At 42.7% G+C, this 271,790-nt stretch overlaps 5 protein-coding genes, 2 long non-coding RNA genes and 1 other non-coding gene across 8 annotated transcripts; 4 read left to right on the plus strand and 4 right to left on the minus strand.

Annotated features, from left to right (window-relative positions):
• Positions 1–11,630: 11,630 nt before the first annotated feature.
• On the minus strand, positions 11,631–45,787 carry LOC100990474 (large ribosomal subunit protein eL34-like). The gene is made up of 2 exons (XM_055104412.2): positions 45,692–45,787; positions 11,631–13,147 (listed from the first exon to the last, which is right to left on the minus strand). The coding sequence occupies exon 2, from the start codon at positions 11,984–11,986 to the stop codon at positions 11,633–11,635; it is 354 nt and encodes a 117-aa protein (XP_054960387.1). The 5' UTR covers positions 11,987–13,147; positions 45,692–45,787; the 3' UTR covers positions 11,631–11,632.
• Positions 32,105–225,355, minus strand: LOC103783563 (zinc finger protein 492). The gene is given in 10 exon segments (XM_063600091.1): positions 32,105–35,410; positions 35,412–35,712; positions 35,715–35,924; positions 45,692–45,787; positions 46,281–46,407; positions 157,538–157,804; positions 177,468–177,611; positions 177,983–181,699; positions 224,362–224,500; positions 225,097–225,355. Coding segments are annotated over 7 exon segments (1,971 nt in total). The 5' UTR covers positions 177,492–177,611; positions 177,983–181,699; positions 224,362–224,500; positions 225,097–225,355; the 3' UTR covers positions 32,105–34,464.
• On the plus strand, positions 71,003–134,460 carry LOC103783584 (zinc finger protein 726-like). Its single transcript, XM_063600097.1, is given in 3 exon segments — positions 71,003–71,271; positions 114,325–114,422; positions 114,424–134,460. Coding segments are annotated over 2 exon segments (1,650 nt in total). The 5' UTR covers positions 71,003–71,271; positions 114,325–114,326; the 3' UTR covers positions 115,978–134,460.
• On the plus strand, positions 191,445–191,551 carry LOC112437932 (U6 spliceosomal RNA). The gene has a single exon (XR_003026434.1). It is a non-coding gene; the product is annotated as a U6 spliceosomal RNA (small nuclear RNA).
• Positions 225,356–225,369: 14 nt separating the features above from the next.
• On the plus strand, positions 225,370–240,132 carry LOC134728410 (golgin subfamily A member 2-like). The gene is made up of 7 exons (XM_063600099.1): positions 225,370–233,847; positions 235,496–235,612; positions 237,637–237,744; positions 237,887–238,001; positions 238,375–238,493; positions 239,567–239,641; positions 239,941–240,132. The coding sequence occupies exons 3-6, from the start codon at positions 237,640–237,642 to the stop codon at positions 239,615–239,617; spliced, it is 390 nt and encodes a 129-aa protein (XP_063456169.1). The 5' UTR covers positions 225,370–233,847; positions 235,496–235,612; positions 237,637–237,639; the 3' UTR covers positions 239,618–239,641; positions 239,941–240,132.
• On the plus strand, positions 239,623–241,719 carry LOC100970988 (golgin subfamily A member 2). Its single transcript, XM_063599695.1, has 5 exons — positions 239,623–239,709; positions 240,050–240,244; positions 240,499–240,717; positions 240,807–240,909; positions 240,992–241,719. The coding sequence occupies exons 1-5, from the start codon at positions 239,623–239,625 to the stop codon at positions 241,183–241,185; spliced, it is 798 nt and encodes a 265-aa protein (XP_063455765.1). The 3' UTR covers positions 241,186–241,719.
• Positions 241,720–253,753: 12,034 nt separating this feature from the next.
• Positions 253,754–255,117, minus strand: LOC129394843 (uncharacterized). The gene is made up of 2 exons (XR_008622202.2): positions 255,021–255,117; positions 253,754–254,750 (listed from the first exon to the last, which is right to left on the minus strand). It is a non-coding gene; the product is annotated as an uncharacterized LOC129394843 (long non-coding RNA).
• Positions 255,118–261,340: 6,223 nt separating this feature from the next.
• On the minus strand, positions 261,341–263,544 carry LOC129394651 (uncharacterized). Its single transcript, XR_010110873.1, has 3 exons — positions 263,289–263,544; positions 261,991–262,112; positions 261,341–261,481 (listed from the first exon to the last, which is right to left on the minus strand). It is a non-coding gene; the product is annotated as an uncharacterized LOC129394651 (long non-coding RNA).
• Positions 263,545–271,790: the final 8,246 nt, after the last annotated feature.

Consider the following 271,790-nt stretch of genomic DNA (forward strand, 5'->3'; position numbering starts at 1 on the left):
TTCTGGGTATGACTGGATCAGGGCTTGTCGTCTTCTTCTGAATCACTTTGCAAGGGTTGGTGAAGCTGCTCCCATCCATGTACCCAGTCTACTGATGTTTAAGGATGGTCTTGGAGGTTGGGCCTGCTAGAATAAACTGAGTCCAACACCTCTACACAGTTATGTTCAACTGGGCTCTCTGATACTGGGAGCAAAGTGGCGGGGTTCAGAGTGTTGCAATCTTCAATGGTTATGCGGGAATTTTCACAGAGCAAGCTTTGGTATTTAGTTAGCCTAGCATTTGTTAGCCAATGATGGCCTTTGGTATTTATTAAAGTCACTACAGCATGGGGGGCCTTTATGTTTAGGTTTTGCATACGAGTTAGCTTACCCACTTCCTGTGCTAGCTGGGCTGTTGCTGCCAAGGCCCTCAAACATGGGGGCCAACCCTAAGAAACCCCATCTAGTTGTTTAGAGAGGTAGGCCACGAGCCTCGGCCAGGACCCCACAGTCTGGGCCAAAACTCCAACTGCTAATTTTTGTCTCTCTCTGACACATATAGTGTAAAAGGTTTTGTCAGGTCAGGTAGCCCCAGGGCTGGGGCCAACATGAGTTTTTCTTTTTAACTCATGAAAAGCTTGCTGCTGTTGGTTGTAATAGATGTAGTTTATCCAATCTACATTTTTATTAACTGTCACTCACCAAAATATTCACTCAAATCCTGCAGCTATTTGATTTTGGGCTTTAAATTGACCTGGTATTCCCTGTGGGACTCCAATTGTGTCTAAATAGACGTGAGCATCAGAAGACCCATAAGGGGCTTCTCCCACTTTATGATGTTTTATTTTTCCTCCCTCTCGTTGATGAAATGCCAGGGTGAAAGGGATAGCCAATTGGACGAAAGCACAAATGCCACTCCAGTTATTCGGCAGAGTGCCCAGTAAAGATCCACCACAATACCACCACACATCCACCAGGGATGAACAAGGGCTGACTGATTAATAAGCTCTTGAAATTTTTTTTTTTTTGAAACGGAGTCTCACTCTGTCACCCAGGCTGGAGTGCAGTGGTGCGATCTTGGTTCACTGCAACCTCTGCCTCCCGGGTTCAAGCTATTCTCCTGCCTCAGCCTCCCGAGTAGCTGGGACTACAGGCGCCTGCCACCACGCCCGGCTAATTTTTGTATTTTTAGTAGAGATGGGGTTTCAACATGTTGGCCAGGCTGGTCTCAAACTCCTGACCTTGTGATCTGCCCACCTTGGCCTCCCAAAGTGCTGGGATTACAGGCGTGAGCCACTGTGCCCGGCCCAGCTCTTGAAAATTCTTAAGCTCACTGCATCCCTTCAGGTCTCCAAGGAACACTGTTTCCTCCCTGTCCTGAGAGACACGAAGTGAACTTAGTGTTGGAAAATGGAGGCTGGATGGCCCTCAGGGGCTGACCCGCAAGGTGCTGGATTTCGGGATATAGCAGAGAGAGAGCTTGGCATGACTTGTTACCCTAGGCTGTAGAATCTTGGAAAAGAGCTACAATGTAACCCAGGCCCACCTGACTGGAGGACCACCCTAGTGGAAAGGGGACAATCTGGGCCTCTGGCCTGCCATGTGCTCAAGCATAACAATTGCTTTTGTTTAATGTGCGGATGGAATATTTGATCCACTCCAACCAGGCATTTACATCTTGGTATCCTGTCTTAATTGCCAAAGTTTGTTTTAGGTTTTTAACTTCTATGATCCTCTAGTAAAATGAATGTATGATTTTAGGAAATTACAAAAATGGTTGGGGCAGTCCATACTTGCTCTTTAGTGGTCCACAGAATGTTGGATCAACTATGGCATAAGAGCTCTACATTGGGGGGCAAGAATCGTGGTTGACACTGGGGTCTTTATCAAAATCTCCCTGGATTAAATGGTCCTAATTTACTAATGCCCAGTCTGAGGAGAGTCAGGAGGGACAGAGGTACTTTTCTGAAGTAGAGAGCTGTCTTTGACTTGGCAAGTCCCCACACGGTATAACAAGGCAAGCATTAAGTGCAACAGTTTGAGGCAAAATTGACTTGGTTATGTTAATAACTAGATGATCAGCAATAGAGCAAGGAAAGAAGAAAGAGTAATAGGATAGATGAAAGAGAGTTAAATTTTTCTTAGCTTTAGTTTGGTAGGGTTTTCCCCTGGGACTATGGCCCACGACTCTGGAGGGGGTGGCGCTTTCTTGACTCAGGTGTGATGAGTCCATCCCCTTTTTGCTGTATGAACAACAGTCTCAGTGGTTAGCAGCACAAGGTAGAGCCCTTCCCAGGCTGGCTCAAGTTTTTCTTCTTTCCACCCTTTGATGAGAACATGATCTTCAGGCTGGAGCTGGTTTACCGAAAATTCTAGGGGCGGTACATGTGCTAAACCAAGTATATAATTTTTAAGAAACTGACCTTTTGTTTTAAATGTGAGGACATCAGCAGTGGATTTTATAGTCTTTGGTGCCTTTTTACTGAGAAATTTCCTTTAGTGCCTATTTTTATTAGTTTTTAGACCAAAGAAAGCCAAACACCATTTTACATTTGACAATGCTTCTTGTATGATTTTTATACCAGATAAGCTAAATTTCACGTTTATATTCGTGTGTTATTAATGTTAAACTTAGTTTTAATAAAACTTTGTAGACATATTTATCCAATTTTTAATTTCTGACCATAAGGTAAGATTTTTATAGACTCTTTTTAACCTTTTATAATTTTTGTTAAACAGCAGATTAGTGCTTTAAGAAAAACCTGTTGTGTTTTTATTTTTATGTTCTGTTCACAGAAAAACTGGATGATACCCTTTTAACTTTAGCCAATATGTTTACACACAGAATTTCCTTTACAATTAACATTTTAAAACCTGCTTAAACCTTCAAAACAATTTTTTTTAACCTTTTCATGTAGGTAAAAATCCACATTCTTATGCCTCCTTATAATCCTTTTACCAGAGGTGTATTTTACTTTCCTTATACACCTTGCACATAAACTGTTTTTTTCAATAGTTTTACATTCAGGAGGCCTAGTTACTTTTAAATTATACATTTCTTGCATAAATTCTTTTTTAAAAACATTTTTTTCACAACTTTCACAGACAATTCTTTGACATGTCTCAACTTTCTGACTTATTACAAACATTTCTTTCTTTAAGCAACCAGTTCATTTATTTCAGGACAAGAATTTACCATATAACATTCTTTTTACAAAAATTCTGCCGCCTATTTTTTTTCCCTTTTTGTTTTTTCTAAGATAATCATTCTTTTCCAAAGTGAACTTCCTTTATGTCTGTGGACTAGACTAAGGCCACAAGACTAGAAGTTACTATAATACATGTTACACTGTTAACTTTTAGCAAAGTTTACTTTTGTTGAAAACCTTGTAAGTTTCTGTTAACTTTTAGCAAAGTTTACTTTTGTTGAAAACCTTGTAAGTTTGGGATTTCCATTATCCTTTGCTATTAATAAGACCTTGTTTAGTCCAAATGAACTTAGAACTGGTACAGATGGCTTTTTTTGTTTGTTTGTTTACCCAGGAGGAACCATCTATCATCCTGTCCTGAAGGGAGTTCCTCCTAGGTCTGGTCGGACCTTTGTTTGGTAATTAAGATTTAGATCCCCCATTAGGGGATTTTCAGTGGTTAATGTTGTCATCTTTTTTTTTTTTTTTTTAACAGAATAGCCCTATACTTTAAGATTTTTAAGTTAGTAAGCTACCTTCTTGCTTTTTTTTTTTTTTCCTTAGGATACTTCTGAACCAGTGGGGAGTGCTCACAATGAGGTTTTCTCTAAAAGTTATTTTTCTACTTTCTTCTGTTAGCAAAGCAGTTGCCACTACAGATTAAATGCATGTGGGCCATCTGCAGATTACTAGGTTAAGGATTTTTGATAGGAAGGCTACAGCTTGTCAGTGGCCTCAGTGCTTTCAGGCTATGCCCTTGTTTACAGTCACAACAAGGTGGTATTGGAGAGTTGTAGGGTCATGGAGAAGACCTTCAATTATCAATTATAGGTTTTAAATTTATCCTGGAATAGAGTACACTTTTTTTCTTAACTACTTGTATATCTCTCTCTTTCTCTCTTTCTTTCTCTGTTTTTCTCTCTCTCTCTTTGACTTTCCTTTCACCTCTGTCTCTTCCTCTCTGCCTCTCTGTTTTTTTCTCTCTCTCCTTGACTCCATCTTTGTCTCTCTGTCTCTTCCTCTCTCTCTTTGCCTCTTTTCCTCTCTGTCTCTTTTCTCTCTCTCTCTCTCTCTGCTGGTCTTTCCTTGCCTCTGCCAGCTGCTTATGCTGCTGTTCTCTCAACCACTGTGGGAGGGGTGGGGGGAGTCTAAAACCAGCTGTAACTAAGTGTCTATGTATGGGAACTGGTCTGGGTGACCTGGCTTACAGGTTACCTTGTGACATACCTCTGAAACAAGGGACCTGTCAAGGCTTCCTTCTGATGGCCAACCCACCTCTAATGCTGGCCAGTCTAAGTTACACAAAGTTTTAAGTTTTCCTGGTGTCATAGTATTCCATAGTCTCCTTTAAATCCTTTCTTGAAAATTTTCAACATAATTCCTAGTGGGGTGGGCTTACTTTGTGCCTGATCCATGCTTCCTTGAGACAAAACACCTGCTCACACCACACACACACCACAAAACAAGAACAGGTAAAAAGGGCACACACACACTTTTACAGTTTACACCAAACCAGAATCAAAACCAAAATCAGAGTATCAAGAAATCCAATCCAGGTCAAAACCAAAACCAAAGTATCAAGCAATCCAAGTCAAGTCAAAAACAAAAACCAAAGTGCTGGTACAGGCACACCATGGGTGATCAGGCCATGCTTCCACTCAAATGGAGTGGGCAAGTTCCAAAGACCAGTCCTACCAAATTTCATATGTCCGGACTCCAAGTGCCAGTTCCTTCCTGGTGTTCAGCCACTGTGTTGATCCTCCGTGAGGCCCTGCCACATGCTTCTCTAGTAAGATGTCCCACCGGGGCAATTGCCTACCTGGGAGCACTCTTTGGATCTGCGTCGCTCAGGCTGATTGGAGTCCCCCACAGGGATGCTCCACAGGGCAGGCCTAAGTCACCTAAGGGGCTGCCTCGATAGTCCACCAATCACCTCACTTCCTGGTCAGAGAACCAAGAAATGTAGCAGGATGAGCCACAGAAAAGAACCCCTCAGACACTGAGTTGTGGAAGGAAAGGGCTTTACTTTATTCAGCTGGGAGCATCAGTGGACTCACATCTCCAAAAACCGAGCTCCCCGAGTGAGCAATTACTGTCCCTTTTAAGGGCTTACAGCTCTAAGGGGGTCCATGTGAGAGGGTCGTGATTGATTGAGCAAGCAGGGGGTATGTGACTGAGGGCTGCATGCACTGGTAATCAGAACAACAGAACAGGACAGGGATTTTCACAGTGCTTTTCCATACAATGTCTGGAATCTATAGATAACATAATCGATTAGGTCAGGGGCCGATCTTTAACTACCAGGCCCAGGGCACAGTGCCGGGCTGTCTGCCTGTGGATTGTATTTCTTCCTTTTAGTTTTTACTTCTTCTTTTATCTTTGGAGGCAGAAATTGGGCATAAGACAAAATGAGGGGTGGTCTCCTCCCTTAAAACCAAAGGCAGATGCTAAAGCAGTGCAAAACTGTTCATGCCACATTGGAAACAGAGTTGATGAAGGAGTCTGGGAAATGAATCTTAGTCACAGCAAGAAAGGACATAAGTGAACATGGCAAGGTGCTGACAATTCTGGTCCACTGGATCCCACCATCCCTAGGACAGTAAATACCATCACAGTCACCACCCAGCAAGCTACAACTGCATCATTTCCTGTTTGTTCCAAAATGAATAAAGGTGATTCTTATCACAAGGGCAAATAAAAAGTCATTTTTTTTTTTCTTGAGATGGAGTCTCTCTCAGTCACCCAGGCTAGAGCACAGTGGTGCAATGTCGGCTCACTGCAAGCTCTGCCTCCTGGGTTCACACCATTCTCGTGCCTCAGCCTCCTGAGTAGCTGGGATTACAGGCATCTGCCACCACATCCAGCTAATCTTTTTGTATTTTTAGTAGAGACGGGGTTTCACTGTGTTAGCCAGGATGGTCTTGATCTCCTGACCTCGTGATCCACCCGCCCTGGCCTCCCAAAGTGCTGGGATTACAGGTATGAGCCACCGTGCCCAGCCAAAAGTCATTTTTTAAAACTAAACTGTCATGGTTTCGTTTACTTTTTGAAAGTTCTTATAATTTTGAAAATTCAGTTGACACTTGTATGATTTAGGAAGTTTTCAATAGTCTTACAGTACTTGAATTGTTCAAAGTACAGTATATTTTAAATTAAGAAGAGTAAACTGTATGTGTTATACATATTTAAGGCTCAGACTCACAGATAATGCTCCTGTTTATGATTTGAAAACTTTGAAGTTTGGTTTTCCATCTGTACATACACAGAACAGTGTAGCGTGCTAAAACATTTGTTCTTTAAAGAGGCAGCCACACTTTTTGTCTGTCTGGATATATTTTGGACTTTGTATATTAAATGTAACATAAACAAAACCCTTCCTTTTGTTTTAGAAAATCTAAGATTGATGTACACAAACTTTAGAAATTACTGTAGCATTCAGCAAACCATGTATATAATGTGAAACTAATACATCTATTTTTGATGTCTAAATCTTTTTGTAGAAAAAATTGGTTTCTTTAAAAATGTCTCCACAAACTCAGGCTTATTTTATAAAATGGCAAAATAGTAAAGAAATGGGTGGTTTGGCATACTATATGAATACTGGCACTCAATTAAAATACAGAATATTTTAATCAAAATTATTTAGAAAGTAGATTTAAATAATTTGGTTTTTCACTTCAGTGATAGACATTCACAAACATTTAAAAAATCAGATCTGGCTGGACGCAGTGGCTCACACCTATAATCCCAGCACTTTGGGAGGCTGAGGCAGATGGATCATGAGGTTAGGAGTTTGAGACCAGCCTGGCCAACATGGTGAAACCCCATCTCTACTGAAAATACAAAAAATTAGCGAGGCATGGTGACAGGCACCTGTAATCCCAGCTACTCAGGAGGCTGAGGCAGGAGAATTGCTTGAACCTGGGAAGCGGAGGTTGCAGTGAGCCAAGACTGCACCACTGCACTCCAGCCTGGGCAACAGAGTGAGACTCTATCTCAAAAAAACCCTTCAAATCTATTAGTATTAGGTTTGATTTAGTGTTGATATATACATAAGATCAAAAATCTGTTAAAAATAAATATTTTTCATCACTAATTTGGTGTGTTTTTTTGTTTGTTGCTTTGTTTTTGAGATGGAGTCTCACTCTTTCGCCCAGGCTGGAGTGCAGTGGCTCGATCTTGGCTCACTGCAAGCTCTGCCTCCCAGGTTCATGCCATTCTCCTGCCTCAGCCTCCTGAGTAGCTGGGACTACAGGCACCTGCCACCACGCCCAGCTTATTTTTTTGTATTTTTTCAGTGGGGACGGGGTTTCACCGTGTTAGCCAGGCTGGTCTCGATCTCCTGACCTCGTGATCTGCCTGCCTTGGCCTCCCAAAGTGCTGGGATTACAGGCGTGAGCCACCACGCCTGGCCTAATTTGGTGTTTTTAAATACCCAGATGTCCCATTTTAATCAGATTAATTCTGGGGAAAGTTGACTAATCTTATTTAATTTTTTGTACAGTATGTTCAAAATGTTCTGGTTTAACCTAATAGCAATTAATGATGAGTAAACAATTTTTCTTTCAAATCTCAGGCCTGTTAAATTGCTGAAGCTATTTTTAATTTAAAAATTTTGGGCCGAGCCTGGTGGCTCCCGCCTGTAATCCCAGCACTTTGGGAGGCCAAGGCAGGTGGATCACTTGAGGTCAGCAGTTCAAGACCAGCCTGGCCAACATGGTGGAACCCTGACTCTACTGAAAATACAAAAAATTAGCCAGGCATGGTAGCATGTGCCTATAATCCCAGCTACTCGAGAGTCTGAGGCACAAGAATTGCTTGAACTCAGGAGGTGGAGGTTGCAGTGAGCCGAGATTGTGCCACTGGACTCCAGGCTGGGTGACAGAGCAAGACTCTGTCTCAAAAAAAAAAAAAAAGTCTTTAATGTTGTTTAAAGGGACTTAGGTCTACTCTAATCTGCTCAACCTGTTAATCAGTGTCAGGTGCCAAATTCCAATTTATTTTCAGGGTGCCTGAATGACTTTTCTTTGTATAGTCTTTGAATTAAATTTCCATTAATAAGGACAGATTTCAGTACATTTAACCAGTTGCTTTTAGTACCTCCAAAGGTAGTATACAAAGAATTCTCATGTTATTTTCTAAGAAAACAGATTCTACTGTTACCTAAGAAATCAACTGGAAGGCATTTTTATAACCTTGCACCACATAAAAAAATGCAATGTAGTACTAATAAATGCAGACTACATCACATAAAAAATGGTAATCAAGAATATCACTTTCAATATTTAAATATTTGAAATTTTGGTAAAAAGTGTGGTAAAGTGTAACTTTTAGTAAGCTTTATGCAGCTAAACATCAGCATAAAGTAGGAAAAGATCTTTAAAAATGAAAACAAATGAAAACCAACACCAAACAAACTAACATCCACCATTGCATACATATTGATCTCTGTTTCAAAAAAGTCTGAAGCAGAACATTTGGTGAACTTCATACAATTATTTTCACTACATTGGAATACTGATAAAATCATTTATATTTAATTTGAGTAAAGCATGTTCACATCTTAAAAACACTGCTTTGTAGCTGGGCGTGGTGGCTCACATCTGTAATCCCAGCACTTTGGGAGGCTGAGGTGGGCAGATTACGAGGTCAAGAGTTCAAGACCATCCTGGCCAACATAGTGAAACCCATCTCTACTAAAACTGCAGAAATTAGTCATGCGTGGTGGCTTGTGCCTGTAGTCCCAGCTACTCAGGAGGCTGAGTCAGGAGAATCGCTTGAACCCAGGAGGTGGAGGTTGCAGTGAGCCGAGATCTCACCACTGCACTCCAGCCTGGGTGACAGAGTGAGACCCCATATTAAAAAAAATACTGCTTTTTACTATGAATAATAAATGTAAAATCTTTTTATTTACTTATTTATTTTTAATTTATTTTGAGACATTCTTGTTCTGTAGCCCAGGCTGGAGCGCAGTGGCAGTGATCTCGGCTCACTGCAACCTGTGCCTCAGCCTCCCGAGCAGCTGGGACTACAGGCGCACACCACCACACCCGGCTAATTTTTGTATTTTTAGTAGAGACAGGTTTCACCATGTTTGTCAGGTTGGTGTCAAACTCCTGACCTCCTAATCCACCTGCCTCGGCCTCCCAAAGTGCTGGAATTACAGGTGTGAGCCACCGTGCCTGGCTATAAAGTCTTTATACTCAAGAGAATCCTGATTCTCAACTCAATATATATGGGCAACCCTTTCCTCTGGTGTCTTTAAACGGAAGCCTCATTAAGGCTCAAATATGGAGTGAAAGGGACTCAATAACAGCATTTGAAGCAAAAAGGATGAGGTAGGATGGTCAGCTCTGAGGCTCAGGGATTGCCTGAGGGACTCCAACATGATGTAATCATGAAGCTTACTGCATACAAGTAAACATTAACAGCTGAAAACACCATGGCTTGAAATTGGTGAGATAGAATCTCTGAAATCATAAACAGTTGCGCCAAAAAGATTGACCCAGAGTGACAAGTATCTAAGGATTACTAAGGGGGAGTGTTTACAAGCACGTAAGTTTTTGTTCCAAATCTTATTACAGTAGCAATATGCTTTTCTGTAATGTCAGCTTCCCCAGGCTACAGATGCTGTAGACAAACTACAACAAGTGCCTAATATGTTGTTTGCAGTCAGTGTCTTAATTTAGAAAACTTTCAATAATTTCATGAATTTCATTAAACTCTGTTTCATGTATAAATCTCACTGAAAGGCATTATTCAGTAGCTATTTCCCTCAGTATTTTCGGGAATTTTCTATTGCTTGATTTCAAACCAACTTTATTTGAATCCTAGTCATTTCTAAAGCCCCAGATGTAATAGCAGAAAGACAGCAGAAATGATGCCAAGTTACTCCAAACAGTTCACATCTAATATATTTGGTTCCCCAAATGAACCAGAAACCACACAAGCTAAACAACAGTGGATTTGAAATTCAACCTAAATTCAACAGTAACAGTCAAAACCCTATGCAAATATCAGCACAGTCACAATGCAGAAACCCTTAGTCTTTTATTCCAGAGAAAATAAAAAATTCTTACTTTGGCATTTTCTGAAAAGGATAAATACATTAAACATGACAAAATATAGCAACTTACATAATATATTTGAAATATGAATATTTATTCTTAAATATTTACTGTAATATTTAGACAAGACTTTCAGTGAAAAATACTTACAGCTACCATGTGTTAATTAAAACAGCCCTGAGTGAGATAGTATTTTTTATTAATAATGAAGATTGAAGCTTCAGAAATGTAAAATAAATTATCCTGGGCACACAGCTAGAGGAAGGTAACTTAAAGTATTTGAAAGATGTTCTCTAAGACTCTAAAATTATTTTGTTTTAGTTTATATAAAAAATGTTTAAGCATTTTTAATTTTCAAAAAATGTAAGTGCATTCTGTCAGGTTTTTCTGAAGAATTTAAATAGAATAGAGTAAAATTATACTTATCAAAAGGTAAACTTTTCTATTAATAGAGCAGTTTAATTTTCACACCCTGAGTAAAATCTTACAAAATTTATTGCAATTTAATCAGAAACTTCTTTCTCACACTGGGAGAGATAACACAAAGATGCAGCTTTCATGTTGGGTGAGAGAAGAAATGATCACCAGGGGCTAGATAATTGTTGTTTCACTAATCATTGTTGATTTTTATTGCTATTTTGTCTCAAATTATGTTAACAATGAAGTAATGGCCTTGATCCAAGAAATTTTTTTTTTTTTTTGAGATGGAGTCTCACTCTGTCGCCCAAGCTGGAGTGCAGTAGCGCGATCTCGGTTCACTGCAAACTCCACCTCCCGGGTTCAAGCGATTCTCCTGCCTCAGCCTCCCTAGTAGCTGGGACTACACGTGCATGCTACCACGCCCGGCTAATTTTCTGTATTTTTAGTAGAGACAGGGTTTCACCATGTTAGCCAACATGGTCTCAATCTCCCGACCTCGTGATCCACCGGCCTCGGCTTCCCAAAGTGCTGGATTACAGGTGTGAGCTACCGCGCCCGGCCCCCAAGAACTTTTTTAACAATTTATTTTTAAAATTAGCCAAAATATTATCCATAAGGCAGAAAAATGAAGATATTAACAGTCATAATTTGTATTTTAAATTAAAATACTTTTAGAAATAAAAAAGAAAAAATATATAAAAACAAATGAAAGAGAAGGAAGTAGGTTACTCACAATAGCTAAGATAGAGAATCAACCTAAGTGTCCATCAACAGGTGAATGGATGAAGAAAATTTCGTGTATTTACACAATGGACTGCTATTCAGCCCTTAAAAATAAAGAAATATTGTTATTTGCGACAACGTTGATGAATCTGGAGGACATTAGGCTAAGTAAAAAGAGCCGGCACAAAGACAAAAGGAAAACAAAAACATACCACATGATCTCGTTTCTTTTTTTTTCTCAAAAAAGTTTCAATTTTATTTAGCTTTGTGACTTTGTACTTGTGCCTTCAACACTTTCACAACGATTTTCTGCTCCTCGATAAGGAAAGCACGCTTGATCCTGCCACGAACACATTTAGCACACATGGAACCACCATAGGCCCTGCTGACATGTTTCTTTCTTTTTGACAATTTCCTAAGAACTTTAGGTCTTACAGCACGAACCCCTCGAAGTCTGCCTGGGCACATGCCACTTGCAGATCTTGGTGCTTTCCCAACCTTCTTGGTATAAAGGTAAACAATTCTATTACCAGGGGTTCGGGGCAGTCTAGTTTTGTTGGACGCTGTATTGTAGGAAAGCCTACATTGGTATGTCAAACGCTGGACCATTCTGAGTGCCTGCAGACAACGTCACTGGAAGAGCCACATGATCTCATTTCTTTGTAAAGTAGAAAAAAATTCTAATTCGGCCGGGCGCAGTGGCTCACCTGTAATCCCAGCACTTTGGGAGGCTGAGGTGGGTGGATCGCCTGAGGTCAGGAGTTCAAGAACAGTCTGGCCAACATGGTGAAACCCCGTCTCTACTAAAAATACAAAAATTAGCTGGGCGGGGTGGTGGGCGCCTGTAGTTCCAGCTACTTGGGAGGCTGAGGCAGGAGAATCCCTTGAACCAGGGAGGCGGAGGTTGTGGTGAGCCGAGATCGCTCAATTGCACTCCAGCCTGGGCAACAGAGCAAAACTCCGTCCCCCCGCCCCGCCCTCCTCCCGCCTCAAAAAAAGGCCGGGCATGGTGGCTCACGACTGTAATCCCAGCACTTTGGGAAGCCAAGGCGGGCAGATCACCTGAGGTTGGGGGTTCGAGACCAGCCTGACCAACATGGAGAAACCCCATCTCTTCTAAAAATACAAAATTAGCCAGGCGTGGTGGCGCATGACTCCCAGCTACTCGGGAGGCTGAGGCAGAATAGCTTGAACCCAGGAGGCGGAGGTTGCCGTGAGCAGAGATCACCCCATTGCACTCCAGCCTGGGTGAGCAGAGCAAAACTCCGTCTTGAAAAATAAAAAAAAAATTTAACTCATAGAAGCAGAGAATAGAGTGATGATTGGCTGGGGGTGGAGATATTGGTCAAAGGTAATGGGTCTTTCCTATATCTCTTACTTTAATAAATAAGTTATTCTTTTCTCAGTTTTGATTCACCAGGGAATTGTGTCATATCCTGAAGAATCAAAACGGGAGGAATAATATATTAATTAAAGCAATGCAAGTTGTATACTAAAATTTCAGAGGCTTAGTAAAATAATATATTTTATGGTCACATAATTTTTTTCTCATTAAGAGGACTTCTATGTGATCTTTCAGGGATCATATCTTCTTTCATCTTCTTTCTGCGTCCTTCTCTTTCTTCAGCCAATGGATGAAAAAACAGATGAAGAGAAGACACATTTGGTTCTTACTTACACTTCACTTCCACTCACTATTAGTCAGTGTGGATAGAGCCGAGAATAGCAGTTTCCTGGCAGGACAGCCACTTGTCAGCAATAAACAACACACTGAAAGAAAAGTACAAATCTTTCATCAAAAGCTAATGGATTTTAAGCAAAATAAGCATATGCATCAATAATAAAATGCTTGTGGTAAAATAAAGATGAATTTTATTGATTTCTATTGAGTTCCGGTAATATTTGACCAAAAGCTAGCAAATATACAGCAAAAAAAGGAATATTATTTGAAATAAGAATATTGTGAATTAAGTTATCCTGTCAACAGAAGTAAAAATATTACGGCCTCATACTAATAATTTCATCTATAGTTGTACAACATCAAATGCTTTTTATTAAAAACTGTATTTTATATCAATATTCCATTTATGTCACCCTCGTTCACTATTTCAATGCCGTCTCCACTTTATATCAGTGGAAACAGGCCGGCCTGCTCAAGGAGAGCACGTGGTGCCATTGCTATGTTAATGACGATGATGAAGAGAACTTGTTTGGATGGTGCTCTCATGCCAAACACTGTTATTTGGCTCAAAGTACTGGTTTTCTGTTTTTCTCTACATTTACGAATAAAATAAAATTCTTAGCTAAAAAGACTCTTATCTCATTGAAATATGTTTTATGAAATTTGGTTGACATTTAAGTGCCACTGATTTATCTGGAATATTGAAATTTTTATGAATCCAAATTGAGTATTATAAGCAATCTTTTACTAAAAGCCTTTGTGAGTCAGAATAAGATTCCTTTTTTTTTTTTTTTTTGAGATGGTGTCTGGCTCTGTCGCCAGGCTGGAGTGCAGTGACACAATCTCAGCTCACTGCAAACTCTGCCTCCCGGGTTCAAGAGATTCTCCTGCCTCAGCCTCCCAAGTAGCTGGGACTACAGGCGCGCACCACCATGCCCAGCTAATTTTTCTATTTTTAGTAGAGACGGGGTTTCACCTTGTTGGCCAGTATGGCCTTCATCTCTTGACCTCATGATCTGCATGCCTAGGCCTCCCAAAGTGCTGGGATCACTGCAAGCTCCGCCTCCCGGGTTCACGCCGTTCTCCTGCCTCAGCCTCCCGAGTAGCTGGGACTTACAGGCATGCGCCATCACGCCCAGCTAATTTTTTGTATTTTTTTTTAGTAGAGACTGGGTTTCACCATGTTGGCCAGGATGGTCTTGATCTCTTGACCTCGTGATCAGCCCGCCTTGGCCTCCCAAAGTGCTGGGATTACAAGCCTGAGCCACCGCGCCTGGCTCAAATGTTTTTTCTAATTTTTACTTTTATCATGTTAATCTAAAAGAAACTATATGCATACTGATTATGCATTCAAGACATATTAATATTAAAGATCTGCCCACCTAGGCCTCCCAAAGTGCTAGGATTATAGGCGTGAGCCACCGCGCCCGACCGGTCATGAAATTTTTATAATATGAAAGAAATGTGTTAATCATGTTCCTAGTAATCACTTTAAACACAGCATTATCAGTTCCCAGTATTCACCCTGAGTCACTCAGGGGAAATTGTATTAAACAATTAATATTAAAGTGTTTAAAGTTTAATATTACATCACAGCAATGGAATCCTCTAAAATGAGTTCATTATTAATAAATTCATTATGTTTTTGAGGTTTTTCAATTGTGAAAACAAATAATAAGATATGCTTTTTCATGATAAGCTCAATTCTATGAAGTTACCCACTGGTCTCCGTGTTATTTTTGTAATGGGTAGTGTAACACTGGGCCACCACAATGGTGCAGATATGCTGATTTAATGAGAATAAAAATGAGTTCAGCCTCCTTGGCTGACTATTGCTATCCCAAAGGCTGATCATTCACTACAACTTAGTAAATGCTGCTCCATCATGCCAGTGAGCCCTTTCAACCAGGTTGCCCTTTTCCTCCCATTGATTTGCTCATGTTGTGGTCTCCTCTGTTTATCTTAAGCTATCCCAGATGAGAGGTGATTATTTCTTGAATGAAGGATATCCCCTTTTTATCTCTGTCATGAGATCCTCCCTTCCTTCCTACTGGAAGCAACATGTGGGAGGCAGGAATGATGATAATATACAAATATATTTTCTTCCATGTGGTCACCATAGCAGCTTACATGTTCCACCTAGAAGTCACTCACTTCCAGGCCAGCAGGGGGGTTTTTCTACGATGTGTCTCTTTCTCATAAAAGCACCTCTGACTAATTTTAGCCCAATCAGGATAATCTTCCTTTTGATGAACAGAACATATTAGCAGCCTAATTTCATGAGTGATTTTCCACCACAGTAAGTCACATTTTTTTTTACACTCCAAAGGAGAGGATTACACAGCTGGTGTGCAACAGATTGGGAATCCTGGCGATCATCTTAGAATTTTGCCTACCCACCTGAATAGACTATTAAAGTAGTTTTGTAGTTTCTTTTGTTATCTAAGTAAACAAAGATATCATTTGCAAATAATAATTAACTACCTTCCCATTTTATTACAAATATTAACATCTTTTTTCTGGCTTATTTCTTTTTCATGTACCATTTTATACATTTACACTCATATATAACAATGAAAATGTATTCAACTATTCAATTGAATACAATTGAAGCATATCAATCATTTTATTAAAAATGATTGTTAGGCTGGGTGCAGTGGCTCATGCCTGTAATGACAGCACTTTGGGAGGCCAAGGTGGGTGGATCATCTGAGGTCAGGAGTTCAAGACCAGCCTGGCCAAAATGGGAAAACCATGTTTCTACTAAAAAATAGAAAAATTAGCCAGGCGTGGTGGCAGGCACCTGTAGTCCCAGCTACTTGGGATGTTGAGGCAGGAGAATCACTTGAACCTGGGAGGCAGAGGTTGCAGTGAGCCGAGATCATGCCACTGCTCTCCAGCCTGGGTGACAGAGTGAGTCTCAAAAAAAAAAAAAAAGTATAAATACACAATGGAATACTATTCAGCCATAAAAAGGGATAAATCCAGCCCTTTAAAACAATACAGATAAATTTGGAAGACATTATGCTAGCTGAAATAAGACTGACACAAAAAGACAAATACTGCATGATCTCATTTACATCTAGAATTTAATAAATTCTACCTCAAAAAAGCAGAAAGTGGAATAATGGTTACTGGAAGCTGGGTGTGGTGGGAAGGAAATAGGAAGTTGTTGATCAAAGGGTACAAGGTTTTAAATAGAAAGGATAAGTAGATTTCCAGATCTATTGCACAGCAGGATGATGACAGTAAACTATAAAGTTCTTTTTCTTTCTTTCTTTTCTTTTCCTTCCTTCCCTTTTCTTTCTTTTTTTTTTTTTTTTTTTTTTTTTTTTTTTTTTTTTGACGGAGTTTTGCTCTTGTTGCCCAGACTGGAGTGCAATGGCACGATCTTGGCTCACTGTAACCTCCACCTCCTGGGTTCAATCGATTCTCCTGCTGTAGCCTCCCGAGTAGCTGGAATTAGAGGCATGCACCACCATGCCTGGCTAATTTTGTATTTTTAGTAGGGACGGGGTTTCTCCATGTTGGTCAGGCTGAGTCTTGAACTCCCAACCTCAGGTGATCCACCTGCCCCCCTCGGCCTCTCAAAGTGCTGGGATTACAGGCATGAGCTACGGCACCTGGCCAAGTACTGTATTTCAAAATAACTAAATTTCAAATGTATCACCACAAAAAAAATGATTGGTAAGCAAGTTGATATGTTATTAAACTCGACTTATATTATATGTATGCATACATTGAAACATCACATTTTACCCCATAAATTATACAACTCTGATTTGCCAATCAAAAATACTATTAATATTGGGTTTTTTTAAGTGAGAGAAACTTTAAGAAATTGCACCAGAGAAAAAAGTGTTCATTCATCTTAAAATTTCAGAAAACATATACATATTTTATTTCAATGGCTTGCTCAGTTAGTGATGCAAGCTAGTAAACTTTTAAAACTATGAATAGTCTGAACCAACACTCAAATAAGTATGTTGATTTTTAATGTTCAAAATAATATACCTTAAAAGACAGACTAAACAACTGGAGTAAAACCTCTCTAAATTTTTAAATAAATAATTTTTTTCACTTGTTAGACAAAAAAAGTTCTTTAAATATATATATTTTAAATACATTTAGGCCGGGTGTGGTGGCTCACGTCTGTAATCGCAGCACTTTGGGAGGCCGAGGTGGGTGGATAGCCTAAGGTGAGGAGTTTGAGACCAGCCTGGCCAACATGGTGAAACCCTGTCTCTACTAAAAATACAAATATTAGCCAGGTGTGTTGGCGGGCGCCTGTAATCCCAGCTACTCGGGAGGCTGAGGCAGGAGAATTGCTTGAACCTGGGAGGTGGAGGTTGCAGTGTGTTGAGATCACACCACTGCACTCCAGCCTGGGTGACAGGGTGAGATTCTGTTTCTAAATAAATAAATGAATAAATAAATAAATAAATTTAACCAAATAAACATAAATCACAAGTTTATTAAACAAGTAATGAAACAATTTGCTTCATTCTCTAATTATAAAACTGACACTCAGCATTTAAGTGGTTGTATATCTAGTGTTACTAGTGTACTGGACAGCAGTTCTCAATGAGACATTTTTTCATAATATTTATATCCATGCTGTATGTGAATATATGGGAATTTGCCAAGGATAGTGTTAGAAACATTCAACTACTATTATAGCCCCAGATGGAAGAATTAGAATGAACATGGGTTACAAGCCAGTGGTATGGCCATCTTGTTTTCAGGCTTAACATTTGTCATGATCTAACAGAATCAACAAATAAGAGTTAATAAACTTCCTGTACACTAGCTATGTGCTGGGCATTTTTATGGCTCCTTTATTTGCATTAACTGCTTTAATTTTACCAAAACCCTAGGATTTAGGCCCTATTATCCTCACTGTACAGCTGAAGAGTCATGCACAGAGAGGCAAGAAACTGTGTTTAGGTCATACAACCATTAAGTGGCCAAACTGGGATGCAATCAGGAACAACCAAACACTGAGTTTCAATTTTAACCATTATGCTCAACCCCACCTCAACCAATGTTTGTTTTTATTCTTGACCTAATATTTTGGCTTTAAATTTTAAATTTAATAGAAATACATAGGAATTTAAAAACCACTTCTTTTTACCATAGGTAGTATTTACAAATCGATTTTTGGTTTAAAGTACTCATTACTGGCCGGTCACAGTGGCTCACACCTGTAATCCCAGCATTTTGGGAGGCAGAGGTGGACAGATCACTTGAGGTCAGGAGTTTGAGACTAGCCTGGCCAACATGGTAAAACCCCGTCTACTAAAAATACAAAAAGTTAGCTGGGCGTGGTGGCGGGCGCCTGTAATCCCAGCTACCCAGGAGGCTGAGGCAGGAGAATTGCTTGAGCCCAGGAGGTGGAGACTGCAGTGAGCTGAGATACCGCCACTGCACTCCAGCCTGGGAAACAAAGCGAGACTCCATCTCAAAAAAAGAAAAAAAAAGTACCCATTGCTAAGCTTAACACACTTTGGTAAATAGATACTAACAATGGTTTTCCTCTCATGATTTCTAGGAGCCACCAATTTTACTTGTGAAATATATTGAATTTTTGTATTAAAAGCAAGAATGAGCCTATTATTATATAATTTGTGGTATCCATGTACATTATTGTATATTGAGTGATCTACAGTTTCTGAAAGTTTCAGAAAGAGTATAACTTTTTTGATTGAATAATTTAAGAATATTAAGTCTTCTCAGTGAATAAAATAGATTGAAATTACTGATTAGTCACTTATAATGTGGCATTAAATGTTACTTAATAAATACTTGAAGCTTTTTAAACTCATTTTAACAACTTACTTCTATTGCTATTTCACTTTTATTAGAAAGAAATATTAACATTTACATTACTTACAGGCCTATGAATTTTATTCAAATCTAAACATAGTGCTAATTTTAGGAGATCTGTATGATTAGGATTATGGAAAGCCTTTACTTTATTAGAAGATAAATAACTGCTTTCCAGTAAACACAAAGAAGAAAATTTGATTCACAATTAAAAGCTATTAAAATATTAATACTATCATCTAGATGAAACTTTTAGGTATCTGCATTTTCAAGTTGTTTAACATATAACAATTCAGAAACTAGTTTTTATGAAATATAAATAACTAAAAATATAAAGTTATCAATTTTTTTCAGTTTTGAAATACTGTCATTATTTCCAGTTGACGTAACATTAAATTTCAGAGCTGTGGCTGTTGAAACTAGAAAGTCATGGTTGACTCTGCTTTATTTGCTGCCTTCTTATTTCACACAAACACAGCAGCCCAAAGATCAGAAATGTTACACCTTTATTGTAAACACAGCAGTAGCTTTCTAGGGAGAATATATATGTGTGCGCATGTTAACTTGAAATTCACGGCTTCTTTTGTTGAAGTACAGACTTCTATATGAAAAATAATGGGCTGGGTGCAGTGGCTCATGCCTGTAATCCCAGTAATTTGGGAAGCCAAGGCAGGTGGATCACCTGAAGTCAGGAGTTCGAGACCAGCCTGAACAACATGGTGAAACCCTGTCTCTACTGAAAATACAAAAATTAGCCGTGTATGGTGGCGAGCAGCTGTAATCCTAGCTACTTGGGAGGCTGATGCAGGAGAATTGCTTGAACCCAGGAGGTGGAGGTTGCAGTGAGCTGAGATCATGTTATTGCACTCCAACCTGGGTGACAAGAGCGAAATTCCAACTCATAAAAAGAAAAAAGAAAAAGAATGAAGGAAATATAGAATCAAAAAAATTCTAAAAATTCCTTCTGACCCATTATTGTTGTTTCCTGAGAATGATTGTGATGGAATGGTTGCAGCAGTGTGGTTTTAACACACAATCTCTGTTTCATCCTTCTTTGGCTATGGTCATAAGACTTCTATGCTTTTTTTAAGAAAAATATTTTCTCTTGTTAACTCAGTAATTTAGCATGATCTTCAAAGCCTCATATTTTCAAAAATAGTTTATTCTTTAAAAAAAGAAAAGTGATTAAATCACCTACCACTTTTCCTCAAAAAGAGTAACAAATTAATCATATAGTCTAGTGTATAGTTAATACATAAAAAATACAGATGTAGAGTCTTTTTTAAAATTATACTTCAAGTTCTATGGTACGTGTGCATAGCGTGCATGTTTGTTACATATGTATACATGTGCCATGTTGGTGTGCTGCACCCATTAAATTGTCATTTACATTAGGTATATCTCCTAATGCTATACCTCCCCCTTCCTCACACCCCACAACAGTCCCCGGTGTGTGATGTTCCCCACTCTGTGTCCAAGTGTTCTCATTGTTCAATTCCCACCTATGAGTGAGAACATGCGGTGCTTGGTTTTCTGTCCTTGTGACTGTTTGCTCAGAATGATGGTTTCCAGCTTCATCCATGTCCCTACAATGGACATGACCTCATCCTTTTTTATGGCTGCACAGTATTCCATGGTGTGTATGTGCCACATTTTCTTAATTCAGTCTATCATTGATGGACATTTGGATTGGTTCCAACTCTTTGCTATTGTGAACAGTGCTGCAATAAACATACTTGTGCATGTGTATTTATAGCAGCATGATTTATAATCCTTTGGGTATATACCTAGTCAAAAGTGTTCCTATTTCTCCACATCCTCTCCAGCACCTGTTGTTTCCTGACCTTATCACTATTGTTATTATCATTATACTTTAAGTTCTATGGTACATGTGCACAATATGAAGGTTTGTTACATATGTATACATGTGCCATGTTGGCGTGCTGCACCAGTTAACTCATCATTTACATTAGGTATATCTCCTAATGCTATCCCTCCCGGCTCCCGTCACCCCACGACAGGCTCCAGTGTGTGATGTTCCCCACCCTGTGTCCAAGTGTTCTCATTCTTCAATTCCCACCTATGAGTGAGAACATGTGGTGTTTGGTTTTCTGTCCTTCTGATAGTTTGCTCAGAATGATGGTTTCCAGCTTCATCCATGTCCCTACAAAGGACATGAACGTGTCCTTTTTTATGGCTGCATAGTATTCCATGATGCATATGTGCCACATTTTCTTAATCCAGTCTATCACTGATGGACATCTGGATTGGCTCCAAGTCTTTGCTGTTGTGAATAGTGCCGCAATAAACATATGTGTGCATGTGTCTTTATAGCAGCATGATTTATAATCCTTTGGGTATATACCCAGTAATGGAATGACTTGGTCAAATGATAGTTCTAGTTCTAGATCCTTGAGGAATTGCCACACTGTCTTCCACAATGGTTGAACTAGTTTACACTCCCACCAACACCGAAAAGTGTTCCTAATTCTCCACATCCTCTCCAGCACCTGTTGTTTCCTGACATTATTATTATTATATTTTAAATTCTATGGTACATGTGCACAACGTGCAGGTTTGTTACATATGTATACATGTGCCATGTTGGCATGCTGCACCCATTAACTCGTCATTTACATTAGGTATATCTCCTAATGCTATGCCTCAACACTCCCCCCTCCCCACGACAGGCCACAGTGTGTGATGTTCCCCATCCTGTGTCCAAGTGTTCACATTGTTCAATTCCCACCTATGAGTGAGAACATGCGGTGTTTGATTTTCTGTCCTTGCGATAGTTTGCTCAGAATGATGTTTCCAGCTTCATCCATGTCCCTACAAAGGACATGAACTCATCCTTTTTTATGGCTGCAGAGTATTCCATGGTGTATATGTGCCACATTTTCTTAATCCAGTCTATCATTGATGGACATATGGGTTGGTTCCAAGTCTTTGCTATTGTGAATAGTGCCACAATAAACATATGTGTGCATGTGTCTTTATACCAGCATGATTTATAATCCTTTGGGTATATACCCAGTAATGGGATGGCTGGGTCAAATGGTAATTGAGGAATCGCACACTGTCTTCTGCAATGGTTGAACTAGTTTACACTCCCACCAACAGTGTAAAAGTGTTCCTATTTCTCCACATCCCCTCCAGCACCTGTTTTTTCCTGACTTTTTAATGATTGCCATTCTAACTGTGTGAGATGGTATCTCATTGTGGTTTTGATTTGCATTTCTCTGATGGCCAGTGATGATGAGCTTTTTTCATGTGTCTGTTGGCTGCATAAATGTCTTCTTCTGAAAAGTGTCTGTTCATATCCTTCATCCACTTTTTGATGGGGTTGTTTGATTTTTTCTTGTAAATTTAAATTCTTTGTAGATTCTGGATATTAGCCCTTTGTCAGATGAGTAGATTGTAAAAATTTTCTCCCATTCTGTAAGTTGCCTGTTCACTCTGATGGTGTTTTCTTTTGCTGTGCAGAAGCTCTTTAGTTTAATTAGATCCCATTTGTCAATTTTGGCTTTTGTTGCCATTGCTTTTGGTGTTTTAGTCATGAAGTCCTTGCCCATGCCCATGTCCTGAATGGTATTACCTAGGTTTTCCTCTAGGGTTTTTATGGTTTTAGGTCTAACATTTAAGTCTTTAATCCATCTTGAATTAATTTTTGTATAAGGTGTAAGGAAGGGATCCAGTTTCAGCTTTCTACATATGGCTAGCCAGTTTTCCCAGCACCATTTATTAAATAGGGAATCCTTTCCCTATTTCTTGTTTTCATCAGGTTTGTCAAAGATCAGATGCTTGTAGATGTGTGGTATTATTTCTGAAGGCTCTGTTCTGTTCCATTGGTCTATATCTCTGTTTTGGTACTAGTACCATGTTGTTTTGGTTACTGTAGCCTTGTAGTATAGTTTGAAGTCAGGTAGCGTGATGCCTCCAGCTTTCTTTTGGCTTAGGATTGTCTTGGCAATGTGGGCTCTATTTTGGTTCCATATGAACTTTAAAGTAGTTTTTTCCAATTCTGTGCAGAAAGTCATTGGTAGCTTGATGAGTATGGCATTGAATCTATAAATTACTTTGGGCAGTATGGCCATTTTCACGATATTGATTCTTCCTATCCATGAGCCTGGGATGTTCTTCCATTTGTTTGTGTCCTCTTTTATTTCATTGAGCAGTGGTTTGTAGTTTTCCTTGAAGAGTTCCTTCACATCCCTTGTAAGTTGGATTCCTAGGTATTTTATTCCCTTTGAAGCAATTGTGAATGAGATTTCACTCCTGATTTGGCTGTTTGTCTGTTAATGGTGTATAGGAATGCTTGTGATTTCTGCACATTAGTATCCTGAGACTTTGCTGAAGTTGCTTATCAGCTTAAGGAGATTTTGGGCTGAGACCAATATACAATCATGTCATCTGCAAACAGGGACAATTTGACTTCCTTGTTTCCTATTTGAATACACATTATTTCTTTCTCTTGCCTGATTGCCCAGGCCAGAACTTCCAACACTATGTTGAATAAGAGTGGTGAGAGAGGGCATTCCTGTCTTGTGCCAGTTTTCAAAGGGAATGCTTCCAGTTTTTGCCCATTCAGTATGATATTGGCTGTGGGTTTGTCATAAATAGCTCTTATTTTGAGATACGTCCCATCAATACCTAGTCGATTGAGAGTTTTTAGCATGAAGGGCTGTTGAATTTTGTCAAAAGTCTTTTCTGCATGTATTGAGATAATCATGTGGTTTTTGTCTTTGGTTCTGTTTATATGATGGATTACATTTATTGATTTACATATGATGAACCAGCCTTGCATCCCAGGGATGAAACTAACTTGATCGTGGTGGATAAGCTTTTTGATGTGTGGCTGGATTCGTTTAGCCAGTATTTTATTGAGGATTTTTGCATCGATGTTCATCAGGGATAATGGTCTAAATTCTCTTTTTTTGTTGTGTCTGTCAGGCTTTGGTATCAGGATGCTGCTGACCTCATAAAATGAGTTAGGGAGGATTCCCTCTTTTTCTATTGATTGGAACAGTTTCAGAAGGAATGGTACCAGCTCCTCTTTGTACCTCTGGTAGAATTCGGCTGTGAATCCATCTGGTCCTGGACTTTTTTTGGTTGGTAGGCTATTAATTATTGCCTCAATTTCAGAGCCAGTTATTGGTCTATTCAGGGATTCAACTTCTTCCTGGTTTAGTCTCGGGAGGGTGCATGTGTCCAGGAATGTATCCATTTCTTCTAGATTTTCTAGTTTATTTGTGTAGAGGTGTTCATAGTATTCTCTGATGGTAGTTTGTATTTCTGTGGGATCTGTGGTGATATCGCCTTTATCATCTTTTATTGCATCTGCTCTCTTTTCTTATTAGTCTTGCTAGCGGTCTATCAATTTTGTTGATCTTTTCAAAAAACCAGCTCCTGGATTCATTGATTTTTTAAAAGGGTTTTTCTATGTCTCTATCTCCTTTAATTCTGCTCTGATCTTAGTTCTTTCTTGACTTCTGCTAATTTTTGAATGTGTTTGCTCTTCTCTAGTTTTTTTTTTTTTTTTGAGATGGAGTCTCGCTCTGTCGCCAAGGTTGGAGTGCAGTGGCACGATCTCAGCTCACTGCAAGCTCCGCCTCCCGGGTTCACACCACTGTCCTGCCTCAGCCTCCCAAGTAGCTGGAACTACAGGCACCTGCCACCACGTGTGGCCAATTTTTTTTTTTGTATTTTTAGTAGAGATGGGGTTTCACCGTGTTAGCCAGGATGGTCTCGATCTCCTGATCTCGTGATCTGCCCGCTTCGGCCTCCCAAAGTGCTGGGATTACAGGCATGAGCCACTGCACCCGGCTGCTTCTCTAGTTCTTTTAATTGTGACAATAGGGTGTCAATTTTAGATCTTTCCTGATTTCTCTTGTGGGCATTTAGTTCTATAAATTTCCCTCTACACACTGCTTTAAATGTGACCCAGAGATTCTGGTCTGTTGTGTCTTTGTTCTCATTTGTTTCAAAGAACATCTTTATTCTGCCTTCATTTTGTTATGTACCCAGTAGTCATTCAGGAGCAGGTTGTTCAGTTTCCATGTAGTTGAGCAGTTTTAAGCGAGTTTCTTAATCCTGAGTTCTAGTTTGATTGCACTGTGGTCTGAGAGACAGTTTGTTATAATTTCTATTCTTTTACATTTGCTGAGGAGTGCTTTACTTCCAACTATGTGGTCAGTTTTGGAATAAGTGTGATGTAGTGTTGAGAAGAATGTATATTCCGTTGATTTGGGGCGGAGAGTTCTGTAGATATCTATTAGGTATGCTTGGTGGAGAGCTGAGTTCAATTCCTGCATATCCTTGTTAACTTTCTGTCTCGTTGATCTAATGTCAACAGGGGGGTGTTAAAGACTCCCATTATTGTGTGGGAGTCTAAGTCTCTTTGTAGGTCTCTAAGGACTTGCTTTATGAATATGGGTGCTCCTGTATTGGGTGCATATATATTTAGGATAGTTAGCTCTTCTAATTGCATTGAACCCTTTACCATTATGTAATGGCCTTCTTTGTCTCTATTGCTCTTTGTTGGTTTAAAGTCTGTTTCATCAGAGACTAGGATTGCAACCCGCTTTTTTGTTTGTTTTCCATTTGCTTGGTAGATCTTCCTCCATCCCTTTATTTTGAGTCTATGTGTGTCTCTGCAGGTGAGATGGGTCTCCTGAATACAGCACACTGATGGGTCTTGACTCTTTATCCAATTTGCCAGTCTGTGTCTTTTAATTGGGGCATTTATCCCATTTACATTTAAGGTTAATATTGTAATTTGATCCTGTCATTATGATGTTAGCTGGTTATTTTGCTGGTTAGTTGATGCAGTTTCTGCCTAGCATTGATGGTCTTTACAATTTGGCATGTTTTTGTAGTGGCTGATACCGGTTGTTCCTTTCCATGTTTAGTGCTTCCTTCAGGAGCTCTTGTAAGGCAGGCCTGGTGGCGACAAAATCTCTCAGCATTTGTTTGTCTGTAAAGGATTTTATTTCTCCTTCACTTATGAAGCTTAGCTTGGCTGGATATGAAATTCTGGGCTGAAAATTCTTTTGAGAATGTTGAGTCGGGCACGGTGGCTCACACCTGTAATCCCAGCACTATGGAAGGCTGAGGTGGGTGGATCATGAGGTCAAGAGATCGAGACCATCCTAGCTAACACAGTGAAACCCCATCTCTACTAAAAATACAAAAAATTAGCTGGGCATGGTGGTGGTGCCTGTAGTCCCAGCTACTCAGGAGGCTGAGGCAGAAGAATGGCATGAACCCCGGAGGCGGATCTTGCAGTGAGCCGACATCATGCCACTGCACTCCAGCCTGGGCAACAGAGCAAGATTCCGTCTCAAAAAAAAAAAAAAAAAAAAAAAGAATGTTGAATATTGGCCCCCAGTCTCTTCTGGCTTGTAGAGTTTCTGCCGAGAGATCCACTGTTAGTCTGATGGGCTTCCCTTTGTGGGTAAGCTGACCTTTCTCTCTGGCTGCCCTTAACATTTTTTCCTTTATTTCAACTTTGGCGAACCTGACAATTATTTGTCTTGGAGTTGCTCTTCTTGAGGAGTATCTTTCTGGTGTTCTCTGTATTTCCTGAATTTGAATGTTGGCCTGCCTTGCTAGGTTGGGGAAGTTCTCCTGGATAATATCCTGAAGAGTGTTTTCCAACTTGGTTCCATTCTCTCCGTCACTTTCAGGTACACCAATCAGACGTAGATTTGGTCTTTTCACATAGTCCTTATTTCTTGAAGGCTTTGTTCATTTCTTTTTACTCTTTTTTCTCTAAACTTCTCACTTCATTTCATTCATTTGATCTTTGATCACTGATACTCTTTCTTCCACTTGATCAAATCAGCTACTGAAGCTTGTGCATGTGTCACGTAGTTCTCTTGCCATGGTTTTCAGCTCCATCAGGTCATTTAAGGTCTTCTCTATGCTGTTTATTCTAGTAAGCCATTCGTCTAATCTTTTTTCAAGGTTTTTAGCTTCTTTGTGATGGGTTGGAACATCCTCCTTCAGTTCAAAGATGTTTATTACTACCCATCGTCTGAAGTCTTCTCTCAACTCGTGAAAGTCATTCTCCATCCAACTTTGTTCCGTTGCTGGCAAGGAGCTGCTTTCCTTTGGAGGAGAAGAGGCACCCTGGTTTTTAGAATTTTCAGCTTTTCTGCTCTGGTTTCTCCCCATCTTTGTGGGTTTTATCTACCTTTGGTCTTTGATGATGGTGACGTAGAGATGGGGCTTTGGTGTGGATGTCCTTTCGTTTGTTAGCTTTCCTTCTAACAGTCAGGACCCTCAGCTGCAGGTCTGTTGGAGTTTGCCTGGGTATCACCAGTGGAGGCTGCAGAACAACAAATATTGCAGAATAGCAAATGTTGCTGCCTGATCCTTCCTCTGGAAGCTTCGTCTCAGAGGGGCACCCGGCCATATGAGGTGTCAGTCAGTCCCTACTGGGAGGTGTTGCCTAGTTAGGCTACTTGGGGGTCAGGGACCCACTTGAGGAGGCAGTCTGTCCATTCTCAGACCTCAAACTCTGTGCTGGGAGAACCACTACTCTCTTCAAAGCTGTCAGACAGGGACGTTTAAGTCTGCAGAAGTTTCTGCTGCCTTTTTTTCAGCTATGCCTTGGCCCCAGAGGTGGGAGTCTACAGAGGCAGGCAGGCCTCCTTGAGCTGTGGTAGGCTCCACCCAGTTTGAGCTTCCCAGCCACTTTACCTACTGAAGCCTCAGCAACGACGGATGCCCCTTGCCCAGCCTCACAGTTTGATCTCAGACTTCTGTGCTAGCAGTGAGCGAGGCTTCGTGGGCACGGGACACTCCGAGCCACGTGTGGGATATAATCTCCTGGTGTGCTGTTTGCTAAGACCATTGGAAAAGCACAGTATTAGGGTAGGAGTGTCCCGATTTTCCACGTACCATCTGTCATGGCTTCCCTTAGCTAGGAAAGGGAATTCCCCAACCCCTTGCATTTCCCGGGTGAGGTGGTGCCCCGCCCTGCTTCGGCTCACTCTCCAAGGGCTGCACCCACTGTCCGACAAGCCCCAGTGAGATGAACCCAGTACCTCAGTTGGAAATGCAGAAAATCACCCATCTTCTGTGTCACTCAAGCTGGGAGCTGTAGACTGGAACTGTTCCTATTTGGCCATCTTGGAACCTCCCTTAAATCCAGAGTCATCTATTTTAACTGCACACTTGGGAATAAAAGACATCTTGGGCTATAGGCCAAGAGCTTTCAGAGAAGATAGCTTACAAATTGTGGGGACACTGGGTATAGAAACATTTACCCCTATGCCTTAAGGAGTAAATAATTCTTTCACTGCTAATTCCAACTATTAACTTGGAACTACAGAAATATAACATTTCATTATACCACAAAACATCTTGTTATTTCTATTTTAGATTCAGGGAATACACCTGCAGATGGGTAGCATAGGTATACTGCATGGTGTTGAAGTTTGGACACTTTTAACTATCCCATTGCCCAAGCAGTGTACACTACACCTGGTAAGTAGTTTTTCAGCGTTTGTCTCCCTTTCTTCTTCCATCTTTTTGGAATTCCCAGTGTTTATTGTTTTCATCTTTGTTTCCATGAGCATCCAATGTTTACCTCCCACATATAAGTGAGAACATGTGGTATTTGTTTTACTGATCTCTGTTAATTGCTTACATTAATGGCCTTCTGCTGCATTCATGTTGTCACAAAGGACATTATTTCATTCTTTTCTGTGACTGCATAGTATTGCAGTCTGTAAGTACCTCATTTTTCTTATCCAATCTAAGATTTATAGGCACCCGTTTCTCCTGAAGTCAGGATGAAGTTGAAACAGAAAGCTGTTTCTCCACAACTTCAACATGTAATTTTTTGACTTATGATAACAGCCATTCTAACTGGTGTGAAATGGTATCATATTGTCATTTTGATTTACATCTCTGATGATTACAGATGTTAAGCATTTTTTGAATGTTTATTGGCAACTCTTACGTCTTCGAGAAGTGTCGACATTTTCTGCTTTGTCAAATTAAATTTCTTAAGATTCGATATATTAATCAGTTGTATGCACTTTGCAAATATTTTATTTCACATTGTAAGGTATCTGTTTCCTTTGTTGATAGTTTCTTTGGCTGTGCAGAAGCTCTTTAGTTTAATTAGATGCAAATTTTTGATTTTTATTGTTGTTGCACTTTTAAGATGTTATTCATAAATTCATTCCAGAGGCCAGTGTCTACAGCAGTCCTTTCTAAATGTTCTGCTAGGATTTGTGTAGCTTGAAGACTCACAGATAAGTTCTTAATCTATCTTGACTTGCATTTTCTATATGGAAAGAGGTAGGAGTCCACTTTTTTCTGCACATAACCAGTTTTCCCTGTACCATTTATTATTATTATTACTTTTGAAACAAAGTCTCACTCTGTCACCCAGGCTGGAGTGCAGTGGCGCCATCTTGGCTCACTGCAATCTCCACCTCCCAGGTTCAAGTGATTCTTCTGCCTCAGCCTCCCGAGTAGCTGGGACTACAGGTGCCTGCTACCACGCCTGGCTAATTTTTGTATTTTTAGTAGACAGGGTTTCACCCTGTTGGCCAGGCTGGCCTCGAACTCCTGAACTTGTGATCCACCAGCCTCAGCCTCCCAAAGTTCTGGGATTACAGGTGTGAGCCACTGCATCCAGCCCCCACTTATTAAATAGGCAGTTATTTTCCCTTTGTTAATTTCTGTGGGCTTTGTGAAAATTAACTTGGTTGTAAAAGTGCAGATTTCAGGGCTTTCTCTTCTCCATTGATCTAAATGTATATTTTCATACCAGAACCATGTAATACTGGTTACTGTAGCTTGTAGTACAATTTTAAATCAGGTAATAGGAGGCCTCTGGTTTTTTTTTTTTTTTTTTTTTTTCTGACGTTGCCTTGACTATTTGGGCTCTTTTATTCTTTCATATAAGTTAGTTTTCTTTGCTGGGTGCGGTGGCTCATGCCTGTAATCCCAGCACTTTGGGAGGCCGCGGCTGGCAGATCACGAGGAGTTTGAGACCAGCCTGGCCAACATGGTGAAACTCTGTCTCTACAAAAATACAAAAATTAGCCAGGCATGATGGCGGGTGCCTACAATCCCCGCTATTTGGGAGGCTGAGGCAGAATTGCTTGAACCTGGAAGACGTAGGTTGCAGTGAGCCCAGATTGTGACACTGTACTCCAGCCTGGGTGACAGTGAGGCTCTGTCTTAAAAAATAATAATTTAATATGGTTCACTTACCATAAACTCTCTAAAATTCTGATTTCTATATTTTCTAGGAAATTTTATATTTGTCACACTTTGGGTAAGAATCTAGCAAGACTCTTTTTCTAACAATATTTTTTCTTTTTACAAAGAAAGAAGCACAACACTAACTGATTTAATCCTCTCGCCTGTGGACACGTATGCCTTTTATCTTAATTAACTGATCTGAAAGTTATATTGATAAGCAAACTCTCCAGTTAAAACCATTTTTTCAGTCCATTAAAAAATACCAAAGTTCTCATCAAAACCCACAAAATACCATGTGAGATGACATGGCATGAAAAAAACAGTGGGATAACTGCAGCCATTAACACAGAAAAAGAAGGGCTATGATGTATACGTGGGTGGAATACACATAAAAAGACAAAGCTTAAGATAATTAGAAAATAAATGAAGCAGAATTTCTTTTTAAATTCAGCAAAATTCAGCTTTGCAGCCTGAAAAAAATAAAATGTCCTCTCCACATGAAGAATCAATGTTATTTGTTTACCTTTGATATTTTCCATCTGACTTGAAGTTTGCAACTTTCACAGGAGTATTTATGCCTTATTATGGAGCATCTGTTATACAGCAAGCACTGTCATGTTTGTTTGCTACATTTATGTATAAAAACATTCTCGACTTATGAAGCTTCCCTAGTACTTACCTGAACAAATCGCCTAATGAATAAATTTACTTATATCCATCACAAAAAGTGAAAAAAAAATAACATACTTTTGAAAAGTAGGCTTATATAGGGTTCTCCAATTAAATGAAATGTTCCAACTAAATAAAATTTAATGCACTAATTTTAGAATTACAGCTAAAAATTATTTTGTGTACATGACTAAGTTTATTTTACTTTGAGGTGGAGTCTTGCTCTGTTGCCCAGGCTGGAGTGCAGTGGCACAATCTTGGCTCACTGTGACCTCTGTCTCCCGGGTTAAAGCTATTCTCCTGCCTCAGCCTCCCAGTAGCTGGGATTACAGGAGCATGCCACCATGCCTAGCTAATTTTTGTTATTTTTGGTAGAGATGAGGTTTCACCATGTTGGCCAGGTTGATCTTGAACTCCTGACCTCAAGTGATCCACCCACCTCGGCCTCCCAAAGTGTTGGGATTACAGGTGTGAGCCACTGCACCCAGCCCATAACTAAATTTCATTAAAATCATTCTTATAATCACAGAGCAGCTCACAAAATGAATACCTCATTAACTATAAAACAACAAATATATATCAGAAACAAGAAAGTTATGGGCCTAGCATGAGTACCAGGCAAGTGAAGACAAGAGAATTTGAATGGCAAGATTCCGAACCATAAGCTGTAAGATTATACAGTAAAATTCAATACAAACCAGAGTATAGATTTGCATTCATTTTTGAGGATTTTTGTTTTCTAAAAAAGTAGACACCTGACCAGGTGTAGTGGCTCACACCTGTAATCCTAGTACTTTGGAAGATTGAGGCAGGTGGATCACCTGAGGTCAGGAGTTCAAGACTAGCCTGACCAAAATGATGAAACCCCATCTGTACTAAAAATACAAAAATTATCTGGGCATGGTGGCCTGCGCCTGTAGTCCTTCCTACTAGGGAGGCTGAAACAGGAGAACTGCTTGAACCCAGGAGGCAGAGTTACAGTGAGCGGAGGTCACACCACTGCACTCCAGCCTAGGCAACAGAGTGAGATTCTGTCTCCAAAAAAAAAAAAAAAGAAAGAAAAGAAAATTAGACACCTTATTAAAATGATGTCTTGTTCCAATATTATTCTGAAAATAGTTACAAACTCATACTACTCAAACACACTTAATCCATAATCTTCTTACACCTAAGGTTTATATTTAGACTAATAGATGTGTATATTTAACTCTATGTAAATCAAAACTAAAAGCCTGTATCTGTTTGCAAGTAGAGAGGCCACATATTCAAAGAAAAATATACAAGAAATTATTTTTATTTATTCAGGACTCAGAAATGTGTAAATTTTATACTTGTATATAATTTTTATTATAAAAATAACCCTGTAGTCAATAACAATCGTATATTTTTAAAAAAACTAAAACTGTACAATTGAACTGTTCATAATACAAAAAATAAATTCTAAAGGTGATGGATACCTCATTTACCCTAATGTGATTATTACATATTGTATGCCTCTTATCAGAATATGCCATATATAACATAAATATTATATGCCTGAAAAAACTAACAAAAGTAAATTTAAATGGGAAAAAATAAATAAAAATTTTACCTACAGAAACAACATTCCTTATTTGCAGTTTAAAGCCACTGGAAAAAAGATTAGCACTACAGATGTTAGCGCATTCTTTTACCAAATAGTGTATTGTTACCACCATTTATTTTATTTACTTATTTATTTTTTGAGAGGGAGTCTCACTTTGTCACCTAGGACGGAGTGCCATGGCATGATCTCGGCTCACCGCAACCTCTGCTTCCCGGGTTCAAGTGATTCTCCTGCCTCAGCCTCCCGAGTAGCTGGGATTACAGGCATGCGCCACCATGCCTGGCTAATTTTGTATTTTTAGTAGAGATGGCGTTTCTCCATGTTGGTCAGGCTGGTCTTGAACTCCCCACCTCAGGTGATCCACCCACCTCTGCCTCCCAAAGTGCTGGGATTACAGGCGTGAGCCACCGTGCCCGGCCTTGTTACCACCTTTTACCTACACCCTTGAGTACGGTGGACTAGGTTAAAGTAAGTGGAATAATGTGACTTGATTGAATGCACAATATTTAAGCTGTTAAAAATGTTGAATTAAGAAATTAAGTTCACACATAATCTAAAATTTTTAACATGTACTGCATTTTTTTCATAAAAGTACAATTAGTAAAATAATATACTAATTTATTTTTAATTTTAACTAAAACTAAAAATTTGTCTCTCAATATAATGCAGAACATTACTCGGAATACCTACCTCATGCATCACTCAGTACTGTAAGCGAATCACAAAGAACCTCTTTACTTAGATTTTCATCACGCATTTTAATGTCCTTACTCTTTCATAGAAGAGGTCATAAATGCTCACCTAATAAAAAATAATCTCTCATATCTTTTGGTCACATGCTTTCACATATGAATACAATAGGAATAAAGAAACAACATCAGGCAGGCGCAGTGGCTAACACCTGTAATTCCAGCATTGCGGGAGGCCAAGCTGGGAAGATCACCTAAAGTCTCGAGTTCGAGACCAGCCTGGCCAACATGGCAAAACCCTGGCTCTATTAAAAATACAAAATTTAGCCAGGCATGGTGGTTTGCGCCTGTAATCCCAGCTACTTGGGAGGCTGAGGCAGAAGAATCACTTGAACCCTGGAGACAGAGGTTGCAGTAAGCTGAGATCGTGCCACTGTACTCCAGCCTGGGGGGTGACAGAGCAAGACTCCATCTAAAAAAAAAAAGAAGAAAAAGAAAAACTAATTTCTTTAGCATGAAGTAATTTGAGAGTTAATTACAACATTAACACAAAGTAATTTGAGTTAATTACAACATTATTTGTATGAAGTAATTTGAGAGTTATTTACTTTAAAAAAAATCTGTAATCTTTCTAAAAAAAAGTATACTTGTAACTCTCCAAAAAATCTTCTACTCTTTTAAAGTTATAAACAAATAATTTTTCTACCAAGTTTAGTTTTGGATTACTTTCTAAACTCAGAACTCTGATTCAGTGTAAAGTCTGAAGTGTCATTGCCTTATATATTTCTAATGTAAATTCTCTGATATTTACATAGACTTACCATTGAATTAAATATTTTTTTCTATTTACTGTATATGCAAAAATATTTTAATATGAACTCTCTGGAATTTTCTAACCTGTAGTTTTTGAATAAATGTTTTTTTCTAAATTTATTACATTTACACGGTTTTTCTTCGATATAAATTCTCTGATGTTGAACAAAGTTTGAGCAATTGCCTCAGGGTTTGCTCTAATACAGAATGAATACAACAAGATCTGTGTTACAAGTAAAGTTACCACAACTTCGTTTATATTTGTAATGTTTGTCTTCAAAATAAATCCTCTTCAGCACTTTAAATGCTTATTTTCTGAACTCTTTTGACAGTAATTGCACTTTTAATGCTATTAAGCATAAACTCTAATGTTGAATAAGATGTGCGCAGATATTAATCACTTTTTTACTTTCTTTATATTTGTACATTTGTTCTCAAGTATAAAGGCTTTCCTGTGCAATAAGGTTTGAGCATTGTGTAAGTTTTGCCACACTGTTCATTCACACTTGTAGAAGTTTTCTCCAGAATGAATTACCTTACCTACAATCCAGTGTGATAACCATTTAAAGGCTTTGTCACATTCATATTTCTATTATTTCTCACCAGCACAATTTCTTTTATATTTGGAAATGTTTGCAATGTTGTCACAAGCATTGTTACAACTTTCAGGTTTGTAGAGTTTCTCTCCAGTATGAATCATCTTATGTCTGTTAAGAATAGAGGAGTTGTTAAAGGCTTTGCCACATTCTTCACACTTGTAGGGTTTCTCTCCAGCATGAATCATCTTATGTGTAGTAAGGTGTGAGGACTGGTTAAAAGCTTTGCCACATTCTTCACATTTGTAGGGCTTCTCTCCAGTATGAATTACCTTATGTTTAGAAAGAGTTGAGGACTGGTTAAAAGCTTTGCCACATTCTTCACATTTGTAGGGTTTCTCTCCAGTATGAATTATCTTATGTGTAGTAAGTTGTGACGATAGGTTAAAAGCTTTGCCACATTCTTCACATTTGTAGGGCTTCTCTCCAGTATGAATTCTCTTATGTGTAGTAAGGTGTGAGAACCGGCTAAAGGCTTTGCTACATACTTCACATTTGTAGAACTTCTCTCCAGCATGAATTCTCTTATGTGTAGTAAGGGTTGAGGATTGTTTAAAAGCTTTGCCACATTCTTCACACTTGTAGGGTTTCTCTCCAGAATGAATTATCTTATGTGTAGTAAGGTGGGATAACCGGCTAAAGGCCTTACCACATTCTTCACATTTGTAGAATTTCTCTCCAGTATGAATTATCTTATGTGTAGTAAGGGTTGAGGACTGGCTAAAAGCTTTGCCACATTCTTCACATTTGTAAGGTTTCTCTCCAGCATGAATTATCTTATGTGCAGTAAGGGTTGAGGACTGGCTAAAAGCTCTGCCACATTCTTCACATTTGTACGGTTTCTCTCCAGTATGAATTCTCTTATGTGTAGTAAGGTTTGCAGATTGGTTAAAAGCTTTGCCACACTCCTCACATTTGTAGAGTTTCTTTCCAGTATGAATTATGTGTAGTAAGGTGTGAGAGCTGGTTAAAGGCTTTTCCACACTGTTCACATTTGTAGGGTTTCTTTCCAGTATGAATTCTTTTATGTGTAGAAAGGTTTGAGGCCTCATTATAGGCTTTCCCACATTCTTTACATTTGTAGGGTTTCTCTCCACTATGAATTCTTTTATGTTGAGCTAAGTGTGAAAGCATGCAAAATGACTTTTCACATTCTTTACATTTGAAAGATTTCTTTCCAGTATGTCTTATCTTATGTCTGTTTGAATTTGAAAATTTATGAAAGACTTTCACATATTTGTCACATTGAATATTTTGTTCTGGGTAGTCGTCAAACACTGGTTAAGTCCATTGTAACATTCTTTGTGCACCTTACACTCATCCATACTTTTACGGTATTTTCTTAACTGTAAATTTTCACATCCACATTTTTTATATCTTCTCAGTACCACTTTTTGGAAATAATTTTTTTTGCCCTGCTTTGGCCAAAGGTCTTGGGCAAAATAAGAACATACAACTGAAAGAAATAAAAATAATAAATTACTTCACTTACTGACTCAGATGAATGTACTTTACAAATCTAACCTATAAAATTATACAAACTACATCACAAGATGTTACAGCAAAATATTACACGCTCTAACATTTTCACATATAAAAGCATACAGAACAAATTACATTTCTGAAAAATTAAAGTAAGTTAAGTGTGTGCAGTGCCCCAGGTGAGCCCAATGCAAAGAGTCACATAGAAGAAAGAAAAATCTGTTACATTTACCCAATGCAGATCTTCCTGCTTCCCTATATAACATAGTGACTTTAGAAATAAATTGCCAACTCCTGGTTTCATTTTTAAAAGACAAGTAAAATAATGGCTTATACATCTTTATTTCTCAATGGCAGGGGCTTTTACACTGGTTCCTGTGTCTCATTGCATAAAAGTTCTGAAAGAAATAGTGGTATTCTTTCAAATGACAGTTTGAGGCTGCTGAGATGAAAGGTAAGGTACCAAAACAGATATATAGACCAATGGAACAGAATAGAGACCTCAGAAATAACACCACACATCTACAACCATCTGATCTTTGACAAACCTGACAAAACACAAGAAATGGGGAAAGGATTCCCTATTTAATAAATGGTACTGGGAAAACTGGCTAGCCATATGTAGAAAGCTGAAACTGGATCCCTTCCTTACACCTTATACAAAAATTAATTCAAGATGGATTAAAGACTTAAATATTAGACCTAAAACCATAAAAACCCTAGAGGAAAACCTAGGCAATACCATTCAGGACATAGGTATGGGCAAGGACTTCACGACTAAAACACCAAAAGCAATGGCAACAAAAGCCGAAATTGACAAATAGGATCTAATTAAACTAAAGAGCTTCTGCACGGCAAAAGAAACTACCACCAGAATGAACAGGCAACCTACAGAATGGGAGAAAATCTATGCAATCTACCCATCTGACAAAGGGCAAACATCCAGAATCTACAAAGAACTTAAACAAATTTACAAGAAAAAAACTAACAACCCCATCAAAAAGTGAGCAAAGGATGTGAACAGACACTTCTCAAAAGAAGACATTTATGCAGCCAACAGACACATGGAAAAATGCTCATCATCACTGGCCATCCGAGAAATGCAAATCAAAACCACAATGAGATACCATCTCATGCCAGTTAGAATGGTGATCATTAAAAAGTCAGGAGACAACAGGTGCTGGAGAGGATGTGGAGAAATAGAATCGCTTTTACACTGTTGGTGGGACTGTAAACTAGTTCAACCATTGTGGAAGACAGTGTTATGATTCCTCAAGGATCTAGAACTAGAAATACCATTTGACCCAGCCATCCCATTACTGGGTATATACCCAAAGGGTTATAAATCATGCTACTATAAGGACACATGCACACGTGTATTTATTGCGGCACTATTCACAATAGCAAAGACTTGGAACCAACCCAAATGTCCATCAATGATAGAATGGATTAAGAAAATGTGGCATGTATACACTACAGAATACTATGCATTCATGAAAAAGGATGAGTTCATGTCCTTTGCAGGGACATGGATGAAGCTGGAAACCATCATTCTGAGCACACTATCACAAGGACAGAAAACCAAACACCGCATGTTCTCACTCATAGGTGGGAATTGAGCAATGAGAATACCTGGACACAGGGCGGGGAACATCACACAACAGGGCCTGTCGGGGTATGAGGGGCTGGGGGAAGGATAGCATTAACCCATGGCACATGTATACCTATGTAACATAACTGCACGCTGGGCACATGTACCCTAGGACTTAAAGTATAATGAAATAAGAAAGGTAAGTTTTACAGCAGCAGAAAGACTGTGGTACTACAGACAGGAAACAATTATAGCAAGTGATTATTGGTTATTAAGAAGGAGTTTGGTGGCTCAAACCTGTAATCCTAGCACTTTGGGGGGCCAAGGTGGGAGGATCAACTGAGGTCAGGAGTTTGAGACCAAGCCTGGGCAACATAGTGAAACCCTGTCTCTACTAAAAATACAAAAGTAGCTGAGCATGGGGTCACATCCCTGTAATCCCAGCTAAGTGGGAAGCTGAGACCAGATAATCACTTGTACCAGAGAAGTGGAGGCTGCAGTGGGCTGAGACCATGCCATTGCACTGCAGCCTGGGTGACAGGAGCAAAACTCTGTTTCAAAAAAAAAAAAAGAAGAGAAACACAAATAAACTCCTCTGACTAAAAACTAAACACAAAATTTTAGACAAGGCAGATCCTAAGAACATGTTTGAGAGACTCCCAGAATCTCTAGCCAAGATAATTGTTTTCAGACTATGTCAGAAAAAAACACATTTTAAAGACTGTGACAGGTAGCTTTTTTTGATGTCCAAATCTCATTCCAAGATTACAATGTATACAAAACAGGGCAATATAATTTCATCAAAAATACCGTATAAACTTCAGAAAGAAACCATAAAAAAGATGTACACATTTTAAACACTAATAAGTTGAATAATATCCAATGAGTGAAACAGGAACACAGTCCACTGTAGAAAGTCACAAAAATGAGAATAAAAACAAGAATATCAAAATATTTAAAAAAAAACAATTTGGTGGTAAAAAGTAGAAAAATAAACAACTGGAAAATCCTAAAAGAAAAATGATGTAAAAATGAAGTTCAACAAACAAATTAGGATACACACACAGATATTTAAACAAATACATATTAAGCACATTTTCAAAAATCACAGACAAGAAGAAAGTCTTAGGAGCTGCAAGGTAAAAGTAATGTGTCATTTACAAACATAGTCTTATGATATTACCAGTGAATTGTCAACAAAAATTTTGCAGATCAGAAAGATACTGTGTGACACAAAGTCCTGAGGAAAAAAAAAAAAAAAAAGCTATCAAGTTGAGAATAATACCATCAACAAATCTGTCCTGCCACATAAAAAGAAAAAACCTTCCAAAACAACCAAATTCTGAAAAAGTATATTAGCAGTGCATATGCCCTACATATAAAAGATGATGAAAGCAGTTCCTTAAACTGAAAGTAAAAGTATTAAAAAAAAAACACATAATCATATAAAAATACATTATTTTCCAGGAAAGATATGCACATACATAAAAACAGAATCTTGTGGCATTATCATAATGGTGCAGAAAACATTTTAAATGATCTCTAAATTTTGAAAAATAAAAGCACAGAAATTATAAACATCTGTTAATGAATATACAATGTAAAAACATAATTAGCAACATCAAAGACAAATTTCAGGGCAGATGTAATGAGGAAGATTTTTTTATTCAACTGAGATTTATTTTATACCAAATTAAAACTATACTGTTGTTTCTTATAGAAGTTTTATGGAACCCCCAAGGTGCCACCAAAAAAAAAATCTGTACAAATATACAAAAGTGAATTAGAAATAAGTAAAAGCATCAATATAAAAATCAAAAAGACACAAAGAGACAAAATGAGAAACAAAGATGCAAGAATCAAATAAAATAATTAAAAATGTAACAGTCCGTCTTTATCAATTATTTAAATGTATATATAAAATTAACTTTCAAATTGAGATATACTTTCAACAGATTAAAAATTTTAAAAACCAAGATCCAACTTTTTTTTCTACAAGAGTCAGTAGAGATCTAATGATAAAAAACACTAAAAGGGGCAAGATGGAAGAATACATTTCATGCAAATATTAATCAAATGAGAGCAGAAGAAATCAAGATAGTATTATGTAAGCTACATCTTAAGTCAAAAACTATCATATTTTACAAAATGTACTTGAAGTTAAAACTCCAAGGAGACAAAAAAGGACATTAAAACTTACAGATTTAGGCTGGGCATGGTGGCTCATGCCTGTAATCCCAGCACTTTGGGAGGTTGAGGCAGGTGGATCACTTGAGGTCAGGAGTTCGAGACTGGCCTGGCCAACATGGTGAAACCCTGACTCTACTAAAAATACAAAAATTAGCCGGGCATGGTGGTGGGCACCTGTAATCCTAGCTACTCGGGAGGCTGAGGCAGGAGAATCACTTGAACCTAGGAGGCAGAGGTTGCAGTGAGCCGAGATCACACCACTGCACTCCACCCTGGGACACAGAGTGAGACTCTGTCTCAAAAACAACAACAACAAAAAAAACCACTTCAGATTTACTCACTGGGAACCTATGACAAATCTGTATACACGTCTGTGTGTGTGTGTGTGTGTGTGTGTGTGTGTGTGTGTATCTCACATTAGGGCTCCAAACATATAAAGCAAACATTGACAGAATAACAGAGACACATAGAGAGCAACATAATTATAGTAGGATATTTTGACACTGCACTTTCCGTAATAAAAATTAAATGAGAATATTAGTAAGGGAATAGAGGACTTCCAGGCAGTGTAAGACAATTATTTCTAACAGAGGTATAGAAAACACTCCTCAACACCAGGACACACATGGTTCTCAATAGCTAATACAACATTTTCCTTGATAGACCTCCTCTTATTACAAAAAAAAAGAAAATTAAGTCTTACCAAATTTTTTAAAACTGAAATTTTATAAATTACTTTCTATCACCAAAATGAAATGAGTATACAAAGAGAAAAAAAATCTGAAAAATTAACAAATATATAGAAATTAAACAACACACTCTTGAGCATGCTCTTGTGAAAGGCTGAAAAAGGTAATACTGTAAAGATGTCCATCCTGCTCAATGCAATCTACAGATTTAATGCAATGTTTTTCAAATTTCTCACTGCATTTTTGAAGAAACAGAAACAGCAATCCCTCGAGTATACAGAACCTCTACATACAATAAAGTACCCAAAAATATTAAAAACAAAACAAAACAATGTTGGAGGCATTACAGTTCCTGATTTCAAAACACAAAGCTACAGAATTAAAACAATTTGGTATGAGTATAAAGGTGAAAAAGTAGACTAATAAAATAGAATGCAGCACATATATAAACTCTCACATATATGGTCACATGAAGAGTCATTTGCACACCCACATTTATTTTAGCATTGTTACTAAAAGCCAGTAGGTAAAAGCAAGGCAAATTTCGGTCACCAAATCGTTCAGCAGATATAATTTGAAATACAAAAATGCCAAAATATTACTCAGTTTGAAAAAAAGCAGGAAATATTCTAACAACTATAAAGGTAAATCTTGATGACTTTATGCAAAATAAAATGAGCCAGCCACAAACAGATTTTATGAGATATATAAAGCAGTTATACTCTTAGAAACAGAAAACAGAATGGTATTTGAAAAGTGCCAGGAAATGGGAAAAATTGGCAGTTGTTTAATGTGTATTGTAAAATTTCTAGAAATCTTTTATAAAATAATGTAAATACACTTAACATGCCTGAAATGTACAGTGTTTTTGAGTCAGGGTCTCACTCTGTCACCCAAGCTGGGGTGCATGGCACAATTACAGCTCACTGCAGCCTCAAACTTCCAGGTTCAAGTAATCCTCCCTCCTCAATCTCCCAAGTAGACAGGACCACTTCACCATGTCTGGCTAAGTTTTAAAATGCTTTACAGAGATGAGGTTTCCATATGTCTTCCAGGATGTTCTCAAGCTTTTGGGCTCAGTCTTCCTGCCTTGGCCTCCCAAAATCCGGGGATTACAGACGTGAACCACCACCATGACTGGCCATGAAATGTACATTTAAATAGATTTAAGATGGTAAATTTTAGGTTATATGTTTGTACAATTGTTTTTTAGAAGAATAACTGAAGAAGATCCAGAATTATAAATCTTTCCAAAAATTACCGTCAAGTCACAAAAGTGTTTCCCTCACACATAGGAAATATGTTTATTATTAAACACAAGGTGAAAATAAGACTATTTCCATGACTACTCATTTAGACAAGATAAAGCCACCATTAAAAATCAGCCAAGAAAAAATATATACAAGATTAGCCATAACCAAAATTGGGGTCATATTTATAGATAAAAACACACACACATATAATCAGATTGTAATAGAGATAAGGCTGATTTATCTCTTAAACCACACACCGACTTACATGTAAAAACAGAATTGCAAATTGTCTAAAACTGTAAAACCAAAAAACACAATAAACTTATGTTAAGAAACCTACACTGAAAAAATGCATTAATATGAAACTAAAAAATAATAATAAATGTTTACTCATAAAATCTGGTATGTAACTTGATGCAGCATTAACAAAGAATTTGTGTAGATAACTGGAATATTTTACTGTAACTGTGTACTCATTGAAGGTGGCTATTTTGAATCATTGGCATGCACTGTAATGCAGTAAAAGTTTCAGATAAAATGCAGTATAATCATAAACAGAAGACTCTAATGACAAACTGATAAATAAGCATTTTAACAAATAAGATCCTTTCTAAGTTTTAAATATATGCTATTCTTACACAAAATAAAACTGCTGTAATCCAAATTTAGAAGCAAAAAATAGCCTTACATTGCTAAATAAAGAAAAAATGTATCTATTTTGCAGAATATGGTCAGGGCCTCTGATAAATAAAACAAATATTTGGGAAGAAATTATGTCATATTTTAGGTACTAGCTGACAAAAGTGAGTGAAAATCCTGTAATCGTTTTTTGCCTGTCTATATTTGTCTGTCTACTAATTACCTAATCCACTTCAGACATAACATGTAAATTTTAGTATATTGTCCTAAATGTCTAAATCTAAAACTACTGACAAAATTGAAATAGAAAATAGAAAGTAAAAATGTACAGGAAGAGTGACATCACTAAGATGGAAAAATAAATGGTGCCTTATTTGCTTATTTTCTGACAGCAAGAAAATTCATCAGCCTGACAAAAATGCCTTTATGAGAGAAACAGGAATCATGACTCAAACCTGTAATGAGAAATGCTTTAGGACAGAACTTCAAGATCAACCTGGGTTATGTAGCAAGAACCCATCTCCAAAATAAGTGCCCTTAAAGAGCTTTGAGATCTACGGAGGGAGCTGTGAAACTCTGCTAATGCCCAAGATTGAGGAATATTCTCTTCAGAAGGCAGGCTTTCATTCAGGTGGCAAACTACAGGACCCCTGTTCTTGGCTACAGACCAGAAAATGGCCCACCAAACTTGGTCCCACTGAGAATTCTGAACTTACCCTGCAATCATCCCAAACTCCTCCCAGCCACAGTCTGGGAGAGGTCTTGCCCTTTCAGAGGCCTGGAGAGAGACACCCCTTTATAGCCACGCAGCAGGCCTGCAGACCTTGGCCATTACTGTGGTCCCTGAAGCAGTTCCATGACTCAGTTTTATCACCCTGAGCCACAGTTCATGGCAATTTCTGCCTATGTAGAAACCCACACAGTGACCTTGGGAAATCCTCTCTGGTTTTCAGTGAAAGCCAAACTCATCTACATCCTAATATAAAGCCTACCATATGCAGACCCAAGTGCAGAAATCTGCCCTAGCGTCTGCCCTACAGAGCAAAGTCCTGAAGGATACTCACTCTGTCCAAAAATAAAATGGGAATTACAACTACCTAAGCCCCTTGTAACAAGCCAACTAAAGGTGGACCCTAATGCAGACCCAGCAGCCTTTGTAAACAAGCTACCTACCCCTCTCCACTACAAACCCATAGGACATCCCATCACCCTGGGGGCTCAACAAAAGATCTTCACTTTCTGAAACCAATTTATAAAAACTTGAAGAGGGCCAGGCGCGGTGGCTCACGCCTGTAATCCTAGAACTTTGGGAGGCCAAGGCGGGTGGATCACCAGGTCAGGAGTTCAAGACCAGCCTGGCCAACATGGTGAAACCCCATCTCTACTAAAAATATAAAAATTAGCCAGGCATGGTGGCACGCACCTGTAGTCCCAGCTACTCGGGAGGCAGAGGCAGGAGAATCACTTGAACCTGGGAGGTGGAGGTTGCAGTGAGCCGAGGCCACGCCACTGCACTCCAGTCTCAGCGACAGAGTGAGACGCTGTCTCAAAAAAAAAAAAAAAAGAAAAACTTGAAGAGGTGTTTGCTCCTTCAAACTCACAGACACCAATGCAAAAGTTTATTATGCCCATTCTCAACGCTTCTATTTTAACACAGCACTGGAAGTATGTGGAATAAGTAAAAAAAAAAAAAAAAAAAAAAAAAAAAAAAAAATTTAAGTCACTGAAATTGAAGACAAATAAGTAAAAAGTTGCTTTTTGTAGATCATTTGATCTTGTATATAGAAAACCATAAACAGTACATTTAAAACCTAAGTAAAGTAATAATTACACTCAATAATTTAGCAAAATAGAAAATTAACATACAAGTGTAAGTTATGGTTCCATACACTTTAGACAAACTATCTGACAAAAAAGAGACAGAAAGCAATCTTATTTACAATAGCACTAAAATAATAAATTTCTGAGAACAAATTTAACCAAGGAGCTTAAATATCTTTCAAATAAAAGATACATCAATAAAAAAAATTGGAGAAGACAAAAATAAATTTAAAAACATTTCATGTCTATTGATTGAAAGAATTTTTTTTTTTTGAGATGGAGTTTCACTCTTGTTGCCCACATTGGAGTGTAGTGGTGCAATCTCAGCTCACTGCAACCTCTGCCTACCAGGTTCAAGTGATTCTTCCGCCTCAGCCTCCCAAGTAGCTGGAATTACAGGCGCCTGTCACCACGCCTGACTAATTTTTTGTATTTTTAGTAGAGACAGGGTTTCATCATGTTGGCCAGGCTGGTCTCAAACTCCTGACCTCAGGTGATCCGCCTGCCTCGGCCTCCCAAAGTGCAGGGATTACAGGCATGAGCCACCATGCCTGGCTGAAAGAATATTATTAAAGTGCCGTGTTATCTACAGTGCTCTCTAGATTCAATAAATTCTCTATCAAAATTCCAGTATTTTTTTTTTACAGCAATAGAAAATACAATTCTCAGTCAGGCACGGTGGGTCACGCCTGTAATCCTAGCACTCTGGGAGGCCGAGGTGGGCGGATCACGAGGTCTAGGAGTTCGAGACCAGCCTGGCCAATATGGTGACACCCCATCTCTACTAAAAATATAAAAATTAGTCAGGGATGGTGGCTCGCGCCTGTATTCCCAGGTACTCAGGAGGCTGAGGCAGAAGAATCGCTTGAACCCAGGAGGCAGAGGTTGCAGTTAGCCGAGATGATGACACTGCACTCCAGCCTGGGTGACAGAGTGAGACTCTATCTCAAAAAAAAAAAAAAAAGAAAGAGAAAAAGAAAATACAATTCTCACATAGACTTACAATCAACTTTGAATAGCCAAAGCAATCTTGAAAAAAAAAGGACAAAGCAGAAGAACATCATACTTTATAATTTCAAACTATACTTCAAGACTATAATAAGACAGAATGCAATGTGCAGAAAAATTAGCAATAAAGAAACCAATGGAACAGAAACCACTGCTCTCACACATTTAGGACATGATGTAAAAACAGAACTTGAAAAACAGTTTAACATAGAGTTTCTCAAAATTATGCAGATTATCTATGTGTTTTCAAAAACAATGAAAAAGCAGTCAGATTTCACAGTCTCTTATGTGCCATGAAGAGGGCTGTCTTGGCTGTCACTGTAAACTTGAAGAAGATCACCAAAGGGAAAGTAAAATCTTTAGAGATTTTAAAAATATAAGACAGAAGATGCTTCTATGTGAAAGCAAAATTTAAAAAATTCAGGCTTCCCAGAAACTATTTCCTTTGGAACACAGATTTCAAATCATTTTAAGGACTGGCTTTTTTTTTTCTTCTACTTTGGAGCTCTCATCTGTGTCGTCTGTTGTATTCACTTTCACTCTCACCTACCTGGGGGTTCAGCTACCATCTCATGTCTCTTCACATTCCAAGGTTCTTTTCCTTGCTCCAGACAGGTGATCAGGTCTGGCTTAGAGGCAGCAATACCTGTTTTATTACAAATAACATGAATCTTGCTCATATTCTCCAATTACCAATTTAGTAGTGTGTTCAGAAAAAAGGATGTAATAGAATATTCTAGTACATTGATTCCAAAATACTAATACACAACAAAAAATTTTAAATATTTAGGAAATATTTTAGTTTTGTAAGTTCTTAATTTCACTACCTGATACTACTAAATCAAAAACTGGTAGTGGCAATTAGATTTTAAGATGTGGGCAACAGTATGTTATGCCACTAAATTTCTAAAATTAACACTAATCTAGAGTGAAGAACACAGATCAGCTCAGGAGTGTGGAAAGTTCAGGTCAAAATGAAACATCTTGAAATTCTTTTCTACATAGACAAATCTTGAAGTTAAAAACAAAAAACAAAAAACAGAGATCTGAAAGCATAAATTACCAAAAACCATTCTACAAAAAAGAGAAATAAAATTTATAGGGTATATTAGGGAATTGTATATTGAAGTTATCCTCACCCATGAAGACCAGGTTTCTGTAGTTCTCTAACATCACATTCCTATATAAATTCTGCTGTGCAGTGTCCAGGCATTGCCACTCCTCCAGAGAGAATTCTATGGCCACATCCCTAAATGTCAACACTCCCTGAAAAACATACAAACACACATACATATTTACCAAGTGGCCATGAACAGAATTTTTAATTTGACTCAAGGTAAAACAAGAGTAAAGAGAACTGGTTCTTACTTATAGGAGTGACTGATATATTTAATAAATAACTTTCAGCACAGAAGTATTCTCTAATGCATTCTCTAACTCTGAGAAAAGAGAGTGGCATAAGATCCACAACATCGAGGTATAGATGATACTTTTTTGGATGATGAAGTATAAAATTGAGGGCATTAACACTAACATGTACATTTTTGAGTGCTACATTTACATCATACAGAATAAGTTGTGTAAATTTTTCAGATGGAAAAGACATATTCAGTTAGAAAATACTGCTCACATGTTAATGTGTACAATAAACTGGAGATCTTGTTAATGCAGATTATTTTTTCAGAAAATCTGGGCTGGGAGCGATGGCTCACGCCTGTAATCCCAGCACTTTGGGAGGCTAAGGCGGGTGGATCACGAGGTCAGGAGACCGAGACTATCCTGGCTAACACGGTGAAACCCTGTCTCTACTAAAAATACAAAAAATTAGCCGGGCGTGGAGGCGAGAGCCTGTAGTCCCAGCTACTCGGGAGGCTGAGGCAGGAGAATGGCATGAACCCCAGAGGCGGAGCTTGCAGTGAGCTGAAATCGCACCACTGCACTCCAGCCTGGGTGACAGAGCGAGACTCCGTCTCAAAAAAAAAAAAAGAAAAGAAAATTTGGAATAAAATCTGAGTTTCTGAATCTCTAACAAGCTCACCAGTAATGCCCATGTTTTTGGTCCAAGAAAACTATTTTGTCAAACATCCAGTAAGTGGAAGAGCCTGTGTGTTTTTCAGTTTTTCTGGCCTGTAAACAATGAGAGCTTTCATTTTCCAAAGACAGATAAATGCAAAGAAAACCTAAGAAAGGTCAGCTGCCAGATTAAATGTGATTGTTTATGCACATCTGCTGAATAAAGATACTCAATAATGAAGAGAAAAATAATGAACTCTATAGAAAAAATAAATCTGTCAGAGTTCATTAACCAAGTGAGTTATTAACATCGACTGCATGAAGATAAATTTTTATGATGTGCTGATGCACACAGAAGGACACGGCATCACTGCTATGGTATCTCCCAGCCAAAAGTAAATTATAGACTGAATTTAATCATAAAGAAACATTGGTTTTATGCAAAGTTCCAGATACTGATATCTGCCATGTTCTGTAAATTTTAATAGTGATTTTAAGTAGTCTTTCTTTCACACCCTAAAGAGCAAGTATCTCCTAATAATTTCTTTTTTCAAAACTGTCTGGGTAATAAATGCCATCCCATTTAAGTAAGCATTTTCTTAATCCTGTTCTGCATAGAGTTAATGGAGAACAGAGATGGAACCTCAACATTACATGCTCTCCATCTTTACTAAGGACTCCAGCTTTTCCCCAATAGGAATATTCAGTATCCACCCTTTCCATGTTCCACAGCCAGGAAAGAAACCTTCTTAATATTGCAGTTCATAAATTCATGGTGAGAATTCTTTATGACGTGTAAGAAGCCATGATGTTGAGAATGTAAAGAAGACTCTGGTATATAGGAAAGAAATATTTTTCAGACACCCTTGACTAGTATAAGAACTAAAAAGTAGTTAAAACAAACTCATTAGGAAGAAAAAGCACATGTAGAAAAGTAAAGCTTTGCAAGTACTGAACACATGGCATTCTAGGACACAGAGTGGACACAGCTCTTCATCTGAGACACGCTTAGCTTAAAAAAAAAAAAATTTTTAGGGGCAGAGCAAAGATGGCCAACTAGAAGCAGCGGTGATCAGAGGCGCCCACCGAAAAGAACCATAATGGCCTGTGAATCCTGCACTGGCACCTGAGGTATCCAGGTTCTCTCATCAGAACTGACTAGGCAGCTGGCATGACCCACGGAGAGGAAGAAAGAGCAGTGTGGTGCAGCAACCCACCTGAGAGCCACATGGGGCAGGGGAGCCCCCACCCGCTAGCCAAGGGAGACGGTGAATGAATATGCTACTTAGCCGACAAAACCATGCTTTTTCCATGGAACTGTGCAACCCATAGACTGAAAGATTTCACTCGTGAACCCATGCCACCAGGGCCTAGGATCCCAACCCCAGAGCTGTGCAGATTCTCAACAACCTCTCAGCTAAAATCTCTTTAAGCCTGCTGAGTTCCCAGGGGAGGGGTGACCAGCACCACAGCTGTGGCTGCCTGCTAAGCCATTTGAGCTCCCTGGGGAGGGGCAGCAACCAGCACTGGGACTGACAGCTGCCTAACACACTAGGCTCCCTGGGCAGGGGAAGTGCAGCAGCCATCTCTACAGCTCCTGGCAGGCTTGGTTCCAAGAAGTGTCCCTCACAGCCCAACACACCAGCTGTGCCAGACTACAGCTACAGCACCTCTTCAGGCCTGACTCTGACCCATCCCTCCTCATTTTGTGGGGCCACCCTGCAGGAACTCCAACAACTCCAGCCAGGGGCTCAGGGACAGAACTCTGATCTCCCTGGGCCTGAGTCCCTAAGGGGAGAGGTGATTGCAGTCTCTGTGGGAACAGCAGACTTAGCTTTTCCTCCTGCTAGTTCTAAGGAATCCAAGCAGCCCAGAGGAGTGGTTTTAACCTCAGTGAAGCATACCCCCTCCACCAAGGGACAATAAAAGTGCTTCATTAAATGGGTTCTGTTCCTCATGTGGGTGAAATACTCCAACTGGGGTTGTCAGACACCCTATACAGGAGTGTTCCTACTGGCATCAGATTGGTGTTCCTTGAGGTCAGACAGCCCAGAGGAAGGAGAAGGCATCCATCTTTGCTGTTCTCCAGCCTCCTTGAGTATTATCTCCAGGTGCAGGAGTGAACCACATAAATAGGGCCTGAAGTGAACCCCCAGCAAATCACAGCAACCATACAGAAGAGGGACCTGACCACTGAAAAAAAACAGAAATGAACAACAGCAACAAAAAAGTCCCCACACTAACCTCATCCAAGAGTCAGCAGCCTCAAAGATCAAAACTAGACAAACTCATGAAGATGAGAAAGAATTCATGAAAAAAACGCTGAAGCCGGGTGTGGTGGCTCATGCCTGTAATCCCAGCACTTTGGGAGGCTGAGGCGGGCAGATCATGAGGTCAAGAAATCGAGACCATCCTGGCTAATACGGTGAAACCCTGTCTCTACTAAAAATACAAAAAATTAGCTGGGCATGGTAGTGGGCACCTGTAGTCCCAGTTACTAGGGAGGCCGAGGCAGGAGAATGACGTGAACCTGGGAGGCAGAGCTTGCAGTGAGCTGAGATCGCGCCACTGCACTCCAGCCTGGGCAACAGAGCGAGACTCCATCTCAAAAAAAAAGAAAAAAGAAAAAGACACTGAAAACCCAAAAGGCAAGAGTGCCTCTTCTCCAAATGATTGCAATGCCTCTCCAGCAAGGGTGCAGAACTGGATGGAGAATAAGATAGACAAATTGACAGAAGTAGGCTTCAGAAGATGGGTGATAACAAACTCCACTGAGCTAAAGGAGCATGTTCTAACCAAATGCAAAAAACCTAAGAACCTTGATAAAAAGTTAGAGAGAGGAGCTGCTAACTAGAATAACCAGTTAGACAGAGTCTCACTCTGTCGCCCAGGCTGGAGTGCAGTGGCACGATCTTGGCTCACTGCAACCTCCGCCTCCTGGGTTCAAGCGATTCTGCTGTCTCAGCCTCTGGAGTAGCTGGGATTACAGGTGCGTGCCACCATGACCAGCTAATTTTTCTATGTTTAGTAGAGATAGGGTTTCATCTTGTTGGCCAGGTTGGTTTTGAACTCTTGACCTCAGGTGATCCCCCTGCCTTGGCTTCCCAAAGTGCTGGGATTACAGGCGTGAGCCACCGTGCCCAGTCCTATTTTGTTAATTTTTTCAAAAAACAGCTCCTGGATTCATTGATTTTTTTTTTTTTGGAGGGTTTTTCATTTCTCAGCTGGGCACAGTGGCTCACACCTGTAATCCCAGCACTTTGGGAGGCCAAGGCGGGTGGATCACAAGGTCAGGAGTTCAAGACCAGCCTGGCCAACATGGTGAAATGCTATCTCTACTAAAAATCCAAAATTTAGCCAGGTGTGGTGGCTCACGCCTGTAGTCTCAGCTACTCAGGAGGCTGAGGCAGAAGAATTGCTTGAACCCGGGAGGCGGAGGTTGCAGTGAGCCGAGATAGTGCCACTATACTCCAACCTGGATGACAGAGTGAGACTCTGTCTCAAAAAAATAAAAATAAAAGCAAAAACAAAACAAAACTGGCAAACCAAATCCAGCAGCACATCAAAAAACATCCACCAGGTCGGGCGCAGTAGCTCACGCCTGTAATCCGCCACTTTGGGAGGCTGAGGAGGGCAGATCACGTGAGAACAGGAGTTCGAGACCAGCCTGACCAACATGGAGAAACCCCGTCTCTACTAAAAGTACAAAAAATTAGCCAGGCGTGGTGGCGCATGCCTATAATCCCAGCTACTAGAAAGGCTGAGGCAGGAGAATCACTTGAACCCAGGAGGCAGAGGTTGCAGTGAGCCGAGATCACGCCACTGCACTGGGCAACAAGTGCGAAACTCTGCCTCAAAACAAAACAAAACAAAAAAACTGATCCCAACAATCAAGTCGGCTTCATCCCTGGGATGCAGGGCTGGTTCAACATATGCAAATCAATAAACTTAATTCATGACATAAACAGAACTAAAGACAAAAAACACATGATTATCTCAATAGATGCAGAAAAGGCCTTTGATAAAATTCAACTTTCTTTCATGTTAAGAACTCTCAATAAACCAGGTGTTGATGGAACATATCTCAAAATAGTAAGTGTGTTTATGACAAACCCACAGTCAATGTCATATTGAATGGGAAAATGCTGGAAGCATTCTCTGAAAACCAGTACAAGACAAGGATGCCCTTTCTCACCATTCCTATTGAACATAGTATTGAAAGTTATGGCCAGGGCAATCAGGCAAGGGAAAGAAATTGAGAGTATTCAAATAAAAAAACAGGAAGTCAAATTGTCTCTGTTTGCAGATGACATTATTCTATATTTAGAAAATTCTGTCATCTCAGCCCAAAAACTCCTTAAGCTGATAAGCAACTTCAGCAAAGTCTCAGGATACAAAATCAATGTGCAAAAATCACAAGCATTTCTATAAGCCAACAATAGACTATCAGAGAGCCAAATCATAAATAAACATCACAATTGCTACAAAAAGTAAAATATATAAAAATACAGCTAACAGGGAATATGAAGGACCTCTTCAAGGAAAACTACAAACCACTCCTCAAGGAAGTAAGAGAGCACACAATCAAATGGAAAAACATCCCATCCTTATGGATAGAAGGAATCAACATCATGAAAATGGCCATACTGCCCAAAGTAATTTATGGACTCAATGTTATTCCCATCAAACTACCATTGACATTCTTCACAGAATTAGAAAAAACAATGACTTTAAATTTCATATGGAACCAAAAAAGAGCCCATATAGCCAAGACAATCCTAAGCAAAAAGAACAAAGATAGAGGCATCACACTACCTGACTTCAAGCTATACTACAAGACTACAATAACCAAAACAACATGGTACTGGTCCAAAAACAGACATACAGACCAATGGAACAGAAAAGAGACCTCAGAAATAACACCACACATCTACAACCATCTGATATTCAACAAACGTGACAAAAACAAGCAATGGGGAAAGGATTTTCTGTTCAATAAATGGTCCTGAGAAAACCGGCTAGCCATATGCAGAAAACTGAAACTGGACCTCTTCCTTACATCTTATACAAAAATTTACTCAAGATGGATTAAAGACATAAATGTAAAACCCAAAACCAGAAAAACCCTAGAAGAAAACCTAGGCAATACCACTCAGGACATAGGCATGGGCAAAGACTTCATGACAAAAACGCCAAAAGCAATTGCAACAAAAGCCAAAATTGAAGAATAAGATGTAGTTAAACTAAAGAGACTCTACACAGAAAAAGAAACTATCATCAGAGTGAACCAACAGCCTACAGAATAGGAGAAAATTTTTGCAATCTACCCATTTCACAAAGGTCTAATATCCAGAATTTACAAGAAACTTTAAAAAATTTACAAGAAAAAAACAAACAATTCCATCAAAAACTGGGCAAAAGCTGGAAATGGTGGCTCACACCTGTCATCCCACCACTTTCGGAGGCCGAAATGGGTAGATCATTTGAGGCCAGGAGTTCTAGACCAGCCTGGCCAATATGGTGAGACCCCGCCTCTACTAAAAATACAATAATTAGCTGGGCATGGTAGTGGACGTCTGTAGTCCCAGCTACTCAGGAGGCTCAGGCAGGAGAATGGCTTGAACCCAGGAGGTAGAGGTTGCAGTGAGCAGAGATTGCGCCACTGCACTCCAGCCTGGGAGACAGAACGAGACTCTATCTCACACACACAAAAAAAAGTGGGCAAAAGATGAACAAACACTTCTCAGAAGAAGGCATTTATGCAGCCAACAAATATATGAAAAGATACTCAATACCACTGATCATTGGAGAAATATAAATCAAAACCACAATGAGATACCATCTCACACCAGTCAGAATGGTAATTATTAAAAAGTCAGAAACAATAGATGCTGGTGAGGCTGTGAAGAAACAGAAACGCTTTTACACTGTTAGTGAGAATGTATTAGTTCAACCATCGTGGAAGACAGTGTGGTGATTCCTCAAGGATCTAGAACCAGAAATATCATTTGACCCAGCAATCCCATTACTGGGTATATACTCAAAGAAATATAAATCATTCTACTATAAAGAGACATGCACACGTATGTTTATTGTAGCACTAATTACAATGGCAAAGACATGGAACCAACCCAAATGCCCATCAATGACAGACTTGACAAATAAAATATGGTACATAAACACCATGGAATACTATGCAGCCATACAAAGAAATGAGATCACGTCCTTTGCAGGAACATGGATTAAGCTGGAAATCATCATCCTCAGCAAACTAACACAGGGATAGAAAACCAAAAACCGCATGTTATCACTCATAAGTGGTAGTTGAACAATGAGAACACATGGACACAGGGAGGGGAATAACACAAACCAGGACCTGTTGTGAAGTGGGGGGCAAGGAGAGGGCACCTAGAAGGGTCAATACATGCAGCAAACCACCATGCCACACATATACTTATGTAATAAACCTGCACATTAACTAAGCACTGCCTCTCAAGCTTTAATGAGCTTATAAATCGCTTGGTAATGTTGGTCTCACTCTATGTAATGTGATTCTGCAGGTATGGAAAGGGTCCATGAGTGGGTGTTTTAAATAAGTCCCCTGTCAAGGCTGATGTTGCTCCCCCTAGGCTCATTATTAGCATTAGTTAGAGAGCAGGCACAGCACAGAGTCTCTTACACTTGGCACTCTTGTCACAACACAATTACTTCTGGAACAAATGACAACCAACCTCCATCTTAAAGTATCATAATCTTTGTTGGCTTTTTAAAGTTTACACAGAAAACAGAAAGCAGCAATATCTGACTGAGTCTGCATTTATTTTTATTTTTATTTATTTACTTATTGAGTCTCGCTCTGTTGCCCAGGCTAGAGTGCAGTGGCGAGATCTACACTTACTGCAACCTCTGCCTCCCAGGTTCAAGCTGTTCTTCTGTCTCAGCCTCCCGAGTAGCTGGAACTACAGGCATGTGCCACCATGCCTGGCTAATTTTTTTTTTTTTTTTTTTTTTGGTAGAGCCAGGATCTCACCATGTTGGTCAGGCTGGTCTCGAACTCCTGACCTCAAATGATCTGCCCATCTCAGACTCCCAAAGCGCTGGGATTATAGGTGTGAGCCACCGCACCCACCCTTGCTTTTGCATTGTAAGTACTTCAGCCTGCAAATAATTACCTTGGATAATCAAGTTTCTGTCAAAGGAACTTACTCTGTATCTTTTAGTCTTTATCATTCTGTATTGCTAAATTTAATTCTACCTTTGTGTCCAACTTTCATGTGCTCTTAAAATGAGCTTTACTCTGAACAAATCTGTGCGTACTTTTAATGACCGATAATTAAAAAAATAAACCTTTGCCAAAGCAAAAACAAAGCAATGAATCTCAGGTTACAAATAAAGACAATCCTGAGTCAAAAAGAATGATAAGAGGTTTATTTAGCTGTTAATATAATTTACATATATTTCAAAAAAGCAGAGAAAAATATCTACATATAATCTAAATGCGTTAATAAAACAGAGATAAAATATCCTCCCTTAGTTTCACATATGTGAATAAAGCCTCTTATTTTTAATTTGCATTTTCTCCTAAAACAACCAGGTCACTGGACATGTTCTTGAACTCTTGGACATCTGAATTGTGAACTTGAAAGAATGTTTATGGTAAAAAAGCAGAAGAGAGAAAGGTGTTATAATAAACTGATGGGTGCACACAAATAAATCAAGTTGTTAGAGACCTATGAAGAGAATGAGATACTGACACAATAATAATGGGAGAGTACAACACCCATGGGCACTAATAGACACATTATTGAGGCAGAAAATTAACAAAGATATTAAGACCTAAACTCAACACCTGACTAAACAGTCTTAATAGATTTCCACAGAACTCTCCATCTAAAAACAACATAGTATACAGTCTTCTCATCATCACGTGGCACATACTCTAAAATTGACCACACAGTCAGAAGCAAAACAATCCTCAACAAATTTAAAAGTTCCAAAATTATATGAACCACACACAGAGGCCACAGCTTGATAAAAAAGTAATTCAATACAAAGAAAATCACTTGAATCATACAATTACATGGAAATTAAACAACCTGCACTTGAATTACTTTTGGGTAAATAATGAAATTAAGGCAAGAACCAAGAAGTTCTTTGAAAAAAATGAGAACAAAGATACAACATACCTGAATTTTTGCAACACAGCTAAGGCAGTGTTAGGAGAAAAATTTATGGCATGAAATGCTTACATTGAAAAGTTAGACTTCAGTTTAACAACCTGACATCATAAGTAAAAGGCTGAGAGAAGCAAGAGCCAATCAACCCCTAAGCTAGCAGAAGACAAGAAATAACCAAAAGCATTTCTGAATGGAAGGAGATTTTCACATGAAAAACTATACAAAAGATCAAGAATTGCAGGAGTAAAATCTTAAAAAAAAAAAAAGATAAATTCTCAACAAAATATTGGCAAACCAAATTGGGCAGGACATCAAAAACCTAACCGACTATGATCAAGTAGGGTTTATTTTTGGGATGCAAGGTTAATTCAACATACACGAGGTGGGGCGCGGTGGCTCATACCTGTAATCCCAGCACTTTGGGAGGACGAGGCGGGTAGATCACCTGAGGTCAGGAGTTCAAGACCAGCCTGGCCAACATGGTGAAACCCCATCTCTACTAAAAATACAATAATTAGCTGGGAGTGGTAGCTGGCACCTGTAATCCAGCTGCTTGGGAGGCTGAGGCAGGAAAATCACTTGAACCTGGGAGGCGGAGGTTGCAGTGAGCTGAGATGGTGCCACTGCACTCCAGCCTGGGCAACAGAGTGTGAGGGTCCGTCTCAAAGAAAAAAAAAGAAAAAAGAAAAATCACAGGTGAATTAAAAATGTGATTCATCACATAAACAGAACTAAAGACAGAAAGCACAAAATTATGTCAATAGATGCAGAAAAGGCTTTCAATAAAATTTAACATTTTTATGTTAAAAAGCCTCAACAAACTAGGCATGGAAGGTGCATATTCAAAATAATGAGTTATCGGCCGGGCACGGTGGCTCATGCCTGTAATCCCAGCACTTTGGGAGGCTGAGGCGGGAGTATCACGAGGTCAGGAGATCGAGACTATCCTGGCTAACATGGTGAAACCTCGTCTCTACTAAAAATACAAAAAAATTAGCCAGGCGTGGTGGTGGGTGCCTGTAATCCCAGCTACTCAGGAGGCTGAGGCAGGAAAATGACGTGAACCCAGGAGACGGAGCTTGCAGTGAGCCGAGATTGCACCACTGCACTCCAGCCTGGGTGACAGAGCGAGACTCCATCTCAAAAAAAAAAAAAATAATAATAATAATAATGAGTTATCCATCACAAACCCACAGCCAACATACTGAGTACACATAACCTGGAATCATTTTTCTTTGAAAACTGGCACAAGACAAGGATGCCTCCTCTCAACACTCCTATTCAACATAAAACTGGAAGTCCTGGCCAGAGCAATTAGGCAAGATAAAAAAATAAAAGGCATACAAACAGGAAGAGAGGATGTCAAAACTATTTCTGTTTACAGATGACATAATGCTGTATCTGAAAAACCCTATAATCTCGGCAGAAAAGCTTTTCAAACTGACAACTTCAGTAAAATTTCAGAATACAAAATAAATGTACAAAAATTAGTAGCATCTCTGTAAATCAAAAACATGCACGCCAAAAGCCAAATCAAAAACGGAATCCAATTCACAATCACTACAAAAAGAATAAAATATCTAGGACTATAGCTAACCAGGGAGGTCAAAGATCTTTATGACAACACTGTGAAAACACTGCTTAAAGAAGTCAGAGATGGGCCAGGCGCGGTGGCTCACACCTGTAATCCCAGCACTTTGGGAGGCCGAGGCAGGCAGATCACCTGAGGTTGGGAGTTCAAGACCAGCCTGAACAACATGGAGAAACCCCGTCTCTACTAAAAACACAAAATTAGCCAGGGTGGTGGCGCATGCCTGTAATCTCAACTACTCAGGAGGCTGAGGCAGGAGAATCGCTTGAACCCGGGAGGCGGAGGTTGTGGTGAGCAGAGATCGTGCCATTGCACTCCAACCTGGGCAAAAAGAGCAAAACTCCGTCTCCAAAAAAAAAAAAAAAGTCAGAGATGACACAAACAAATGGAAAACCATTTTATGCTCATGGATAGAAAAGATCAATATTGGCCAGGCAAAGTGGCTCACACCCATAATCCCAACACTTTGGGAGGCTGAGGTGGCTGGATCACAAGGTCAGGAGTTCAAGACCAGCCTGCCAACATGGTGAAACCCCATCTCTACTAAAAATACAAAAATTAGCCAGGCGTGGTGGCAGGCGTCTGTAATCTCAGCTACTCGGGAAGCTGAGGCAGAGAACTGCTTGAACCCGAGAAGGAGAAGTTACAGTGAACCAAAATCATGCCACTGCACTCTAGCCTGGGTGAAGAGCAAGACTCCAGCTCAAAAAAAAAAAAAAAAAAAAAAAAAGAAAGAAAAGATCAATATTATTAAAATGGTCATACTGCCAAAAAATTAGATTTGCTATTTTTATCAAACTACAAAAAATATTTATTAACAGAACTAAAAAAACAAAACAAAACAAAAAAACTTTTAAAACTTATATGGTACCAAGAAAGGGCCCAAATAGCCAAGCCAATCATAAGCGAAAAGAACAAAGCTGAAGTCATTACATTACCTGAATTCAAACTATACTACAGGGTACAGTAAACAAAGCAACATGGTACTGGTACAAAAACAAACTCACAGACCAATACAACAGAATAGAGAGCCCATAATAATACCACACACCTACAACCATCTGGTCTTTGGCAAAGCTAACAAGAGGAATCTGGAAAGAATTCCCTATTTAACAAATGATACTGGAATAACTAGCTAGCACTATGTAGAAGATTGAAACTGGACCCTTTCATTACACCATATATAAAAATCAACTAAAGATAAATTAAATATTTAAATGTAAAACTTCAAATTATATATTTAAAAAGGTCCATGAAATACCATTCTAGACACAGAAGCCGGCAAAAATTTTAAAATAAAGATACCAGAAGCAATTGCAACAAAAGTACTAATTGACAAATGGAACCTAATTAAGCTAAAAAGCTTCTTCACAGCAAAGGAAACCATCAACACAGTAAACAAACAACACACAGAATAAAAGAAAATATTTGCAAACTATGCTTTTGACAAAGGTCCAATATTCATAATTTATAAGAAACTTAAACAAGTTTACAGAAAAAAAAAAGGCCTCACTAAATGGTAGACAAAAAACATGAAAAAGGTGTTTTTTTCAAAGAAGACACACATGTGGCTAACAAGCATATAAAAATGCTCATCAATTATCATTAGAGAAATTCAAAGAAAAACCATAATGAAATATCATCTCACACCAGTGAGAATGGCTAGTATTAGTCAAAAGATAACAGATGCTGGCAAGGTTACAGGAATGCTTATACCAGTGGGAGTGTAAATTAGCTCATTATAAAAAGCAGTGTGACGATTCCTCACAGAACTAAAACAGAATTACCTGTTGACCCAGCAACCTCATAATCAGGCATATACCCAGTAAAATACAAATTATTCTATTATAAAGACATACGCATGTTCATTGCAGTACTATTCACAATAGCAAAGACATGGAATCAACCTAACTGCTTCTCAACTGTATACTGGATAAAGAAAATATGGTATGGCTGGCCATGATGGCTCATGCCTGTAATCTCAGCACTTTGGGAGTCCACCAAGGCAGGTAAACTGCCTGAGCTCAAAAGTTTGAGGCCACCCAGCGGAACATGGCAAGACCCCATCTCTACAAAAAATACAAAAAAAAAAAAAAAAAAAAAAAAAATTAGCCAGGTCTGGTGGTGTGTGCCTGCAAGTCTCAGCTATGTGGGGGGCTAAAGTAAAATAACATTGCTTGAGCCTGGGAGGTTGAGGCTGCAGTGAGCTGAGATCATGCCACTGCACTCTAGTCTGGACAACAGAGTGAGAACCTGTCTTCAAAAAGAAAATAAAATAAAAGGCTTAGGCCAGGCACAGTGGCTCACGCCTGTAATCCCAGCACTTTGGTAGGCCAAGACAGGCGGATCACAAGGTCAGGAGTTCGAGACCAGCTTGACCAACATGGTGAAACCCCGTTCTTACTTAAAAAAAAAAAAAACTACACACACATACATACACACACACACACACACACACACACAATTAGCTGGGCATGGTGGCAGGTGCCTGTAATCCCAGTTACTCGGGAGGCTGAGGCAGGAGAACAGCTTGAACCCAGGAGGCGGAAGTTGCAGTGAGCCAAAACCGTGTCACTGCACTCCAGCCTGGGCAACAGAGCAAGACTCTGTCTCAAAAAAACAAAACAAAACAAAAAAATTTAAGAAAAATAAATATGGGCCGGGCGCGGTGGCTCACACCTGTAACCCCAGCACTTTGGGAGGCCAAGGTGGGCAGATCATGAGGTCAGGAGATCGAGACCATCCTGGCTAACACAGTGAAACCCCGTCTCTACGAAAAATACAAAAAATTAGCCGGGCGTGGTGGCGGGCATCTGTAGTCCTAGCTACTGGGGAGGCTGAGGCAGGAGAATGGCGTGAACCCGGGAGGCGGAGCTTGTAGTAACCGAGATCGCACCACTGCACTCCAGCCTGGGTGACAGAGCAAGACTCCGTCTCAAAAAAAAAAAAAAAAAAAAGTATGGTGTCCGGGTGCAGTGGCTCACGCCTGTAATCCCAGCACTTTGGGAGGCCGAGGCGGGTGGATCACTTGAGGTCAGGAGTTCAAGACCCTGTCTCTACTAAAAATACAAAAATTAGCCAGGCGTGGTGGTGCATGCCTGTAATCCCAGCTACTTGGAGGCTGAGGCAGGAGAATCGCTTGAACCCAGGAGGCGAAGGTTGCAGTGAGCCAAGATCGTGCCACTGCACTCCAGCCTGGGAGACAAGAAGAAGCTCCATCTCAAATAAATAAAATATGGTACTTATCATAAAATACTGTGTGGCCGTTAAAACATGCACACACACACACATACACACACACACACACACACACACACACACACACACACAGAAGATCATGTCCTTTGAAGCAACGTGGATTAAGCTGGAGACCATTACTCTTAGAAAACTAACACAGCAGCAGAAAACCAAATGCATGTTATTTCTAAGTAATAGCTGAGGCTGGGCGCAGTGGCTCATGCCTGTAATCCCAACACTTTGGGAAGCCAAGGCGGGCAGATCACCTGAGGTCAGGAGTTCCAGACCAGCCTGACCAACATGGAGAAACCCCATCTCTATTAAAAATACAAAATCAGCCAGGCGTGGTGGCACATGCCTGTAATTCCAGCTACTCGGGAGGCTAAGGCAGAAGAATTACTTGAACCCAGGAAGCGGAGGTTGTGGTGAGCTGAGATCCTGCCATCGCACTCCAGCCTGGGCAATAAGAGCAAAACTCCATCTCAAAAAAAAAAAAAAAATTAAGTAAGAGCTGAATAATAAGAACACATAAAAACAAAAAGGGAACAACAGACACTGAGGCCTAGTTGAGGTTGGAGAATGGGAGGACAAAGAGGATCAGAAAAAGTACCTGCTTGGTGCTATGCTTAGTACCTCAGTGACAAAATAATCTGCACACCAAACCCCCATGACACAATTTTAGCTGTATAACAAACCTGCATGTGTACCCCTGAACCAAAAATAAAAGTTAAAAAGAATAAAAATCTATGAGTGGGAAACAGTGCAATGCAGGTGGAAGAACTGGTTTGTGCTACAGATAGCGGCTCAGGTAGAGGTATACTCTGATGGATTTTTGTGTTTATGCAAGCAGATGAGATTATGAACAGGTGGTCCAGAACCCTCAGTTGGTGGGGAAAACAGTTTGCTGTTGCAGATTCAGTGTCTGGGGGTTGGGATATGCCAGGAGACTTGTAGACACTTTTGTAGGTTTTTGCCAGGAAACACTAGAATCAAAAATGCTGTTGTAAAATTTCTCAGCATGGTGCTTAGTCCTGGGAGGGGTCTGGACACATTAATATCTAGTGGGTATGCTTGTGAGTGAGTGGGAATCCTGTGGTTACAGCTGTGGGAAAAATGGGGTCTGCTGTCAGAGTTTCTTTCCTCTAAGTTTGGATCCTCTCTCATCCTGGGAGACCTGGAATCACAGGACAATGGGCAGTGTGACAGCCTGTGTACAGGAGAGTAGAGCCTCCCATTCCCAGACACCCAGAGTTTTATTCCAGGCCAGGCCTCTGTGATATCTTTTTTCTTGTACCAAATCTGTAGAGTTTGCTGAACATCAAGACATTCTCCAACACCAACTCATTGTCTAACATTTGAATTTGAATTCTGACACCACCCAGAGTCAGCACAGACCCTGATTCAGGGCTCATTTTCACAATATTGTCCTAATTGCAGATGCCAGTCACAAACCCCATAGGCCCATCTATGCTTCTGAGCTACTGTTTAAAAATTATGGACTCCTGTAACCTCCCTCAAGTTTCATAATTTGATAGAGCTACTCGCAGAACTCAGCAAAACACTGTAGTTACATTTACCAGCTTATAAAAAATATAACCCCCAAAAAAGTCAAATGTAAGAAATGTATAAGACAAAGAAAAAAAATGGGGAAAGATGAAGCACATAGATAATCCTGGTAAATAGCTGTGATTAATAAAATTCTCTATCCTTTGTGTTCTCCAGAAACAGTTTATGGAAAGAAACATGCTTTCCATTATGACTTAGTTGGTGCTCTTTTTTCTTACCTATCACATAGCCAGACAAAGACTCTGCACATTTTCTTCTTCTTCTAATTTTAAAAAATCAGCTGGCCGGGAGCGGTGGCTCACGCCTGTAATCCCAGAACTTTGGGAGGCTGAGGCGGGTGGATGACCTGAGGTCAGGAGTTCAAGAGCAGCCTGGCCAACATGGTGAAACCGCCTCTACTAAAAATACAAAAAAAATTAGCCAGGCATTTTGGTAGGTGCCTGTAATCCCAGCTTCTTGGGAGGCTGAGGCAGGAGAATCGCTTGAACCCAGGATGCAGAGGTTGCAGTGAGTGATCGTACCACTGCACCACAGCCTGGGTGACAGAGCGAGACTCTGTCTCAAAAAAAAAAAAAAAAAGCTGAATTTTTCTTCAGTGGTCAAAATAAAATACTTTTTAATCGAACTTCACTTAAGCTTATCTCCTCCCCATAGGCTCCTTAACATTCAGCTACACTCAATCTGAGTCGAAATACAACCCCATTTTATGTCCTTCCTAAGGACATGCTGAGTTCGAGGTAAAACATTAATCTAGAATCTAACTTTTTCACCCTCCATTTGCCATTTCCCTCCCACCTTCGTTCTAATCTTGTTTGTTCCTTCCTTGTCTGCCTGAACTTGCAATTTTTAAAGACCTTATAGTAGGTATTTCCTTCTGTTACAATACTCCGTTGGAATTTAATTTTTACATTAATCTAACTTTGGTTTATTTTAAATAGTCTAGAAACTGCTTCAAAACAATAACTTCATCTTCACAAGAATCCTGCCAGTTCTTTTCCTTCTTAACCTTAACTGCATCTGTCTGTGGGGACCCAGTTTTCCAGGGCTCTGTAGCTTCTCTCACTATAAAGGTTTCTTCCATGGCTGGGGTGAGCAGGCTGGGACATCTGCGAGAGAGGCTCTTCAGAAAAAAACTAATTGGGCCATTAATAACCTTCCTTTGCAAGCTCAATATTAATTAGCCTTAGCTTGGAGTCACTAGGGTCATGCTTTGATTTCCATTGTCAGAGTTACTAACTTGGTTTTCAAAACTACGGGTGTGAAAAATTCAGTAACATTACTCAAACACAATGTTCATATAAGGGGATGAAATTATAAGGCGCTTTAATTTTATACCTCAATGAGAAAAGCAAAAGTATCAATTCCTTTCAGACAATACATGTCTTATTGTATTATTTCCATTAAAAATCATGTAGTAAACAATTAGTCATATGGGACCATTTCTAGGAGGTACCAAGTTTTATCTCATAAAATTAAGCATGAAACTCAGAAGTCAAGATAACAGGATACAGAACAGAGATATTCACTGTCACAAATTTACCCTGCAATAAAAGGAAGTGATATTAGATGTGTAGGCTGGGCACGGTGGCTCAGTCTGTAGTCCCAGCACTTTGGGAGAACGAGGCAGGCAGATCACCAGGTCAGGAGTTCAAGACCAACCAGGCCAACATGGTGAAACCCCGTCTCCACTAAAAATACCAAAAAAAAAAAATTAGCTGGGTGTGGTGGTGCATGCCTGTAGTCCCAGCTACTCGGGAGGCTGAGGCAGGAGAATCACTTGAACGTGGGAGGTGGAGGTTGCAGTGAACCAAGATCGCGCCACTGCACTCCAGCCTGGGTGACAGAGCTAGACTCCGTCTCAAAAAGAAAAAAAGAAAGAAAACAGATGTGTCTGACTCATGGGTCAATTCAGATCATCCAATCACTTGAGAGATTCTCCCACTCCAACCTGCTCACTTAAGTGCTCAGTGACCACTCTCTTAGGAGACAGTGCACTATGCTCAAGTGAGTGCCCCAAGTGTATTTTACTTTGCAAGTTTTTGTACTATCTCACTGAAGTCAGGTTTTTTTCTTTGTCTTTTGGGATACTATTTTTTCTTTCACAAATCTTAGAGCATTTAGGGGGCAGAAATTATTTCTGTTTTCCCCTCAATATCAGCATGTGATTGGTGGACCAGCAATCTGTCTCCAAGAAATGGAAGCTGGGTTGGGTGAAGACAATTGTAATGTCTCAAGGGGTTAGCTTTTCAAAGGAAGAGTACACCAAAAGATACCATCTTTTCCCCAGGGTATCCACTGGGGAGGCTGCACTCCCTACCTCAGGTTGTCCTATGAAAGAAAACGACTTAGGAGCTGATATTCACTAGATACTCTAGCAGACATAGCCACAGCAGTTATCTTGGTTTATTCAGAGACAGTACTAAAACCCAGGAACAAGAAAAAACGACAGGGTTGCTGAGGACAAATCACTCCATAACGTTTGCAAAACAAAAACATCTTGACACTAAAACATTATCATAAGACCTTTGTGCCTAGGGAAGACAAAAGAAAAAGAGGCACAGAGACTTTTTACAATTCACTATCAGGGGATTATTCTTTGCTTTCTTCTCATGGGAAATACTTACAAACAGAAAACATATCTTTTTCTTTTTCTTTTTTTCAATTTTAAATAGTTTTATTTAAGACATTGCATTTTCCACTTACAATACAGTGTTTATAAAGTGCAATGCTATTTCCTTCCCCTGTGCATATGTTCCATATTCAAATACTGAGAATGCCCAGTAACTTACTATAGCAGCTTAACTTTTTAAAACTCCCACAGAATTTGCTACAAATTTAGGTCCTTCAAATGAGAAAACATCTTTTTCAATATGCCATCTAATGCTTTGTCAAAAAATGATTAATTAAAATACGGTATATAAAAGGTACACTAAAAAACAAATAATAAATAATGTAAATTAGGGAGAGGAAGTTGGCATTTGAGATTTTCAGAAGAAACTGAAAATTCAGTATTTTACTGCAAGCCAGAGTTAGGCTGCAGAAATGGGGTGTGGGGGGTTGCCTTGAGACCCTGCTTGGGACCCATGTGAAACATGCAAGGGAAAATCAGTCCCACGTGGCGGCAAATAGACTGAGGTGGCTCCAATCCCTGGATTCCTAATTTTAAAAAATCTAACTCAAATGCATTTTTTAAATAGAAATTACTACATTGGGGGAAACAAAATTCAGGCTTAAAAAATGATAAACTGCCAAGTAAGCTCTGATTACACAACCAGGAAATTTGTAGGCTCAAGGTGAAAATTAAGAAACTACGTAAACGTACCTAACCGATTACTGAATTTGGGTATTTTCATCATGCATCTTTCCTTCAAGATCTTTTCGTGGCCCACAAACTACAACCCACAGCTGGGAGCTCTACAATTTTTGAACCGCTCCTTGTTTAAATTCTTAAGTATTGTCGCGATAATTCCGATACATTTTTAATAGGCGAAAAGAGGAACTAGGAACCCCATAAACCAAACAAAAGCTCTTTCCATTCATGAACCCTCACCCCCAGCACCCCGAGTCAGGATTCTGCCGACGACCCTCCCGTGGTCCCTGCACAATCTGGGAGAGACGCGGCGCTGCGCGTGTAGAGCTGCCCGGAGAGGGCTCCAGCTCAGGGCACAGTCACTGGGCAGGGAAGAGACAGGACGCCCGGAGCCTGGCTGTCAGCGCAGCCGCCATCTTATCGCTGAAGGGGACTGAGGCCGAGCTAGGCAAGGAGAACTCGGGGCACGGATTGTGGAGCTGACTGCGGGGAGGCCTGAGTCCCGCCACAGCCTCTTCCCACCGGTTCCAACCAGCCCCTTCTCCTCTCTAGGGATGTCGGACCCGGCACTCTCACCACTTCTAGGCTTCCAAGGGGTCCTGGCATCTTAGCTGTGGATTCCCAATACCTGCAGGTGACAGGACCACAGAGGCTGGGCCTCTACGAGCAGAGGACACAGAAGCGCGAAGACGAGACCAGGAACTCCGGCTGCAGCGAGAAACAAAGACCCCGCCACATCCCGGAAGCCGCCCTTTCCGCTCCAACCGCGTGCCTGATTGGACAGTTCCCAGGCCAGCGTCTCTGACTTGTTAACGTTTAAGACCCCTCGCCCTCACGCCCTGAGTGACAGAAGATGTGACCAAATGCTGGGCTGAATGAAGAAAGACTGACAGCCGAAGGTGCCCCCTTTTCAGGCAGGGCTTCCTCCCTGAGGTGAGCTAAGCCCACCCAGAGGGTGTTTGCCTTAAACCTTGTATATAAGGTCTCATGTATTTGTAAATAATATACGGCTGCTCACACATGGAAAGAATAGAATAACAATTATTTTTAAATTTCTGTTTTTTTTTTTTTGAGACGGAATCTCGCTGTGTCGCCCAGGCTGGAGTGCAGTGGCACGACCTCAGCTCACTGCAACCTCCGCCTCTCGGGTTCAAGCGATTCTTCTGCCTCAGCCTCCCGAGTAGCTGAAATTACAGGCGCGCGCCACCACGCCCTGCTAATTTTTGTATTTTTAGTAGAGACGGGGTTTTCACCATGTTGGTCAGGGTGGTCTACGATCTCCTGACCTCGTGATTCGCCCGCCTCGGTCTCCCAAAGTGCTGGGATTACAGGCGTGAGCCACCGCGCCTAGCCTGAATTTCGGCTTTTATAACCTTCCTGGCTCTGGTCCTTTGAACAGGCAGCCTGAGATAGTTTTGTTTTGTGTTAAGATGGAGTCTTGCTCTGTCGCCCAGGCTGGAGTGCAATGGCGCGATCTTGGCTCACTGTAACCTCTGCCTCCCGGGTTCCAGTGATTTTCCTGCCTCAGCCTCCCGAGTAGCTGGAATTACAGTCATGCGCCACCATGCCCGGCTAATTTTTTTGTATTTTTATTAGAGACCAGGTTTCACCATGTTGGCCAGGCTGAACTCCCAGGTGATCCGCCCGCTTTGGCCTCGCAAAGTGCTGGGATTACAGGCGTGAGCCACCGCGCCCAACTAACCTGAGATTTTTAAAAGGACACAATCCTTCTAAGTAAAATGTGAGCCACATGTGAATTTTAAATTTCCTACTAGCCAAACTTTAAAAACAAGGAACACACGGGGCACGGTGGCTCACGCCTGTAATTCCAGCACTTTGGGAGGCGAAAGCGGGCGGATCCCGAGGTCAGGTGTTCGAGATCAGCCTGCCCAACATGGTGAAACTCCGTCTCTACGAAAAATACAAAAATTAGCGTGGTGTGGTGGCGGGCCCCTGTAATCCCAGCTACTCGGGAGGCTGAGGCGGGAGAATGGTTTGAACCTGGGAGGCAGAGGTCACAGCAAGCTGAGACTGTACCACTGTACTCCAGCCTGCACGACAGAGTGAGACTGTCTCAATGAAATAAAAATAAAAATACTTTGGCCGGGCGCGGTGGCTCACACCTGTAGTCCCAGCACTTTGGGAGGCTGAGGCGGGTGGATCACGAGGTCAGAACATTGAGACCATCCTGGCCAACATGGTGAAACCGCGTCTCTACTAAAAACACAAAAATTATCTGTGCGTGGTGGTGTGTGCCTGTAATCCCAGCTACTCAGGACGCCGAGGCAGGGGAATCGATTGAACAAGGGAGTTGGAGGTTGCAGTGAGCCAAGATCGCGCCACTGCACTCCAGCCTGGGCGACAGAGTGAGACTCCATCTCAGAAAAAAAATAAAAAATAAAAACGCTTTTTGATACGTGTGGGCTATTTATGATTTTCAACACTGATTAAAAGTACTGTGCCTGAACCAACCTCTTACCTTAAAATCAAATGACTATAGACAGACCTGCTAGGAAGACATTTCATTTCTTTCTTACTTTTTTAAAAATTTTTTTAGAGTCTGGCTCTGTTGCTCAGACTGGAGTGCAGTGGTGTGATCTTGGCTCACTGCCACCTCAGCCTCCTGGCTTGAAGCCATTCTGGTGTCTCAGCATCTCGAGTAGCTGAGAATTCAGGCGTGCGCCACCATGCCTAGCTGATTTTTCTATTTTTATTAGAGATGGGGTTTTGCCATGTTTGCAAGGCTGGTCTCAAACTCCTGAACTCAGGTGATCCGCCCACCTCGGCCTCCCAAAGTGCTGGGATTACAGGCGTGAGCCACCCCACCTGGCCTGTATTTTGATTTTTAAAATAGCAGAGCTGCTGTTGAAGATTTCAAAGTCAGAAGCAGCCATGGGACAAATCTCAGAAGCACACGTGGAAATCACACACAGTGAATGCATCCCTCACCCTGAACCAATTGTTTTCACCCAAGTCTGCATGTAAAAATCACCTGGGGGGGGGGTCTTTAAAAATCCCCCAAACATAAGTTGCCACACCCCAATTAAATCAGGATTCCTGGAGTGGAAACTGGGCAACAGTTTAGTTTAATTATCTCTAGGTGATGACAGTACAGCCAAGCTCAAATGCCTCTGCTGTAAACCAACACTTTTAGTGACCTAGTTGCAAATTATTTCTCAAATGAATGAAAAAATGTTTGTCCCTAAGTCACGGCCTTTCAGTCTTACCAATATTACCAAATTATTGTTCTTTGCAGAACCAACTTTACTATTGGTTTTGTTCCTGAATCAACCCAGTTCCATACACATTGAATGCACTCTATGTGCAAGGCACTGTGCTAGGTGCCCTGGCATTGGTGATCATTACTGTGGGGGAAGAATTTTCTGGAATAAAGGTTGCATTCCCCCAAAATTAAAAACATGCCATGAACCGAACTGGGGCTAAAATAAAAAGACCTATGGTCTCATTTAAGAGTTAGGGCTTGTTCGGGTGCAGTGGCTCAAGGCTGTAATCCCAGCACTTTGGGAGGCCGAGGCAGGTGGCTCATGAGGTCAGGAGATCGAGACCATCCTGGCTAACACGGCGAACCCCTGTCTCTACTAAAAGTATAAAAAAATTAGCCGGGTGTGGTGGCACGTGCCTGTAGTCCCAGCTACTCAGGAGGCTGAGGCAGGAGAATCGCTTGAACCAGGGAGGTGGAGGCAGCAGTGAGCTGAGATCGCGCCATTGCACTCCAGCCTGGGCAACAAGAGCAAAACTCCGTCTCAAAAAAAAAAGTTGGAATGGGGACTGTCAGAAGTTTGCACCTTATGCAAAGGACACAATGACATACCTAGTCCTGACTGGTTTGTCGCACCTTATGTAAATGAAGCACCTCTCCCAATCAGCTTGTTTATAAAATCTCTTGGGCTTTTCACTTTAAAATGGCAACCCTTTTTCCTGGGAGTCCTCTCTGTGCCGGAGAGCTTTCCTCCTTTCGCTTATTAAAATTCTGCTCTAACCTCACCTTTGGAGTGTCCGCACCCTTGATTTCATTGGCTCTGAGACCAAGAACTTCATGTGACATCCCAGATAATGAGGACAGTTTCAGTGCCTTCTCAATAGTGTCCCACCAGTGACCCTCACAGCCAAAGCACACATGGGGCAGAAACACCAATCACCTGCCTGGGACAGCCAGGTGGGCAGGAGCAAGCAGGGACTCCGTGAGAAAACCAGAATGTGTGTTCAAGGGCAGGGGCCGAGGGTTCAGCTGAGTTGGAAAATTCCGTTTCTCTTTCAGAACGTGCTCCTCTCCTGGTATCTGCTTATCTCCTAGAATCTGAGACACAACATAGAGCAACCCCCAGGCCAGCCATGACTGGAGCCTCCCAAGGTGCAGGGAAGGGCCCTGTGCTAGGCCAAGAACCTATCCTGACCAGTTCACCCACCCTGTCCACCAGGTGCAGGCAGAGGCCAGGGACCCCAACTTCAGACAGAGGTAGGCAGCAGGGTCACCGCCTCCTGCAATCCCATGCCGGGGATTACAGGGTCCCTGGGGAGACCTAGCAGTGGCTGGGTTGAGAGATTCAGGCAGGGGGATCCCAGGCGAAAAAGTAAGGGACTGGGCATGTGTGGGGACTAAGAGAGAAGTGTGTGGCTGTCCCTGGAGAAGTGACAGCAAGGCACAGACAAGCTGAGTACCCAGATGCCACACCCAACTGTCAGGTACACAAGCCCCAGAATCCCCTAAGCAGCCCCAGGAAGGGTTTTATTTAATCAAGAAAAAAGTGGTCCCACCTCCACTCACACAGGTACTGGTCCTTACATACGTTAGAGAACAGAACTTTTGCTCTACTCAAGGTCAGGGAAAGGGGGACAATGTCTCTCTACCCCGTGGGTCATAGACCTTGTCCTGCCAGAACACCCACCCTCAGCCCCAGAAAGGTACAGATGACAACCAGGCTGTACATGCCAACCACTGGTGCAACCCGAAAGGGGCTGAGTCCTGTAGGGACTTTGGGCCTGGGGAGTGCTTCCCAGTCACAGAGTCTTTCTAATTGTTTCACTCACTAGCTTTGCCCTTCAGTTTCCCCCACTGTGGCAAAAAGTCAAAATTCTATCCTGCAGGCTAGGGGACCCTGAGAGGTCACCACAGCCCATTAAATGGCTGCAGCATGTGAAAGTGGGGGGCAGTGAGAGGCCTCCCTGCCCTGGGTCTTTTGCCCTAGGACTGATTTTTATCAGGCCAAGGCCAGGCCAGCCTGCTGAGGAAGGCAATATGCCCTGCCTGGGGAACCTTGCTCCCAATTACAGGTCACTACAGTTAAGGACCTCCAATGCATTAGGGCAGGAAAAGGGTGGAATGGGGGTAGAGCAACACTTCATCATAAGGGGCTTGGGTCAACCAATTGTTTTCTTAATTGAGGAAAACAATTCAGACTCCTGTCTGAAGCTGACCACTCAAAGAGATTTCGATTTTCGGTTAAGAAAAGGCCCTTGGGTCAGAAAACAAGATATTCTGGTTCTGGACTCTGCAGCTGTCTTGGGTAGGGGACTTTTGCCAGCTTTGTGCTTTCATTGAGCCTAAGGGGGTGGTGGGGGGGCACGCAGAAGGGACTCTGAAGCCAAGGGTGAGAGTCCTGCCTTCCTGTCTCCCCAGCCCACTTTCCAAAAGCAGACGTTGGGCAGCAAAGTTTCTTAACAAAGTCAGAAAAAATAATATCCAGACCAGGCAGGCTAATAAAGTTTACCAGGATTATCCGGCCTAATCATCAAAACAGCCCTGCCATATTCGTCCTCTGGGACAAGTGAGGAAACTGAGGTTGGAGGAGGACACCGGGAGCCTGGCCGGGCCACTGGCAGCCTGGAGACCCAGAGGTCCGGGCATTCACCGCCCTCCAACACCCCGCCCCCCACCCCCAACCCCCGCCCCTTCTTCCCGGCCTCAGGTGACTTCATTCCCAGCTCATTCACTTGTCAATAATTCAGGCCCGCGGGGCCACCAGCCCTCCCTCAAGCACCACCCCCGCACTCATCAGGTGACAACCTCCCTGTGTGTGGCTGCCAGGCTGGGGGTGGGGGTGTCTGTGTTTCCCTCGCCCAATCTGAGAGTGGCCTGTTCCAGGGGGCGGGCTTCCTCTTTGTTTGGCAGCCAGGAGTCTGGAGCGCAGGTGCCGGGCAGGCAGCACTGGGAGCGCTCGGCGACTTGGCTGGAGGCCGAAGGTGCCGCCCCTGGGGAACCAGAGCGCCTTTGCAAGGTGGGCTCGGCGTACACTCCCCTATCCTTCTGTGGCCCCCGGGCCCCTCCTAGAAGACCGTCCTCATCTCCGAGGACCTTGACCGCCAGCAGCCCCACACCCGCTCCCTCTGCCTGGCGTTGGGTGCGCACTTCTAGGGGCAGACGGATCTAAGGAGCCCAGCGGGCTTGACAGGCAGTGGGGCCTCCAGAGACTGTCACCGCGTTATGCTGGCCACTGCCGGGCAGGGGCTGGTCTTAGCTGACACCCTCACCACCGCCCTCCAGATTCCAGCCTCTGACTCTGGCCAATCTGGCCAGGACCTGGGGTCTGGGGCCGGGACAGTGGACGCCCCTGGGCCGGGCTCCCGGCTGGGGCCTCGCACTTGGATGGGGACCTTAAGGCTCCAGGCGCCACACACACCAGTGCGCCCTCTCTGGCCGTGAATTTCGGGGAGAGGCGGCAGCAGAGCCCGCGGGCTGGCCTGGTGGGGACGATCACCTTTTCCCACCTAGTCGCCCTTGCCAGTCCCCGCGTCGCCTGCAGGGCCGCCCCTCCTCCGCCCGCTGGTCCCTCCCCACCCGCAGCTCTCCAGTCCCGCGCGGCTCGGTGGCCAGGGCTCCAAGGCGGGGCCGCCCACGACAGCCACTGGCAGGGCTAGCGGGGGCAAATTTCCCAGAGCGGGAAGCCTGCCCCAGCCGGCCCTACGGCAAAGATGGCTCTGAATCCGAGCCCCCGACACCCGGCCCAACCCACCCCTACAGCGCCCTGCGTGGCTGGCTGCCAGCCCGTCGGGTACCTGCTCGGTCCCTCGAGCTGGGGGCCCCGGCAGGGCGGGCGCGATCCAAGGCCGCCGCGCGGGGCCAGAGCCCAAACCCCAATCCCAGACCGCAGGGACCCCGCCCTCCAGGTACCGGGACAGGACGGCCTGGCAGGTGGCTGGGGACCGGGGTGTGTACCTGTGGGGGGGGTCAAACAACTGGTCAAAAGTGGCTTTTTGATTTCCCAAAGGTAAAGGCTCCTTCGTAATTATGTTTTTTTTCTTATTTACTTAAAATGGATATAATCTAGATTTACCCGTAATTCTGTCAGTAAATTCGAGCACACTTTTATTAATTTTTCTCAGTTTAACTAGTTCTTTTGTTTGTTTCTATGTTAAGAATTTTAAATTCTACCTGTAATTAGTAGTGTGAATTCAAAAGTATCTGAGACAGGTCTCAATTTAGAAAGTTTATTTTGCCATGGTTAAGGACACACCTGTGACACAGCCTCAGGAGGTCCTGACAACATGTGACCAAGGTGGTTGGGGCACAGCTTGGTTTTATACATTTTAGGGAGATAGGAGACATCAATCAATATATGTAACATGTACATTGTCCATAAAGGTGGGACAACGTGAACCTGGGTGGCAGCTTCCAGGTCATAGGTAGCTAAAGGACAAATGGCTGATTTTTGTTTTTTATTTTTTGTTTTTTTTAGTTTCTGATTAGCCTTTCACTGAATACACAATTTACAGCGATAGTCACTTATGCGTTAGTCTGGCTTAGTGAAACAATAGGGCAAAGAAAGCAGTCAGATATGCATTTGTCTCAGGTGAGCAGAGGGGTAATTTTTGAGTTCTGTCTGTCCTTTGTACACAGGGACTTTTTTTGTGGGCAAATTGTGAGGGTTGTCTGTAGCCTTTTTATCTTCATAGTTATCTTATTTGGAAATAGAATGGGAGGCAAGTTCCCAGATTGGCTTTTCCTTTTGGCCTGGTGATTTGGGGGTCCAGAGATTCATTTTCCTTTCATATTTCTTCCCTTTTCTTTTTAAAATCTTTCAGAGAAAGCATTTTAGAAAAAAATAAGTCATTGGTTTCAGATTTTGCCTGATCTCTTATGGCTAGAACAGTTTATTCCGAGAAGGGTAGGTCCCACATTATTAGGAAAGATCATTTTTAGCAGGTTGTGAAGTCTCACATCCTTCAAAGAGAAGCAGGGAAAGGAAGAAAGAAAAACAATAAAAACAAAAAAAGCAAGAATAATTTTGGAAAATCAATATAGGTCATATTACTCTGAAGTCTTTACATCAATAGGCAGGTATAAAGGTAGTTTATGTATTTAAATAAGTTGTTTTCTTTTTTTCGAAGTTTAAGTTTGTCTGGCTTCAGTTTGCAGGGCTTTAAGAAAGCACAACTTAGGTTTTAGTTATTTGAAATCAGAAAAAAAATGAAAAAAGAAATAAAAAAAGGAAAAAAAATATGTTTGAGACTTGTAGCCAGGGACATTGTAGAATTTAGTCCAAACTGTAAAAAGTAATAAAAATTGCAAAAAAATCAGTTAAGACCAGAAACTAACTACAGGTGTACTAGAGTTTATTCTGACACAGAATTTTTCTCTCTTTAGTCCCATTTTCACTAAAGACAAATCATAGGACGAACTCACTTGTAAAATAAGTTTTAGTCTTATTATACTTAGCCAGAGAATTTGAATCAAGTCAGCAAGAATAATCATTTCCCTTATAGGCTCCACTTTTTTTCTTATATTGGCCTTGCTGGAACTTTATTTTATTATGGAAGCTCAGATTCAACTTTAATGTCTTAAGCCCATCGTGTGCCTGCAAATACCTGTATTAGTGGGGTGAATATCTCACCTCATTTAAAGAATTTAAAATTGTATTAGTCTTCTTCAGGCTTCAGAAGCAATGCTAGGCTTCTGACCAATACATAAGCTCATGTGGGCTAAGCACCTACATGGAGAGTAAACACCCATCAGTCATGAGAAACTTCAAATAAGACAGGGCATATGCTATAGAACTTCTCAAAACTTGGGAATCTGACCAATTCTCTGTGTTTCAGAACATCCTGAGACACAAACTAAAAGATTAAGCATTATTGACTAAATCTTGAAGGCTGCACATTTGAATGCTAGCTGACAATGTCAGCCACTGGCCCGATAATGTAAGCTGGCAGCCTCCTACTGCTCTCTTGAAGTCTCACCTGTAGAGTAGATGCACTACCCAGGGATTCTTCTAACTGGAACTCCAGATGGCTGTTTTTTGGAACTTCCCAGCACTGCTTGATCTGGATGTAGGTATCCTCCCGAACTTGGTGAATATATATGTGTATATACGTACATATTTTCCTTTTCTCCCACTTTAGCCTTTGCTAAGTTTACCATTATACTGTTTTACTACATTAATCATTAAACTTTTCTCCTAACTGCATTTGAGTGTAATATTGTGGTTTCTTTTGCTCATGAATCCTCAAACCTATGATGAAAGTAAATCTTTCAGCAAAACACCCCCAGGTTACAAAAAACTTGGGCTCCTTGGCCTGTCAGAAAGTGGAATTCTTTACTTACCACAGGTAAGGAACCTGCACAGGAACTGTGTAGAAGAGGTGTAAGGCCAGCTTGTTCGGAGAGCTTATATTATTTCTATAAGCCAACTATGATACCTTAAAGGGGTCTGTATCTGAAAGCATGCCATTCCAGGCAATACCTTGGTAAAACAACCAGTGTCTCCAATTGTGTTCTGTTACAAAAAAAAAAAAAAAAAAGATTTTTTTTTGAGACAGTGTCTTGCTTTGTCACCATGGCTGGAATGCATTGGTGCAATCTCAGCTCACTGCAACCTCTGGCTCCTGCACTCAGGTGATCCTCCCACCTCAGCTCCCAAGTAGCTGGGACTACAGGTGAGTGCCATCATGCCTGGCAAATTTTTATATATTTTTTGGTAGACAGGGGGCATCTCATAATGTTGCCCGGACTGCTCTTGAACTCCTGGGCTTAAGCAATTCACCCAACTCAGCCTTTCAAAGGGCTGGGATTTACAGTTGTGAGCCACTGCACCCGGTAAGAAAATAGATTTTTATTGCACTTAATGCAAATAACTATATTGTTATAAGTTAAGAATATTCACAACAGGGCACAGTGGCTCATGCCTGTAATTCTAGCACTTTAGGAGGCCGAGGTGGGTGGATCACAAGGTCAGGAGATTGAGACCATCCTGACCAACATGGTGAAACTCTGTCTCTACTAAAAATACAAAAATTAGCTGGGCGTGGTGGCGCATGTCTGTTATCCCAGCTACTCAGGAGGCTGAGGCAGGAAAATCGCTTGAACCAGGGAGTTGGAGGTTACAGCGAGCCAAGATTGCACCACTGCACTCCAGCCTAGTGACAGAGCAAGGCTCCACCTCAAAAAAAAAAGGAATACTCACAACTAGTTTTCAAATTTTGGAGAAATCAGGTGGAGAGAATTATGCTCCAAATTTTGTTTATAATAATATATTTTACTCAATCTAATTCTCTGTTCAAGTTGCCAAGAACCTGGACACCCTCCACTAGTAACACTTCCTCTATGCTGCATAACTTTTGTAGTACAGAGTTGTATATCTTTTAAATAATCTACATTATCTGACTTTTTCCATGATACATTTTGTATTTTGTATCCAGTTTGAAAAGCATTTTTATTATCTGTGCAAATAAATATATTCTCACTTATTTTCAGCTGATAACCTTAGCCACATATTTTTAAAATATTTTTAAATTATCTGTAAGATGATATAATAATCTTACTTTATATGTTCTGAGTGAACATGTAAGTATCTGGACACTATGCAATCAACTAATTTTTATAATACATTTCAAATGCTTCTTTTATCAGACACTCTACTTATTTTAAATGCATCCTTTTAAAATACATTCTGTGAATGGATAAAGAATGACCAGATGTCATAAATATATGCGAAGGTAAATGTAGATGCAAATACACATCTGTTTAGACAATGCTGCTTTCAAAATCACAGAGAATGGCCACTTTTTAACCTTTTATTGTAATTAAATAAAATAACAGATTTTCCATCTTTTTTTTTTTTTTGAGATAGAGTTTCTCTCTGTCACCCAGGCTGGAGTGCAGTGGTGAGATCTCGGCCCACTGCAACCTCCACCTCTCAGGTTCAAGTGATTCTCCCGCCTCAGCCTCCCAAGTAGTTGGGATTATAGATGCCCACTACCATGCCCGGATAATTTTTGTATTTTTAGTAGAGACGAGGTTTCACCATGTTGGCCAGGCTGGTCTTGAACTCCTGACCTCAGGTGATCTGCCCGCCTCCGTCTCCTGAGTGCCGTGTTTACAAGCGTGAGCCACAGCAACCAGCATGTTTAGGGGTTTTAAAAAGCCCCCCGGGTGATTTTTACATGCTGGCTGGGGTAAAAACAATTGGTTCAGGGTGGGGGATGCTTTCACTGTGTGTGATTTCCATGTGTGCTGCAGAGATTTGTCCCATGGCAGCTTCTGACTTTGGGGTCTTGAAAAGCAGCTCTGGCATTTTAAAAATCAAAAGACAGGATGGGGGTGGTGGTTTATGCCTGTAATCCCAGCACTTTGGGAGGCCGAGGCGGGTGGATCACCTGAGGTTAGGAGTTTGAGATCAGCCTGACCAACATGGTGAAACCCCATCTCTACTTAAAATACAAAAATTAGCTTAGCCTCAGCTACTCGGGAGGCTGAGGTTGGAGAATCACTTGAACCCAGGAGGGGGAGGTTGCAGTGAGCCGAGATCGGGCCACTACACTCCAGCCTGGGTGACAGAGTGAGACCCTGTCTATAGTCACTTGATTTCAAGTTAAGAGGTTGTTTCAGGCAAAGTACTTTTAGTAAGTGTTGAAAATCATAAATAGCCTACAAATATCAAACCTGGTTTAACTTTTTTTTTTTTTTTTTTTTTGAGATGAAGTCTCACTCTGTCGCCCAGGCTGGAGTGCAGTGGCGCCATCTCAGCTCACTGCAATCTCCAGCTACTGAGTTCCAGCGATTCTCTCGCCTCAGCATCCCGAGTAGGTGGAATTACAGTCGCCCACCACCATGCCCGGCTAATTTTTTTTATATTTTTGTAGGGACGGGGTTTCACCATGTTTGTTGGTCAGGCTGCTCTGGAACTCCTGACTTCAGGTAATCCAGCCATGGCCTCCCAAAGTGCTGGGATTACAGGTGTGAACCACTGGGCCCAGCCTATTTTGAGATTTTGTTTTTGTTTTTGTTTTTGTTTTGAGACAGAGTCTCTCTCTGTCGCCCAGGCTGGAGTGCAATGGTGCGATCTGGGCTCACTGCAACCTCCGACTCCCTGGTTCAATCGATTCCCCTGCCTCAGCCTCCTAGGTAGCTGGGATTACAGGCACATGCCACCATGCCCAGCTAATTTTTGTATTTTTAGTGGAGACAGGGTTTCACCATGTTGGCCAGGATGGTCTCGATCTCCTGACCTCGTGATCCACCCGCCTCGGCCTCCCAAAGTGCTGGGATCACAGGCGTGAGCCACTGCACCCAGCCCTATTTGAGCTTTTGACATAATTGCCAGGCTTCCCGAAATCAAATTTCAGCTTAAAAATTGTCTTCTTTTTGACTCTTAACTTTTGGGTGCTACAGAGCACCAACGCAGCATCTAAAACAATGATAAACAGAATTACTTGATATGTTTAATTACATGGGAAGCATTGTCAAATTAAAAACACTTTTTGGGTCAGGTGTGGTGGCTCATGCCTGTAATCCTAGCACTTTGGGAGGCTCAGGCAGGTGGATCACTTGAGGTCAGGAGTTTGAGATCAGCCTGGCCAATGCGGTGAAACCCTGTCTCTACTAAAAATACCAAAATTAGCTGGGCATGGTGGCCCGCTCCTGTAATCCCAGCTACTCAAAAGGCCGAGGCAGGAGAATCGCTTGAACTCAGTAGCTGGAGGTTGCAGTGAGCTGAGATTTTCCCACTGCACTCCAGCCTGGGTGACAGAGCTAGAGTTCCTCTAAAAAAAAAAAAAAACCCAAGAATTAAATAAAAATGATGTTTGACCTTCAACTTATATTTTAATAAATATGTGATTAATATTTATATCAAAATCATATGAAATTTCAAAAATTTTATATATCTGAGTATATTATACTAGTCATAATTGTGGTGATTTTGATAAATTATTGTAGGCCACAGATATAATCAATTTTTGTTTCTTTATAACCATTTTAAGTTATTTCCACAGTTAATGGTTTAATTCTGATGTAGTTTCTAAAAACCTCAAAAGCTTACAAAATCCTAGAGTATTATGTCTTTAAGGAGGTTCATGAAAAGTTGGAAAAGGCCCACACAAATTGAGTACAGGTTTCTGACCATTTTAGGATCATATTATTTATTCTGCGTAAGGCTTGTGAGAATTCTAATAAACAGACCAATTCTTATAAAACTGCTAACCTAGGCAAATCAAAAGTATTTGAATATTAGGAAAATACTCTGTGTAAAATAATGTGGCAGAGTATTTTAAGATATTATGCTAAAACAGCCTGTACAAAAATTTTTTAGATATACCATTTTAGTAAACTCTGTGGTCTAAGTCAAACTACCTATGATAACCCCTCAGTTATCAGAGCTATGCTCCTAAATTGGAGAAACAAACCTAGTATTTAAGAGGACATAAATTTAATGTTAAGTGTGGACTCATTAAGAACCTAGACAGCCAACAGCCACTTACTCATTCCTGAGTTCTTAAAACTTCCACTATTAACAGCTCCGCATTCCATTACTCATCACAGAAGAGATAAAATGATCTAAATTGAATATAAATTAAGTGTGTGTGTGGTGCTTATTCTATAATAAATTACGAAAATAGGTTAAGACCAATGTTTTCTCATCAAACATTTAATCCTGAGAAGACAATCAAAACTTCATGTACGTTTCTGCTACCTGATGGGCCATTTAATCATGGATACAAAAATTTTATTCAATTATCATTTTTAATACATATTTTCTGGTAATATAAAAGCTTTCTTATGCAAGAAAACTGATGTTATAACAGTAGCTAAAAGGATATAAAGAAATACATTTTTCTCATGGAACATTTCTGAAAAAGCCTCCAATGTTAAAGATGTTTATTTCACTAGACAAGTTGTAAAACTGTTACATAAGGAATTACAGATACAATAGTATTGTGCAAAGCTAACTACATTGACTGGATTGCTTTTGTAATTGCAGATTGATGACAATCAGATCCACTGAGAGAGGAAAAAATATGTTGGCCTGGCGGGTGTGGTTGCTCATGACCGCAATCCCGGCACTCTGGGAGGCCAAGGTGCATGGATCAGGTTAGGAGTTCGAGCCCAGCCTGGCCAATATGGTGAAACCCCGTCTATACTAAAAATACAGAAATTAGTCGGGCATGGTGGTACGCACCTGTAGTCCCAGCTATTTGGGAGGCTGAGGCAGAACAATCGCTTGAACCCGGGAGGTGGAGGTTGCAGTGAGCCAAGATCGTGCCACTGCACTCCAGCCTGAGTGACAGAGTGAGACTGCATCTCAAAAAAAAAAAAAAAGTTGGCCCATATAATATACTCATTGGAAGGCCTATGCACCTAATAAAAGCTCATGTATCTTCTGCTACTGAAGTCCAGTGTTTTTTTTTTTTTTTTAATTTACTTTAAGTTCTGGGATACATGTGCAGAACGTGCAGGTTTGTTACATAGGTATATGTGTGCCATGGTGGTCTGCTGCACCTATTGACCCATCTTCTAAGTTTTGCACCCTTGCCCCCCACCTCCCAACAGGCCTTGGTGTGTGTTGTTCCCCTTCCTGTGTCCATGTGTTCTCATTGTTAAACTCTCACTTATGAATGAGAACATGAGGTGTTTGGTTTTCTCTTCCTGTGTTTGTTTGCTGAGGATGAGACCTTCCAGCTTCATCCATGTCCCTGTAAAGGATATGATCTCATTCTTTTTTATAGCTATGTAGTATTCCATGGTGTATGTGTACTACATTTTCTTTATCCAGTCTATCATTGATGGGCATTTGGGTTTTCCATGAAAGTCTAATATTTCTTTTTTTTTTTTTCAGACAGAGTTTCACTCTTGTTGCCCAGGCTGAAGTGTAATGGCATAATCTCAGCTCCCTGCAACCTTGGCCTCCTGGGTTCGACCGATTCTCCTGCCTCAACCTCTCAAGTAGCTGGGATTACAGACGCCCACCACAATGCCCAGCTAATTTTTTGTATTTTTAGGAGAGATGGGGTTTCACCATGTTGGCCAGGCTGGTCTCAAACTCCTGACCTCAGGTGGTCCACCCACCTCGGCCTCCCAAAGTGCTAGGATTACAGGCGTGAGCCACTGCTCCTGGCCAGAAGTCTAATATAGCATATTTTCACCAAGTGAAGAAAGTCTTGAAGAGTCTATTGACTGAGGATAGTAGAACCCTTTATAATCTAGAATCCAGAGACTGAGTCTTACTGCCATCTACCCTGAAGCAAGACTTCAAGACCTTGAACATTGGGTTCATAGTCTCACAACTTAGAAGGGCCTATCCAAACTCTTTCAATTGTAAACTCATAGGAGGTCTTAAGCAAAGGTAAGCAGGAAAGTTTCTCCTCAAAAGAAGATAGCAATCTTGATCTAGACAGCTTTCTTTATAAGATCAAAAATCAAGGCCGGGCGCAGTGACTTACGCCTGTAATAACAGCACTTTGGGAGGCTGAGGTGGGTGGATTACGAGGTCAGGAGTTGAAGACCAGCCTGGCCAACATGGTGAAACCCTGTCTCTACTAAAAATACAAAAATTAGCAATTAGCCGGGTGTAGTGGTGTGCGCCTGTAATCCCAGCTACTCAGGAGGCTGAGGCAGGAGAATTACTTGAACCTGGGAGGCGGAGGTTGCAGTGAGCCAAGATTGCACCACTGCACTCCAGCCTGGGCAACAGAGCAAGACTCCATCTCAAAAAAAAAAAAAGTATAAAAATTAGCTGGGCATTGTGACATGTGCCTATAATCCCAGCTACTCAGGAGGCTGAGGCAGGAGAATTGCTTGAATTGGGATCAGGGAGGCGGAGTTTGCAGTGAGCGGAGATTGCACCGCTGCACTCCAGCGTGGGCTACAGAGCGAGACTCCGTCTCGAAAGAAAAAATCAAGACATCTCTGCTATCATAGCAGAGTTTGTTCACAGTTTTCTAATAGCTCTACAAACAACAGAAATAAAAAAGGAATCTCTTGTATGCACTCATGGGGTATACTCATAGGTAGAGAATTTTGCTGACAACATTATATATAACAAAACTTTTGCCTTGATAGGTAAAAGATGAAGGGCTAATGTGGGTGAGAAGTTTTAATGAAACATTTGTTGCCTCATAATTTCAGAAAAAGAATATTGATCCACTGCTTTAAACTTACTTCATAAGTTAAAAATAACTTCTTCAGAATGGGTTAAAGAGCATTGCCAGCAGGCCATTACTCTTCTGAATGGGCATCATTTGTTAGATCATTTTTTCCATGGCTTAGCATAAATGAAGCAATGGTAAGAAATTTATCCCCGAAAATAGGGCTCTATAGCAGATTCTAATGTAAAGACTATGGTTACGCAACAGGTGTTAAATGTTGTTACTAAAGTTGTGCTAAATAATAGAATTTCTTTTGATTACTTACTGGATAAACAGAGAACTACCTGTGCTGTTGCTGATACTTGTAGTTGCACATGGTAGAATACATTGGGTATTACAAAGATGCAATTGTAGGGGATTAATGAACAGGCTGCTTGGTTGAAATGAGATCATTTATCTAGCTAATTATTTAATCTATTGAATTTTAGTTGGTTGTTCATGGGGACCCTGGCTAAGAAGCATGGTTTCAACTTTTTTTTTTTTTTTTTTCTGAGACAAAGTCGCACTCTGTAGTCCAGGCTGGAGTGCAGTGGCATAATCTTGACTCACCGCAACCTCCACTTCCTGGGTTCAAGTGATTCTCCTGCCTCAGCCTCCCGAGTGGCTGGGATTACAGGTGCACACCACTGCACCTGGCTAATTTTTAGTATTTTTAGTAGAGACAGGGTTTCACCATGTTGGCCAGGGTGATCCTGAACTCCTGACCTCAGGTAATCTGCCCTCCTCGGCCTCTCAAATTGCTAATATTACAGGCATGAGCCACTATGCCCGGCCGGTTTCAACTCTTGGTATTATCCTCCTGAAAATCAAAATAGTAGTCTCCCTACTGCACCGTGTTCTCTCAAAAGTTATAAAGGTTTGCATGCAGTCATCTCTAGAATGTCAAATGGTGTCTTTTTAATGGGAATGACAGAAACTCAAAGACATATGTGACTATGAAGACACCATAACCTGTGAATAACATTATAAGGACAAAACCCCTAAATAATGGAAATTGAGAGTGGCACTAAGGCCCTGAGTTTTGGTCACACTCTGACCTACGTAAGAACTTTACCAAAAAGGGAGAGTTTTAAAAACAAAGTTGGCTCAGCGCGGTGGCTCACACCTGTAATCCCAGCACTTTGTGGGCCGAGGAGAGCAGATCACAAGGTCAGGAGATTGAGACCATCCTGCCAACAGGGTGAAACCCTGTCTCTAACAAAAATACAAAAATTAGCTGGGTGTGGTGGTGCGTGCCTGTAATCCCAGCTACTTGGGAGGCTGAGGCAGGAGAATGGCTTGAACCCACAAGGCAGAGGTTTCAATGAGCCGAGATCACACCACTGCACTCCAGCCTGGCGACAGAGCGAGACTCTGTCTCAAAACAAAAAGTTATTGGAGTCCATCATTGTAAACTGAGCTTGTGCACTAGTTCCAAACAGACCAAACCAAACTGAACCAAAACAAGTCACTTGTGCTAAATGTGACATAATCAAACTGAAAATTTAAGAAAATAGGTAGATCCTAAAACAGGCCAGGTTTATATTTTTCTTCTGGAAATAGCAGATTTCAACACAAGGAAGCCCCTTCTAACCTTTTAAAAATAAATAATAGGCCTGGCGCAGTGGCTTATGCCTGTAATCCCAGTACTTTGGGAGGCTGAGGCAGGCGGATCACCTGAGGTCAGGAGTTCGAGACTAGTCTGGCCAACATGGTGAAACTCTGTCTCTACCAAAAATACAAAAATTAGCCAGCAGTGGTGGCAGGCACTTGTAATCACAGCTACTTGGGAGGCCCAGGCAGGAGAATTGCCTGAAGCCAGGAGGCGGAGGTTGCAGTGAGCCGAGATCACACCATTGCACTCCAGCCTGGGTGACAGAGCGAAACTTCATCTCAAAAAATAAAAACACAAATAAAATAAAATAACCTGAATCCATGTTTCCACTTAAAAAAACCCCACAGTTCTGCTTTTTTACAGTAGGATTTGACACTAAATAAGTACATTTTTATTTTTATTTTTTGAAACAGTCTTGCTTTGTCGCCCAGGTTGGACTGCAGTGGTGCGATCTCGGCTCATTATAACCTCCGCCTCCCCAGTTCAAGTGATTCTCCTGCCGCAGCCTCCCAAGTAGCTGGGATTATAGGCACTTACCATCATGCTCGGCTAATTTTTGTATTTTTGTAGAGACAGGGTTTCACCATGTGGGCCAGCCTGGTCTTGAACGCTGACCTTAGGTGATCTGCCTGCCTCGGCCTCCCAAAGTGCTGGGATTACACACGTGAGCCACCATGCCAGGCCAATAAGTACATTTTTGATGGTGACGGAGTGATATTAATATCTAAAGTTGGTTTTTTTTTTTTTTTTTGAGATGGAGTTTTGCTCTTATTGCCCAGGCTGGAGTGCAATGGCGCGATCTCAGCTCACGCGCAACCTCTGCCTCCCGAGTTCAAGCAATTCTCCTGCCTCAGCCCCTCTAGTAGCTGAAATTACAGGAATGCACCACCATGCCCAGCTAATTTGTATTTTTAGTAGAGACAGGTTTTCTCCATGTTGGTTAGGCTGGTCTTGAACTCCAGCTCAAAAAAAAAAAAAAAAAAAAATTATGGGAGTCACCACAAAAATATTAAAGAATTTAATCAAAGAGAGTTGTTCAAAAATTATAGGGCACCCCTATGGGTTGTAGTTTGTGGTCCATTGCAGGGGCTTTAAGAAAAGACTTTTATAAGGTGCATGATGAAAAAATCCAAATTCAGTAATCAGATATAGTTACGTAGTTTCCTAATTTCCACCTTGAGCCTACAAATTTCCTGGTTATGCAATCAAAGCTTAATTGGCAGATTATAGTTGGTTAAACTTGAATTTTGTTTCCTCTAATGTAGTAATTTATAAAAAATCGAACTCATTTGAGTTCGATTTTTTTTTAAATAGGAATCCTTCTTTTCTCTTCTCTCTTCTCTTCTTTTCTTTGCTTCTCCCTCCCTTCCTTCTTTCTTTCTTTTTTTTTTTTTTTTTTTTTTTTGAGACGGAGTTTCGTTATTGTTGCCCAGGCTGGAGTGCAGTGGCGCGATCTCAGCCAACGGCAACTCCGCCCCCCGGGTTCAAGCGATTCTCCTGCCTCAGCCTCCCGAGTAGCTGGGATTACAGGCACCTGCCACCATGCTCGGCTGTTTACATGTTTTTCAAGCAGGGTCTCGAATGTACCCCCCAATAACTTTTTTTTTTTTTTTTGAGATGGAGTCTCCGTCTGTTGTCCAGGCTGGAGTGCTATGGCTCACCGTAACCTCCGCCTCTCGGGTTCAAGCAATTCTCCTGTCTAGCCTCAGGAGTAGCTGGGATTACAGGCGCCTGCCACCACGACCGGCTAATTTTTTTTTTTTTTTTTTCAGATGGAGTCTCGCTCTTGTTGCCCAGGCTGGAGTGCAACGGTGCAATCTTGGCTCACTGCAACCTCCACCTCCCGGGTTCAAGCGATTCTACTGCCTCAGCCTCCTGAGTAGCTGGGATTACAGGCATGCACCACCATGCCCGGCTAATTTTTGTATTTTTAGTAGAGAAGGAGTTTCACCATGTTGGTCAGGCTGGTCTTGAACCCCTGACCTCAGATGATCCACCCACCTCAGCCTCCCAAAGTGTTGGAATTATAGGTGTGAGCCACTGAGCCCAGCCTTTTTTTTTTTTTTTTTTTTTTTGAGATGGAGTCTCTCTCTATTTCCCAGGCTAGAGTGCAGTGGCATAATCTCAGCTTTGCCTCCCAGGGTTCAAGCAATTCTCTTGCCTCAGCCTCCCCAGTAGCTGGGACTACAGGCGGGTGACACCACATCCAGCTAATTTTTTTGTTTTTGTTTTTGTGTTTTTTTTGAGTTGGAGTTTTGCTCTTGTCGCCCAGGCTGGAGTGCAATGGTGCGATCTCAGCTCACCACAACCTTCGAATCCCGGGTTCAAGGGCTTCTCCTGCCTCAGCCTCCTGAGGAGCTGGGATTACAGCCATGCACCCCTACGCCCGGCTAATTTTGTATTTTTAGTAGAGATGGGGTTTCTCCATGTTGGTCAGGCTGGTCTCGATCTCCTGACCTCAAGTAATCTGCCTACCTCGGCCTTCCAAAGTACTGGGATTATAGGCGTGAGCCATCGTGCCTGGCTTTTTTTTTTTTTTTTTTTTTTTGTATTTTAGTAGCGATGGGTTTTCACCATGTTGGCCAGGCTGGTCTCGAACTTCTGACCTCAGGTGAATTGCCTGCCTCGGCCTCCTGTTTTTAATATTTTCATCATAAAATCTTTGTCAGTTTCTATGTCTAGAATGGTATTTCCTAGGTTATTTTCCAGGGCTTTTCTTCCTTATAATTTTAAATTTTACATTTAAGTCTTAAATTCATCTTGAGTTTATTTTTGTATATGGTGTAAGGATGGGGTGCAGTTTCAATCTTCTACATAGTATTTGCTAGTTATTTCAGCATTATTTATTAAATAGGGAATTATTCCCGCATTCCTCTTGTCAGCCTTGTCAAAAATCAGATGGTTGTAAGTGTGAGGCATTATTTCTGGGCTCTCTGTCCTGTTGCATTGGTCTATGAGTCTGCTTTTGTACTAGTACCATGCTGCTTTGGTGTCTATAGCCCTGTAATATAGTTTGAAGTTGGGTAATGTAATGCCTCTAGCTTTATTCTTTTTGCTTAGGATTACCTTGGCTGTTTGGGCTCTTTTTTGGTTCCATATGAATTTTAAAATAGTGTTTTTTAGTTCTATTAAGAATGTTGCTGGGTGCGGTGGCTCACGCCTGTAATCCCAGCACTTTGGGAGGCCGAGGTGGGTGGATCACAAGGTCAGGAGATTGAGACCGACCTGGCTAACACAGTGAAACCTTGTCTCTACTAAAAATACAAAAAATTAGCTGGGCGTGGTGGCACGCGCCTGTAGTCCCAGCTACTTGTGAGGCTGAGGCGGGAGAATCACTTGAACCCGGGAAGTGGAGGTTGCAGTGAGCCAAGACCACGACATTGTACTTCAGCCTGGGTGACAGAGTAAGATTCTGTCTCAAAAAAAAAAAAAAGAAAAGAAAAAAGAAAAGAATGTCTTGGTAGTTTAATAGAAATAGCACTAAATCTGTAAAAAATTTTTAGGCAGTATGGCTTTTTTTTTTTTTTTTTTTTGAGACTGGGTCTCACTCTGTGGTCAGGCTGGAATACAGTGGTGCCGCCTTGGCTCACGGCAACCTCTCTCTCCTGGGTTCAAGTGATTCTCCCACCTAAGCCTTCCCAGTACCTGGGACTACAGGTGTGTGCCACCACATCATCTAATTTTTGTATTTTTTTGTAGAAACGGGGTTTCACCATGTTGACCAGCCTGGTCTCAAACTCCTGACCTCAGGTGATCCAGCCACCTCAGCCTTCCAGGCTATGAAACAGTTTTCCATTTGTTTGTGTCATCTCTGACTTCTTAGCAGTGCCCTGTAATTTTCGTCTTAGAGATCTTTCACCTCCGTGGTTAGCTATATTCCTAGATATTTTATTCTTTTTGTGGCAATTGTGAATGGGATTATGTTTTTGATTTGGCTTTTGGCTTGGATGTTTTTTATGTACAGGGATGCTACTGATTTCTTTACATTTATTTTTTATCCTGAAACTTTGCTGAAGTTGTCAGTTTAAGAAGATTTTCCAGGCCAGGCACAGTGGCTCACACCTGTAATCCCAGCACCTTGGGAGGCCAAGGCAGGTGGATCACCTGAGGTCAGGAGTTCGAGATCATCCTGACCAACATTGTGAAACCCCTGTCTCTGCTAAAAATACAAAAATTAGCTGGGCGTGGTGGCGCATGCCTGTAATTCCAGCTACTCGGGAGGCTGAGGCAGGAGAATCGCTTGAACCCAGGAGGCAGAGGTTGCAGTGAGCTGAGATTATGCCATTGCACTCTAGCCTGGGTGACAGAGCAAAACTCTGTCTCAAAAAAAAAAAAAAAAAGAAGCTTTTCTGCAAAGATTATAGGGTTTTCTAGATATAGAATCATGCCATCTGAAAACAAGGATAATTTGATTTTTTTTTCTTTTTGGATGCCTTTTATTTCTTTCTCTTGCTTGATTTCTCTGGCCAAGACTTCCAATTCTATGTTGAATACAAGTGGTGAGAGAAGGCATCCTTGTCTTGTGCCAGTTTTCAAGAAGGAATGCTTGCAGCTTGTGTCCATTCTGTATGGTATCTACAGATTTCTCATAAATAACTCATTATTTTGAAATATGTGCTTTTAAGGCTTTTAGTTTTTTGAGGGTTTTAAACATGAAGGATGCCAGATTTTATTGAAATATTTTTCTGCATCTATTGAAATAATCTTGTGATTCTTGTCTTTAGTTCTGTTTATGTGATGAATCAGATTTATTAATTTGTGTGCACTGAACCAACCTTGCATCCCAGGACTAAAGCCTAATTGATCATAGTGCATTAGCTTTTTAATTTGCTGCTGGATTTGCTTTGCCAGTATTTTGTTGAGGATTTTTGAAGCAATGTTCGTCAATGATATTGGCGTGAAGTTTTCTTTTCTGTTTTGTTTCTGTCAGGTTTTGGTGTCAGAATGATGTTGTTCTTACATAATGAGTTAAGGGGGAGTCCCTTCTTTTCAATTTTTTAATAATAGTTATAGAAGGTATAATACCAGCTTTTCTTCGTACATCTGCTTAAATTCAGCTGTGAATCTGTCTGGTCTTTTTTTTTTCCCCCTGTTTTTGGTTGGTAGGCTATTTACTACTAATTCAATTTTGGAGCTTGTTATTGGTCTATTCAGGGCTGCAATTTAGTATTTTTTTAGTCTTGGGAGAGTTTACTCGTCCAGGAATTTATTCACTTCTTTCAGATTTTCTAGTTTGTGTGCATAGTGGTGTTCATAGTAGACTTCAATAGTTATTTGTATTTTTGTGGGACTCAATGGTAATATCCCTTTTGTCATTTCTAATTTTGTTTATTTGGATCTTCTTTCTTCACAATCTTGCTATGGTTCATCTCATTATTTTTTCCAAAAGATTTAACTCCTGGATTTCTTGATACTTTGTATAACTTTTCATGTCTAAATCTCGTTCAGTGCAGATCTGATTTTGGTTATTTCTTGTCTTCTGCTAGCTTAGGGGTTGGTCTTCTCTTGCTTCTCTCATTCTTTTATTTATGATGTTAGGTTTTAAAATTTATTTTTAACTTTTTGATTTGAGTTTTTAGTGCTATAAAGATTTTTCTTAAGACTGCCTTAGCTGTGTTGCAGAGATTCTGGTAGGTTGTATCTTCGTTGTCATTTGTTTCAAAGAACTTCTTGATTTTTGCCTTAATTTCATTATTTTCCCAAAAGTCATCCAGGTTCAGATTGTTTAATTTCCATGTAATTATATGGTTTCAGGTGGTTTCCTATATATTGAATTATATCCTTATCAAGCTGTGGTCTGTTTGTGTTTTTGGTATGATTTTGGGGAGACTGAATTTGCTGAGAATTGTTTTATTTCTGATCGTGTGGTCAATTTTAGAGTATGTGACATGTGGTGATGAGAAAAATGAATACAATGTTGGTTTTAGATGGACACTTCTATAGATGTCTAGTAGGACTATTTGATCAAGTGTTGAGTTTAGGTTTTAAAATCTTTGTTAATTTTCTGCCTAATAATCTGTCTAATAGAGTCTGTGGGGTGTTGTAGTCTCCCACTAAGATTTTTTCAGAATCTAACTCTCTTCATAAGTCTCTAAGAAATTCCTTTATTCATATACACCCATGCATTTTTTAGAACACCTTTCTCTCTTCTGCTTTTTTGTTTTTGAGATGGAGTCTCACTCTGTCGTCCAGGCTGGAGTGCAGTGGTGCGTTCTCGGCTCACTGCAACCTCTGCCTCCCGGGTTCAAGCGATTCTCCTGCCTTAGCCTCCTGAGTAGCTGGGACTACAGGCATGTGCCACCATGCCCAGCTAATTTTTTGTGTTTTTAGTAGAGACAAGGTATCACCGCGTTAGCTAGGATGGTCTCGATTTCCTGACCCCTTGATCGGCCTGACTCGGCCTCCCAAAGTGCTGGGATTACAGGCGTGAGCCACCACGCCCGGCTATAAGCATTCTTTCAAGTGCATGCACGATATGCCCAAGGCTGCTTCTTAGATGCCTGAATACAGTGTCTAATTAAATTCAGATGTCCAAGAGTTTAAGAACAGGTCCAGAGACTTGGCTGTTGTAGGAGAAAATATAAATTAGAAATAAGAAGCTTTATTCTGTTAACTGAAAATAAGGGAGGATATTGTGTTTCTCTCTTTTCTTAAAGCATTTAGATTATATGTACATATTTTTCTCTGCTTTTAGAAAATATTTGTAAATGTTTTTTGTTGTTGTTTGTTTTGTTTTGTTTTTTGAAATGGAGTCTTGCTCTGTCGCCCAGGCTGGGGTGCAGTGGCACAATCTCAGCTCACTGCAGCCAATCTCTGTCTCCCAGGTTCAATCAATTCTCTGCTTCAGCCTCCCAGTACCTGGGATTACAGGCACCCGCCACCACGCCTGGCTAATTGTTTTGTATTTTTAGTAGAGACTGGGTTTCACCATCTTGGCCAGGTTGGTCTTGAACTCCTGACCTTGTGATCCACCAGCCTTGGCCTCCCAAAGTGCTGGGATTACAGGCGTGAGCCACTGCGCCTGGCCAATATTTGTAAATCATATTTACAGCTAGATCAATCTTGTGGGGTTTTTTGTTTGTTTTTTACTCAGAATTGTCTTAATCGAGAACCACAGAACCATTGCTTTGTTTTTGCTTTGGCAAAAGTATATACATATATATATATATATTTTAGTCTTTTAAAGTAGACATAGATTTGTTTAGATTAAAGCTCATTTTAAGAGCACACAAAAATTGAACACAAAGATAGGATTACATTTAGCACTACAGAATGATAGAGATTAAAAGATGCTGAGTAAGTTTCTTTGACAGAAAATTGATAATCCAAGGTAATTATCTAATATTTGCAGGCTGAAGTACTTACACTGCAAAATCAAAAACTGTTCAGTGTAGAAACTGAACAGTGGAGTCTGTAGTTGTATTTGGTTTCGATTTATTACTTCAGAACAATTAGCATAGTTATTTGTAGTGTTTGTAGACAACTTGCATTCATATAAATTATGCAGTATTTTCTACAATAGTATGAATATAAGACACAATATTTAGTAAATTTTTTTTTTTTTTTTGAGATGGAGTCTCACTCTGTTGCCCAGGCTGGAGTGCAGTGGTGCCATTTTGGCTCACTACAACCTCTGCCTCCTCGGTTCAAGCAGTTTTCCTGCCTCAGCCTCCTGAGTAGCTGGGATTATAGGAGCACGCCACCACGCCTGGGTAATTTTTGTATTTTTAGTAGGTACGGGGTTTCACCATGTTGGCCAGGCTGGCCTCAGACTCCTGCCTCCCAAAGTGCTGGGATTTCAGATGTGAGCCACCGTGCCTGGCCACAATATTTACTTTCAATGAGTTTCCTTTTTTTTTTTTTTTTTTTGAAGCAGAGTCTCGCTCTGTCTCCCAAGCTGGAGTGCAGTGGCACAATCACGGCTCACTGCAACCTCTGCCTCCCAGGTACAAGCGATTCTCCTGCCTCAGCTTCCCCAGTAGCTGGGATTACAGGCGCGCACCACCATGCCCGGCTAGAATTTCTTAAATAGTTATTTTAATATTGTTATTCATACTTTTTAAATATAAAATGTTTTAACTGAATTATGGTTACAAGTAATTTTTAATAATTCTACATTATGACTAGTACATTAAAATTATTTATCCTTAGATATTTATATCTAATATCCAAAGAAAATTCACTACAAAATTGTTGTAGTAGATATGAGTCTGACATGCTTATTAGTTTATCCAATAGGGATAATTATAGGTAAGCATGATTTTAATGTCTATTATGTCACTAAATTTGAATGCTGCTATTACAGGACAAGCAAACATGACAAGTGATGTGGCCATGCCAAAATTGTAATAGCTCTTCAGTTAGCTATGCTGCAAGCTCAAATATATTCCAGTGTGTAAACAAAGCCAGATTCAAATTCTTCATCTAATGTGCTAGTGGAAATTGTCAGATGTGTTTCAGTATAGTTCCCCCATTTAATGGTTAGGAGATGAGACAGCAGCAGAGATGAAAGAGAAATCTTATAAAATTTTGCTGAGAATTTGTACCCCCTGCTTTTTTTTTTGAGACAGAGTTTTGCTCTGTTGCCCAGGCTGGAGGGCAGTGGCACGATCTCGGCTCACTGCAACCTCAGCTTCCCAGGTTCAAGCGATCCTTTTGCCTCAGCCCCCCTAGTAGCTGGGATTACAGGCACGCAACACCAGGCCTAGCCAATTTTTGTATTTTTAGTAAAGACGGGGTTTTGCCATGTTGGCCAGGCAGGTCTTGAATTCCTGTCCTCAGGTGATCCGCCCTCCTCAGCCTCCCAAAGTGCTGGGATTACAGGAGTGAGCCACCACGCCTGGCCCATCCCCTTTTTAAATAATGTTCATGTTTCTCATGCTGAGAATAGTTGTGCACTTTGGGTATTTAAAGAGAAATTTTTAACTTTTTATTTTCTCTCAATATAATCTTGCTCAGATAGAGAGCTGTTTTTTGCTCAAATCCTTTGGGTGTCTGTTTCAGGGGTCCTATTAGTATCCCATGGTGTCTGTGAATAAGGTGGGCTGTCACAGGGAGAATTCTTAGATCTATCTCTATCTGGACTCATGCTGGAAATCCAGCAGTATTTTTTTCATGTCACCATTATAAATAGAAGCTGAGGCTGAAACACTGCTCCCATTCCCATTATCGTGAAGGTGCAATTTCACCCAGGAGGCCTGCAGGCTCTCCTCCTGCAGCTCAGGCTTCATTGATGGGATGCTGGAGTGCTGCTGTGGCAACTGGGGTTCATGTAAGATGTGAGCTGCCAGTGACAAGCTTTATGTTGTGGCCTCTGCGTCAGTGGCAGATGGTAGGCGTCAAGAGAGGACATGGCCATCAGGAGAGGGCAAGCAGGGTGCTCTAGCCCAGTGCTAAAGGAGTAAAGAGCCATTGCTTTAAAATATAAATAGCCAAAAAGATAACACCCTATTCAACCATTTCTGTAGGAGAGTGGGAGCCTACCTTCAGCAGGCACCTGGCTTCAAGTTGCAAAATTACCTCCTGTTATGAAGATGTGAAAAGTTTATTTTGTCATTGAATATAACCAATTAGCATACACGGATGGCCTTGCCAATTACCAGCTGAATTTAGGATGAACTACGTATGACATGGTGCTGTAAATTTTTCTACTTGTGGACTAACTATGGTGACTGTCTTTCTGTCTTTGCAATCTGTTGAGCAGATTGACTGTAATGCGTGTCACATTCAGGTTAAATTGTGTAATAAAACAGTTTTCTTTCTGTTCTCTCATTTTGGAGATTTTCTGGGGCTGGAGAAAATTTTTCTTTTAATTATATTTTCCATACACTGTCTAGAATTAGCAGACATGATATAAACACATGCCAACCAAGCTTTACTCTAGAGAGGATTTTTCCTCTCAGGCTTCCAGTCAGCTCATAGATTTCTACAAACTTCACAGGATGGCAATCAACCATTTCACCTCTTTCAGTGACTCTTGTATCTTCAGACCTGAAACTAATTCAGAGACCAGGGGGACCAGAAACCCAATCAGAGTAACATGTGAGTGTTGAGTAGACATGTAGACATGAGAATCTCCGCTTTCCCCTTCCTCCTATTGCTAAAATACCCACAAATATGCAAGTAACACCTGCTGCAGATCCAAATTCTGAATCTAGGTCTTGAGATTTGGGAAACAAAAAAAACCAAAAAACCTTTCATCTGAGGAATGCAAGTTCTTTTAGTTGTCAAACTCAGAGAGACATTAAAATGACAACACAGTTTTGTCTTTTTCCCATCTTTAAATTATGTGGTTTTTTTTTTTTTTTGAGACAGAGTCTTGCTCTATGACCAAGGCTAGGGTACAGTGGTGCGATCTCTGCTCACTGCAACCGCCGCCTCCTGGGTTCAAGTGATTCTCCTGCCTCAGCTTCCCAAGTAGCTGGGATTACAGGCCTGTGCCCTGGCTAATTTTTGTATTTTTAGTAGAGACAGGGTTTCACCATGTTGGCCAGGCTGGTCTTGAACTCCTGACCTCAAGTGATCCACCTGCCTCGGCCTCCCAAACTGCTGGAAAATTACAGGCGTGAGCCACTGCGCCCGGCCCTGAATTATGTATTTATCTCTTAAAACTGTTAGCTACTGCCACCAGTAGCTATAAATTAAACTAATAATGCCACACTAGACACTATAACCATACTCTAAATTTTAACGATGTATATCCAATCAATAATCAATGTCATTTCTGTAAATTAATGAAAATTTCTGATAAACAATTTTATATCAGCCATCTCTCTGTCCTTCTCTTTTTGCCTTTTCAGATCGACTTATAACTGCTCCTAATCAAAGTGTAGATGACCTGCAACTTGAAGGTTTGCTCCCAGGTTACAATCCTCAAGCTTTGCCTCAATAAACTGTCTACTTATATTCATGTTGCCTTAGCTTTATTTCTTTTAGGTAGACATATCAGAACATGCTAAAGCAGCCTCTATAAAGGGATCCTTCCTTTGATTGTACTCTGCTTGCTGTAACACCCAAGAATGAAAAGCCAGGTTGATCCCACCTAGAATCTGTAAATAAGGTCTGGCGTGTTCCTGGAATTTATAAGATAAGGCCAGACTTTGAATTGAGAATGTAGAAAAAACCAACAAGAGACATTTTCTGCATTGTCAGATGTCAACATAGATATCTTAAAGTTCCCCTTTGAGAATGTGATTCTTTCAGCTTCTCAGATCTTGTCCGGTGACATGCTACAGTTATGTGAGGGGCATCAGGTATAAATAGAATCTGATGGCAGAATATGTAAGTGTGAACAAGCATCTTCAGAGTGAGAGATCAAGATGATAATGTATCCAGAGCCATAACCAAAACTATACCTACCTATAAAATGTGGGACTGGAGTAGAATATTCCTGTTCTTCCTCTTACCTAAGGGCTAGATAATCAGGACAGGTGATCCAGATTCTCGAGCTTCTCCAGGGCAGTTTAATTTTTTATTTAGAATTAGCCTGAGTCGGCCGAGCACAGTGGCTCACACCTGTAATCCCAGCTCTTTGGGAGGTCGAGGTGGGCAGATCACCTAAGGTCAGGAGACCAGCCTGGACAACATGGTGAAACCCTGTCCCTACTAAAAATACAAAAATTAGCCAGACATGGTGGCATGTGTCTGTAATCCCAGCTACTCAGGAGGCTGAGGCAGGAGAATCGCTTGAACTTGGGAGGTGGAGGTTGCAGTGAGCCGAGATTGTGTCACTGCACTCTAGCCTGGGAGACAGAGCGAGACTCCGTCTCAAAGAAAAAAAAAAAAAAGAATTAGCTAATTAGCTTGAGTCTCTCCTGCCTGGCTTATCACTGGGCCATCAGCCCAGGGTCACTGGGAACTCTCACAATCAGCTGGGTGTCTTTGAGACATTTGAGCACGTCCGGAGCAGAATTGTGCCAGGTTAACAAAAGTGGTTAATTCTGCTTCTGTCTCAGTGTAAAAATTGAGTCATCCTGTGTTTGCTCCTTCCCTCACACAAGAGATGACTTTGGTGGGTACCCAGATGAGAGTTTCTCCAGTTTTCTGGTACTTGGGTGAAAAACAACCAGGATGTCTGGAGACTCAAACGAATAAACTAATTGCTTTTATTTCATATGGCCATTGGAAAAATAGATGAAGCAGTCATAGTTCCTACCATCCAGGAACTTTTAGTCTAGACTAGCACCTGAATAAAGGGTTGAAGTAAGCATCATATGGTTGATACAATGAACAGATGTGTGCAAAAAACCTTGGGCTTTATCTGGGCCCCTTTCTTTATCTTGTAGTGACTTCTTATGTCATCAACTAAAGGGATATTTATGAAAAGAAGAGTTGTTATTATTACATGCATTTCTATTACCTAAGAATATATATTTATCTTCTAATAATTACCCTAGAAAGCCTTACGACATTTATTTAAATTGCTTATTAGTATGCATTATATAATTGACAGGGCAGTGGCTAAAAAAAAATTATATAAACTCTGAGATATAAGTTTCTCTTAGGCAAGCTTAGGGAAACACAACTGGAAATACCCCAGTGGCACAGAGAACAGAATTCTACATAAGGTCCACTCCCTGCCCCAGTTCTGTTCAGATTCACTCTATTTGGGGGTCTTATTTAGATCTGGCCCCACTCTGGAGTCTTGCCTCACAGAACTGATTGGAAGAGATCAGAGTTTTGGCTGGTGAATCCTGCTGCCTTTCTAAAGCTGGTACTCACAATTTTCTGCACCCCAAAGGAGATAAATGGGAAAAATAAAGTATATATTTTAAGGTCTTCATTTTTAAATTTTCTATTAAATCAGTGCTTGCAGAGACATTCCATTTAGCAACTTGTTTTCTATTCCTGCAGATTCAGTAGTTGCTCCACAAGTCACAAAAAAGCAAATATAAACCACAATAAAAGTTTCTCTAAACTGCATTAAACTTTTCTGTATTCCAGTCATCTGTCTACATTTAGCTTTTATTGTATATATTTTCTTTAAAAAACCAAGAACAGAAACAGAAGATGAAATACATATGCTGGGCCCTTAACCTAATGCTGGGAATTATTAAACACTTAGTACCAACTCCCAGTGTGTTATGAGGATTAAATCACATAATGCATTATTTCTAGCGCAGTGCTCTGCAACATACTCTTGCTTACGTAGTACCTGCTTAGTAAACATTGCATTAGTCCATGTGTACATGTTGTTTTCCAAATGCAGGCTTATTCAGGCACTGCTACCTTTTGTTGCCTCTGTAAACTTTAAAGAGCCAGCGAAGAATTTGATGCTTTAGGATGGAGATTAGTTGTCTTCATTTGTGCCAGAAGTATTTGTGTTGTGACAACAGTGCCAAGTGTAAGGGACTCTGTGCTGTGCCTGCTTTCTCTAACTAATGCTAATAATGAGCCTGGGGGAGCATCATCCGCATTGACAGGGGACTTATTTAAAACACACATTCATGTACTCTTTGAAAACCTGCAGAATCACATTACACAGAGAGAGATTAATATTACCGAGTGGTTTATAAACTCATTAAAGCTTGAGAGACAATGCTTAGCTAAGTGGTTATAAACCCAGGGTTCTATTAGTTTGGTGCAAAAGTTACTACAGTTTTTGCCGTTCTAAGTAATGTGGATTACTTAGATGTGGATACTCAGATTACATGGCCAATTCACAGAAATATCTTTGCTCGTGCCCTTTCCACGGGTTCTTTTTATTGTTGGACACATCCATGTTGTTTTAATTAAGAGCCTCATGTGATTCTAAGGTGAGGCCAGAATCACGTATGAGGGGTTGAAGATACACTCATGAGAGTTCAGTTTCACCTGTTTACTACAGGGTGATCATAGGGCCTGTTCTGTTTGGTTTTGGTATGGACAGGGCAGTGTGGCCCATATTTTCATTACTGTAGCAGAGATTGTTGGTATCTGTGGCAGGGAAGGGCACCTAAGACAGGAAAGGAGAAACACATATTTCTATCATCATGGAGCAACTAATTGTTCCTGAATTTTTCATGTTATAAAGGACAGAAATGGATGGACTTTTTCAGTGGGTCTTGGTCCTTCTGCCTGTGGGTGTGGTGGTAGCAGGTAAACAAGTGGTGCTGACACCTTTAAAGGCATATTCTCAAGATGCAGGTCTAATTTGTCCAGAGAATCTCAACTGAAAAGGAATCCCAGAGAAGGAGGAGATACGGAAAAAATATGCCTTTTTTAAAGCTAAACACGTCTCAGATCAAGAGCTGTGTCCATTCTGCCTCCTGAAATTCCATGCGTTTAGTACTTGCAAACCTTTACTTCTCTTCTTGTGTTTTTCCTCCCTAATGAGTTTAACTATTTTTTAAAATTTTTATTGATAGTCAAGGGTCTCTGAAAAATATTTCTTATTTATTTATTTATTATTTTTATTTATTTATTTATTTTTTGAGACGGAGTCTCGCTCTGACACCCAGGCTGGAGTGCAGTGGCGCGATCTCGACTCACCGCAAGCTCCGCCTCCCGGGTTCACGCCATTCTCTGCCTCAGCCTCCCGAGTAGCTGGGACTACAAGCGCCTGCCACCACGCCCGGCTAATTTTTGCATTTTTAGTAGAGATAGGGTTTCACTGTGCTAGCCAGGATGGTCTCGATCTCCTGACCTCGTGATCCGCCCGTCTCGGCCTCCCAAAGTGTTGGGATTACCGTCGTGAGCCACCACGACCGGCCCCTGAGAGAAGGCATTCTTGTCTTGTGCCAGTTTTCAAAAAGAAATGGTTTCAACTTGCATCTATTCGGTATATTGGCTGTGGGTTTTTCATAGATAACTGATTATTTTGAAGAATGTACCTTCAATGCCTAGTCTATTGAGGGTTATAACATAAAGGATGTTAAACTTTATTGAAAGATTTTTCTGCATCTATTGAGATAATCTTGTGGGTTTTGTCTTTATTTCTGTTTATGCGATGAATCACTTTTATTGATTTGAAGCAACCCTGCATCCAGGGATAAAGCTTACTTGATCATAGTCGACTGACTTTTATTTTATTTATTTATTTTTTGAGATGGAGTCTCATTCTCTCGCCTAGGCTGGAGTGCAGTGGCGTGATATCAGCTCACCGCAACCTCCGCCTCCCGGGTTCATGCCATTCTCCTGCCTCAGCCTTCCAAGTTGCTGGGATTACAGGTGCCTGCCACCACACCTGCCTAATTTTTGTATTTTTAGTAGAAACGAGGTTTCACCATTTTGGCCAGGCTGGTCTCGAACTCCTGACCTCAGGTGATCCACCCACCTCGGCCTCCCAAAGTGCTGGGATTACAGGCGTGAGCCACCACATCCAACCCATAGTCGATTAACTTTTTGATGTGCTTCTGGATTTGGTTTGTCAGTATTTTGTTGGGAATTTTTTATCAATGTTTATTAAGAATATTGGCCTGAGGTTTTCTTTGTTTTGTTTTGTCTCTGCTAGGTTTTGGTATCAGAATGATGCTGTTCTTATATAACGAGTTGGGGAGGAGTTCCTTCTCAATTATTTGGAATAGTTTTAGTAGGAATAATAGCAGTTCTTTGTACATCTGGTAGAATTCAGCTGTAAGTCTGTCTGGTCCTGGGCTTTTTTTGGTTGGTAGGCTGTTTATTACTAATTAAATTTTGGAGCTTTTTATTGTTCTATTAAGGGATTCAGTTTTTGTTGTTGTTGTTGTTCAATCTTGGGAAGATGTATTTGTCCGGGAATTCATTCATTTCTTCTAGATTTTCTAGTTTGTGTGCGTAGAAATGTTCATTGTAGACTTTAATCATTATTTGTATTTTTGTTGGGTATTGTCTCTTTTATCATTTCTAATTGTTTCTTCATTAATCTAGCTAGTGGCTTATTTATTCTTCATTAATCTAGCTAGTGGTTTATATTATTAATTTTTTCAAAAAATTTACTCTTCGATTTCTCCATCTTTCTTGTAGTTTTTTATGTTTAAATCTTCTTCAGTTCAGATGTGATTTTTGTTATATCTTGTCTTCTGCTAGCTTAAGGGTTGATTTGTTCTTGCTTCTCTCATTCTTCTATTTATGACATCAGGTTGTTAAATGGAGATTTTTCTAACTTTTTGATGTGAGCACTTAGTTTATAGCACTGCCTTAGTTGTGTTGCAGTGATTCTGCTGTGTTGTATTTTTGTTCTCACGTATTTCAAAGAACTTCTCAATTTCATTTTAGTCATTGAAGTGTAGGTTGTTTAATTTTTTATGTGTCTGGTTTCAAGTGCTTTTATTTGTATTGAATTATATTTTTATCAAGCTGCAGTCTGAGTGTGTTGCTGATATGATTTGGGGATTTTTGAATTTGCTGAGGATTGCTTTAGTTTTAAATGTGTGGTCAGTTTTAAAGTATGTGCTCTGTGGTAATGAGAACGATGTATATTATGTTGTCTTTAGATGGAGAGTTCTGTAGGGGTCTGTTAGGACAATTTGGTCAAGTGTTGAGTTCAGGTCCTAATATCTTTGTGGTTTTTTTTCCTCAGTAATCCATTTATTAGTGTCTGTGGGGTGTTGTAGTTTCCTACTATTATTGTGTCAGAGTCTGTCTTCATAAGTCACTAAGAACTTGCTTTATTTATTTGCACCCATAAATTTATATAACACATTTTTCTCTTCTGCTTTTTTCCCCATAAACACAGTGTGCCCAAGGCCATTCCACAGATGTCTGAATTCATTGTCTACTGAAATTCCGACGTCTTGACAGTTCAACATGTTCCAGGACATGGCTGTTGTAGGAAAAAATATGAATTAGAAATAAGAGGATTTATTCACATACCTTAAAATAAAGGAGAATATTTTGCTCATCTCTCTTTTCTTATAGCATTTATATTATATGTAGACAATTTTCTCTGTTTTTTTGAAATATATGTAAGTCATATTAACAGCTAAATAAACCTTTTGGCATTCTTTTTTACTCAGGATTGTCTTTATCTAGGACCTTAGATTCATTGCTTGTTTTTGTTTTGGCAAAAGTTTATGTTTTTTGTTATTAGCCTTCTAAAGTAGACACAGATTTGTTTAGATTAATGTCATTTTAAGTGCACACAAAAGTTTGGCACCAAGATAGGATTAAATTTAGCAATACAGAATGATTAAAGCCAAGAGATACTGAGTAAGTTCCTTTGACAGAAAACTGATTATCTGAGGTAATGATCTAATATTTGCAGGTTGAAGTACTTACACTGCAAAAGCAAGAGTAGTTCAGTGTATAAACTGTGGAGTCTGTAGTTGTACTTTGCTTTCTATTTTATACTTCAGAATAATTAGCATAGTTATGTGTACTGTTAGTAAACAACCTGCATTTATATAAATTAAACGGTATTTTCTACAATAGTATTCATACAATAGTAGGAATATAAGGGCAAAATATTTACTTTGAATGATTGTTTTAAATAATCATTTTAATATTGTTATTCATACTGTTGAAATGAAGTTTTTTAACTGAATTATGGCTACAGATACTTTTTAAATATTTTACATACATTATGACTATTACATTAATTTATACTTATTTATATCTAATATCCAAAAAATTGCTACCAAATTGTTACAGTAAATATTTGTCTAACATGCTTATTAATTGATCCCATATGGGTAGTTACAGATAAGCATAATTTCAGTGTCTTTCATTTCACTAAATTGGAATGCTGCTATTACGGGACAAATAAACACCGGTGATGTGGGCACTGAGAAACCATAATAGCTGTTAATTTAGCTGTGTTGCAAGGTCAAATGTATTTCACTATATAAACAAAGTCAGATTTCAATTTTTCACCTACAAGGGCTTATGAAAATTGTCAGATGTATTCCATTGTAGATCTCCCATTCATTGGCTAGGAGATAAGAGAGCAGCAGAGATAAAAGAGAAACCTTATAAAATTCTGCTGAGAATATTTTTTCCTTTTTCATAATGCTCATGTTTCTCATGCTGAGAGTACCTGTGCACTTTGGGTTTTTTTGTTTGTTTGTTTTTTGAGACGGAGTCTCGCTCTGTCACCCAGGCTGGAGTGCAGTGGTGTGATCTTGGCTCACTGCAACCTCCACCTCCCAGGCTCAACTGATTCTCCTGCCTCAGCCTCCTGAGTGGCTGGGATCACAGGCACACGCCAGCTGATTTTTGTACTTTTAGTAGAGATGGGGTTTCACCATGTTGGCCAGATTGGTCTTGAACTCCCGGCCACAAGTGATCCGCCTACCTCGGCCTCCCAAAGTGCTGGGATTACAGGCATGAGCCACCACACCCAGCAGCACTTTGGGGTTTTAGAGAGAAATTCCTTTAAGGAGAATATTTTCTGGCTGATTTGATCAAGTTTATGTCTAATCAAAGTGTTGTTCTTAAGATGCCTTTAACTTTTTTTTCTCCATATAATCTTGCTCAGACTGAGAGCTGTTTTTCTCTCCAGTGCTTTGTATGACTGTTTCAGGGATCCTGTTAGTATCCCATGGTGTCTGTGAATAAGGTGGGCTGTCACAATGAGAATTCTTAGACCTATTTCTATCTGGACTCATGCTGGAAATCCAGCAGTATTTTTTTCATGTCACCATTATAAATAGAAACTGAGGCTGAAACACTGCTTTCATTTCCATTATCATGAAGGTGCAGTTCTACCCAGGAGGCCTGCAGGCTCTCCTCCTGCTGCTCAGGCTTCACCCTCTGATGTGGCACTCAAGTGCTGCTGTGGCAACTGGGGTTCATGTAAGATATGAGCTGCCAGCTGTATGCCCTGTGCTGTAGGCTGTACCTCAGTGGCAGATGGTAGGGTTCAAGAGAGGACACTAGCCATCAGGAGAGGGCAAGCAGGATTGCTATAACCCAGTGCTCAGGGAGTAGAGAGCCATTGCTTTAAAATGTAAATAGCCAAAAAGATAGCACCCTAATCAACCGTTTGTGTAGCAGAGTGAGCCGACTTTCAGCAGGCACCTGGCTTCAAGATGCAAAACTACCTCATATCATAAAGACTGGAAAAGTTTATTTTATCACTAAATATAACCAATTAGCATACATGAATTGCCTCTCCAGTTACCAGGTGAGTTCAGGATGAACTATGTATGACATGGTGCTATATATTCTTCTACTTGTGGACTAATTATGGTGACCACTAATTATGGTGACAGACTAATTCTGTCCTTGCAATCTGTTAAGCAGATTGACTGTGATGCATGACACATTCTCAATTAATTGTGTAATAAAACATCATTCTTACTGTTCTGTCATTGTGGTGTTTCTCTGGGGATGGAGAAAATTTTTCTTTTAATTATATTTTCCAAACACTGTCTAGAATTATCAGACATGATAAAAACATATAAGGTGCCAACCAGAATTTACTATAGAGAGGACTTTCCCTCTCAGGCTTCCAGTCAACTAACAAATTTGCTGCAAAGTGCCTGCTTTCTCTTAAATGTACAGGCAGAATTATGTCTCTGCCTGTTAGATACCTGTAGTTTTCTATAGTCACTTCTAGAGAGACTAGACCAGATTTCTACAGACTTGACAAGGCAACAATCAACCATTTTACCTCTTTCTATGACTCTTGTATCTTCAGTTCTGAAACTGATTCACAGACCCTGGACCCCAGGTACCCAATCAGAGTAACGTGTGCACTGAGTAGACATGTGGAAATGAGAGTCTCCACGTTCCCCTTTCTCCTCTTGCTAAAATGCCCACAAATGTGCAGGTATCACCTGCTGCTACTCTATCCATCCAGAGCCTAAATCTGCAGCTCCAAATTCTGAATCTAGGTCTTGAGATTTGGAAAATAAAAAAAAACTTTTCTCTGAGGAATGCAAGTCTTTTTAGTTGTCAAACTCAGAGAGAGATTAAAATGAGAGCACATTTATGTCCTTCTCCCCTTTTTGAATAATGTACTTATCTCTTGAAAGCATTTGCTATTGCCACCAGTAGCTATAACCTAAACTAATAATGCCACTCTGGACACTATAATTCATACTGTAAACCTTAATGATGTACATCGAATCAATAATCAATGTTATTTCTGTAAATAAATTTGTACCAGCCCCATCTCTGTCCATCTTTTTTTGGCTTTACAAATCCACTTGTAACTGTTGCTAAACAAAGTTTAGATTTTAGGCAACTTGAATCTTTGCTCCCAGGTTATAATCCTCAAGCTTGGCCCAAATAAACTGTCTACATATATTCATGTTACCTCAGCTTATTTCTTTTAGGTAGGCATATTATTTAGAATGTACTAGAGCAGCCTCTATGAGGTGATTTCTCTTTTGATTGTACTCCACTTTCTGTCACACCCGAGAATGCAAAGCCAGGTTGATCTGACATAGAATCTGCACGTAAGATCTGACCTCTGCCTGGGATTCACAAAGCAAGGTCAGGCTTTGGATTTAGAATGTACAGAAAACAAACAGGAAACATTTTCTGCATGGTGAGATGTCAACATAGATGTCTTGAAGTTCCCATTTGAGAATGTGGCTCTTTGAGTTTTTCAGGTCTTGTCTAGTGACCTGCTGCAGTTATGTGAGGGGCTCCAGGTGTAAATAGAATCTGATGGCAGAATCTATAAGTGTAAACAAGCATCTTCAGAGTAAGAAATTAAGGCCACAAAGTATCCAGAGCCTCCACCAAACTACACCTATGTGTTAAATGTGATACTGGAGTAGAGTATTCTTGTCCTTTGTTTGTTTGTTTGTTTTTAACCCAAAAGCTAGCTAATCAGGATGGGTGATTAAAGTTCTGGAGCTTCACCAGGGCAGTTCAATTTTTCATTTAGCCTGAGTGTCTCTTCCCTGACTTATCAATGGGCCATCAGCTCAGAAGCACTGGGAACCTCTCACAATCACCAGGACATCTACTAGAAATTTGAAAATGTCCAAAACAGAATTGTGTCGAGCTGACAAAAGTGTATAATTCTGCTTTTGTTCAGTTTAAGTAAAATAGTTTACTCTGTGTTTTCCTCCCCTCATACATGAGATATTTTTGGTTGGTACCCAGATGAGAGTTTCTCCAGTTTCCTGGTACTTGAGTGAAAAACAAGGAAGATGTCTGGAGACTCAAACAGATAAACTAATAGCTTCCATTTCATATGACCATTAGAAAAATAGATGAAACAGTTATGGCCCCTACCATCCAGGAAATTTTAGTCTAGGCCAGCAACTAGAGAAAATGGCTAATTTGAGCGTCATATGGTGGGTACAATGAATAGATGTGTGCAACGAAACTTGGGCTTTATTTGGGTCACTTTCTTTATATTGTTGCGACTTCTGATGTTATCACCTAAAGGGATATTTATGGAGAGAAGACTTATTATTTCTGTTCTTTTTACCTTGCTAGGAATACATATTTATCTTCAAATAAAATTATCCTAGAAAACTTTAAGAGATTTGTTTAAATTGCTTGTTAGTATGTGTTATAAAATTAACAGGGCAGTGGCTAAAAAAGATTAAAGTTACACAAACTCTGGGATTTAAGTTTCTCTTAGGTAAGTTAACAAAAACAGAACTCAAAATACCCAGTGTCATAGAGAACAGAATTCTACTTAGGATCCTCTCCCTGTCCCAGTTCTGTTTAGATTCACCCTCTATGAAGGCCTTACTAAGGTCTGGCCCAACCCTGGAGTTTTGCCTCACAGAACTGATAAGAAGAGATGAGAGTTTTGAATCCTTTTGCCTTTCTAGAGCTGATGCTCAAAATTTTTTAAAAATCCAAAAGCAGATGAATGGGATAAATAATGTATTTTAGGGTCTTAATTTATTATTATTATTATTATTATTATTATTATTATTGAGATGGAATTTCACTCTTGTCACCCAGGCTGGAGTGCAGTGGCGTGATCTTGGCTCACTGCAACCTCCACCTCCAGAGTTCAAGCGATTCTTGTGCCTCAGCCTCCAAAGTAGCTGGGATTACAGGCACCCGCCACCATGCCTGGCTAATTTTTCATATTTTTAGTAGAGGTGGGGTTTCATCATGTTGCCCAGGCTGGTGTCCAACTCCTGACCTCAGGTGATCCACCCACCTCAGCCTCCCAAACTGCAGGGATTACAGGTGTGAGCCAATGTGCCTGGCCTTTTTTTATTTTTTTAAACAGTGCTAGCAGAGACAGTCCAAGTACTACTTGTTCTCTATTTCTGCAGATCCAGTAGTTGTTCCACAAGTCACAAAAAAAGTAAATATAAACACAATACAAATTCTGCTAAACTATACAAACTCTTTCTATATCCCTTTCACCTGTCTATATTTAAGTTTTATTCTACACATTTAAAAAAAGTCAATGACAGATAATCAGAAGAAGACATAAAAATGCTAGCCCCCCCTCTCTAAAATCTGGGAATTATTAAAGACAGTACCAGCTCCCAGGGTGTTATGAGGATTAAATCACAAAGTACGTTATACCCAGCACAGTGCTCTGTAACATACTCTTGAGCACATAGTACCTGCTTAATAAACATTGCATTAGTACATGTGCACATGTTGGTTTCCAAATGTAAATTTATTCAAACGTTGCTGCCTTCTGTTTGTTCTGTAAACTTTAAAGAACCAGCAAAGAATAAGGAAATTGGTTGTCTTCATTTGTCCTAGAAGTATGTGTGTTGTGACGAGGGTGTTCAGTGTAAGGGACTCTTGGCTGTGCCTGCTTTCTCTAATTACTGGTAATGATGAGCCCAGGGGAAGCAACATCAGCATTAACAGAGAACTTGTGTAAAATACCCACTCACAGACCCTTTCCAAGCCTGCAGGATTATATCACACAGAGTGGGGCCAAAGTTACCACGTGATTTTAAAGCTTATTAAAGCTTGAGGGGCAATGCTTAGCTAAATGGTTATCAGCCCGTGTTTCTAGTTAGGATTACATGGTTAATTTGCCGAAATCTCTTTACTTATGCCTTTTTTATTTTACAGGTTCTATTTATTATTCTGAGTAGAAGCATCCATGTTGTTTAAATTAAGTGCCTCATGTGACTCTTAGGTGAGGCCAGAATCAAGTATGAGAGGTTCGAGATACATTTATGAAAGTTAAGTTCCACCTTTGAACTAAAGGGTGGTCACAGGGCCTGTTCTGTTTGGATTTGGTAGTGACAGGAAAGTGTAGCTCATATTTTCATTACTGTAGCAGAAACTGATGGAGTCTGTTAAAAGGGAGGTCACCTGAGGACAGGAAAGAAGAAGTTTTTACTTTTATTTCCATGGAGCAGCTTATCATTCCTGAGTCTTTATTTTAATATAAAAAACAGAAATGGGTGGACTTTTTTTGCAGCTCTGGGTCCTTCTACCTGTGGGCGTGGTGGTAGCAGGTAAACATGTGGTGCTGACACCTTTAAAGGCATATTCTCCAGATCCAGGTGTAATTTGTCCAGAGAATCTCATCTGAAGTGAATTTCCAGAGAAGGAGTAGAAAGAGGAAAAAATGACTTTTTTTCAGCTAAACACGCCTCAGATAAAGAGCTGTGTCCCCTCTGCCTCCTGGAATGCCATGCTTTCAGTACTTGCAAACCTTAATCTCTCTACTTGTGTTTTTTCTCCCTAATAAGTTTAAGTATGTTTTAAATTTTTTATAGTAGTCAAAGTTCTCTGAAAAATATTTCTTTCCTATATACCAGAGCTTTCTCTACATTCTCTACATCATGGCTTCTTATATGCCATGCAAAATTCTCACCAGGAATTTATGGTCTGCAATATTAAAAATGTTCCCCTTGTGGTGTTGAACATGGGAAGGTATGGATACTCAAGATTCCTATTGGGAAAAGCTGGGGTCCTTAGTAAAGATGAAGAACATCTAATGTTGAGATTCCATCTGAGCTCTCCCTTAGCTCTATGCAGAACACTGTTTAGAAAATGCTGATTTAAACAAGATGGCATTTATTACACAAAAACTTCTAAAAAATTTATTAGGAGATACTTGCTATTAGGGTGTTAAAGACAGACTATTTAAAATCACTACTAAAAATGACAAATTTTCGAGGTAACTTCTAACTCAACATATCTTTTACATCTGAAACATATACATAACTGATTCTGTATGATGCAAGTAGAACACTGAAAAGTGTACACATTTGTGTTTATACTTTATCATCCAGAAAAGTATTGTAGATACACTGGTGTTGTGGATCTTATGCCATTCTCTTTTCTCAGGATTAGAGACATTAGGAAATATTTCTGTGTAAATAAATATTTTATTGGATAATTTCAGTCACTCCTGTAAGTCAGAACCAGTTCTTTTTACTCTCTCATTTTGCCTTTAGTCAAGTTATAAATTTTGCTGGCTACCTGGTAAGTGTGTGTGTGTGTGTGTATGTGTGTGTATGTGTCTATGTGTGAGTGTTTGTGTTTTTCAGGGACTGTTGACATTTACAGATGTGGCCATAGAATTCTCTCTGATGGAGTGGCAATTCTTGGACACTGCACAGTGGAATTTATATAGGAATGTGATGTTAGAGAACTACAGGAATCTGGTCTTCCCGGGTGATGACAACTTCAACACACAATTCCAAACATACCCTAATGGTTTCATTTCTCTTTTTTGTAGAATGTGTTTTGGTAATTTATGCTTTGCATAAATGATTTTCAGATCTGTGTTTTCAAGAAAATCTTGGGGATTTGTCCATGTATAAAATAACTTTTTCGGGATGTTTCATCTTGACCTGAACTTTCCACATTCTGAGCTGATCTGTGTCCTTTACTCTAGATTAGCAGTAATTTCATTAATTTAGGGACATAAAATATTGTTGTCCATAACTTAAAATCTAATTGCCAACACCAAGTTTTGACTCAGTATTACTTGATAGTGAAAATAATAACCTACAAATTTAAAATATTTAATAAAATTCTCTGTTAGAAATCAGTATTTTGTGATTACTTTATGAAAATATTTTATCACACCCTCTTTTCTGGACACATAAGTAGGTTGGTAACTGGAGAATATGAGCAAAATTTACATTATTCATTTGTAATGAAATAGGTATTGCTGTCTCTAAGCCAGACCTGATCACCTGTCTGGAGCAAGAAAAAGAGCCCTGAAATATGAAGAGACATGAGATGGTGGATGAACACCCAGGTAGGTGAGAGTGAAGGTGAATACAATGTTTGACACAAATGAGAGGTCTAAAAATTAAGGAGAAAGCCAGTTGTTAAAATATGAGTTAGAAAGCTGTGTTTTATAGGAAATAGTTTCTGGGAAGCCTAAGGGTTTTTTGTTTGTTTGTTTTGTTTTGTTTTATCTCAAATTTGGACACCTTCTGTTTTATGCTTTTAAATTTTCTAAGGATTCTGCTTTCTTTTTAGTGATCTTCTTTCAAGTTTTCAGTGCGAGCCACTACCCTGTTCATGGCACATAAAAACTGCACAGTCTGACTGCTTTTACATTCTTTTTGGGAACACACAAATCTGCATAATTTTAAGAAACTCTGTGTTAAACAATTTTTTAAGTTTTCTTTTTGTATCGTGTAAAATGTGAGTTGTAGTTTCTGTTCCTTTTTTTTTGGTTCATTTTTCTGCACATTTCATCTTGTTTATATTACTATAGTCTTCAAATATAGTTTGAAGTTAAAAAGTATGATGCCCCTGTGCTTTGTTTTTATTTTTAAGATTGCTTTGACTATTCAAAGTTTATTGCAGTTTCATGGAAATTCTAAAATTGTATTTTCCATTACTTAAAAAAATTACCACTGAAATTTTGATAGAGAGTTTATCGAATCTATAGATCACTTTGGATAACACAGCACTTTAACTGTATTTATTTTTTAAATGCATAGACATGATATATTTTTAAATTTATTTATGTCTTTTCTAATTTCTATTACTGATGTATCATTATAAAGACTTTTTACCTCCTTTGTTAAATTTGTTCTCAGAAATTTATCATTTTAATGCTATTGTAAATAAGATTGTTTTCTTCCTGTATTTTATCAGAGAGCTTGTCTTAAGTGTATGGAACCCTAACTTGTAAGTTAATTTTATATTTTCCTAATTTACTGATTGTATTTAGTAGTTTAGACAGGTTTTAATGTACTATTTATGATTTTATATATATAGGATCATATGATCTACAACCAGCAACTTTTTACTCGTTTTCCATTTGAATGGCTCTTTTTTATTTTTTGACTAATTCTTCTGCCACATAATTTCAATGCTATGTTAAAATAGAAGCATTGACAATGGGCACAATATAGTTTTGCATTGGTGTATGTGAATTTGAAGGAGCAAAGACCTCTTCAGGTTTTTTAAACTGCTTTCAGGAGGTAAAGATCACCTTTTGTTGGGCCCCCAGGGTGATGGGATGCCCTCTGGGTTTGTAGTAAAGAGGGGTTGCAGCTTGGGCATCAGGCTGCTGGGTCTGCACTAGGGTCCATCTTTAGCTGGCTTGTTACAAGGGGATTTGGTAGTTGTAATTCCCATTTTATATTTTGGATAGATTGAATTTCTTTTGGTACTTTGCTCTGTAGGGCAGACACTAGTGCAGGTTTCTGCAGTCCAGTCTGCATAAGGTGGGCCTTATGTCAAAATGTGGATGAGTACAGCTTTCACTGAGTACCAGAAAGAATTTTTCCAGGTCACTGTGTGGGTTCCTAGGTAGGCAGAACTGGCCATTAACTGTGGCTCAGGGAGCTGAAACTGAGTCATTGAACTGCTTCAAGAACCATGGTAAAGGCCAAGGTCTGCAGGCCTGCCTGCGTGGCTATAAATGAATGTCTTCCTCCAGGCCTCTGGAAAGGCAGGACCTCTCTCAGATTGTGGCTGGAAGGAGTTTGAGATGGTTACACCGTAAGTTCAGAATTTTCTGTTGTGCCAAGCTAGGTAGGCCACTTCCTAGTCTGTAGTTAAGTCTGCAGTTAAGAACTTCCTAGTCTGTAGTTTACCACCTAAATAAGGACCTGCCTTCTGAAAAGAAGACTTTTCAATCTTGGGCTTTATCAGATCTTCACAACTCCCTCTCTGGATCTCAAAGCTCTCTTAAAGGCACTTATATTTGAGATGGGGTCTTGCTACACAATCCAGGCTGGTCTTGAAATCCTGGCCTGAAGCAATTCTCTAACCTGAATGTACCATGTAGCTGTCATTACAGGTTTGAGCCATGAGGGCCTGGCTCTCTCATGTAGGTATTTTTGTGAGAGATGGCTGACAAATTCTCTTGCTGTGCAGGGAGTAAGAAAATAGGGTACCCTTCCTTCTTCCATCTTACTGATTTCACTCTCTTTATACATTTTTATTCTTTATTTTCTATTACAAATTTGTAATTTTAGATTCAGAGATTTAGAACAATATTCTAGAATTTACATGTTATGCCTAAAGTAAATTAGATAATTAGTAGACACTCCATATTTACTAAAACAGTTACTTATAAACTTAAGCTTGCTGTAGGCAAAAAGGAATTATAGGATTTGCACCCACTTTTTCAGCCTATATCTAAATAATCACATAATTTTCTCCCATATATTTGTTTTAGGCTTTAACCATATTCTGCTTACATTTAGCAATGTAAGGCTATTCTTTGCTTCTAAAGTTGGGTAAGAGCAGTTTTATTTTGTGTAAGAATAGCATATATTTAAAACATAAAAATTATTTCTAGTTTTAAAAAATGTTTAAAGTTTCTCATGAGAATCTTTTATTTATGACTATACTGCAATTTCTCTGAAATCTTACAGCCATATAGTGCATGTCAATGATTTAAAATACCTGCCTTCCATGAGTACACAGTCAAATACTGTAATTATCTAGACAAATCTTTTCTTCATAGTACATCAATATTGCAAACCAGAATTTATGAATAAACATTTCTCTTATTATTGTTTTCCAGTCTATATTGGTGTTTTATAGTGTTGGTTTCTTAACAGCAGTTTATTGTGGGTTTTGATTTTACTTAGGTACTATAATATTAGACAATTTGCAATTCTATTTGTACACTTTAAGTCAATGTGGGGTTTAATTATAAATCAGCCATATGTCTATCACAATGAGATTATATACGTGTGTGTATCTATAAATATAACCCTAATTTTTGTTATGGCTTATCTTGTATACATTCTCTCTTAGCTGAATGGTTGTTTTTTCTTGTCCAAGTGAATAGTCAAGGAAATAGTCTTATTTTCACCATGTGTTTAATGATGAATATATATTTTCTTTGTGTGAGAGAGACACTTTTGTGATTTGAAGGTAATTTTTGAAAAAAATTATAATTCTGTATTTTTTCAGTTTTTCTTTGAAAAACATTGTTGTAAAAACATAAAATTTACCATCTTAAATCTATTAAAGTGTACATTTCAGGGCCAGGCATGGTGGTGGCTCACATTTGTCATCCCAGGATTTTGGGAGGTGAAGACAGAAGAATTGCTTGAGCCCAAAAGTTTGAGGGCAGCCTGGGAAACATATGGAGATTCTCTCTCTACAAAAAAATTATAAAAATAGCCAGGCATGGTGGTATGCACCTGTAGTTTCAGCTCTTTAGGAGATTGATGGTGGAGGATTACTTGAGCCTGGGAGCTTGAGGCTACAGTGCGCCTCAAGCTTGGGTGACAGTGAGACCCTGTCTCGAAAAAAGAAGCTGTACATTTCAGGATTGTTTAGTATATTCATATTATATAAAAGAGTTTTGTAAATTTTTCATTTTGAGAAACTAAAACTCAATACCCATTAAGTAACAACTGCCTATTTTACCCTCTCCCCAGCCCTTGACAAACACCCTTCCATGTTTTGTTTCTATGAGTGTGACTAATTAAGATATCTCATATAAGTGAAATCATATAGTATCCATCATTTTGTTACTGGCTTATTTCAGGTAATATAGTATTATCATAGTTTATCTTAAAATATGACAGGATTTACTTAAGGCTGAGTAACATTCTACTGTGTGTGTACGTGTGTGTGTGTGTGTATAATGGTTTTTGATGTGTTTATAAGTCAAGGAATATCTAAGTTGCTTCAGCCTTTTAGCTTTTGTGAGCACTGGCACAAAAAACATGGATGTTCAAACTTGTCTTTCAGGTCCTGTGTTGCATATTTTGGATATAAATTCATAAATGAGATGGCTGTATTTGATGATACTTTTATTTTAATAACTTGAGGAACATTTATACATTTTGAAATAATGACTACATCCTGGTTTTCCACCCACAATCAACATGACTGTCATTTTTATTGAATCATCAACAGATTTGGTATTTCTAAAAAATTGATATCTGTCATTCTATTAAGTATAAGGTGATCTTGTTTTTCAATGTAATTTTTATTCATTTCTTTACAAATGGTAATTCTGCATGTTTTTTCAAAGCGTTTTCCCATTTGTGTATTTTTTTGATAAAAATTTAGTTCAATTATTTCTAAATCAAGTTATTAAACTTCATTGTTCAGTTTTAAGAGTTGCTTATATATTTTTAATATTAATTCCTATCATATGTGATTTGCAAATACTTTCACCCACTTTCTGAAAGGCATTGTTACTCTATTGAATGTTTTCATTGACATGCAGAAATTTTGGAGTATAGTGTAGTTAAATTTTTCTTTTTTTTCTTTGTTGCTCATCCATTTAATGTCATATCTAAGAGAATGGTGCCAAGACCAATGTCATGTCTTCTCCCTATATTTTTTTCTAAGAGATTTGTTAGTTTTTTAATGTCTAAGTATTTTATTTAAAATACTTTTCATATTTGGTTCAAGGAACTGATCTAACTTTATTTTATCGGTGTTGATATCTAGTTTTCAACATTATGTTTTGAAGAGATTAGCTTCTCTCTATTGTGTGCTCATGGCAACTTTGTGGAAAACCATTTGATTATATGTGGAAGGGTTTATTTCTGGGCTCTCTATTGTCTTTCACCTGTTTATCTATGTGTTAGTACCATATTGTTTGTCTTATTTAGCTTTTAATACGTTTTGAAATCAGGAAATATAATGCTTCCTTGTTTTTTAATGGGTGTTTGGCTATAGTTTATCATTAAATTAAAAAATTTTAAACAATATGTTTGTAAAAAATTGTGCTATTCAGATTTTTATAGAGATTATAATAAATCTGTTCACCACTCTAGGTTGTATTGACATCTTTGAAGGATTAAATATTTTTACCCTCAAGCCAAGAATATGCTAAAGAGTGTGTTTTATTTTCATATATATTTGGATTTGCCAGTTTTACTTTTGCTCTTAATTTCTTGTGTTATTCAGTTCTGGTCAGAGAACACATATGATTTTGGTCTTCTTAAATTTATGTCTTGTTGTTTGAGGCAGGATCTTACTCTGTTACTCAGGAATAATTTTGTAGTGCAGTGGAATAATTTTGGCTCACTGCAGCCATAACCTCCCAGGCTCAAGTGATCATTTCAGCTCAATCTCCCAAGTAGCTGACACTATAGCAATGCATTACCCTGCCTCACTAATTTTGTGATTATTTGTAAGGACAAGGTTTCACTGTGTTGCCCAGGCTGGTCTCAAATTTCTGGCTCCACATGTTTCTCCCATCTCAGTCTTCCAAAATGTTGAGATTATAGGCATGAGCCACTGCACCCAGCTGGTATTCTCAAATTTAAAAAGACTTGGTATGTGTCCTAACAGAATATACCAGGCACAAATAAGAATATTGTGTATTCTCTTGCTTTTGATTAAAAAGGTTTGTATATGCCTGTTAAGCCTGATTGGTCTGCAATATTGTTTGGATTTCCATGTTCTCCAAATCTTATGCTGCAATGTAATCCTCAGTGTTTAATGTGGAACAGGTGGGAGGTGTTTGTGTCATGGGGGCAAATTCCTCATGAATGGCTTGGCACTATCTTGTTAATCAAAGTGTTTACACTCTGTTAATTCAAAGATTGGTTCATTAAAGGAACCTGGCTTCATTACCTCACACTTGCTCTTTGTCTTACCGTCTAATAGGTCCTGTTACTCTTTGCCTTTCACCTAATTGTAAGCTTCTGAGATTCTCACCAGAAGCAGATGCTGACACACACTTTTTCTACAGTCTGCCAAACTGTGAGCCAAAAAAACCTCTTTGCTTGATGAATTATCCACTCTCAGGTATTCCTCTCTGCAAAACAATTGAAGTTGGCAATTTACTTCTAGAGGCATTATGTTATATTGGGGAGCAGAAAAACCGTGTTGGGTAAATATAACAGACTTTTCTTTTTCTTCTATGAGGTTCTTTATATTGTGCTCACCTGGGACACTGCCCACACTTAACTCATTTATAAATTTTCCACAAAAGTATTTTGGTCAGTATGATTTTGTTAACTTTATATGTCTGGGAAGAAATTATGGTCTGTGGTATTGTGCTATGTCATCTTGCTTATGTAGTTTGTGTAATTTTATAGATTAGACTTAGAAAGTATATTAGAGTCTAGCAATTAAAGTAATGTGTTATTTTTATTTCTTTCAGTAATGTGTTCTCATTTCACCCAAGACTTTTTGCCAGAGAAGAACATAGAAGAGTCTTTGCACAAAGTAACACTGAGAAGATATGAAAAATGTGGACATTAAGAAATTTCTGTTAAAAGAAGGCTATAAAAGTGTGGATGAGTGTAAGGTGCACAAAGAAGGTTGTAATGAACTTAACCAATGTTTCCCAACTACCCAGAGCAAAATATTTCAATGTGATAAATATGTGAAAGTCTGTCATAAATTTTCACATTTAAAAGCACATAAGATAAGACATGCTGATAAGAAACCTTTCAAATGTAAAGAATGTGGCAAATCATTTTGCATGCTGTTACACCTAATTCAACATAAAAGAATTCATGCTACAGTGAAGTTTTACAAATGTAAAGAATGTGGAAAAGTCTATAACAGATCCTCAACCTTTACTACACATAAGAGAATTCATACTGGAGAGAAACCTTACAAATGTGAAGAATGTGGCAAAGCTTTTAACCAGTCTACAAACCTTACTAGACATAAGAGAATTCATACTGCAGAGAAACCCTACAAATGTGAAGAATGTGGCAAAGCTTTTAACCAGTCCTCAATACTTTCTAAGCATAAGAAAACTCATACTGGAGAGAAACCCTACAAATATAAAGAATGTGGCAAAGCTTTTAATCGGTCCTCAAATCTTACTACACATAAGATAATTCATACTGGTGAGAAACCCTACAAATGTGAAGAATGTGGCAAAGCTTTTCACCAATCCTCAAAACTTGCTAAACATAAGAAAATTCATACTGGAGAGAAACCCTACAAATGTGAAGACTGTTGCAGAGCTTTTACAGACTCTGCAACCCTTACTAGACATAAGAGAATTCATACTGGAGAAAAACCATACAAATATGAAGACTGTGGCAAAGCTTTTACATATTCTACAACCCTTACTAGACATAAGATAATTCATACTGGAGAAAAACCATATAAATATAAAGACTGTGGCAAAGCTCTCAACGAATCCTCAATGCTTACTACACACAAGAAAATTCACACTGGAGAGAAACCATACAAATGTGAACAATGTGGCAAAGCTTTTACAGACTCTGCAACCCTTACTAGACGTAAGAGAATTCATACTGGAGAAAAACCATACAAATGTGAAGACTGTGGCAAAGCTTTTACCGACTCTGCAATCCTTACTAGATGTAAGAGAATTCATACTGGAGAAAAACCATACAGATGTGAAGAGTGTGGCAAAGCTTTCACAGACTCTGCAACCCTTCATAAACATAAGAGAATTCATACTGGAGAGACACCTTACAAATGTGAAGACTGTGGCAAAGCTTTTAACGAATCCTCAACACTTACTGCACATAAGAGAATTCATACTGGAGAGACACCTTACAAATGTGAAGAATGTGGCAAAGCTTTTAACCATTCCTTACACCTTACTACACATAAGAGAATTCATACTGGAGAGAAACCATACAAATGTGAAGAATATGGCAAAGCTTTTAGCCAGTCTTCATCACTTACTAAACGTAAGATAATTTATACTGGGGAGCAACCTTACAAATGTGAAGAATGTGACAAAGCTTTTAACCTATCTGCAAGCCTTATTAAGAATAAGAAAATTCATACCAGGGAGAAACTCTACAAAACCAGAAAGTGACAATGATTTTGACAATACCTCAAACCTTTTCTAAATATAAAAGAAATTGTACTGGTGACAAATCCTAGAAATGTGAAGAATGTGACAAAACCTTTAAAAGATTGTCTCACTTATTTTTAAGTAAGATAATTTTTACTGGAGAAAACACCTACAAGAGTGAACAATATTGTGAAATTTCTAATTAATAGTCGCAAGTTATTGCACAGGAAAGCATTTATACTTGAGAAAAATTGTACAAATACAAATAATGTGAAATAACCATTAATATCTGCTCACATCTTACTCAACGTTAGAGAGTTGGTAAATAATAAAAGCATTATAAATGCAATTACTGTAAAAAAATGTAAGCCTTTAAAGTGAAGAAAAGGCTGGGCACAGTGGCTCATGCCTGTAATCCCAGCACTTTGGGAGTGCTCAGGCGGGTAGATCATGGGGTCAGTAGTTTGAGACCAACATGGCCATAGAAACCCCATCTCTACTAAAAATACAAAAATTTAGCCAGGCATGTTGGTACACACCTGTAATCCTAGCTACTAAAGAGGCTGAGGCAGGAGAATTCCTTGAACCTGGGAGGTGGAGATTGCAGTGAGCCGAGATCACACCACTGCACTCCAGCTTGGGTGACAGAGCAAGACTCCATCTCATAAAAAAAAAGTGAGGAAGAGTATTCATTTTGAAGACAAAGATTACGAACATAAAGAGGGTTGTAGTACCCTTACTTGTATCACAGATTTTATTGCACACATTTTGTACTACAAAAAAGCCCTGAAGCAGTTTCTCAAACTTGGCTCAACATCAGGAAATTTATGTTGGGAAAAAAATCTTGCAAATGGTAATAAATTTGGAGAAAAATTGTTTCAATAACTATTTCTTAGAAAACACCAGAAGTTTCATACTAAAATATATTTTTGCAGATGCAGTAAATAGGAAACAATATTTAATCCAAAATGAAATCAATGTAAATATCAGAAAATTCACAGTAGAAATACCTAAGGCACTGAAGCTATAGACATTACACTAAATCAGAGTGCTAAGTATAGAAAATAATCTAGAACTAAGTTGGTAAATAAATTATTTGTATGTCACTTTAAAAGAAGTAGAGAATTTTTTAAATGTTATAATTACATTACAAGTATACTTTGGTCCTTAAAATTAGATATTTTAAACAAGAATAATGATACAATTCTACTCTCAAATTATTTCATGCTCTATTTTCCTTCCTACTGTATTCACCTGTGAAAGCATGTTACTAATTGCTGCATCAAAAATATAAGAGGTTTTTTTTTATTAGGTGGGCATTATTTATGACCTTTTCTATGGAAGAGAAAAGGCATTATAATGTAAGACGTGATGAAATTGTAAGTGGAGAGACTCTTTTTAGTTAACACGTAGTATTAAGTAATGCATGAGTTAGATGTTCAGAGTAATATTCTACATTATGGTGATAACATTTTTAATTTTAGTTAATTAAAATTTATTAGTAGTATATCATTTTACTAATAGTACTTTTATGTAATAGAATATAGTACATTATTAAATTTTTAGATTAAGTGTGAACTTATTTTTTTTTTTTGAGACAGAGTTTCCCTCTTGTTGCCCAGGCTGGAGTACAGTGGCACGATCTTAGCTCACTGTAACCTGTGCCTCCCGGGTTCAAGTAATTCTCCTGCCTCAGCCTCCTGAGTAGCTGGGATTACAGGTGCCCGCCACCATGCTCGGCTAATTTTTTGTATTTTTAGTAGAGGCAGGGTTTCCCCATGTTGGTCAGGCCGGTCTCGAACTCCTCACCTCAGGTGATCCACCTGCCTCAGCCTCCCAAAGTGCTGGGATTACAGGCATAAGCCACCGCGTCCGGCCATGTGAACTTAATTTTTTAAAGTTTGTTAAAACCATTGTGCATTCAATAAAGTGTTATTATGCCACTAACTTTAATCTATTCAACCTTACTCAAGGATGTAGGTAAAAGATGGTAACAATATACTATTTGGTAACATAATGGACTAACATTTCTAGTAATCTCTTTGCCAGTGACTTTAAAGTGCGAAGAAGTTAAAGAATATTGTTTCCATAGGTTAAATATTTACTCATTTTTTCTTATTTTAGCTTATTTGTCTTAATTTTTGTGAGTACATAGTATGTGTAGGTATTTATGCTATATATAGCCTATTTGGATACAGGAATAAAATAGGTAATAATCACATCAGGGTAAATTAAGTATCCATCATCTCCAGCATTTATCCTTCGTATTAGAAACCAATTCTACATTTTTCGATATTTTAAAATGTACAATTAAATTGTTATTCACTACAAGGTCATGTTTATGGTCATAATAAATGTTATGTACAATTATAAATAAAATCCATATAATTCTGAGTCCAGAATAAACATTAAAAATTGTTACATATTGTTCTTTGAATATATGACATCTCTGCCTGCAAACACATACAGACTTTTAGTTTTGATTTACATAGAGTTAAATATACACATACATTACTCTAAAGATAAAACCTAATTTTCTTAGGTTTAAGAAAATTATGGAGTAAGTAAGCATGTTTGAATGAGTTTGTACCTATTTTCAGAAGAAAAAAGCAATATTGGAAGAAAATGAATCATTTTAATAAGGTGACTAGAAGACTAAAAACCTCAAAAATGCTAAAAGCAAATTGATACCCTCTGCTTTTTATTGAATTGATTACTGTAAAATCTTACAGCTAATGGATCAGAATCTCCTTACGCAAATTTTTTGTCTTTATTTGTCTGGTACTCATGCTAGACCCATAATTTTCTTGTTTTTCATAATTTTTCCCTTTTATAGCTTATGAGATTTTCATTATGTGAGCTGGTCAAGGATTGTATGAATGATTTTTATACAATTTAGTAGTGCACAGAAAATAATTTCTAGATGTAATTCCACAATTCGTTTATTAAGTTATATTTTATTGAGTTAGAATATTCCATTTAGTTCTTTTAACTGGAGAACCCTATAGAAGCCTACTTTTTTTTAGTTATTGTTCCTTTCACTTTTTATAATTGACAGAAGTAAAATTGACCTATTGATCCAGCCAGTTTGTTCAGGTAAGTACTAGGGAAGTTTCATAAGTCATGAGGATGTTTATATATATAAATATAGCAAACAAACATGACAGTGTAACTGATGCTCCATAGAAAGGCAGAAATATTCCCCTGAAAGTTAGTTTCAACTTCATGTAAGAGATAGAAAATATTAATGGTGAACAAATAACTAATTCTTCATGTGAAGAGTCATTTTTTTTTCAGGCTGCAAAGCTGGATCTTGCTGAATTTAAAGAGGAATTTTGCTTCTTTTATATTCGAATTATCTTTAGTTTTCTTTGTCTAATTCTGTGTTTTTCAACTATGTGTGCATCACAGCCCTTCTTTGTCTTTTTCTGTTTTATGGCTACAATTTTCTCATAATCATTTTCATGCCATGTCATTTAGCATGGTAATTTGTTGGTTTTGATAAGAAAGTTGGTATTTTTAATTCACTTTAAAAAATGGTTTTAACTGGAGAGTTTGCTTATGAATATAGTTTTCAAATGAGTTAATTAAGATAAAAGGCACACACTGTTCACAGGTAAGAGAATTAAATCAGTTAGCATCATTTTTCTCTGTACACAGAAAATCTCATTAAATTCTTACAAAGTTTGGCAAGTATAAAATGTGCTAAAATATATATCTTAGAATTTAAATTTTTAAGAGCTAGTAAGTGAATTGTAAATTTAATTTTCTATGATATAGAACAATGTACATTTCCATGCAGAATCTTTTATTTTTAAGTGTAATGTTAAACATTTCAAAGTAATAAAGTGACTGCTGTAGATTTGAAATTTGGAATAATATTTTTTGCATATTGATACTACAATTTGGAGGAATTTCTCACTCTTATATCAGTTTTTTTGGTGGGTGAAGTTTACAGTTTTTATTCTTAATCACCTAATGGTAGACAACTTTTTGGTCGTTTTCTCTGGAAAACATTTGGAGATCATGTCAGATTTTGGATTAAAGCTTTTTAAAATTATTTCGTATGCAAACTTGTTTACTGTGTTCTGAGTGGCCAGTCATGAGACCATAAGCAACACCTGCTGTCTTAGTGTCTTTTGTACCATCTGTAATGAATAAATGTAAATTTATTCTGTAAAACATGACATTTTGAAGTATGTATATACATTGTCAAATGCTTAATTCTGGGTAATTAATGCTTTACCTCATACAGTTAGTTAACACTTTTGTGGTGAGAGCACATAATATTGTCTTAGAATTTTTTTAAAAATGCAAATACATTATTATTAACTATAGTCACTGTGCAGTAGAAGAAAATTTTTGAACTTATTTCTCCTCTCCAACTATAATTATGTATTCTTTGACAGACATCTTTCCAAACCCCCTTTTCTTCTAAATACTTTGATATCTATTGATCATAATTTTACTACCTACTTCAATGAGATTAAGTTGTTTAGAAGCCATGTATAAGTAAAATGAAATAATTATCTTTTTGTCTCTTATTTCAATTAATATGTACTCTAGGTCAATCCATGTAATTGAAAATAATAAAATTTGCTTTTTTTGTGTGTGTGTGTGAGATGGAGTCTCACTCTGTTGCCCAGGCTGGAGTGCAGTGGCATGATCTAGGCTCACTGCAAGCTCCACCTCCTGGGTTCATGCCATTCTCCTGCCTCAGCCTCCCAAGTAGCTAGGACTACAGGCGTCTGCCACCATGCCCAGCTAATTTTTATTGTATTTTTAGTAGAGACGGGGTTTCACCATGTTGGCCAGGATGGTCTAGATCTCCTGACCTCATGATCCGCCCACCTCAGCCTCCCAAAGTGCTGGGATTACAGGTGTGAGCCACCGCGCCCGGCCTAAAATTTTCTTTTAAAAAGATGAATAGTATTCTCTTGTGTATATACACCACATTTTTGTTTTGTTTTGTTTTGTTTTGAGATGTAGTCTCACTCTGTCAACCAGGCTGGAGTGCAATGGTGCAATTTTGGCTCACTGCAACCTCTGCCTCCCAGGTTCAAGCGATTCTCCTGCCTCAGCCTCCTGAGAAGCTGGGATTACAGGCGTATGCCCCCACGCCTGTCTAATTTTTGTGTTTTTATTAGAAATGGGGTTTCACCAAGTTGATCAGGTTGGTCTCAAACTCCTGACCTCATGATCTGCTCACCTCAGCCTCCCAAAGTGCTGGGATTATAGGTGAGAACCACTGCACCCAGCCTACCACATTATCTTGATGTACTCATTAGATACTGAACAATTGATTCTATATTTTGACCATTGTGAAGAGTGTTGCAAACAACACAGAAGTACAAATGTTTCCTTATTCTAATTTTATTTGTTTGAGATATATACCCAATATTGCAATTGCTGTATTGTAGTTTGATTTTAAACTTTTTCAGGTATCTGTATTTTGTTTTTCATAATGGTTGTCATTTACATTCAACCCAGAATGCGGAAGAATTTCCTTTTCTTCCCACCTTTGCTAAGACTTTTTTTTAAATAAGAGTAATTTTAACAGGTGTGAGTTATTTCCTAGGGTTTTTTTTTTTTTGCTTTCCTTTCCCTGATAATAATTGATATTGAGTAATTTTTTTTTTGAGACGGAGTCTCACTCTGTCACCCAGGCTGGAGTACAATGGCACGCTTGGCTCACTGCAACCTCTGCCTCCCAGGTTCAAGTGGTTCTCCTGTCTCAGCCTTTGGAGTAGCTGGGATTACAGGCGCCTGCCACCAAGCCTAGCTAATTTTTATATTTTTAGTAGAGACGGGGTTTCACCATGTTGGCCAGGCTGGTCTCGAACTGCTGACCTTGCGATCCACCCGCCTTGGCCTCCCAAAGTGCTGGGAGTACAGGCATGAGCCACTGTGTGCGGCTGATATTGAGCATTTTTTAATATATCTCTTGGCCACATGTATGTCTTTTCTTGAAAATATTTACTTTTTTGCTCATATTTATTTGTTTTTGTTGTATAGTCATTTGAGTTTCTTATATATTTTTGACATTAACTCCTTGTTACCTGTGTGATTTGCAAATATTATCTCCCATTTTTCAGTTGTCTAATTTTGGTGATTGTATCAGATTGTGGGCAGCATTTTAAAAATTTCAAGTAATCTAACTCATCAATTTTTGTTTGTTTGCTGGAATTTGAAGATTAAATAAAAACAGTCACTGCCTGTTATGGGGCTTTCACTCAATTTTTTTGTAGTAATTTTAGAGTTTCAAGCCTTACTTTTAAGTATCTAATTTATTTAGGGTTGATTTTTATATGTGGTATGAGATGCAGATCTTGTTTTATTGCTCTAAATGTAGCTATAAAGTTTTCTAAACACCATTTATTGAGGATACTGTCCCTAAGAAATTGTCACCTATTTATATAATCACCTATTTATATATAACTGATATAATCAGTTAGCTGTAAATACATAGATATGTTTTTGCTCTCTCCCTTTTGCTCCATTAATCTATGTGTCCACTTTTATTCAAGTACCGTATGTTTTTGTTATTATAGCTATGTAGTATATTTCAAAGTCAGCTAGGGTGATACCTTCAGCCTATTTTTTCTTGACTGTTTTGACTATTGAAGGTCTTTTTTGGTACTGTATAAATTTTAAATACGTTTTAAAAATTATATTTAGTATGTTGCTGGTATTTTGATAGAGGTTGCATTATATCTGTAGATCATTTTGTGTAATGCAGGTATTTAACATTATTAAAAATACCAATTCATGAATAATAATTTTTCATTTTGTATGTTTAACATTCCTCAATTTATAATGTAAGGTGTTTCAACTTTTTGTTTAAATTTAATTCAAAGTATAGTTACTATACTTTATAACTAGTTCCAAGTATAGTTATTATAGATGAGATTGTTTTTTATTTTATTTTGAGATAGTTAATTGTTAGTATATTGAAATTCTACTGACTTTTGTATGTTGATTTTATATACTGCCAGTTCAATAAATTGGTTTACTGGTTCTACTGGTTCTCAGTAAAGTGTTAGGCTTTTCTCTACTTAAAATTATGTCATCTGCAAACAGCTGTAATTTAACTTTTTTTCCAATCTGGATGCCTTTGATTTTATTTTCTAATTTTTCTGTCTTGGACATTTAGTACCATGCTTAGTAAGACTGAAAAGCTTAAAACATTTCTGTGTTTAGTATGTTGTTAACTGTGTAATTTTTGTTATAAGCAGCATTTATTAACTTGAGGTGCATTTGTCCTATACCTAATTTTTTCAGAGATTTATCATGAGGAAATGTGACTTTTGTCAAATTTTTATTCTGCATGTATCTAAATGTTATAGATATGAAATCACAATTTATCCCACTTAAATACAAAACATCTTCGGAGACTACGATGAACATCTCTATGCATGCAAACTAGAAAATTTAGAGAAAATAAATATACTCTTGATATACAAAACTTCCCAAAATTGAATCAGGAAGAAACAAAAATCTTGGACAGAGCAAAAATGTATAATAATATTGAATTAGTGATATAAAACCCACCAACCATAAACCGCCCTGGATCAGATGAATTTACAGCCAAATTTTACTACATATAATAAAGATGAGCTGGTACTAATCCTACTAAATGTGTTCCAAAAATCAAGGTGGAAATTATTTCTAACTTATTATATGAAACCAGCATCATTCTGATAACAAAATCTAGTAAAGATACAACAAAAAAGACAACTATAGGCCAATATTGTTAGTGAACATAAAACAAAAATTCTCCATTAAATACTAGCAAGCTGAGTTCATAAGCACATCAAAAAGTTATTTTTCCACAATCATGTGAGCTTTACTTCATGACTGCAAGAATGTTTCATCATGTGCAAGTCAATAAGTGTGATTCACCAGTAAAGATGATTAAAAGCAAAAACTTATTATCACAGTAAATGCAGAAAAAGCTTTCAAGAAAATTCAATATTCATTCATAAAAATATTCTTAACAAACCAGAAATTGAAGAAACGTACCTCAAAATGAAAGCCATTTATGACAAAACTTTATTCAACATCATATTGAGCAGGCAAAAGCTGGATGCATTCTCAATAAGAAGAAAAATAAGACAAAAATATCCACTCTAAACCCTTATTTAACATAGTTCTGGAAGTCCTAGCCAGAGCAATCCAACAAAATAGTGAAATAAAAGGCATCCAAATAGGAAAATAAGTCAAATTGTCTTCACAGAAGATATAATTCTCTACCTGGAAAACTTCAAAGATTTCCCCCAAAGATTCTTAAGCCTAAAAAATGACTTCAGCAAATTCTCAAGGTACAAAATCGACATACCCAAACGAGTAACATTTCTGTATAACAATAACATTGAAATCAAGAACACAGTTCTGTTTACAATAGCCACAATAAAAAAAAATATCTAGGACTACATTAAATCAAGGAGGTAAAATATCTCTACAAGGAGAACTACAATACACTGCTGAAAGATATCAGAAAATACAAATAAATGGAAAAGCATTCCATGCTCATGGATTTTGAAAACTCAATATAATTTAAATGTCCTAAAGCAACCTACAGATTAAATGCTATCTCTATCAAACTATCAATGCCATTTTTTATAAATTCAATAAAACTATTATAAAATTTATATTTATAACAAAAAAGCCTACATAGCTAAAGCAACATTAAAAGGAATAAACCTGGAGGTGTCACATTACCTGACTTCAAACTTTACTACAAGTTACAATAACCAATATAACCTAGTTCTGGTACAAAAATATACATATAGACAGATGAGAGATATCTGAAATAAAGCTACACTCCTGCAACCAACTTATTTTTGACAAAGTTAACAGAAATAAAAAGGAAATAAATCCCCTGGGAAAACTGGTTAGTCATATGCAGAAGAAAACTGGACCCTTACCTCTCATTATATAAAAAAAATAACAAGATAGATTAAAGACTTAACTGTGAGACTTCTAGCTATATAAATGCTGAAAAAACAGTTGGTACTCTAGACACTAGAAATAATTTATAACTAACACTATAAAATGAATGCAACAAAAATAAAAATAGAAAATTGGCACCTACTTAAACTAAAGAACTGCATAGCAAAAGAAGCTATTGACAAAGTAAAGAGACATCCTACAGTATAAAATATTTGCAAATTGCAAACAACAAAGAATTAATAAATGCTATCTATCAGAATTTATTAAAAAACAAATAATATGAATAGACCTTTTTAAAAGAAAGACATAAAATCTGCCAATAAACAAGTAAACAATGCTCAACATTCCTAGTCATCAGAGAAATGTAAATCAAAATGACAATGTGATACCATCTCACACCAGTTAGAATGACATATTAAAAGTTAAAAACTGACAAATGTAAAAGTTGTGGAAAAAAGGGAATGTTTATATACCGTTGGTGGAAATGCAAATTAATTCAGCCCCTGTGGAACACAGTTTGGAGATTTCTCAAAGAACTACAAATAGAATTGCCATTTGACCCATCAATACAATTACTGAGTATATATCCAAAATAAATTATTTGACACAAAAGTCCTGCACTCACATGTTTACTGCAGCACTATTCACGATAGCAAAGACACAGAATTAAACCAGGTACCTTTGAATCTTAGATCCATGTTGCTGCAAGGAACATTTTTTTTTTTTGTGGCTGCATAGTATTGCATGGTGTATAAGTACCTCAAATACCACCTGTTCTCACTTATAAGTGGGTGCTAAACATTGGACAAATACAGAAACAAAGATGGAAATAATAAACACTGGAAGTTTTTTTTTTTAAAGGAAAGCATTGAAAAACTACTTATCAGGTATGATGTACACTACTTCGGCAATTTTTACTAAGTGCCCAAACCTTAACATCTTGCAGTATACGTATGTTACAAATCTTTTCATGTACCCCTTGAATATAAAATAAAAATAATAAAATGCCCTGTGGTATAATGACATGTTACATTTCTCCAGTTCTGGGGTGGTAATTTATATTAGAGGTGAAAGAAACAAAATTATGCTCCCTTTGGGCATTGGGGTGAATGTTTCTCCAGGTCTGTCCACATCCTGAAAGCTAACATATCTGAAAGCTCTTGCCCTTTAACCCAAGAAGTGTTTTATTCCCAAGTGTGCAGCTAAAATAAATGACTATATCTTTATGTTTTATTTTAGGGCTATAGGGTTAACTTGTTACTCCACTCTTTTTGGGAAAATCATGGTAAGTTATTTAATCACATGTCTTATTTTAGAATAAACCATTTTTGTAAATGTGAGGCTGTGAAAATTATGTTACATTCCTGAATTTTAAAAAAAACATTTTTCTAGTGAAAAAATGCATAAAAATCTTATGGCCATAGCCCAAGAACCATAAAACAGAGAGTGTTGGTTATTTAAGACCACACTCCTGAAACCATTTCATCACAACCATACTGGTGAGTAAAGGAATAATGGATCAGAAGGTTCTTTCAGAATACTTTTCTTATTCTGTTGCAGTGCTAAATTTTTACTTGTCTTTATTATTTGCCATATAGAAGTCTGTACTTCTAAAAAAGATGCCATGAATTTCAGGTTAATATGCTCACACATATATGCTCACCAGTGCCTCTAGAAGGATTCTGGTGTGTTTGCAATCGAGGTGTGTCCTTTCTGGCCTTTCTTGTGTTGCTTTGTTTGTGTAAAATATGAAGGCAAGAAGTAAAGCAGAGTCAACCAGGACATTTCTAGTTTCCACAGCAACAGCAGCTACATTTGCATGTTAGGTCAACTAGAAATAATGATAGTATTCCAAAACAAAAAAAAACTGATACTTTATATTTTTGTTTCTTACAATTTATAGCATAAAATTTTTATAGTGTCTGAATTATAGAAGTTAAACAACTTGAACATAAAAGTGTCATCTAGATAATAGTATTATTTCAATAGCTTATTGTGAGTCACAATTGCCCCATTGGGTTTACTGGAAAACACTTTATTTATTTATTTATTTATTTATTTATTTATTTATTTATTTATTTATTTTTTGAGACTGAGTTTCGCTCTTGTTGCCCAGGCTGGAGTGCAATGGTGCGATCTCGGCTCACCGCAAACTCTGCCTCCTGAGTTCAAGCGATTCTCCTGCCTCAGCCTCTGGAGTAGCTGGAATTACAGGCATGTGCCACCACACCTGGCTAATTTTGTATTTTTAGTAGAGATGGGGTTTCTCCATGTTGGTCAAACTGGTCTGGAACTCCCGACCTCAGGTGATCTTCCTGCCTTGGCTTCCCAAAGTGCTGGGATTACAGGTGTGAGCCATCATGCCCGGCCTGGAGAGCACTTATTTATCTTCTAAGTGTAAATAAAGAATAGGTTTTCCATAATCCTAAGCATACAGATCTTTTAGGATTAGCGGCTGAGCACGGTTGCTCATGCTGTTGCAGGAAATTAAGGAACCAGAGATACTGATAGGGATGCAGGAGAGCTTTTATTTTAGGTGTACACCAGCTCAGCAGACAAGTGTCCTGAAAGTCTGATCCCTGAACAAAGAAAGCGAGCAACTTTTAAGCGTTTTGTGGTGGGAAAAACGTAAAGCAGGAAGCAGGTTTACGGAAGTGAGAACAAAAGCGGTTAATCATTCATGCCATGTCTTACAACTTAGGAGAAACATGAGTTGCAACTTTCACTTATCTATCTTGTGACCTTGCAGCTGCACAGCAAGAATAACAGGGACTTACAGAACTTACAAAATATGTGGGAAAGAGGTGTGGTTAATGTTTCACAGACCCTTAGAGGCCTTTAGAGGAGCAGTTAATATTCTTTTTATACCTTTTCTACAGGGGGTTACTTCACGCCTATTCTAACCTAACCTAAAAGTGTAAATTTAATTTCTTTTTAATTTTCTACTTCATCCCCCCCTTTTGGTGCTCTATATAATAATAATGTTTAATAGACAGCACCACAATTATCTAGTTCTTCTTGGGTTGGTATATATTCTTCTTGGGGTGAAGCCTGATACTTAGCTAATGCCATTATCTGGGTAGTGGTGTGTGGCCATGATTGCCTCTATAGTTGACTGAACACTTCTGATAAGAAAAGGCAGGAGACAAGGGAGAATTAGGCAGGCACCTGTGATAAGGAGGAACCCACCTATTAAGATCTTGAACCCATGAAAGGTAAAAAACCATCCTCTAAACAGAGAATTTGGTGATCATCTTGACCAGGTTTGAACTGGAACATGGGCTAACATCTGCATCCTGGCCGTAATTTCCATGACAGCTCACCTATTATCATCTATTTCTAGACAGCAGTTTGTTGAGTTAAACTTTCCACATACTCCTTCTTCTGAGGCTAGGAAGTAATCTAGTGCCCGCCTGTTTTGATATATGGCATTCTTCATTTGTGTAGCTTGTACAGCCAGTAAATGTAAATCTCTTGATGTTTCATTGATTATTATTTTGAGCACAGCTTGGAGCCTTATGATACAGTTGAGCATGTAAACTGGGGTGCGGTACCCCCATGACTCGTCTTGTGCCCAGGTAGCAGGCCCATGGTATTTGATGATTTTTTCAGGAGGTCACTCATTATCTTCCTAGTTCCCTATGTCTACATCCTTTTGATGTTTGTGTCCATTCTTGTGATTATGCTTCCTTTAGTTCTTCCATTTTCATCATAAACTGATTATCTTAAGAGTTCCCCTTGCTTTAGAGGAATTAGAAAGAAGGTGGCTTGATTGTTCCTAATACACATGTCTCTGACCGTTTAGCCAGCAGTTGCTGATATGCCTGCACTCCACAAATCCAATATAGGCCGGAGGGTGCTTTCCAAGCATTTGGAGCCTCTAGTGGATGCCAAGAATGGCTTAGAATAGAGAATCAAGAGAAAAAGTTTGGATCTGGTAAGCAGGAGTCATTCTGGGCATTTCTCCATAGAGTCTTATTTTTAGTCTCAAGATAATACTGCTGCCCTAGGCAGGTAGCCTTATGGAAGGCTGCACCTTTGAACCTTGCTTGACCAATATTAAAGTACAAGGATAAGGTTCCTTTGTAGGTAGATGAGACCCAGGTTTTATTTAGAAGGGCTCCTTCTATTGACCCATCGTGGGTCTCAAATCTCCAGGCACAAGTTCAGGCTCATAGCATATATAAAGCTGGCCATCTCCTGAGTCACAGGATGAGTAGGTGGTTTGGTTGTAAGTACAGAATCCTAAGAGAGTCCTGGTGCATTCATAGTATGTATGGTATAATAAAGTTTTAACTACTGTGTTTCTCTCCATGTGGAATGTATGCAATGTGGATATCTTTCTTTCAATTGTATTTCTTTTTGCTTAGCCTCAAGTACCACTATTAGTAAAACAAGCAAGCAAACAAACAAACAATATTTTTATACTAGACATGGGCAGGTAAGGTTTTTCCCTAGACAGAAAGACTGGCAATAATGATAGCATGGTAACACGGCCATCGACATCACTAAGACAGCAATAAAACTTAAAATTTCTATCCACATTTACTTATCTGATGACAACTCCTTAAGCTTTGGCTGAGTGTAGACTACTCAGCTTCCGGTGTGACTAGAGCGGGGCTTGCTATTTTCTCAAGCTTCCGCTATGTGTAGACTGGTCAGCTTCCGAAGTGACCAGAGCAGGGCTGTTGTCATCTCCACTGACAATGCGATCTCGTCGCAGAATCAGCCAGGTTGGATGGTCTGGGTCCTGTTGGCTGGTCCACTGGTCCTGGGCTGCTGGTTTTAGCCAACTGTGGTGGATTTAAGGCATGATAACCTGCAACTTTAACAGCAGTGGGAGTGGACAAAATTACAGTATGGGGCCCTTCCTATATAGGTCCCAGAGTAGTTGGATTCCACTTCTTAACCTAAACAAAGTCCTCAGGTTTGAAAAAGTGTGCTGGGTCTGCCACATTTATAGGCATTTTTTTTTCTTGCACCTAACAATGAATCTTTTGCATAGCCAGCCCTAAGTCTTGCATCTGCCTTTTTAAAGTTAATTCCCTTAGTTCCTGTAGGTCACCTTTAACCTGATTTATAACTGGGGGTGGCCGACCAAACAAAATCTCATAGGGCTAATACCCAGTTTGTTTTGTGGGGCTGCACCTGACTCAGAGGAGGACCATGGGCAAGACCTGATCCGACCTTAGATGAGTTTCTTGACAAAATTTCTTCAACAGCTGCTTGAGTGTCCAGTTAATGCGCTCCACTTTTCCTGAGCTCTGCAGCTGGTGGGCTATGAGTAACTTCCACTTTATTTTTGATAGTCAAGTTAAGTCCTGAACTATTTCAGCCACAAATGCTGGTCCATTGTCTGATCCTAGAGTTAGAGGCAGTTCAAATCTGGGGATAGTGTCTCTTAACAACAATTTGGTCACCTCTTGTGCTTTCTCCATCTGGGCGGGGAAGGCCTTGACCCATCCTGAAAAGGTGCAAACGAACACCAACATGTACCAATAACCCCCCGCTTGCAGCAATTTGGGGAAGTCCATAAGCAGGTTTTCACAGGGTGTGGCTCTTGTTTCTTCAGTTCTCGGTGGGCGGGTAGGCCCTTGATGAGGGTTGTTCTGAGCACAAGTCAAACACTGCTCACAAACAGTTTGAGTGATGGCAGTGAGCTATGGCACACAGAAATGAAGCTCTAATAATGTCTCTAGTGCCATCTTTCTTATGTGAGTTCCTTAGTGGAACTATTTCAAAAATCTGGGGGCTACCATCTCAAGTATGGCTAGTTTTCTATTGGAGAACTTCCACCATCCTCCTTCAATATAATTCCCGTATTCCTGGGCAAACCAATCCCTTTTATTAGGAGTGTTGCTTGGGGTCTCTGGGAGGAGAAGCATAGCTAAAGCTTCCTCTTTAGAAGGTGGATATGTCATTGCAGCCCACTTTGCCTTTTTGTCTGCCTTTCTGGTTTTTGTTTGTTTGTTTGTTTGTTTATTTTTGGTGTCTAATGTTCCTGCCTTCTGGTGCCCCTTGCAGTGCATTACTGCTACTTGTTTTGGGGCTCATACAGCATCTAAGAGCTGTAGAATTTTTCCTTATATTTTATGCCTTTACTTTCAGCAGTTAAGAGTCCTCTTTCTTTGTAAATAGCCCCATGAACATTCAAAGTAGCAAAAGCGTATTTGGAATCTGTGGAAATATTTGCCTTCTGGTCTTTTGCTAGCCAGAGAGCTCTTGTTAGAGCTATTAGCTTTGCCTTTTGAGCAGAAGTTCCCATAGACAAAGACTGCACCTCTACTACTGAGTCAAAAGTCACCACTGCATACCTTGCTCGGTGGACCCCCTGTAGTATGAAGCTGCTTCCATCAGTGAAATATTTAACGTCCAGGTCCCTGAGGGGCCGATCTGTCAAATTTCTCCGGCCTGAGAACACTTCATTTGTCACATCCACTCTGCAATGAAGGGGGGCCTCCTGGCACTGACTCGACGTGAAGCAAGGTAACCAGGTTTAGGGTATTCACAGTTTCTAAAGTTATGCAGGGACTTTTACATTAGAGCCCTTTGTATTGGGTTATTTTCGGATTTGATAACTAATGGTGCCCCCTTAAGTCCATTAAAATTATAACTCCCATAACCTAGTGTGGTACCCAGTTTGTTAGTTGTTGTCTTAAAGTCAGTTTATTAGCTTCCTGTGCCAGCAGGAAAGTAGTTAATTATTATTTGCAGATGATATCTTCATTTACTTACATAACAAAAGCAACTAAAAGACTGTTTTAAAAGTCTATTGAGACGGGTAGGCAAAATTCTAAGATAATCCCCAGGATTCCCAGTCTGTTGCACACCCACTGTGTAATTCTTTTTATTTGAATGTAAAAATATGTGTGAATGTGGTAGGAAATGTCTCATAAAATTTGATTACTCGTGTTGACTTTGTGTTTATCAAAAGAGTCATTATCCTGATTGGGCTGAACTTAATCAGAGGTGTTTTTTAGAGAAAGAGACACATCATAGAAAAACGAAAAACACTCCTGCTGACCTGGAAGTGAATTCTAACTGGGCTATGTTGTAAGCTACTTATAGTGGCCACATGACAGAAAATATATTTGTATATTGTCATCATTCCTGCCTCTTGCATATTGCTTCTGGTAGAGAGGGCAGGAGGATCCCATGGCAGAGGAATAAAAGAGGTTCTTATTCATGCAAGAAATAATTACTTCTCATCTGAGATAGCTTAAGATAAACAGAGAAGATGATAACATGACTATATCAATGGCAGGAGAAAGAAAATCTGGCTGAAAGGGCTCACTGGCATTATGGAGCAATATTTAGTAAGCTATAGTGAGTGATCAGCCTCTGAGATACCAACAGTCCACCAAGAAGGCTGAACTCATTCTTATTCTGATTAAATCAGCATGTGTGCCCTATTCTGGTTGCCCAGTTTTACCACCATTACAGAAATTACACCCATTTTTACACCCAGTTTTACCACCATTACAGAGACCAGTGGGCACCCTCCTAGAATTAACATTATCATGAAAAAGCATACCTAAATATTTGTTTTTACAGTTGAAAAATATTGAAAGCCTAATAAACTTATTAATAATGAACTTATCTTCTGATAATTTTAGAGGAATTCTCCTATACTGTAATACAATACTGAGCTTTAAACACCTATATACATATGTAGATATATTTCTTTTCTTTTTTTTTTTTTTTTTTTTGGAAGTAGAGTCTCACTCTGTTGCCCAGGCTGGAGTGCAGTTGCATGATTTCAGCTCACTGCAACCTCCACCTTCTAGGTTCAAGTGATTCTCCTGCTTCAGCCTCCAGAGTGGCTGGGACTACAGGTACACACCACCACACCTGGCTAACTTGTGTATTTTTAGTAGAGATGCAGTTTTACTATGTTGGCCAGGCTAGTTTCAAACTTCTGACCTCAAGTGAGCCACCCACCTCCGCCTCCCAAAGTACTGGGATTACAGGTGTGAGCCACTGCACCTGGCTATAATATAAATGTTTCTTAACTGAATGACCAAATATGTAGATAGTTTCCCTTAGATTAACATGATAAAGTTACAATTAGAGAAAGCATCTGAAATTAGATAAAATTAAAACCACATTTTTTCAGTGGCTTGGAATAACTGCCCTGCTTTATGAAATGGCCAGATTACTGACTAGAAGCAAAGACAAGATTTTGGCTTTGCTCAATTATTAAGTCCTTGACCTTTTAAAATCTAAAATCATGACTAATGGATTTGAATGGACTATTTTTTAGGTGTCTTCCTAGGATTTCCAAGGCAATACAAAAAGAATTTTAATAGGCAAAAAAATGCACTCAACACACACACATTGTTTTTTTTCTGATTTACGTTATTATTGAAAAGTTGAAGATTGCACATCTAGTCTATTAATTTAGAGTTAAAAGATTTTTCAGTCAAGCAAATAATTGTGTAAAACTAATGGGTAATGGATGCTCTTAGCTGCCAAATAATAGTATGACTAGATTCAGTAAGTATCTAGCCATGCAAATGACAGCCCAATTAAATTAAGACCCTAATAGGTGCATGTGGAAAGCATTGATGTGCAATATGGTGCACCTTCACTCAGCACCTTTATCCGCTTGTTTACAGAAATACCAGTTTCCCCTGAATGACTCAGGGTAAATGCTAAACCATATTGAAAACATGGTTAACACATTTCTTCTATATTATAAAGAAATTTCATGAATTTTACTCTGCCTCAGAAAGGCTTTTAGTAAAAGAGTATTCATTTATAGTACTCTTTGGATGCATTAAAAATTTCAATATTCCAGGTAAGTCAGAGACATTTAAATGTCAACAAAATTCCATAAAACGTATTTCAATGAGATCAAGTCTTCCTAGCTAAAAATTTTATTTTATCAGTAAATTTAGAGAAAAATAGAAAATCAGTACTTTGGGTCAAATAACAGTGTTTGGCTTGTGAGTATCACCCAGATAAATGCTCTTAATCATTATTATTAAAGTAGCAATGGCACCACGTGCTTTCCTGAGACCCGCTGGTCTGTTTTCCACTGATACAAAGTGAAGAAGGCATTGAAATAGCGAAGGGAGGTGATATAAATTGAATACTTACATAAAATACAATTTTTAATAAAAAGCATTTAATGTTGTACAAGTATAGATGAGACTATTAGTATGAGGTCATAATATTTTTACTTCTATTGACAGAATAACTTTATTCACAAAATTCTTATTTCAAATAATATTGTTTTTTCTGCTGTATATTTGCAAGCTTTTAGTCAAATGTTATCTGAGCTCAATAGAAATCAACAAAATGAATCTTTATTTTTCCACAAGCATTTTATTCAGGCATATGCTTATTTTTCTTAAGATATGTTAGCTTTTAATGAATGATTTATACTTTTTTTCAGTGTGTTGTTTATCGCTGAGAAGTGGTTGTCCTATCAGGAAACTGCTATTCTCAGCTCTGCCTACATTGACTAATAGTGAGAGGAAGTGATGTGTGGATAAGAAGCAAATGTGTCTTCACTGCATCTCTTTTTTAATTCGTTCACTGAAGAAAGGAGGATGCTAAAAGAAAATGAAAGAAGATATAAGCCCTGAAAGATCATGAAGAAGTCCTCTTAACCAGAAAAAAAACCCACAGGGGATGGTGATGTGAGCAGAAAATATATTATTTTGCTAAGGCTCTGAAATTTCAGTAAAAAACCTGCATTGCTTTAACAAATATATTGTTTCTTCAGTTTTGATTCTTGAGGATACGATTCAATTCACTGGTGAATCAAAACTGAGAGAATAACATATTTGTTAAGGTAAGTGATGTATGGAAGACCCATTACGTTAGACCAGCATCTTCTCCACCTCCAGCTGCAGACAATCATCATTCTACTCTCTGTTGCCATGAGTTTGAAAGTTTTTAACTTTACACAGAAATGAAATCATGTGTGTGTGTGTTTCCTGTGCTGGCTTATTTTACTTAGCATAATATCCTTCAGATTTATCAATGTTGTTTCAAATAACAAGATTTCCTTTTTTTTTTAAGGGCTGAATAGCATTCCTATGTGTAAATATACCACATTTTCTAGAAGTGTTTTAATTTTAAACTATAAACTATGACTGTTAAATACGTTTATTTTTATGCCTTCTTTTGATTCATATTTTGGCTGATTGACAAAATATGTTTTAAAAAAATTTCTTGGATCAAGATTATTGATATGGGAGGGGGGCATGGAAGTGTTAGATAGAGAAGGGTGGGGTCCCTGGTGAGGACTCTGCCCACAGGCCTGTGCCCACGGACCTAAGTGAGAACAGGCACTCTTGTTTTTGCATGCAAATGTTGCATTTTTCAAGACCACTCTGGCCCACCATGCCTCCATTGCTGTGCCCATATAAACAAGACCTTAGTGGGCACACACACAAACAACTGAATGAGAGGAGTAGAAGAACACAGTGGCAGACAGCAGAAGAAAGTGGCAGAGAAAAAGGAAAGAGGCATCTGAATGTTGAGAGGAGTTCAGCCAAGAATGGCCAAACTCCAGGGGAAGATTATCTCCTCTCCCTCCACCTTCCCACTACAGCTCCCCATCCTGCTGTAAGTCACCTCCACTGCTTAATAAAGTCTCTGCATTTATCACCTTTCAAACAGTATGTGTGACCTGACTCATCCAGAATGCCAGACAAGAATCCAAGGCGGGGTGAACACTCAGCTGTTCCTGGATGGCAAGGCTAAAAGAGCACACTGTAACACACATCCATTGGGCTCCAGCATCTGCCTGTCTGTGTGCTCCTGCTTCCCTCAGGGGTTTGAGCTGTGGGGTGACTGAACAGGTGAGCCACACCCCTGTTGCACATCCTTCAAGGGGAATCAGGGAACTCTCTTGTTTCAGCCGAAGGCTTGTCTGGGATAATCATCAGAAGAGTGATTTACAAATGTGAAATTGTTGGATGTGCCTCTTTTGTAAGACCCTGTCACCCCTCTCTTTTCTTGGGTAAAAGCCTTTGTTTCCCTTCACAGAGGTCTAATTGGCACACAGGACTGGAGCAGAGACCTGGGGCAACTGAAGCCATCATTTGCTGGAAGACTCCGACACTGAACTTTGTCAGCCAGGACCCTCAGACTTCGCTTGGTGTCTTTTCTTTTCTCACAGTTTACAGTGGCTCTTATCACTTCCTTTATAATGTTAAGGGTTTTGCTACAGGCTGCAGCAGTGATATTAAATAAAATGAGCATTTGGCTCAGCCATCAAAGGTACAAATCAGAGCAATGTGGTTTTCATTTAGAGGTGCCATCCTTACTCTCACCCTGGTAGCCAAAGGTGCACATGGCACAGGACACCTCCTCTCTGTACCGCCTCCCCTCCCAGCTCAGGTGCCTGGTGTGTCCACTGCATGCAAAAGCTGTGCCCAACAACCATGAAGGGTGGAAGAAAACCACAGCTGCTTCTGGGACCCCACAGGGCTGGCTGGCCAGTGCTTCCTGCTCACCACACCAACAGAACTTTTTACCCTGGCCAAGGAATACAAACAGTCTGAACCAACAGAAAGATACAATGATCAAAGGGACCTATTTGCACTGTGCAAGGGCTACCTCCTCTTTTGCCCCTTAAACTCCTTTTTCTTTTCTTTTCTTTCTTTTCAAGTGAAAGCATTTCCCTCCCCAGCACTCTGCTTCTGACAGGGAAGTTAACAGAGGAGTGACCCCTGCTGGCAGATAACTGTAAATTTGGCAGGGCTCATTTGAGACAATCTAAACAGATAGCTTCAGCCCCTCGAAATATTTTTAGTCCCAAATTTGATTCCAAGCTTCAGGTTGAGTCCCTAGAAAGAAAAATCAGATCTGAGGGACCCAAAGCCAGGCAGCAGGCACAATGTAAATGGGCAGGACAAAATTCTGCTGACTAAACCCCCGCCCCATGGAAGGAGGCCATGCCCCATGGCATAAATGAGGCCCAGGGAACTCAAAGGTTGTCAACAGCAGGGGGAGATGGAGGCATAGGTGAGGACAGATCATTCTTTTTCTTTCTTTCTTTCTTTTCTTTTTTTTTTTGTGTGTGTGTTTGTTTGAGAGACAAAGTTTTGCTCTTGTTGTTCAGGCTGGAGTGCAATGGCACAATACTGGCTCACCCCAACCTCTGCCTCTTGGGTTCCAGTGATTCTCCTGCTTTGGCCTTCCGAGTAGCTGGGATTATAGGGATTTGCCAACACACCCAGCTTTTTTTGTATTTTATTAGTAGAGACGGGGTTTCTCCATGTTGGTCAGGCTGGTCTTGAACTCCTGACCTTAGGTAGTCTGCCTGCCTCGGCCTCCCAAAGTGCTGGGATTACAGGTGTAAGCCACTGCGCCTGGCCTCAGATCATTCTTTTTCTATGGGCCTTCCCTGCTTCATAGATGCATGCTACATTGGCACTCATGGGTGGCACCTGCCAAGGTCACCAGGACTTGGTGATAAAAAGATGAAAGAGAAAGGGAAAATGCTTGCTTTCTCTCCCCATCACACCTTGAGTTTTCACTGAAAGAAGGAAGGGAAATGAGGAATGCCTGTATTCCCTGTCTTTCAAAACAAGCAAGTAGCTCTCTTCACCACTCCTAGCTTATACTTCTTTGGAGTGTATCCTGAACCATTGCAACTGCCTTGACCCTCAGAATCTGGAGGAAAAATGCTTCATAGCCCTCTGTACACAGGTTTGGCCAAATTATGACTTACAACAAAGACTAGCTTGGCCTTAGGAATGAACCATTCATTCTGATACCATGTGGCTATTAGACCTTTTCTGCAAACATGAGAACAAGTGGTCTGAGGCCCGATATGTGCAGGCTTTCTATATTTTTCAGGGCAATCCCAACCTTTGCCATCAGCGGGATTGATCCAGCTTTCCGGTATGCCATCTCAGGAGAGGCTGCCAGGAGCAATCTCAGGGAACTAAAGAAACAAACTCCAGAGGTTCCCCCAGCAGAGAAGCCAGTTCCCTCTAGCCCTGCTCATCCAGGCCACCCTGACCTCCCAATTCAGCTTCAGCCTCTCACTTGCCCCCTCCTAGAAATTCTCACCCTAGACAAGCCCTGGTTTCACTCTTGCTCCTTCAACAGATGCCTGGTAAATTTGGCCCCAGTAAGGTCCAGATCTCCTTCTCTCTACAGGGTTTAAAACATATTAAGGGGAATCTTTGAAACTTTTCAGATGACCCTGAAAGACATATAAAGGCTTTCCGGAATTTCATCCAAATATTTGAACTCTCCTGGAGAGATATTATGTTACTTTTGAATTAGACCCTGATGGACAGGTGAGAAGCAAGCCCCTTTGCAGGCAGTAGAGAGATTTGGGGATGAGCTTTGTGTTACCTATGGCATGAGGAAAGGGGGCAACGTTATTCAACTGGAAGAGAAGCAGTACCAGTAAATGACCCTGGATGGTATTCCAATGATGAGATGGGAGACTGGATAGGGAGAGAGTTTCAGGTGTGCATAAGGAGGGCTTATGTAGGGCCAGGACCAAACATCTCAACTATACTACGTTATCCATGATGGACCAGGGATTTGATGAAAATCTCACTGCCTTCTTGCAAAGGCTAAGAGAGGCCTAGGTAAAGCACACCTCTCTATCTCCTGATTCAGCCAAGGGACAATTAATCCTAAAGGATAAATTTATTGCTCAGGCCTTTTACAATAAGTCACTGGAATAGATTCTTGAATTCATTATACCCAAGTAAAGACCTGGGAATCTGATGGAGCCACCTCTGTCAACCCAGAAGAGTACCCAAAGTACCAATGTGAAGAGATCAGAGACCTCCAGCTAAAAATCACAAAAGGTAAGTGTTAATAATTAACCTTCCATGGATTTCCTCTTTATAGTCTTGTCTATGCTTGCTGTTCTTACCTTTGTTCTGATCTATAACCACAGGGCACAATAGTGTTTTTAGAATAATTAGTATATTTCACTTTTTATTTCTGAAATCTTTGGCACTAAATTCTTTACTAGTATGATACACGTTTTACCCCTGCGTATCTAACCTTATGGAAGTTTTTTTTCTTTCTCACACCTAGAGGCCATCAAATTCCAAAAAGGCAAGCAACTGAGGTCTCGCACAATGACTCCCCTTTGCCAGGAACCCTTAGGTAGACATCTGGGACGAATCTGACTGCTGTTTTTCTCAAAACAATGCCCCCTATTGGCAGGAAGTAGCTAATACCAGTGGTCATGTATATTCTAATGGCGATTAGATGTGCCTCTTCAGAGGGGAAAATGATACGGGAGGGGACAGGGAAGTGCTTGGTAGAGAATAATAGGGTCCCTCGTGAGGGCTTCATCTTCAGGCCTGTGCTCGCAGATCTAAGTGAGAACAGGCCCTCCTGTTTTTGTACCCAAATGTTGCATTTTCCAAGACCCATCTGGCATGCCATGCCCCCAATTATGTGCCCATATAAACCTGAGACCTTAGTGGGCACACACACAAGTGGCTGAATGCCAAGTGGAACAGAGGAACAGAGTGGTGGAGAGTGGCAGAGTACAGCAGGGCGGCACAGCAGAAGATGGAAAGGGTGTCTGAACGTCCAGAGGAGTTCAGCCAAGAATGGCCAAACTTCAGGGGAAGATTATCTCTCCCACCTCCACCTTCCCACTCCAGCTCCACATTCTGATGGAAGCCACCTCCACTGCTCAATAAAGTCTCTGCATTCACCACCTTTCAAACAGTTCGTGTGACCTGATTTATCCAGGACGCTGGACAAGAATCTGGTGGGGTTAACACTCAGCGGTTCCTGAGCAGCAAGGCTAAAAAAGCACAGTAACACACACCCACTTAGGACCTAGCATCTGTCCATCGACATCCTCCCCCTTCTCTCAGGGGTTTGAGTTGTGGGGCGACCAAACAGGCAAGCCACGCACCTTCGCACATCCTGTGAGGGGAATCAGAGAACCATTACTTCATCATCAGCATAATTCAAGACAAAATGGTAATGAAAATCAACCTTGATTAGTGAAACAACAATTATCTAACCCCTGGTAATCATTTTCACTCCCACCCAACATGAAAGGTGCATCTCTGTGTCACCTCTCCCAGTTGTAAAAAAGAGGATTCTGATCAAATTAATCAGCATAAAGTTTTCTGACTTTTTTGGTCTGAAAATTTAACTGATCTCTTACCAAAAAAGTTGATATTTTACATTTATCATTTTACTCTATTCTATTAAATTTTTTAGAAAACCGAATCTGACAAAGCATACATTTAAAAATTAAAAATACTTACGAAACATTCTTATAGAAACTAAAACTAAAAATAATTTTACATTCTTAGAGAGCATCTCTCAAATACTTCAAATTATATGCCTTTAACCATAGATATTTATTTTTTATTTTGCTGTGATACAGTTTGGCTGTCCTTTGTGTCAAACTCCATCATCATTTCTATTCTATTTTGTTGTGTAGTATTTATGTTATGCATTTTATATATTTAAAAGTTGTAGTCCAGGCCAGGTATGGTGACTCAGGCCTGTAATCCCAGGACTTTGGGAGGCTGAGGCAGGCAGATCACTTGAGATCAGGAGTTTGAGACCAGCCTGGCCAACATAGCAAAACCACGTCTCTACTAAAAATACAAGCAAATTAGCTGGGCATGGTGGCACACGCCTGTAATCCTAGCTACTCGGGAGGTTGAGCCACAAGAATCGCTTGAGCCTGAGAGGCAGAGGTTGCAGTAAGCCAAGATTGCATCACTGCACTCCAGCCTGGGTGACAGAGTGAGACTCCATCTCAAAAAAAAGAAAAAGACTAACTTGAAAGTGAAGAAGCTTGGCAGTCACCACCTCAAGCAAGTGATCAAAGTGAGTATCATTAGAAATAGAATAAATCAAATTCTGCCCCATAGAATACAATGAGTAGAAAATGGCATCGCTTCTGTTATTCCTGCCAACGATGCATATCTGAATCTAATGGAAAGGAAACGGACAAATGCAGATCAAGACACACACTACAAAACAACTGGCCTGTCACCTCCAAACATGACATGGGTTTAAGTCACAGAAGCACCAAGGAACTCTTCCAGACTGAAGAAGGCAGCAGACGCATGGCAACTAAATGCAACGCATGATTGTCAGCTGGGTTCTTTTGCTAGAAGGGACAATACTGAGACTACTGGTGAAACTTATATAGGACCTGAGGATTGCATGGCAGTAACACAACATCAATCCCCTGATTTAGTGGTTGCATTGTGGCTATGCAGGAGAATGTCCCGTTTGTAAGAACTGTACACCAAAGCTTTAGGGGTGATGGGACATCAGGTTGGCAATTGACCCTCAAATGGGTCAAGAAAAAAGTTCTTTGTACTGTACCTGCAACCATTCTCTAAGTTGATTATTGTTTTGGAATGATTTATTGTGAACATTTATTTTTAAAAATTATTTTTTAAATGACATTTTGAATTTCAAAGGATGAGAAATTCTTGACAAAACTGATGAAATCTTAAAATGCTTCTGCAAATCAGGCCTCAGAAGTCATGCTGTGTCCGGAATGGGTGGGTGTCTTGGTCTCACTGACTTCAAGAATGAAGCCGCGGACCCTCGCGGTGAGTGTTACAGCTCTTAAGATGGCGCGTCTAGAGTTTGTTCCTTCTGATGTTCAGATGTGTTCGGAGTTTCTTCCTTCTCGTGGTCTCGCTGGCTCAGGAGTGAAGCTGCAGACCTTCCCCGTGAGTGTCACAGCTCTTAAGGCGGCGTGTCTGGAGTTGTTGTTCCTCCCGGTGGGCTCGTGGGCTCGCTGGCTTCAGGAGTGAAGCCGCAGACCTTCGCAGTGAGTGTTACAGCCCATAAAAGCAGTGTGGACCCAAAGAGTGAGCAGTAGCAAGATTTATTGCAAAGAGCAAAAGAACAAAGCTTCCACAGTGTGGAAGGGGACCCGAGTGGGTTGCCACTGCTGGCTGAGGCAGCCTGCTTTTATTCTCTTCTCTGGCACCACCCACATCCTGCTGATTGGTAGAGCCCAGTGGTCTGTTTTGACAGGGCGCTGATTGGTGCGTTTACAATCCCTGAGCTAGACACAAAGGTTCTCCACGTCGCCACCAGATTAGCTAGATACAGAGTGTTGACACAAAGGTTCTCCAAGGCCCCACCAGAGTAGCTAGACACAGAGTATCGATTGGTGCATTCACAAACCCTGAGCCAGACACATGGTGCTGATTGGTGTGTTTACAATCCCTGAGCTAGACATAAAGGTTCTCCACGTCCCACCAGACTCAGGAGCTCAGCTGGCTTCACCCAGTGGATCCCGCACCGGGGCTGCAGATGGAGCTGCCTGCCAGTCCGCGCTGTGTGCCCACACTCCTCAGCCCTTGGGTGGTCGATGGGACTGGGCGCCGTGGAGCAGGGGGTGGCGCTCGTCCAGGAGGCTTGGGCCGCACAGGAGCCCACAGAGGGGGTGGGAGGCTCAGGCATGGCGGGCTGCGGGTCCCGAGCCCTGCCCCACGGGAAGGCAGCTAAGGCTCGGTGAGAAATCGAGCACAGCGCTGATGGGCTGGCACTGCTGGGAGACCCAGTACACCCTCCTCAGCCGTTGGCCCGGGTGCTAAGCCCCTCATTGCCCGGGGCCGGCACGGCCGGCCAGCTGCTCCGAGTGCAGGGCCTGCCAAGCCCATGCCGACCCGGAACTCCAGCTGGCCCGCAAGTGCCACGCGCAGCCCTGGTTCCCGCTCGCGCCTCTCCCTCCACACCTCCCTGCAAGCTGAGGGAGCGGGCTACGGCCTTGGCCAGCCCAGAAAGGGGCTCCCACAGTGCAGTGGTGGGCTGAAGGGCTCCTCAAGTGCCGCCAAAGTGGGAGCCCAGGCAGAGGAGGCGCTGAGAGCGAGCGAGGGCTGTGAGGACTGCCGGCATGCTGTCACCTCTCAATACTTGATAGAAGTGACATAAACTGTGTATAAAAATCTCAAACACTGATTCCTCCTTGGTTTGTTTTACAAATTTGCACTCTTCCAATTAACAACAAACTTGGTTAGCTAAAAACACTAAAAACTGAGTGTCTTGTTCCCTTTTGTGAATAAAATTCCAGCCAGAACATTTCTGTTTTTTACTAGGAAACATTAGTCCCCACTCTAAATTAAAGTACTATACGTGGCCTATGCCCGGGATCAATTATCCTTGGAAAACAAGGACCTCCCATACATACTTGCTACTAGTACTGCCAAGCACAGGCCTGCTATGCTACTGCAGAGGCTCCTGTCCCAGCCCAGATCCAACAGGACTGGCAGCAAGGTGTAGCCAGGGGGGTCGCCATGAGAATGACATGATGATACCTACCTGACAAGGATCAATGAGAATTAAATGCAAGTCAGATTTTCACCTTGATACTAGCATTTGTGGAAGCATTACTCGTTTTTGTTTTGTTTTTGTTTGTTTTGTGTTTGTTTTGTGTTTGTTTGTTTGTTTGTTTGAGACAGAGTCTTGCTCTGTTGCCCAGGCTGGAGTGCAGTGACACGATCTCGGCTCACTGCAACCTCCGCCTCCTGGGTTCAATCAATTCTTCTGCCTAAGCCTCCTGAGTAGCTGGGATTACAAGTGTGTGCTACCATGCTTGGCTAATTTTTGTATTTTTAGTAGAGACAGGGTTTCACCATATTGGCCAGGCTGCTCTCGAACTCCTGATCTTGTGATTTGCCCGCCTTACCTCCCAAAGTGCTGGGATTACAGGCGGAGCCACCTCGCCCAGCCGAAGCATTACTCTTATTAACTTAAATATCAGGTTTGAGGTCTAGCTCACATCATTTCTTCACTCCTTTTTGTTCTGTTCTCAGTCATTCCATGACAGTTCATGTAGTAGTAACAGGATTTCTGTCTCCTATGGGTTGACTGGCCTGGGAAATCTTTTATCTCAAGTGGTCAGAATGTGAAAATCTAGACTAAGCATATGTACAAATGAATTCTTAGAACACAGTAATCAAATCAGAAACAAAAGCCAAGGCCACCCCCCACCCACCAGCCAGCAGGAAGCCTGCAAGACCTCAAATCAGAGCACAGCATTGGTGAGAGCCGAGTGAGAAAACTCAAAAACTCTGGCTGCAAACAGAGCTGGCATGCCTGTGGCTTATTATTGCTCACTAATCAATGTTGATTGCTCATGAGTCCAGAAAATTTGATGATATCTGTTCAAGTGAACATTGACATGACAGGTACTATGCCAGATACTTTGCTGACATGATGTCACTTGAAGTTAGTTATCTTATATACAGGGTAGGTACAATTATTATATTCATTCTTCAGACAGTAAAACTGAGGACTAGAGAAGTCAGTAGCTCATTCAAGGTCACACAGCTAGCAAGTGCTAAAACCAGGGTTTACACCTCAGCAATTGGTCTCCACAGCCTACCCTCAACTGCTACTCTAAACTGCTTCTCACCAACCATAATTTGTGACTCAATGGCACCCAATCTCTTATATCACACAGGCGACATGTTTGTCACAGCACACTTGCTTCACATTTCCACACACCTTCCTTATTTCAACAGTAACTGTGTTGCAGGGTAACATAAAGCATGGGGCCTCATTTGTGTAACACTAGTTCACAGCAAAGACAAAAAGTCCACCTTCTGGACTTGGAGAAGCATGCTGCTACTTCTGGGTTTCTCTTTAGTTGACAAAGTAATAAGAGCTGTTACAATAAACTTCTTTGTTATTTCATTTAAAATGTTGCCTTTTTTTGCCAGGCAAAAAAAAAAATTTAGTATAATCATGCATGCCTCTTTATGTATGGCAAGCTACTTACTTCTTTTTTCTAGAGATCATAGAGTCCAGAAAACCTTTCGATGGGTTAAATAGGGTCATTTAAAAGAGAAACTTAAGTCTACATTGGGTGGTTCTGGAGGAGTTTCCCCTTCCCTGGAGCTGCTCACCAGTTAATTTAGGAACAAAATAGTCTCCCAACCTAGCAAATCCCACCACCCTACCCAGGGGTTTTCACAAAATTATCTTGTTTTAATCATGTTTTAGCATGGAAAAATGACACATATCTCAAAGTATACATTTTGAGGTTTTTTATATGTATATGGCTAATTTAGGAAGGAATATTTTACCACACTCCTGGTTTAGGAGATAACTCCAGTCACAGATGTCACATGCTGGTGACAAGTGTGTGCCAGCTCACCACTGCCACCATCTGCCTAGGGCCTTTCCTCTTCATTCTTCAAGCCAAAAGCACAGCTGATTTGTTGGGTAATGTTTCTTGATAGCTCTCTAGCCAAAAATATATGTGGTCCAGAAGTGTTGTTACTATAGCTCTACTCAGCTGGGTCTCATTTCTGGAAACCATATTTAGTTGTCAAACAGTATAATGTGACAGAAAGATTTTGATGACTTAAACCAATAAATTTCAAAGTTTTCAACAGTAAGGTTTCATTTAAGTGATAAGGGCAATGCTTAAGTTATGATGGAGAGAAAAACATTGCTCAATTGACTGTATTTTGTTCTTCTATAATCTTAAAATGTTCCACAACAGGCAACTGCATTAAAAATATTGTAGCATGGAACAGATCCTCTACTTTACAATGAACAAAGCACTTCTGTTACGCAATTAACATGCAAGGAAAAACTAAGGTAGCCACCTGCACATGTCCAAACACTGTGACCATACCACAACCCAACCATCCAGTTTGGCCAACAGGAAAATCTACTCCTGCTGTTGCAGAATGACATCTGTCTTCTGGTGTCAAGCTTGGAACCCACTTATTTGACCCATACTGCTATTATTTAAGTTTTTCTGCTCCGAGCTCCATCTTGAGCTCCAAGCTCCATCATTCCTGAGCTCCATCTTGCTCTCAGCTTTCTCTTGCTCCAACCTCCATCTCCTTCAAACTCCATCTGGTTCGGAGCTCCATTTGGCTCATAGCTCTATACGCTCTGAGCCGCATCTTGATCTGAGCTCCACCTTGCTCGGATCTCCATTTGCTCTGAGCTCCATCTGCTCTCAACTCCATTTTGATTGGAGCTCCATCATGCTCAGAGTTCCACCCTACTCTGAGCTCCATCTGCTCCAAGCTCCATCTTGTTTTGAGCTCCACCTTCTTTGGAGCTTTATCTTGCTCTGAACTCCATCTGGCTTGGAGTTCCATCTGCTTTGAGCACCATCTTGCCCCAAAATCCTTTTACTCCTTGCTCCATCTTGTTTGAAGCTTGACTTTGCTCAGAGCTCCATCTGCTCCAATCTCCATCTGTTTGAGTTCCATCTGCTCAGAGCTCCATCTTGCTAAGAATTCAGAGCTCCTGCTCTGAGCTGCATCTTGCTCGGAACTCCATCTACTCATCTTGCACAGAGCTCCATCTGCTCAGAGCTCTGACTTGCTGGGAGTTCCATCTTGCTCGGAGCTGCATCTGCTCAGAGATCCAACTTGGTTGAAGCTCCATCTGTTCAGAACTCCATCTTCCTGAGAGTTCCACCTGCTCTGAGCTCCATCTTGCCAGCAGCTCCATCTTGCTCAAAGCTCCATCTTGCCAGAGTGCCATCTGCCCAGAGCTTCATCTTGCTCTGATCCAGCTACTCTGAGCTCCATCTGCTCTGAGCTCCCTCTTGCTCTGAACTCCATCTTGTTCAGAGTTCCATCTTGCTCAGAATTCCATTTGCTCTAAACTGCATCTGCTCAGAGCTCCATCTGCTCTGAGCTCCCTCTTGCTCTGCTCTGAGTACCATCTTGCAGGAGCAGACAAGGAGTTCAAGTCTGTTTGTAGGGTAGTACCATGCTGCCAGGTTACCGCTGGGTAGTTTCCCCTGCCCTGCAGCATGAAAACCAAAAGGACGTTTCCAAGGTCCAGAAGATGGAATGCGTCAGAAAGAAAAACAAAGTTCCGATGAGCAGGACCTCCTCCCACTAAGGCTGACAAATACAAGATGAACACACAGTGAGGGAGGCACCCATGCCCCCTGGGCTTGGGAGGCCAACAACAGCTGCCCACACACCCATCACAAGTCATCACCCAGCTTAGGGGTGACTTGTTTTTAATCTGAAAGGTCAATGTTCTACAGCAGAGCACAAAGCGCAGATGTTTCCACTGAACTAAGAGACAGTGTGGGGGCAGAACTTAGCACTACGACTGGCACATTGCACTCAAAAATGTTGGCAGACATGGGGGTCCTTCCCCTCTGCTCCCATCTGTCCTCATGAGTCTTGCCACCTGGCATGACATGTGTCTGCCTGGTGCAAGCATAGCCCATCTGGCTGGGAACTTCCTGAGGCAGGAGCACACTTAGCACATCTCTGTATTCCTAAGAACCCAAAAGCAAATGCAACGAGAACAAAAATAAGTAAATGGGACCTAATTAAACTAAAAAGCTTCCACACAGCAAAAGAGATAATCATCAGAGTAAAGACAACTCACAGAATGGGAGAAAATATTTGCAAACTTTCATCCATTAAAGTACTAATATCCAAAATCTACAAGGAACTCAAATCAGCAAGAAAAAAAAGGAATGTCATCAAAAAGTGGGCAAATGACATGAATAGGATCTGAGCCCCCTCTTAGCCCTCAGAGGTGTCATCTTTGGGAGCTCCAGGGAGAGGTCTTGGGGAAACCCTGGCCTTTGGGACAGGTGAAGTGCAAGGCCTTCTTGGGCATTGCTGGGTGGGCCTGGCTGGCCAGATGGGTGCAGAGGACCCAGGACTAGCAGGAACCCTGGCTTGTCACTGTCCTTCATCCTCACCCCACCCTCACCCAGGACCCTCACTCAGGGCCTTTTCCTCCTCATTCACCTCTGGCCTTGCAGAGACAGATTCCTCCTACCATCTGCTGCATCATCCAAGCCTCACAGAACCATGCAGGGAGGCAGGAGAGGGAGGACCGTGCCCTTTTCACAGCATGAACATTGAAGCTCAGGAGATCAAGTGGCTTGCCCAAGGTCACAGTAGCCAGGAGGTGGCAGAGCTGTTGCTCGAAGCCAGGGCTCTAGACTCCAAGTCCAGTGCTCCTCAGTTCCACCCTCGAGCTTCCCTTCCTTTCCTCTCCCCACTGCTACCCAGGCCCCTCTCTACAACCACCTCCACTCTTTCTGTCTTTCCTCTTTTCTCTTTCTGTCTTTTGGTTCCACCAAACCCCTGTGGAGGTGAGGCAAGGAATGCCCCATGAGGAGAAAGGGAGGGGTGAGACTAGAGCAGGGAGCTGGAAAGTGGAGGTCAGGCTGCTGTGCTGCAATCCCAGCAGGTGGCCTCTACACCATGGTTTATATGAATGGAGTTGTGCAATGCAGGGCCTGGGCAGCTGGATGCTGCAACCCTAGAGATAGGGAATGGTGCTGAGCTTTGGAGTCAGGATGAAGCAAACTCCAGGGCAGTGGGAAACTTAGAATTGAACAGGATGGGTGGGCGAGGTCCTGGCCTTGTGCTTGTTCCAGTCAACTTCTCAGGAGAATCCAAGGCTTGGACAAAGATGGCACTGGGAGAGAGCAGGCAGGCTCAGCGTGGCCAAGGAGTGGGGGAGGATCTGAACTCGGCAGGGGTCTTGTATGCAGCAGGGGCTTGGTCCCTCATAACATGGAGCCCAGGGAATGCTTGGCAGCACCTGGGAGGTGCCAACCCCCAGTGGCAGTAGAGAGGGCTGGCTCCACACTCACACTGTCTTCTGTTCTATCTGTGTCAGCATCCCTCTCTCTCCTTTCCCATGCCTGTGCCATCCTCTCCACTCCTGGATTCCTGTCCCTGCTTGGCTGCCAGCCCCCTTCTCCCCACCCACGACTGCTCCTCCTCCTGTCCCCACCTCCTCCCCAGGTGCAGGATATGCCTCTTCACACCTGACCTCGCTTTTGAAGCCACAGTGAAAAAGCAGATGCAGAAGCTCTAAGAGCCCAGTATCAAGTGTGTGGATATTGTAGTCAGTGAGTTCACAGCCACCATCAGAAAGTGCAGTGAAAAGGTAGGACAGACGCCTGGGTGGGGCTGGACTTGACCATCCATCCTCGTGGCCAGAACGATCTGCTGACCAGGCCTCTCAGCCACCCACAGGGACCCAGCCCTAGTGTTTCCTGCCAGCTTCTAACCCTGGGTCTATTTGCACTTGTGACCCTCCAGACCCCCATCCCTGCCCAAGGACTTTACTCCAACCCAAGTTTCCTTGGTGGCATCTTTGCATCAATAAGAATGCCAGTGATTAAGATGATGTTAAGGAGATGGCAGCTGTTTATTGAGCACCTACTATGTGCTGAGTACTGGGCTAAGCACTTGCCCTTACTATCTGACTCAGTCCTCTCAACCACCCTAAGACATGGGTAGTGTTGTTTTTCCCATCCTACAGACAGCAAAACAGAGTCTCAGAAAGGAAAAGCAGAGAGTGATTCATATTTAGGAAGGTCAGAGGAAGGGGTCTGAGGTCTGGACCTCCTGGGCACAGGGAGCTGTCTTGGTTCCTCAAAACCAATTTGCCTAAAGGCATATTAAATTACTTGTTTTACAATAATCCACGTGTGATGGGGCAGCCTCTTTTGAGTTGTCTGTAACTTTTTTTTTTTGAGATGGAATCTTGCTCTGTTGCCAGGCTGGAGTGCAGTGGCACGATCTTGGCTCACTGCAACCTCCACTTCCCAGGTTCAAGTGACTCCCCTGCCTCAGCCTCCCAAGTAGCTGGGACTACAGGCACGTGCCACCATGCCCGGCTAATTTTTCATCTTTTAGCAGAAACGGGGTTTCACCATGTTGGCCAGGATGGTCTCAATCTCCTGACCTTGTAATCCACCCACCTCGGCCTCCCAAGTGTCTGTGACTTTTTAGATGCCTTTTTCCTATTTGTCTGCTTTTGGGCATTTTGAGGATTTTTAACCAGGTTTTCTAAAGCACTTCTTCCCAGGGGAGTGCAAAAGAATCAACTGCCTGTAGGAGCTTCTCCAGCAGACTGCATCAGAGCTGCTGGGGCAGAGCTCAGCCTCGCCTGTATCTGAAGGAGTTCGCTATGCTGGGGGGTGGAGACACATCCTCCTTAGCTTCAAGTTTCAAGTAAGCATCAATCATCTCCTTTCTTTTTTACTGAGCAGTGTGTTGTGGAATCTTTGTATACTGCTACACAAAGATTGGTCTCATGCCCCCCACCTTTTTTTTTTGAGACAGAGTCTCACTCTCTTGCCCAGGCTGGAGTGCAGTGGCATGATCTTGGCTCACTGCAACCTCTGCCTCCTGAGTTCAAGTTATGTAAAGATTGGTCTCATGAACTTGAACTTTACATTCAAGGGATTCTTCTTCCTCAGCCTCCCGTAGCTGGGATTCCAGGCACATGCCACCATGCCCGGCTAATTTTTGTATTTTTTTTTTTTTTGTAGAGATAGGGTTTCACCATGTTGGCCAGGCTGGTCTCAAACTCCTGACCTCAAATGATCCACCCGCCTCAGCATCCCAAAGTGCTAGAATTACAGGCATGAGCTACCACACCAGCTGGTCTCATGCTCATTAACTGCTGAGTTGTATTTCATATGATTCACATGTTCAATGTCCTATTGATGGACATTTAGGTTTCAACTTTTTGCTTTTTTTTTGCCTTCACAAACAGTGCTACAGTGAACATCTTTACAGATGTATTTGTAGTACTTATCCCATTGTTTCTTTCTTTTTTAGAGACAGGGTTTTGCTGTGTCACCCAGAGTGGAGTGCAATGGCATGATCGTAGCTCACTGCAGTCTCAAACTGGGCTCAAGCAATCCTCCCGCCTCAGCCTCCCAAGGAGCTGGGACTACAAGTGTGCACCACCACACCCAGCTAATTTTTCTGTTGAGATAAGATCTTCATATATTGCCCAGGCTGCTCTGAAACTCCAGGCCTCAAGCAATCCTCCTGCTCAGCCTCCATCAGTCCCTTCTTGATAGATACTTGGGTTGTTTCCAAATTTTACCACAATTACTGCTTTCCTTTTGGAAGGCGAATTAAAGCTTTCCATGGTTTTTAAATGTTTATATCTAGTAATCAATCTTTTAGGAATCTATCCTAAGGAAATAATCCTAGAGAAAGAGAAACAAAACTCTTTATCTACAAAGATATTCATTGTTAGGTTATTTAGAATATTGAAAAATCGGAGATTATCAGAATGTCCACTAATAGGACAATGGTTAAGTAAACTTAAATAAATCTATCCAATAGGATATTATGCACCCATTAAAAGTGTTTATTTAGGCTGGGCACTGTGGCTCACGCCTGTAATCCCAACACTTTGGGAGGCTGAAGCAGGAGGATTGCTTGAGGCCAGAAGTTTGAGATTAGCTTGGGCAACACAGAAAAATCCTGTCTCTACAAAATCTTTTAAAAAAATTAGCTAGGCATGGCTGTGTGCACCTGCAGTCCTAGCTACTCAGGAGGCTGAGACAGGAGGATTACTTGAACTGCAGAGTTCAGTTAAACCACTCCACTCCAGCCTCTGCAACAGAGTGAGAGACCCTGTCTCTAAAATAAATTTTTAAAAAGTTAGAGACCAGCCTGGGCAACATAGGAAGACCCCATCTCTACAAAAAATAAAAAAGTTAGGTGGGCATGGTGGCTCATGCCTGGAGTTCCAGCTACTTGGGTGGCTGAGATGGGAGGATTGGTTGAGCCTGGGAAGTCGAGGCTGCAGTGAGCCATGATTGCGCCATTGCACCCCAGCCTGGAAGACAGAGCAAGACCCTGCTTTTAAAAATAAAACAAAAAAGGGATTCACATGTCCCTCCACAGTGTACTGTGGGAAAAAAGGGGAGTTTCAGAAAAGAATGTATGGTATTTTGGAGAAAAAATAATATTTATGAATGATAAAATCCCAAAGGCATATTCACCACAGGAAAAGTCACAAATTTTAGCCATGCTCTAATCTTTTACAGTGAGTCTGTGTGATTTTTGTGAGCAGAAAAAACTGATCAACAAAATCTTTGAAAAGAAAAGCTTTAGTCTAAAAGGAGGAAAATAATACTTTTGCCTTTTGATTTAAGGATCATAATTATTTTTTCTTTATAGGCAAAACTCACCCATCTTTGTATACACATATTTTTCCTCTCCAAGTTTCTAAGTTTAGCAAGCCACTTCTTCCAGAGGTTTGATAAGTGTTAATAAGTGAATCCTAATTAATCCTAGCCCTGCTGGGATTAGACTTGCCATCTCTGAATAAAATCTAGAGTTTAAGGCCAAGGTGGGTGGGTCACTTGAGGTCAGGAGTTCGAGACCATCCTGACCAACAGGATGAAACCCTGTCTCTACTAAAAATACAAAAATGCACCCTCAACAGAATCCTAACAACAAGTGAGATCTGGCCAGGCACTCACCACTTTCCCAGCCTCTGCCTTCCAAGCACAAGCTCATTGAATCCAAACAGCCTTCGGTGGTAGGTACTGCTATCAACCCTCTTCCTGAGGCCCACATGACCAAGCCACTCAGCCAAGGCCACACAGCAAGGCAGTGCTGAAGTGAGGATTCGAACCCAAGCAGACCAGCTTCAGAGCTGTGCCACGCAACCCAGAGGCATCTGGGAGTCCAAAACACGGGCCCTGGTGAGAGAGGGCTGCACAATGTGTACCCTGAACTGTGCCTCCTCACACGGCCCAGACAACCCGCAGGAGGCTGGGACTAGGCCAGAGGCAGGGGGGTCCCTAAAAGTACAAAGTCCCAGTGGCACAAGGTCCGCAGGCAGGACTGGATGTCAAGTGATACCCACCTATTAAGGGCTGGGTTTTGGGCTATCTCGTTATCATTTATTCCCCATAAAACAAAAACCCTGAGGTAGGGATTCTTTTATCCCCATGTGACAGATGAGGACACAGACTCAGAAAGGCCAAGTGACTCCCCGAAAGCCACACACTGGTTAGCAGTGGAGCCTTGATTCAAACCCACTAGGGCAAACCCGAAGCCCCTTCCTCTCACACCTCATCCCTCCTCACCTCAAGGCCAGTTTACTGAGCAGAGGAACTCACGCTTCCAGACTCGCCCCATACATTTAACCTGCTGCGCAGCAAATGCCTGGACTTTGCCTGGCAGAAAATGATCATGAAATCCCTGGGATGGGGGCGGCCTGGGCCCTCAAGAAACATCCCAACCCACATTCCCATTGCCCTTGTTGAGGAGGTCAGTCCTGGGAAATCCTACTCCCTTGTTCCTTCCCAGGTTCCATCTGAGCTAAGTGCCTCCAGGAAGGGCAGGGAGCCCCATCTCCACACACAGCGCGGGAAGAAGGGGTGTGACACAGGCCTACATCAGAACTCACCAGCCTCAGCCCCTGCAGACCTGGTGGGACTGGGCTTTGCTTCTTGTTAGACTAAGGGAAAGGGGGCTTCAACGACAGTCTAGCTCACTAGAGGCAGAACAAACTGCCACCAGTTCCCTGCCCATTTCTTGCCTGGAGAAAACACCCGCTCCTAGGTGGTGGGTGTGAGCAGCAAATTCAGGCCCACGTGGGCCAGGTAAATTGGGCTGGCTGCCACGCCCCTCTCACCTCTCCCAGGCTCCCCGCACAAGCACGCAGGCAGGTTGCTTCAGCCCCAAATACAGCAGCAGAGGTGGTGGTGGCACAGGTGGGGCAGGAGGTGGAGGGTCAGGCTTACAGACGGGACGGACCCCCAGGCACAGTGACAGCAGCCCAGCCACTAGGGCCTGTCCACAAGCCAGGGCTGGCCAGGATCAAGCAAGGCACTCAGGGTCCTCCCAGCTCCTTCCTTCCCTCCAACACTGAAGGCTCTCAGAAGAACCAGCTCCAAAAAGGGAGCTTGAAGCCTCTTTCCAACCTCCCAGTGCCCACCTCAGAAGCAGGGCTGAGGGCAGAGATGTTTTATAAGCCAGGACCCCTCCCCAGCCATGCAAGGGTCGTATGGACCGGTGTGTGTAGGGGCAGACCTGTGACTGACATCCACCTACACCTGACCCTCATCTCTGAGCTCACCCCACTTCCTTGCATACATTGAAGAGGAAATGGCCCACACTCCATGAATGCTGGGGTCTGAGGTGGGTGACGGCACCCATGAGCCCCTGCCAGAGTCTGTCCACTTCCCAACAGACTCCTTCCCCATCTTCCCATCCCCAACCATGCCAAGGCCTTCAGGGATGGAGAATGAAATCCTTCCTCCTGCCTCACCCACACCTGCAGCCTCTTTCCATACAGGACTCCGGGACACAGGGCCATCAGCTCCAGCAGCATCTAACATGAGCAGGTCCACAGCAACCTTGCTGGTAGCCTCTCTTCTGCTACTTCCTGGGTCCACACTCAGCCTGGAAGGGACCAGCCTCCCCCCTGCCAAGGTGAGGACAGGAAGAGGCATGGCTAGGGAGCTGTCGGTCATACCTCATGGTGGTAGGCAGCATTTAAAGCCAGGTGGCACCTCTCACCTGGTTACTCGTCACCCCACTCACACAGCCTGACACAGCCTCACTGCCTCCCCATACTCACAGAGAAGCAGATTCAGCTCCTGCTGCTCTGGGCTAGGAAAGGAGCAGTGGGGGTGGGACACTCAGCAGGTCAGCCTCTACCCTCTTTCTCTGAGAACCAGACCATGCCCCAGGCTGCACACTGCTGGCAGAGTCAGCCTAGCGGGTAAAAAGCTTGGGTTCTCAGCCCACTCCAGGACCAGGATGGGGCCTTTCCTCTAGGCATCTGACACCCACACACTGGGAGGTCCTGGTCCCCATGGTACTCCAGTGCCCAGCACAGAGCCTGGCACAGATCAGGTGCTCAAATATGTGTTAAATGAAAACAAAATAGGATGAGATCAGTCCCTTACTCTGACTATATGAAACTGCTTCCCCCTCCATCGTATGGAGTGTGGACCAGGAGGCCTCAGGTCCTTCCAGACCAGACAGTCTGTGACAGCCATGAGCACCTGAAGCCTGGGGTCCATGGTTCCTGAACCTGTTACAATCTCTACCAGGCGGAGAATGCACTGACCAGCTCCCAGAGTGGATAGGGACCCAGGTGTCCCTGAAACATCCCAGGTGCCAGAGCGTGACCTAGCTCTGAATGGAGACACAGGTTTCTTCTGGACTGACCCAGGACTGGCAGGAGCAGGATCAGAAGGGCCACCTTGACCTGCTCACTCCTCCTCTGTACCAGCCAAATGTCCACAGCCAGGCCAAGTGTCTAGATTTGCTCAGCCTGACCTCTCCACACATGTTAGCACAAGTGGTTTCCCACCCGTCTTTGTTGTTGTTTAGCATCTGTTGAGGGCTAAGCGCTGGGGTGAATGCCTCGCCTATATCACTCAACCTTCTCAGCCTATCTATGAAGCAGGGTTTTTGTTTGTTTGTTTGTTTTGTTTTGTTTTTTGTTTTTTTGAGATGGAGTTTTGTTCTTGTCACCCAGGCTGGAGTGCAGTGGTGCAATCTCGGCTCACTGCAACGTCCGCCTCCCAGGTTCAAGCGATTCTCCCGCCTCAGCCTCCCAAGTAGCTGAGATTACAGGCATATGCCACCACACTCAGCTAATTTTTGTATTTTTAGTAGAGATGAGGTTTCACCATGTTGGCCAGGCTGGTCTCAAACTCCTGACCTCAGGTGATCTGCCTGCCTTGGCCTCTCAAAGTGATGGGATTACAAGTGTGAGCCACTGTGCCTGGCCGAAGCAGGTATTTTATCATGACTCTGCAGACAAGGAAATAAAGGCTCAGAAAGATTATGTCATATGCCTAAGATCACACAGCAGGACAGTGATGGGACAGAATCAGAACTCGGGACTGTCAGCCTCAGGGCACACTCCCCCAGACCAGCACCCAAGTCAGACTATGCCCAGCCAACCCTGGACATCCAGGGCTCACCCATGGGGTCCACCACATCTCTGGGAAAGCTGCATGATGGGCTGCCTGGAGGCAGTGGCCAGACCAGAATATCCCATGCCAGCATTCTTCCATCTCACTCTTCCCTAGACCAGCCTCCAGCCCTGACCCTGGGGTACCCTGCTTGCTGCCTTAGCCCTTTCCCATCCTGGAATCAGCACCACCAACCCAAGGGGCAATATGTTGATTCCAGAACAGGCAGATGTGCTGATGAAGAGAGAGGCAGCTGCTAGGACTCTCCTACCTGCCACTGGGCCAGGTGTGGAAGGAGGGGCAGGAGCCAGGGGAAAGCAGAGAAGCAGGGGATTACACAACAGAGCCTTTGCAGGGGCGAGGGTCACATGTCCGGACTAGGAGCTCCCCAGAGCCCACTGTCTGTCCCATCCACCCAGGCGCTCATGCTCCCAACTTGTTAGTGCCACCTCCTGGCCATGGGACAGCAAAACCTCAGACAACATCTACTCATCCCTCAACCAACCCATGTCACCTCTTGCCTGGGCGCAGCCCAATCTCTTCTATGGCCTCCTGCCTCATCTCCTTCCCTCACCCCCTGCCATTCAGCTAACTTCCTAAAACAAAGGTGGCAATTGTGCCATTCCCTTCCTTCCAACCTACTGTGCCTATCCGTCACCTGGCTGGGCGAACCCTTCCACCTTTCTCCACCCACACGTCCACCACCCACACCTCTCCAGTCACCCCATGTCTCCAGGCTCTTGCTCTTGCAGTTTTCTTAGCCAAGTGACCCTTCCCAACAGAGCAAAATTCTACTTACATGAGAAGGCCCAGCTACCCCTTCCCCGAGGCTCCCCAGCAGACTCATGGCAGCATCCCTGAACCCACAGCTCAAAGTTCTGTGGACATCAAGCACCGTGTCTTGTTGGAGAACTACTTGTGTGGGGTTGACGTCCCAGCCTCACAGAGCTTCCTGAGGGCAGGGCTAGGTCTGATTCATCTCTGGAGTATAGGTGTATAGCAGAACCTGGCACAGAGAGGGAACCAGCACACCCTGTTTTAACTGACTGCCCAGTGAGCCTCGTCAGCAGACATTGGGTAGGCCGTAGGGCTTGTCCACTTGAGCTTTCCAGGCAAAAAAAACTGTCAGAGCTGGGGATTCGTGCTTAGTTTGGCACGGCTCAGTATTAGAGGCTGAAGAACCCTTGACAGAACTGCCAGCCCATCCAGGTGTGGCAGCGCCACCCCACAGCATAGCAAGAGGCTACATTGGCAAGCCCTGACTCACCATAGGTTGTAAGAACAGCCAGACGCCCATGGGGTGCTAGTGATGCTGTGTTCACCTATGACTGCAGTACTCTGGACATTCTGAGCCGCTCATCTGGTTCCACTAGATCCCCAGGCCCTCTCCCAACTAGGCGGCTTGAGGTCTAAGGAAATGCCATATCCCCTGGGTATGGAGCTTGGAATCTTACCTCTTCAGCCATTCTGCTGACCCCTAACCCTGCCCTTTTAGCCCTCAAGGGCCTACAACTACAGCAGGAGAGCTGAGGGGTGGAAAGCACAGAAACAGCATGACATAAGCCCAAAGAGTGGCCAGAATCTGAATGGCTTGGGCTGACAGCACTGGCCCCAAATGGAGATGGAAAGAGGGATGACAAGAAGAGGAAGCAGCAGACCAAAGTCTGACAGAAGCTAGGGACTCATAGTGGTATCATCCACTGTATTTGAAAATCCTTGAGTAGCCGTGGGCAAGGAGAACTAGACACAGACAAGTAGAAAGCCCGCAAATGGATTCCCGGGGCAGAAGTCCAGGCTAAATCTGGAAGGCGCTTCAAGCTCACAGGGGAGGGGTCTGCAGGGCCAGCTGGAGGATTTTCCTACCCTTTCCTCAGCAACCAAAACTACCCTCCCCAAAGAAGCCCTGGCCCACTAGGTCCATCCATGTGGCAGAACCCCATGGAGGTTCCTTACCATGCGGGGTTGTCCTAGTGGACAGCGATGGAGCAGAGTTTGGGGGAGATGCTGCAGCTCTGGTGAAAAGCCACCCAGTCTCACCATAGGGCTCCACATGGAACTTGTAGGGATGGGGGGTGAGCCGGCACTCACTGCCACCCCAGCCCACTGCCCTGAGTACCCGGCAAAGCCCAGCAGCATCAGCAGCAGTAACAGAGTCAGGTCCAGTAGTAACAGTAACAGGTCCGACATGGCTCTGGACCCCTGCACCGCACCCCAAGGCAGCTGCAACAGAGAAAGAAGGGAGAGGAGGCTGGTAGCCATCTCCAACAATGTGCCCACCTGACCACCAACCACTGCTGCCCCCAGCTCCTCAGCCCTGCCTTGGGTGCTTTGACCCAGGAGGTGGAGGGGCCAGAGGTGTCAGCACGTAGTGACATAGAAGAGAGCTATAAAGGATGACTGAAGCCACAAGCCTCTTTATTTCTTAATCACAGTAGGTGAAGAACTCAGAACAGCTTTACTGTCAGCTGGCAGCCCTGGTCACACCTGGGGAAACTGAGTCACAGAGGGGCACAGAAGTGAGTCATCCAGGGACATACTCCTGGCCTGGACAACTCTACCCCAAGATATGCCAGATGCCAGCCAGCCTGCCTTTCTTCCACAATACCATACTCCTGGCCTGGACAAGTCTCCCCCAATATGTGCCAGATGCCAGCCAGCCTGCCTTTCCTCCACAATACCACTTCTTTCCCACAGCAGAGCCACACTGCCAGTCCAGCCTCCTGAAGCCTCAGGGGCTACTGCCAGAGGGAGGGCAGATGAATACCGGGGTCCACACACCTATCAACAAACAGGGAAACCATAAGGAGCAAAATCCCCTGGGGGGAAATGTGAGACGGGAAGAGAATTTCATAGGAAACTCTCCTTTGCTAAGTACATCTGGCCTGCAGGGACCTTGCTCTCCAGCAAGCTCACCCATCCAGAACCAGAGGGAAGACCACAGCAAAATGGCCTGAGCAGCTAGAACAGAGTTCAGCATTAAGCTTCCCGGACTTGAACCACCCACGTTAACAAGCTTCATCTCAATTTTCTACCCCGAAGAAACACTGAAGAGTGAGAGGAAAAGGTTGCCAGAAGGGGAGTCTCACAACAGGAAGCAGTAACAGTTACGCATAGAGGAAGGGAAGCTGTTCAAGAGCAGGCCCAGGAACACAACACAGAACCATTGTGTGAGCTATTCCAGGCAGGCTGCCTAGGTTTCCAGGCAGCTCGGGACCAGAGGCCTAACCCTCTTACACAGAGGCCTTGATCTGAGTTGCCTGGAGAGGGGGGAATTGTAGCCCAGAGAAGACTGTTTAAAGAGGAAGGGAAGCATGTGACCCACTGGGGGAACATTCCCACCCCAATTATTTAAAACTAATACTTAACATTTAAAAGGTTTTGAAGCTGAAAAGGCCACACTGCAGCTTTGTGGAAAACTTAGCTCTGTGGAAATATTTGTTCCCTGTAGGTTCTGGGTGTTGATTTTACATTTAAAAAAATTATTTTTGGAGTCAATGAACACACAGTATTTGCTCACAAAGAGGCAAAGTAAATTTCTTTCTCTTTTTTTTCTTTTTTTTTTTGAGATGGAGTTTTGCTCTAGTTGCCCAGGCTGGAGTGCAGTGGTGCGATCTTGGCTCACTGCAACCTCCACCTCCCTGGTTCAAGCAATTCTCATACCTCAGCCTCCTGAGCAGCTGGGACTACAGGCACTTGCCACCACACCCGGCTAATTTTTGTATTTTTCGTAGAGATGGGTTTCACCATGTTGGCCAAGCTAGTCTCGAACTCCTGACCTCAGGTGATCTGCCCGCCTCAGCCTCCCAAAGTGCTGGGATTACAGGCGTGAGTCACCGGGCCCGGCAAAGGTAAAGTAAATTTCTAAACTTTTGGTGTCAGGACACGGAGGTGCTGCCCACTGGTGTCAGCCATCTGTGCTCCTACCCATCAGTATCTCTCTCTCTTTTCTGCCTGTCCTACTCATCTTGTCTCCAGTTAGTTTCATTCCTGTTGTCTTTGATGATAATGATGAGAAATCTTCCACTGAGCACTTACTATACGCCAGGCACTAAGTGTTGAAACACAGCTGCTTCATTCATCCTCAAAGCAATCCGACAGGATAGGTATGGCTAAGGGTGCAAGAGGTTAGAGGTTAAGAGACTTGCACAGGGTCACACAGGTATTAAACAGAGCCATGTGGACCAAAATGCAGGCAACATGAACCCAAACACTCAGACTCCAGGCCCCCATTTCCACTTCCTCTCTCCTCTCTGGTGACTGGCTTCCAGAAAGACTCAAGAATTTAATCTTTGTTGGACATCTCTGAGCCCAAAGCTGCAAAACTCTTAGCATCTAGGCCCCCCACTTGCCATGGGAATGACAAGCCCTTACTCTGATCTGCCATCTCAGCTGAGCACTTCCTGTCCCCTGAAGGGAACTTAGTATCCACCTTTCTCTTCTTCTCACCTCCCAAACTGTTCAGAAAGGGGAAAAATGCACCTGCAGGCCCCAGGGCTTTCGTCAGCCCGGGGAGGGGTAATGTAAATTTCCCCTGTATTCAAGAGAAAAGGGGCCGGGCACGGTGGCTCAGGACTGTAATCCCAGCACTTTGGGAGGCCAAGGCGGGCAGATCACCAGAGGTTGGGAGTTCAAAACCAGCTTGGCCAACATGGTGAAACCCGGTCTTTACTAAAAATACAAAAATTAGCCGGGTGTGCTGGCGCGCGCCTGTAATCCCAGCTACTCGGGAGGCTGAGGCAGGAGAATCGCTTGAACCCCCAAAAGGAGGAGGCTGCAGTGAGCCGAGATCTCGCCGCTGCACTCCAGCCTGGGGGACAAAGTGAGACTCCATCTCAAAAAAATAAAAAGAAAAAGAAAAAAGAAAAGGAAGACGGGCTGGGAGCTCGCCTGAAACGCCAGGCTTACGTTAGTAACTCATGGCCTCCAGTGTGGCCGGGGCGAGTGCTTCAACGACGGGAGCTGAAAGGAACAGTCACTCCGGAACAGGAAATAACCTCTGAGCCGAGCACCACGCCCTGACTCCCTTCTTCAGGGAAAGCCCCCCAGGGCCTCTGAAGCACCCTCGCCCCACTCTCAACCCCCTTGGGGGAAATCAGAAGCCAAACCTAGATTCACAGTGTCAGGGATCTTCCCTAGAGTCTGGGTCACGCCCCTCTTCCTGGAGGGCTTCAGGCACACCTGGCGCCCAGGAACTGCCGCCGACCGGCTTGCGCCCTCTCTCAAGCCTGGGTGTCCCCTCCGCTCAGAGGTCGGTGCGGGCGAGCGTCAGGGAAGGCTGTCCCCGCGGGCTTCCTGCTGCCGACCCCGTGCGCGGGGCCCGGGGGCCGGGTCCTTTAGGGTCCCCGCCGCAGGCTGAACTTCAGTGCTGGAGGTGCAGGGGCCACCGCCTCGCGCTCTCGGATTCCAGCCCCTGCTCACCCTGTCCTCGCCTGTTAACTTACAGCCTTTCTTGTCTCCCACCTCCTTGCCGAGTCCCGCACATCTGTAACTTCAGCGACGCTGAAGTTTGCAGCCCGCGTGAGAGGCGCGGCCCTGGGGGACAGGGCAGAGTTAAAACGCGACTCGGGCCTCCCTCCCCAGCTCCACTGCCCCGGGCGTGCCCTGAGCCTGCGGCCTTGGCAGTGGGCCCGGAAGGGTGGGTGCTGCCCCAAGGTCGCATCCAGGCCCTCGGACCCTGCCGGGGCCAGTAGTGGGCGAGACGAGACTCCAAGAGCGGCCGGGCCGCTGGGGTCACTGGGGATAGTCCTGAGGTCTTGCCGGGTAGGATGGGGGTCCCAGACCCACGCTCCAGCGGGGACGCCCCGACTCCAGCCCGGCCCCGGCTCCGGCCCGGCCCGGTCTCCGACACCGTCCGCCACGCACGCCGATCCGCCCCCTCTCTGGCAGAACTGGGCCCTGGGCGTGGCCGTGACCATGGGCGTGGCTCTACCCATGGCCTGAGCGCGCCGGACCCGGAGGGCTGATGCCTCCCCGCCCTGTCTCCACGGCAACGGGCGTGTGCGGGGACCCAGAGCTGGCTGGGGTGGAAACCGCGGCCTACTTTCCCGCCTCCAGCAAACTCTGCAATTGCTGAGGTTGATTTAGCAGCACCCAAGGGATCTGGGTCGGCAAGAGCACCTCAGTGACAGCCTGGCACGGGGGTCCGCAGGAGAAGGCCAGGCTGGGGCCAGGGAGCTGAGGCTGAGGAGGAGGGTTTGCACAGGCTAGGGAGACACGGCACAGCAGTATCCGCCTCAGACATTTGTACCACCGTTAGTCCTGCCACTTTCTCTCAGTGTGGCTTCGCAACAGACTTGGGAACCAAGCAAGGCATGGCTGAGGAAGCTTAAGCCCAGTCTGGGCTCGCGGAAGAAGCTGGTGGATCCAAATATCTGCTTCCTGCCTCCACCCACCCCTCCCCGCTCCGTGAGCACATTCATCCATCCAACATTTATGATCACTCCCTGCCAGGGCAATTCTAGGGGCTGGGGATACAGTGAACAAGACCAAGGCTCCGCCCTCCTGGAGTCCACATCCCAGGGACATGCCCTTCTTCCAGGCTCCTCCCTCAGTGCCCTGGTGGTGGCTGGGGGAGGCTGGTCTGCCTTTCTGTTTAGCGATAGCTTAGGTGACTCCCAGGTCAAGTGTAAGCTCCTTGATGATGGCAGGAAACTGGTGGTGGAAACAGTCAGTAATCATGGGGTGGTTCACCTTGTGGATCCCACTACTGCACTAGCAAAGAGCAGGCTGGGCACACAGGGGCAGTCATCATCCCGCTTCCTTTCTCTCTGCTTCACGTTCTTCCTTCCGCAGGCAGGGGAGATGGAACCTGGTCCACAGGGCCAAGCCTGTCCCAGCCCTCCAGGCGGACTGGCGGAATAGGTAGCTGGCCCCTCACAGGCACTGCGGTCCAGGTCAGTGCAGATCGCGGCAGTTATTTTACCTATGAACGCCCAGCACACGGTCAAACGCTCAGCTCAGGTGCCCCAGGCGGGCAGGCTATTCACTTGGGAGCATTTCCTTTGACACAAAGGGGACCATGGCACTGGCTCAGAGACTAACAGCCTCTGCCTGCAGGGTCTGCTGGTCAGTTCTCCTGCTTCTCAGGAGGTGGTCAACTTTTCCCAGGAAGCCATTGTAAGGAGGCGCCCATTCTTCATCTTGTTCTCTCTGCTCACTTCCTTTAGCGTGGTTGGGGAACTCCAGAGCCCCACATCACAGTTCAGCATGTGCCTCAGGAGCTTCAGCACCTCCTTCGTGAAAGGAGAGTCTGCCGGTGACGGGGGAAGCAGGCCATCAGCCTGCCCAGCTTCATCTCAGGCCGCTTCCAACAGCGCCAAGCAAACTCCCTTGGCAAGATCCATGCAAGGTCGTGGCTGACCACCGGGAGGCAGCAGCCTACTCTGCAAGGCACTTTCTTTACCCGACCCCCCACCACCACCTTTTAACAGGTGGCCGGAAACCTGCTGGCCCAGCCATCTGCCGCACCCACCCTTCACTCCCAGTCCCATCTCCCCATAGCACAGATTTCCCTATCATGAGCCCAGACGTGACCTGCGTGTCCTCTTGCCTTCCTCTGCCCAAGGAATCCCTACAGAGATTCTTTCTCTATCTTCCTTTGTACATTTCCACGGAATTGTTTCCCCAGGGTCCCTCCCCTTGAAGAAATTAGACAGGAAGCTGGAGTAGATGGTTCCCTCTTTCCCACTTCTCACACTCCCAAGCTCTGGTTAACTCTCTGTGGGCCAGTGGCTAGATTCCCCAACACAGATGACAACTGAACAATACACATGCAGCATAAGAATGTTGTCGCTGCCACCAGCCACTTACAGACACACCATTGTTAGGGTCCACCCAACTGAACTGTTTCCCCCTTCCATAGACTAAGCCCCAAAGGCCAAAAAGTAAAACTCCCTACCCCAAACCTGCCTATAACTGTTTGACCAGAGGCCAGCTGTCCCAGGATGCGGTTAAGACGTCTACCTTGCACAACAGAACTGGCAAGAAAAACATCTCCAGGAAGCGTTCAGACACACGGCACAAAGGACTCCTCCCTCCCCACTTTTCTTTTTCCTTCACCCTGACCCAGTTCTACGCCCTGTAAGACCTTGCTCCAGCCTATAAGTGGGGCTGCCTCCTCTGCTTTTGTCAAGAGGTAGCCCGGCAGGACTGACAATAAATCAGTTTGCCTGAACTTGGGTCTATTGGCCTCATTCCTTTCTTGGCTGTCCTTCCAATTATCCCTTACAACCATCTCCCACCCTCTGAAGGCACTGCATCCAATCCCCAGCCATTCGCAGTCTGGTCGGCTGTCCGTGCAGGACTTGTCATGGCTGAGGCCCACGTAGCCTCAAGCCACTCTGAAGTCAGCTTGCTGTTTCCCCTGGAGCCTGGAAATACATCCCTCTTCAGGTAAACAAAAGCAGAAAAAGCCCAGTGAACCCCACTGTAACAAAGAAACTGCCAGCAATCTTCCCTCTGTTCCTGCCTGTCTCACCACCCAAGGGCTATCGCAGAGCCCACTGTGTTCTAAGATCTATTCCTTTCACTAGCACCCAGCCAACCCAGTGTCCAGACCATTCCTCGATCAAATAACACTGCTTCCTGGAGTTTTAATTTTATCTTACAAAAAGTGAAATAAGGAAAACTGATAGGCAATTATACTGACTTACAATTTTTCTGTTTGTTTTTTTTTTTAAGCGACATGAAACGCCAGTAAAAATAAATATGTCACAGAAACAGCCACTTGTCCAGTCTCTGGGGCAAGAACTCCGGCCCTGCTGAGAGGAGGGAAGCCCACGATCACCCCAGCAGCTGGATCGCCAAGCCACAGATGCTCCTCAAAGCCAGGCACAGGTCCAGGCCTCAGGGGCATCCTGAGGAAAGAAGACGGAAAACCAAAGCCAGTTGCCTGGACCCTGGGGCCACCTCATCATCCCCCACTCCTCCTGGCAGCCGTCTGGCCTTAGTGGTTAATCATTTGTGGCATCTCCGCCTTTGCCCACCTGGACCCTCTTCCCCTGACCCTCTCTGAAGAGGGCACAAGGAAAAAACCTGTCTTGGGCAGGCTGGGGGGATTCTTCCAGTGAGTCCCCAGCCCACCCTGAGTAACACAACCAGCTAACAGTCATTTTACACCCAGGTGCACATGAGCACAGCACACACATAACTCTCTCTCTCTCTCACACACACACACACACACGCACGCATACCACACACACACACACACACAGCTGGACTGAGCTCTCTTCCAAGGAGGGTCCTGGGTCTGGTCACAGTATGAGGTCCTCTCTCTTCTGAATATCATCCCAGTAGTGGTGGCAGAGAGAACCCAAACCTCCCCAGGCCCCTGCATTGCAGACTCTGTAGCCGGCCTGGCTACCCCTCCCCAGCGCACTGGATTACTATGTCCAATAGACCTGCAAAAGGGAAAGGAGCACACTCAGGCCCCTGAAGAGCAAAGAAGGTGGACACTGTCTGCTCAGGACACTCTTCGTTGTAAGACTCGGGTATAAATAAAAGGCCCAGGGCCAAGCTAGTGGCACAGAACAGACATTAAGGGGGTCACCACGGAATACACAGGGCAGAAGAGAAGACTTGGCAGCAGGGAAATGGAGTCTGACGGTGACCAATGGAGAGCACAGCATTCTCAGTGCTTGAGGTGCAGATTCCAGGGAGCAGTCAGCAGAGGGCCAGAACATCTCGTGGGGATCCTTTTGGGGAGGGATGAATTCTCTTAGGAGTTTTGGTGGGGAAGAGCCACTGAGCTCGGTGCACAGAAGGCCACGGTTTACAGGGAGACACTGGTCTTCTGAGAAATCAAAAAAGAAAGTGGGAAGCAGGAAGTTATATCCAGAACACTAGTATAAAGGAATGAAAAGCCCCCAGAGACCTTCCCCCATGGGATGAGGACTCAATTGCAAAGCAATACCAAGCTTGAATTGACTGACACAGAAGGCCTTTCTCTGCTGACAGCTTTGGGAGTGATGGTCCCACCCAGGCCGCTTAAGTTTGGCTAAGTGTTTCAACCAATCTGCACAACTTTAACCCAGCTCTTTGCTGTCTGCTCCTGGATTGGGAAATTTCATATTTAGCAGTGAATCACAAGTATACAGAGTCTCCACACACTAATTCCTAGAGAAGAGAACTCTGAATAAGGGAGGAGAACACCCCTCATATTGTCTTATGCCCAATTTCTGCCTCCAAAGAAAGAAGAAGTAAAAACTAAAAGGCAGAAATGAAATCCACAGGCAGACAGCCCAGCGCCACACCCTGGGCCTGGTAGTTAAAGATCGACCCCTGACCTAATCGGTTACTAGTGGTGCATGCAGCCCCCAGTCATGTACCCCCTCCTTGCTCAATCAATCACGACCATCTCACACGCACCCCCTTAGAGTTGTGAGCCCTTAAAAGGGACAGGAATTGCTCACTCAGGGAGCTCAGCTCTTGAGACAGGAGTCTTGCCGATGCTCCCAGCCAAATAAACCGCTTCCTTCTTTAACTCGGTGTCTGAAGGGTTTTGTCTGCGGCTTGTCCTATTACACAAGCACCAGATAGAATTATCCCTAAATCAAGAGATGATGAGATAGACGCTTAAGAAGCATAACTCAGGGCCAAGTGCAGTGGCTCACACCTGTAATCCCAGACTTTGGGAGGCCAAGGTGGGCAGATCATGAGGTCAAGAGATCAAGACCATCCTGGCCAACATGGTGAAACCCTGTCTCTACTAAAAATACAAAAATTAGCCAGGTGTGGTGGCGGGCGCCTGTAATCCCAGCTACTCAGGAGGCTGAGACAGGAGAATTGCTTGAACCTGTGGAGGTTGCAGTGAGCTGAGATCACACCACTACACTCCAGTCTGGGCGAGAGAGTGAGACTTTGTCTCTAAGAAAAAAAGCCCCAAATTCCATATGCCTGCTCTTAAAGTTATTCCCAAATTACCTCTAACCTTTAAGATATGTCTCACTTTCTCCAAGATAATAAAAGATGTGGGTGAAGGAAAAGAAAAACCCAATCAATCAAATAGGTGAAGAAGCAGACATAAACAGGCAGAAGGGAAATGGCAGCAACATAAAATAAGCCAGAGGCAAAGTATCCCCCAAACCAGAGGAGCCTCAGGGGCATGCACAGCTGGAGAGAGCAAGTCAGAAAGGGGTCTTGGCACTGCCTCACCTTCCACTTGTACAATGTGGGGAGCGCTACCCCATTGGAACGGTTAAGGTCAGACACCAGGACATTCAGAATGTCCTGAATCTACAGGAGGTGAAAAGGGTAGAACAAGGGCAGGGGGAGAAAGACAGAAGTGGCTTAGAGAGAGGCAAGAGAGTCAGAGGAGGAGGAAGAGGTAGCTTTAGGGAAACGAAATGCTGAAGAAGAGCAAAGGAGATCAAGACCATGGTCTGGCCTTCAAAATGGCTGCCTGCTGCCTTGCCAGGGGCAGAAACAAATAGATGGAGAAGTCCCCTGAGCGATGCAGTCACACAGGGTGGAGTCACCTGACCGATGCCACTCTGAATACTCTCATTGGACCACTCTCCTCAGGCCCAGGATGTGGGGATGAATCTGGCAGAGCACCAGACCTCCACTTCCATTTTAAAAACCAGACTTTTGAGTAAGGGTTCACTTGAACAAAGGGGACTCCCGCAAAAAAACAAGTTTGAAACACACTGATCTTATCCAATGTCATCTTACAGAGGAGGTAACTGAGGCCCAGGGGAAGAAGTGACTTTTCTGTGGTCACCCAGCACGCTGGCGGCACAGATGAGATTAAAAGTTAGATCTTCTCCTAATCTTAGTGCCTGGGGCTCTCCTCACCACATCCTGGGGCCCTTTCGGTGACTCCAAAAAAGACAGCCTGATGGCAAGTGGCTGTTCTCATTGGCCTGGCTTCCCCTTGAGACTGGGGATGAGGAAAATGAAACAGCAACTGTCATTTCCTGGGTGCCTTGGGTGTTTACAGCAAGCCCTGTACTTGGCATTAACCTAAAAACAACAATAACAAATCTCATTTAAGCTTCACAAGTGTAAGTCAAACAATACCACCCCTATTTTACAGATGTGAAAAGAGAGGCCCAAAGAGACCAAGTAATTTGCCCTACATCATATCCTTAGCAGCTGGAGAGGTAGGATTCAAACACAGAATTCTTAACCAGGACCCAACAGTTCTTCCACAATCTAAACAACTACCCTCTACTGCCCTTGGGCCCCCTGTCCCCAGGAGCCTGGCCAGCCAAGACTCACATCCCCAGGTGAGTGGCAACCACCAGAAGTGGTTGTCTCAGGGTTACTGCCATTTTAAATTTTCTCTTTCGCTCCTCTAGGAACACCAAGGCTGTTCCTCCACTGATAGTTTCTTATCTGTGGAAAAGAAGAGCAGGAATTCTCATGAGAAGTCCCTGCAGTCGCATCTGACTTTACAGTTTTTACTGAGGCAAAAATTTAAAAATAATAATAAGTACTACGTTTATTTACTTCAAGAAAAGTAAAAGCTAAGGCCCAGAATGTGGCAAGGCAAGGGTTAAAAAAAAAAAAGAACAAGTTTTCCTCTACCTAGCAAGCTCACTTCAAGGACAGTTATAATACTGTCCAAATAGCCAAGGCCAGAGGAATGGGCTCCAGACACCCCATCCCTTCCACAGCAAGGTTAAAAAAAAAAAATTATTTTACTGTTACTCTTTTCCCAGGCTTCTTAAGCATTATTATGTTTTACAAATGTCTATATTTATCCAGGTCTTGTTTTTCTTTCAATGCAGCTACAAGGTCACCAACTATACAAGGTCACAACTTATGTTATGCTATAGATTACATGACCTATGACTGTATAATTAACTGCTTTTGTTTTGCTTCTGTAAGGCTGCTTACAAAAACCCCACTCTGACTTTGTTCAGTGTTCAGCTTTTTAAATATAAATCCACTGAGCCGGTGCGTACCTAAAATAAACAACAATCCTCCTGTACTCCATATTGGTCTCTCCGTTCCTCAGTTTACCACATTTTTGGCAACCATGAAGGGACCGGAGACTGCAGGCTTACTGTCTCCTTTGCCTCTGGGGTCTGGAGCCCTGGGCCAGGGGAAACCTGTGACCCCAGGTGCCACCAGAAAATCTTCAGCCCGGAGGGGAAATCAGCTTTCCCCTGACCTGGTTCCCCCTACGCAGCAGCACGACAAAACCTGAAAAGAACTACAGGACAATTTCAGAAACAGAGCACTTCAGGAACCACAGTAAGGTTTTGGGGGCCCAAGGCAGGACCCGTCCCATAGGGACAGAAAGAAAGCTAATTGCCTCCCGGGGTGTGCCAAATAGTCCGACCCAGAGGGGCTGGGGGCAACAGGAGTGGCTCATCAATTCAGATAAAACTCACACCCCAGCTGACACAGGACACGAAAGTAGCTCACTAAGTCAGCTAGAAAACTGACGAGAGTGGCTTACCACCCCAACTAGAAAACTAGAGGTGGCAAAAGTGGCTCGCCACCCCAACTGCAAAACTAGAGGTAACAAAAGTGGCTTGCCACCCCAGGTACAAACATGAGAACTAAAAGTATATAAAAGTGTGTAAATGGAGGGGCCTAATTAGGCTCATCAGTCGCAAAATAAGAAATCACAAATCTCTTAACGTAAACTGTATGCTCCAAGAAAATTGTGGGGCAAACTGAGACTAATAACAATCCACATATGACTAATAGGAGCTGCCCTACAACTCCAAGTTATAATAAAAATAAAAAACTCTCCAAAGCCAAGCAGCGTCTGAAAACTCCTGTAATAGAAGACAGCATATAGTCGGCCAAAATGAGGAAAAAACTGTATAAAAGTAAATGTGCAGCATCATAACTGGGAGAAAATGGGAAAAAACTCATCAAAACCTAGTCCCTTAAAATATATATTTAAAAACTTAAAAGTTTTACAGAAAATTATAAAGTTAAGTTAACCCCCCAAAAGTTAAAAACTCTCTGTAAATTAAAATAACCCTCTTTTAGTATTAAATAGCCAACCAAAGGAACTGTAAACTAAAAAACAATTAGCCATATATTTAAGGTGGTGACAGGGGTCAGAGGACAGCCAGGGTACCCAGACCAAATTCTTTTAAATTGACTCATGGTTAAATATAATATAAACAAAACCGACATAAATCCAGCCCTGTTTAATGGCTTATTACAAAAAGCCAAAAATAAAAATAAAAACAGCTTCGCCGGCAGACACAGAGTTAAAGGAAAAGTCCCAGAAAAAGCAAAAGAAGCTAGTTTATAGGAGCCACCAGAGGGAACAAAAATTCTCCTTCCATATGTCCCAGCCTACCCTCCTTTACCGGGGCCAACAGCTCCAGCTCTCCAGAAACCAGATTCAGGAGCCAGCATGCTCCAAGTCTCACCCCAAAGGGAAAGACTGGAGCCTCAAGAGGCTAAGGAAGGAAGTCAAAATAGTCAAGCAGGCCGTCCCAAATCTGGTCGTGCTCGAGCTATACAAATGCCTCTCAGGGAGATACGAAGACCCATCTATTATAATGACCACGGCCACATCCCAGTTGGGGGGGGGGGCAACGGACTTTCTTCTATCAGCCCTTTTCAACCACTCATCTACTAAACTGAAAACACCACACACCCTCCTACACGGAGAAGCCCCAAGCTCTTATAAATCTGATACATTCCATCTTTCTGACACATAATCTAACCTGGCCAAATTGCAGGCAGCTTTTCCTAACGTTGTTTAACATTAAAGAGTGCCAGAGAATGACATAAGCAGCTCTCCGCTAGCTAGAAGCCCATGCACTAGCAGAAGCAGTGAATGCTCAAGCATATGCTCAAGGCCGGTTCCCAGAAGCAGACCCCAATCAGGACCCAGCTTCAGCGCCTGCAGAGGTACAAAGAGGTCGCTTTTACAGGGGTAAAGAGCTGGTAAAAAGAAAACAATTAATATAAGGAAAATTTCAAAAGTGCTTCAGAGAGCTAACGAGAGCCCAAGTTAGTTTTATAAAAGACTCTGTAAAACATTCTGGCTTTACAGCCCATTTGACCCTAAGGCTGCCAAAAATCAGCACGTGGTGAACACAGCATTTGTCAGGCAAGCCCAGGGTAACATCAAGCGGAAGCTGCAGACATGAATGCCACCCAACTTATAAAAGTGGCCATCAAGGTATATGTTAACTGTAACCAAGGAACAAAATGGGAAAGAGCAAAAGCAACAAGCTAGGCACGCCAAGGGTTAAGTCCCTCTCCCCAGCCCAGCTCTATCTAGAAAAAGAGGGGGCGGGAACCAGCGCCAGGAGAAGAGCAAAGAAAAGAAAAAAATAAAAGTGTAAAAAAGGAAAGGAAAAAGAAAAAAAAAATTTGAAAAAAATAGAAAAAATAGAAGGCAGTGCGTAGGGGCAGCCCCGTGCTGTTGTCCGGCCCCACCAGCCAGCCGCAAGAGCAGGAGAACTCAAAAAGAAAAAGAAAAATGTAAATTAAAGGCTTAAGAAAAAGGCCAATCTGTTGGCAACAGCTCTTATAAAAGAGAAATTAACAACGTGAGAGGACGTGGACGTGGGCATAGACATGAAAGAGGTCAAGTTAAGCAAGGATTCGAGAGCCGGACAAGGTTAAAAAAAAGATCAATGTGTGAGATGCAAAAAAAAGGACACTAAAAAAGTAAATGTCCAGAAGGTAATACAGAGAGTAGTAAAGGCTGTGGTATAAAAAAGTCACCAGCTAAAAGCTGTCACACCCTAAAAAAAAAAAAAAAAAACAAATACTGATCTAATCCGGGCTGGCAGGGGCTAAAAAATATAAAGACTAGAGACAGACTGAGCACCTTCTCATTAGGCTTCCAGAAGCCCACAGTCACATTACAAGTTAAAGGCAGCAGGATTCTGCCATATCTGGATTCCAATTTCTCACTAATGGCTAAGTCACTATATGAAGTTACAAAGTGGGGGGAACCCCTCCTCTGAGAAACTAAACAGGAGAAAGAGCCATGCTTTATGAAAACTTGCTTATAAACTTCATAAAATTGCCCCATGCCAGAGGCTATCGGTACATGCTAGTGCTTATTTACACCTTTTCAGGGTGGGTTGAGGCTTTCCCCACCAGGACAAAAAAAGCACAAGAGGTGACTGAAGTACTGCTAAAAGACTTTATCCCCAAGTTTGAACTCCCTCTAACTTTAAAGTCAGACAATGGCCAGCATTTATAGCTAAAATAGTGCAAAATTTAACAAAACTGTTAAAAATAAAATAGAAGTTACACACAGCCTATCGGCCACGAAGTTCAGGAAAAGTGGAAGGCATGAACCAGACACTCAAGCAGCTACTAAAAAATTATTGCCAGGAAATTAATCTATAATAAAATCAGGTTTTACCTATGATCCTCCTCTGAGTCAGGTACACCCCCACCGAACAAACTGGGTATTTGCCCTATAAAATTTTGTTCGGTCGGCCACCCCCAAATCATAAATCAAATTAAAGGTAATCTCCAAGAACTAGGGGAATTAACCTTCAAAAAACAATGCAGGCTTTAAAAATAGCCATGCAAGAAGTCCATGACTGGGTATGGGAAAAAGTGCCTATAAGTCTAACAGCCCCAGCACACCCCTTTAAACCTAGTAACTCTGTTTCAGTTAAAAAGTAAAACCCAACTTCTCTAAGACCCATGTGGGATGGGCCCCATACAGTAATCTTGTCCACTCCCACTGCTGTTAAAGTTACAGGAATCATGCCTTGAATCCATCACAGGCAGCTAAAACCGGCAGCTCAGGACAAGTAAACCAACCAGCAGGACCCAGAACATTCAACCCGGCTAATCCTGAGACGAGACCAAGCTGCTGCTGAGGACAACAGCCCTGCTCTGGTCACTCCGGAGGCTGACCAATCTACACACGGCTGAAGCTTGAGGAAACAAGCCCTGTTCTAATCACACACCGGAAGCTGACTAGTCTACGCACGGCCAAAGCTTGAGGACTCGTCAAGCAAGTAAATGTAATTAAAAATCTTAAAACTAATAGTTTTTCTGTAATACCATTTTCCTATCGTTCTGTCACTGTGCTCAACCTCCTCCCCCAAGTAAAGACCTCCTTTGTCCTTACTAAATATAAGTATGCTGTACATTGTTTTGCTGTTGTTACCCCCCCTTAACCATACTAAAAAAAACACCTATAGAAGGGTGTCCCCACTGTACACATACTACTTGGTCAGGGAACAGTACAACTAAAACCCTGTTATACTATATGTATTATAAATGTACAGAGACTCGCTTAGAAACTTGTACTTACAATCAGACCACCTATTCAATTAATAACTCTGGAAATGGCCAGCCTTATATATGCTATAACCCTAAGTCTTTACCTGGGACTTGGTTTAAAATTCATACCAAGTCAAAGGAAGGAAGTCTTATAAGTCAAACCCAAGCCTCTCTTCCCCAGTGGCGGGGGGGCTATATCCATATACTTTAATATTTGTCAGTTCACATCCATGAACCCAACCTATTTCACAGTCTCTGGTCCTACAGGATACTATACAAACTGCCAGTACAAAATTATACACACACGCCCTGTTTGTCCCTCCAAGGCCCTAGCAATAGTTTGCTGGAACTGCACAACGCAGTTCACTGACGGATCATCACCGAGGCCAAAGCCAATCTTGCTCATCAAAATACCAGCAAAACCAAATTGTAAGACAAGCACTTACAGTCCTATAAATCTTACTATCTTAAAGCCAGATATACCTATATGGACTACAGGTTACTCCATGACATTACGAAGCTACAGTCAAAAAGCTAAAATAGCTTTATACATTATAAAGAGGACTCAAACCAATGTTGACCATCTAACAGGATTAGTTGACTCAGCTACTAAGTTACTAATTTGCTTCATTTTTGGAAGACATCCAGCATCTGAGAATTGGACTTTTCCTAGAAGTTCACTTGGTACTTTCGGGTAAGTCCTGGTTCATCTGCAGAGGATCCGAGGGGAAAGCCTGATGGGACCCACGGCCGCTCTGAGAGGAAAGGGGTGCTGTGGGGTGCGGGAGGAGGAGCTGGGAAGCAGGAGAGTCCCGGGACTGGATCAAGCTGGAAAGGGGGGCAATGAGTATATCATGATGAACAAAGAAATGGGACTGGACTCTTGGAACAAGATGAAAACATTACAGGAATAAGCCTAAAACACATTTATATATTTATAAATCACAATAAAACCTACAAAGAAAAAAAAGACACTAAAGGAGATCATAGCAGAGGGAATCTAATTTAGATTGGAATGCCAGGAAAGTCTTTCCAAGGATATGGTATTGTAAATTAAGCTAAAAAGAATGAAAACCAATTCTACACAAACTATTCCAGAAAATACAAGAGGAGGGAACACTGCATGAAAATCATTCAGTAAGGCCAGCACTCTACTGACACCCAAACCAGACAAAGATACTACAAGAAAGAAAGCAAGGAAAGGAAACTCCCAATAATATTCCTCATAAAATAGGAGACATAGTATTGAAATTGATGTGAAAATCCTCAAGAAAATACGAGCAAGTTGAATTCAGGAATAAAAAGAAGATAACATGCTATGATTAAATATATCAGGAAATGTAAATCTGGTTGAACATTTTAAAATCAATAGATGTAATTTATCGTATTAACAGGTGAAAGCAGAAAACCAGATAATCATCCCACAGGATGTAGAAAAAATATTTGACAAAATTTAATATCCACTCATGATAAAATCTCTCAGCATAGAGGGATAGTGGAGAACTTCCTCAACTGGATAGTGAGCATCTCTGAAATACTTCTAGCTAACTTCTCAGTTAGTGAGGAAAGACTGGATGCTTTCTCTCTGAATGCGAGAACAAAGCAAGGATGTCCTCTCTCACAACTTATATTCAAGATTTTGCTTGAGGTCCTTGTCAGTGCAATAAAAGGAAAAAAAATTACAATAAAGGCATCCAGATTGGAATAAATGAAATAAAAACAAAATTGTTTTTATTTTTAGTTAGCATGATTGCTTGTGGAGAAAAATCTCAAAGAACTTAACAAAACCTTAGTAGAACTAATAAGCAATACTATCTAGAGTGAAAGAAACAAGGTCAAGTTTATTTTGTACCCTGTATTTCTGTATTTCTATTTTATTTCTGTATGGCAGCAATGAACAGTTGGAAATTAAAATTTTAAAACAGCATCAAAAACATAAAATGCTTAGCTATAAATCTAACAAAACATATCCAGATTCTGTGCCAAAAACTGTAAATCTCTATTTAAAAAATCAAAGAAGAGCTGAATAGAGAGCTACATCATGTCTGTTGTTGGAAAATTCAATAGAATTAAGATACAAATTTCCTCAAAGTGATCTGGATGCAACACAATTCCATTCAAATCCAAGCAGACATTTTCTTTTAAAATCCACAAGCTGTTTCCAAATTCACACGAAAATTCATAAGAATAAAAAAGCCAAAATACTTCTGAAAGAGAACAAATTTAGAAGACTCCTACTATCTGACTTCAGGATTTATTATAACAGAGTGTAATTCTGGTGAAAAGACAGACATGTAGATTAATGAAATAGAATAAATAGTAGAAATACAGTAACTATACACAGGCAATTTTTCACAAAAATGCAAAATGCAATTCAATAGAGAAAGTATAGGTTTTTAACAAATGGTGCTGGAACAATTGGACATCTGTATATAAAAAAAAGAGTTTTAATTCATACCTTGTATCATATACCAAAACTAAAATACATCGTATTCATAAATATAAAACTATAAAACACATAGAGGAGAACCTACAATAAAAATCTTTGTGACCTTAACTTAGACAAAAATTTCTTGGACATGACACCAAAAATATGATCCATAAAATTATGATAAATTAGACATTATCATAATTTAAAAGTTTTTCTCCAAAAGATACTGTTAGAATAAAAACACAAACCAGAAACTTGGAGAAAACATTTGCAAAACACAAATCTAATAAAGGGCTTGTATCCAGGTTATGTAAAGACCTCTTGAGCTCAATAATAAGGAAACAATTTCATAAAAATACATAGGCAACAGATTTGAATATAGAGTTCAACAAAGAAGATATAAGGATGGCAAAAAAGCTCATAATAAGATGTTGAACATCAGGTGTCATTGGAGAAATTAAAGCCACAATGATATACCATTACATTCTATTAAAAGAGCCTAAATTTAAAAAAAAAATTTTTTTTAATGAGAGCACTGGCCAGGCGCAGTGGCTCACACCTGTAATCCCAGCACTTTGGGAGTCCAAGGCAGGTGGATCACCTGAGGTCAGGAGTTTGAGACCAGCCTGGCCAACATGGTGAAACCCTGTCTCTACTAAAAATATAAAAATTAGCCAGGTGGGGTGGAAGACATCTGTAATCCCAGCTACTCAGGAGGCTGAGGCAGAAGAATCGCTTGAAACTGGGAGGCGGAGGTTGCAGTGAGTGGAGATTACACCACTGCACTCCAGCCTGGGCGACAAAGTGAGACTCCATCTCGAAAAAAAAAAAAAAAAAAAATGATGACAGCACCAAGTTCTGACCAGGATATAGTGCACCTGGAACACTCATACATTGCTGGTGGAATACAAAATGGAACAGCCATTTTGAAAAACATTTTAGCAGTTTCTTATAAAATTGTTTATTAGTAGTAGTAGTAGTATTGGGATAGGGTCTTGCTCTGTCACACAGGCTGGAGTACAGCGGTGCGATCACAGTTGAATCCAGCCTTGACCTCCCAGGCTCAAGCTTCCTCATGCCTCAGCCTCTAGAGTAGCTGAGACTACAGGCACATGCCACCACACCCAGCTAAGTTTCTTAAAAATTAAACACACTTTAGCATAAGACACAGCAATTTTACTGCTAGGTATTTATCCCAGAGAAATGAACATATTATGTCCATATACAAACCTATAAGCAAATATATACATAATGAGTTTATTCATAATATCAAAAACTGGAAACAACTCAAATGCCTTTCAACTGGTAAACAGATAAACAAATTGTGGTGGATCTGTGCAATGAAATTATACTCAGAAATAAAAAGAACTACCAATACCCACAACAATCTGGATGAATCTCAAATGTATAATACTTAGTGAAAGAAACCAGATTCAAAAATTTATATACTTGTTTAATCACATTTACGTGTCACTGTGGAAGAGATCATTGTTTGGCAAGGGCTGGGAATGGAGTGAGGAGTTAATTAGAAATACACGGAAAGTGGCCCGGTGCGATGGCTTACGCCTGTAATCTAGCACTTTGGGAGGTCGAGGCCGGCAGATCGCTTGAGGTTACGTGTTCAAGACAGCCTGGTTAACACGGGGAAAGCCCATCTCTACTAAAAGTACAAATAATTAGCCGGGTGTGATGGCGCACGCCTGTAGTCCCAGCTACTCGGGAGGCTGAGGCAGGAGAATCACTTGAACCCTGGAGGCAGAGGTTGCAGTGAGCCGAGATCACGCCACTGCACTCCAGCCTGGGCAACAGAGCGAGACTCTGGCTCAAAAAAAAAATTAAAATAAAAAAATTAGCCAGGTGCAATGGTGCACACCTGTGGTCCCAACTACTTGGAAGGCTGAGGTGAGAAGATCACATGAGCCCAGGATGTCGACGCTGCAGTGAGCTCTGATTGTTCCACTGCACTCTAGCCTGGGCTATAGAGCAAGACCCTGTCTTAAAGAAAAAGAGAGAGAAAGAAAGAAAGAAAAAAGATATAAGAAAAAGAGGGAAGGAAGGGAGGGAAGGAGGGCGGGGAGGGGGAAGAGGAGAGGAGGAGGAGAGGGGAGAGGGAGCGGAGGGGAGGGGCGGAAGGAAGGGAAGGAAATGAGGCTTGGAACCAGAGCCATGGAACCCTGTTCCTGATGGCGGCATCTCCCTCAAGTCGGGGCGTCCATCCCCCTGCTGGCTTAGGAGGCTCCCACCCCAATGGAGGGCAGGACTCACCTCTGGCTTCAGTGTCAGGAACATGGTTGGCTGCGAGTAGACGGTGGGAAGATGGATAGATATTTGCTGGCCCAATGAAGGAGTGGGGATTGTGACTAAACACGATGCCTGATCCTCTTCTGGGGCTCCAGCTGGCACCCGGAGCTGAAGAGAAAGGCTTTATGATGAAACTTCCCTTCTGCCAAAAATAACCAGTGCAAGCTGGGCGTGGTGGCACAAGTCTATAGTCCCAACTACTCAGGAGGCTGAGGCAGGAGGACTGTTTAAGCCTGGGAGCTTGAAGCCAGTCTAGGCAACATAGCAAGACTCTGTCTCTAAAAAAACAATCAATTAAAAACTATTGCAGCTTCCTGAATCTTCCCCGGCAGCCTGGGGTGGGGCGCTCTGCTTTTCAGAGCTGCCGCCAGACCTTCATCCTTCCTCCTTCCCTCCTCCACCCTCCTCTTCTTGTTTCCATCACAGCCCCGCCACCCTCAAGCCACACCCCATTGATCATTTGCTGAAGATTTTAGTACCTGGCTCTGGCCTGCTTTCCACCGTCAACACTCACATCAAGGCACCTGGATCTCTTCTCCGCCGGCAATCCTGCCTTCCGCCTTCAGGTATGGATGCTGTCAGGAGAGATCTCCATCTGCTCCCAAGGCCAAGTTTCCCAACACCCTGCAGCAAGGTCTGCCCTCCCTCCTAGCATTGTAGATGGGCCTGCCAGGGCCAGGACTAGGATGAAACAGGCCAGCAAGGCACCCAGGGCATAAAGGTTAAAGAGGCACTCATCCCCAGGGTCATACCAGTAGAGAGTCGGCACCTGAGAATGAGTGCCTCCTAAATTTTACACTTGCTTGCCTTGCTGTAGTCCCAGCTCTGGGACCTACCTATGAACACAAGGCTCTGGTCCCCTCCCACTTCCTCAGGGCTGTCTCTTTTGTGGCATCCCTCCCATCAGCTGCAAACAGATCCTGTGTAAATACCACCATACAAAGCCGGCCTTGACCCACTTTGCCCTCCAGCTATTGCTCCATTCTTCTGTTCTTTTTTCTTTCTTTCTTTCCTTTTTTTTTTTAGGGTTTTTTTTTTTTTTTTTTTTTTTAGTTTTTGACCAGGTCTTGCTCTGTCACCCGGGCTTCAGTGCAGTGGCATGATCTTGGCTCACTGCCGCCTTGACCTCCTGGGTCCAAGTGATCCTCCCACCTCAGCCTCCCAAGTAGCTGGGACTACAGGTGTGTGCCATCATGATTGGCTAATTTTTTATTTTTTGTATTTTTTTTTTTTGTAGAGACGGGGGTCTCCCCATTTTGCCCAGGATGGTCCGAACTCCTGGGCTCAAGCAATCCTCCTGCCTCCACCTCCCAAAGTGCTAGGATTATAGGTGTGAACCACCATGACTGGCCCTTCTGTTCTTATTTCTAGCAAAGCTAAAGTCATCCACCTTTGACGTCCCTACTTTCTCTCTTTCCAGTCTCCCCAAGAAGTTGCTCTTGACCTCCACCCAACAGCACAGCCTGTTGTTGATTCAGTGTCTCCCATCCAACATGGCTGTGGCCCCAACCATCCTCCCAGCTTCCTGCCTTGGTAGATACTATCTCTGCCCTTAGTTCTCATGCCCTAATTAATACCCGGGCTGTGGGTGCTAAGAGGTACCCAGCTCCTCCCAGCTCAGAATCCAGTAACAAATCTCCTTTATGTTAACAGGGCAACTTCTTCCAAATCCCTGGGCTGCTGTGTATGACTGCTGGGGTGAACGTCGCCATGTACTCCACCCCTTACTGTGCTATCGTTCAGAGGTCTTGTCATTGATGATGATTAAGGGAATCATAAAAATGTTAAACGAAGGCCAGGCATTGTGGCTCACGCCTGTAATCCCAGCACTTTGGGAGGCTGAGGCAGAAGGATCACTTGAGCCCAGAGCTCAAGATCAGCCTGGGTAACATAGTGAGAACCTGTCTCTACAGATTTTTTTTCTTTTCTTTTTTTTTTTCAGCTGGGCTGGTGGTGCATGCCTGTAATTCCAGCTACTCAGGAGTCTGAGGTGGGAGGATTACCTGAGCCCAGGAAGTCAAGGCTGCAGTGAGCCATGATCCTGCCACTGCACTCCAGCCTGGGTAATAAAAACCAGCCTGTTTCAAAAACCCAAACAAATAACAAACAAAAAAAATGCAAAATGAAGAGTCATCTCAGGAGCACGTTCCTCTGTGTGTGTGAGGAAATGTTACATATATAGTATATGTAGAGCGACAGAGACTCACAGAGAGAGAGAACGAGTCTAAAGCAGAGGCTAAAAGCCCAAGGAACCAATTGCAATGAGATGCCACTAAATACCCATTAAAAATAAATCAGTCAGTCATGATGGCTCGCACCTGTAATCCTAGCAATTTGGGAGGCTCAGGCAAGAGGATCACTTGAGCCCAGGAGTTCAAGACTAGCCTGGGCAACATAATGAGATCCCATCTCTACAAAATTTTTTAAAGTGCCTGCAGTCCTAGCTACTCAGGAGGCTGAGGTGGAAGGATTCCTTTGAGCCCAGAAGTTTAAGGTTACAGTGAGCTCTGATCGTGCCACTGCACTCTAGCCTTGGCGACAGAGCCAGACCCCGATTCTAGAAAAAAACGAAAACTGAAAAAGTCAGATTTAAGGCCCACAAGAGCAAATGTTGGTGAGGATAGGAAGCATCTGGAACCCTCATAGGTGGCTGATGGGGATGCAAAAATCATACAGTCATTTTGGAAAATAGTTAGACTTTTTTTTTAAAATTCTACTTATTTATTGACTAGTGTAGATCTTTATTTATTTGTTTGTTTTGAGACAGAGTCTGCTCTGTAGCCCAGGCTGGAGTGCAGTGGCACCATCTTGGCTCACTCCAACCTCTGCCTCCCAGGTTCAAGCGATTCTTGTGCCTCAGCCTCCCAAGAAGCTGAGATTACAGGCATGTGCCACCATCCCCAGCTAATTTTTGTATTTTTAGTAGAGACAGGGTTTTGCCATGTTGGCCAGGCTGGTCTCAAACTCCTGGTCTCAAGCTGGCTGCCTACCTCGGCCTCTCAAAGTGCTGGGACTACAGGCGTGAGCCACCCTACCTGGCCTAGTGTAGATCTTTAAATACGAGGTATTTTCTTTAAAAGTTAAACACACACTCGCCACATCACCCAGCAATGGTGCCATGTGGTGAATGTCCATTCAGGTATCTAGGTATCTGCGCCAAAGAAATGAAAGACTGTCTGAAAATGTTCAAGGCAGCTTTATAAAAATACCCAAAGAATGGAAATCACTCAAATGTGCATCAACTGATGGATGGAAAAAATGGGGGTATATTGGCCAGGAACAGTGGCTTACATCTATAATCCCAGAATTCTGGGAGGCTGAGGCAGGAGGATTGTTTAAGCCTAGGAGTTCAAGACCAACCTCAGCAACATAGCAAGACCCTGTCTCTAAAGAAAAGGAAAGATGGTCTGGAATACCACTCAGCAATAAAAGAAAAGAACTACTGGGCTGAGCACGGTGGCTCATGCCTGTAATCCCAGCAATTTGGGAGGCCAGGGGGTGTGGATCACCTGAGGTCAGGAGTTCGAAACCAGCCTGGCCAACATGGCGTAACTCCATCTCTACTAAAAATACAAAAATTAGCCAGTGCGCTGGTGGGTGCCTGGAATCCCAGCTACTCTGGAGGCTAAGGCAGGAGAACTGCTTGAACCTGGGAGGTGGAGGTGGAGGTTGCAGTGAGCTGAGATCATGCCATTGCACTCCAGCCTGAGTGACAGAGTAAGACTACACCTCAAAAAAAAAAAAAAAAGAAAGAAAAAAAGAACTGAACTACTGGTTGAATCTCAATAACATGATTGACAGAGCCAATCACAAATTATTTTATTTATATAATTAGTATTATTATATTAATTTATAATTTATATTATTTCATTTATATTCTAGAAAAGGGAAACTATAGCAAAGAAAAGCAATTTGGTGGTTGCCTAGAAGTGTGGGTCAGGACAATGACTCACTGCAAAAGGGTGTGTGGGAATTTTTGGAGTGATAGAAACATTCTAAAACTTCTCGTGATGGTGTTTGCATGTCTTATACATTTACTCAAAGTGATCAAACTGTACACTTAAAATGGGTGAGTTTAGGCTGAGCATGGTGGCTCACGCCTGCCTGTAATCCCACCAGTTTGGGAGGCCAAGATGGGAGGATCGATTGATTCCAGAAGTTGGAGACCAGCTGGGCAACATAGTGAGTCTTCGTCCCTACAAAAGAAAAATTTTTAAAAGTTAGCCAGCCATGGTGGTGTGCGCCTGTGGTCCCAGCTAGTTGGGAGGCTGAAGTGAGGGATGACTTGAGTCCAGGAGGTGGAGGCTGAAGTGAGCTGTGATCGTGCCACTTCATTCCAGCCTGGGAGACAGAATAAGACTTTGTCTCAAAAAAAAAAGGGGGGGTAGGGGGTAAATTTAATTGTAAGTTATTTTACCATAAAGCTGTTAAAAAATAACTATTAAGTCTAAACAGTAATCCTGGAAACCCACTTTGGGAACAGAGACATGCATGCAGCCTGTGCTCAAAAAATGCTTTCAGACTGTCGGGGAAACATTATGCACCAGTCAGTGTCCAAGGAAAGCCTCTTCCCTCCGTCAAGTTCGAGTCAGCCCAGGCTTAATGTTATCCTTGTCTGCCACCTGGTGGCCAAAATGGGCCATGTTGGTGTCCTGGTCTTTCACCCCAAACTCCATGAGGCTCTGTGGTTGGGCTGAAAAGCCGTGGATGGAAAGAAGGGGAACTTTACCCCTGGAAAACTGGTTCCCTGAGAGGCCAGTTGGTCAGAGGTACGGGCATAAGGGGATTACTAGGGGTCTATGGGACAGGAATACAGCCTCTTAATGACAGAGAAAATACTTTGGTGCAACCAAGAGGCCGATTGAACACAACTCACCACCTTTGCACACTGAGATAAAATATGGGAAGGTTTTTTGCAAAGAGGGGAAGGAGAAAAGTTTAGGGACAACAATGAGCTAAGTAGGAAAGGTAGTCATGTGGACACCGATGGTGAGTTCGGGGATGCTCAGAAGATTGACAGGTTAGCAGGGGATTCTGAAAGGCATGGATGGGACACTTCAAGATATGTTGTTTCAATTGATAAAGATGCATAAACCTAACATTGTGCTTATTGGCTACTTAAATATTGGTAACATACTGCTTCCTCAATAATAAGGATTATAGCAAACTTAATTATAGTTTCCTAAAACCTTTTATCTGGTGGAAATTTCGATTAATTATCAAAAGGTGTTAAAATAAACTTCAATAAGCATAAACCCTTGTATTCATTTTAAATCTATCCAACCTACAAAAACAGAAGAGCATATTGGCCACAATTCAAGGCCATGTTACATTGGAAAAACATTCTCTATCATGTGGCCTGGCACAAGGGTTGGCAGCAACAGAACAGATAGAACTGAAGGAAGAAGGGCCTGAAAAACCCGCTAGTGCATTTGGGCTGGCATTTTGTTACAGGAGGTTCTGATCCAATTTTAAATTCTGTAATGCAGTCTAGTGAGGCAGCGAGAGTTCATTATCCCAACCACAACCTACAGTCTACCAGGAGGCATGCGACCCACCAGCTGGTATTTGAAACAATATAGTTTAGTGCCTAACTGCTCAAAGTGTGGTCCCTGGCTGGGTAGCATCAGCATCTCCTGGGAGCTTGCTAGAAATGCAGAATTTCAAGCCTTTCGTGGATGTTATTTGTTAGCTAGCCTACAAAACATATGATAATAATTCATAAACATGCACTAAAGTGAAAAATAAACACTCACTTACACACAGGCACATACACAAACATAGGGCTTGCTAATACTAACTGCAAAATGTTTTATCCAATAAATGATGATAACCAATTTGTTTTCAAAATGAGAATGTAGGATTTGGGTACCCATTTCTGTGTAACTAAAAATAACAAAATTCGATGGCTTAAAATAATTATTTAACATGAATCATTTCTACAGGTTAAAAATATGGAAAGGGCTTGGCTCAGTGATTCTGCATGCAGTCAAATAGTATCTGGGACTGGAATCACCTGCGGTCTCACTCATTGACACGGCCAAAGTGGCACCTGCAGCCTCTCTCTCTATCCTTATGTGATTTTTCCATATGGGCTTTCCAGCATGGAGTCCTCAGGGTAGCCAGACTTTTTATATGGCAGGGAAGGTGGTCTTCTCATTCTATCAGAAATGAAAGTGATATTTTTGGCCTCTCTCATTTCTCTTCTATTTTTCAACTTGTTTAGGACCTGGGCAGGAAATACAGCTGCTATTTGCTAGACTAGTGCCTTATAGTCTCAACACTTTACAATGACTTTTCTTTCATTCCCATGGCATCTTCCTACTTGGGGCCCTGCCTTGCTCGGTGCCCTAGTACACCCATACCCTTATCTCCCCAGCCCCTTTGGGGCCTCAGTCTGCCTACTTACTCCACCTGCCCCCCACTCCACTAGAGGACCCAACAGCAACCCTGTGGCTTCTGTCACGCCCTTGGCTATCTGCTCATCTCCTGCTAACACTCCAAATCCTGAGTATTAGGCAGCACTAGGAGATTGCTTCCTTGCCTAGGACTCCAAAAGGGGAAGTCCTGGATTGATGTGGAGCAGCCTATAAAGTTTCCCAGGGGATGTGAGGTGAGAGAATCAACAAGGAGTGGTTGAGACGTAAGTATAATGAGGAGAGAAGAGCATGCCCCTCCTCATCCCCACCCACCTGCAGTTCCAAAAGAAGGAAACCTTTTTTCTTTATCTCTTGAAAGAAGACAAAGTTGTCCAATTTAATGACATCACGTATATAACAGTGAAATGTCACAATATTCTTTGTGCTGCAACAGTATCAATAACTAGTGAAGCCATATGACCAACCACCATCACATAAAGCCATCAGTGCCTTTCAAACAATGTTTTCATGCTATGCTTGAGGCCAAAGAGCAGGAACCTCGGGGAGAGGTAGAGGGAGTGAAATGTATCCAAACCTGTGAAGATACTACAGCCAACCTCAGCCTAAAAACACACAGGTGATACTCTGCCTGCCAGATACCAGGTTTCTCAGAGCTGGGAGAGTAGGTGAGGGCTGTGAGACCCTTAACTCTTTGACTCAGGAGCAGAGGAATACATCTCTGGTTTTCACAGCATCAGTGACAATTTCCTGAGCAGTGGTGGGCCTGGCTGCAGAAAACGGGAGCCGCACACCTCACGCACACACAACAGTGCACAACAGTCTGCCTGGGGCAGAAGAATGCAGCGACCTGTGCTCCCAGCCACACAAATCCCTGAAGGTACTGCTGGTGCCCAGCTGTCATTCAAGGCAATAGACACACTAGCAGGGACAGAGGCAGCAAAATGAGTTTCCTAGGTGATGGTAGGGCAGGCAGCCTGAGGCATATCTCAGCCAGCTAGGCACGGAAGGAAAAAGCTGAATGACTCTAAAGAGAAATCACCCCTTTTGTACTAAAGGGAGAGAATTAGAAGGGTTACAGCTCAGAATGAATCCCATTTACAATCACATCAAAAAGAATAAAATACTTATGAATATATTTAACCAAGTAAGTAAAAGAACTGTACGGTGAAAACTATAAAATATTAATTTTAAAAGATTTAAGAAGACAAATGGAAAGATACACTGTGTTTATGACAAAATCATGACCTTTACAGCAACATGGATGCAGTTGGGAGCCATTATCCTACATGAGTTAACACAGAAACAGAAAACCAAATATCCCACATTCTCACTTATAAGTGGGAGCTAAACATTGAGTACACATGGACATAAACATGAAAACAATAGACAATGGAGACTCCAAAAGGCTTAAGTGAGTGGGATCAAGGGTTGAAAAACTACCTGCTGGGTACTATGTTCACTATTTGAGTGATGGGATACCAAGCCCAAACCTCAACATTATACAATATATTCATGTAACAAACCTCCACATGTACCCCCTGAATCTAAACAAGCAAACAAAAACAAAACCAATAAATGGTTTATGTTAAAGAGTAAGAGAAATTCTGAGGTACAAAAAAAGAAAGGATATACTGAGTTCATGGATTGGAAGAATTAATATTGTTAAATACTAACCAAAGTGATCTACAGAGTCAATGCAATCCCTATCAAAGTTCTAATTACATTTTTCTCAGAAATGTAAAAAAATCCTAAAATTCATATGGAACCACAAAGACCCTGAATAGCTAAAACAATATTGAAAAGGAAGAACAAAGCTGGAGGCATCACACTTCCTGATTTCAAATTATAATTCAAAGCTATAGTAATCAAAACAGTGTGGCACTAGCATAAATGTAGACATATAGACCAATAGAACAAAATAGAGAGCCTGGAAATAATCCCACCTATAGTAACAAATTTTTGGCAAAGGCACCCAAAATGCCCAATAAGGAAAGGATAGTCTTTTCAATAAAAGGTGGGACAACTGGATATCCATATTCAAAGAAATGATATTGGACCTTTATGTTACGCCATACACAAAAACCAATTCAAAATGGATTAAAGACAAGTGTAAGACCTGAAACCATAAAACTTCTTGAAGAAAACATGGGAAAAACTCCATGACATTGGTCTTGGCAATGACTTGTTGGTTATCATACCAAAATCACAGGCAACAAAAGCAAAAATAAACAAATGGAACTGCATCAAACTAAAAAGTTTCTACACAGCAAAGAAAACAATCAACAAAATGAAAAGACATATGGAATGCAAGAAATATGTGCGCATCCTCTATCTGATAAGTAGTTAATATCTAAACTATCTTAGGAATACAGCTCTATGGCAATAGAACAACCCAATTCAAAAATGAGCAAAGGACCTGAGTAGACATATTCCCAAAGAAGACATACAAATGGCAAACAGGTATATGAAACGATGATCAATATCACTAATCATCAGAGAAATGAAAGTCAAAACCACAATGAGATATTACCTCACACACGTTAGGTTGGCTATTACCAAAAAGTCAAAAGATAAGTGTTGGGAAGGATATGGAGAAAGGGGAGCCCTTCCACACCGTCAGTGGCAATGTAAATTGGTGTAGCCATTACAGAAAACAGCGTGAAGAAAACAGTAGTTTTCTCAGAAAACTAAAAATAGAAATACCGTAGGATCCAGCAATTCCACTATTGGGTATATATCCAAAGGAAATTAAATCAGTGTGTTGAAGAAATGTCTGCACTCCCGTGCTCATTGTAGCATTATACACAATAACCAAGATATGGAATCAACCTAAGTGTCTGGTGACAGATGAATAGGATGGTATGTATGTATACAATGGAATATTATTCCACCTTAAAAAGAAGGAGATCCTGCCAGCTGAGACAACATGGATGAACCTGAAGGACATTATGCTAAGTGAAATAGCCAGATGCAGTAAGACATGTACTGCATGAACTCACTTACGTGTGGTAAAAACAGATATTAGAATGATGGTTATTAGGGACTAGGGGTGTGGGAAATGAGAAGATGTTAGCCTAAGGGCATAAATTTTCAGTTATAAGATAAATAAGTTCTAGAGACCTAATGTACAGCATGGTTAATAGTAATGCATACTTGAAATTTGCTAAGATAGTAGATCTTAAGTATTATCAACACAAAAAGGAAGGCAAAGTTAGAATGGCGGTCATTAAAAAGTCAGAAAACAACAGATGCTGGAGAGGATGTGGAGAAATAGGAACACTTTTACACTGTTGGTGGGAGTGTAAATTAGTTCAACCATTGTGGAAGACAGTGTGGTGATTCCTCAAGGATCTAGAACTAGAAATACCATTTGACCCAGCAATCCCATTACTGGGTATATACCCGAAAGATTATAAATCATTCAACTGTAAAGACACATGCACACATATGTTTATTGCGGCACTATTCACAATAGCAAAGACTTGGAACCAACCCAAATGTCCAGCAATAATAGACTGGATAAAGAAAATGTGGCACATATACACCATGGAATACTATGCAGCCATTAAAAAAGAATAAGTTAATGTCCTTTGCAGGGACATGGATGAAGCTGGAAACCATCATTCTTAGCAAACTATCACAAGAACAGAAAACCAAACACCGCATGTTCTTACTCATAAATGGGAGTTTAACAGTGAAAACACACGGACACAGGGAGGGGAACATCACACACCAGGGCCTGTCAGGGGGTGGGGAGCTGGGGGTGGGATACCATTAGGAGAAATACCTAATGGATGTGACAGGTTGGTGGGGTTGATGGGTACAGCAAACCACCATGGCACGTGTATACCTATGTAACAAAACTGCACGTTCTGCACGTGTAACCCAGAACTTAAAGTATAATAAAAAAGGGGGGGGGGACAAATATATGAGGTAATAGATATATGAATTAGCTTGATTGTGATGATTATTTCATGATGCATATGTGTATCAAACCATCACACTGTATACCATAAACATATACAATTTTTGTTTGTCAATTATTCTTCAATAGCACCTAGGGAAAAATTAAACTTTGATGCTATCGATTTTTTTCCATCTGTACCCATCAGTGGTCTTCTTGGAGAGAAAGAAGAAAACTTGGGAACATTGCCATTTTCTAACTTCTGACATAAAATGCTTTCTTCTTCTCCAAGTATTTTGGTGGATTGAGTTGCCTTAGTCTGGGTTCCGCCAGAAGGCAACTCTGAGACAAGATTTATGTGCCAATAGTTTACTTGGGAGGTGCTACAGGAAAACCCTGGTAGGGTACAGAGAAAAGAGGCAAGGAAGGGAAGGAAGCCAATTAAGAGGGCATGATCATGCCAGTTTCCACCATAGGCAATTGGAGCACCAGGAATTGGTATAGAACACTCACCTCAGAGTTATCACTCAAAAGGTGAGGTAGGTGGGCATTTTTCCACCAATCCACATCAGTGACTGGTTGAGAAAAATAATTTCCCTTTCCTGGAAGCAGTAATTTCCCTTTACTTTCAGCCTCCCGAGCAATCAAAGAGAATTCAGACGAAAAAAAAAAAAAAAAAAACGAAAGGTGTAAACAGTTTGCCATCGACCTGGGTGCATAGAAATGTAACTTGTTTACTACCAAAGTCAATTTCTGTCTTTTCAGGTGACTCAGTCTTTTAACAATGCAAAGGCTCTTCCCCTAATTCCTGCAGTTCTAAATTACTGAGTGCCCCATTCTAGAATAGTGTGAGACTCAACTTGATCTTTCAGGCAAGCTTACCTGCACTGTTGCTTAGGCCTGGCCAGTCCCTCTACAGTCCTTTCCTACCCGTATTGGACTCCCTGGGGGAAATATTAATCAATGAAACAAGACAGGTCCACCAGGGAAAGAAACTATTGATGCCTTTTCAATATCATAAAGGCATAAAACATCTATTGTTTCAGTCTGACATGTTAAGGAGAGAGAGGAATAAAACTGAAAAATAAACAAAAAACAACTCTAGCATCTTTGAAGGAGAAAATGATTTCCAGTTTAGTGACACAGCCTCAAAGACCTAAGCACAAACATTAATGGAAGTACTTACCTGGAAATCACTGAAAGGGTTTTGTGGTTGTTTTTCTTATGTTTTTTCAAAGTACTCTGTAGAAAAAATCTTGAAAAGAAAGCGCTCTGAGATGTCTACATCTTAAAAGAATAGAATTTTTATAATGCTTATGACAGCTACTTATAAAGTACATCAGCTAAAAAAAAATCTCATTGTGTTTTGCTGTAATAACCTAAAGGCTGCTTCTGAAAGTGCCCACCAGCCCAGGAAGCAGTTCGTACACTCAGAGATCACAACTAACCTGAGAAGGAGCATTGCTGTCCTCAGAGAAGGCCTGGGGATGGGGGCAGGAGGAATGCAACATAAAGGCAGGTGTTTTCTTTTTCCTGATCCAAATGTCAGGAATTGAAAAAGTCTACAAAACAATGTTAACTCATCTGTTCCTCATAATTTGATTTGGAAAATAATTAAGTTGTTATTATTAACTCCAATAAAGCACACAGGGAGCCTCTGTGACATAACTATTATGAGATTCATTGTACTCAAACTTTGTAGGACTTTTTAACTTTGAAGTTGTAAGCTTGAGGTTGAACCAATGTAGTATTTCTCACTTTATTTTTTATAGACTTTAAAGCCGGAAAATGTACTGACCTTGGGAATAGCAAGAGAAAGTACTTCCTTTCCCTCTCCCGACACCAAGTGATCCCATCCCTGTGTTTAGGCCTAGTCCAACCTTCTAAGCTGTGCGTCGCTTCCATGCTTTGGAGCATTTTACATATATTTACCCACTTCATCCTCAAGACAATACCATTAAGTATGCACGATCATCAACTCCATTCTACAAATGAAGAAACCGGCACAGTGAAGGTAAGTAGTTTTCCCTGGTCTCATAGTTAGTAAGGGTAGAGCAAGAATTTGATTCCAGGCAGCCCTGGAGTTCATGGCTCCTAGAGATTGTCCTTACCTGGCTTGACCAACAGTCCCAGGAAACAAGTTGTGAAGGAGATGCAGTGGATTTTATTTTGTTGTGTTTTGTTTGGAGGGTTTGTTTGTTGTTTGATAACATTGATCTTCATGTCTCCTTACCCTTTCTAGAACTTCCTTAAAATCATCTAAAGTCTCCTGGCCTGTTGTCATAGGCCTGAACATTTTCTAACCAATGTTATTTAAACATTTACATGCCGTCTTCTCCAGGACACTGTCTTATTTGTCTTTGTAGCTCTCATAGGATTTAGTATCCTTGTTTATACATAGTAGGTTATATATATTTTTATGTGTGTGTAGATTTATATTTATATGTATATGTATAGTTGTATGTGCATATGGATGTATATGTGTGTATGTATACATTTAGTATACACCATGTCTTAATCAATTACACAATGTTTTGACTCTACCATTCTGCATGAGAAAACCAAGCCATTTCTCACACTCAAATTTGACCATGCAACCACATGAATATGACAGCACTCGACATATCAGACACATTGGAAAACATTCTGACTTTCCCAAGGTCTCAGGCTATTTATCAAGCTCAATACAAAAAAGCATTTCATGTACATGTGTTTTGAAACATTTCAGCTGTTTCATATTACATGCTACTTAGAAGTAGGAAATGATTGCAGTATGGTTTTAAAAATATGGTACGCAGGTATTTCTTGTATTTCTATAAGTTTCAAAAGAAAATGACAATTCACCAATTTCTTGCTGAAGACATGCGCATAGGCACACATGGTTTTCTCACCTGCGCTTATCATGGTACCTGGTTAGTAAGAGTAAACTCTTTAGGGCTAGTGAGAGAAGGAAGTAACATTTCACAAATTCGAGAAAGAAATGTAAAGCAAAATAGTTAAAATAGAGGAATGGAACTAGTAAAGAAAACATAAGATACTCTTCCAGGAAAATTATTATTATTATTATTATTTTTTGAGATGGAGTCTCGCTCTGTCGCCTAGGCTGGAGTGCAGTAGCACAATCCTGGCTCACTGCAACCTCCGCCTCCCAGGTTAAAGCGATTCTCTTGCCTCAGCCTCCCGAGTAGCTGGGATTACAGGTGCATGCCACCATGCTGGCTAATTTTTGGTATTTTTAGTAGAGACAGGGTTTCACCATGTTGGCCAGGATGGTCTTGATCTCCTGACCTCAGGATCCACCCACCTTGGCCTCCCAAAGTGCTGGGATTGCAGGCATGAGCCACCGCACCCTGCCGAAAATTCTTTACACTAAAAAATGATAACTCTTGTTACTGTAAGTTTCTTAAAATTTCAATATAGCAATTTTTAGCATTGTGCCTACATAGTTCTTAGGACAAGGAAGGCTACTTCTGATATTCTTTGAAGAATCCTTCTATGGATTTTTAGATCCTTTTTGTCAAGAAATACCTCAGGTAATCCTTGCTTAGCAATGTTTTATTAGGTAGAGAACATGGCAGTATATTTTGGATATAATCCAAATCTACAGTGGGGTGGTACATGTGAGAAGTTTGATACAACTTAAAAAGACCTAGTCTGGTGCTCGCTTTGGCAGCACATATACTAAAATTGGAACAATACAGTGAAGATCAGCATGGCCTCTGCACAAGGATGACAAGCAAATTTGTGAACTGTTCCATATGTTTTTGAACAATGATAACACGTGGAAACAGGGAGGGGAACATCACACATTGGTGCCTGTCAGGGGATGGGAGACAAGGGGAGGGAGAGCATTAGTACAAATTCCTAATGCATACAGGACTTAAAACCTAAATGACGGGTTGATAGGTGCAGCAAACCACCATGGCACATGAATACCTAGGTAACAAACCTGCATGTTCTGTACATGTATCCCAGAACTCAAAGTAAAATTTAAAACAATGAAAAAAAGTACTTTAAATTTTAAAATAAACTTAAAATTTACTTAGAAAACAAAAGGCTTAGTCTCAAATTCTAGTCCAGACTCTGCTAGGCATGACCTCCTACATTCCTATTGTCCCTCTAGAGTAATGACTTTAATCACCAAAAAGGGGTTGAGCCCGAAGCTTCTGTAGTTTCTTCCTTTTCTAGAATGCTATCAAAAGCATCTGATTTTGGCAGCTCATATTCCAAATGTGCCATTAAAGTCACAATTTATGTGTCTGACTCAAGTAGATTAATAAAGAGTACGGTCATTACCACATGTATTGGATCAAAAAAACTGTTTACTCTTATTTTCCCTCTTATTGTATTGGCAACCTACTTCCCTAAATTGACTAAAACTAATCTGTTGTTTAGAAAGTCATGTAGACATAAATTAGGTGAGGTAAAGATGGTTTTAGTTTAGATCCCTAAATAGGGATCAACAATACTCTTTTTCCTCCTAACATTCCTGGCTTAGTGACCTGACTTTATTTTGACTATATTATAAAGCAAAGGATATGGTAGTTTTAGTTAAATTGTTATTATAAGCTAGTTTGGAATAGTAGTATCATATAATGTGTGTTCAATAAAGGAAATTAGTAGACTTGAAAACAATTCTTTCTATCCTAGAGCTCGTAGTAGATTTAACTTATTATTTTAAGCACCTTCTAAATTGTTAATAAGATTTGCTGATGACACCCTACACAGTAGCAGTCAGTCCCCCACGGCTAATTTTAAACATCTGCCTTCATAATTAAACTTATTGTTTATTTCATCTTAAAATGAGAATAATACAGCACACAGCTATTCCAGAAATAGATCTATCACTCCTAAATAATTACTAGTCAGAGCATTATCCTACAGATAAAGAAAATTTATATCAATAATTCAATAAATAGATCCCAGTTTCAAGACAAATCACAATACAGACCCTGCCATAGACTAAATTGTGCTTCTTCTCCCCCCACCCCCTCACCACCACCAAATTCATAGATTGAATCCCTGATCCCCATTGTGACTTTATTTGGAGATACAACTGTTACTGAAGTAATGAAAGATAAATGAGGTTATAGGGTGGAGCCCTGATCAGACAGTCTTAGAGTCCTTATAAGTAGAGAGAATGAGACCAGAGCTTTCTCCTTTGCTCTCCACTCCAACAGACCAAGGAATGACCACATGAGAACACAGCAAGAAGGCATCCACCTGCACACCAGGAAGAGAGCCCTCACCTGCAACTGAATTGGCTGACCCCTTGATCTTGGACTTCCAACCTCCAGAACTGTAAGAAATAGATTTTGTTCTTTTCTAGTTCCTGACCTCATCTTCCATCAGCCTCACCTAGCTCCCTCTGCTCCAGCTGTAGAGCCTCCTTGCTGTTTGTTGAATATGCCAAGTAGTTCTTTGCCTTAAGATCTTTGCAGGGGCTGTTCCCTCTACTTGGATTTTTTTGTCCCTCAGGGTATCTCCCTCATCCTCTTCAGCCTTTGTTCAAAACTCAATTTCTCAATGGTGATTACCTTATTTAAAACTGTCATCTACCTCCTATAACCACCCCTCCAGCATGACTGATTTACCTGTCCTGTTCTACTTTTGTTTCCATAGCATTTAATTTACTTATTTATTACAGTTATGGTTTATTTTGTTTTCCCCTAATAGAATGTAACCTTCTACATCACAAAGATTTGTGTCTGTTTTGTTAATGGTTTTGTTCATAGGACTAAAAGACTGTCTGACAAATAGTAGGTATTCAAAAATTGCTGAATGAATAATCTAATATACCATGAAGATATTAATATGTTACTAATCATCTGAATATACTAAAAATCACTTATAAGTCTAATCTTCTAATATAGTAATATGGTAATCTAATATAAGTTGGTAAGCATTTGAAGTGTCACAGGTTTCCATGGAAGAGACACATCCTTTTGAGTGTGCTGACTGAGCATTATTGCTAGAGGTAGGCCTCTCACAGGCCTGGTTAGAACAGTCAGGTATTGCTAGACAAGAAAGCAATAAAAAGGAAAGAATCTTACTGGGCTTCACTGCGGAGATGACCAGCAAACCCATTTGGGGATGCAGTGGTAATAGCTTAATGATCAAATTGAGGCTGTGAATCAGAATTTTAGGTGAATAACTTAAATCAGGATCATCCAGCAAGTCTTTTGAAAAATAAATCCATTGGCCTGATAGATTATGTGATGGATCATTAATCTCTGGATGTAAAATTTCCAGAAACTGAGGCATGAGTACACAGAGGAAACTGCACTTGTCATGCTCCCCAAAAAGAAGAGTTCATAAAGTCAACATATTCATCATCATGTATGTCAATAAACATCTTTAGAGGGAGACTTTTGCTCTGACCCTGGGTGCTGCTGTACCCCTGATAACAGATGAATTTCTTTCCTTCTGCACCACCCCCAAGGCCCGCAATCTGTATGGCATGGACATATTCATATGGAAGCAACAAAATTTCTCCCACTTCTTCCCCGGACACATTGTTTATCATTTTCAACTTCTACCTAAAGTGTGGAATATATATTTTCCTTTTACCAAGACAAGGTCCTGTTCTCAACAATTTGTTTCAATGGCCCACAGGGGAGAATAGGTGTTTTTTCATATAACCACATGTGAAATGTGGATTTTTCTTTCAGCAATTTCTGACATATATTTTCTCTTTCTCTTTTCTTTGCTTTCGTGTCTTTCAAATCTCTTATGGTGACACAAAATTTTGTGAGCAAAATAAAATGTCTAGAACTCGTCAATGAAATTTATTTGAGGATAACTTTTTTCTAAACTGTAATATATATTTTCATTTCAATTAAAATGTGAATTCCCTTTGGTTTTCTTCACTTAGAGAAATGAAGGAATTTTAATTTAAATACGGGAAAGTTCTACATTTTTTACTATATACTGTAGTAAGTACTACATGAATGCAAATTGGAAAGGGCTATTTCCTTAAAAGTAGAAATCATGCCTGGAAAAAAAATTTTTTAAAAACTTCCAAATTCCAAGCAATAACAAAGCATATGTTAACACTTTCTCTGTTAAAAGTTTTATGTTAGTGTAGGTGGCTTATTACAAAGGACTTTCTATTGGTTTCAGTTGCTAATGACTATAAGCATCGTCACCTGGTTTTGTTATTTCAGAATGATGTTGCAGCATGTTCCCTTACATTACAACAATCTCTGGCCTTTTTTCTGAGTCAAGGTCAAGGTAGGAAACATCAAGTTTGAAAGGAAAAGGGTTACTGCCTACTCTTTTAAGCAAGAACCATCTTTATAAGGACTTAAAGAGTCTCAAAATCATCTCAAATATTATTAAAATGATAGGATATGAATAAAAATAAAGGTTGTAATCAAAAACATCAGGCAAGATGGCCTAGCTATCTAATGAAACACCAGGCTCTTCCATGAGAGCTAGTGACTAGGAAGAGCCAAGAGGAGGTTAATGGTACCTCTTTAGATCATTCAGCATGGGCTGTGTGACGTGATTCCATAGTGTCTTGCAATGGCCATCAACCTCTATAGGAAATGGCTAAGTCACACAAGAAAGATGCATAGCTTCACATGGTGTCAGGGAGCCCCATACATGACTTCAGCTGACAATGTATTTTAGTTCAGTGGTTTTCATCACTGAGCTCTAAGATATAGCTAGGCATGCCAAGAGGAACAAACTTTCAATAACTTGAAAAAAAAAGTTTTTGTGTCTTACCTTGTTGAAGGCTATGCTCAGTAGCAATCTTCTAATACCCACAGGTGTTAGAACCACTGAATCCTGAATTTGTTTGGATACTGTGTGCTCTATAGATTTTTTTTAACTTCTAACAATCTCTGAAATGCATCTAATAATAGATCTTCTGTTACTGACTCTAGAGTCAAAGAAAATTAAGCATTTCTTCCAGATTTGGTCTAGGGCAACTTCTTTTAATAAGAGGTGAAGTCAGTGAGGTTTCAATTTGACTTTCAGAGTAATTCAGGTTAATTTATTTTTAAAGAGCACACATTTGGTTGCTATGTAGGGATTTGCACACTTGCCCTTATGGGTAGGATGAAAGGAAATGGGAATCATTTCTCCCAGAATGCTTGCTTTCATGAGTTGGACTCAGAGTGATTCATTTCACCCTATTGGTAGTATTCAGCAGAGAAACAGTCATTGTACTGTTCAGTTCATCATTGATATGAATTTGGCTTTAGTTACAGAGAAAAAGATGCCCACTTAGGTATATGAAGGGATTGTGTCAGTCTCCTAAGAGACTCAGAAGGGTTAAGCACAGCTTGAGGAAAACCCCCACCATGGCATTTAGGATCTGAAAGTCCTTAGAGGTGTTGCTATGCCAAGTTCAAGTCCATAAAGCTCACAGCACTTTCCACCTGCTTGAGTCCATTCACCCTTAGTTTTCAACCACACCCAAAGGCCTCAGGAAGATGTATTTTTAACTCCTACTACACCAAGAAACTGATCTGGCTGGCTGTCATCCATTCCCAAAACTCTTTCTGCCTCCACCATTTCTCTGGCAGGAAATCCTCCAACGCTGCCTTGCTTTACCATTTAATTGTGAACTATTCATGCATGGCCCTCCCCAGTGAGTCTGAGGGACTGTCAAGTATAAAGTCAGACCTCAGCTTATGTTGGTGGTTTTTCCCCTCCTTCCCTTTACCCCTCCGATAGTGCTTTATCCTGTGTACATTTTAAGTAAATTGCTTTACTGAATAGGACTATAATCTTTTTTTTAATTATTATTATACTTTAAGTCCTGGGGTACCTGTGCAGAACGGTGAGGTTTGTTACATAGGTACACATGTGCCATGGTGGTTTGCTGCACCCAACAACCTGTCATCTACATTAGGTATTTCTCCTAATGCTATCCCTTCCCTAGCCTCCCACCACTCGGCAGGCCCCGGTGTGTGATGTTCCCCTCCCTGTGTCCATGTGTTCTCATTGTTCAACTCCCACTTATGAGTGAGAATATGTGGTGTTTGGTTTTCTCTTCTTGTGACAGTTTGCTGAGAATGATGGTTCCCAGCTTCATCCATGTCCCTGCCAAGGTCATGAACTCATCCTTTTTTATGGCTGTATAGTGTTCCATGGTGTATATGTGCCACACTTTCTTTATCCAGTCTATCATTGATGAGTATTTGGGTTGGTTCCAAGTCTTTGCTATTGTGAACAGTGCTGTAATAAACATATGTGTGCATGTGTCTTTATAGTTGAATGATTTATAAGCTTTTGGGTATATAGCCAGTAATGGGATTGCTGGGTCAAATGGTATTTCTAGTTCTAGATCCTTAAGGAATCACTACACTGTCTTCCACAACGGTTGAATGAATTTACACTCTTAAACTAACAGTGTAAAAGTGCTTCTATTTCTCCATATCCTCTCCAGCATCTGTTGTTTCCTGACTTGTTAATGATTGCCATTATAACTGACATGAGATGGTATCTCATTGTGGTTTTGATTTGCATTTCTCTAATGACCAGTGATGATAAGCATTTTTTCATATGTTTGTTGGCTGCATAAATGTCTTCTTTTGAGAAGTGTCTGTTCACATCCTTTGCCCACTTTTTGATGGGGTGGTTTGTTTTTTCTTGTAAATTTGTGTAAGTTCTCTGTAGATTCTGGATATTAGCCCTTTGTCAGATGGATAGATTGCAAAAATTTTCTCCCATTCTGTAGGTTGCCTGTTCACTCTGATGATAGTTTCTTTTGCTGTTCAGAAGCTCTTTAGATTAATTAGATTCCATTTGTCTATTTTGGCTTTGGTTGCCATTGGTCTTGGTGTTTTAGTCAGGAAGTCTTTGCCCATGCCTATGTCCTGAATGGTATTGCCTATGTTTTCTTCTAGGGTTTTTATGGTTTTAGGTCTTATGTTTAAGTTCTTAATCCATCTTGAGTAATTTTTCTATAAGGTGTAAGGAAGGGATCCAGTTTCAGCTTTCTGCATATGGCTAGCCAGTTTTTCCGACACCATTTATTAAATAGGGAATCTTTTCCCCATTGCTTGTTTTTGTCAGGATTGTCAAAGATCAGATGGTTGTAGATGGGTGGTGTTGTTTCTGAGGCCTCTATTCTGTTCCATTGGTCTACATATCTGTTTTGGTACCAGTACCATGCTGTTTTTATTACTATAGCCTTGTAGTATAGTTTGAAGTCAAGTAACATGATGCCTCCAGCTTTTTTCTTTTTACTTAGGGTTGTCTTGGCTACATGGGCTCTTTTTTGGTTCCATGTGAAATTTAAAGTAGTTTTTTCCAATTCTGTGAAGAAAGTCAATGGTAACTTGATGGGGATAGCATTGAATCTATGAATTACTTTGGGCAGTATGGCCATTTTCACAATACTGATTCTTCCTATCCATGAGCATGGAATGTTTTTCCATTTGTTTGTGTCCTCTCTTATTTCCTTGAGCAGTGGTTTGTAGTTCTCCTTGAAGAGGTCCTTCATATCCCTTTTAAGTTGTATTCCTAGGTAGTTTATTCTCTTTGTAGCAATAGTGAATGGGAGTTCACTCATGATTTGGCTCTCTGTTTGTCTGTTATTAGTGTATAGGAATGCTTGTGATTTTTGCACTTTGATTTTGTAACCTGAAACTTTGCTGAAGTTGCTTATCAGCTTAAGGAGATTTGAGGCTGAGATGATGGGGTTTCCTAAATATACAATCATGCCACCTGCCAACAGAGACCATTTGACTTCCTCTTTTACTAATTGAATACTCTTTATTTCTTTTTCTTGCCTGATTGCCTTGGCCAGAACTTCCAATACTATGTTGAATAGGAGTGGTGAGAGAGGGCACCTTGTCTTCTGCCAGTTTTCAAAGGGAATGCTTCCAATTTTTGCTAGTTCAGTGTGATATTGGCTGTGGGTTTGTCATCAATAGCTCTTATTATTTTGAGGTATGTTCCATCAATACCTAGTTTATTGAGAGTTTTTAGCATGAAGGGCTGTTGAATTTTGTCGAAGGCCTTTTCTGCATCTATTGAGATAATCATGTGGTTTTTGTCATTGGTTCTGTTTATGTGATGGATTACATTTATTGATTTGCGTAGGTTGAACCAGCCTTGCATCCCAGGGATGAAGCCGACTTGATCGTGGTGGATAAGCTTTTTGATGTGCTGCTGGATTCAGTTTGCCAGTATTTTGCTGAGGATTTTTGCATTGATGTTCATCAGGGATATTGGTCTAAAATTTTCTTTTTTTGTTGTGTCTCTGCCCGGTTTTGGTATCAGGAAAATGCTGGCCTCATAAAATGATTTAGGGAGGATTCCCTCTTTTTCTATTGATTGGAACAGTTTCAGAAGGAATGGTACCAGCTCCTCTTTGTACCTCTGGTAGAATTCGGCTGTGAATCCATCTGGTCCTGGACTTTTTTTGGTTGGTAGGCTATTAATTACTGCCTCAATTTCAGAACTTATTATTGGTCTATTCAGGGATTTGAATTCTTCCTGGTTTAGTCTTGGGAGGGTGTATATGTCCAGGAATTTATCCATTTCTTCTAGATTTTCTAGTTTATTTGCATAGAGGTGTTCATAGTATTCTCTGATGGTAGTTTGTATTTCTGTGGGATCAGTGGTGATATCCGCTTTATCATTTTTTTATTGTGTCTACTTGATTCTTCTCTTTTTCTTGTTTATTAGTTTGCTAGTGGTCTATTTTGTCAATCTGTTTAAAAAAATGGGTCCTGGATTCATTGATTTTTTTAAAGGGATTTTTGTGTCTCTATCTCCTTCAGTTCATCTCTGATGGTAGTTATTTCTTGTCTTCTGCTAGCTTTTGAATTTGTTTGCTCTTACTTCTCTAATGCTTTTAATTGTGTTGTTTGGGTATTGATTTTAGATCTTTCCTGCTTTCTCTTGTGGACAGTTAGTGCTATAAATTTCCCTCTAAACACTGCTTTAGCTGCACCCCAGAGATTCTGCTACATTGTGTCTTTGTTCTCAAAGAAAGAACAAAGAAAATCTTTCTTTATGCCTTCATTTCATTATTTACCCAGTAGTCATTCAGGATCAGGTTGTTCAGTTTCCATGTAGTTGTGTGGTTTTGAGTGAGTTTCTTAATCTGAGTTCTAATTCGATTGCACTGTGGTCTGAGAGACTGTTTGTTATGATTTCTTTTCTTTCACATTTGCTGAGGATTGTTTTACTTCCAATTATGTGGTCAATTTTAGAATAAGTGTGATGTGGTGCTGGGAAGAATGCATATTCTGTTGATTTGGGATGGAGAGTTCTGTAGATGTCTATTAGGTGTTCTTGGTCCAGAGCTGAGTACAAGTCCTGGATATCCTTGTTAATTTTCTGTCTCGTTGATATATCTAGTGTTGAGAGTGGGGTGTTAAAGTCTCCCACTATTATTGTGTGGGAGTCTAAGTCTCTTTGTAGGTCTCTAAGAACTTGCTTTATGAATTTGGGTGCTCCTGTATTGGGTGCATATATATTTAGGATAGTTAGCTTTTCTTGTTCCATTGATCCCTTTACCATTACACAATGGCCTTCTTTGTCTCTTTTCATCTTTGTTGGGTTAAAGTCTGTTTTATTAGAGACTAGGATTGCAACCCCTGCTTTTTTTTGCTTTCTGTTTGCTTGGGAAATATTCCTTCATGCCTTTATTTTGAGCCTATATATGTCTTTTCATGTGAGATGTGTCTCCTGAATACAGCACACCAATGGGTCTTGACTCTTTATCCAATTTGCCAGTCTGTGTCTTTTAATTGGGGCATTTAGCCCCTTTACCTTTATGGTTAATATTATTATGTGTGAATCTGATCCTGTCATTATGATGCTAGCTGGTTATTTTGCCCATTGGTTGATGCAGTTTCTTCATAGCGTCAATGGTCTTTACAGTTTGGTATGTTTTTTCAGTGGCTGGTACCAGTTGTTCCTTTCCACGTTTAGTGCTTCCTTCAGGGCCTCCTGTAAGGCAGGCCTGGTGGTGACAAAATCTCTCAGCATTTGCTTGTCTGTAAAGAATTTTATTTCGGCCGGGCGCGGTGGCTCACGCCTGTAATCCCAGCACTTTGGGAGGCCGAGGCGGGCGGATCACGAGGTCAGGAGATCGAGACCATCCTGGCTAACATGGTGAAACCCCGTCTCTACTAAAAATACAAAAAATTAGCCGGGCGTGGTAGCGGGCGCCTGTAGTCCCAGCTACACGGGAGGCTGAGGCAGGAGAATGGCGTGAACCCGGGAGGCGGAGCTTGCAGTGAGCCGAGATCGCGCCACTGCACTCCAGCCTGGGCGACAGAGCGAGACTCCGTCTCAAAAAAAAAAAAAAAAAAAAAAAAGAATTTTATTTCTCCTTCGCTTATGAAGCTTAGTTTGGCTGGATATGAAATTCTGGGTTGAACATTGTTTTCTTTAAGAATGTTGAATATTGGCCCCCACTCTCTTCTGGCTTGCAGGGTTCCTGCTGAGAGATCCACTGTTAGTCTGATGGGCTTCCCTTTGTGAATAACCTGACCTTTCTCTCTGGCTGCCCTTAACATTTTTTCCTTCATTTCAACCTTGATGAATCTGATGATTATGTGTCTTGCCATTGCTCTTCTCAAGGAATATCTCTGTGGTGCTCTCTGTATTTCCTGAATTTGAATGTTGGCCAGCCTTATTAGGTTGGGGAAGTTCTGCTGGATAATATCCTGAAGAGTGTTTTCCAACTTAGTTCCATTCTCCCTGTAACTTTCAGGTACACCAATCACACGTAGATTTGGCCTTTTCACATAGTCCTGTATTTCTTGGAGGCTTTCTTCATGACTTTTCACTCTTTTTTTCTCTAATCTTGTCTTCTCGCTTTATTTCATTGAGTTGATCTTCAATCTCTGATATCCTTTCTTCTTCTTGATTCATTTGGCTATTGATACTTGTGTGTGCTTCATGACGTTCTCATGCTGTGTTTTTCAGCTCCATCAGGTCATTTATGTTCTTCTCTAAACAGGTTATTCTAGTTAGCAATTCATCTAACCTTTTTTCAACGTTCTTAACTTCCTTGCATTGCATTAGAACATGCTCATTTAGCTCACAGGAGTTTGTTATTACCCACCTTCTGAAGCCTACTTCTGTCAATTTGTCAAACTCATTCTCCGTCCAGTTTTGTTCCCATGCTGGCAAGGAGTTGTGATCCTTTGGAGGAGAAGAGGCATTCTGGTTTTTGGAGTTTTCAGCCTTTTTACACTGGTTTCTCCCCATCTTCATGGATTTATCTACCTTTGGTCTTTGATGTTGGTAATCTTCGGATGGGGGTCTCTGAGTGGACGTCTTTTTTGTTGATGTTGCTACTCTTCCTTTCTGTTTGTTAGTTTTCCTTCTAACAGTCAGGCCCCTCTTCTGCAGGTCTGCTGGAATTTGCTGGAGGTCCATTCCAGACCCTGTTTGCCTGAGTATCACCAGTGGAGGCTGCAGAACAGTAAGATTGCTGCCTGTTCCTTCCTCTGGAAGCTTTGTCCCAGAGCGGCACCTGCCAGATGCCAGCAAGAGTTCTCCTGTATGAGGTGTCTGTTGGCCCCTACTGGGAGGCGTCTCCCAGTCAGGACACATGAGTGTCTGGGACCCACTTGAGGAAGCAGCCTGTCCCTTATCAGAGCTTGAGTGCTGTGCTGGGAGATCCACTGCTCTCTTAAGAGCTGTGAGGCAGGGATGTTTAAGTCTGCTGAAGTTGTGACCACAGTCACCCCCAGGGAGATGGGGGTTTTATCTATAAGTCCCTGGCTGGTGCCTTTCTAATCAGAGATGCCCTGCCTAGAGAGGCAGACTGGCCTCAGCAGCCTTGCTGGGCTGTGGGGGGCTCCATCCAGTTCAAACTTCCCTGCAGCTTTATTTATACTGTGAAGGTAAAACTGCCTACTCAAACCTCAGCAATGGCATACGCCCCTCCCCCACCAAGCTTGAGCATCCCAGGTGGACCTCAGACTGCTGTGCTGGCAGCACGAATTTCAAGCCAGTGGATCTTAGCTTGCTGGGCTCCATGGGGGTGGGACCCACCAAGCCAGGCACCGGAGGGAATCTCCTGGTCTGCTGGTTGTAAAGACCATGGGAAAAGTGCAGTATCTGGGCAGGAGTTCACTGTTCCTCCCAGTACAGTCTCTCATGGCTTCCCTTGGCTCGGAACAGGAAATCCCCTGACCCCTTGTGCTTCCTGGGTGAGGTAATGCCCCACCCTGCTTCAGCTCACTTTCCGTGGGCTGTACCCACTGTCCAATCAGTCCCAATGAGATGAACTGGGTACCTCAGTTGGAAATGCAGAAATCACCTGCCTTCTGCACTGATCTCACTGGGAGCTGCAGACTGGAGCTGTTCCTATTCACCCATCTTGCCAACAAGTTCCTAGGACTGTCATCTTTTATAGAAAAAAATGCCTTCAGACAGATTGGTTCTGTGACTGTTTATAAGTTTATATTCTAGCCCCATAGGCAAATTTTTCAAAAAAGATCCCAACTGTAATAACATTTCTCCCAAGGAGTGATTAAAAACCAAATCTGAATGGACACTACTGTCTTACTAATGGGCTGTGGAAAATGCAATAATGATGCTTGTGAAATTATTAGATTCAGGAATAATGTATTCTTCTAGAATTGTGCTAATTCATTTCCCACTTCTGATCATTTGAAGTTTACTTCTCTCTCATTGAAAAGGATTAATGATATGTTTAATAAATAAAGACTAATTTTATTTTATGTTTTTTTTTTTTTTTGAGATGGAGTCTCGCTGTCACCCAGGCTAGAGTGCAGTGGCGCGATCTTGGCTCACTGCAGGATCCGCCCCACGGGGTTCAAGCCATTCTCCTGCCTCAGCCTCCCGCATAGCTGGGACTACAGATGCCCGCCACCTCGCCTGGCTAATTTTTTGTATTTTAGTAGAGACGGGGTTTCACCGTGTTAGCCAGGATGGTCTCGATCTCCTGATCTCATGATCCACCTGCCTCCACCTCCCAAAGTGCTAGATTACAGGCGTGAGCCACTGTGCTCGGCCCAAAAAAGACTAATTTTAAAAGAGCTTTGCTGGCTTGACTTTATGTAAAAATAGCATGAAAGAAAAGGAGATAATACCATATTTTATGAAATACCCTCTGAGACTCTTCTTTGTTAAAGAAACAATTTGTAAACTGTCCTGACGTTATAAACTCTTTGTCTTCTTAGTCTGACATGAGGGTGCCAAGCTTAGTGATTTGTAGCATGGAAAGATGAGTGCTGTAGCTGGACAGTCATAGTCACACAAAAGTTCTGTTGGTTTGGAAGGTGAGCGTTTCATATTCTTGCCCCACAAGTAAGCCAATGTTCCACCCCAGGGACAAGTATATTTCCTGAATTATGAGAAGGAGCAAGAGAGCATGTCCATCCCATGTTCTTGAGAAGTCCTGGCTCAAGCCAATAAGGCTCATCGTTGTCTGCAAGAATGGAGATCAATTTCAGTCTGCTGTCACACAGACTCTGGCAGCCAGAGATCAACAGGATCTCATAACAGTAAACCTGGTGCTTTCCAGGGCAGAGCCCCAAGTTGCTAACAGCCTCTCAGACTTAAAAAAGTAAGTTCACACAGAACAATTGTATTCTCACAGTCAGCATTGTGATCTTCCTCTGGTTCTTCATATATTTAATAAATCTTTAAAACCAGAATCCTGAGAAATGTCCCATCCCTTCCCACACAAACACATCAGCCTCTTCTACTATGTACTCATACACACTGACCAGCATTTTCTTTTTTATCTTAGGAACTAACAGAATCAAAGATATGGAGTTTTAAGGTTATCTTTTGAAGCAGACCTTTACTTTATGAAGATAATTATTAAAGTATATTGATACTCTGTTGAGGCATATTGCTCCAGGGGTCTTGGCATTTTGTTGGTATAATTATCTGCAGCAAATACGGTATCCAAAGTTCCCAGTGTGGGGAAAAGAAAGAGAGATCAGATTGTTACTGTGTTTGTGTAGAAAGAAGTAGACATAGGAGACTCCATTTTGTTCTGTACTAAGTGTCAGGCCTCTGAGCCCAAGCCAAGCCATCGCATCTCCTGTGACTTGCACGTATACACCCAGATGGCCTGAAATAACTAAAGAATCACAAAAGAAGTAAATATGCCCTGCCCCACCTTAACTGATGACATTCCACCACAAAAGAAGTGTAAATGGCTGGTCCTTGCCTTAACTGATGACATTACCTTCTGAAAATCCTTTTCCTGGCTCATCCTGGCTCAAAAATCACCCCCACTGAGCACCTTGCGACCCCTACTCCTGCCCACTGAGCACCTTGCGACCCCCACTCCTACCCGCCAGAGAACAAACCCCCTTTGACTGTAATTTTCCTTTACCTATCCAAATCCTATAAAATGGCCCCACCCTTATCTCCCTTCGCTGACTCTCTTTTTGGACTCAGCCCGCCTGCACCCAGGTGAAATAAACAGCCATGTTGCTCACACAAAGCCTGTTTGGTGGTCTCTTCACACGGACGCGCATGAAACTAAGAAAAATTCTTCTGCCTTGAGATGCTGTTAATCTATAACCTTATCCCCAACCCCGTGGTCTCTGAAATATGCTGTGTCAACTCAGAGTTAAATGGATTAAGGGCTGTGCAAGATGTGCTTTGTTAAACAAATGCTTGAAGGCAGCATGCTCCTTAAGAGTCATCACCACTCCCTAATCTCAAGTACCCAGGGACACAAACACTGCGGAAGGCCACAGGGACCTCTGCCTAGGAAAGCCAGGTATTGTCCAAGGTTTCTCCCCATGTGATAGTCTGAAATATGGCCTTGTGGGAAGGGAAAGACCTGACCATCCCCCAGCCCAACACCCATAAAAGTTCTGTGCTGAGGAGGATTAGTATAACAGGAAGGAATACCTCTTTGCAGTTGAGACAAGAGGAAGGCATCTGTCTCCTGCCCGTCCCTGGGCAATGGAATCTCTCGGTATAAAACCCGATTGTATGTTCCATCTACTGAGATAGGGGAAAACAGCCTTAGGGCTGGAGGTGGGTCATGCGGGCAGGAATACTGCTCTGTAAGGCATTGAGATGTTTATGTGTGTGCATATCTAAAGCACAGCACTTAATTCTTTACCTTGTCTATGATGCAGAGATCTTTGTTCATGTGTTTATCTGCTGACCTTCTCTCCACTATTATCCTATGACCCTGCCACATCCCCCTCTCCAAAAAACACCCAAGAATGATCAATAAATACTAAGGGAACTCAGAGGCTGGCGGGATCCTCCATATGCTGAACGCTGGTCCCCTGGGCCCCCTTATTTCTTTCTCTATACTTTGTCTCTGTGTCTTTTTCTTTTCCAAGTCTCTCATTCCACCTAACGAGAAACACCCACAGGCATGGAGGGGCAACCCACCCCTTCATCTGGTGCCCAACGTGGGGGCTTTTCTCTAGAGTGAAGGTAGGCTCGAGCGTGGTTATTGAGGACAAGTCAACGAGAGATCCCGAGTACATCTACAGTCAGCCTTATGGTAAGCTCGTGTGCTCAGAAGCTAGGGTGACAATGGGGTAAACTCAAAGTAAAACTAAAAGTAAATATGCCTCTTATCTCAGCTTTATTAAAATTCTTTTAAAAAGAGGGGGAGTTAGAGTATCCACAAAAAATCTAATCAAGCTATTTCGAACAATAGAACAATTTTGCCCATGGTTTCCAGAACAAGGAACTTTAGATCTAAAAGATTAGAAAAGAATTGGTAAAGAACTAAAACAAGCAGGTAGGGAGGGTAATATCATCCCACTTACAGTATGGAATGATTGGGCCATTATTAAAGCAGCTTTAGAACCATTTCAAACAGAAGAAGATAGCGTTTCAGTTTCTGATGCCCCTGGAAGCTGTGTAATAGATTGTAAAGAAAAGACAGGGAGAAAATCCCAGAGAGAAACAGAAAGTTTACATTGCGAATATGTAGCAGAGCCGGTAATGGCTCAGTCAACGCAAAGTGTTGACTATAATCAATTACAGGAGGTGATATATCCTGAAACGTTAAAATTAGAAGGAAAAGGTTCAGAATTAGTGGGGCCATCAGAGTCTAAACCACGAGGGCCATGTCCTCTTCCAGCAGGTCAGATGCCCATAATATTACAACCTCAAACGCAGTTTAGAGAAAATAAGACCCAACCGCCAGTAGCTTATCAATACTGGCTGCCAGCCGAACTTCAGTATCGGCCACCCCCAGAAAGTCAGTATGGATATCCAGGAACGCCCCCAGCACCACAGGGCAGGGCGCCATACCCTCAGCTGCCCACTAGGAGACTTAATCCTACGGCACCACCTAGTAGACAGGGTAGTGAATTACCAGAAATTATTGATAAGTCAAGAAAGGAAGGAGATATTGAGGCATGGCAATTCCCAGTAATGTTAGAACCACCTGGAGAAGGAGCCCAAGCGGGAGAGCCTCTCACAGTTGAGGCCAGATACAAGTCTTTTTTGATAAAAATGCTAAAAGATATGAAAGAGGGAGTAAAACAGTATGGACCCAACTCTCCTTATATGAGGACATTATTAGATTCCATTGCTCATGGACAGAGACTCATTCCTTATGATTGGGAGATTCTGGCAAAATCGTCTCTCTCACCCTCTCAATTTTTACAATTTAAGACTTGGTGGATTGATGGGGCACAAGAACATGTCCAAAGAAATAGGGCTGCCAATCCTCCAGTTAACATAGATGCAGATCAACTATTAGGAACAGGTCAAAATTGGAGCACTATTAGTCAACAAGCATTAATGCAAAATGAGGCCATTGAGCAAGTTAGAGCTATCTGCCTTAGAGCCTAGGAAAAAATCCAAGACCCAGGAACTTCCTGCCCCTCATTTAATACAGTAAGACAAGGTTCAAAAGAGCCCTACCCTGATTTGGTGGCAAGGCTACAAGATGTTGCTCAAAAGTCAATTGCTGATGAAAATGCCCGTAAGGTCAAAGTGGAGTTGATGGCAAATGAAAACGCCAATCCTGAGTGTCAATCAGCCATTAAGCCATTAAAAGGAAAGGTTCCCGCAGGATCAGATGTAATCTCAGAGTATGTAAAAGCCTGTGATGGAACTGGAGGAGCTATGCATAAAGCTATGCTTATGGCTCAAGCAATAGCGGGAGTTGTTTTAGGAGGACAAGTTAGAACATTTGGAGGGAAATGTTGTAATTGTGGTCAAATTGGTCATTTAAAAAAGAATTGCCCAGTCTCAAGTAAACAGAATATAACTATTCAAGCCACTACGACAACAGGTAAAAAGCCACCTGACTTATGTCCAACATGTAAAAAAGGAAAACATTGGGCTAGTCAATGTCGTTCTAAATTTGATAGAAATGAGCAACCATTGTCGGGAAACAAGCAAAGGGGCTAGCCTCAGGCCCCACAACAAACTGGGGCATTCCCAATTCAGCCCTTTGTTCCTCAAGGGTTTTCAGGGACAACAACCCCCACTGTCCCAAGTACCTCAGGGAATAAGCCAGTTACCACAATACAACAATTGTCCCCCACCACAAGCGGCAGTGCAGCAGTAGATTTATGTACTATACAAGCAGTCTCTCTGCTTCCAGGGGAACCCCCACAAAAAATCCCCACAGGGGTATATGGCCCGCTGCCTGAGGGGACTGTAGGACTAATCTTGGGAAGATCAAGTCTAAATCGAAAGGGAGTTCAAATTCATACTGGTGTGGTTGATTCAGACTATAAAGGAGAAATTCAATTGATTATTAGCTCTTCAATTCCTTGCAGTGCCAGTCCAGGAGACAGGATTGCTCAATTATTACTCTTGACTTACATTAAGGTTGGAAATAGTGAGATAAAAAGAACAGGAGGGTTTGGAAGCACGGATCTGACAGGAAAGGCTGCACATTGGGCAAGTCAGGTCTCAGAGAACAGACCTGTGTGTAAGGCCATCATTCAAGGAAAACAGTTTGAAGGATTAGTAGACACTGGACCAGATGTCTCTATCATTGCTTTAAATCAGTGGCCAAAAAATTGGCCTAAACAAAAGGTTGTTACGGGGCTTGTCAGCATAGGCACAGCCTCAGAAGTGTATCAAAGTACTAGGATTTTACATTGTTTAGGGCCAGATAATCAAGAAAGTACTTCCCATGTTAAAAAAACATTTATTATCTTGTTTTGCTGTAATGGGAGTTCCAGAAAAAATTAAAACTGACAATGGACGAGGATATTGTAGTAAAGCTTTCCAAAAATTCTTAAATCAGTGGAAAATTTCACATACAACAGGAATTCCCTATAATTCCCAAGGACAGGTCATAGTTGAAAGAACTAATTGAACACTCAAAACTCAATTAGTTAAACAAAAAGAAGGGGGAGACAGTAAGGAGTGTACCACTCCTCAGAGGCAACTTAATCTAGCACTCTATACTTTAAATTTTTTAAACATTTATAGAAATCAGACTACTACTTCTGCAGAACAACATCTTACTGGTAAAAAGAACAGCCCACATGAAGGAAAACTGATTTGGTGGAAAGATAATAAAAATAAGACATGGGAAATAGGGAAGGTGATAACGTGGGGGAGAGGTTTTGCTTGTGTTTCACGAGGAGAAAATCAGCTTCCTGTTTGGATACCCACTAGACATTTGAAGTTCTACAATGAACCCATCGGAGATGAAAAGAAAAGCGCCTCCATGGAGATGGAAACACCACTCACATGGATGGATAATCCTATAGAAGTGTATGTTAATGATAGTGTATGGGTACATAGCCCCACAGATGATCACTGCCCTGCCAAACCTGAGGAAGAAGGGATGATGATAAATATTTCCACTGGGTATCATTATCCTCCTATTTGCCTAGGGAGAGCACCAGGATGCTTAATGCCTGCAGTCCAAAATTGGTTGGTAGAAGTACCTACTGTCAGTCCCATCAGTAGATTCACTTATCACATGGTAAGCGGGATGTCACTCGGGCCACGGGTAAATTATTTACAAGACTTTTCTTATCAAAGATCATTAAAATTTAGACCTAAAGGGCAACCTTGCCCCGAGGAAATTCCCAAAGGATTAAAAAATCCAGAAGTTTTAGTTTGGGAAGAATGTGTGGCCAATAGTTCAGTAATATTACAAAACAATGAATTCAGAACTATTATAGATTGGACATCTGGAGGTCAATTCTACCACAATTGCTCAGGGCAAACTCAGTCGTGTCCCAGTGCACAAGTGAGTCCAGCTGTTGATAGCGACTTAACAGAAAGTTTAAACATTTCTGGTCATGAACATCCAAAATTATGGAGGCTTACTGTAGCCTCATACCACATTAGGATTTGATCTGGAAATCAAACTTTAGAAACAAGAGATCATAAGCCATTTTATACTATTGACCTAAATTCCGGTCTAATGGTTCCTTTACAAAGTTTCATAAAGCCCCCTTATATGCTAGTTGTAGGAAATATAGTTATTAAACCAGACTTTCAAACTATAACCTGTGAAAACTGTAGATTGATTACTTGCATTGATTCAACTTTTAATTGGCAGCACCGTATTCTGCTGGTGAGAGCAAGAGAAGTCGTGTGGATCCCTGTGTCCATGGACCGACCATGGGAGGCCTTGCCATCCATCCATATTTTGACTGAAGTATTAAAAGTCATTTTAAATAGATCCAAAAGATTCATTTTTACTTTAATTGCAGTGATTATGAGATTAATTGCAGTCACAGCTACGGCTGCTGTGGCAGGAGTTGCGTTGCACTCTTCTGTTCAGTCAGTAAACTTTGTTAATGATTGGCAAAAGAATTCCACAAGATTGTGGAATTCACAATCTAGTATTGATCAAAAATTGGCAAATCAAATTAGTGATTTTAGACAAACTGTCATTTGGATGGGAGACAGACTCATGAGCTTAGAACATCATTTCCAGTTATGATGTGACTGGAATATCTCAGATTTTTGTATTACACCCCAAATTTATAATGAGTCTGAGCATCACTGGGACATGGTTAGATGCCATCTACAGGGAGGAGAAGATAATCTCACTTTAGACATTTCCAAATTAAAAGAACAAATTTTCAAAACATCAAAAGCCCATTTAAATTTGGTGCCGGGAATTGAGGCAATTGCAGGAGTTGCTGCTGGCCTCGCAAATCTTAACCCTGTCACTTGGGTTAAGACCATCGGAAGTACTACGATTATAAATTTCATATTAATCCTTGTGTGGCTGTTTTGTCTGTTGTTAGTCTGCAGGTGTACCCAACAGCTCCGAAGAGACAGCGACCATCCAGAACGGGCCATGATGATGATGGCGGTTTTGTCAAAAAGAAAAGGGGGAAATGTAGGGAAAAGAAAGAGAGATCAGATTGCTACTGTGTCTGTGTAGAAAGAAGTAGACTTAGGAGACTCCATTTTGTTCTGTACTAAGAAAAATTCTTCTGCCTTGAGATGCTATTAATCTGTAACCCTACCCCCAACCCTGTGCTCCCTGAGACATGTGCTGTGTCAACTCAGGGTTAAATGGATTAAGGGCTGTGCAGGATGTGCTTTGTTAAACAGATGCTTGAAGGCAGCATGCTCCTTAAGAGTCATCACCACTCCCTAATCTCAAGTATCCAGGGACACAAACACTGCGGAAGGCCACAGGGACCTCTGCCTAGGAAAGCCAGGTATTGTCCAAGGTTTCTCCCCATGTGATAGTCTGAAATATGGCCTCGTGGGAAGGGAAAGACCTGACCGTCCCCCAGGTCCCCCAGCCCGACACCCGTAAAGGGTCTGTGCTGAGGAGGATTAGTATAAGAGGAAGGCATGCCTCTTTGCAGTTGAGACAAGAGGAAGGCATCTGTCTCCTGCCTGTCCCTGGGCAATGGAATGTCTCAGTATAAAACCCGATTGTATGTTCCATCTACTGAGATAGGGGAAAACAGCCTTAGGGCTAGAGGTGGGACATGCGGGCAGGAATACTGCTCTTTAAGGCATTGAGATGTTTATGTATATATATATATATCTAAAGCACAGCACTTAATTCTTTACCTTGTCTATGATGCAGAGACCTTTGTTCACGTGTTTACCCACTGACCTTCTCTCCACTATTATCCTGTGACCCTGCCACATCCCCCTCTCCGAGAAACACCCAATAATGATGAATAAATACTAAGGGATCTCAGAGGCTGGTGGGATCCTCCGTATGCTGAACGCTGGTCCCCTGGGCCCCCTTATTTCTTTCTCTATACTTTGTCTCTGTGTCTTTTTCTTTTCCAAGTCTCTCGTTCCACCTAACGAGAAACACCCACAGGTGTGGAGGGGCAACCCACCCCTTCATGTAATGTCCATTTAAATCCATAATAAATGGTATGCCCAGCCTGGCACGGGCTATTGATGAGTCTTTTGAGGGCTGGCATACATGCAACCCACTCACCTTACCCTTACCTCCTTGCCAACTTCCCCGTATTGCCTTATTACTCAGTCAGACTACACCCAGTCTCAGGAAAACAAGGAAAAGTGAAGGAAACATTGTTGACGACTGAGTCAGGGGTTAATTGGTCTCTTCTCATTTAAACATGAAGGAAGGAATGTGAAAGAAGAAAATGACAGACAAGTAAAATTCTCTAGACCAATCCTGGAGATAATTGTGTAGAACTTTGCCAAGTATTTACCTAGTTACAAGTGCTAATCACTTTCACGTAAAAAGCCTTAATAAACTCTACACAGCACATTATTTTGAATCCACTAAAATCTAAATCTGAACTGTGTTAGATCTCTTCTTTCTAAAAAGTTTGATATACAGACCTGTATTACATTTAACGAACACTGTGAGAAATTCAGAAATACTGAGACATTGATGAGCTGGGAACTTGGCTCAGGCTCCTATGAGACTTACGATTTCAAATTTGCTCCATCAGGCTAATTAAAGGGAGCCTGAAAAAAAAGCAAAATAGGACTAAATTGGGAAGTCTTAGGATATATTTTAAGCTGTGTTATTTAACCATCTCTTGTTTGAAAGAAATCTAGTAATAAGAATGAAAATTGTGTAATGGATATTTTTTGGTTTTTTTTTGTAGGCATCTTGTTTTTATTGAACAGATAGACTCTATTGATTTTGATCATAAAATAAATTTCTATAAGGGAAAGACTATTTTCCCTCACTGACCTCTATTATAAATCGGAGAAGTAGTCCCAGAGAAAAATAATAATACGATGGTAAGTGAGAATAGCATCTCCTTTCAAAAAAATATAACTCAAGAAGGGCCTACAACTACCTTTCTCCTAGATCATAATGTTACAGCCTAAGAGGTAGGGTTTTCTAATGTATTTCCACCATATATTACACAAGTAAAATTTAATTTGGAGCAATAGGTTCTATTCTCTGGATGAGGTAATCCTACCATTGATTTATTCAGTTAATATTTTTATAATGTCTAATAACACCGTGTACTTTAGGAAATTAAATAAATTCGGTTCCTGACAGTCTCTATATAGCAAACACACGGTGGAATGTCAAATAAACAATATTTATTAAATATATACAATATAAATTCAGTATTATTCCAAGACTGTAGGGTTGGTGGAAGAAGTACGGAGAAATAAAAGAAGATTGAGTTCTTAGATTATGAAATTAACAAACTTGAATATCATGCAGTATTTTTCGGAGGCATCATGTGCAGATTGAAGAATCCCATCAAGTGTTTAGCAAAATGAATGAAAAGTAAAGAGCATAATATAAACTAAAAGGTCAAATTTAATTATCCATATATATTATATTAATAAATAAATAGTACAGAAATCACCTATTATAACACAAAGACTCTCAGAGTGGACATAGAGTAAAATATAAGTAAATGTAGCATATGAGTCATTTACAACAAAGTGACTTATAAAGCCCTTTAGAAATTTTAAAATATGGTTCCTGAAATTAAAAAATAATAATAATACCATGGTTGGAAGATAAAGTCAAGGTACCATGATAAAATTAAAGGAAAATGAAAATGCTCAATAAATGTCCAGGCCATTGAATTAAAACACACACACACACACAAAAGTAGGTCAAATTCAAAGGTACCAGACAACAGATATTCTAATAACAACATGGGCTGCTAAAATACAAAGAAGTGCTTTCAAAATTCCAGGAGAAAATAATTTCAATTTCAATTTCTGGAATCAAATGTGGTAGAATGAAGTATTTTGATGTCTCATAAAATCTATCTCCTATGTACCCTTTCTTAGAAAACTACTGGTAGATGTAATACAGTAAAGCAGTGGCTCAAACTAAGAAAGAGGAAGACATGTTTTCCAAACATAATAGCTCCAACTACAAAGCCTAAATATGTCCTAGGATGACACCAGTGCAGCAAGGCTAGAGAGAAACCAGCACAAATTGGAGAAGGGTGGAAGATTTCAGGAAGGAGGACTTCAGGAATTGTTAAAATAGATGATATGATAAAACATTCTGATACAATTAAGGATATATGGAAAACAATAAGAGAATCAACAATAGTGATAACGGTTAATGTATATTGAACTAATTGTTAAAATAGATGATATGATTAAACATTCCAATATAATCAAGGAAATATGGAAAACAAGAGAAACAACAACAGTGATAATGGCTAACATACATTGGTAGAGAGAATTATGCAACTAAAAACATTATACAAGGACTCAATTATTAAATTTAGGGAAAAAATGCTTTATAAAATGGAAAAATGATTTGGCATACACTAGTTGCACCTACCATTACCAAAATACATATAGTAATAATAAGATGAGCAATGATAGATTTAACTAAAAATACTGAGGTCACTGACTTTAGGAAGATGGTATGAAGAAAAGAATGGAATTTGAAAGAGCAATGTTTTCATTTATTGTAATAGGAAATTAATATATAATGTCCAGAATCGGTAATTCAAATAAAAGCAATGTAAGAATATTGTTTCTAAATGTTAAAACAACTACCAGAAGAAACAGTTAAGAGTTAAAGGGATTGCCACACAGAGTATGACTGTGTATCAGACTGGGTTTTTGTAAAAATTATAAAACCACCAGAGATAATTTACTTTTTAAAATTATTAAATGTACTTGGTTTATTTAAAATGTTTAGTAAAGTAAAAGGTATGCATTACAAAATAAATAAAGAACTAAGTGGTACTTTCAAAGATCTCCATTACTTAAAACACTTGCTCCAGCTGTTTTTACTCTATGACATACACTGAAGTGTGTTTCCTAATTCCTGAGGTATAAATAGTCCCATTACAGTTTATTTCAAGCTACTAAAATGACATCACAGAATGTGGAGTTGAGAAGAGATGCAAAGTAACACACCATTATTATAGTAACTTCATCATACAGATACAGTAAATGTGAATAACCTTAAGAGCACAGATAATACCAAAATATAGTAAAATTATTAGTAAATGATGAGTTTTGTGTATCTATTAACTTTATTTTTAATATAATTTATTTAAGTTTATAAAATTTAGTTTTTTAATGGTTGTATGGAAAGCATGTAAAGTTTTCAGAAATTTAACAATCGTCCCTCACAAGCCTATATGAGCCAGCTTCAGCTTACAGCTAATATTAAGATGCCCACCATATTCCTGTGGAGTGGGATGGGATATTAGCTGGCTGGCTGGCTGGATGGATGGATAAATGGATGGATGGATGGATAGATGGATGGATGGATGGATGGATGGATGGATGGATGGATGGATGGATAAATGGATGGATGGCTGGAGGGAGGGAGGGATGGATGGATGGATGGATGGATGGATGGATGGATGATTAGTCAAAATGTAACTAACAGAAATGATTAACCACCCAATAGGCAATTCTCAGGACTGAGTTTCCTCTTCTGTGATTAATACCTTAAAATTCAAAGACAACCTACCCATAATGAGAGTCACTTTGTGTGGTGGCTTTAGTCAAGCGTTGTTCATTGTTGTTTTATAAAAAGCACAATTGGTTATTTTCTGACACTTTTGGCCACATTTACATAAAGTAAAATTTGGATGTTTCATCAAGTAGAATATCAACAAATCTAAAGAAATTATCAATAATTATCAGTTACCATAAATCTGGGCCTAGAGTGAATATTTACCTGAATTACCTGATGAAACTGTGTTAGAATTAAGTTCTTCAAGTAAATTACAAGCACTTGTGGGCAGATTTTGTGTCTGGTTTGTTTTTCTAACTTCCTTAGCACCAATACAATGTTTAAAACTAGGTTGGAATATACCACTCAATATTACAGTTATTTATATGTTTTTCTCTTCTGATAACTGTGGGATCTACTTGAAGGTGAAATTCTCATCTTGTCAAATCTATACACCAATGCCTAGTTTATATTAACCTCTCACTAAATATGAGTTCAGTTAGATTGAAGAGTGTCCAATACATATATATTGAATTAAATTAATTAGACTAGATCAGAATTTAATTTGATGTCATCTTAGCATAATCCTAAAAAAGCTATCAAACAGGCTAAGTTTTGTGTCATTAGGTAGTATAATGTGTACAAGGGTGGATTCAAATTCCAGCTCATTTCTTATGAGCTTCCAGATCTTCATCAAGTATGTAATCTCTATAAACTTCATTTTCCCCACGCTAACAAGTAGATAATATGGTTGTTATGATTAAATCCATACAAAGTACTTAGCATACCTGGCACACAGTAAGCTCTTAATAAATGTTTGCTGTTATATTGCTATGCTTTATGCTCTAGATAAATCTGAAATGTGCTTATAATATATGATTTGCCTGAAGGGTGACCTAGGTCTTTAAAACAGTGACACATTTGCAATTGACCATCACAGGGCTTCTCACAAAATTGAACTTTACAATGCCATCGGATTGTCATAGTTTCCCTTCTAGAAAGGGAACCTATGATTCACTAAGCTAAATCAAGACTAAGTATCAAGTGACTATTGCCTTTTGATTTGTTTTCTTGCCTTAGGTTTGCCTTGATGATCTGGCATGTTAATAGAAGCCACGTATTGGTCTCTGTGTTATCTCATTGGATTTCCTGCCGACCATGGAGATTGACAGGTTTTATTAGCCCTCACAGGAAAACTGATTCTCAAAGTCAAAAATCTCAAGCATAGAATACAAGATATGGACCCATCAATCCCCACTACAAAAAGCCTTTCCTAGTACAGACTACTGCCTCTCAAAGATTGCGTTTCTCATCTCACTTTTCTTACCAAGATTTCTCCCTTGAAAAATCCAGGGAAATCAATTACGTGTGTTCATTCCTGATCCTCAGTTGTTAACATAAAGTTGTATACTGAAGCAAATTTAAAACATAGCTGAAAATCCTTTGACATTGATACGGTTTGACTCTGTGTCCCCAAACAAATCTCACCTCGAATTGTAATTCCCATAATCCCACATGTCAAGGGTGGGACCAGGTGGAGGTAATTGGATCATGCGGGTGGTTTCTCCCATGCTGTTCTTGTGATAATGAGTGAGTTCTCACAAGATCTGATGGTTTTATGGGCATCTGGCATTTCCCCTGCTTGCACTCACTGACTCTGTCCTGCCACTCTGTGAAGAAGGTGCCTTGCTTCCCCTTCACCTTCTGCTATGATTGTAAGCTTCCTGAGGCCTCCCCAGCCATGCTGAACTGTGAGTCAATTATACCTTTTTCCTTTATAAATTACTCACCCCCACCTACCACCTTTTAGATAATGCTGTGGGACATAAAGACTTAGAATTCTCTCTTCAAAGGGCTTGGATATGGCTTCCAGGGTTCATGTTTCTCTCCTCCATTTCTGTCTTTCATGGTGAGCCATGTATAGAGAGCGCACAACTAGAGGCCCCGTGGGCCAATGCAAAGCTGTTTACCAGAGGTACAGTGGTAGACTGAGCTTGGACATATCCACAGAGGTACCCAAAATGTGTACACACAAGGCCTGTCATGGTGTGAGACCACATTGGGGGACCAGCTCTCCCCATGCCCTTATATTCTGGTACTGGACTTTGAGGGCCCAAGAATTCCAGCTCTAAACTTGAATTTCATTAGGAAGCTACATGTGTCAAAGTGGGAGAACAAAGCATACTTAACAGTTTGTTAACATGATTTATAACTTTTAAATATTTAAACATGTACTATATAGGTTTTTATTATTATTCTTGCCCTATGCCTTAAGAATGTTAAGTGTAAGACAATTAAATACTTTATTAGATATAAGAATACAAGCACAGATACTCAGAAACTTAAATATAAATCTCAAACTAGTCCTTACTTTTAAAATATAATGATATATTCCATTTAACATCATATTTAGAGTGGATCCATTATGGCATCATGACATCTTTGCTGGTTCAGTTACAATTGAACAAAGTATTGGGCCTGACATCAACACTATTTCTCAAAATGCTAAAGATATAAAAGTGTGGGACAGATATGTCTTATGCTTATTTTGTAACATAACTATTCATTGCATATATCCAAACATCACTACATACTCCATAAGATTTAGTCTTATTCACAATTATTTAGTTGTTTACCTAATATTTGCTACGTAATACACACACACAGGCACACACCTACACATATGTGCACACATACACACGTGCACACATACATATTTCAAATACAAACCATAAGAAGCAGCCAGGATGAATCCAGAGGACATTATGTTAAGCAAAATAAGCTAAGAACAGAAAGTTAAATAGTGCATGTTCTCACCGTATGTGGATGCTAAAAAATAGAAGATCTCATGGAAGGAAAAAGTAGAACAGAGGATACTAGAGGCTGGAGAGGTGGGTGAGAGATGGATAAGGAGAGATTTGTTAAAAAATGCAAAATTACAGCTAGACAGGAGAAATAAGTTCTAGTGTTCTATAGCACTGTGAGATGACTGTAGTTGACAATAATATATAGCTTCAAATTGCTAGAAGTATATTGAATGTTCCCATCACAAAGAAATGATAAATGTTTGACATGATGCATATGCTAATCTCTTAACTATTCATTGTATGTATCCAAACATCACTACATACCCCATAAATATGTACAATTATTATATGTCAATTTAAAAAATAAAATAATAATTAAGAAAAAATTGCAAAAGATTAAATAACTGTAACAGTAGATTTGTGCTCTCAAATATTAAAACATTCTATAAATTTACATAGAATGGGGGTAGATATATAAAAATTAAAAATAATTGAAATGGAATCTGGGTGATAGATTGACAATACTACTCTTAATATTAAGAATAGTATAGCTGAACCAAAGTTTAACATGTTCAAATCTTTACATAAATGTATCCTCTCTAAACGATTTGAACCTGCTTCTGGATAATTAAGGTTGTAATGTTTTGGACATAAACGCCTGTTTACTTATACCAGAATATATCAGCAATTATAATTAAAATGATCTTACATATTATTTGTCATATCAGGACTTATACTATTTTTATTATGCTGAAGGTATATGGTGAATTTTTTTTTTTTTTTTTTTTTTTTTTGAGATGGAGTCTCACTTTGTTGCCAGGCTGGGGTGCAATGGCGCAATCTCGGCTCACTGCAACCTCTGCCTCTCAGGTTCAAGCAATTTTTCCTGCCTCAGCCTCCCGAGTAGCTGGGACTACAGGCGCATACCACCATGCCCAGCTAATTTTTTTGTATTTTTTTTAGTAGAGATGGGGTTTCACCATGTTGGCCAGCATGGTCTTGATCTCTTGACCTCGTGATCCGCCCACCTTGGCCTCCCAAAGTGCTGGGATTACAGGCGTGAGCCACTGCACCCGGCTGGTATATGGTGAATTTTAAGAAGTGACTGATGGATGTTTAGGTTTGGGGAAGCAAAGGTTAGAGAAAGAGCTTAAGGGTGTCTCTGATATCTTCCTTTCTCTCTGGATATGGGCTCCATAACTGCTACAGTCAAATTTAATCTAGAATACCCAAGGTCCTTTCTTCACAATCTTCCACAAGGGACTGAGAATCATAATGAGACACGTTAATGAAGCCCAGTTATCATCTGATAATACTGTCATTAACACTTATTATCACATGATTAGACTGTACATAAGCCATTTCTCAGAGCCAATGTAAAAGAAAAAATATGAGGACACATATGAGAACAAACACTGTAAGGAGTGCCTGACTAGTGACAGAGTTTCCAAGTGAATGAGACATTTTATCACCTGGCATATTAACAGTGTGAAAGGCCAGGGATCATACCAACCTCGCCCCTTCTTTTCCCTGCCCTTTACATATTAGTTACTTGTTAAGTCTTCTACCTTCTCTAACTGGAGCGATTATCTTAGCAATGACAGTTTTAGTGATGGGAGGAAATCATAATAGCTGTGGGTAACCGTTAGAATCAACACAGCTCTGAAATTTATAGGTCATGATGTCTCCGTAGCTTGTGGGTAGAGCTTCATTTTGAAATAGATAACTGTGTCTCCCTTAGCATCTACCTTTTTCCTATTTTTTTCTTGTAAGTTTACAAAGATCAGATGCCAACATGATCTAGAATAAGAGCTTTTGTGGCTGACTTTGAAAGGTTACTTCAGAGAAAAAATCTCATGAAGCAGCAGTACCCTAAAGTGCTGTGCGGAATGTGGCTAAAATCTTATTACATCCTAATAGAGCTTGTAACCCATTATACATATAGAGCATTGGATTCCAGAATGTGTCTGAGAGATTTAGACTCTAGTTACTAAAAGGAAATGGGCTGGGCACAGTGGCTCAGGCCTATAATCCCAGCACTTTGGGAGGCCGAGGCAGACGGATCACAAAGTCATGAGTTTGAGACCAGCCTGACCAACATGGTGAAACCCTGTCTCTACTAAAATACAAAAATTAGCCAGGTGTGGTGGTGCGCACCTGTAATCCCAGCTACTCAGGAGGCTGAGGCAGAAGAATCGCTTGGACTTGGAAGGTGGAGGTTGCAGTGAGCCAAGATTGTGCCACTGCACTCCAGCCTGGGCAACAGAGTGAGACTCCATCTCAAAAAAAAAAAAAGAAAGGAAATGAAGAGACATCTCAAAGTTAGAGCTACACTGATGAGGGATGAGGTCATGTTCATGGGCCAGCAAAGCAATGTGAAAATCAATTCTACCATCACAGCAAAACCTAAAGCACCTGTTTAATGATTTATTACAATAATAATTAAAATGCAACATAATTATGATACAGAAGGAAACGCCAGGGGCTTATTTTCTCTATTGACTACAATATCATAGTGTGTTGGGCCTTCCAAAATCTGGAAACTTTTTATTGGCTATTTGTTTCATGAAAGCAGAAATACCCTGGCATGTGTTTCTAGTAATTAAGGTAATCTTTATAATATATATTTTTTCTTTAATGCAGCTGACTATCTAAATGAGTGACTGTTTGGCAACTAATGTAAGTATCTTTATGAATGAATTCCAGATATTTTTGTGGTGAATGACTTGATGATAATTATAATTGAAACAATATGAGTCTTCCTCATTTGAGTGTAACCTAATAACACCATATCATCATTTAGAAAATATTTATTTCTTAGTGTAGCATGAACTGGTTCTAATTCTGAGGCATGCTCACACCTTAGACTACTAACATTAGAGAGTTATTAAAATTGATGACTGACTTTCTATTTTGTTAGAGTCAATTAGCATTTTTCTTTTTACTAAATTCTCCTCTGCAAGGCATTTCTGAGGTCTCCTTTCAAACTATTTGCACAAGGATTTTTGAGCAATCAAGTTTGATTTGCTTTGATTTGGACAGACAGTTCTCCAGCATTTTAAACAAATTCGGGTACATTGATTCCTCAAATATTACCTCGTTGAGGTTGAGTTCAGAAACAATATAATCCCAGTAGTCAAAATCTGTAGGAAATGGAGTTTTCTTTTTAGATAAAATAAAAAATAATTTTGAAACAGAAAAAAACACACCGAGATATCAACATTGGTTACTCTCTCTACCACGCCTGCCTGTTCCTAGGATTTGTTTCAGTCAGCTGACCTCAATTTGCTGTTAACTAGCTAAGTAATTCAGCGAATCATTTAGCATCTCATGACTGAAAGTTCATGTATGAAATAAAGGTTTAGATAAATAGAGTGGATAGGATATAACCATTTTTCTTTAAATTTATATGTGTACACAAAACACACACACAATTATAAGGACCGTGCATCAAAAATCTACTTGTGATTATCCTAGATTACTGGTGATTTTTTTTTCTTTCTTGACTACTTGCTTCTGCGTGCTTTCTAATTTTGTTTTACAGAAAACATGCATTACTTCTGGAATAAAAATCATTATAACTTCTTTTTTGGACTAAGAGGCTGTTACTTTTTAACTGTAGGAATATATGTATTGTAAAATAAAAAATTTTTGCTATTGTTCTTAAATGAGTCCATGAGCTTGAAGAGTTATATTAAAGATCCATCAAATTTGTGTCTTTTTTAAAAAAGTCTTTACTGGAGTGACCTGTAGATCTCAATTTTAACTTTAACTTCTTTGATTGAAAATTGTGCACGGAAGATCGTTGAGGTTCATGAGGATATTTATAACTGGCTGAGATGATTTTCTTAGCCAAGCAAAACAAACGAATCCTAGGGCAATAAAATTAGATTGGCCCAAAGGAAAAGCTCTGCATTTGGTCACCTGCCCCTCAACCCTACCACTTGGCAGGACGCCACCCCACACACAGTCACACGCCCTGTGGCTCCCTAAGACTGTTCCACCTCAGCACCTATTGTGCTTTCCTCTCCACTTCATGTATTCGCTTAGGTCATTTTTTTTTTTTTTTTTTGGAAGACGGAGTCTCGCTCTTGTCACCCAGGCGGGAGTGCAGTGGCACAATCTCAGCTCACTGCAACCTCCACCTCCCAGGTTCAAGCGATTCTTCTGCCTCAGCCTCCTGAGTAGCTGGGATTACAGGCACCCGCCACCACGCCCGGCTAATTTTTGTATTTTTAGTAGAGATGGGGTTTCACCACGTTGGGCAGGGTGGTCTTGAACTCCCAACCTCAAGTGTTCCACCCGCCTCGGCACTTAGGTCATTTATAAACATGTTACAACTAAATGAAAGAAATGCATTCCAAAGAATAAGGACTCCATGTTCAATGTGTATTGAAGATAGGGACTTTTAGAGTTCTGGCCTATAAATCAGGTGATCAACCACATCACCTGGAGAGGAGGAAAACACGAAATGCTTGGGCAATTTATCTATGCTCTTACAGTCTTTGGTGGCAGAGCAGTGTGTTCACTTAGAAACTGCTGTTTAAAATAGCCAGTGACAGCCGGGCGCAGTGGCTCACACCTCTAATCCCAGCACTTTGGGAGGTCGAGGTGGGCGGATCATGAGGTCAGCAGTTCAAGACCAGCCTGGCCAAGATGGTGAAACCCCGTCTCTACTAAAAATACAAAAATTAGCCGGGCGCAGTGGTGGCACCTGTAATCCCGGCTACTCAGGAGGCGGAGGCAGGAGAATCGCTAGAATACAGGAGGCGGAGGTTGCAGTGAGCCAAGATTGCATCACTGCACTCCAGCCTGGCGACAGAGTGAGACTCCATCTCAAAATAAAATGAAATAAAATAGGCAGTGACAGCAAGTCCAGCACTGCTGCTGTTCAACAGTTTCCTTCTCACACTAAAAATGAATAATGGGTGTATCCACGACTGAAATCCTACTCAGTAATAAACATGAACACACTGATTTAAGCAATAACATAAAAGGAGCTCAAAAACATTAGGCTGCTGAAACAGGAATTAAAATAAATTAAAGAATGTGTAAGTAAAAACTCAGTTGTATGTAAGAAAACCCAATTCCCCCTGAGGAAGAAAAAGAGGTGGAGTCCTTTAAAAATTAACTGTCTGTTTTTCAGCTTGTGGCTAGTGAGCCTTATCTCTCCCTTTCCCAGACATTGTGAAGACCCTGTTTCTCTAGCTGTGCAGCTGCAAGGTCACTAGGCAGATAAACTCAAGTCGTAAAACATGTTTTTCCTTGAAAAGTAAGAAATAATGTAATGCATGTCTCAGTTGAAGAACTTTGTTTCTCGCTTCTGTAATATGCTTCCCCCTGCACAGATCTTCCCCGACCCCACAAAATGCTTAAAAGGTAACCTGACTCTTTGTTTGGGGCTCAGTCTTTTTAGATGTTAATCTGACTGGGCTGATGCACCTAAATAATAATAATAATAATAATAATAATAATAAATCCTCCTCAACCCCTCGGTCTCTCTGATTCCTAAATTATCCCGCTGCATTTCGAGAAAGAAGTCAGATACAAAAGACTACCTACTGTATGATTGCAGTTACCAAAAGGCGACACGAACTTGGAGTGGTAAAAATCAGATGAGCAGCTCCCTGGGGTCAGCGGAGACTGAGGAACAGACGCATGTGGGTGCGTGGGAATTCGGGGGAAGGGGTGATGTTGATTCCAGGGACAAATACATTTGCTAAAATACACAGAACTGTGTTCCTCACAATCACGTAAGATAAGGAACTTCATCCCACAGAGCCTACTGGCACCAGACTAGAGAGATAGCCCTAGGGTATTGTACTTTTGCTGCTTTTGTTTCTATCATGGACAGGAGATGTTAGGAAATTTGGAAAGGAGTGTCCTCAGATGGATTTTGTGGCACCCTCTACATGGAGGAAGGGAGGAGGTCGCAGGCCCGCCAACCCCATAGACCGAGGGCACAGACCTTTGGGGGGAGAGGGCGGGCAGCGGGGACACTCACCCCTTAGCAGCTCCCTGGGTGACAGCCACGGCCCAGCAAATCTGAAACACTGGCTGGGTCCTTACTGCGCCAACTGCCAGTTGCAACCACGGTCAACGGCTCTGTGTCCCTCGCAGGGCGAAACGGCCTTTCCTGGGCGCTGGAAAAAGGAGGCCAGAAGGGACGGATTTGTAAAGCAGGGTCGTGCAGAGGCTCCAAAAATGGCAGCGTCGGGAGCGAACGAGGGGAGGAGCTCCTTTTCCAAAGGGGAGGCATCGGCCTCTGCAGCGCAAGTTGACAAACCCTGGGAGCGGCGCCTCCAGCTGCAGCCACAACCTGAAACTCTCTCCACAGGTCGCAAACTGGGAAGCCACTGGCCCCGCGGAGCTGCCCTGGCCGCGCTGCCCCCGCCGAGGCCGCAGCTTCGCTCATCTGCCGGGAGCCCGCGGGGCCGAGCGCCCGCTGCAAGGACTCACGGGCAGGTCCCTCAGGATCCCCTCTCCTGGGGCTCGGGGACCTGCAGACCCCGCAGCCAGCGGCCCCTGCTCACTCCGCCCACCAGCGCCGGCTCTACGTTGCAGCAGGTCTCCCGGGGGGCAGCGAGCACTTTCAAGGTCCAGCTCCCTCTCCCCGCCCTGCGCCGCCCTCCCCTCCCCTCCCCTCCCCTCTGGTGTAGGGACCCTTTCAACCCCGACACTTCCAGCGGTCCCGAGGCTGCCCTGGGTATTGAGGATGAGCCCGCCGTAGGGCAGACACCTGCTGTTTCCAGGGTAGGCCCCGATCACTGTGACCGCAATTCCGGGGCCCGACTGGCCCAAGCCTGACCCTGATGCTCCAGTGCCACCCGACCCTCCCCGAGCGCGCGCTTGCACACCCAGGCTGCCCCCGGCAGGCAGCGGGAAGCTTCCAGCGACGTGTGTGTGTTTCCATAACCCGAGGCTCTGCTGTGTCGTCGTGAACACGTGGCTTCAATCTGTTGCAGCGTTCACTGGGCATCATTGATGCACTTATTCCAGCCTCTAACCTGGTCAACTCTACTCCGCCTCCCAGGGTTTCTGGGTCCTCCTCTCCTGTACGCCAGGTCAGGTCTAGCTTTCCTTCCCGCATCGAAGGACTCCCAGCGTTTATTCACCCCTTGCACTCCCTTGCTCCCCGCATCCTTCCTGCTCTTCCGTGTGTGACTAAAGCGTTTTCTCCGCAGGAAGGGCGAGTCTGGCGCTCTTCTCAGTAGACCTTGCCCCAGAGTGTGGGGAGCTTGAATTGAGCGGGAGTTGGCCAAGAAGCGAAGCAAAACCGTGAGTGGGACCTTAGTACTTCTTCCATCCGTGCATCATTGGGAGCCATTGCCATTTCTGGAGGCAGAAGTTTCTGGCGAGCCCTGTGGGGAGGATCTTGGATTTGGGATGTTTTGAAGAGGTTTCAGAGAAGGAAGATAAAGAGCGTTGTATTCTGCTGGAGACAATCCCTGTGAGGACTCCCGCGTGGTCCCGCGCAGGAACACTCGGAGGCACAGAGGAGTTCTGGAAAGAGGCAACGTGCCCGCACAACCCATGAGCAAGAAGCCAAATCTTATTTCTTCCAAAGTAACTAAACCACGGTTTTCCTGCTGCGGTTTGCCAATAGGACACGGTCTGTTCAGAGTGGGAATTCCCAGTGAGCTTGGGGTGGGTTAGGGATGCCTGGAGGGGAGGTTGTGCCTAGCGTAGAGATTCTGGTGCTGGCTCCCAGGTCCTCTAGGATCACCTGTAGAAGGACCTGCAGGTTACAGTCTTGAAAGGCAGTTTCAGCTGTCCTGGCATAAAACTCTTATTAAAGAAACAACAGCAGAGGGGTATGAAAGGTGTGAGAAGCAGATCAGTGGGAGGACATTTGCAGGCAGAGCAAGAGAAATTAAAGCCAGCTTGACAGTCCATTTTTAACTCAGTTCGGGTAGCTGCACTGCCTGAAGGTCAGGTGAGCCAAGGAAGGAGATGCTGAGAGGCTGGTCTTTGAAGGCCGATTTCCACTTCTACTTCAATAAACAGAATAATGGAAAATAAACAAGCCCATTTAAGCCAATTAAACAGCGGTGTCAGTGGCTAGTGTGTTCAGGACCAATGCATGGGCCTCTGGTCAGGTGTCAGATGCCAGCTGCCTGGCAGTCAGTCCCCGCGCAGGCAGCAGAGCCTCTTGCCCTTGTCTGGGCAGTATTACTAATGAGGCTGCCTCTTCCCTGCCTCCAGGGAGAATTATTACAATTAACATAATGAGTGATCTGAACCAATACTAGTGAAATAAATAAATTACTCATTTCCATTTCCTTGGGGTATTTAGGCCTAATTCATAAATTAAATGCTCCCATAGGGCCAGAAAGATTATTGGAACTTACAAAAAGTAGTAGTTACTCTTGGCTCACCTGACTAGCTGAAATCTTGCAAAGCTCTTTGGGATTTGACTGCAGAAAACAATTTACCTATGTACAAAAGACTTCAAATAATATCTTTTTGGCTGAATGGGCCTTACTAGCAGGGCTTATAGGGTATGAGGAATGATTGAGGTAAAACATACACCTGGAATAGTTAAACGTGTCTGTTTTTATCTACTTAAAAGCCTAGAAAATCCATTCTATCCCCAGTCTGCCTCTTCACAGGGTTAAACAGAACTGACTACTTTTTTTTAAACTGAAGCCTGGAGAAGAATTAGGAAAAACTAAGTGCCATAATAGTCTAAGTGTGAGGTGACACAGTCTATCAGCTATTTTGAAAATGCTGTGGATACAGTGAACCATTTATCACTGAAAGCTCCTCACATTGGGGCACTTCAGGTGTTTAGTAAGTGCAGTGATAAGTTTATTTTATTGCTCTTTCACTATATCCTCTCACTAATACTGTATAAACAGTTTGTGGGGGTGCTTACTGGAAATAGTCATGACAAATAGAAAATCTAGTCAGTTAAATAATTTGATTTCCTTTCATACACCAATGCATTATATTATAACAAACTATCCAAATCATAAGCAAAGCCTTTAATTTTTTTTTTTTTTTTTTTTTTTTTGGAGACAGAGTCTTGCTCTGTCACCCAGGCTGGAGTGCAATGGCGCGATCTTGGCTCACTGCAACCTCTGCCTCCCAGGTTCAAGCAATTCTCCTTCCTCAGCCTCCCAAGTAGCTGGAATTACAGGCACATGCCATCACACTCAGCTAATTTTTGTATTTTTAGTAGAGATGAGGTTTCACCATGTTGGCCAGGCTGGTCTCAAACTCCTGACCTTGTGATCCACCCGCCTTGGCCTCCCAAAGTGCTGGGATTACAGGTGTGAGCCACTGCGCCTGGCCGCTTTTTTATCACTATGATTTACTCATCTATCTTTTTACAAAAAGAAAATGAGATCTCAGTAACAACTGGCAGCACTATGTTCCTCTGATGTATATGAAATATTTAAGTTCTAGGCTTCCTCAGGTATAAGCAGAGTATTCATAATGTCATCGTTTACATAAAGTATAAATGCACAACACCAGGAATACTTCAAAGACAAAAAGCAGAAATTATGCTTTAATGTATTATTACAGGAAATGTTGGTATCTTGTGCATTTGTGATTTGGAGCATTGAATGTTTATGACATGTTTCACTTGCCAATTTTCTGTCTTTATTTGGTAGCAGCCATTTATTCTTGAATCTTATTAATACATTTACATTCAGTGTATTGTTTATTTCATTTCATAAACTATGACACCTGAGCGAAAATGACTGGGTATCTTAATCTGTACAAATCAGGGAGGACTTACAGGACATGGAAGCTGATTTGTACAGTATCCAAAGTATCCATTAGCAAGCAAGCTCATAGGGTTGTTGTAAGGATTAAAAGAGAAACCCTTATAGTCAATGCTACATATTATTATTATTATTATTTTTACTTTTTTTTTTTTAGACAGAGTCTTGCTCGGTCACCAGGCTGGAGTGCAGTGGCATGCTCTCAGCTCACTGCAACCTCTGCCTCCCGGGTTCAAGCGATTCTCCTGCCTCAGCCTCCCGAGTAGCTGGGACTACAGGTGAGTGCCACCATGCCCAGCTAATTTTTGTATTTTTAGTAGAGATGGGGTTTCACCATGTTGGCCAGGATGGTCTCGATCTCTTGACCTCGTGATCCCCCCGCCTTGGCCTCCCAAAGTGCTGGGATTACAGGCATGAGCCACCGCACCCCGTCTTATCTCTTTTTTATAAACAAATATGAGCTCTTTAAACGCATACTGTCTCTAGATTCCCTTGGTTGTGCTAAGTTTGTATATTTGGTGTCCCATGTGAAGTGCTTAGAACCAGACCTGATACTAAGCAAGAGCTTAATGGGTGATATTATTATTACTGCTGTTATTATGGTTCTGAAATTGTAGTTCTCTGGGTCAGTGGCTAAAAGTGGTTGGAGGAAGTATTGTTAAAGTATAACAAAATTTACTCTCTTTCCTGTTTGCAGGAAATCTGGAAAGTATTTGCCACTGATTAGGAAAGCTTTTTTAGTATAATACTTCCATCACTGAATGGGAAAGCAGGAAGGGGATCTGCCAATGATATGTAAGAAAATACTGTGGGTTAAAAAATTATCTTGGTGTGAAATACAGAGTTTCATGCGTTAACTTTTCTCTATTAATTTAGGAAATTGTTTTCTGGAAATAAATAACATTTACAGACAATTGAAAGTATTGATAGAACCACACAGTTGTTTCAAGCTATGTATGACCATCTATTAACATTCTGGGTGATAAATTTGGTCATAATTTTTATTTGTCATTGAGGATGCACCACCCAATGAGATTACCATTTAATGATTAAATATCCAATATGACTTATTTTATGAAATGATATAGCATTTCCTATTTAGTAAGGTAACACGGAAACTTATCTAGTATAAGACAAAAACCAGGCCCAATATATAAAATAATACATAATACTTGCTGTTAAAAGCTGAGAGAATCTTTCAGTAGTGGAAGGCATTGCCTCTCTAAATTTAAGCCGAGAAATTGTTACCATAGCAACTCGCCTCTTATGTAGTTGTATTATTTTGTTCCCTTCATAAAAATTGCTATGTATTATCACTCTGTAAATAGAGACGACATGTTTAAATGCATATAATATCTGCTTTTCCTTAGTTGTGGAAAAGTTTATAATTCAGGTGAGTGACCATAGCAGAGAATGTCACCCAGGAACAGGAACATAGAGTGGGTTCTTGACATTTGTCTGGGGTACATCTGACAACCTTTACAAATTCCAAATTTGAGAATACTACTGTGGCACACCATTTTTCTGGAATTTCAATGTGCACCAAGAGGGGAGGAACATAAAGCTACATGCTCATGGAGATGTTGGGTTCCTCATTGGTTGCCCTTCCTGTACCAGCCAGCATCCTATTCTGGTGGACCAGCCTTGCACAGAGTTTGTCAATCACATTTGTATCCCAGCAACATTACACGTTACTTCGTGACATAAACCTGTGGGGTTGCTCAAGAAGAGAACTGAATCTGAGAATGCCTGAGTGACGACTAGATATGGAATTTGGCAGGGTACTGTTTAGAATGGGATCTAATCTCTGTTCTGCAGATTTAAAGTGCATTAAGGTTAAAGAATTTGACTAAGTCACAGAGTGACTCAGTTTTTTCGTCTTCATGGTGTAGACGTTAGCTGAATGGACTGTGGAGCCTGACTCCTAGCAGTGGCATTTACTAGCTATGTCAACTTGGATAAGATACTTGGCATTTCTGTGCCTCTATTTCCACCTTTAAAATGGGAATTATGGGGAAGGAAGTGAGAGGGAGAGATATGTTAAAGCAGCGATCCTCAACCTTTTTGGCACCAGGGACTGGTTTTGTGGAAGACAAATTTTCCTTGGATGGGGATGGGGATGGTTTTGGGATGAAACTGTTTCACTTCAACTCATCAGGCGTTAGTTAGATTCTCATAAAGAGCACATAACCTGGACCCCTCCTATGTGCAGTTCACAATAGGGTTCACACTCCTACAAGAATCTAAAGTTGCAGCTGATCTGACAGGAGGTAGAGCTCAGGTGGGAATGCGGGCAATGGGGAGCAGCTGTGAACATAGATGAAGCTTCACTCACTCGCCCGCCCCCTGCTCACCTCCTGCTGTGTGGCCGGTTCCTAATAGGCCATAGACAGGGACTGGTCCATGGCCAGGAGGTTGGGGATCCCTGTGTTAAAGGATACAAAATTATAGCTAGATAGGGGAAATCAGTGCTAGGGTTCTATACCACAGTAGGGTGTCTACAGTTAACAATAATATGTGTTTCAAATAGCTAGAAGGAGGATATTAAATGCTCCCAACACAGAGAAATGATGGCTGTTGGAGATGCTGGATATCCTAATTTCCCCAATCTGATCTCTATACATTGTATGTAATAAAACATTACTATGTACCCCATGAATATGTACAATTATTATTTGTCAACTTAAAAAATGTCAAAAACCATACTAAATAAATAAAATGGGAATTATAATTTTACCTTATATGGCTGTAGTGCGAACTCAACGAGTGAATGCATAATGTACTCAATAAATGTTAGCCATGAGCATAATGATAAATTTTACTCTGACCTTGAAAAATTCCCAAAGCTATGGTGACATTTTTATGAACAGGTAGCAGGGAAGTGTTTGCATGTGATCAAGGGTGAGTATAAAAGTATGTCTTTGGTATATATTCATTCATTTGGTCAGTTGACATTCAAGAAGTATTTATTGAGTGTTAATTATCTGTTAGGCACTGAGAATACAACAGGAAACCAGGTATATTTAGTGCCTGTCACCAGAGAGATTATAGTTTAGAAAGGTATATCGAAAAATAAATACAAGATTATAAATAGTATGGTTAAGTTAGGGAAGGTACAGGGTGCTCCAGGAGGACAATGATATAAACACTAATGTGTTTTGAAATAAGATTTATAACTTTGCTACTCATCGTGTGTATCATGGACCAAGAGTACAGACATCACTTAGGAGCTTGTAAGGAATGCAGAATCTCAGGCTACGCCCTGCACCACTGAAATAGAATCTGCTTTTTAGCAAGATTTTTAGGTGATGTATACTGTATGCAATTAAAGTTTGAGAAGCACAGATTTTAAACAGAATGAGCAAAACCATAAGACAATTGAAGCATTTGTAAAATTACCTCAGGGCTAATTAAGAAAAAATATTTCATGAGTACCTACTATGTGCAAGGCCTTGATGCAAGGTGGATAGAGTCTCAGCTGGGCAAGTGTTTGTGGATTCTCCATGGCTCAAGGCAGATATAACAGCCCTAAGGAAAATAATCCATCCTGTGTGGTTCTTAGCTCCTGGACCTGGCTCACTGACCACACACAGCTATTTGAAAACAGTCTGGTTTTCAGAGAAGACTGTATTATGTAAAAATTAAGTCCTGTTTTAATAAACTTGAGACACTATCAAACCCTGAATTATATTCAACCTTCATGGAACGGGAGCATATAATATAACACAAGGAAGAGGCTTATATAATGAAATGTATTTAAAGTAATTGTTCTGTGGAAAGTTGCATTTGGAAACCACAAATTTAGAAGGAAGAAAGTAATTCAGAAAGATATATCTTATTACTTCCAAATGGCCCTATGACTTGGATGTTATTGTTCCAAATTTAGGAATGAGGATGAGGAAACTGGGACATAGAGAGTTTGGAAACCTGCCTTGGGTTACACAAGTTGGGCCAGGATTTGAATAGTGTTGCTCTGTGAGTGGCTGGTTTCACGAGGGAAGTTCAGAATAGCTGAAGTGCATGATGTGGATGGATGAAGGTTGTCAGAGGAGGGAAGTGGGGAACTGATGAGGAATGAGGTTGGGGAACTGATGAGGAATGAGGTTGGAAAGGAAGGATGTAGAAGTCAGATTCCAAAGGGCCTTGCAAGTCTCATAAAGGAGCAGCTTGAATATGACTTAAACGGTAGCCATCCTACCCAAACTTCAAATTCCTGCTTTAAAGTATTTCTGGAGCTCCTTCATCTTGCTTGATGTAGTGAAGAATATAGTCCTGGCTCAGCTGCCATGACTTAAACATGACAAACTGTATTCCAGTAGAAACTGATTTTGGTTGAGGAAATTATTTTACCCTAGAGTAAAATAATCAGGAAAAAAAAACTTCCTTATATGAACTTGTATCTTCCTGACAAACAGCATTCATTGTCTACAGTTCTTTTTGCTGAGATATATTTATTTTATTTTAATCTTTGGGTTAGATAGGACACAATGGACTGTCCTATTTTGTGGTAAGGGTGCCTCACCAATAATCTGTTATAAAAAATAAAGTATTGCACTTTGTGAATGTTTAATATAATTTAAAAGTAAACTCAGATTCAAAATGTTCCTTATATATAACCACTATATTAGAATTCTTCTTTTTTGAGTGGAAGAGGAAGAAGAGTTATTTTTAGTATACATACTATTGTATATGGAGGTGTTTCATGCATGACAATGACATTTCTCAAGTATATCAAGGCAAATGATCAATTGACAAAAAGTGTGGTGCTCTGGGAGGGTGGGGGGACTCATTAAAGAAGGAATGAGCTAGTGGCTACAGGAGGCTACATTCTTTTTTTTTTTTTTTTTTTTTTTTTTTTTTTGACAGAGTCTCCTCTTTCACCCAGGCTGGAGTGCAGTGGCGCTATCTCAGCTCACTGCTACCTCCCAGGAGGCTACATTCTTAATCCTGGCCAATCATCTTATACTCAAAGAGCCAGGAAAAAAGAGTGTGTGTATTAGGGTTCTCCAAAGAAACAGTACCAATAGGAGACAGATAGATAGACAAGATAATTTACTAAGGGAACTGACTCACGGGATTATGGAGGTTCTTCTGAAATAAAATGGAAGTTTTGACTTTGTGTCTGCTTGAGTACCTGCTCAGGAACCCTGAACTTAGTTCTAGGAATGCAACAAATTCTAATTTTTGGATTGCTAATTCAGGGTTAAAAAGAATCCTGTACATTCCCACTTTATTATCAACCACCTTAAATGTGGTTAATTATGTGAAATTATGGTTAAGGTGAGGGGTAAATATGGAGAAAAAGAAGGGGGCTTCCCTGTATTCACTAGACTTTTATTTCGTTCCAGGGCTTATGACAGAGCCCAAGAGAGTCAGAGAAGCTTTCTACAAATTCAGCTGTCGCATTCATTTTCTTACACACTAGAGTTGCCACTTAAAAATACTAAAATAAAATAAAAAATTAATGTTGACCATCTAACAGGAATACTTGACTCAGCTACTAAGTTACAAATTTGCCTCATTTTTGGAAGACATCTAGCATCTGAGAATTGGACTTTTCCCAGAAGTTCACTTGGTAACCTCGGATAAGTCCTGGTTCATCCTGGAGAGGATCCGAGGGGAAAGCCTGATGGGACCCACGGCCGCCCTGAGAAGAAAGGGGTGCTGTGGGGTGCGGGAGGAGGAGGAGATGGGAAGCAGGAGCGCCCGGGACTGGATCTAGCTGGAAAGGGGGCAGATGCTCTCCCGGAATCAGGGTAGGTACCCTCTAGGAATGGGACGTTCCGAGACGGGGGTGTGTCTGGAACATTGGCTAGGGGTCCTTAGAGGTGATTTCTGGGAAGGGAAGGTCTGGGGCAGGGCTGTGAGGAGTCAGGAAAGAAACTGTGGAGTCCGTTCCTCACCCACTTCCTGAGCCCTAGGTTCCGAGGCCCCCGGGTCAGGGGGTTCAGTGGCGCAGGAGGGTCCAGGGCAGAAGTTGGTGAGTCACCTCTCAGGTCCACCTGTAAAGGAACTCTGACTCAGAGCATGAGGGTAGCCCAAGAAGCTTCGACTTCACCCAGAGAAAGTCCGCCCGCCGTTCTGCCCTTGGAGCAGGAGGCACCGCCCCTCTCTCACTCTTAGAGCCGGCGGCCCCGCCCCTTTCCTCCCACTGGAGCCTGCGGCCCCGCCCCTCGCCCGCTCCCGGAGTCAGCGGCCCCGCCCCTCTCCCCAGAGTGGGCGGGGCCGCAATTGCCTGCTCAGCTTTCCTTGTGACGCCTCACATCCCCCCGGGTGCGCTGTTGCCTGGCTGCGCTTCCTTTTTCTGTCATCTTTCGCATCGACCAATGGGCTTGGAGCATGGCGGCCACGCCCCCCCTCTGCCCTAGTTGGCCCAGGTTAAACCTCCTCTGGTCAGTCTCACAGCTGCGCGGTGGCAGACAGGACTTGTTCCACAGTGGTAACTGGGATAGAGCTGATGTGGCCCCAACCCCACCTCCCTTCCCGCCCTGCCATGTCGGAAGAAACCCGACGAGTAAATTGGCAGCAGCAAAGAAAAAGGTACAAGCGCCTGGTGGCAGCCCAGCGACCCAGCCCCAGGTGCCGTCTGATGGCAGGACCGCGGCCAGAGCTCATGCCACTCCCGAGGCTCACTGGGCTGGGCCCCCAGCTGCCTCTGGGCTCCCTCTACCAAAGTCTTGTCAGTGAGACCCTCCCCTCAACAGCCCAGACCCTGCCTGGAGTGAGATTTGCTTATTTACCATGAAACAGATCTTGGGAAACTGAACTTGACACTTGAATCTTCCTCATATCTCAACCTAGGTGACTTTGAGTGCCACAGGGTAATATGGGGCATCTTTCTGAAGCATCAGTTTCCCTTGATTCTCTTGAGAGAGAAAAAACGTTCATGGACTTAGGGATGACAGCCCCATAGATTTCTAAGAGTATACCAAAATTCACTCTGAAAAGAGGCTTGGGTTGTCCTCTTTCTGTTCAATTCCCAGATGTAACAGAAAGGCTGCCTTCTGCCATGAGGACTCATTGATGTAAGAGTTTGAGAGGGGCTGCTGCACTTCCTACACTAACAGACATGTGATGATGTGTGACTCTAAACCACACAGTACCCAGTTCCTGCCTACTTAGTGTCTGTTTTTCTACCTCTGCCTCTGGTATTGGGCCCTGGCAGCTGCTGATCTGTGGCAAAACCCCAGAGCTTGGAGTCAGAAGACAGAGTTCAAGTTCAATTATTGCCTTTTTTAAGCCGTGGTATCAATCCCTCTCAGTCATTAAGTCATTAAGACAACACCTTGTACAGTTGTTTGTGGCAATAAATCAGATGGCATAAAAGAAAGTTCTGTAAAAACTGTAAAGGCAGATGTGACTGCAGGGACTTCTCATGAGAATTCCTGCTTTTCTTTTCCACAGTTGAGAGACTATCAGTGGAGGAACAGCCCTGGTGTTCCTACAGGAGTGAAAAAGAAAATTAAAAATTGCAGTAACCCCGAGACAACCACTTCTGGTGGTTGCCACTCACCTGGAGATGTGAGTCTTGGCTGGCCAGGCTCCTGGGGACAGGGGGCCCAAGGAAAGTAGAGGGTACTTGTTAAGATTGTGGAAGAACTGTTGGGTCCTGGTTAAGAATTCTGGGTTTGAATCCTATCTCTCCATCTGCTAGGGATATGATGTAGGGCAAATTGCTTGAGCTCTTTGGGCCTCTCTTTTCACATCTGTAAAATAAGGGTGGTATTGTTTGACTTACACTTGTGAAGCTTAAATGAGATTTGTTATTATTTTTATGTTAATGCCAAGTACAGGGCCTGCCGTAAACACCCAGGACACCCAGGAAATGGTAGTTGCTGTTTCATTTTCCTCATCCCCAGTCTCAAGGGAAAGCCAGGCTAATGGGAACAGCCACTTGCCATCAGGCTGTCTCTTTTGGAGTGACTGAAAGGGCCCAAGGGTGCGATGAGGAGAGCCCCAAGCACTAAGATTGGGAGATCTAACTTTTGAGCTCATCTTTGCCTCCAGCGTGCTGGGTGACCACAGAAAAATCACTTCTTCCCCTTGGCCTCTTTAACTCCTCTGTAAGATGACACTGGATAAGATCAGTGTCTTTCAGACTTGTTTTTTAGCTGGAGCCTCCTATGTTGAAGCGAACCCTTACTCAAAAGTCTGGTTTTTAAAATGGAGGTGGAGGTCTAGTGCTCTACCAGATTCATCCCCACATCCTGGGCCTGAGGAGAGGGGTCCAATGAGAGTATTCAGAGCAGCATTCTCAGGTGACTCCACCCTGTGTGACTGCACCATTTAGGGGACTTTTCCATCTATTTGTTTCTGCCCCTGGCAAGGCAGCAGGCAGCCGTTTGGAAGGCACAGGCCCTGGTCTTGATCTCCTCCGCTCTTCTTCAACATTTCACTTCCCTGAAGCCACCTCTTGTCCTCCCCTGAATCTCTTGCCTCTCTCTAAGCCTCTTCTGTCTTTGTCCACCTGCCCTTGTTCTACCCTTTTGGCCTCCTGTGGGTTCTCCTTCCTCCCTCTGCCAAGCATAGCCTGACACCCACAGTGCCAACTCAGAGAGGGAAGCGCCTCCTCACCCAAGCCCCTGGAGTCCAGAAGACAGGAGCTCCAGGAGGGCCCCACCCTCACACCCTACCTTTCCAGATGCTCCCTCCAGGTGTGCATGCCCCTGAGGCTCCTCTGGTTTGGGGGATACTTTGCCTCTGGCTTATTTTATGTTGCTGCCATTTCCCTTCTGACTGTTTATGTCTGCTTCTTCACCTGTTTGATTGATTGGGTTTTTTTCCTTCACCCACATCTTTTATTATCTTGGAGAAAGTGAGACATATCTTAAAGGTTAGAGGTAATTTGGGAATAACTTTAAGAGCAGGCATATGGAATTTGGGGCTTTTTTTCTTAGAGACAAAGTCTCACTCTCTCGCCCAGGCTGGAGTGTAGTGGTGTGATCTCAGCTCACTGCAACATCCACTTCACAAGTTCAAGCAATTCTCCTGTCTCAGCCTCCTGAGTAGCTGGGATTACAGGTGCCCGCCACCACACCTGGCTAATTTTTGTATTTTTAGTAGAGACAGGGTTTCACCATTTTGGCCAGTCTGATCTTGAACTCCTGAACTCAGGTGGTCCACCCGCCTCAGCTTCCCAAAGTGTTAACGTTACAGGCATGAGCCACCATACCCAGCCTGAGATCTTTTTAAAATTATTTAAGTTTTTATTTCTAAAGCAAAGTAACTTGACAGTAGAGATCTTTATTGACCGAGTTGTACATTGAGTCTAGCCCTAGCCCTTTTAAGGGGTACTGTGTGGAACAGCCCGGGGTCCCCAGACCTAAACTTCTCACTCTTCACCATCCAGTTTTCAAGCCAGTGTGAAGCCCCTGATGCTAACCAGCAGTTATGACAGGCCGTGGAGGAGCGGGCACAGCTGGAAGCACACCTGGGGCAGTGAGGCTTTGCAGAGGGAGGGATGTGGAAGGAAGATGACCCCAGGTGGCTAGGAGCAGGTGAGGACCAGTGACAGTCCTTCCTAACTTCTGCACCCATTCTTGCAGGTAATGGAGGCATGTAGACAAATACAACTGGAGAGAGATACATTTGCTGAGATTCTTAAAGGAGAGAGGGCCACACGGCAGCAGAGGATGAATCAGATGTCGGAGCAGGTGAGACCTGACACTTCAGCCCCCACTTTAGATCTTTCTGGGCATCTGTAAAATGGGAGGGGTGGTCATGAGTCTGGGCTTTGTGGAGGAGGGGGCAGAGAGGGAGATGGTAGCCTGTCCAGCCAGCAGCCCCCCTCTCCAGGGCCCTTTCCCCCTGTGCTTTGTGCGGATGCACACACTGGGGGAGGAGAAGGAGTGTATTATGAATCGGTTACAGGAGCTGGAGACAAGCTTGGTGGAATTGAGAAAACAGATGAGTAAGCTGAGGCTGGGGTGACCTGGGAGGAGGGCTAACATCAGAGGGCCATGGGGGGTGGGTTAGAATGTCCTAGGGAGGTGGGTGGATGGAAGGACTTTGAGGCAGAGGAAAAGAGGTATGTGCCAGGAGATGACAAGTCTGGTAATCTCCATGAGCCTCAGTTTCCCAGTCAGCAAAGAGGGAGGAGTGCCCATTGTCAGCCACCCACACATGTCTGTATCTGCAAGTGGCTTAGAAGATTGGCTACCATCCAGGTGTGGGGAATCATTAGCAGGGAGGCCAAGTTTGTGGAGCCTGAGAGGAGCTGTGGACCAAGAGGAAGATTTTTTTTAAGATTCCAGAGGCCCTTATTGTCTGCTTTTTTTCCTCAGCTGAACTCCCAGCCCTGGCACCCCGAGCAAGGCCCTCCGAGGTGGAGCAGCAGCTACAAGAGGAGGCTGAGCACCTGAGGGAGGAGCTGGAGAGTCTGGCAGGACAGTTCCAAGCCCAGGTACAGGACAATGAGAGCTTGAGTTGCCTGAACCGGGAGCAGGAGGAGAGGCTGCTGGAGCTGGAGCGGGCAGCTGAGCTCTGGGGGAAGCAAGTGGAGGCACAGAGACAAATCCTGTAGACCATGGAGACCACACCGCTGTCAGCCGCGTGCTCTCCCAGACCTGTGAGGTCAAGGAACAGCTGGCCGAGCTACAGAGTGGCTTCATAAAGCTGGTGCACGGCCCCACCTGGGGAGCCAGCCCTCCTCCCTAGCCCTTTGGGCCTTTGTTTTCCCACCTGTCAAATGGGGCCATGTAGCCCTCATGTGAAATGGCACTTCTGAGGGCACCTGTGAGCCAGAGCCCTGCTCCAATGGCTGTGGGGAGGTGGGGATGATTTTTCTAACCTGACTTCACCCTTCCCGGTGCCATGGGAGGCAGACACCAAGTTCTGGGCTCTCCAGCTGCAATGAAGTTAGCATCTTCTTCGCAGAGGTGCCAAGGATTAAATGAGATAATACGTGGAGAGAATTAGGCATGTTGGACACTTAGCAGATGATGGCTGGCTTCTGCTTTTCCACCATTCCGTGGCCTACAGTTTAAGTGGTGGGAAGAAGAGTGTGAGATTTCATGCAGGGAAGGAGGCATGGGGCTCTAGGCAGTCACTCAGGCCTGGAGCAAGGGGCCACGGGCCTGGGCAGGAGACAGAGCCCTGCAGTGCCCTAGGTACCCTATTCATAGGCCCAGAATCTGAAAGCAGGCCACCACCTGCAGGTCTTCCTGCAGGTAGAGATGAAGAGCCAAGAGGCTCAGAGTCTGCAGCCGCAGCAAGACCAGTCCCTGGGTCCCCTGCAGCAGTACATGGCCGCTTGTCAGCAGCTGAGCTCTGAGATGGAGGCGCTGCACAGGCAGTTACTGCTGCAGACCCAGCTCATGGACCAGCTGCAGCAGCAGGAAGCTTAGGGCAAAGCGATGGCCGAGATGGCCCACCAAGAGTTGTGGGAGACCCAGGTGTGGGAGTTCCTGAGGGCAGGTCCCAAGGGGGACGACCTGGCAGCCTCTGTGCCTTCAACTCTCTTTCCCCACCCCTTAGGAGCACCTGGAAGCTGCCAGCCAGAGAACCAGCAGCTACAGGCCCAGCTGAGCCTCATGGCTCTCCCTGAGGAAGGTACGGGAGACCACTCAGAGGAAGAGGAGGGAGCCCAGGAGGAAGGGGGGACTGTTAGCAGCATAGGAGTGAGGAGTTTAGAACAGCTGGTCACTATGCCGACCGGGTTTCTGCGTTAAGTTCGGCATCAAAACGGTGACCTGGGAGTAGAGGGGCCACCAGGTTGCCTAAGGATGGGTGAACTGGCCCAAGTCAGAAATGAAGCAGGTCAGAACTCCCCTGCCGGGCAGTAGTGGAACTGAGTTTAGGCAACATAGTGCGACTTTGGTTCTCAAAAAAAAAATAAAAATAAATTACAGCTGCTCATTCCCCTCTGGGGAGGGACTGGCCCAGGGTTATACAGTGATGGTTGAGGCAGAGGTAGGCCCACCCTACTTCCCTTGTTGGGTCGCGTGAGGACCCCTCTAGCTCTGCGCCCTAGGAGGTAGACTGGATGGGGGGTGGGGGAGAAGGAGGGGAGGGGGGGAGGAGGAGGAGGAGGATGAGGAGGAGAAGGAGAAGGAGAAGAAGAAGAACAAGAAGAAGGAGGAGAAGGAGAAGGAGGAGGAGGCACCTCGGCCCATGCCGAGCATCCTGCAGGACCTGGAAAGCCAGGAGTCCATGGTGAGCCTACTCCCCCTGCCCCACCTTTGCCCCCTCCCTCTGTGGTCCCTCCCAGACCCTCTTATGCTTTTGGTTTCCTGCTTTCTTATTTCTCTGGATCCTCACCCCTTTCCTGGGAGCCAGTGGTCAGATACCATTTGACCTGTGACCAACAGGTGCACACTCTGAGGCGCCAAGCGAAGGGCTCCTCTCCACCTCCCTGCCCTGTTGGTCCTGTATATCCCCCAAGAAGAATGCACACCTCTTGCCTGCAGGTGGCATTTTTAACATCAGCTGTAGCCAGTGCAGACGGGGAGCAGGCTCGGCTCCGTGGGCAGCTGAAGGAGCAAAGGCTGCGCTGCCGGTGCCTGGCTCACCTGCTGGCCTGGGCCCAGAAGCAGCCAGAGGCAGCAGCCCCAGCCCCAGGGACTGGGATGGATTCTGTGTGGGGGGGGACCCACCAGGCCCTGCAGGGGGCCATGGAGAAACTGCAGGTGAGTGAGTCTCTCCCCTGGCATGGGCCAAGAAGGGTGCGAGCGAGGCAGTTCACTGCCGAGATGTGACCCCATTCTTTTGGCTCCAGAGCTGCTTTATGCAGCTGATGCAGGAAAAGGTGGACCTGAAAGAGCGGGTGGAGGAGCTGGAACATCGCTGCATCCAGCTGTCTGGAGAGACAGACACCATCAGTGAGGCGGAGGCCAGGGCACGGCAGGGGGAGCTGCCCAGTGGGTGAAGGGAACCCAGCGTCTGAGCCCTGTCCTCTCGCAGGAGTCTACACCGCCCTCTCTCAGCCAGGGGGCAGCGCTGAAGGAGCAGCACCAACAGGAGGAGGAGCACACCCACAGGCTAGCCCAGGACAAGGAGGAGACGAAGGCCGGGTGTGGAGCTTCTCTGCCCGGGGGGGAGCTGCGGGGAGGGTGCAGGTTCAGGCATGGCAGCTGAACACCCTCTCCTCCAGGTGAAGCTGCTGGAGCTGCAGGAGCTGGTGTTGCGGCTTGTGGGCGACAGGACCGAGGGCCATGGCAGATTCCTGGCAGCTGCCCAGAGCCCTGCTCATGAGCCAGCTCCAGGGGCCCCAGCCCCCCGGAGCTCAGGGCTGCCGACCAGCAGGGTGATGAGTAGTGCCCTCAGGCGGGTTGGGCAGGCAAGAGCAAGGGAGGCTGGCAGTGTGCTCAGAGCCCTCCTCCCTCTCTGCAAAGATCTTTGCCAGGTGACCCTCACCAGCAGCGTGGAGCCTGCACAAGGAGAGGTCGGGGAGGGTTCTCCCCTCGACAACCCCAGTGCACAGCAGATCATGCAGCTGTTTGGTGAGATGCAGAACCCTCAGGAGCGCCCAGGCTTGGGCAGCATCCCCTGCATTCTGTTTTCCTACCAGGCTGACAAAAACCACCAAGTGAAGATCACCCTCATCTGAAAGCCAGTTGCCTTCAGCAAAGCCAGGAGAAGGGGGGTAGGAGGCTCCGCCCCCCCCCATGTCCCTCCCACCCCTTTGCAGTCACCCCTTTACCCTTAAAGTAAATGGATTTAGCCATACTGCTTGGCCTGGCGTATCCTGTTTCCCTCACTGGGGGTCCTGGGGTTTGTGCCACTGAATGGGGGCCCCAGAATGTCTGAGCATGTCGAGCTGGGCTGCTGGGGACCTTCCAGGCCTGTTACCTGCATACTGCCTGATGACACCTGGGGGATTCCACAGGTGGAATGGCACCCATGGGGGACAGTCCGGCCCTAATGGCCAACAGGCTCAGAAGCCTGATCTCTCGGTGGCTGGGAAGGCAGGGTGCCAGCACCGAAGGGCACTGACTTTCATCCAGCCCAGGCAACTTCAGTCCCATCCCCCTGCCTGCCTCACCTGCCTGTGCCTGGTAGCCTGTTCTGTGCCTTCCGTCCAGCCCAGGCAACTTCAGTCCCATCCCCCTGTCTACCTCACCTGCCTGTGCCTGGTGGCCTGTTGCAGCCCTCCCTCCAGAGTGCAGGTGCCCCACAGGCTCCCTCCAGGCTGAGCTCATGGCCCTGCTCCTAGTGGCCAGAGCTGGCTTCCAGGATGAGCCAGCTAAGCTCCAGGGTCTTTCCGGGAAAAGAGTTCCTTGGAAAGCATGTGAACTTTTCACCACTTCCGACAACCATGAAAGCTCTGAGCCAGGTTTGGATGCCGTAGGATTCAAGGGGGCAGCAAGGGTCCAGAGCTGCACACAGCTGAGGGTGACCACTGGGGTCTGCTCAGGCAAGATCCTGGAGTAGGTGACCATGTCCAAGGCAAACTGTGACTAAAAGAAAGTGCTGGGTTGGCCAGAATAGAGGAGGCTGAGTGCTGAGAATCCCCAGGGGATCTCGGAGGGGGTGTGGAAAGGGCCATAATGGGAGGGCAGAGGTGAGAACAGGGAATGATGATGTCACAGTGCTGAGCAGGGGGGCTGGGGAGGGAGTAAGTGGAGGTGGAGGGAGTAGCCTGTTTAAACCTGGAGCTCATCCCTATGAACATGAACTACTGGCAAAAAAATTTTTTTTAAAAGAAAAACTTAATAAACTTAGGGGTGAGTAGGCCCTTGATAGGGGAGAAACAAGCCTTTAAAGTGAGCGAAACCCAGGATTGAGGGTACGAGGTCTGTGCTGAATCTCCTGGATTCAGGATTATATCCCCTGAGGGCCCAGCCGGAAGGCTGCAACAGACCTGGGCACCTGGAAAGCTGACATGGGAAACAGGTAGCAGGGGAGACAAAGTGGGTCCTTGATGCCAGGAGGAGAAGTGAGTGCTGGGCCTTGCGGTCTTGGGTCCATCCTAGGAAGTGCTGGAGGTTCACACAAGAGCCCTGCCTGGCTGGGGTTTCTGGGAGCCAGAGGAGGGAAGTTAGGTCGGGAGGGAGCAGAGTGGGAAGCACAGGTACTAGCAGCCTAGAGACTTGGAGGGAGCCAGCAGTCTCGGCTTTTAGCCAGGAAGGGACTTAGGAAGTGGATAGTTTCCTGGGTGGGTCATGGTTTGGAGAAGTCTAGAGACTCGAGATGGTCGCTGACCTCCCTGAGGGATGGGGAGGGTGATCTCTTCACAGAAATTCATTAGCAGCCCTGAGGTCAGCGATCCCCATCCCATGTCCTGACAGGTGCCTCCTGCAGCCCCTCCACCGCCACTTGCCAGGTTCTGACCCTGCAAGCACATGTGTAAACACACACATATGTTCCTGCTTTCCTCTGGCAGCACCTTGCAGGGTTCTGAGCTCTTTATTCCCACTCCTCCATTTTGCTCCCTTTCCTGCCATAATTTCTCTGCCGGTGAAGCCTGCTCTTTTTCAGGAGATAGGAGGAACATGAGCTAATAGGGATGTGCTGGGCCCAGGCTGCAGGATCAGTCCCCCTGCAGTCCTGCCCTGGGGAGTGGGGCTGACAGAAGGTCTCATCGGGAGATGGAAGCGCCTCCTCAGCAGTGCTGTCAGTGGACATGTGGAGGGTGATGGTTCACAGGTCCTCTCTGTCCTTCCTACTCCTGGCCTCCTGGAGGGCAAAGAATGAGTCTAACCCCTCACTAGAATCCCTGGTTCTCCAGAGGATGTGGCATGTTTGTGGAAGGAATAAATAAAGGAATGGCCGAGAGTCCTGCAGTAGGATGCCACAGGTGGGGGCACGGGTGGAAGTAGGAAAACGGCCAGCTGTGTCCTGGTCTCAGGGCCTCCTTCCTTTGATCAGCTCTCATGCACATGCTTTCCTTTCCCCGGTTCCTCTTGACAAGTGCTGTTGTGTCCTGGGCAGCCTCCTGAGTGAAAGTGAGGAATCTCCCTCCCCTGAGCTCATCCACATCTACCAGAAATTTGACTTCAAGGCGTTCTCCTTCCAGGCACCCAGCCACGTGGTGACAGCCACCTTCCCCTACACCACCATGCTGTCCATCTGGGTGGCTGCCTGCCATATCCATTCTGCCTTGGACACCTACATCAAGGTGATGCACAGGCCTGGAGTGTGTGTGTTGGGGACAGCCAGGTCCCTTGGGTGGAGCTGAGTAGGATTGCCCAGAGTGGGAGGAAGAGGTGGTTTGGGGAGAGCAGCACTCTGGGGCCTTCATGGAACAGGTACCTGTGTAGCCAGGAAGATGGGCCGAGGTTGTTGACATCTCTTTCAGATGCCCAAGACCTTGTGGGAGCCAGAGCATCTCCCAAGAGCATGGAGAGCTTGTTCATGAACCTGGTCTGGTTGGTTTGGCTCTGGCTTTGACCAAAGACATGCTTAGTGCTAATCCCACACTCCTGGCTCAGATGGAAGGACAGTCCACTTTTCTCTTCCACTGCTAGAGGCCTGCAAAGCAAGGACCTGAGGCTCCCCATGGCTGGGCAGGCCCCAGGTAATCACGTGTTGCCCTTGGCCCTGCCTCTGCTATGCACCTGCTCCCTGAGCCCAGGGCTGGGGCAGCAATGGCAGGCCCTTCTCCTTTACTTCCTAACCTGGTCACTGGCCATGCTGACAGCACAACCTTCCTGGAGGAAGGAGAGCCAGCCACCAGGTTGTCTGACAGAGGTCTGTGTGTCTACAGAGATTTTTTTAAAACTTGCCCTTTTATGCATCCCTCCGCCTCTAAATGTTTTGTAAACCTGGAAACCAGGGAAATGACCCATTGGGGCTTGGAAGTGACTGTTGATTCATTCATTTAACTTGTTTATTTTCTGTGTGCCAGATGCTATAATGGGCACAATGTGAATGAAACTTTGGTGCATGAAACAGGCATTTACAATGAGGTGGTGAAGACAGGTAATCAATGTCAGACAAAAATGGGACATGTGCTAGAGAAGGAGAGGGTGAGAAAAGTCAGGGAACCGACTTGAACAGAATGATCAGGGACAACCTCTCAGGGGAGATCACCTCAAGGCAGAGTCCTAGAGGAGCCTTTGGAGAAGAGGTAAGAACATTCTAGGCAGAGCTTTGGTCTAAATGCAGCAGGAAGTCACTGCAGTGTTCCAACCAGGAAAATAACACAGTTGGAGCAGCGTGTGTGCAAGGTGGGCTGTCCCATTCCCAGGCAGGAAGGGGCTGGACCACAGAACTGGGGCAAGGTAGAGGTGCTTAGGAGGCTGTCATGAATCCCTGTGTGAGTGGCAGCGGCTTGGGCAGGCCCAGTGACCGTAGAGACGCAGACAAGGGCGGAGATTTACAGGCACTTTTGGAACAGAACTCATGGACTTCAGGTGGATTGGCTGTTGTGGGGAGAGGCAGTGAGGGAGTCACAGTGGGCTCCACTTCTCTCTGGCCTTGGCAGGTGGGCAAGCATGTAGTGATGCTTTTCACTGATGTGTGGGGAACTGAGGGAGGCCCTGGTTTTGGGGGGAAGCCAGGTTATTGGGCTATCTCAGGGGAGCTGCCTGAGAGACATCCAAGTTAGGGGTGTGGAGTGGGCAATGGGATGTGTGGTCTGGAGTTCAGAAAGGGCTGGGCTGGTGGATATGTTTGGGGACATCAGCCTGCTGGCAGTATTTGACCAGCTGCCCTGTGCCCCCTGCCTCGGTGGGGCCAGGTAGGCCATGGACAGCCTGGGGCAGCAAGGGCTGGGCAGAGGGCATGGTCAGTGCGGCTGGGGTCAGGGAACAGGACAGGAGAGTCTGTGGGAGTGGGAGCTTGGAACACTTGGAGGATCCTTGCAACTTTGTTCACCAGAGCAGGCTGGGAAAAGGGACAGGGCGATGGGAATGGAAATGGAAGCTCTCCCAAAGTGCTGGGATTACAGGCGTGAATCACCTTGCCTGGGCTTCCCTCTGCCTTTTTCCCACTGCCCCATCAGGGCAGAAGGCAGCTGCAGTGAGCGCCCTGGGACTGGGTGGCTGCATTCTTCATGACTGTGCTGTGTGTGCTGAGCTGCCTTTTCCTGGAGGAGAAGGCGGAGTGGACCTGGCTAACCTGGGCTCCCTTTTCCTGGCCATAGGAACTGACATGATGAGTGACACGAGTTCTGGAAGCTTGGAGGTGAGCCCTGGTGGCCAGGAGACTTCATTTGCTACCGTGTCACCTGGGGAGAGCGGCCGCGGCTGGGAGGATGGTGACACCTGCAGTGAGTGCGGCTACAGAGAGGCGCCAGCGGCTCCTCTTTTGAGGAGCTGGACCTGGAGGGTGAGGGGCCCTTGGAGGAACCACGGCTGGACCCTGAGACTGAGCCCCTGGGGGCTACCAAGTGGCCCTGAGAGCCCAGTACCCTGAGAAGGGCAAGGAGTAATCCATGACCAGCCCCCTCCTGCGGGGCAGTGCTGCGGAACCGAGCAGACTCTCCAGCCATCTTCCTCCTTCTCCTGGGGGCGAGGGGTTCCCAGGGGACCTGACTCCCCCTGCTCTAGGCCTCTTGTGAAGCCTTCTCCTCACTGTCCTTTAGGCTCCCAGGGCCAAAGCAGCCAAAGACTATATCCTGCACCAGCCCTGTGGGCCACCACTCCTGTTGTATCTCTTTTTGAGACTGTCACTGGAGCTTCCAGGACCCAGAATAAAGCCAATGACTTACTTGTTTCACCTGGATTTGGGCTGCGTATTTGTTTGACAGTTTCACCTTTGTGGGGACCCCTGTATAGACAGGCCAGGTGTAGGAAGGAGCCTCCCCTCCCCAGGACAAGGAAAGGAGGGACCATGCCAAGTACTGGGGTCGGGGAGGAGGGGTGGTGGAGATCCTCCACGTCCTGCTCTGTGACCCCCAGCGGCCAGCCGCCCTCCACTGCAGCACTTTTTCACAGAGGTGGTTATATCTCTAGGATATGTTCCTTAAAGTGGGATTGCCAGGTCTAAGGGTGTATGTGTGGCCATGAACAGGGTTAAGAACTCTCGCCAAGCTCCCCTCAGTGGAAGTGGTTCTCATGTATCCTCCCAGCACTGAGACATGAGAGCTGCAATGCTCTTGTTCCTAGCTTTGTATTATAGAAATTTTAAATTTTCATACATAGAGAGAAGTTGAAAAACAGCACCATGAGCACCCATGTACCCTGCACCTAGATTTAATGATTATCAGTTTTCATAAGCCTTCTTCTTTCTCTCCCTCCCTTTCTATTATTTGAGTCATTTGTAAGTCGAAGACATCATGTCATTTTATCTCTAAGTACTTCAACATGCCTCCTTTAAAATTAAGAATATTCTGTTCTAGCCGCAATATCATTATTACACTTAGAAAAAGCTAACAATTCCATAGAATTACCTAGTATTCAGGCTGAAATTCAGACTTCCTGTTTGTCTCAGCTGTCTTTCATAGCTGTGGATTTTGTTTTGTTTTTAAATCAGAAGGAACTGCTTTTTAGCTTTATTTTCCTCTCTCTCCCACCCAGATCACTGTCTCTTACTGCAAGAAAAAGTCTGACCAGTTTTAAGAATGATGTCTTAGCGTTTTATATTCCTTATCTCATAGGATTCACTTTGGTATCATTTTACACATTGGGGCACTGCCTTGTCATGGATAGACATTTCAAATAATTTTTTTCTTTGTGACTGGAAAAGGTTGACTGGGAGATGTTGTTAGACATCAAACTAACAGAATTTCAGGGACCACAGGTCAGGAATTTTTTAATGGAATTTTCTCCTCTACCCTCCGCTCCTTGGACGTTCTGGTTCTCTGTTACCTAAATTTTGTCTCCAGGTTCCCAGGTATCTTCTCGTCAGTCCACAAGCAACGTCAGACAAGTGCTTCATCACCCAAAGACCCCAACCCTGCAGGGCTGCCCAGGCCCATCTCTCCCGACAGCCTGGAGATCATCAGTGAGCTTCAGCAGTGGGCAGATGTGGCTGCTGCCTGGGAATCCCATCAGAGTTCCCCAAGTACCAATGCTGCCCTGCCTGGCCCCCGGCCCACCTTGTGGACTGCACTGCTGTTCCTGGGACAGCTCTCAGAGCTGAGCCTGGACTCGGTGGTCATTGCCTCCATAGTTCCCTCTGGGTGACTGGCAGTTCTGTGGTCATAGGCACCCAGTGCTGGACTGAAGGGGCCACAAGTGGAAGTTGACCATACCATCTTCTGCCCAGGAGTCAGCCTGCTGGTGGTCCAGCAAGGGCCATCTGCCAGCCCCTGTGCAGCTGCATGAACACAGGTGTCCAGTCTCTGGAGGGTTTGCCAAGCCACCTGTCTCCTTACATCATAACCTCACCACCCCTTCACCTCCTAAGCTGGGGACAACACTCTGTTTATGGGCAGTGCCCCCTCTTACTGCCAGCTACCCAATTTGCTGGCAGGTGCCCACCTGGTGTTTCCAGTGACTACTGACCCTCTGGTGCCAGCCAGCAGGCCCTGTCCATTCCTCTTCTAAGCTACTTCCGTCACTGCCAGCAGCCCCTCCTTCATGCTCAGCCCTTCTGTGCCAGGGAAACCACCCAGCTCTCCACTTCCATTCTCACAGTGACTTCTGACTGAGCTGAGGATGTTTGCACCTTTTCCTTCCCCTGTTGTGCCAAGCAACCTTTCATGGGGCATGTCTATCTACCCAGGCTACATGTCCCCATGGGCAGGCTACCCAGCTGGTGGCCTGCTTCCATTCCAGGTGCCTCTATTTCACTCTCATGAGGTTGCTGAAGTGGGGTTCAGCTCCAGTGATGATGAGAATAGGGACGATGATGTGATAGAGGTCGCCGGGAAATAGCTGGGGAGCTCCTTTGCTCTTCAATTGGGGTCCCCAGGAGGTTGCCCACCAAGCTGGAAGGCAATGATTTGGACTTCTCCAGAATAGGAAACTTGGCAGGAGAGAACACAAAGGGGACAAAGGAGGGTGGTTGGCTATGGTGGCAGAGCTGTGTTGCTGTTTAACAAAAGAGGCAAAAAAAAAAAAAAAAAAAAAAAGCCCAACAGGGCAGCAACAGCGGGAAATCGGAGACCCAAAGCAGGGCTGGAGAACTGCGCAGCCTCTCCCACTCCCTGCCTTGCTCATGCTGTCTGCTTGCTTGCTCGCCCATCAAAGTGCAAAAGCTCACATCCCATTTCTGTCTCTAGGATCATTCTTTCCAAAGAGACCTGCCTTACTGAGTGATTTAGCTTGGCCTGGGGAGGGGAGGGAAGGGAGGAAGAGGGAAGAGCGAGTGAGAGAAGGAGGGTGGGCAGGGGAGCAAACTGTGATCCCAGGTGAAGTTGCGTCTTTTTAGGGGGTGGAAGGAAGCTGACCAGGCTTGGGTGTTTGTGAGTCTGTGTGTGTTGATGTATGTATGTAACAGAGCAGGAGTAAAGGTGGGAGGGGAGGGAGGGCGGAACAAAGGGGGAAACTGAAATAAATTTATCTTTCTTCTAATGGAAATCAGAGTTTGGTGGTTCATGGCACCTATTAGTGTGAACATCAGGGTGAGCCCAGGTGAAGAACCATGGAAATTACAAGTTTCCTTCTGGTTGGAGGAAGAGAAGGCCCAGCTAACTCAAGTCCCTGGTTTTAAGAGCCACATTTGTTTGAGAATTTGGGGGAAATCATGAGAGAAAATGGGCATTACCAATCTGTGTCTCTTAACCCCCGTGGCTCTCTGTGAGCAGCGTGGAACGGTTGTCTGTGTGCAGAGGCTGGGAGGGGGAGGCCCTGGAGCTGTGGCTGGAAAAGACGTTTTTCACCGGTGGGACCTGAGCCCCCAGCTGCCTATCCTGGTGTCTTTCCTGTTCCTTTCCTTCCCCTTTAGAGAGCTCCATGTTAATTTATTTCTTATGGGCAATTACTTCTTACTTGGGCTTTTCATGTGTCTTGTTTGTTTGTGGGTGGGGTGCGGGGAGGTTAGGGGAAAAGAGAGTAGGAGATAGAGATGTTTTCAGATATCCCAGACTCCATAGCTACTGGTGAAAAACAATCCTGGGTGGATGGATATTGATGAGGGAAAGAGTTTGTTTGACCAAGGTTTGGATTAAACAACTATATTTTTGAGAGATTGCTTTTCAGAAAGATCAAGGAATCCTGAGACTGGATAGTTAGTGGGAGGTGAGACTCATTCCACAGAAATTGAAAGTTGGGATCAGAGTTTATAATTGGGAAGTCAGGAAGCCCAGATTTGGAGCTGTGTCCTCCTGGGATGATCTTAGAGGCTGGCTGTCTATGCTGAAGAGTGAAGCTGTGGATAGGTGGTTGCTGGGTTGAGGGACTTTTGATTTCTTGTTAGGAAATGTCTTCGGATGACCCACATGGGCCTGGTGTCTGCTGTCTCCATCTTCAAAGGACCATGGAGAAGCCCTTTCTCTGTAGGAGTCATAAGTTTGGGTTTTTTCTTAAAAGAACACATTAGTCATTCTGGGTCTCCCCTTATTGCCAATGCCAGGGAAGAGGCATCTAGTCCTTAAGTACAAACACTGGCTGTCTTCCTATTCCTATTAGCGTCCCCACCCCCTCTGCATCCCCCACTCCCCATACCCCAAGGCTTTACCAGATGGTTCTTTATGATGAAGAAAGTTAGTCTGACTTTAGAGCTTTACCACCTCACCTTGGCTCCCTCCTTACTGGGCAGATGCTGGACTTGCCTCTTCCTAGCCCAGAAAGCAGCTTAGTCAGGTCATCCCTATACTAGCTCCTGCAGCCCTCTGACCAGCCTGATTCCATCACTGGAGGGCCATAGCAGACTCTGGGGTAAGAATCCAGAAAACCTTCTCAGCAGGGAACTGAAACCAGTCACTGGAGGCATAGACTTGTGAAATTGCCAGAGAGCAAATGGGTATTCTGAGAGGCAGCACATGGCTACTCGCTACCCATGTTCCAGAGACTGGGTCTTACTTCTCCTCAGCAGAGGCCATCATTCTGGGAGGCTCACCTGACTAGAGAAAGCTTTCTCTTATATGTGCAGTTTCTATTGTGTAGAGGGGTGGAGGTGGCATCATGGGAAATTGGAGTGCTACCAGGTCCCTGGTTTTTGCTTTTATTAAAAAAAACACTCACACACACACACAAAAAAAACAAAAAATGTGGGGCCAGGTGCGGGAATGCAGAGGATCTGACTGAGGAATTTCCCCTTGCTATTGCCTTCCATGGAATTTTTTCAAGGGCCTCTCAAGCCCCATCCATCTGGTTTAGCCAAGTTCTCAGCCTGGGGAACGCAGTACTACTTAATGATTCAGGTTTGCCATTTGTAGTGATGCTTGATTTCCTTTTCTTAATATATTTGTAGATAAAAACTGAACAGGGACAAAGTAGCTATTTAAGAAAGGCAATGAACCATGGTGGGTCTTATCATTTTCTTTAGATTGGATATCTGTGAAGTCCTCACCCCTCTGAGTTATGCTTTTTTTCTTTTCTTTTCTTTCTTTTTTTTTTTTTTTTTTTTTAAGAGGGAGTCTTGCTCTGTCACCAGGCTGGAGTATAGTGACAAAATCTAGGCTCACTGCAACCTCTGATTCAGGGGTTCAAGCGATTCTCCCGCCTCAGCCTCCTGAGTAACTGGTACTACAGGTGTGCCCCAGCACGCCCAGCTAATTTTTGTATTTTTTAGTAGAGACAGGGTTTCACCATGTCGGCCAGGATGGTCTTGATCTCTTGACCTCATGATCTGCACATCTCGGCCTCCCAAAGTCTGGGATTACAAGCGTAAACCACCGCACCCGGCCCTGAGTTATGCTTCTTAAGCGTCTATCTCATCATCTCTTGATTTAGGGATAATTCTGTCTGGTGCTTGGAGCCCTCTTCCCTAGGAATTAGTGGGTGGAGTCTCTATATACTTGTGATTCACAGCTAAATATGAAATTTCGCAATCCAGGAGGAGACAGCAAAGAGCTGGGGTAAAGATGTGCAGACTGGTTGAAACACTTAGCCAAACTTAAGCGGCCTGGGTGGGACCATCACTCCCAAAGCTGTCAGCAGAGAAAGGCCCTCTGTGTCAATCAATTCAAGCCTGGTATTGCTCTGAAATTGAGTCTTCATCCCATGGGGGAAGGTCTCTGGGGGCTTTTCATTCCTTTATACTAGTGTTCTGGATATAACTTCCTGCTTCCCACTTTCTTTTTTGATTTCTCAGAAGACCAGTGTCTCCCTCTGAACCGTGGCCTTCTGTGCACCAAGCTCAGTGGCTCTTTCCCCACCAAAACTCCTAAGAGAAGTCATCCCTCCCCTAAAGGATCCCCACGAGATGTTCTGGCCCTCTGCTGACTGCTCCCTTGAATCAGCACCTCAAGGACTGTTTGAGAATGCTGTGCTCTCCATTGGTCACCTTTAGACTCTGTTTCTCTGCTGCCATGTGTATTCTTCTCTTCTGCCCTGTGTATTCCATGGTGACCCCCTTAATGTCTGTTCTGTGCCACTAGCTTGGCCCTGGGCCTTTTATGAATACCCGAGTCTTACAACGAAGAGTGTCCTGAGCAGACAGTGTCCACCTTCTTTGCTCTTCCGGGTCCTGAGTGTGCTCCTTTCCCTTTTGCAGATCTATTGGACATAGTAATCCGGTGTGCTGGGGAGGGGTAGCCAGGCCGGCTACAGAGTCTGCAATGCAGGGGCCTGGGGAGGTTTGGGTTCTCTCTGCCACCACTACTGGGATGATATTCAGAAGAGAGAGGACCTCATACTGTGACCAGACCCAGGACCCTCCTTGGAAGAGAGCTCAGTCCAGCTGTGTGTGTGTGTGTGTGTGGTATGCGTGCGTGTGTGTGTGGTGTGTGTGTGTGTGAGAGAGAGAGAGAGTTATGTGTGTGCTGTGCTCATGTGCACCTGGGTGTAAAATGACTGTTAGCTGGTTGTGTTACTCAGGGTGGGCTGGGGACTCACTGGAAGAATCCCCCCAGTCTGCCCAAGACAGGTTTTTTCCTTGTGCCCTCTTCAGAGAGGTCAGGGAAAGAGGGTCCAGGTGGGCAAAGGCGGGGGTGCCACAAATGATTAATCACTAAGGCCAGACGGCTGCCAGGAGGAGTGGGGGATGATAAGGTAGCCCGAGGGTCCAGGCAATTGGCTTTGGTTTTCCGTCTTCTTTCCTCAGGATGCCCCTGAGGCCTGGACCTGTGCCTGGCTTTGAGGAGCATCTGTGGCTTGGCGATCCAGCTGCTGGGGTGATCGTGGGCTTCCCTCCTCTCAGCAGGGCCGGAGTTCCTGGTCCAGAGACTGGACAACTGGCTCTTTCTGTGACATATTTATTTTTACTTGTGTTTCATGTCACTTTTTTGAAAAAAAGCAAGCAGAACAATTGTTAAGTCAGTATAGCTGCCTATCGGTTTTCCTTATTTCTCTTTTTGTAAAATAAAATTAAAACTCCAGAGGGCAGTGTTGTTTGATTGAGGAATGGTCTGGACACTGGGTTGGCTGGGTGCTAGTGAAAGGAATAGATCTTAGAACACAGTGGGCTCTGCGATAGCCCTTGGGTGGTGAGACAGGCCGGAACAGAAGGAAGACTGCTGGCAGTTTCTTTGTTACAGTGGGGTTCACTGGGCTTTTTCTGCTTTTGTTTACCTGAAGAGGGATGTATTTCCAGGCTCCAGGGGAAACAACAAGCTGACTTCAGAGTGACTTGAGGCTAGCTGGTCCTCAGCCATGACAAGTCCTGCACGGACAGCCCTGACCAGACTGTGAATGGCAGGGTATTGGGTGCAGTGCCTTCAGAGGGTGGGAGATGGTTGTAAGGGATAATTGGAAGGACAGCCAAGAAAGGAATGAGGCCAATAGACCCAAGTTCAGGCAAACTGATTTATTGGCAGTCCTGCCTGCCTGCTTCTTGACAAAAGCAGAGAAGGCAGCCCCACTTATAGGCTAGAGCAAGGTTTTACAGGACATAGAACTGGGTCAGGGTGAAGGAAAAAGAAAAGGGGGGGGGTCCTTTGTGCCATGTGTCTGACCGCTTCCTGGAGATGTTTTTCTTGCCAGTTCTGTTGTGCAAAGTAGACGTCTTAACCGCATCCTGGGACAGCTGGCCTCTGGTCAAACAGTTACAGGCAGGTTTGGGGTAGCGGGTTTTACTTTTTGGCCTTTGGGGCTTAGTCTATGGGAGGGGGAAACAGTCCAGTTGGGTGGACCCTAACAATGGTGTGTCTGTAAGTGGCTGGTGGCAGCGACAACTTTCTTACGCTGCATGTGTATTGTTCAGTTGTCATCTGTGTTGGGGAATCTAGCCACTGGCCCACAAAGAGTTAACCAGAGCTTGGGAGTGTGAGAGGTGGGAAAGAGGGAACCATCTACTCCAGCTTCCTGTCTAATTTCTTCAAGGGGAGGGACCCTGGGGAAACAATTCCTTGGAAATGTACAAAGGAGGATAGAGAAAGAATCTCTGTAGGAATTCCTTGGGCAGAGGAAGGCAAGAGGACACGCAGGTCACGTCTGGGCTCATGATAGGGAAATCTGTGCTATGGGGAGATGGGACTGGGAGTGAAGGGTGGGTGCAGCAGATGGCTGGCTCAGCAGGTTTCCTGCCACCTGTTAAAAGGGGGTGGGGGTCGGGTAAAGAAAGTGCCTTGCAGAGTAGGCTGCTGCCTCCCGGTGGTCAGCTGCGGCCTTGCATGGATCTTGCCAAGGGAGTTTGCTTGGCGCTGTTGGAAGTGGCCTGAGATGAAGCTGGGCAGGCTGATGGCCTGCATCCCCCGTCACCGGCAGACTCTCCTTTCACGAAGGAGGTGCTGAAGCTCCTGAGGCACATGCTGAACTGTGATGTGGGGCTCTGGAGTTCCCCAACCACGCTAAAGGAAGTGAGCAGAGAGGACAAGATGAAGAATGGGCGCCTCCTTATAACGGCTTCCTGGGAAAAGCTCACCACTTGATGAGAAGCAGAACTGACCAGCAGGCCCTGCAGGCAGAGGCTGTCAGTCTCTGAGCCAGTGCCATGGCCCTCTTTGTGTCAAAGGAAATGCTTCCAAGTGAATAGCCTGCCTGCCTAGGGCACCTGAGCTGAGCGTTTGACCGTGTGCTGGGCGTTCATAGGTAAAATAACTGCCGCGACCTGCACTGACCCGGACCGGAGTGCCTGTAAGGGGCCAGCTGCCTATTCCGCCAGTCCGCCTGGAGGGCAGGCTTGGTCCTGTGGACGAGGTTCCATCTCCCCTGCCTGCGGAAGGAAGAACGTGAAGCAGAGAGAAAGGAAGCGGGATGATGACTGCCCCTGTGTGCCCAGCCTGCTTTCTGCTAGCGCAGTAGTGGGATCCACAAGGTGAACCACCCCATGATTGCTGACTGTTTCCACCACCAGTTTCCTGGTGTTCCCATCTGCGGGATCCTCTCCCATCAGTACTGGTCAGAATACCGAAGTAGCTCTTAGCCTCGACGGTCTTGTAGCCAAGCTTATGAGCATCGTTGTCACCTTCCCCACCTCCCACCAAAAGTCTAGGACTATCGCGAGGGGAGGGTTTTATCTCTGGGCCCCTGGCAGAGTGCTTTGTGGTTTATATGTCCTCAGAAATTTGAAGGGAAGAGTGAAGCGATCATCAAGGAGCTTACACTTGACCTGGGAGTCACCTAAGCTATCGCTAACCAGAAAGGTAGACCAGCCTCCCCCAGCCACCACCAGGGCACTGAGGGAGGAGCCTGGAAGGGGGCATGCCCCTGGGATGTGGACTCCAGGAGGGCGGAGCCTTGGTCTTATTCACTGTATCCCCAGCCCCTAGAATTGTCCTGGCAGGGAGTGATAATAAGTGTTGGATGGATAAATGTGCTCACGGAGCGGGGAGGGGTGGGTGGAGGCAGGAAGCAGATATTTGGATCCACCAGCTTCTTCCGTGAGCCCAGACTGGGCTTAAGCTTCCTCAGCTATGCCTTGCTTGGTTCCCAAGTCTTTTGCGAAGCCATAATGAGAGAAAGTGGCAGGACTAACGGTGGTACAAATGCCAGAGGCGGATACTGCTGTGCCGTGTCTCCCTAGCCTGTGCAAACGCTCCTTCTCAGCCTCAGCTCCCTGGCCCCAGCCTGGCCCTCTCCTGTGGACCCCCGGGCTGGGCTGTCACTGAGGTGCTCCGGCTGACCCAGATCCCCTGGGTGTTGCTAAATCAACCTCGGCAACTGTAGAGTTTGCTGAAGGCGGGAAGGTAGTCCGAGGGTTCCGCCCCAGCCGGCTCCAGGGTCAGGCGCACGCCCGTGGCCATGGAGACGGGGAGAGGAGGCCTCGGCCCTCCTGGTCCAGCGCATTCAGCCAAGGCTACGGCCACAGCCACGTCTAGCCAGAGAGGGGGCGGCGGATCCGTGTGCGCTGCGGGCTGTGGTGGAGGCGGGGCCGGGCCGGAGGCAGGGCGTCCCCACTGCAGCGTGGGTCTGGGACACCAGTCCACCCCTGCGCGACCTCAGGGCCCCCACATCCCCTCCGTGACTGCCGCGGACCGGCTGCTCTTGGCCTCTCGCCTCGCCCATCGCTGGCCCCGGCCGCGTCCCAGGGCCTGGATGCGAACTTGGGGCAGCCCTCACCCTTCTGGGCGGAGCAGGGCACGCCTGGGGCGGTGGAGCTGGGGAGGAAACCACGAGTCGCGTTTTAACTCCGCCGCGTCCACTAGGGCCGCGCCTCGCATGAGGGCTGCAAATTTCAGCGTCGCTTAAATTACAGATATGCGGGGCTCCGCCAGGAGGTGGGGGACAAGAAAGGCTGTGAGGAAACAGGCGAGGCCAGGGTGAGCAGGGGCTGGAATCCGAGAGCGCGAGGCGGTGGCCCCCGCATCCCCAGCACTGAAGTTCAGCCCGTGGCGGGGACCCTAAAGGACCCGGACACCCGGCCCTGCGCACGGGGGTGGCAGCAGGAATCCCGCGGGGACAGCCTTCCCCGACGCTCCCCCACATCGACCTCTGAGCGGAGGGGACACCCAGGCTTGTGCTAGGGTGCAGCCCAGTCAGCGGCAGTTCCTGGGCCCCAGGTGTGCCTGAAGCCCTCCAGGAAGAGGGGCGTGACCCGGGCTCTAGGGAAGATCCTTGACACGGAAGCTAGGTTTGGGTTCTGATTTCCCCATGGGGGTTGAGAGTGGGACGAGGGTGCTTCAGAGCCTCCGGGGGCCTCCCCTGAAGAGGGAAGTCAGGGCGTGGTGCTCGACTCAGAGGTTATTTCCTGGGCCGGAGTGACTGTTCCTCTCAGCTCCCGGCATTGGAGCACTCGGCCCGGGCCACACTGGAGGCCATGAGTTAACAAAGTGAGCCTGGCATTTCAGGAGAGCTCCCAGCCCTTCTTCCTTTTCTTTCTTTTTTTTTTTTTTTTTCTTTGAGATGGAGTCTCTGTCGCCCAGGCTGGAGTGCAGTGGTGCAATCTCAGCTCACTGCAGCCTCCGCCTTCCGGGGGTTCAAGCGATTCTCCTGCCTCAGCCTCCCAAGTAGCTGGGATTACAGGCACGCACCAGCATGCCCGGCTAATTTTTGTATTTTCAGTAGAGACCGGGTTTCACCATGTTGGCCAGGCTGGTTTTGAACTCCTGACCTCAGGTGATCTGCCCGCCTTGGCCTCCCAAAGTGCTGGGATTACAGGCCTGAACCACCGCACCCGGCCCCTTTTCTCTTGAATATAGGGGAAATTCATGTTACCCCTCCCAGTGCTGACCAAAGCCCTGGGGCCTGCAGGTGCATTTTTTCCCCTTTCTGTGCAGTTTGGAAGGTGAGAGGAAGAGAGAGGTGGATACTAAATTCCCTTCAGGGGACAGGAAGTGCCCAGCTGAGATGGCAGATCAGAGTGAGGGCTGGTCATTCCCAAGGCAAGTGGGGGGCCTAGATGCTAAGTGTTTTGCAGCTTTGGGCTCAGAGACGTCCAACAAAGATTAAATTCTTGAGTCTTTCTGGAAGCCAGTCACTAGAGAGGAGAGAGAAAGTGGAAATGGGGTCCTGGAGTCCGAGTGTCTGGGTTCATGTTGCCTGCATTTTGGTCCACATGGCTCTGTTTAATACCTGTGTGACCTTGTGCAAGTCTCTTAACCTCTAACCACTTGCACCCTTAGCCATACCTATCCTGTCGGATTGCTTTGAGGATGAATGAAGCAGCTGTGTTTCAACACTTAGTGCCTGGTGTATAGTAAGTGCTCGGTAGAAGATTTCTCATCATTATCATCAAAGACAACAGGAATGAAACTAACTGGAGACAAGATGAGTAGGACAGGCAGAAAAGAGAGAGAGATACTGATGGGTAGGAGCATAGATGGCTGAGACCAGTGGGCAGCACCTCCATGTCCTGACACTAAATGTTTAGAAATTTACTTTGCTTCTGCCGGGTGCGATGGCTCACGCCTGTAATCCCAGCACTTTGGGAAGCTGAGGCGGGTGGATCACCTGAGGTCAGGAGTTCAAGACCAGCTTGGCCAACATGGTGAAACTCGTCTCTACTAAAAATACAAAAATTAGCCAGGCGTGGTGGCGGGTGCCTGTAGTCCCAGCTACTCAGGAGACTGAGGCAGGAGAATCGCTTGAACCTGGGAGGTGGAGGTTGCAGTGAGCCAAGATCGTGCCACTGCACTCCAGCCTTAGCAACTAGAGCAAAACTACATCTCAAAAAAAAAAAAAAAAAGGCAGAAAGAAAAGAAATTTACTTTGCCTCTTTGTGAGCAAATACTGTGTGTTCATCGACTCCAAAAATAATTTTTTTAGTGTAAAATCAACACCCAGAACCCACAGGGAACAAATAATTCCACAGAGCTAAGTTTTCCACAAAGCTGCAGTGTGGCCTTTTCAGCTTCAAAACCTTTTAAATGTTAAATATTACTTTTAAATAATTGGGGTGGGAATGTTCCCCCAGTGGGTCACATGCTTCCCTTCCTCTTTAAACAGTGTTCTCTGTGCTATAATTCCCCCCTCTCCAGGCAACTCAGGTCAAGGCCTCTGTGTAAGAGGGTTAGGCCTCTGGTCCCGAGCTGCCTGGAGACCTAGGCAGTCTGCCCGGAATAGCTCACACAATGGTTCTGTGTTGTGTTCCTGGGCCCGCTCTTGAACAGCTTCCCTTCCTCTATGCGTAGCTGTTACTTCCTCCTGCTGTGAGACTCCCCTTCTGGCAACCTTTTCCTCTTACTCTTCACTGTTTCTTCTATGGGCTGGAAAATTGAGATGAAGCTTGTTAACATGGGTGGTTCAAGTCTGGGAAGCTTAATGGTGAACTTTGTTCTAGCTGCTCAGGCCATTTTGCTGTGGTCTTCCCTCTGGTTCTGGATGGGTGAGCTTGCTGGAGAGCAAGGTCCCTGCAGGTCAGATGTACTTAGCAAAGGAGAGTTTCCTAAGAAATTCTCTTTCCTACACACATTTCCCCCTGGGGGGATTTTTTTCCCTCTGGGTTCCCTCTTTGTTGATAGGTGTTTGGACCCTGGTATTCGTCTGTCCTCCCTCTGGCAGTAGTCCCTAAGGTTTCGGGAGGCTGGGCTGGCAGTGTGGCTCTGCTGTGGGAAGGAAGAGGTATTGTGGAGGAAAGGCAGGCTGGCTGGCATCTGGCACATCTTGGGGGAGACTTGTCCAGGCCAGGAGTATGGTATTGTGGAAGAAAGGCAGGCTGGCTGGCATCTGGTATATCTTGGGGGAGACTTGTCCAGGCCAGGAGTATGTCCCTGGATGACTCACTCCTGTGCCCCTCTGTGACTCAGTTTCCCCCGGTGTGACCAGGGCTGCCAGCTGACAGGTAGAGCTGTTCTGAGATCCTCACCTACTGTGTTTAAGAAATAAAGAGGCTTGTGGCTTCAGTCATCCTTTATGGCTCTCTTCTAGGTCACTGCGTGCTCTGGCCCCTCCACCTCCTGGGTCAAAGCACCCAAGGCAGGGCTGAGGAGGTTGGGCCAGAACTGGTTGGCGGGCAGGTGGGCACATTGTCAGAGATGGCTACCAGCCTCCTCTCCCTTCTTTCTCTGTTGCAGCTGCCTTGGGGTGCGGTGCAGGGGTCCAGAGCCATTTCGGACCTGTTACTACTGGGCCTCACAGGTGGCCTGACTCTGTTACTGCTCCTGACACTGCTGGCCTTTGCCGGGTACTCAGGGCTGTTGGCTGGGGTGGCAGTGAGTGCTGGCTCACCCCCCATCCCTACAAGTTCCATGTGGAGCCCTATGGTGAGGCTGGGTGGCTTTTCACCAGAGCTGCAGCATCTCCCCCAAGCTCTGCTCCATCGCTGTCCACTAGGACAACCCCACATGGTAAGGAGCCTCCATGGGGTTCTGCCCCACGGATGGACCTAGTGGGCCAGGGCTTCTTTGGGGAGGGTAGTTTTGGTTGCTGAGGAAAGGGTGGAAAAATCCTCAAGCTGGCCCTGCAGGCCCCTCCCCTGTGAGCTTGAAGCGCCTTCCAGATTTAGCCTGGACTTCTTCTCCAGGAATCCATTTGCAGGCTTTCTACTTGCCTGGGTCTGGTTCCCCTTGACCATGGCTACTCATGGATTTTCAAATGCAGTGGATGATACCACTATGAGTCCCTAGCTTCTGCCAGGACTTCAGTCCCCTGCTGCCTCTTCTTGTCATCCCTCTTTCCGTCTCCATTTAGGGCCAGTCCTGTCAGCCCAAGCCATTCAGATTCTGGCCACTCTCTGGGGTTACGTCATGCTGTTTCTGTGCTTTCCACCCCTCAGCTCTCCTGCTGTAGTTGTGGGCTCTTGAGGGCTAAGACAGCAGGGTTGGGGGGCACCAGAATGGCTGAAGAGGTAAGATTCCAAGCCCCATACCCAAGGTATATGGCATTTCCTTAGACCTCAAGCTGCCTAGTTGGGAGAGGGCCTGGGGGTCTAGTGGAACCAGATGAGCAGGTCAGAATGTCCAGAACACTGGAGTCATAGATGAACCCAGCATCATTAGCACCCTATGGGCATCAAGCTGTTCTTCCAACCTATGGTGAGTAAAGCTTGCCAATGTAGCCTCCTGCTATGTTATAGGGTAGCGTTGCCACAGCTGGATGGGGCTGGCAGTTCTGCCAAGGGTTCTTCAGCCTCTAATACTGAGCCATGCCAAACCAAGCACTAGGAATCCCCAGTTCTGACTTTTTTTGCCTGGAAAGCTCAAGTGGACAAGCCCTACGGCCTACCCAATGTCTGCTGACCTGGCTCACTGGGCACTTAGTTGAAACAGGGTGTGCTGGTTCCCTCTCTGCCCCAGGTTCTGCTCTACACCTACACTTTGGAGAAGAATCAGACCTAGCCCTGCCCTCATATAATGGGATAATTTAGGAATCAGAGAGACCGAGGAGTTGAGGAGGATTTATTATTATTATTATTATTATTATTATTATTATTATTTAGGTGAACCGGCCCAGTCAGATTAACATCCAAAAAAGACTGAGCCCCAAACAAAGAGTCAGGTTACCTTTTAAGCATTTTGTGGGGCAGGGGGAGATCTGTGCAGAAGGAAGCATATTACAGAAGCGAGAAACAAAAACAGTTCTTTAATTGAGACATGCATTACATCATTTCTTACTTTTCAAGGAAAACATGTTTTACGACTTGAGTTGATCTGTCTAGTGACCTTGCAGCTGCACAGCTAGAGAAACAGGGTCTTCACAATGCCTGGGAAAGGGAGAGATAAGGCTCACTAGCCACAGACTGAAAAACAGACAGTTGATTTTTAAAGGAGTCCACCTCTTTCTCTTCCTCAGGGGGAACTGGGTTTTCTAACATACAACTGAGTTTTTGCTGACACATTCTTTAATTTCTTTTAATTCCTGTTCTGGTATAAGACCTAGCTGTGCCCCCAACCTCCTTGGTCACGTGTTGTCAGGACCTCCTGAGGCTGTGTCACAGGTGTGTCCTCAACTTTGGCAAAATAAACTTTCTAAATTGAGACCTGTCTCAGATACTTTTGAATTCACACTACTAATTTCAGGTAGAATTTTAAATTCTTAACATAGAAACAAATAAGGCCAGGCGTGGTGGCTCACGCCTGTAATCCCAGCACTTTGGGAGGCCGAGGGGGGTGGATCACGAGGTCAGGAGTTTGAGATCAGCCTGGCCAACATGGTGAAACCCTGTCTCTACTAAAGATAAAAAAAAAATTAGCCGGGCGTGGTGGCACATACCTGTAATCCCAGCTACTCAGGAGACTGAGGCAGGAGAATCTCTTGAACCCGGGAGGCGGAGGTTACAGTGAGCTGAGATCGCACCATTGCACTCCAACCTGTGCGACAGGGCGATACTCCGCCTCAAAAAAAAAAAGAAAAGAAAAAGAAAAAGAAAAAAGAAAAAAAAGAAACGAACTAGTTAAACTGAGAAAAATTAATAAAAGTATGCTCAAATTTACTGACAGAATTATGGGTAAATCTAATTAGATTCTATCCATTTTAAGTAAATAAGAAAAAAAATTACGAAGGAGCCTTTAGCTTTGGGAAATGAAAAAACCGCTTTTGACCAGTTGTTCCCCACAGGTACACACCCCAGTTCCCAGCCAAGCCAGGACGGCCTGTCCCGGTGCCTGGAGGGCGGGGCCCCTGCGGTCTGGGGTTGGGGTTTGGGTTCTAGCTCCGCGCGGTGGTCTGGACCGCGCCCGCCCTGCCTGGGCTCCCAGCCGGAAGGACGGAGCGGGTGCGGGGCGGGCTGGCTGCGAGCCACACAGGGTGCGGGCGGGGCGGGTGGGGCTGGGGTATCGGGGGCTCGGATTCGGAGCCAGCTCTGCCGTGGGGCGGGCTGGGGCAGGCTTCCCGCTCTGGGAAATTTGCCCCTGCTCTCCCTGCCAGTTGCGGTCGTGGGCGGCCCCGCCTTGGAGCCCTGGCCACGGAGCCGCACGGGGCGGTAGAGAGGCTGGTGGGGAGGGACCAGCGGGCGGTGGAAGGGCGGCCCTGCAGGCGACGCGGGGACTGGAAAGGGCGCCTGGGTGGGAAGAGGCGCTGGCGGGTGATCGTCCCCACCGGGCCAGTCCCCGGGATCTGCTGCCGCCCCTCTCCGAAATTCACAGCCAGAGCGGGCGCACTGTTGTGTGTGGCGCCTGGAGCGCTAGGGTCCCCACCCAAGTGCGAGGCCCCCGCGGGGAGCCCGGCCCAGGGGCGCCCACAGTCCAGGCCCCAGACCCCAGGTCCTGGCCAGATTCGCCAAAGTCAGAGGCTGGAATCTGGAGGGCGGATGTGAGGGTGCCAGCTAAGCCCAGCCCCTGCCCGGCGGTGGCCAGCATAACGCGGTGACACTCTGGAGCCCCCACTGCCACCACTCTGCTGTCAAGCCCGCTGGGCTAAGGGATCCGTCTGCCCCTAGAGGTGCGCACCCAACGCCAGGCAGAGGGAGCTGGCGTGGGGCTGCTGGCGGTCAATGTCACCCGAGACGAGGAGGATCTTCTAGGAGGGGCCCCGGGGCTACAGAACGAGAGGGGAGTGTGCGCTGAGCCCACCTTGCAAAGACGCTCTGGTCCCCGAGGGGCGGCACCTTCGGCCTCCAGCCAAGTCGCCGAGCGCTCCCAGTGCTGCCTGCCCGGCACCTGCACTCCAGACTCCAGGCTGCCAACCAAAGAGGAAGCCCGCCCCCTGGGAACAGGCCACTCTCAGCTTGGGCGAGGGAAGCACAGACACCCCCATCCCTAGCCTGGCAGCCACACACAGGGAGGCCGTCACCTGACGATTGCGGGGAGCCTGAGTTATTGACAGGTGAATATGCTGGGAATGAAGCCTCCTGGGCCTGGGAGGGAGGGGCGGTGGTGTGGAGGGCGGTGAATGCCTGGACCTCTGGGTCTCCAGGCTGCCAGCGGCCTGACCAGGCTCCCGGTGTCCTCCTCCGACCTCAGTTTCCTTACCTGTCCCAGAGGAGAAATATGGCAGGGCTGTTTCGGTGATTAGGCCGGATAATCCTGGTAAAATTTATTAGCCTGCCTGGTCTGGATATTATTTTTTCTGACTTTGTTAAGAAACTTTGCTGCCCAATGTCTACTCTTGGAAAGTGAGTTGGGGAGGCAGGAAGGCAGGACTCTCACCCTTGGCTTCAGAGTCCCTTCCAGGTGCCCCCTCCCTTTAGGCTCAATGAAAGCACAGAGCTGGCAAAATTCCCTTACCCAAGACAGCTGTAGAGTCCAGAATCAGAAGATCTTGTTTTCTGACCCAAGGACCTTTTCTTACCCCAAAATCGAAATCTCTTTGAGTGGTCAGCTTCAGACAGGAGTCTGAATTTGATTGTTTTTCTCTAGGGTTAACCCAAGGCCCTTATGGTAAGCGTTGCTTCATCCCCATTCCACCCCTTTTCCTGCCCTAATGCATTGGGGGTCCTTAACCGTAGTGACCTGGAATTGGGAGCAAGTTTCCCCAGGCGGGGCATATTGGCCTCCTCAACAGGCTGGCCTGGCCTTGGCCTGATAAACATCAGTCCTGGGGCAAAAGACTCAGGACAGGGAGATCTCCCCCCCACCCCCACTTTCACATGCTGCAGTCATTTAATGGGCTGTGGTGACCTATCAGGGTCCCCTAGCCTGCAGGATGGAATTTAACTTTTTGCCATAGAGGGGGAAACTGAGGCACAAAGCTAGCGAGTGAAAAAATCAGAAAGACTCTGTGACTGGGAAACACTCCCCAGGACCAAGGTCCCTACAGGACTCAGCCCCTTTTGGGTTGTGCCAGTGGTTGGCATGTGCACCCTGGTTGTCGTCTGTACCTTTCTGGGGCTGAGGGTGGGTGTTCTGGCAGGACAAGGTCTGTGACCCACGGAATAGAGAGACATTGCCCTCTTTCCCTGGCCTTGGGCAGAGCAAGAGTTCTGTTCTCTAATGTATGTAAGGACCAGTGCCTGTGTGAGTGGAGGTGGGACTCCTTTTCTCTTGATTAAATAAAACCCTTCCTGGGGCTGCTTAGGGGATTCTGGGGCTTGTGTACCTGACAGTTGGGTGTGGCATCTGGGTACTCAGCTTGTCTGTGCCTTGCTGTCACTTCTCCAGGGACAGCCACACACTTCTCTCTTAGTCCCCACACATGCCCAGTCCCTTACTTTTTCGCCTGGGATCCCCCTGCCTGAATCTCTCAACCCAGCCACTGCTAGGTCTCCCCAGGGACCCTGTAATCCCCGGGATGGGTTTGCAGGAGGCGGTGACCCTGCTGCCTACCTCTGTCTGAAGTTAGGGTCCCTGGCCTCTGCCTGCACCTAGTGGACAGGGAGGGTGAACTGGTCAAGGATAGGCTCTTGGCCTAGCACAGGGCCTTTCTCTGCACCTCACCATATAGTGGTGGAGGCTCCAGTCATGGCTGGCCTGGGAATTGCTCTGCATTGTGTCTCAGATTGCAGGAGATAAGCAGATCCGAGGAGAGGAGCACATCCTGAAAGAGAATCTGAATTTTCCAACTCAGCTGAACCCTTGGCCCCTGCCCTTGAACACACATTCTGGTATTCTTACCGAGTCCCTGCTTGCTCCTGCCCACCTGGCCATCCCAGGCAGGTGATTGGTGTTTCTGCCCCATGTGTGCTTTGGCTGGGAGGGTCACTGGTGGGCCACCGTTCAGAAGGCAATTAAATCGGCCTCATTATCTGGGGTGTCACACGAAGTTCTTGGTCTCACAGCCAATGAAATCAAGGGTGCAGACACTCCAAAGGTGAGGTTAGAGAAGAATTTAATAAGTGAAAGGCAGAAAGCTTTCTGGCACAGAGAGGACCCCCAGGAAAAAGAGTTGCAGTTTTAAAGTGAAAAGCCCAAGGGATTTTATAAACAAGCTGGTTGGGAGAGGTGGTTCATTTACATAACGTGTGAAAAACCAGTCAGGACTAGGTGTGTCATTGCGTCCTTTGCATAAGGTGCAAACTTCTGACAGTCCCCACTCCACACTCCAACCTTTTTTTTGTTTTGAGACGGAGTCTTGCTCTGTTGCCAAGCTGGAGTGCAGTGGTGTGATCTCAGCTTACTGCAACCTCTGCCTCCCGGGTTCAAGAGATTCTCCTGCCTTAGCCTCCCAAGTAGCTGGGACTACAGGCATGCTCCTGAGTGGCTGGGACTACAGGAGTGCTCCCGAGTAGCTGGGACTATAGGCGTGCACCACCACGCCCAGCTAATTTTTGTATTTTTAGTAGAGATGGGGTTTCACCATGTTGGCCACAGTGGTCTCGATCTCTTGACCTCGTGATCCACTGCTTTGGCCTCCCAAAGTGCTGGGATTACAGGCATGAGCCACTGCGCCCGGCCCCACTCCAACCTTTCTAGTGTGCCTGCAGGCTCCTTAGCGTGAGTTACTCCATGTTGCTTATCTCTTCCTACCGTGTGTGTGTAAGTGTGTGTGTAAAAAGAAGTGGGTGGCAGAACCCTCCAAGGTAAACGTGCCTGATTCAGAGTAGCTCTTTTTTATCAGTGCTGTTGCAGGCACTCCCCTTGTGCAAGCCTCCTTGTCTGAATATTTTCAAAAAGAGAGAAATTTGCTCACTGGGGTCCTCCGTAGGTCAGTGAAACTTGCTGATCACATAGCAGTTCCTTTCTGTGTTAGAGCTTGCCTCCATTATCTGCGTTTCCAGCCTGATCTTTTGAGCTCTCTTTGATAAAACAGAAATGACCCCTGGGATTGCTTTTCCTTATAAGAGAAGCTGCTTTTTGTTAGAAGGGAATTCTACCAAGGACTCTCACCCTATCTGTCTAGTTGATTTCTTTCTCTCCCCTCTCTAAGTACCATCTGGTGGTGGGCAGCACTGAGTCATTGTGGTCTCTCCACAGCCTGCTGGGCTCTCTGCATCTCCCCAAGGGTCACCATTATCCACTCTTGGAGGGCAGCGCAGAGCTCTGGGAGGCGCCTCTTTCTAGGTTCCGTCCATACTCTCATGTGTGTGTCAGGGTCCTCCTCTGAGAGATTGGGGTATCTCTGCAGGCAGATGGCAGTGAGGTCACCATGGGGGGGGCTACCTCCCCCCTGTCTTGGGCCCAGGTCTTGGGCCCTTCTGAGAGACGCTGGCCCAGCCACCCCATGAATCCTCATGGGGAGGAAGGCAGCTCCCATCGCAGCCTTCAGGAGGAGGAAAAACTAGTTGGGCTGTGAGGGAGGGGTGGCAGCAGTGCTAAACACCAGGAAGAAGAGGAGGCCGGGCCTGCAAAACTTCATTCTTAGTAGGTGCTCACCAAGTCCTACTAAGGTCCACTGCACAGTGGCAAAACGTCTCAGAATCTCATAAATGGACACCACCCAACTGCCTTCTAGTCTCTTGGCACTGTGGACATCTGATTTCTCCCTTCTGGTAAACTGATCCCAAGGCCTGTTCTGGCTCCTTCAACCAGCTGGGATGCCCACTGGGTCCTCCCTGCTGGGCTTGCCTTGTTGTGCCTCCTTGAGAGGGTGAGAACTTCCCTGGAAGATTCCCTCATTCCCTGAAGTCCCCCAGGCCAGGTCGAAGCACCTGGACTTCTCAGCAGCAGCAGCAGCTTGGAGGAAGCAGACAGAGGGGAGGAGACACACAGCCCAGCTCTGACAATAACCAGGATGTTTGGGGCATGGTGTTGATGCTCCTGGGAGCCTTCTTCAGCCCAGGAAAGAGACCTCAAAAGGCCAGCACTCTCCCTACACAGGAGAAGAAACTGAGGCTTGCAGGTAGACAGAAGGAGCCTTTGAAATGGGGTTGACCCAGATAGGCCTCCATCTCCCACTTCTCTTATGGCCTTCACATGCCAGGCCCCTGACTGGACTCAGACCCAGTAGATAAGAAGCTGCTGGCCAAGCCAACCACCCAACTCATTCACTTCAACTGTCCAGACACCAGCCATCCTACTTCCTCCATTTCCTGGATGAAAAACTACAAGAGGTTTCATAAAAAGCATCACATCAGGACATCAAGGTTGGCCTGGTGGCAAGGGTGTGACCCTTGGACTTGTGAGCAAGTGGTGGTGGGGTCTAAGGTAGGGGGCTCTGCAGGGCAGGACCTGTGATCCAGTCCTCTCACCTGAGCATCCACCCACAGTTGCGACATTAGCCGTGGAGCCTGGTTATGGAGAGCGTGGTGGAGAATAAGTTCAGCAGCATCCTGCAGATGGACATGATGGACATGCTGGGTGAGGGCTGCAGGCAGGCTCAGGCAGTGAAGAAGCCGGCCAGCCCTCATGTGCCCCTGCAGAGTGCTCTCCTCACTGGCCATTCTGCATACATGGCTGCTGGTCAACCAGACTGTGGTGCTGGGTGGTGAGGTGAAGCTCCGCTGTGAGGTGTGCAGGGACTTAGCATTTGGAGGCGAACAGCAGCAAGGTGGGCACCAATGTCATGCCCTCCTCACCATGCTCAAGGTGGGTGCTGCTGCCAGCTGGGTGCAAGTGGTAGGCAGGCTGTGGGGGGGCTCCACTTCACTGAAATCTACTACCATTATAGAAGTTTTAGAGTAGCCTGCAAAAGATAAATTTATGGCACACCCAGAAGACAAAATCATCTGCTGTGAGCAGTTCTGGATATGAACTTGCTGCTGGTTCATACCATCTTCTACGAACCATAGTCTAAACTTAGATGCAGTTTTTTTTTTTTTTTTTCCGAGATAGGGTCTTGATCTGTAGCCAGGCTTGTGTGCAATGGGGTGATCTTGGCTCACTGCAACCTCTGCCTCCCAGGTTCAAGCGATTCTCCTGCCTCAGCCTCCTGAGTAGCTGAGATTACAGGCACACGCTACTATGCCCGGCTAATTTTTGTATTTTCAATATAGATGGGGTTTCACCATGTTGACCAGGCTGGTCTTGAACTCCTGACCTCAGGTGATCTACCCACCTCGGCCTCCCAAAATGCTGGGATTACAGGCGTGAGCCACCACGCCCAACCGAAGCAGTTTCTCTTAAAGTAACAATATACGTGTCAGTCAATAACAGTGGGAATGACTCCTGTGACTACTGTCTCTCATAATCCTTTCAAAAACATTTGCTTCTCCCTTTGCAACTTTATGCTCTATGAATTCACACACTGAGTAAAGAACTCTTTGGTGAGCTTATCATGAATCTCACATACTAAACAAACATAATACTGTATTAAGATCTCCTATAAAATTTGAACAAAGTCTATTTGAATAATAGTAGATCAGAAATGAAAGAATTATGTTGAGCTTTCTGGAAGATGTAGAATTAGTTATTTTGTGTTTATGAGTTCTCTATTAACCTACACTTGTTACTTAGGAATATATATATTTTATAGAATTGGGTGTAGTGGCTCATGCCTGTAATCTCAGCACTTTGGAAGGCCGAGGCAGATGGATCACTTGAGGTCAGAAGTTTGTGATCAGCATGGGCAACATGATAAAACCCCATCTCGACTAAAAATACAAACATTAGCTGAGCGTGGTGGCACATGCCTTTAATCCCAGCTATTCAGGAGGCTGAGATGTGAGAATCACTTGAACCTAAGAGGCAGAGGTTGCCCTGAGCCGAGATGCACCACTGCAGTTCAGCCTGGGAAACAGAAAGAGACTCTGGCTAGAAAGAAGAAGAAGAAAACAAAAGGTTAGGAATATATATGTTTCTTATTCTGTGACGTTTAAACTGATGCACTTGCTCAAAAAATGAATAAATTTTACTCCAAATTTTTGCATTCTTCAATGCATCTTGTCTACAGTAATTATTACTGTCATGTCCTAGTGGTGATTTTCTATTTTGCATTATCTATCTACATTGATTAGTACTTGGAATTTTTTAAAGAAGTCTCTTTTCTCCTATGTTTTTTCTTTTTAAAATTATTATTATTTTTTTGAGACAGAGTCTCACTCTGTCGCCCAGGCTGCAGTGCAGTGGCGCGATTTTCAAGCAATTCTTCTGTCTCAGCCTGACCTCCTGTTGGCCAGGCTGGTCTTGAACGCCTGACCTCAAGTGATCCACCTGCCTTGGCCTCCCAAAGTGCTGGGATTACAGGTGTGAGCCACCACGCCCGGCCATTTTGGGTAAAATTTAAAGGAGAAACAATGTATTTATGCAGACTCAAAGGATCTGCCTCCAAATATTTATAAATACCATTTTATCTTAATTTTTTATGACTGTTTAAAAAAATTATAACAGTACTGTGAGATATATGATGTACAGATGTAAAATTTATGAATAACATAAAGAATTAAAAAAGTAATTAAAACTCTCCAACAGCAAGTTCTTCACATTTTACCTTTATTAAAATAGTACAGTGTTAACTTTAAGTAGATTGTAATATGTTAAAGATGTATATGGTAATCCCTGAAGAAACCACTAAATAATGTAAAGAGGTGTCACTTAAATGTTGATAAATGAATTAAATTAAATTTCAAAAAGTATTTGTACAAGGATGTTTATAGACCTTTTAGTCATAATAGCTTAAAGCAGAAAACAACCCAAATGTCCGTATCTTGGAAGATGAATAAACAAATTGTAACTCATTCATGCAAGAGAAGACTACTCAGCCACAGAAAGAAACAAACTACTGAAGCACACACCCTGGATGAATCTCATAAACCTGCTGAGACAATCTTGAAATAAAATAATACATATTGAATGATGTCAGGCAAAATGAACCAATGGTTTAAAAAAAAAAACACACCAACAAATAGCCTTCATTGACAATAAAATCATCTGGGAAAAAAAGCATGAGGAAATTATTTGAGAATAATAATAATATTCTATCATTCTATTCTAGATTCCATCAATAGAATAAAAAAATTCTATCCATTCTTAAAAAATACGAAGACTATATATGAGTATATTTACATGTCAAAAATTTTTAGGATTTGTGCCTTTCAATGTTTGTATATTTGACCTCACAACAAACAAAAGTGAAAAAAATAATGGAGGGTGGACAATGTGTTGACCAGAAATGACTGAAGTAGAGAGCTATAGGTGAAACAAGAATGAGACATGATTAGTAGTTCTTGAGGCTTCATGGCAGGTCTGTTGAATTTTTGTTGTTGTTGTTGTTGTTGTTTTGCACATGTTTAAATTTTTATATAATAAAACACTTAAATAAAACAAAATTGATCCACAATGTTAACTCTTAAGATTATGGTTATTGTCGGAGAAGAAAAAAGAAAGTGATTGTTGGGGCATGAATGAGGTTAGTTTTATTTTATTTTATTTTATTTATTTTGAGATAGGTTCTTGCTCTGTCAGCCAGGCTAGAGTCCAGGGGTGCAATCTCGGCTTACTGCAACCTCCACCCACGCCAGGACTCAAGTAATTGTCCCACCTCAGCCTCTGCAGAGGCTGGGACCACAGGTTTGCACCACCATGCCTGGTTCTTTTTTTTTGTTTTTTTTTTTTGGAGGGAGAATCTCACCATGTTTCCCAGGCTGATCTCCAACTCCTGAGCTCAAGCAATCCACCCACATTGGCATCCCAAAGTGCTAGGATTACAGACATGAGCCACAGCACCCAACCTAGTTTCATTTTCTGATTACAGAAGTGTATTTCTTTTTAACAATGCATTCAGCTTTACATAAATGAATGCTTTGTGCATACATTTCTGTATAAATGTTATATATCAATAAAAAATTATATAGTACTTTTTTTGTTGTTGTTTGTTTTTTGGGTTTTTTTTTTTTTTTTTTTGAGACAGAGTTTTGCTCTTGTTGCCCAGGCTGGAGTACAATGGCGTGATTTCAGCTCACCGCAACCTCCGCCTCCCATGTTCAAGCGATTCTCCTTGCCTCAGCCTCCCAAGTACCTGGGATTACAGGCATGCACCACCACGCCTAATTTTGTATTTTTAGCGGAGACAGGGTTTCTCCATGTTAGTCAGGGTGGTCTCGAACTCCCGACTTCAGGTGATCCGCCTGCCTCGGCCTCCCAAAGTGCTGGAATTACAGGCATGAGCCATCGCGCCTGGCCCATAGTAGATATTTGAACAAAATGCTAACTTAGTATCTCAGAATAATGGCAACATTTTTTTGTTTGTTTTATGGTGGAACACACACACTCAGGGCATAATTATACAGCTTCTAGTATTCCAAAAAGAGTATTCAAGCCCTT

This window comes from Pan paniscus, chromosome 20 (assembly GCF_029289425.2).
Source record: "Pan paniscus chromosome 20, NHGRI_mPanPan1-v2.0_pri, whole genome shotgun sequence".
In the NCBI taxonomy this organism is placed as follows: domain Eukaryota; kingdom Metazoa; phylum Chordata; class Mammalia; order Primates; family Hominidae; genus Pan; species Pan paniscus.

What these genes read in the sequence shown, in the direction of transcription:
- LOC100990474 (XM_055104412.2), bottom strand. Translation starts at nt 11,986, where the DNA reads ATGGTCCAGCGTTTGACATACCAATGTAGGCTTTCCTACAATACAGCG.
- LOC134728410 (XM_063600099.1), top strand. Translation starts at nt 237,640, where the DNA reads ATGGAGGCATGTAGACAAATACAACTGGAGAGAGATACATTTGCTGAG. An exon ending in TGAATCAGATGTCGGAGCAG is followed by an intron (nt 237,745 to 237,886) that starts GTGAGACCTGAC and finishes CCCCCTCTCCAG; the next exon opens with GGCCCTTTCCCCCTGTGCTT. An exon ending in GGAATTGAGAAAACAGATGA is followed by an intron (nt 238,002 to 238,374) that starts GTAAGCTGAGGC and finishes TTTTTTCCTCAG; the next exon opens with CTGAACTCCCAGCCCTGGCA.
- LOC100970988 (XM_063599695.1), top strand. Translation starts at nt 239,623, where the DNA reads ATGGCTCTCCCTGAGGAAGGTACGGGAGACCACTCAGAGGAAGAGGAG. An exon ending in TGGAAAGCCAGGAGTCCATG is followed by an intron (nt 240,245 to 240,498) that starts GTGAGCCTACTC and finishes TCTTGCCTGCAG; the next exon opens with GTGGCATTTTTAACATCAGC. An exon ending in GGGCCATGGAGAAACTGCAG is followed by an intron (nt 240,718 to 240,806) that starts GTGAGTGAGTCT and finishes TTTTGGCTCCAG; the next exon opens with AGCTGCTTTATGCAGCTGAT.